The 223,369-nt window shown below is 43.9% G+C and overlaps 2 protein-coding genes across 6 annotated transcripts; one reads left to right on the forward strand and one right to left on the reverse strand.

The window, feature by feature from the left end:
- Nucleotides 1–60,554: 60,554 nt before the first annotated feature.
- NAA16 (N-alpha-acetyltransferase 16, NatA auxiliary subunit) lies at nucleotides 60,555–185,703 on the reverse strand. 2 transcript variants are annotated; one of them, XM_074988488.1, is made up of 20 exons: nucleotides 185,512–185,703; nucleotides 167,672–167,756; nucleotides 156,222–156,326; nucleotides 150,558–150,715; nucleotides 145,869–146,003; nucleotides 143,508–143,661; nucleotides 140,362–140,481; nucleotides 137,175–137,270; nucleotides 127,967–128,073; nucleotides 83,703–83,775; nucleotides 83,300–83,469; nucleotides 77,164–77,316; nucleotides 74,711–74,839; nucleotides 73,904–74,117; nucleotides 71,977–72,170; nucleotides 68,382–68,490; nucleotides 67,522–67,620; nucleotides 67,078–67,221; nucleotides 62,574–62,671; nucleotides 60,555–62,265 (listed from the first exon to the last, which is right to left on the reverse strand). In XM_074988488.1, the coding sequence occupies exons 1-20, from the start codon at nucleotides 185,563–185,565 to the stop codon at nucleotides 62,065–62,067; spliced, it is 2,598 nt and encodes an 865-aa protein (XP_074844589.1). In that variant the 5' UTR covers nucleotides 185,566–185,703; the 3' UTR covers nucleotides 60,555–62,064. The 2 variants fall into 2 exon arrangements, with proteins under 2 accessions (XP_074844589.1, XP_074844595.1); XM_074988494.1 differs by lacking the exons at nucleotides 60,555–62,265; nucleotides 62,574–62,671; nucleotides 67,078–67,221; ... (6 more) ...; nucleotides 83,300–83,469; nucleotides 83,703–83,775 and adding an exon at nucleotides 91,805–91,998.
- On the forward strand, nucleotides 185,662–219,163 carry MTRF1 (mitochondrial translation release factor 1). 4 transcript variants are annotated; one of them, XM_074988528.1, is made up of 11 exons: nucleotides 195,201–195,249; nucleotides 196,945–197,387; nucleotides 200,980–201,071; nucleotides 201,956–202,037; nucleotides 202,281–202,388; nucleotides 202,477–202,649; nucleotides 209,768–209,885; nucleotides 212,791–212,927; nucleotides 214,390–214,534; nucleotides 216,657–216,755; nucleotides 219,026–219,163. In XM_074988528.1, exons 2-10 carry the CDS (start codon nucleotides 196,967–196,969, stop codon nucleotides 216,719–216,721), a joined length of 1,341 nt encoding a protein of 446 aa, XP_074844629.1. In that variant the 5' UTR covers nucleotides 195,201–195,249; nucleotides 196,945–196,966; the 3' UTR covers nucleotides 216,722–216,755; nucleotides 219,026–219,163. The 4 variants fall into 4 exon arrangements, with proteins under 4 accessions (XP_074844610.1, XP_074844619.1, XP_074844629.1 ...); XM_074988509.1 differs by lacking the exons at nucleotides 195,201–195,249; nucleotides 214,390–214,534 and adding an exon at nucleotides 185,662–185,789; XM_074988518.1 differs by lacking the exons at nucleotides 195,201–195,249; nucleotides 214,390–214,534 and adding an exon at nucleotides 192,738–192,756.
- Nucleotides 219,164–223,369: the final 4,206 nt, after the last annotated feature.

A 223,369-nucleotide genomic window follows, 5' to 3' on the forward strand; every position in this document is an offset into this window, starting at 1 on the left:
GTGCGATTACAGAACCCCAGTTCCATGACTCTCAGCACAGTAAACTCTTTCGTACCCAGCAACCCCAGGACTGGAAGGTTGCCAGATATGCAAATATGCCAGTTAACTGAGAGCAGCTGGAGAGAAACAGGCAGGGCTCAGGAGAGGCAAAGCTGCGGGATCCACGAATGCAGCCAGAGGAAGACTGGCAACTGCAGCGTCTCCAGGAACGGGGTGAAGCCAGCCATGCCAGCACGGGGAAGCTGTCTGAGGCTAGGGTGAAGCTGGAAGCTCTGGGGCCAGGAAGCCAGCTATGGTGTGGGGGAATGCCAGCAGCTCCAGGAAGCTGGCTGAGATTGGGGGAACTCTGGCTGTGATGGGGTTGGAGGAACTTCGGCAGCCTTGGGGTTGGGAGTTATTTCCATGCTGAGTTTTGCTCTCAGAAAGGAAAGCAGCATGTTTGTGTTGGTTACCTGAGCATTCCAGTTGAATGAATACCAGATAAGAGAGTTTACTGTATTTTCACTTGCACTGAGTTCCACCCACAAGACTATCTTGATGAACCAGAAGCAAAATATAGAGAAGCAGTTTAACAGTAGCTGAACAAGTTCTGACCTTGTGGCTAGAAAAAGGCTCTTCTCCAGGTAAGCAACCTAATGTGCTGTGAATTTATTGGCACAAGACATCTTGTCAGTAGTAATCTCTTCCCAACCTATGCATTCCCTCTTCTTGAACTTGACATGAAGAGAAATAGGTCATTTTACAGAACCTTGTCTTCAACAAGCTACCACAAGAAAGAGGAAAATGAAACAGCTGAGCTGGGTGAGGGATATGACATGTGCATAGAATTAAACTGCTACCCAATGCCCCAGAAAAGAATATAGCAAACAGACATTTCACAACATCCCTACTTGCCTTAGAGTTCAAAGGACCAGGGTGTGAATCACTTACTCCCATTTTTTTACAGCAAAGTTAAAGCTCTTTGTGCAGGAAACCACATTCTTAGGCACACTTGGAGAATGTGAAACAAGCTCTGGGGAATCATCTCAGATTTTACCACCTTCAACTCCAAATGCAAAGTTCACAGCTTCCACTGTTTCTAATATACGCACATGGCGTACCTGTACTGCACTAACTCACTGCAGTAAAAGAAAACATTTTTTTCAAAAACCATGCAATTTCCCTCTGGAAAGTGGAGTAGAAAAAGAATGTCAGTCATTTATCACATACTGGAAAGCATCTGCTACTACAGAGGTGAGGGCTGTCTAAGATCCAGAATAGACTATAAGCGAGCAGCTACTGACATGAGTAATCCCATTAAATTCATCTTCAATGTCCATCATTACTGAAGAGGTCATAGAACGGATTGGTGATCAGAAAGCTCCCAACCCCACACCCGTCTCCCTGCTACTTAAGGTAAAGAAAGTAATCTGCCACTTTAAAAATGAGTTTCTCTTTAAAAAGCCATTGTTGTTACACCTATCCCTCGATTTGCAAATTTCCAATTTACAAATTTTCGCTACAACAAGCAGTGTAAATTTAGACGTATTTCAATTTACAAACAATTTTCGCTACAACAAATAACCAACTTTTGTTCAAGCATGCACAGCGGAAGAAGGTGCAGCCAGTGTTCTGCTGGAGGTGCACCCCCAGGATCCAGCTGCACCTGGAAGAACCCCAGCAGTCCTAGGTGAACCCAGCAGACCCAACAATTAAGCAGTTGTGGAAAAACTACATCAAGATGGCTATAGAAAATGTTGCAACTGCATGGTATAAAATTACTCAAAGTATCATGAATGGTGTTTTGAAAAAGCTATTGCTGAAATATGTTCATGATTTCTGTGGTTTTGAGCGTGAAGTGAAAGACATTCAAAAGACTATTGTGCAACTGGTATCTCAAGCAGGTAGGTAGACACAGATGAGGTTCCAGATCTGTTATTGTCACATGGTGAAGAATTGTCTAATGAAGAATTAATGCAGGTGCATGCAGAAAGGCTATCAGAAAAGGAGGAAGAATTGGATGAACCACAAAAAATACCAGACACTAAACCACTCTCAGAATTCTTCAGTGCATTGAAGGCAGCTACACAAACTGTCGATGATAATGACCCAAACTTAGAATGGAGTTCAGCATGAAAGTGACAAATTCATGAAGCCATTAGATGCTACTAGGAGTGGTTTAACAAGAAAAAGAGGGCTGAGGAACAAACCCAGTTCTATCATTTTTTCAACCCTGAACATCATCACCTCCTCCTAAGCCCTCATCACCATCAGCTGATCCTCAACCCTCAAACTTCAGAAGCTGTAGATAAAATGCCAGTTAAGGAGGTCAAGGTTAGTCACTGTGCAGATGTCTTCTGATGACAACGCAGATGATCCCATGGAATTCTTGTCAACAATACCTTCTTCACCACTAGGACCTGACTAGTTGTAATCGGTGCCATAAAAAGTAATAAAGTAATAGTGTTACTATTCTCATGATTGTATAACATTGTAAAATATGTGGGAAGGACATCGGGTGATTTTTCTGGGAGTCGGGGACCAGTCAGATTTTTTTACATTGAAATTCATGGGAATTTCATTTTCAACTTACCAATTTTCACCTTATGAACCATTTTCATCAAACAAATTATGTTCGTAAATCAAGGGATAGGTGTAGGTCAGGCAGGATTTGGATTTGCCTGTTGTCCATGTGGTCCTAGTCAAACAATGGACAAGATGATCCATTCTGATCAGTGATGTGTTTTGCATAATGGCACCTGCAGGTGATGCTGACCTATTCTACTGGAATTATGCATGCAACAGGGAGACACATAATCAAGGTGGAATGGGGGCATGGTCAGTGGGATTGTGCTATTTTTTTGCTGATTTATCTGAGTTGTTATTGGAGCCCCCTCAGGTTTCTGAGACTCTTGGTATGAGACTGGCTGAACGTCACCCTGTGGTATGCAGCATTCCGGCAGAACAGGCTGGCACAGTGTCCCCCGCGGTGGCCATTCTGCAATCATGTTGCTGCTCAGAATGAGTTACCAAGCCAGTTTGTGGCAACTGAAGCAATAGGGTCAAAGGACAAGAGTGTGGCCCAGTAGCCCCCAGGGACTCCTGTGGAAAGAAACTTTTCTTATTACCCACATTACAATCTGATTTTTCACTAACTCCCAAAGGAGAAGTTATGGTTACAGCTAGTGGTGTTCCCTGTAAGCTGAGCGCTTGGGCAACCATCCAGGAGAAATTCAGGTGTTGCCCAGCTGATTAGGAGATTGCTCACAGCCACCCACAGCTGGCAGCATGCGTGTCTATGGTGGTGTACCTCTGCACATGCCTGGTGCATATAACAAAATTTATTCCTCACATGGGTGGAAAAAAAGATAAGCGAGAGCTCTGGTGACAGTTGTAGACCTTACGAACCCAAATCTCTAACTCCAGACCTTACAGCTCCAATTCAACACCATTTCCATGACGTTACTCCAGGGACAAATATAACAATGCTTTGACACAGGGGGCACTGCTAAGGCTACCTGGCACTTCCCATTACAGAGGCCTTGTTTTCAGTTGCTTATAATGTTGCCAGACTTTAACCATCTGGTATAAAATTATTCTTGTTCATTCACTGCCTCATGTAAATTTTGTTTTTCAAACATTCAGCCAAAACAGAACAACCATTTTTGAGCACAAGCGTAGGGGAAAATAGGTAGATTTTCCCAGTCTGAAATTTTTCTGGCAGATTTGAGACAAGCTGTATCACCTCAGTAGGTTGGAGTGGTAACGTGGAATGTGGCAGAGGCAGAATCCTGAGGTCAGAGAGATATCTTATGCTGTGTCCAAGAAAATCCAGTCAGATTTAGCCAGTTTATAAACTTACATTTTCACAAGAAGAAATACCTGAGGCATTGCACAAGGTCAGTCATTTAGTGCTGAGAAACGGAAGCCATATTTCTAATATGCAGACAATTCTGAAGACAATTACTTGGTTGCACTTTTGTTATTTGGTCTCTTGAGCACATTTCAAAATAAGCCACTGTCCATCAGGTGTCTTGTTATAACTCCGTTATAATATACTGTGGGAAAAACGTTCCATATGATTCCAGTCCCCGAGAAGCCATATTGCACAGCATTGCTATACTCACCTTACACAGAATGTGTGCTCCTAAGGTCATCATTTTATACCCTGCCTGTTTACAAGTAAAAGGTACAGAGTGAGTCATCTGAAACTGGATTTAACAAACCAGCTTTGTACACATTGTACACACACAGCTTTGGGTACACGTTATCTCCTTGTTCTGAACATATATATTTGAGGTGTCAAAGAGCATGAAGGCACTGCCTAGGTTTATGGTAAGGTAAAACAATGAGATATATTGTTCTTTTCCTTTGAGACAGTCTTATCCAGGCCTGTGAGAGTAACTCTCTTTCTACTGCTATGGTAAAACATTAATCTGTCCGGGTCTTAACAGCCTCCCTTTTTGCTCATGCCAAAACTTCCTTCAGTAAACGCAGGGGGTTATGGGCTACCTAGCATAGGTGAGCTGGGTTTTATAAACATCATAGACCAGTATAAGCTAATGTTGTGCTATAGTATTTGTGCTTAACACATACTAACATGACTATGGTGTGAATAATCAATATTATTAATATATGTACATATACTAGCCAGCAGATAGCAGTCAACAGGCCCCACCCTGGTAATCATTATAGCTAAGATGACACCTTTCCTAGGTTAATATATGGATCAGTGGTGAGGGGACTACACAGGGTATCTGCTTTGGATGTACTGAGCCCATCTTTCCTGGATTGAAGCAGGTGAGGTGAATTTAATCCAGCAAAGATCAAATATTAGTGTATATGGAATGAAACACTAAGCAAGATTGTACCAAATAATTTGCCTCAATTAGCATGTGGTGCCACTTACTCCCTCATTCTGAATTGCATCAAAAGGATATCCATCTATACAATATAACACTTTTCAAATTTACCACTCTTTTAGTTATACAATAAGGCCAGTCCCATTTAGCTAAGTGTTCATTACTAATAAGGTTAGGTTATTTTCCTTTTTTAGTATCCCTGAATGAATTGTTCATAGTACTTAAAACATAATTCCCAGAAGCAGTACAAATAATTTCTGTACCAACACAATTTCATTTTTACTTCATATTATTTATTACTATTTATTTCAAATTACTATTATTAATTAATTTTTACATTTTACTTGGATTTGGTTATACAGCTTAGCAATGTTCAGCATATTATATTCTACATTCCGTTGTTGCTGGGATTGTTTTTCGTACCTAGCTCTTCAATGCCAGGAATGATGGATTTAGAAATGGTTTCCACCGCCTGATGCTCCAGTTAAGTCTAGAATGGACCATTAAACTCTCCTGTAGTACTTAGGCGATGAAATTTCACAGAGTATACCAAGGTATTCACAAAGTATCCTTATACCAAGACCAATAGCTTCTGGTTGAATGACTATATAACTTTTAGGGGAAAAAAAAGCCTAATCTTGATTTCTGAAATACTTCAAATCTACCCCAGCCTCCAGGAAGTTACTGCCTTGGTTACTTAACCTCAGTGATAAAAATACGCACCATATCGGCAGCGTAAATGTGTCTAGTTTATTGCTATTGGACCTTTCTCTGCTAGATTAAACAGCCCTCCGCTATCAGAAAGCTTCTCCCTGGATAAATACTTACAGGCTACGAACAGGTCACCTCTTAATCTTCTCTTTTATAAATAAAAGAGATTAAGCTTCTTAAAAATCTTACATTTAACAATAACTGTTACATTAGATAGGATAAAAAGTAAAAATCATAGAACACTAGAACTGGAAGGGACCTTGAGAGGTCATCAAGTCCAGTTCCCTGCCCTTACTGCAGGACTAAGCACCATCTAGATCATTCCTGTTAGATATTAATCTCAACTGTTCTTAACTATCTCCAGTGATGGAGATTCTACAACTACCCTAGTTAATTTATTCCAGTAATTAAATACCCTGGCAGTTAGGATATTTTTTCCTAATGTCCAATTTAAACCTCCCTTGCTGCAATTTAAGGCCCATTGCTCCTTGTCCTATCCTCAGAGGCCAAGGAGAATAATTTTTCTCCCTCATCCTTCCAACACCCTTTTAGGTACTTGAAAAGTTGCCACCATGTTCTCTCTCTGCCTTCTCTTATCCAAACTAAACAAACTTTTAATCTTCACTCCTAGGTCATGTTTCCTAGGTCTCAAATCAATTTTGTTTCTCTTCCCTCTCCAATTTCTCCACATCTTTCCTGAAATCACCAGATTTAGCATATAAATGTACTCAGACTTATTAAGGATGAGCTATTCTATAAATGAAACTCAACTTGTTAGTATGGCACAACAAAGTCTCAGCCTCTTAGCTCCACGTTGCCTCTCAGAAAAACCCTGACAATCGACATGTTTGTTTAATATGACAATAGCTCAGCCAGGTACTTAAAACATATGGTCACTTACTGAGAAATTGCTAGAACATCAGACTGAGTATAGCCAAGCAGTTGCCAACAAAGTGTTAAGAGATTTAGAGTATTGAAGTCCCTTGTCAGAAATCAGGTGAACAGAAACTGTGAGTGGTCAGTTACATAGAGGTAACAGTAGGGAAAAACAAGTAAGTCAGGGTGATAGTTGAAATGAATAAGACCACAAAGACAGATACAATTGAGAAAAACTGGAAAAAGCCTTCGCCAAAGAAGAAAGACAAACATGAAAGAAGAAAGGTAAACAATATATGTGGGTTGGGAGAGGTATGAAAAGCTGAGAAAGTCTGATGCTGCCACAGCATTTCAGCATGTCGAGCAGAGCCACAACTCTTTGCCCTGGGTGCAGGATTGATATACCTGTAGAATGGTTGTCAAGATTCCCTGTTGAGTCAAGCAGTCATGACGTGGGGACTCAGGACCCCAAAGCTGCGTTTACACGTGCACGCTACTTCGAAGTAGCGGCACCAACTTCGACGTTAGGCGGCGAGACGTCGAAGTCGCTAACCTCATGAGGAGATAGGAATAGCGCCCTACTTCGACGTTCAACGTCGAAGTAGGGACCGTGTAGATGATCCGCGTCCCGCAACGTCGAAATTGCTGGGTCCTCCATGGCGGCCATCAGCTGGGGGGTTGAGAGATGCTCTCTCTCCAGCCCCTGAGGGGCTCTATGGTCACCGTGGGCAGCAGCCCTTAGCCCAGGGCTTCTGGCTGCTGCTGCAGCAGCTGGGGATCTATGCTGCAGGCACAGAGTCTGCAACCAGTTGTCAGCTCTGTGTATCTTGTGCTGTTTAGTGCAACTGTGTCTGGGAGGGGCCCTTTAAGGGAGCGGCTGGCTGTTGAGTCCGCCCTGTGACCCTGTCTGCAGCTGTGCCTGGCATCCCTATTTCGATGTGTGCTACTTTGGCGTGTAGACGTTCCCTCGCTGCGCCTATTTCGATGTTGGGCTGAGCAACGTCGAAGTTGAACATCGACGTTGCCGGCCCTGGAGGACGTGTAGACGTTATTCATCGAAATAGCCTATTTCGATGTTGGCTGCACGTGTAGACGTAGCCCAAGTGAGCAGAGCAAATGAGTAGTCTGTAGCCACTGGGGTTGAGCAGAACAAGGCAAACTCTCAGTCTCTGGCCTCTGAGTGTTCTGGTTGGGGCAGACAACAGCAGCTGGGAGGGCGCTGAGCCTAAGGACAGGGCAGAGCAAACGACTAGTCTATAGCCAGTCTGGGACAAAGCAAAATAATGTATTACAGTTTGTAACTGGAGATCCTGGTAGGAATGCATAGTAGTAAGTGTGGAGAAGATGCAGGGATGGGGGAACCCAGACCCCTTGTACTCCAGTGGGTTCCCACCCAGGGCCTTAAGAAGCCAGTCAATTCCCAATTAAGGATTCACACTTCATCTCCTAACTCATCCCCTGGCTCATTTCCTACCAAAAAGCTCAGCTCAGGCCTCTCCTCGGCTGACAGCAGTTTGGCATCCCAATCAGCCTCTGCAGTTGGCAGGTCATCCACAGTATAGTTCAGGTCCACAGTCCCTACACCCCTGGTGAGTCAACAATTCCTCTGCAGGAGCCTTCAGGACACAGCCTTTCTGACTGAGCTAGGCTCCTCTTCCTGGAGCATGCACAACTGCGTAAGGAGGCATGGTCTCCTGGGCCCACAGTGAGTGGTCAGCCCTTTTCCCCAGTGGAGGGTTGACATGCCCCATCAGACACATACCCCTCAAGTGAGGACACAATGCCAGTTCTACCATTTTCTTTCTACTTCCCCAGCAGGCAAAGAATTCAGCTTTCATGTGGGCTTGGCCCAGGCAGTGAAGTACTTTGAATCCTTAGGGCTGGAAGGAGAAGTATCACCTCATAATCTTGGCCTTAATATCAACCATTGTCGACTCAAAAGCAGGGGACACTATCAGCACCAATTCTCATTCAGAGAGGGAGGGACCAAGCAAAACACCTCCAGGGCCTTCCAGCATTTAAGGGGTTGATGTTGTACACTCCGATACTTTATCACCCCTGGAGTTACCAAACTTTGTAGTCTACCAGCCCAGTTCTTCAGGTGACTTCAAATGGCTCAAGCCACATGGCCAACAGCTTGGACTCAGACAGGAAAAATGATAATAACACTGAGTCAACAGGTTCAAAGGTCCCAAGCAGTGTCCCCAGGTTGCCTCTTCAGTCCTGTGTTTTTTGGGCTTTGGTCCAGTTCCTTCAGGAAAATCCTTTGTCACTTGAGATGCTCGAGTAATTGCAACATACATGGAACTAACCCCATTCCTGCTCCTACCATGAATGCTTGGGACAACAATAATGGGGGTAGTAGTTTGCCCCCGTATCGTCACTCACCATTGATGAACTTATGGAGCATCAATTTCAGGATACCATTGAACCTCTCCACTAAGTCATTGGTTTGGGTGTGGTGGATAGATGTCTTTAGTGCACAAATGTTCAACAATCAGCACCGCTCCACCATTAATTAGGATGAAAAGTTGCCACCTCTGGTCCATTACTATCTCCTTTGGTTTCCTGAGATGGGTGAATATTTTCAGGAGGTCTATTGCTATGGCAGTCGAGGCGGCTGCAGCAGAATGGCTCTGGGGTATCAGGTTGCCACTACCACTACCAGTTTGTGGCAGAATCCCAACCTGCTTTTCTCTAGGGATCCCACCAGGTCCATAACAATCCTTTCACAAGGCACTCCTGACACTGGGGCAGAGATCCAGTGTGCTGTTGGTATTCCTTTAGGGCCAGACCATTGTCATTCCAGACAGAAGGAATTAAATCTCACTTCCTTGTGAAGATGGGGTCACAAAAGCTTAAGTGACACCTGCTGTAAAGTCTTCTCCCACCTTAGATGCCCATTCCAAGGCACTGAATGAGCAGGATTCAGCAAGCCACATTGGAAATTCTGGATTACCAGCAACCATGGCAATACCTCTTAGGTTTGTGGATTCTTGGTCACCTGGTATAGGCAGTCATTGTGGACCTCTAGGCAAGGCCTTTAGGCTACCCATTGATTGGTGTCACTCGTTCCCATGAACAGCTCAACATTGGGTCCATTCTCTGCTTCCTTTAAAAACAAAACCACAACCTTGACCATCAGCCACTTGTCTTCAGCTTCTTGCAGGATGTCTGTTTCTATGCGATATAGGCCACGGCCCTCCAAATGCTCACAGGGCTCTCCCTTTGGCTGAGGAGCCCACTCAGCAATGGTTTTGTGTTCATTTCTGTCAGCAGTTAGCATCTCCATTCCTGCATAATCTCCCTGAACCACCTCCAGTCATACCTCAAGACCTGAGTATGCAAGTGTCTCAGCTGGGACTGACCTAGTATGTTTCCTTATGACCAGGTTTCCTTCTTGTGGGGCATGGCTATATATCCCTACAGATGCCCAGGAGATAGATAGGAGTCACTATCCAGCCCAGACCCTCCACTCGGATGGCCCGTCCTAGTGTCAGGGTGCACCCTGCGTCAACCAGACCTTTTACTGGAGTCCAATTGATCCATATAGTGATCAGATGTTTTATCAGGTCTTTTATTCTGGCCCCATGAGACTGCCACACAGGCCTATCTATAGTTAAAATCCATAAAGGGGCAACATTTGTCCCTCAGTGTCTTCATAGCAGTTTTGTCAGGACCATGTAGAGTTTTCACCCCACAGGGTTCCATGCTGGGCTTCCATTCAGGTCCCAGGGTAAGTGCTACAACACATAGCCCAGAGGTCATCTGGGGATCCCTTCTTTGGAGTTGTCTTGTCTCTTATATGGGTTTTATCTTCATCTCTCAGAACTTCCTGGTTGAGCAGATTGTTGACTCAAAAGCAGTGGACACTATCAGCACCAATTCTCATTCAGAGACGGGGGGACCAAGCAAAACCCCTCCTGGGCCTTCCAGCATTTAAGAGGTTGATGTTGTACACTCCGATACTTTATTACCCCTGGAGTTACCAAACTTTGTAGTCTACCAGCCCAGTTCTTCAGGTGACTTCAAATGGCTCAAGCCAAATGGCTCAAGCAACCCAGAAGCTCTGCAGCTAAGTGATCTGCCAATAGAGTTACCTCTTCTGCATGTCTCTTTGGAGACTGTTGATGGATTCACACAGTTCTTGTTTTTAAAAGAAAAAAAAGGTGCTGTAACTCGAGTCTGATGATTCCTCATAGGGGTTAGGGTGTTCAATTTTAATGCCCTGGTCCCCGCGCTGCTGTGGGACTCACGGGGACATCTGCTGTAGGACCAGCAGGGGCTCCTGCCCCATCCCTGCACTGCTGTGGCACCTGCAGCGAAAATTTTTCAAGTATTCTAACAGAAAAAGGTGCCAGAACTCCATTCCAATGCGTTCTGCCAGAAAATAAGCCCTGAATTCACACCTTCACTCTGCCAGGCAGGATCTGTGTCAACTGGTCTCCATCAGCGCCTCAGAGTCCAACTCTCATCAGCGGGGATCCCACAGTTGCTGAGCCACTGCCCACGGCCATGCTCCAGGGGTTATTTCTCCTGGCAAAATCACTGTCAGGACGCCACGTGGTTAACCCCTGTGGTACAAGCTTGCAGACTTCACTTTGGCATCATTGAGTGTGTTTGTAAGATCTAGGTTCCAGCAGGCAGTCTATGCAGTCCCAGTCGAGTATGCACCCCTAGACTAACCCAGTGCTCTGGAGATGTGTGAGCCACTCGCTTGAATGTGACCGAGAAAGCCTCTGGGTCATTTCCATGTTCCATCTTCACTGGGCTCACTGGTAACCCTGTCAAGGTGGTTCTCTGCCCCGGTCCATGCAGGAAGTACCAGGCAGCCCAGAGGGTTGGAGGAGCACCGCCATCTGCTCAGCCAGGCACTCCTGCTGGATTTGGTACTATGCCGCTACCTCCCTGATCAGCTGCTGTTGTTGTTCTTAGTACTGGGCCATCTGTTGTTGCACAGCCATTTGCTGCAGCACGTAGGTTTCTTCTCCCTGTTGTTGGGTCACTTGCTGTACTGGCTCTCCAGGATCCACCTTAGTACCTTTTCATTATCCTTACTGGGGGTGGAGTTTAATAGTGTCTTTCTCCCCATGTTGATCCTTTTAACTTAACCCGACGGTTGCCCATATTCTCCATCACATGCCACAGGGGCTGCTCCCATTTGTCAGGATTCCCTGGAGAGTTAAACAATTAAGATCATGGGATTCAGGAGCCCTGATGGGGCAGAGCAACCCAGCAGCCTGTACCACTGGCGTGGGGCAAAACAAACAGTCTATAGCTCCTAATTTTCCTGGCTGGAGTAGACAATAGCAGTCAAGAGGCTACGACCCTCTGGGCTGGGCAGATCATCAGTCTGTAGCCCCTTGGTCAGGCAGAGTAAGCATTCAGCCCCTGGTTGCCATTCCTGTGCAACTCCAGAGGGATGTAGCATGTTGGGAGAACTTCCTGGTTCCTGCCAGGATGTACCCTCTGACCCCCAGCACTGACTGAGCTGGGAGCACGTCGGCTGCAAGCAGATAGCAGGCTGCTGAACTATAATCCTGTTCTCTGATCTTTATAGAATAAAGCCTGCTCCTGGTGGTTTGTCTGAGTGGGCCTGGGCTGAGATGTACACACACTAACACACAGCACAGAGCACACAAAAGCCTCAGGACTTTGACTCCCAAAGTGGTGTCAAAAGTCACAAGGCTTCCCCTGTGACGAATAACCAAAGCTTAAGAATGAGATGTAATGAGGGGTTTTTTTTCCAGCATAAAGCGAGTAGTTTTCACTCTTTACCATGAACAACACTTCAGAATTCAACTCCTTTGTTTACAATACACAAATATACACTTTCTGTGTATGGAGTGGCAGTAAATTCTCTAAGAACACAATTGCCATTAAATTGACAATAGTAGTGCGTCTTCAGCATTGAATAAAGCCCAAATCTTTATTTATTAGTATTATTATTATTATTATTATTATTAATAATATTATTTTTCCTTGGCCAATTTGAAAACTAGATCTCAGATGGAAATTATTGCTACAATTATACAGGGCTAGTGAGCCAGCGGGCTCGCCCTCCCTCCCAGAACTGAAATGCTGAGCATCAGCTGTTCACTGCTGTTCCTGTTCTGGGAGGGAGGAATGGGAGCAGGGATGGAGCACAATTCAGGCAATTTGTGGCACTCTGAAAGTGCTGTGAGGGAGGAAAGGAGCAGGGAAATTAGGGGCTCTGGTGCCCCAATGCACTAGAGGTGCAGCGAAGAGAGGTGATAATGGGGCTGCAGGTAGAATCTGAGTGGGCCATGGACAGCTGCAGCCCAGTGACGTGAAGGAGGGCCACTTTTACGGCCCACTCACCGTTCACAGTTGCCCATCACTGGATAAGAGTATTTGATGATCTGTTAGTTAATGCCGGAAAGAACAAACATGGTGTACGCAGGATATGTGTGAGTTAGGCAAGGGTATAAAAGGGAAAGCAGCACAGGATCTACACAGCAAAACCAATATGGATCTAATACTTACAGAAACTACCTTACCTGCACCAGTGCCACTGGAACATTTTTAATAGTGAGGACACTGAAAGCCAATCCTCTTACTTCGGTCTGCACACACCATCTTGCTGGGAAGGGGAGACCTGTTTAGCAGTAAGGGTGGGGGGCAAGATTCAGGCTGGCAGCCAGGACCCTGAGCTCAGAGATGGAAGAAAAGCCCATTTGAAACCTAGGGCTGCTGCAGAACCTCCCACATGCCTAGTTCCTGCGCCTATGCCCTGAACCTGAAGACTTGGGAACTGATCATTATTCTGCCCGGCTCTTGTGTTACTTATGCTTTATGCTTATTGCAGAGGTGGGAAAAATGCCCCAAAAGCTACTTGAGTAAAAGTACAGTTGCTTTTGGGTGAGAGAATGTAATTAATTACAAATCACCAGTGTCCCTCTGGAAAACCACTTGAATAAAACCACACACACGAGGCTGCTGGATTCACTCAAGTATCCAAAAGTGAAAGCAGCTGCACTTTTACTCAAGTAACTTTTTGCGTACTTTTTCCATGTCTGCTTGACTGAAATGGTGATATCTTTTCCCAAAAGTTGTCTCCAGGAATTTTTAAAACTGATTAAGATGAATAATTGGTTACAGGCGGTACTTTTCACCCAGCATCAGCGAATAACGGTCGTACCAAAAAAGACAAAAAAAAAAGAAAAAATGTTCAGAGGAAAACATGAGGATAGAATCATTTGAATCGTCATGTGTGCCTGTTGCTACTCAATCTGCATGGGCTGCCTAGCCAGGTTTAAATGCCTGTATGGCCATGAATTCTGCCTGCAGAACCTGCTTTTTTTCTTGCCTGTTACATCACAACCTCCTTCTTATATAAACAGTGACCTGCATATTTCATGTAGAACTATGGACTTGGCACAGGAGCCCATTCGCATCTCCACATTGTTCAGAAATAATCCTCCTTGTTGAACACTTCTTTTCAGACAGTGTTTTAATGGAAGAAAAATCATTTCCCAGAACCAGAGGATGTTAATTCTGGCTTTCAAATTTCCTGTCAACCTGATCAAACTCCTGAAAATGACACCAATTGCACTTTCTGGTTTGTGCAGTTGTTAAGAAATCACTTTAAGCCTGAATTAATGAGCAGGGATATTTACACTAGAACAAAACTTGTTCTTGAACAAATTCACTACCTCAGGACAATTAACTTCATCTGGTTTTCTCACAAAGAAACGATCAACCCCTTTGTAGAGGCTAATCCAATACATTCATTTCTCTTAATCAGGCATTGTTCTCCTGGTTTTATTAAGCTTTACTAGAACTTTTAATATTGGTGCTTTGCCATTTTACTCACATATGCTCTCTCCCTTCCCATCTCATGCAATATTTCTGTCTAAATCTCTCTTTAAATAATAAAATCCCCTCTCTAACATATTATAGTAGGTAAACCACAATGAAAGCTTCAGGCCTGTTCCGGTTCCCATTAAAAACCAATGCATGTTTTGAGTCATGAGTTTTGAGTTCAATGGAGAAAGATTGGTCCCTGGCCCAGCTAACAAACGGGATGAGCCATTTGTTTGACACCTTTCAGTTTTGTATTTTACCAGGCCAGACTTTCCGCTCACTCTCATAAGTCTATATCAAGCTAATTCCAAGTAAATCTGTGGAATTAAACTAGTGGAAATGTTGTGTAATTCCACCACGAAGCCTCTACAAGCTCCATGCCAGTCCCAAGCCTGGATGAAGGAGGAGGGTTGGTCAGATGTGTGTCAATGCGCTGACCATCAAACAACAACATGAATGAAATCTGATACCAGTACAACTAAATGATAAAAGATGCTGGCTCGGACATCACCCTGATGAACAAGGTCTGCGATACCAATCGAGTGATCAGGGTTGGGTCAATAAGTTGACTACCAAAAGCAAATTACAACTAACACATATGCTATCCATTGGAACATGGAACGTCCAAACACTGTGGGCAACTGGAAAATTAGAACTGCTTCGGAAGGAGATGGAGAGATATCGATGTGATATACTTGGACTGGCAGAGGTGCGTTGGATGGCAACAGGAGAGATATGAGGTTGAGAAGTCATTTGGTCAGGAAATGAGGTGAAGCATGAAGCAGGAGTTGGATTCCTTCTTAGTACAATAGCTAGAAGAGCATTATTAGGATACAAACTGGTGAGTGCAAGAATGATGGTAGCGAGATTCGAAACAAAACTCTTCAACATCTCAGTCATTCAGGTGTATGCACCCACATTGGACAGTACAGAGGAAGAGATTGGGCTATTCTATAAAGACTTGACAAAGACAATGGAAGAGATACCGAAGAAGGATGCATTGATCATTGGAGGAGATTAGAATGAGAAGGTTGGAACAGATAATGAATGTTGGGAGAGAGTCGTGGGAAGGTTTGGATATGGAGAAAGAAACGAATGAGGTGAGAAACTGCAAGAGTTTGCCACAGAGCACGAGATGCTGATTTGCAACACAAGATTCCAACAGAAGGACTGTAGAAAGTGTACTTGGCGATCGAATGACGGAAAGTCCAAGAACAATAGATATGATTTTGATAAGAAGAAGATGGATAACATCAGTACAGCAGTGCCAAACTTTCCAAGGAGCGGATATAGACTCAGACCACAGTTTATTGATAGCAAACATCAAGATAAAACTCAAAAGAAAATGTAAGACAGTTTAAGAGAAGAATAGATGTGGTGAGGCTATGTGAGGAAGAAACAGGGAATGGATACAGAGCAACACTTCAAGAGAAGATTAAGAATATCACCACAGAGAAGACCTAGATAAGAGAGTCGCAGGGATAGCCACCACTATAGAAGAAGCAATTGAACAGACTCTTCCAGAAAAAGAAAAGATCAATAAGAAGTGGATTATCCAGGAGACACTGAAGTTGGTTCAAGAGAAGATAGTGTTGAAGATCAGAAGAGATGTTTCTGAGATGGCAGAACATCAATACAGGTGAAATGCAGTGAGGTAAGAAAAGCGTCCGTAAAGGATGAGGAGAAATGGTTAGAGGAGCAATGTGAAGATATAGAGAGGTATTACAGTGAATGTAAGACCAGGGAGGTGTGTAAAACAATTAGGAATATTAATAGGAAATGGCAACCGAAGCAGATGGTGACCAAAGATGAGAACGAAGAAGTGCTCATGAACAGGGAGAAGATTGTGCAGCGACGGACGAGATATTGCACTGATCTATACAAAGCACAGTTGGACCCGAGTGTCTCAGAGAGACTGATCGGAGAACTGAAAGAGATATCTCCCCTGAGCATCAAGAGCGAGACCGATATTTCAAAGGGGGAAATAGAAAAAGCACTGAAACGACTAAAGAACAAGAGCCCTGGAAATGATAAGATCATGGGAGAGATGATCAAATAAGGCGCAGACAGCATGATTCAGGAAATACACTGACTATATAATATAACATGGAAAGAAGGGAAGGCACCTAAGGAATGGAGAAGATCTGTGCTAGTGACAATACCTGAGAAAGGATACATTAGAGTGCAAAAGCTACAGAACAATTGCCCTAACAAGTCATGTAGGCAAGGTGCTGATAATGATACTGACTGAGAGACTAAGATCACAGATAGAAGAACATATAGCAGATGAGCAAGCAGGGTTCAGAAAAGATAGAAGTACCATGCAGCAGATATTGGCACTAAGACACATAGCGGACAAAGCTCGACAAAAGAATGAGAATGTATACACTTGCTTCGTCGCTTTTCAAAAGGCATTTGACAGTTTAGATCAGAAAGTGACTTGGGTGGTGTTGGAGTCATATGGAGTGGATAACAGACTGATACGGTTGAAGGATATCAGTGACAATATGGAGGCAGCGGTGAGAACATGCAGGGAGCTGGGAAGTTGGTTTAAAACAAGTAGAGGTATGAGACAAGGAGATCCAATATCTCCAAGTATCTTCATCGCACATCTGGAGAGAGTGATGGACAAGATCAAGGAAGAGGGAGAAGGGATACCTGTGCACAGGAAAAGAATGAACGACTTGAGGTTTGCTGATGATATAGTTATCATGGAGGAAGATGAGGAAAAGCTAAAGAAAACGGTGCAGGTGTTGAACGAAGAAGGGAAGCAGTACGGACTGATTATAAACATTGATAAAACAAAAACAATGGTATTTGGAAATAAGAAGGAAGATCAGAGTTGATGGTATTGAACATGAAAATGTAGAGAAGCTCACATATCTGGGGAGCAACATAACGTATGATCTAGACTGTAAGAAGGAAATAACGACTAAAACAGCAAAAGCAAGAGCGAGTTTGAAGGCGATGGATAAGATCTGGAAAAGCAAAGCGATTAGTTTAAGAATGAAGCTGAGCTTGTCGAAAAAGTGCATATTCAGCAGCATATGGTACAGATGTGAGACATGGGTGATAACAAAAGATTCTAAGAGAAGAATATTGGCCTTCGAAAGGAGTTGTTATAGAAAGATTCTGAGAATAGGATGGATCAGAAGGTCACCAACGAGGAATTACATAGAAAGATACAGCCAAAAGAGAACCTACCGCAGAAGGTTATAAAACGGAAGCTACAACTATTTGGACATATTTGCAGACTGAACAATGAATGAAAAATCAAGATCCTGGTATTCAGCATAATGGATGGTTCTAATAGGAGAGGCAGACCCCACAGAGAATGGATAGATGATATAGTAGATTGGTGCAGAGCTAGTCTACAGAAACTAAGCCACTCTGCACTGGGCAGGGAAAGATGGAAGGAAATAGTGAGAGAGGCATCAGACACCAATGGACATTGAGCGCACAGTTATTGTTGATGATGATGATGACGAAATGTGTGAGAATCAGATGAACTAGCTACAACATGACACACAGTAAGCCATTTTTAGACATACAAAGTCTAGGGTCTAAGGCAGGGATCAGCAACCCCTGGCTAAGAGTGGTACACAGGCTGTTTTCCATTAGGATCTCAGCCCCACCCCTGTTCCCCCTACGCAGCCAGGAGCTTGCTCAAAGCCATGCTGCCTATGAATTAATAACAGACCAGCTAATGCTACCACCCACCACCAAAACAGATCTAAATGTCTGCAGATTGAGTGTTCTCTCCAAAAACAGTTAATGTGAATGGCTTTTTAACCCACAAAACTTACCTTTGTGTGGCTGAGAAATGGGAAAACATATATACATTTTTCTGTGTAAATAACACAGCTTGTGCATTAAACAATCATACCCCACTTCGTAAGCAAAATAAACTGGTCACTTTAAGAGTCTCAGGGGGTAGCCGTGTCAATCTGTGGCTTCACGAACAGCAGTCAGGTAGTAACTTAAAGACTAACAAAAGTATTAGGTAATGAGCTTTTGTGGGTATGACTCACTTCCTCAGATTAGTTATCCTGACAATTCATTGGTAATTCCCTTCTCCATTAAATAGACAATGTGATGGCCAGCTTGCACACAGAAAAAACTGTTCACATTTTCAAACTTGAGTATCTCCAGAAACACTTAAATCCCTAATTATGCACCAAAATAAGTGGCCAGGCAATTTCATTTCATTCCTAACTATAGACTGAGATCTCTGACTTTAGGTATCCAACCCTCTGAATGTTGGTGTAAGATAACATGAGGGAAGTTTGCATGGATGGGCGGTAGAAAAACAAGAGAGAGGCCTGTAAGCAGCAGCCTTTTAGAAGATAAACTGTATTTATCATTTGTTATTTACGTAGGTCTATTGGTGGGCCTGGTGCTTTAAAGGCAAGAAAAAAAGACACCATGCTTTCTCGATAAATGAGATGAAAAGAAAGAAAAGACTCTACTTTTAAAAAGAAGAGAAAGATCATTGAAAAAGGGGAATGATAGGCTATATCGCATAGAACAAAGGCAGGAGGACCTTGACTTCAGTGAAAGGGGTGTTAAAAATATATAGGACTCAGGAGTCCAACTGGCTGGGTACCGGGGAAAATGAATTCAATCTTCTGCTGGATTAACTGCTTGCCTTGTAAAATGGGATCCATTGATCAGATTTATGTCTTCCTACATCTTTATGTCCTCTTCTTCATCACCGCTAGGGCAAATGAGATTCCATGGCCCAGCTGTATTTGCTGCTGAATAGCTTACCCAGATTCGGAAGCCAAAATAAAGAGCTTTTTGAACATTTTCTGCTGAACTCTGCCCTAACAACATACTCTCAATTTTGTATAGCATTACACAGTCTCAGTAGATAGCATCTGCATCAAATCGAGGATATTGTCATCTTCTCCTCTTCAAGCCTAAGATGTGCTACAGGCTGCAAAAGACAGGGAGGGACAAGCATGTACCTGGATGCCAGAGGTTAGGACAAAGATGTGTGAAACCTGGGTTTAAATCTCGGCCATGTCTGAGCTAGAACTTAGCCCTTTCACGTTGCAGGTGAGTGCCCAAACCAGCAAGCTATGGGGTATTCTAGGGTGGAGCTTTCTGTGATGGCTTATGAGACAGGCCTCACATTTGACTTCTAGCTCAGAGGCTTCCCTTGCAGCTAATCTGGTTTAGGCACCTCATTCCAGGAGAGGGCTCACAGCTGAGAATCCTGAAGGGAGGGAGCTGCTGCTCATAAGCCAGGCACCTAAAGGCCCAGCTAAATGTGAGTAAGGTACTCTCACCTGCCCTTGAGGTAGCTGCTGTTACAGGAGGATATCCATATAGTCTCCTGGAGAGGTCTGGATTTACCCCCTTCCTTTGTATTTAACAAAATCAGTACAAATGAAACCTCAGTTTGTGGAAGTGGACAGTTAGTTTAGGCAATCTTGGACTGTGGGAAGAGTACCATAACATCACCCAATTCTGCCCACAGTTCCACCCCGCTCATCCTGGCCAGCGCTTGATACTGCACATGTTGCTCACCGAAAAGGCGCAAGACTAAATATAGTGCATATTTAGCAAGCTTTTAAACTAAATTAAGCTTTCTGGACTCCCTTCTCCCCGAACAATGCTGGGACATTGCTCTACAGTGGTGGATGACCCAGTTTCCTGTTTACATACTGCCTCAGTGGCTACGGAGTCACACAGCTCTCACTGTTTCCTTCTTTGGCTGCCAGTATGCCCTGCTGAATTACAGGCTTACCCTTGTCTATTCTTTGGATGCACTAGTCCAACATTAAGCACTGAAAAGCAATAAAATAAGAAAAGGGCTTTGTATGCAGGGGGCTTTCTGAGATCAGATTTCATACAGACTCTTCTAGCCAACACTGAATCACTTTTTCCCCTGCCGTGTGTGGTGTTTTAACCACAGATTTAATTAATACTGCCTTTCACACTGATGAGGAAAGATTAAGTCTTACATTTGTTTCTTGCATAGGAGAAAGGAAGTTTCTTCAGTCACACATGCTCGGTTCAATAGACCCGGTAAAAATGTCAGGATTAATCTTTTTGTCTTCATGTAAATGTGCATGTGTGATTTGTTCCTCCTGAAATGCTAAAAAACATACGAAAATTCAATTAGATTCTGCTGTTCACTTCTTTCTTCTTGGGCTGCATGTAGATTGCAGAGAACTGTCGGCAGCAGACACGCAAATTGCTCAATGCATTTGCATCTTTCCTACTGACAGTTCTGCCGGGAGAGGTTTTTCCCAACATTTGGCCCATGCACATGGGGCCAAATGTCAGGAAAACCCCCTCTGCTGACACTCCCCTTCATCCTTGTGGATGAGGATGACTAGGATGCCACAGAAGCCTGCTGAAGAGACAGATTTCTGTCAGGAGACCTCTGCAATCTAGACATAGCCTTAGTTAGTGGCTAGAGTCCCCTAAGCTTCATCAAAGCACACGTTCAGGGATTACAGGTAATTGCCCTTTACTGCCTGCAACTTTCCAAATTTAATCATATCCCCATAGATCCATGGGTGGAAGGGATCTTCTCTTCCATCCATGTGACAGGGAAATATATGCCCAGGTCATCTGCCTCCATGCTAAGACCTGCCCATTTTCCTGGACTCAAATAAGGCCCTGCAAGGATAGCACTTAGGTTACGGGATGTACATATTGCCTTCCCATCCCAGTAGGGGAGAGAAATATAATAGAAGCCAAGGCTGTTATCTTTCAACAGCTACAACCACAAGGCATATTATTCCTCCCTTGGACAGCTGATGCCTGTGGGTGCCACGTGAGCTCCCAAGCGGAATACATGTCAGTAGGGTTGCCAACCCTCCTGAGTTTGCTTGGATACTGCTGGAGTCAATGAGAGAAGGAAATCTCTGATAGAAGGCTCAGTTATCTACCTGTCAAAAAGATAACAAGACCCAGTGGCTGAAACTGAGGTTTGATAAATCTAAAGAGCTACATCTACACAGGGATGTTACATTGAAATAGCTTATTTCGATGTAGCGAAATCGAAATAGGCTATTTTGATGAATAGCGTCTACACGTCCTCCAGGGCTGGTGCCGTCGACGTTCAACGTCGACATTGGGCAGCATCACATCGAAGTAGGCGCTGCAGGGGAATGTCTACACACCAACGCAGCACACATCGAAATAAGGGTGCCAGGAACAGCTGCAGACAGGGTCACAGGGCAGACTAGCACTTCAAGGGCAACAGCTAGCTGCTCCCTTAAAGGGCCCCTCCCAGACACACTCAGCCTGCACAGCACACAGTCTGCAGAGCCACAAGCCCGCACACCCCGTGGAAGCATCATGGACCCCCAGCAGCAGCAGCAGCAGCAGCAGCCAGAGGTCCACACACCTGCCCCTGGAGGAGCAGTGCTTGCCCTGCTTAGTGCCATGCAGGAGGCAGCTGATCATCTTTTATTTGAGGAACAGGAGCTGCCCCCAGGGGATGAGGAAGCAGCCCCAGACCTTGCTGCCCTCCCAGCCCACCCCCCGCCGCACACACCGCCGGCTGTGGAGCTACCCCACGAGCACAGACTGGTGGGAGCGGCTGGTGCTCGGCGAGTAGGACAACAACCGCTGGCCCCAGAATTTCTGGATGAGCCGGCAGACATTCCTGGAGCTCTGGCAGTGGCTCACCCCTGCCTTATGGCACCAGGACACCTCCATACGACGTGCCCTCAGCATCGAGAAACGGGTCGGCGTCGCTGTCTGGAAGCTGGCCACTCCAGACAGCTACTGATCCGTAAGGCAGCAGTTCGGCGTGCGCAAGGCCACCGTTGGGGCTGTCCTCATGGAGGTAAGAGGACCCAGGGGGAGGGGGGAGAGCCCCGGGGCGGCGGGAGGGCCAGACACGCCCTGCACACCCCTCACTGGTGCTCCTTCATGTCTTCCCCCTGCAGGTCGTCCGCGCAATCAATGCCCTGCTCCTCCACAGGCTCGTGCGGCTTGGGGACCCAGATGCTGCCATTGTGGGGTTTGCCAGCCTGGGCTTCCCAAATTGCTTTGGGGCTCTGGATGGGACCCATATCCCCATCCATGCCCCGGAGCACAGCGGAGGACACTTCCTCAATAGGAAGGGATACCATTCCGTGGTCCTCCAGGCCTTGGTGGACAGCTGCGGCTGCTTCCTGGACATTTATGTTGGCTAGCCTGGCAGCACCCATGACACCCGGGTGTTCAGAAATTCGGGCCTGTGCTGCCGGCTGGGGGCAGGGGCCTACATCCCCCAGTGGGAGATTCCTGTGGGGGACACCACCATGCCTCTCTGCATCGTCGCAGATGCGGTGTACCTACTCCGGCCCTGGCTCGTGCACACTTACACGGGCCAAATCACAGCCAGTCAGGAGTGGTTCAACACGCATTTGAACCATGCGCGCCAGGTGGTCGAGTGCACTTTCAGCCGCCTCAAAGGGCGCTGGAGGTGTCTCCTCACCCGCCTGGATGCAGGGCTTACCAACATCCCCCGGGTTGTGTGGGCGCATGCAGCGCACTCCACAACCTGGTGGAGAGCAAGGGAGAGGCCTTCTTCCAGGGCTGGGCTGTGGAGGCTGGCAGGGCTGACGTCCAGCACCCGCTGCCCCCTGTCACCAGGTCGACCCTGAGGGGATCCAGGTCCGGGAGGCCCTGCAGGCCCATTTTGACCAGGCTGCGGGATGAACGCTGGAAGGGCCAGCTGCGGGCAAGCCACCCACTGCACGCCCCCAATCCTCCACAACACTCCCTGCCCCCACGCCCACACCACAGAACACCCGAGAGCACCCCCCCACACTTTTCTTTGAAATAAATGGAAATGTTGTTTCTAACCAAACAGTGCAACCTCTTATTATTAACACAGAAGAAAAGGGGGGAACTATTTACATGGGGGAGCAGCTACTAAAACAGGGGTCCAAAAAAACTATGGGGGATATGTACAAAGGTGGGGGGGCCATGTCCTTGGCCCCACACCATAATGTCCAGCGCCCGGTGTTGGGGGGGCGCGACCCTCATCTCGGCCGGAGCCCTGGTTGAGACTGGGTGGGGGCCGGCAGAACCGGCAAATACGGCTGGCCGGTGTCCGCAGGCCCATGGTCCCCCTTGGCGGCAGGCCCCAGGATGGCAGACGGTGGAGGGACGGCAGGCGGAGCGGCGGGGGGGCCAGCTGTTGCGCTATACACTCGAAGGTGCGCATGAAGGACCCCCCAAGCCTCCTGGCGCCAGGCCAGCACTCGCTTTTGGAGCTCTAGCCGCCACTCCTCCACCCACAGGCACCACTCCGACACCTCCAGCTGATGCTGGAGGGTCGCGAGCAGCTGGGGGTCCGTGGCCGTCAGCGGGCGGCTCCTCCATTGGCCTCGTCCTGGGGCTGGTCGGTGCTCCGCTGAGGGGCTGGCCTGCTGGGATGGCCCCAGTGGGCTCTCTGGGACCACAGACACCTCGCCGGCGCTCTCTGGGCCCTCCAATGGTACAGCTGCAGAACACAGGGGGGAGGAAGAGTGGAGACAGCCGTTAGTGTGGGCCCTGACCCATGGCCCTTGTCCCCTCACCCCTCTGCTGCTGATTCCCCATTCCCTTTCCCCGGAGATGCTGCTGCTGCTGCTGGGTGTACCCCCCCCCAAAGGGGGACCCTAGGTTCTGCTCCCCCCATCCCCAGGGATGGGGCATGGCGCTGTCCTGCTGGGGGGCAGGGGCTGATGCACTCTTCTGAGGGACATGCCACTGCTGTCCTTGGGGCCATGGTCATCTGGGCATGTTGAGGGCCCTGGTCATGTCTCTTGTCCCTGCCCCTTAACCCCGGGGGTGTGCACCGGTGGGGGGTACATACCTGATGGTCCGCTCCCACGGTCGGGGGACACCCACTGGGTGGACACCCTGCTGGAGCTGCGGGACGGGAGGGCAATGCAGAGCCCCCTGTCGCTGGAGGAGGATTCCCCCTCCTCCTCCTCCAGCATCCCAGAGGTGGGCTCCTGGGCTCCAGGGGCTTGACTCCGGGGTGGACTCCGTCTCCGGGGCCTGCTGGGGCTCATCGGCCAAGGTGTCAAGAGTGGCCGGGAGGGCGGGGGGGAAGAGGTGTACCAGGGGCCCAGGATGGCCCTGAGCTCTCTGTAAAAGGGGCAAGTGGCGGGGGTGGCCCCAGATCGGCTGGCCGCATCCCGGGCCCGGGCGTAACCCTGCCGCAGCTCCTTCACCTTACTCCTGACATGGTCAGGAGTGCGGGCAGGGTGAGCCCGGGCAGCCAGGCCCTCGGCCAGCCAAGCGAACGCATCCGCTTTCCGCCTCTTGCTCCCCATTACCTGGAGCAGCTCCTCCTCGCCCCAGAGCCCCAGCAGGTCCCAGATCTCAGCCTTTGTCCAGGAGAGGCCCCGCTGCCTCTTCCCCGGCTGGCTGCCAGCTTGGGAGCCCTGGCTCCCCTTGGGGGAGGTGCCCTGGGGGCACTTGGAGGGCTGGCTGGCTGCCATCACCGCTGGGTGTTGGGCTGCGGCTGCTGCGGGCGTGCAGGCTGAGCACGTGGCAGTGCTGCTGCCTGCATGTGCTCTCAGCTTCCTGCATAGGAACTCAGGGGGCGGGGAGCTTTAAGGGGCTGCTGCAGGCAGCGACCATAGAGCTCAGGGGCTGGAGAGAGCATCTCTCAACCCCTCAGCTGATGGCCGCCATGGCAGACCCTGCTATTTCAATGTTGCGGGACGCGGATAGTCTACACGTGCCCTACTTCGACGTTCAACGTCGAAGTAGGACACTATTCCCATCTCCTGTTGGCGATAGCGACTTCGACGTCTCGCCGCCTTACATCAATTTCAACTTCAAAATAGCGCTCACCACGTGTAGACGTGGCGGGCGCTATTTCGAAGTTGGCACGACTACTTCGAAGTAGCCAGCTCATGTAGACGCAGCTAAGGAGAAATAAGACACATTTTTAAACAATGAAGATGATTAACTAGGAGAACAATTTACCTAGGGATGTGATGGCTTCTCCATCAGTTAAAATGTGTTAAATTCGAGATTAGAAGCCTTCATAAAATATGAGCTAAAATCCTGTCCTGTCCATGGGCAGTGTGTGTTTTGTCACTGGCTTTAAGGAAGCTGGAAGTGCACACAACTGGGTCACCATAAGCTATGGGCTTGATGCAGGAATCTCTCTGGGAAAATTCCATGGTCTATTCTAATGACTCTCCAGAACACTGTACCCCTGTTAAGAGTAAAATTTGTCTTGCATATCTCCTGTTTTCAACCCACTTATCAACTATGTGCTTGCATAGTCAGACAAAACATACCAAAGTATCACAGCACAATATTCGTGAAAAAATTGCTTAGTTGCTCATTTTTACCATGTAACCACAAAATAAATTAGAATATAAATATTATACTTACATTGTAGTGTATAGTATATAGAGCAATATAAACATGTCACTGTATGAAATGTTAGTTTGTATTGACTCAGCTGCTGCTTTTTATGTAGCTTGTTGTAAAGCTAGACAAATATCTGGATGAGTTGATGCACCCCAGGAAGACCTCTGTGTACCCCTAGGGCTATATGTATACCCCCGGTTGAGAACCACTGGTCAGACTAGATTACCATAATGGTCTCCTCTGGCCTTTGAAAAATCTGTGAATTTTGCATCTTTCTTCCCTTAACAAAAGAAATGGGGGGAAAATCTCTTAAAGAAACTAATGGACAGTCCTCTCTATAGTTCTCTTCTGTAAGTGTTTTCCAGGGAAGTATGATCACCCTGTATTAACAGCACAGGCGGTTTGAATAGCAGTATAATTATCACCCTGATTTGGCTTCTGTACATCTTCAGACCAGTCAGCAAATAGCTTCACCATGATTTACATTTTTTTCAAATGAATACATTCTCCCATCTGGAATGTAATCAGCTTCTACTCCAAGCTGTTGGAATTCACTTTTCAAAATAATTTCTCTCTGTGATACATTACTAAATTGCCCAGGGCAAATCCTGAAACACATTAGTTCAGTTTCTGGTACATAACAGACCTTTTTTGTTGGTGGTTTGTTTTTTTGGTGGGGAAAAAAAGGCAATCAGAAAAATTTTTAAGATGCCCAATGAAAGTAGCAGCTTTCAAATGGAGCTAAAATGTTAGACTCCTTGTCTAGTCTAGGGATTCCACAGGTCGTGGTTCAGATGTCTGATCAGCGCTTCCAAAACCAGATTCTGTTTTCCGAATTGGAGGAAGGGCAGAGGAGTGTTGGGGGTCAGTGGAAGCGATATAAGGACATTCTGAAGGCACACATGAAAAAGTACAGCATCAGTGTCAACACTTGAGAGGAACTTGTCCAAGACCATCCCCAGTGGAGAGCAGTAATCTGGGAGATGGTGATGCAGTTTCAGAGGTCCCATCGCAGTGCAGCTGAGTAGAAGTGGAGAAGAAGAAAAGAGCAGCAAAAGCTGCCGTGTGCCCCTCCAACAGCTACTAACACCTGCCCCCTTCTGTGAGAAGACCTGTGGCTCCGGAATCAGGCTGATCAGCCATCAATGGAAGGTGTCCTACTCAGTACTGAGGGACTGCCAAGAAGTATTTCTAAGACTGGAACCAATTGTCAATCATTTCAACCATTACTCTTTCCTTACATCCCTCTTTCCCAGGAGCAATGACAGGGAGCAGTTCAGCTGAACTCAGGCTGCATAACTTACGCTTCCTCTGTGACCTCCCCAACGATTCCACTTTATCTAGAAATACTTTTTCTTCAGCAAGCACAAGGCAAAGCCTATGCACTTCCAGTCCATTCTGAATGCCCTTTCAGTCCTCATAATTTGCAATCTCTGCCCATGAGCATCTGTATTTTTACCCAGTTGTAGTTTAGAGATACAGTAATTAATTAATCTTGTCTTTTGCAGCATGGAAAGAAAAATCCCCTCAAAGTAATCTCACCCCCATAATGCTAACCAAATTGGATTCATGGAGTTGCCTCAATAAAAAATCTAACTGGCTAGTGGGGAAACTTGGCCTGAGCGAATGGGCCATACCTTGGGTGCCTTAATACATTGTGATAGTCTACCTGGTTCTCAAATGAGGAATAAATGAGAGAGGAACCCTCACTCTAGAGGGGGAAGGGAAATATTGGACACTGCCTTTGTCAACAAAGAGGCTTTCAAAAACCAAGCAGAAACTAAGCAATGAAGCTACTTACAACCCCCCATGTTCTGGGAGATGTCGTCGGGGGGAACCTGTATGGAATCTGAAACTGGTTAAGAGCAACAACTAGTAGACAGAGCTGGCTTTGTGCTTCTCCTTTGTGCTCCTCACAAAATGATATCAATAAGGACCTGTATTAAAAATATTAATTGGCACTGTGCCTCTTCTTGTTTCCCTGAAGAGGTAGTGTCAGGTTTGCGGTGGGGGTGGCGAGAGACAAGATAGCAACAGTCATCTGAAACAAGGAAACTGGCTCTGCACCCATCCAAAGAGTCCTGGGCCTCTGAAGACTGGTGTTCACAAGGGCAATGAAGTTTGTTAAACTAGTCCCTTGATGATTGTCGCCATTACCAAACCAGGAACTGGCATGACTAGCTGAGAAGAAACCCAGACTTTGAACTGCAGCTCCTGGTCACCGCTATTCCAACAGCTGGCTCCCAAGACTCCTTTGAACTGCAGATGGACTGCTGTTCTGGGTGACTCTGAGGGGGGATGTCACAGTTTGGGTGGTGCGAAGGACAGACTGACTGTGGCCCCACCCCTTCTGGCCAGGCTTGTACAGCCAGACCCTCCACACACCTTGCCCTGCAGCCCACAGTGGCTGTCAGGCTTGCTGCACAAGAGGCCCTTTGGGCTTGAATAGAGGCCGATTAACTTCAGTAGGACGCTGGCACAGACAAAGAGCTTCACCTGTGTGGCTCAGACTGCAGGCTAGGGCCTAAATAACTGCAAAACACAGAAAGTAGGTGGCGATGTTTGGCCACTTCTTTTTGAAGGTGTAGTAAAGCACAATAATCCCTTAAATGACAGACTGTAAGGGGATTTGGACATGTATCCAAGTGTTCCCACTCATACATAGCAAAGTAAACACAAAGGAAATTTCTTTTAAAACACCTGATATGCTGTATAATTTGAACTGTAATAGTGAAGATTTTTAATGCAAAAATTGTAGCGAGCAGGGACTGTTCAATACTCCTCAAAACTAGAGCAGAGCAAGCTGTTTATTCCCTGAACTGTCAAACCTTTGGGATCTGAACAAGAAGCCGAAGTGAGTTTTAAAATCCCAACCTACTGCATTTACTGCCAGCTCAGTCTAGTAATTTTAAGCTAAGATTATTTACACAGCGCTGCAATAACCAATGTGCATGTTTCTTTTTAAGGTTAAATGGCCTTAATGTATTGTAGCATCTCCTTGGTGCAATCATGTTGATTTGGAAGCACATCATTTAAGGGTTCATCCTATAGTGGAAACAAAGCCAAATGGACTATATGTTCTTCTGCAGTACTAAAGCAAAACTTCAAAATGTCGCCATGGAAGTGCTTTTGCTTGCAGAGATCTTTCAGTGAGTTTGCATCCTTCAGAAGTAGAAAGGTTAGAAGTTTCACAATGAAAGGTGATTGGATTTCATCCCCTTCCATCACCTACCTCTTTGGCCATGAAGCTTCCCCAAGAACTCAAACTGCTCTGCTTCACTAGAAGTTCCAAGGGTTAGGTGGCTGCTTTCTCTGGGTCAGTGATCTGCTCTGGCCCATAGATTTTTATACCCACACTGTGGCATGTAAGGAGTGGGTGCAGAAGAGGGGCAGGACCTGGGACAGAAGATCTGCGGTTACACTGTTTAATCTTCATCTTCATCTGCAGTGTAGCCACATTAAGGGTGCTCAGTCCAGGAGCCAAGGCAGCCTCAAAGCAACAGAGCTGAAGCTGCTCTATGCTCTTGGAAGCCTTCTGCCTTCATCTATATATCATCCATGGCCCAACTCTGGGTGAATGGTTTGTCTTCACATTCATTAAGTGGTTAGGATAGTGAAAAATGTCCCATATGGCTGTAGCATACGAGTGGCTCTCCGTTTTGCTAGGCACGTGGATCTTTTTGTTCCCTCAAAATTCGCACCTCCATGACCCTTCTTCCAACCAGAGGCTCATGTACACATAAGTATAAGAACTGTCCCTTCAGCACTCCTTCGGGCTTGCATGTTCTAAGCTGTGTCTACACGTGCACGCTACTTCGAAGTAGCGGCACTAACTTCGAAATAGCGCCCGTCGTGGCTACACGCGTCAGGCGCTATTTCGAAGTTAACGTCGACGTTAGGCGGCGAGACGTCGAAGTCGCTAACCTCATGAGGGGATCGGAATAGCGCCCTACTTCGACGTTCAACGTCGAAGTAGGGACCGTGTAGACGATCTGCGTCCTGCAATGTCGAAATTGCCGGGTCCTCCATGGCGGCCATCAGCTGGGGGGTTGAGAGATGCTCTCTCTCCAGCCCCTGAGGGGCTCTATGGTCACCGTGGGCAGCAGCCCTTAGCCCAGGGCTTCTGGCTGCTGCTGCGGCAGCTGGGGATCCATGCTGCAGGCACAGGGTCTGCAACCAGTTGTCGGCTCTGTGTATCTTGTGTTGTTTAGTGCAACTGTGTCTGGGAGGGGCCCTTTAAGGGAGCGGCTGGCTGTTGAGTCCGCCCTGTGACCCTGTCTGCAGCTGTCCCTGGCACCCTTATTTCGATGTGTGCTACTTTGGCGTGTAGACGTACCCTCGCAGCGCCTATTTCGATGTGGTGCCGCGCAACGTCGAAGTTGAACATCGACGTTGCCAGCCCTGGAGGACGTGTAGACATTATTCATCGAAATAGCCTATTTCGATGTTGCTACATTGAAATAAGCTATTTTGATGTTGGCTTCACGTGTAGACATAGCCATAGTGTGGTAGGGCTCAGACTGGGCTTCTCAGGGATCGTCATGAGCAGCTACAGAGTAGTCTGAGTGATGGACTCTTTTGCAAGGGGGAGAGCCAGCTGTGTCCTCTTCTGGAAACAAAAAACAGAACAAAACCACTAGTGTAGACATTTCACGGACAAAAAGACCGAAGAGCAGTGATTCTTCAGAAGTATATTCATATCTAGAGACAGAGCAACCCTACTTGGGATGGTTCATCCATGTTTGGAGATGGAAATAGCTTCTCAATGAGGCCAACACGCTTCATACACCGAGACTCACCCAGATATGACCCTGGGAGCACCAAAGAGTTGCTACAGACCCTGTGCGAGAAATCCTCACGTTTTCACCCTCCCACTTGGCAGCCCAGTACTGCTTATGGACAACTGACTTCTCAAAATAAAATGTCTTCCAAACATAGATCTGAGCTACGCAAGTCGCTGCATCCTTTATCAGCTGTGCCTGTTTACTCCTGCACATTAAAGGACTGGTTTCTGGCAAAAAAGGTGGCTTTTCTAGGCGGGAGCTAAGACAGATGTTGCTCAGCTGCTGCTGTCAGTCAGCTGTTGTATAAATGATTCAGGTTGGCAAGGTATTTTGTGAGGTGGGAGCCCCCTGAATTCTATTCATTTTACCTTGAAACAGTCATCAGATCATGATGGCTGTCCAGGAAGAGATTTAGCCATCACAAGCTAAACTCTGTTCAGTTATGTTAGTGAAAAGCTCGACTCTCCAGAGGTTTCAAGGGGAGTTACTCTAAATTTCCACTTAAGAAACAGAGCAGAATTTGCTCCTGTAACTTAAACTTCAGAGTGCAGTCCTCTAGGCTGGTAGTTATCAAATAATTGGTAGATAAGTTACAGAAGGCTGAATTAAAGGAATTTGCCTTTATCCTTAAGTCAGTGGGTCTCCATGCAAAACTTTTTCTGGAGGAGCTAACTGAAACATTGTCTGACATGGCAACAAATTACAAACAATGTTTCTTGAGAGGCCTCCACATCCACATGGAGAGAGCGCTTCTCATAGAGTAGATGTGGTTCAAATAGAAATAGGCGTGAATCAAACCCAGGATCAAAACACTTGATGAGGGTTTGATCTTGACCATGGCTCCTCAGTATTGGACTGAGAATAAAACAAACAAACCAACCTCCTGGATCCAGCCCATCAAAGTTGGATAAAGTTCATATGATAGATTTTAAAGTCAGAAAGGACCATATAATACAAGCACTAGGATTTCATCCAATATTTTCTACAAGCCCATAACTTGGGCTTCAGTTAAACTGAATATCTACTGCTAAACTGTGTCTAGGGCCCACATCTACACCTGTACTACTTTAAAGTAGTAGCTGATCACACAGCTTCCCTGGTATGTGAACAAGCTTCTAACATGCGAACTGTTAATGTCATGTTTTTAGTCAAGAAAGCCTCTGTTTCTGCACAATTGATTATCCTCCTAACCACTCAAAATGTTTTCACTAATAATGGTATAGAGAAGCCAGAGTAATCTTGGCTCTTTCTCTCCCTCCCCAGAGTATGAGAACTTTAGCAGTAAATTACAGCCAGAGAACAGACATGCCCTACAATTGGATATATTTTCAGAGCTGTATTCTGGGATTCTTTCCAGCTGACTATTATTAATGTTAATGGCAGTTCTGAGGCTAAATCTCTAAGTGCTGTGCTGAAAATGTAAGTCTTTGGGTCACATTGTCTTTAACTGAAGTAGCAGCTGTAGCTTCATGCATAGAATAGCAGCGCCCTGGCTCCCAATGGATCCCAAAGCACTTTGCAAATGTGGGACTCAATCCTGCAAATACCGGACCCGTAAACTGATACACAGCCTGTCCCCAGATAGCACTTTATTTGCCAGTGAAGATGCCGTAGCGGATCCCTGAGGTAGAGGCAACATTTTAACATATAAGAGCGGCCATATTGGGCAGAACACAATGGCAGCCAACTTGGTATCCTGTCCTCTGACAGCGGCCAATGCTGGGTGCCTCAGAGGGAATGAACCGAACACGTAATCATTAAGGCTCCATCTGCACTAGCTCCTTCTTTCCGAAAGGGTCATGGTAATGAGCGAGGTTGGAGGATGCTAATGAGGCGCTGTCATGAATACACAGAGCCTCATTATCATAATGGCAGCTGTGGCAATTCAAAAGCACCACTTTCGAATTGCACGCTGCCCATGTAGATGGGGGCCTTTCAAAAGGACCCCCAGTCTTTGAAAGCTCCTTCTTCCTATTTGGTTTTAGGAATAAGGGGCTTTCAAAGATGGGGGGTCCTTTCAAAAGGCCCTCGTCTACACGGGTGGCACGCAATTCGAAGGCAGCGCTTTCAAATTGCTGCGGCTGCCATTATGCTAATGAGGCACTACAGATTCATGACAGCATCTCATTAGCATCCTCTGACTTTGCTCATTACCATGCCCCTTTTGAAAAGAAGAGGCTAATGTAGATGTAGCCTAAGTGATCCATCCCCGGTTGCCGATTTCCAACCTTTGACAAACAGAGCCTAGAGGCGTAATCACTGTCCATCCTGGGCAATCTAGCCATTGAAGGATCTCTCCTTCCTGAATGTACTAGGGTTCTTTTTAAAAAACTCTTTTATAGTCTTGGCCTTCATATATCCTCTGTAAGATGTTCCACTGGTTGACTCTGCTTTGTGTGAAAACACTACACATCAGTTTAGGAAAGCAAATTCCAAAAACAAAACAAAAAAAGTATAGCCAATTAAACTGCAAGGGGAACATGATCAGGTAGAATGTTGTCACCAGAATGAAGCTGTGTCTACATGTGAGTGCCCTTTCGGAAGGGCGAAAATTGAAGTTCGGTGGTCGAAATAGTGGCTGTCGAGAGGGAGCACCACTGCCATTTTTCAGATCGGCACTTCCATCCGCTCTTTCAGAGTGCCGTCGAGGTCTTTCGGAAGAGAGCGTCCACGCGACTCCAAGCTCTCTTTCGAAAGAAGGGAGGCAGGAAACAATGCGGATGGGGCTCCATGGCCAACAAGCCCTTCTGGGGCTGCAGCCAGCTGCCTCCTTTAAAGGGCCCCTCCGTCCACCCTCCCCTCCGCATGAGCCGAGTGCTGCCCAGCCTGTCCCAGCCCGGCAGAGCCCACCCATGCCCACCATGGAGGCCCAGCAACAGCTCCTGCAGGAGGACGCACTCTCCATGGACACCCTTGCTGGCAGTGCTGTGCACCATTGCCGCAGCTGCACCCAATGTCATTGGGCAGCGGGGCCCCCCCCGGGGCATCGCCGGGCATCCCGCCAGGAGCCCTGATGCCTCTGGACCCACTCCAGCGGACAGCCCTCATCCTGGAGAAATGGGTCGTGATCACCATATGAAAGATGGCCACCCCGGACTCCTACCACTCCGTGGGACAGCAGTTCAGGGTGGGCAAGGCCACGGTTGGAGCAGTACTTATGGAGGTAAGTGGGGCCATGTGGGTGGGGAGACTGAGGCAAGGAGAGCCCTCTACTGCAAGTGTCCAGATGGGGCAGGGGCTGGAAGGGTGGGGGACAGGGGCTGGATGGGGGAGGCAGAATGGGCCCGAGGCAGGGGGAGATGGCCGCCACACCCACAGTAGAGCACATGTCCCCCTTTATTACCTCCTCTGCAGGTCATCAGGGCCATCAGCATGATGCTGCTCCGTAGGGTCATCCCTGGGGGGATCTGGACAACACCGTCACCAGCTTCCAGGACCTGGGCTTTCCGAACTGCATCGGTGCTTTGGATGGCACACACATCCCCATCTGCACCCCACCACACAGCGCCGGCCAGCACATCAACTGAAAGGGCTACTGTTCGGTGGTGCTCCAGGCCCTGGTGGATGCAAGGGGCCGGTTCACTGACCTCTATGTGGGCGGGGTCGGCCGCACCCACAATTCCCGGGTCTTCTGGAATTCCAGCCTCTGCTGGCACATGGGGGCCGTCACCTTCGTCCCCAAGCGGGAGATCCCAGTGGCAGAGGATGTCACCATGACGCTCTCTGTGGTGGCAGATGCGACATACCCTCTGCAGCCATGGCTCATGCGGCCGTACACGGGACACCTCAACCCCACCCGGGAGGCATTCAATGAGCGCCTCAACCATGCCCGCAAAATGGTGGAGTGGGCCTTCGGTCGCCTAATGGGACAGTGGAAGTGCCTCTTCAACATGCCCCCGGTGGTGGGTGCCTGTCCTCCACAACATCGCGGCAGGAAAGGGGGACATCTACGTCCCTGGGAGGGGCCCTCCGGCTGGTGCCATCTATGAGCAGCCGGGCGCCGCCCCCATCCTCAAGGCCCACCAGGACGGCCAACGCATCCAGGAGGCCCTCAGGCAGGCCTTTGCCGATGGCCACCTCTGACCCACATGCACACCCACATCTGACACACATCTGCCACCCACCATCACCTCCACAAGCACTGTACCCGCACATCCACCACCCACCATCCCCGCCTGAGGAGCACAGCACAGAGTGGGGCACAATAAAGAAACATTTATATAACTATTTTTGTTGGTAACTATGTATGGGGGGAACCTAACTCAGAGGGGGGCGGGGGAAACCTAACTTGGAGGGAGGCGAGGCACTCATTCCAGGGCAAGGGTGGTGGGCTGCGAGCCCTATCAGCCCCTGAAACTCCTGCCTTCCCCAGGTGCTGGGTCCCCGGCAGGGAGGGAAGGGTGTGGGTAGCACTGGCAGGTATTGCAGGCAGCTGGGCCTGGTGGGGGCGGAAGGTGTGGGCTCAGTGGAGGGGGGAGCAGGCTCAGTGGAGTGGGGCAGGACCAGCAGGGGAAGTCACCCGGGGGGCCAGGAGGCGGGCAACAGTGGCCACATGGTTCTGGACAGTGTGGCCAATGCCCTCCAGGGCGGACAGCAGCCTGTCCCAGGCTGTCCTCCTCCAGTCCATGTCGGCCTGGGCAAGCCACAGGTGTTGCTCAGCCACCTTGCCCTAGCACTGGCTGGGTCCTCCTTGGCCCGGTGGTGGGCCCTCTGGACACAGCCCCAATGGCACACCACGTAGGGTGGCGTCCGGACACCTCTGAGGGCTGCGGGTGGGCTCTCAGGGATGAGAGACAGCACAGGGCTCTCCTGGCCCATGGATGGTGCGGCCGTGTGGAGAGGCGGAGAGCATGTCAGCAACGTGACCTGGACGCAGGGGACCAGGCTGTGGCCCACCCGCCTGAGCCCGCCCCATGGGGTCCCCACTGACCCCCCAGGAGCACCGACATCCCACCCCACGGGCTGGGCCTCCCGGCCTGGGGGTGCATCCAGGGGTCTCTCCTGCAGGTGGCCCTCCCGGCCTGCGGTGTACGGGCCCCAGGCGCTGTCCGGCACTGACCGGCCACCACCCCTGTGCAGCTTGTGGGACTGTCCACTGAGGGTGGGTGCTGGGCGTCGCTGGGGTGCCACCGCGGGGTGCCGCATCCCATGTGGGGGGTGGCCTATTTGCGGCCCGAGACCACCAGTCCTCTCTGTGTGGGAGTAGCCGTTGCGTCGCCCCCACCCTGCGGAGTAGGTGTGCACCCCTCCCTGTATGTACTGGAGTGTCTCTCGGCGATGTCCAGGAATGTCTGGCTTTCAGTCACCCGGCTGGAGGAGTGGGAGGGGATCACGATGGTGAGGTCCCCCTCCTCACTCGACAGTCCCCTCGTCCTCCTGGGTCCCCAGTCCAGGCTGCTGCTCTTCCTCCTCCAGCTGCAGCTCCTCGGCCGAGGAGACCAGGAACGCCGGGGGTGGGGAGCTCTCCTGGGGCCCCAGGATTCCCCGGAGCTCCCTGTAGAAGGGGCACATCGCTGGAGCTGCCCCAGAACATCCAGCCTGGTCCCTGGCCCAGGCATAGCCCTGGCGCAGCTCCTTTACCTTGGAGCATACCTGATCCGCGGTATGCTCTGGGTGGCCCCTGGTGTGGAGGCCCTGTGCCAGGCAGCCGAAGGCAGTGGCATTCCACCGCTTGACCCCCATATGGTGCAGGACCTCCTCATCCTTCCACAGGCCGAGGAGGTCCCACAGCTCCCGCTCTCTCTAGGAAGGGGCTCCTTTTTTTTTCTCCCCCTGGGAGCCCTGCAGGGGCGCGGAGGAGGGCTATGGGTCTCACGGGGGGGGGCTGGCTGCTGGCCATGCTGGTGCCGGAGTGTGCAGCTGGAGCATGTGGGGAGGCTGCTTCTAGCACGCTCTCAGCTTCCTGCCACGGGTTTCCTGCGTGTGTGCGGCTTTAAGGCCATGCCATGCCTTTCCTGCATGAGTGCTGCCATAGTGGACCCATATGTCGAAAGAGCGGACTGTGGAGCATCTAAATGCGTACTCTTTCAATTTAGTAGTTCGAAAGGGGCCAATCTTCCCGATACGGGATCGGGGTTCAGATTTTGAAGTTTGCACCCCGTTCTTTCGCAAGATGGGTTTACACGTGTGGACACTCCTCCCACTCTTTCAAAAAAGGGCCACTTCTTTCAAATTTTTGTGCACGTGTAGACACAGCTTAAGATTTTGGCTGGACCATTACGGTTAAAATTTCTATTCTTTTACAGATAAAACCAAAGGATCCTTCATTTAAAAAGGCTTCTTTCAAAGACTGACCCTCCAGTAACTGCATCCTCTTAATATCTCGCTGGAACATCAATTCATTTCATTACTGATCTAGAGGACTGCAACCCAATCAAAACTTTCTGCACCTTTCCCCAATTCTTTTGACACATTTACTACATTACTGGTTACTTGTAGCAAAGAAGTGTCTCCACTAGAGCTTAACACAGACAACTTTCACTGGGGCCAATCAACCTTCGCACACAGACAACTTTCACCCTTGTAGCCAGATGGATGTGTTGGAATAGTACTTAGACTATATGACGAGGGGTGAAATACAGATCATGTGAGTACGAGTTAGGAACGAATTTCAATCACTAGCACTGTGGCCATGGTTGTGTTATGCAAGTCATCCCACACAAACGATAACCCCTTCGTACCACACAATCAGGTGTGTTTTATACATGTCATATTGGTTACTGAATCACAGACCTTTGGAATGTATGAAAAGTGTCTTGAAAAAACTTACCGCACCTATTTCTTGTGGCTGCCCCCCTGTAAAGCACAGTCCTCTGTTTCTATGAGCTCAGTTCTGCAAGGCTGGGGCAGGTGTGTCGGGGGAATCTCTCCAGAAGTTCTTTAAAATGGCTTTTGTAGGCATAAGAAATACCGTGTCTTTAAATATGGTAACTTGCAGCCAAAAGCAAGTATCACGCTTTCTGCGGGGATGTTGGGAATCTCCCTTACCCACTGCAATAAAGCTGCTCTTTCTACAGGCTCGCAGCCTAATGGGCTTCTCCTGACTATGTGTTTTGGTTAGCTGATAATGTGTGGGGCTGATTCTTGCCCATCTCTAAGGTGCACTTTTGCATTAGGGAAGGGAACGTTTGTGTCTGCCTGCATAAAAGGTGCCTTCTTATGAAAGTTAAGCCTTTCAAGTGCACCTCATTAATGAGTCTCCCCTACAGTGAAACAGCTGGCCTTGGTTTGTGATCCCCTCTAATGATGTGCTGCTGATTGCCTGTGCGATATTGAGCCTTGTAGACTAGTCACTGGTGGATTAATGGAAGGCGGACTGTTCTGTGTTTCCATACTCATTAATGTGCATTAGAAATAAGCTGAATCCCAGAAGCTTTCAGGAGAGATCAGAGTGCTGATGTGGGGATAGGGTGGACGATGCAGGAAGTTCTCTCTAATTTCTGGCTGGGGTTAGTCAAGCCCTTGTTCTCAAAAGGAGCACAGAGGCAGCTCCAGAGGAACAAATCACCCTGGAGAAGGTAGGCCCCTGGTGCTGGCTGGCCTTCCTCTGCACTGGCCTGCAGTTTTGGCAAGTGTGCTGCAGAAGCAAGCCCCACTATTGCAAGGGATGGTGCAGCTCACACACTAGACATAGACTGCAGCTGCCTAGATGTTTACTCCAAAAGCCCACATTATTTTTGGTATTGGTTGCTATTTTTGTTATGTCCCCTGGATCCAACAGAAGCTACACTCTGGCATGGAGTGCCTGATCACAGCAAGTCTCCGCACCCTCCCTCATCTTACCTTTCGGATGCAATGGAATAGGCAGAACATTGCTGGCCTGCAGCTCAGCTTAAAATACAGTTTAAACCGCTGCACGGAATAGCCGGATTCGCGCACTGTGCCATCATCTTTAATTTCTGAAGAATCTGAGACCTTATAAAAGGAAAACATGATCCTGTGTATTTTATATTCGTGAAGGTCAACCTCTACCTACAAAGCAATACAGTACTGGCAGTACTGACTCTGCAAAACGGCAGCCAAAAACCAATAGCTTCAGGGGGCGAGAATTTCTCCCATCCTCCCAAGGCAGATTAAAACTGAAGCTGAATGGTGAGTCCATATTGTTAGCAATTTTACCGTGAATCATTTCAGCAGAAGCCTTTAGCTCTTCTAGGACTAAACTAACAGAATACACCATCACTTGCCTATTCTGTCTACTTTGGTTCAGCAGTAGATGGAGACTTTTTTCAGTTAGATTACCCCAAACAGGTGGGCCAATGCTTGCTCCTAATTGGTACTAAGTCATCACTATGCAAGAAAAAATCGTCACGTCAGGTGCATATTTGATTAAACAGGAAAATGAATATTCGTGTTTGATAAAAACAAATTTTGGCAGAGCGCCTGATATTTAATGATAAACACTGACAAAATTTGGTCCAGTTTACCGAGAGCTGGTCAAACATCATTCTTGTGAACATCACTCCCACTCACCACTCTATGGATTGTTGTAAATTTATTAGAGGTGTGTGTGGCTACAGAAAACAATGTGCTAACACTTCACATGCACATACCAACATTTCTGTTAATTTCCACATGGGAAAGTCTGGTTTACCTGAGACAAACATACTAGTTTCATTTTTGTCTGCCCATCGTTTAATCCCTGCACCAACTATATGTGCATGTCATGTTCTACACGCACACGACTTGAGTTCATTATATGCTTACATTTCTCAAGCTTTGAGAAGCATTCATGTACCTCAGATGGGCCCCAAACCATCATGACATTGGCCTAAAAATTCATGATATTTTCAATACTACATCCGAGATCATTTTCTTTGTTTTCTTTTTCAAAGCCCTGGGAGTTTCTTGGGTTGGAATTTCAAACTCTTCTCCACAGCTTTAAGTAACAGAAACTTTTTTTTTTAAATGAAAGATGAACCTTTCAAATTGTAATGATTCAGGAAATGGGACTTGGCAACAAACACCAACTGTCATGAGTCTAGAAATAAAAATATGAAAGTAACAAGTTGCTGTAAATTAAAGACATGGGATGCATTATTGCAGCAAACATCCAAATAAAAGCTTAAGAGTAAGTAAATGAAGAGAGGCAGATGGTACTGAGCCATGGTCTCTCAAGGAAAACACATCTAGAGATGATTAAATAATCTGACAAAGGCTGTTTGCAAACTATTTGCAAGTCCTTAGTGTCATCTTCAAACATTTGCTATCTGATTTGCCTTCTGCTTTAGTCAAAGACATTTCCATGGAGAGGTTTCCAAAGTAGGTTGAAAGAGACACACCAAAACTCCGCTTGTCATTCTGGGCCATAAGAGTCCTACTTCATCTACTTCCTTGATTTGGTGTCTATCATCCCGCTCAGTTAAAGCTATCCACAGCTACACAGAATCCTTGTGGACTATAAGAAGCAGTTCATGCCTGCTAAACCACTGCTTTGCAGCAGTTCAGCTTCTGTGACTATGTCAATCTCTTGCTTTGCTCTCATTACCTGAGTTTTATCCACCACTTACTGTTCGTGCATCACTGGATTCAAAAACATCCTGTCAGCTGCACAACAGCTACTACGTGATCAGAGGTTGCTTATCTATAGCCATTGCCTACAACCAGCAACAGAAGCAGAGGACAGAAAGAAACTGCCCACTCAGCTCACAAGGGCAAGTTGGGCTGTGCAGGTGAAGCACAATTTGTAGGGATATTGTTGACATTAAAAGCTTCAGAGACTGAAAAGAAATTGCACAAACTCACAGAATTTACACTAAGACATAAGAATTAAGGCTGTCAGCTACCTGAACAGTGGTTTGGCCCAAACCATACTGGTACAAATGTGTGTCACTTTACCCCTTTATTACAGCATGGTACACATGCAAGGCCTATTTTCAAGGTTGCTTACGACAAGGAATATCTGACGTGCAGATGCACATCCTGGGAGCGTATCAAAAATTCAGTATTAGCAGGCGTGGGGGGCTAGTTTGGAGACTCTCGGGACACTTCAATGCACATTTCTGGTATTTGTTTACATAACTCAAAGTCTTATTGCTTTTAAAGAATAAGGCTACATCTACTCTACAGAGCCATTTTGAAATAACAGCTGTTATTGAAAATAACTTTGAGAGCAGCTACACTATGCACACATTATTTCAAAATAAATTTGAAATAGCAGGTGCGTTACTTTGAAATCAGTAAACCTCACTGCAGGAGATATAAGACCTACTTTTTAAGACATGGAAAGGCACTATTTCGCCATAAGCCATAATGGCATCCAGTGGCACTATTTCAAAATAGGCCCCATGTGTCTGACAGGCTATTTTGAAATGCATCGTTGTGTGCAGCACCATTATTTCAAAATAAGCTATTTTCGAATAATTTATTTCAAAATACGGCTGCAGTGTTTTATCTAACTGTCCCACAACAAAATATGGTTGTACGTTGCTGCTGTCAGTCTCCAAAAATCACTAGAGTTTTTGTTTAAAACCCACTGTCTCAAGGGACTGAGGATGGAATGCAGGCACTTTTCCTTCCGGGGTGCTGGTTCCACTTCAGCCCGAGGTCAAGGACACACTCTGAACTGGAGCATCAGGTTAAATAACCTGGAGTCCAGCATTTTGAGGAGGAAGTAACACGTATCAGAGCTAATACATTCCCTGTTATTCCACTAATGGGGACAACAGGAAAGTGTAAACGTCTTTCCATGCAAACGTGAAATCTGCTTCACTAATTGTCAGACTGTTCGATGCGTCCTGTCCTTCTGATTCAGTGACCTAGTTGTCATTGATGAAAGGCATATCCATGTTCTACCACAGAAATACTTCAGCTGCAGCAGGTGTTTCTTTAAAAAAAGCCACAAAAAAAAAAAAAAATACCCCTTTGGGGATTAAAAATATCTATATAGGATTCGATTATAAGGCATGCAAATTATTCTTTTAAAGGCTTTCAGAGAGCCTTTCACTAATCTCTTGGGCTGTGCAGCGTTTTGAAATTAGAAGAATGGGGTTTCTCATGGAATGTAAAATTGCCCAAGTAGAGTTACAAACAGAGCTCTAGTTTTTTCAGGCTACAAAGACATTACTGTACTGCTTCCAAATGCTAGGCTAGGGAACACGGGTTTTCATTGTTTATATATGAGTATACAGCAGATGGGTTATTTAAAATGAGATTTCCAAGTTTCCCAGTGCTGCTAATTTGGGAAACCCAGGGACAAGGGACAAACTGTCAGTGAGACTGAGTTGAGATTTGGCTCTTGTGCATTACCAGTTAATGTATGTGGACTAATGGGGAAATACAGCTCTGAAGAGAGGGGTGATGTGTTTAAAAAATGAGCCTGGAAGTCAAATTTGAGAGGGACTATTATGTAAGACACCATGAAATTATTATAATGTGTGCATGCGTGCGTGCGTGCGTGCGTGCATCAACTGCCCCCAGTCTTAGAACCCCCTCTGCAGCCCAAACTTTTCCCAGTCTTAGACCCGCCCCCACAGCCCTAAATTGACCCCAGTGGTAGATTCCTCCCTCCCCCCAACCCTAAACCACCCCAGCCTTAGACACTCCCCCTCCTCCCACAGCCTCCTCACTGGGGCTGCTAGGCTGGGCATGTCCTCCAGCAGGTAACAGTTGTTAAGACCAATTAAATCAAGTGTTAAGCTTGCAGCACCTAGGCATAACGTAATTGCTGTCCCTAGTGATAGGGATAGCTGCTGGAGACAGCAGGTATCTTTATTGATAGGTATGTGCCTGAGGCAGCAGTGTTAAGAAACTGCAAATGGCTTCTTTAACTGCCACGTGCAGCTGGGAACTGCCCAGCTGGTGACCTTTAACAAATCTAATGGCGACCTGTATTTGGGTTCCGACCCATAGGTTGAGAATCCCTGATTTTTTTATAGTCCATTATAACGTCTTATTCTTGAATCGTGGCAGAGAACAGTGATTTCATCTTCTCTTCCAAGGTAATGTCACTCTCTAACAACACCCCCTAAGGCTCCTCCCAGTTTTGCATTACAGAAGAGCACCAGCTGGGCCACTGGGTATACACCTGTACAGCATGTGGGTTCTGTCTGGCAGAGGTGGAGGCTGCAGGACATGGACCAGGAAACAGATCTGAGGGTTACATTTTTTGCAACTTCCACCATCCCACATAAATACTTCAGTGCCACGTGCAACTATATTGGAAAAGGACTGACAGGCTGTTAGGTGATTATTGTTAGGAGTGAAGTATCTGTGTTACAGCAAGATCACAGCAGGGTCAATAACTAAACTGTCCAAATGCAAAGAACATAAAAGTCCGAACACGTTACCTTTTGATAGCACTATTGAAACCACATGGTAGATACGAGACAAACAAACAAGTAAAAATACACTAGTGGATGTTTCTCAAGTGCCAGATTAGCTAAGACAACAGACCTTTCTATCAATCATCTGGAACTGCAAAAATAGGCACCTTACAGTTAGGGACTCACATGCAAAGCTGGGGCTAGGAGCTTTGCTTACTCCAAGTAGATGGTGGCCCTGGCTGAATGGCTCCTCTCTGCTTCCAGTAACCAGACTTTGGATGTCCTGTCAGTAGATCTGACTGGACATCAGCAGGTCTCCTTTTTGACCAGACTTTCTGGTTTAAAACAAGACATCAGTAAAGATAAATATACGAACCTGGCCTGATATCAATGAACGTTAGATAGCTTTGAAAGTCCCACTAGTTATCTGTGTCTTGAGGCATCTAAATATCTTAAAAATCTGGCCTATTTCTATAAGCTGGTGTTTTGTGGCTGTTCCAACTACCACTTTTGGTTATCAAAGCCTATGTGATATTTTTGTTTCGTGAACCGCACGCTGGGTCATAACACAAGATGATGTCATACTTGTAAAACTAATATGACTGCTTATTAAAATAATTACTCACAGACATACTGCAGCTAGCGTCCAATCCTTGTGCACACAGATTAAGCTCCTGGTGCTTCATCAAACTCTTCAACTGCAACCTACGTTCCTCACTACAAGTTCTATGAGTGTTGCCACAGTCCTGACCTGCTATTCCAGTTCAAAAGACATTTTTCATTTTCTGTCCTGAACATATTGGTAGGAAAGGCCTATGCCTGATATTGGCTAATATTCTTGCACTATAGCAGGCAGACAATGAAAACGGGAACCTGTCCCATCAAAAGCCAGAGAGACTCCTCTCTCTTCATGTGTTTTTTTTAATTTGCATGGTTTATATAAGACAATCCCACCCCAAAAGGGCCATGTGACTCCACTTTGTTGATCTATCTTATCAATACCTATTTTTAGTCCAGGTAATGCGTCAGTATTAGCTTGCTCCAACAATGAAATGAACAATGAAGTAGCTTCCTATTCCAGTTGCAATGCCGATGTGTGAATTTGATGACAAGTTTGCATGGTAAGACATCCCCACAAGCAAATGCTCCTCACACACCTCTTCATACAGTATTCATACAGCAATGGTATAGAGGAAGAATGTTAGACCCAAAAAGTCTGGCATCAAAAGAAATAACACAATTGCACTAGAATAGAGGTTCTGCTTTCTGAACTGATTTTGTTTTGTTTAAGGCCAGTCAGTTTAGTAGTTTTTAATCACTTGTTGAAAATAGCTCTCTGAGGATGTGTCTACACTAGCTGCCTACTTTGACGGGAGCATGGTAAGTCGGGCATCAGGAGATTATTAATGAAGTGCTGCACTGCGTATGCAGCACTTCATTAAGGTAATTCTCCCCTGCGGCAACTTCAAAGTGTTAAACTTTGAAGCTCCGTCTTCCATGTAGCCCTGACTCACCCGCCGGTACTTTAAAAGTGCCTGGGCAACTTCTAAGTTGCTGCGGGGGAGAATTTGCTTAATGAAGTGCTACATATGCCCCACCTCACTTCACTAATGAGCTCCCGACACCCTGCTTGCCACGCTCCCGTCGAAGTAGGGAGCTAGTGTAGACACACCCAGAGTGTTTGCCTGTCTGCAGGACTTGTTTAATCTTACTGCTTGGTAGTGTTAGCACAAACTCAGACCATCAGCTTGTGATAATTTGCATGGAGGAGAGGAACACGGGAACAAGATGTAATCCAAATAGAACTAACCTGAAACACTGCTGCTGGCTGTTTCTCGGAAAATGCATAGCATATACATTGATCTCCCATGTGACTTCTTGATATTGTATCAACCACAGAAAGCCAACTGGCTGAGATCAGCCCTAATCCTCATTAACAGGTTTGGAATACTGTGTATTTACTACTTTACAATGATCTAGGAACTTTAAATGGCTTATTTCTAGCCCCAACCCCTTGTTAAAGTCAAAACTATTTTATTTACGAATCTATTACTAAGATCTCACTAATTCCCCTTTGAAAATCTAATCCTATACAGCAACAGTTCATTCCCCTCAAAAAAAGTAGCCAGTAGAAACATGCTTCTACTGCCAGGGTAGTTACGTCTCTCCAGAGGTAAACTGTAGCACAAAGTCCTGGATTTATGGAAACACTGATAACGTGGAAGAAGTTATTATCTGAGAGACAAATGAGACCCAGTAAGAGTCTGCATAATGTTCCACAGAATTCCAGAGAAAAGAATCTTAAATGGAACAGAAGCAAATGCCAGACTTGACTGGTTTATATGTGTAGGAAGCTTGGCTGGCATGGTTATGCTGTTTGGGAATCTGACAATAGGAACAGCAGGAAATGAACTCTGGGACAAGCTGCATTGACCCCATGCCCATCAGCCTCGGCCAACTGGGGCAGCCCAGAAAACAATGGGCTGTCTTGCTAGCGATAAGGGGTCCTCACTTGAGGGCTTGTCCTCCTCCTTTTCCCAAGTTTTCCTGCCTGTTTCCTGGCAGAAGCTTGAGGTGGTGGGTGGATGGGAGGCGGAAAGGGTGAGGAGTTGCCCCTGCTTGCTCTGACAAAGCCCCACTGCGTCATTTGCCTGTCAGAAGGGTCTAAATAAATGGTTCTAATTTTGAAACACCTTGTTTCAGTGGTATGAGGAACATTGAGCAATTTAAGCATATTTTAACTTGAAAATCCATCAGACCCTAGAGTTATTTTGTGAGGAGTTGACTGAACTCTGACATTCACTTGCTTTGCAGCTTGGGAGTTTCCCATATGAGCACACATACTTTGGCTTAAAAAAAATTAAAAAATCACCCAGAGAAACAAAGCATCTCTTGTTAACCTAATTGGCTGTTCTTAAATACCCTAAGATTCCGCTTCAGTATTGGAAAAGGTTTCATGACCTAAGCTAAGCTGGCTCTTTTGCCTGAGTATGGATGGAATTTACAGAATATTCAGCCATATGTAATGATGTCATTCACCCTTCACTGCATCCACCTCTCAAAGTCCTTGTGTTGTGGTCTTTTCCCCTTTCCCATTGGTTGACAGCGACTGGAACAGGACAATGGAATGTTGTGTTTGAACAGTCTGTACTAGGTTGGTGAGTCCAGCCTTTGGTACAATGTAGAACACCTAAGTCACCCTTAGTTCAGGTGTTATAGCCATGAATAAAGCTGCAAAGCAATTAATTAGTGCTGACTCACCTTGGCATCTCTGTCTCCTCTTATGCTCTGGCACCCTCCTTGCTGCGCTTATTTTGGTGGCACTTTTTTTCCAGTCACTTTCTGAAGTTTCTCTAGCCACCCTGCTCATGTTATTCTTCATTTCCTAACAACTTCAAGGCTGCTCTAAATTATGCTAGGAGCCACAACAGCTGTGATGATCAAGGAAAACCGTAAAAGATATGTAACAAATGCAATGTATCATATGGGTATCACCATCCTAGATTGATGACATCCTCATGATTTGGACCCATGGTATAGAGACTCTAGAAAAAATCCACAGACTTTAACAATCTGCACCCACCATCAATTTATGCCTCAATTACTCCACACGAGAGATACATTTTCTCGACACTACAGTACAAATCAAGGATGGCCACACTCTACCGGAAACCCACTGATTGCTATACTTAGCTACACGCTTCTAGCTTCCATCCTGTGCACATAAGTAGATCCATTATTTACAGTCAAGCCCGTAGGTACAATTGCATTTGCTCTGATCCTACTGACAGAGACCAAAAACTACAAGATCTTTACCAAATAGTCATAAACCTGAACTATCCACAGGGAGAAATAAAAAAAAACAAATCGACAGGGCCAGACGAATACCCAGAGACCAGCTACTCCAAGACAGACCCTAAAAAGCCAAGAACAGAGCACCACTGGTCATCACCTACAGCCCCCAACTCAGACCACTGCAATGAATTATTAAAGACCTACAACCTATCCTTAATCAGGATGCCACACTCCAGAAGGCCCTAGGTGACAGGCCTGTTCTCTCCTACAGACAATCGCCGAACCTTATGAAGATTCTCACCAACAGCCACAGTCTATACTGCAGGAACACCAGTCCTGGGACTTTTCCTTGCAACTAAGCCCTCTGCCAGCTCTGTCCACATATCTATTCTGAGGATACCATCACTGGAACTAACCAGGTTAGTCACAGAATCATGGGCACATTCTCATGTTCCTCCACTAACATCATATATGCCATCATGTGCCAACAATGCCCAGATGCTTTATACATTGGACAGACTTCAAACTCCCTTACACAAGAGAGTTAATGGGCACAAAACAGACATAAAAACACTCCTGGTCCACAAATCTGTTAGCCGACATTTTAATGGAGTGGGCCATTCTGTTAATGACTTAAGAGTTTGTGTTTTACTGAAAAGGAATTTTCACAACAGATTGAAAAAAAGAGGCTCTTTTATATTCAAATTTGACACATTAAAGTGGTTTGAACCAGGATGGGAATTTTCTGAGTTACTATAGGGGCTCATTTGCATCCTTGGCTTAATCTAATGCTTGACTTCCCCCCCCACCTCCCCGTTCTGCCCCTCTACTCTCTGATTTGCCCACCCTGATCATTTTTTTTTCTAATTTGTTCACCTTGATTACTGTTTTTGGTTCTCTGTGCCTTAAATATTGAGTCTGTTCTGGTATGGCTATGGTCTGAAGAAGTGGGTCTGTCCCACGAAAGCTCACCTAATCAATTATTTTTAAAGTCTTTAAAGTGCTACTTGACTGCTTTTTTGTTTTCATCCTAGATGTGGGTTGGATGTTAGACCATGTAATATAGGTTACAGAGTATTTTACAGCAATCTGATGTAATGTTTAATTGCACATGACTAATACTTAGATGAAATGATGATGCATTGTTTTAAAATGCCATTCATTATATATTTTGGGTCTATTTTTAACTTGCTTTTAAAAATCAAGTATGAAATCTTGGTTTCCAAATCACTGCTATAATGGTTGGCTAGGAAAAGGTGTTGCAGCTAAGGTCTCAAGGATACTAATGACACGGGTTTAACTTGAATTTAAAGTAATACCCCATCTGCCTGTCATACCTAATTTAGCTAACAGAGGGTATATTAATGAGGTGAAAAGGACTACTATGAATCAAAGTAGTAAGTCTGGAGTTGTTCTTTTTAACCTGTTGCCAACACACTCAAGTGGTGGAATCCTGCAATATGTTTAATTGCTGTGCCCTTTCAACACATTTGCATCATGTTTAAATTCATTTTGCAACTACCTTTTATTCATTTAACCTAGCTTAAAAAATGCATCCGCTCTGCTGTTTCTCATTCTTCAGGCAGTGATTAGCCATTCATTTTGGAAAAGAGCCTTTCAAAACTCAATGAAAAGCTAACTTGTCCTGTCACAGGAAAAAAAAAAAAGAAAACGAGAGAAAGGATAACTACTCAAGTTTCATAATGAAATCGACATCTAATCAGGCATTTGAAGAAGGGATTTTTAGCATGGAAAATTCTAAATTAAAAAATGTGAAGTTCATAGACCAAACAGCTCAAATCATCAAATGCCAAAGTCTAGGTGGCACAAACAATCCTGAATGATGCCTCACCTTTGTGTGTTCCTAACAATGCTGGATCTACTTCTCTGGTGTGGTGTAGCTGCTTTGTGGCACTGGGAAATAGTAATCCGGCTCTAAATTTGGTATAATCAACCAGCAGAAGATCACTCTGCCCCCACACAATCTCCCAAACTGCAGCTTGGGGCTGTTAAGCCTCAGGCATCTGTAACCGTGCACAGGTGTAGAGCAGACCTCTCCTGAGCTGATACGACAATCAGAGGTGTGCAAACATGAGCTTTGTGTTAATTCTGTATCATCCTGTCAAACATATACTCTGCGTATTGGTGCTCTTGTTCAATGTGCCTCCAGGGGTTTGTACTCCCGCCTCAATGAGCCTTGTTATGAGCCTCTGTGCCTGGGAACCCAGCTCACTCACAGCCAGCAGGGGTTTGGGAGGACTGGCTTGTCCCATTTTGATTCCTGGTGATCACGATCTGGAGAATGGCACCTGGACCCACCTCTCTACAGAGTCTGGGGCCAACACGCAGGGGACTGGGTGGGTCCCTCGCAGGTTTTTCTCTAGAATGCGGAGTCATGGAGACCTAGGATGCTGGCACTGGCAGAGACAGTATCTCTTGTGCCAGGTGCTGGCCACCTTATAACTTTTTGCTCAGTGACCAGAGCACTTTCCCAGGATATGAGTGGCCATTCCCCTCTGGTCGTGATCGGGAGGAAGGAATTTGAACAGGAGTCTCTCAGCACACCAAGCACTTGGCTACTTTGATGTGGGGCTCCCTCAATCTCCGCTGTTGAACTGGTTTCTTTGGTATAAGTAATTAAACTGTCACTGGAGCAAGGGGACTGAAGTCTGGGTCTCCCATGATCCAGGTGGGTGCATTGGCTGCCAGGCTACAACTGTTCTCTCTCAGGCCTAAACACGCTCTCCTGCTGACACTGTTTCTCTGTGGATAAACAATGAAAGACAGAGTGTCCTTCAAAAAAAGCACCCCGTAGCTGTGTGTTTAGAGCAATTTCCTGAGAGGTGTGTGTGAGGAATCCCAGTTTAAAGGGAGCCGCACCTGGGTCTCCCACATCCCTGCTGAATGCTGTAACCATTACACCCAACACAATAAGGTGAGTAGCCTCAGAATCACTAGCTTCTCCTCCAGCCACCTGTTGAAAGGGACCCAATGCTGTGGGCAGCTTCTGAGCAGGACTTTGTGGTCAGCCTCCCACAGGTGAGTGAGATGTTCCTCCATCTTCCTCTGGTTCTTGAATCACTTTAGAGCATCCACTGGACCAAGGGACCTGGACACATAGAGCCAGGCAGTAATGCACATGCCCAGAGGCAGAAACATTAGGAACAACTAGGGAACTTGTACAACACCACCACGGGTGCCTGCAGGGTTAGGCAGTGGCTGAATTGGAGTGTTATGGATTGCTGCAGTTTCTAAAACAGAGTCAAATGCCAGAGTTTAGGATTAGGCACCAAAAGCGCCTTTGTGGATCTGGGCGTAGGAGCTGCAGGGTGCCAAGCACGTTCAGATAAACAGGACAGTTATTTAAGCATCTAAATATGGATTTAAGCAGCTAACTTTAGTCTCTGCTACTCCAAATCTTGGCCTATGGACACAAATCTGCTCTAACCCGGGTGAAACTGCAAAATAAATTCATTGCCTCTAGTGTATTTACTCTAAATTTACACTACGGTGATCATCAGTAACGCTAGCTCCACCTGAAGTGTAGATCCACACACAGGCAGTCCAACTTGCCATTCCTTTTACATGAGTATAGCTACATTGAGGTCTTCATGGCTACTTCTGAGTCACATGGGATTAAGTGGGAGGACAGTTCAACAGTCCTAGAACAGCTTAGGAAAAGGACTTCCACCAAATACCAGACCAGGGAAGGAGTTCTGGGAGAGGGCAGGTTTAACTGGGTCTGAAGTATGCGTAACAAGGGGCAAATGTAAGGACACTGAGGAACTTCTTGTCATAGTTCTTGATATTAAGAGGTAAGCCTGACTTTCATATCGCTTTCCTGTACAAACATTAAATATTGTATACAGAACACTCATGTTTCATTGGTATGTGTAATGGTTTCCATTTGTGCATATAAGTCAATTAAACACATTTAACCCTACTCTCCTGAACTGTTGTGCATAATTATTTATAAGGGAATCTATTTTTAAAAGTGCAGAGAAGTCTTTGAGCTGCCTTAGAAACCACCCTAGAAGCTCGAGGCATTCCCACTCCACAGGGTTGAGCTGCAAACCTCAGGCAATGGATGATGCTGGTGCCTGACAATAGCCCTTTTTGGAACTGACTCATCACGGAGTGCATTTGTTGCCACTGAACAAGCCATAAATAAATGACAACAGCTATTCTAACAGTCTCATAAAGGTTGCTGATGCAGCAGTTTATTGCTGACCTTGGGAGAGACCACCAGTGGCTGTCTCACAAGACTGACACTTGATGGGTCTACCAGCCAGATGGTTTTTTGTTGCCATGACAACAGCTCCAGAAGTGGTCCTCCAACTTCAGAAGTAAGTGTCTTCCCCTCTTTCAGCACAACCACATCTATCTATAATGTAACTCCAATGAGCACTAGTCAAAGGCAGGGGGTAGGCCAGAGACCTCTCAAACTCCTCACACCCCCTCCCTGTAGCAGGAACAAAGGTAATTTTCTCACCAATATGGGGGTAATAAGACTTTTGTCATTGACTTCTGTGGAAACAGCAGCCAGCCCTCACTCTTAGCAGTGAAATTAGGAAACTGTGTGACACAGCCCAGTAGATGCTTTGTTGGTCCTGCAAACTGTGGCCTAGATCCCACAAACCCAATATATCCCACCTACTGCCTGAGCAGAGTCCCATTGATGTCAGGGAGCCTGCATAACTGCAGGAGTCCCTCCCCACCAGATCAGAATGTAGGATTAGCATCTGCTTTGTCATTGATCTTCATGGTATCATCAGAACTCCAAGATGTCTACATACACTCTTACATCTAGACTACCTGCTCTGTGCTTCCTCTCTCTCCCATCCCAAATATCACACTTTGGCATTCTAATATGTCCACCAAATACAAGGCAATGCACATCCATTAACCATATCAAGTTTGAACAGTAATAATGTACTTACATGTAAATATAGTTAAGAGGACTTAATGCAAACTTACTCACAGACTCCAATCTTTCCAACTGAATTTTGTGAAAATGAGTGGTTAGAATTGAGCCTAATCAAATCAGGCCTTGTCAGGGAGGGAAGAAGTTCCTAAACTCGACTCCCCACATGTAATTACGCACAATGTAGTTGGTTGAGTTAAAGTGACTCCCTTCCTATTCAGGGTGGTCTCCTTAGGTCACGCCTGAAGTTATCCTCTAGGCAGAGGAGAAGAGTTCTCACTGTGGCGTTGGTTACCAGATACAGAGGACTTTGATTTTTCCACATTTCCTATTCTGTCTTCAGCACTTGGCATCACGTCACGGAAAGCCTGAGCAGCATTCAGAAACATTGTATGAGGGAGTCTAGGGTGGTGGAGGGAGGGATGGTGGTGGAATGAGGGAGTCTGGGGGTAGTCCAGAAAGAGCTGTCTGCTACACAGTGTATACTTCGTTTTACCAAACTTCCATTGTGCTTTTTGTTTGAGTGTAAAACTACAGTGAGGGTAGACGCTTTGGCTGCATCTAGATTGAAGAGACCGGTTGGGAAAAAGATACACAAATGGTGCACCGCATTTGCGTATCTCTTCTTGACAGTTTTGTCAGGAGAGGCTTTCCTGACATTCGGCCCATCCACACACAGGGCCCAATGTCAGGAAAACCCCCTCTGCTTAGACAGCCCTTTTTCCTCGTGAAACAAGGAGGATTGGGATGTCGGCAGAACGCTCCCAATGTGGCAGACATCTGCGAGAGACCTCCTGTCTCCCACCAGAAGCCTGCAGTTTAGGCATAGCCTTCGAGTAAAGCAGGGAGTATCTGAATATACAGGAAAAGTCCATGAGCTTAAAAAAAAATTAAGTAAATCCTAAAAATCCAATAAAAAAAAAAAAAGAGAGACCTGACAGGAAAGACTAATCTCAGCTCTGAAAAGATGTTCCTCCTTCTCTGGTGTTGTAAAGGGGATAATGGGCTATCCCTCAACATAATTATTATTATACTTTATTTATTAGCTGCTGTGTTGGGCACTGTTCAAACACGAAGACACTTGCTCTGCTATAAGTAGTCTCAGATGTAGCTCACATATGGTACCCCATTTAGGGACAATCTGACCTCATTCTACTATTATCATCAATTAGGAAATTTGTGTAGATGGTCCTAATGACAGGATATGAAACCAATCCAAGCCTGAATTGCAGTTGTTTATATACCATGTTTAGACCATCTCCAACATGATGAATTCATAATAGGAAAAAAAGATGGTACATCCCTGGTTTACAGACTTGTGCTGTTCAGTGTAACACATTTGCCCAACCAAGCATATATTATCCTTGGATTTTATCCAAACCACTGTCTGCTTGTAAGACTATCATGTTGCTAAATAATCTGGGCCAAAAAATTGCACGAAAATTGTAATAAAATGCTTTGAACGGAAAAGACTGCTGACAAAAAAAGGAATTAGAATCTATTAGACACCAAAGCATAAAAGCATTTTTCATCCTATTGAGAGAGCTGAAAGTTTCTACTGTCAATAAAGTATTACAGTGATAGCTAAACGATGTTTTATTAGGAATCACAGAATTGTGTGCTTGCTTTAAGGGTAAAATACATTATTACATTCACCTTAATCTAAAAAACCATGTATTTATTTGAGGATATCAACAAACCTTAGTTAATTTAGCCTCAGCAACCTTCTAGGGCAGGGAAGTAGTTTAGTATCTGCATGATGCAGGTGACGAAACTACAGCAAAGAGATTAAATAACTTGCCCAAAAGTCACACTTGAAGTTCGTAGCTAAGCTAGGAATAGAACTCAAGTCTTCTATTGTGTTGGCCTTGTTCCCTCATCCTTCCGTGTTGATAAACACTAAGGGTGCATCTACACTTGCATTCCTTTTTTGAAAAAGGTATGCAAATGAAGTGAATCGAAAATGCAAATGATATAAATTTACCTATGTGGCACCTAATTTGTATATTCTAATTTTGAAAGCACTTTCAAAATAAACCCCATCTTCGAAAGAATCCTCCTTCCCTTTATTTAATGGGAAGAAGGATTCTTTCGAAGATAGGGTTTAATTTCAAAAGAGCAGCATCTACACTGGCTTTCTTCATTCGAAAGAGGCTTTTGAAATTAGAATATGCAAACGAGGTGCCAAATACGCAAATTTATACCTAATTTGAGTTTTGATTTACTTCATTTGCATACCTATTTCAAAAGAGGAATGCAAGTGTAGACACACCCTAAGAGCCAAATTTATCCCAGGTGCACCTCTAATTAAATAGAAAAAGATTTAAAAAAAAAAAAAAACAATCCTGCATAGGCTGTTAGTCCATTTAAAAAAAAAGAGAAACAGAAAGTACTCCATTTTCATTAAACTAAATATTTCAGCATGCAAAAGAAATAATAAGCCCTAAAAACTCATTTTTTTCTTTTCAAACTATTATGGTATAAAGCTTATAAATTACAAGAAAAAATACAAAACATAGGCACATTTAAAGACACAGCAAACGTTCCCCATCTGGGGTTCTTTTCGCATTAGCCCCATGTCCTCATGAATTCGCTTTGTGGCTGTCTACCTGTAGTGCTATAGAAAACACATTACTTTTCGTGCTTTCCAGTTGTATTATTTAACAGCTCTGTAGTATCAAATGCACACAGCATTTTGCAGAACCTAAGATGCCATCTGTTCTGAAGAGCTTACAGTCTAACAAAGGCATGGGCAAAATATACATTTGGATCCAGCCCACCATGGCCCAGTAGGATCCTCGGACAGGCTCCCTGCCTGCTGTGCTGCATATGCTACTCAAAGCAGCTGACTGCTGGAGCCAGTAGCCGTGTCTACACGTGCACGCTACTTCGAAGTAGCAGCACTAACTTCGAAATAGCACCCGTCACGGCTACACGCATTGGGCACTATTTCGAAGTTAACTTCAACGTTAGGCGGCGAGACGTCGAAGTCGCTATCCTCATCAGGAGATGGGGATAGCGCCCTACTTCGACGTTCAACGTTGAAGTAGGGACCGTGTAGTCATTGCGTGTCCCGCAACTTCGAAATAGCGGGGTCCGCCATGGCGGCCATCAGCCGAGGGGTTGAGAGACGCTCTCTCTCCAGCCCCTGCGGGGCTCTATGGTCACCATGTGCAGCAGCCCTTAGCCCAGGGCTTCTGGCTGCTGCTGCGGCAGCTGGGGATCCATGCTGCATGCACAGGGTCTGCAACCAGTTGTCGGCTCTGTGGATCTTGTGTTGTTTAGTGCAACTGTGTCTGGGAGGGGCCCTTTGAGGGAGCACCTTGCTGTTGAGTCCGCCCCATGACCCTGTCTGCAGCTGTTCCTGGCACCCTTATTTCGGTGTGTGCTACTTTGGCGTGTAGACATTCCCTCGCAGCGCCTATTTTGACGTGGTGCTGCCCAACGTCGAAGTTGAACGTCGACGTTGCCAGCCCTGGAGGACGTGTAGACGTTATTCATCAAAATAGACTATTTCGATGTCGCTACATCGAAATAAGCTATTTCGATGTAGGGGTCACGTGTAGACGTAGCCAGTGTGTGTCTGTGCGGCATGCCCTTGGGAGTGGGAATGCGGGGGGGTTGGTTCTCTATGCACTGCCCCAGCATAATCCTTGCAGCTCCCATTGTTTGCAAACCAGCCAACTGGAGTTCCAGGGCAGAGCTTGCAGGCGCAGACAGCAGGCAGAGAGACTCTGCCCCCTTCCTGACAAGAGGTGTGCTGCGCACACACACACACACACACGCATGCTGGCCCCAGTAGCTGGCATCTTCGAGCCGCATGTGGGTTCACAACAATCAGCGAACTTGCCCAAATCTTAGTTTTACAAGTGAGGAACTGAGGTACAAGGCAAAGAAAATTTGCCTTAAGTGGGGATTGAATCCTCAAACTCCCGAGTTTCACACTAGTGCTGTAACTAATGGGTCATTCTGTCACTCCACAGCCTTCTGTGCTCAAGAAAACACAATAAGCACACCCTCTTCTCACCCAAAGACCTGACAATAGAGAGGCTCTTCTAGAAAGAAGGTATTTTGTGGCCACTGCTACAAGGAAAAGTTACTCACACTGGGTAGTAACTGTTGTTCTTCAAGATGTTGCTCCTGTGGGTGCTCCACTTTCAGATGCGTCAGCGTCGCTGTCCCCAGAGGGCTGAAAACTTGTGCATTGCAGTCCTCCCCGCCGCCTCCGCTGCCCACATGGGCAGGGCACAGGCACCAGACGCTTGTGACACTGTGCACGTGGGGGCAGCCAGTTCCCCAGTTCTTCTCTGATCCAGAAGCCAAAGAAGGAATCTCAAGCAGAGAGGAGGGTGGATGGTGGAGCACCTCGGGGGACACCACCTCGAAGAACTTCAGTTACTACACAGGGTGAGTAACCTCTCCTTCAAGGATCCTCAGGGGTACTCCACCTTTAGGTGACGCTTGGAGGTGGGTCCTTTGGTCCATCGGCTGGTAACGACACAGGTTGGTTGAATGCAGTCTGCATCAGCACAGGTTTGTATGGCATAATGCTGAGTGAATACGTAAGCACATGACCAGGTGGCTGCTCTGCAAACATCATCAGTGGACATGCCTCAGAAGAAAACTGTAGAGGCGGCCACTGCACATGTGGAATGGGCACGAATGCCCACCACAGGTTCTTTGTTAAACTTATTGTAGGTGAGTCTTATACAGACCAAGATCCATTCGCACAGCTTCTGTTTGGAGACAGGTGGATAGCTCAGTGGCTTGAGCATTAGCCTGCTAAACACAAGAGTTGTGAGCTCAGCTCTTGAGGGGGCCATTTAAAGGATCTGTGACAAATAGATTTAACAAATAAAGATGGGGCTTGACTCTGCCAAGAGGTTAGGGGACTGGCCTCAATGACCTTCTGAGGTCCCTTCTAGCTCTATGAGATGTGACCTTTCAGCTGAGGAGACCAAGAGTTGGGTTGCCTTCTGGAATGGCTGCATCTTCTACAAGTTGGTGGACATAGAGGATATTCATGGCTCTGTCCATACGGTTGGTATGTGGCTTAGGGAAGACAAGTAAGCTGAGTCTTTGCAGTGGTAAGAGGTATGTGGAATTTGCAGTGGGTGTGGAAGACCACTTTGTTCTTGTTAAAGGTCTTATACGGTGGTTCCAGCATCAGTGCACCAATCTCTCCCATCCTCTGTGCTGAGGGGATTGCCACAAGGAAAGCTACTTTCATGGACAAGTGCAGTGAAGAACAGGTGGCTATTGGCTTGAATCATTCACCATTTTAGGGCCCTAAGGTCCCATGCAGGTATTGGCTCTTTGATCAGTGTGAAGGTGTTGTGGAGCCCTGTAAGAAACTGCTCAAGAAATGTGTGGGCTTTTTCTTTGCCAGCTGCCTGTGCCATACTGAGCAGTGGCTGTATCAAAGAGCCATTCCATCTTATGTGAGGAGGAGCAAGACCTCTCCTTCTGTTGCCTTTTTGGCCAAGCACTTGAGACTGCCCCCTTGAGCGAAGGAACCATGGTGCCGGTCAATTTCACCACCAGGGAGACAAACCCCACAGCCAGCTGAGTGCAATCAAGATGGCTCAAGCTCTGCCTTGGTGGCTCTTCTGCACAAGTTGCGATATCAATGTAAAATGGAAGAGGAGGCATTCTCCCAGCTACCCTTCCATGACATCAGTAAGACATTTCCCATCAACCCCTTTCCCAGAGCCAATCTGAAGAAGTACCAAGAAAATGTTGAGATACACATGTATCTCAGAGCTGGAAGAGACCTTGAAAGGTCATGTTATCCAGTTCCCTGCACTCAGGGCAAGACCTATCACCACCTGACAGATTTTTCTTCTTTTAAAAGTAATCTGCCCGAGACCCTTGAAAGGCTCCCTCAAGCTCAGAACCTGTGGTTTACAAGGCCAATGTTCTAACCACTGAGTTATCCCTAGCCCCAAACAACTTACCTATTTGACTGAGAGGTGAAAATGTCCCTGACCAACCCTGGGAGGTACTATTGTTCAGAACTTAATTGTGACTCTCTCATTTGTGACTTATGGAAAAACAGCAGCTAAGGCAATCTGCTAGGGAGTTTTGTACCCCAACCAATATCAACCACAGACTCAGAGGCCATTGGCGTCGAATGCCTCTCTATGCCCTTCCAGCTTTCCCTGTGCAGTGCAGACTGGCTTAGTTTCTGTAGACTAACACAGCACCAATCAACTATATCATCTACCCATTCCCTGTGAGGTCTGCTTCTCCTATTCGAACCATCCATTATGCTGAATACCAGGGTCTTGGTTTTTTGTTCGCCGTTCATTCTACAAATATGCCCAAATAGCTGTAACTTGTGTTGTATAACCTTCTGCAGTAGGTTCTCTTTTAGCTATATCTACCTATACAATTCCTCATTGGTAACTTTCTGCATCCATCCTATTCTCAGGATCTTTCTATAACAACGCATCTTGAACACCAATATTCTTCGTTGTAAATCTTTCATTGTCACCCATGTCTCAGATCCGTACAAAATGCTGCTGAATACACATTTTCAAGACACTCATCTTCATTCCTAAGCCAATCTGTTTGCTTTCCCAGATCTTACCTATCGCCTTCAAACTCGCTCTTGCTTTCTCTCTTCTAGTCGCTATTTCCTTCTTACAGTCTAGACCATACATTATGTTGCTCCCCAGATATGTGAACTTGTCTATGTTCAATATGCTGCTTGCAATTTTCCCTCTAATCTTTTCCAACCATGTGTAGAATAGTTTTTTTGTGCACTGAGGCATGTATGAAAGTGCATCACCAGCAGAAAACCAAACCTAGCTGTGGGAAATTTGCTGATGAGCTACGCACCATCTAGATTTCTCCTGAGCAGCCACAAGCGCACGGGGAACATGGACTGTGAGGGTAGGTGATGGCTGACGCACCAAATTCCACAGTGACTACTCCTATGCACAGAGGAAGAGCGCTCCCCTCCCCCTTTATAAGATGCTGTTGTAATTGGTTCACCATTATTTGGACACTTCTGGATCGAATGAGTGAGAAGGCACAATTGCAGGCTTGAGGGACCAGCACAGGTGCTAGAAAACTGGTAAGAATTCTGGACTCCCTTAGGGTTCAGATGTCTTGTGGTGTAAGATTGTCCATGCAAGCACCTGAACCCACAAGAGGTGGTGGTGGTTGCCTCAGGATTTGGTGTGAGGAAAGGAAGCCCCATCCAAACTTGTTTTTGTCTGCCAGACGAGAGTCTAAAAGGGGGCAGAAGACCTGTCACCTTGCTGTTTGTGTTGCCCTTCTTTGTTGAGAATTTGGAGAGAAGTTAGGCTTGGGGGCTGCCAAAATGAACAATGGAAAATGGTGTCACATGCAAAAGGCCATATGACTGAGAAGAGAAAGATCTATATGGCTTGCGTATCAAGAGCCATGAACCCTGTGACATTATCTAACAAGGGAATTATTGAAGCCAAACTTATCATGCAGAATTTTAGTTTTTTGAATGAAACTGTTCATATGTCTCAGATCAAGAACTGGCCTCTATCCCCCGTTGTTCTTGGGGATCAAGCAGTAAGGGAAATAGAATCCATTACACTTTCATGTTGAGGTAGGATATTTTCCATGGCTTCCCTGAGTAGAAAAGAGCACACTTCTTGTGCTATTTTCTCATGAGCTATCCCCAAAAAGGAACCCAGAAGCATGGGGGGAGAAGTGGGGCTGGTAGGGCTAGAATTTATCAGAAACCTGACCAGATAGCAACCATGAATCATCTTTAATACCAATTGACTTGTAGTTAGTACCTTCCCATTTGATGGTAAAAAGGCTTGAGACAATTTTGCCCTATTATCTCATCTATAGCATATTCTCTTAGCGGCAGCACTATATGGTAATCTCTAGATTTATGTGGATATTGCATCCTGGGCAACCCCCATGTAAGTCAAGTCTCAAGTAAATTGGACGGGTGGGTTGGGGACATCCTCGGAGTTTCCCTAGCTGGGGGAGCCGGCAGTTGCGGAAAGTGTGTAGGGGGAGGAGCCACACAGAGTTATGGGAACAAAAAGTGCACAATAAAAAGAAAAATGAAGGAAAAAGGAAATGAAAGTGAAAACATAACTGCTATAAGATAATTAACATTTTAGAATCTAGCAGAAACCTGAGAAGAAATAATACAATATTAGCATACTCACATTCTTTGAATTTATGTGCATTGCCTTGGGATGGCTTATGCCTACTCTGTGAAGGCTGCTACCAGCCCTGACATGGCATTTTTGACATCAGAATTACTGCAAAAGTAGCAAGTATTTTCAAAATATTTTCAGGTAGGTATAGAGGTGTCAAAGGGTAGATCCTGTTTTATCGTTCCTATGTGACCATAGAGCCCTTCTGCATTGGTCTGTATGAAGGTCAGAAGCTATTATTCAGACCAATTTGAACCTGCGACCCCAGGCATGAAGAAAGCTCAGTCACCCTCAGCCCCTACATGAGGTCCAAATAGAACAAACGAAGGGTTTTGATTTAACACAAGCTTTTCACAAGGGCTCCTACCATTCTGGAATCTTGAAAACCATAGAGCTAGTTCATCACCATGAGCCTGCCAGTGATTTGTTCTTTGCCCTATATTACTATACTGCTTTCATAGAAATCATTGTTGACGTAGTGCTATGAGTACTCTCTCTTAGGGATAAGGCTAGGCTTTATTGAAGATTTGTAAGCTCAAGATGAAAAGCAAATTTCAGTGGCATTCCTATCACCACATACTCAGTAGCTATAGTACTGCTACCTTTATTAGCTGCTGGATTACACCTTCTCCCATTCAGATACCAGTTTCCAGGCCAAATAGTGAGTGGATGAGCCAAATGATTGTTTTACACCTTTGGCTAATTTAAAAACACATGGAAGGTTCTTTGGTCCAATGGCACAAAACTTTAAATACATTTCCTTGCTTATGATTCAGTCATCTATACAAGGGCTCCCTTCCCACCTAAAGGCACAGTGAATGGTGGTTTTGGGCAGGAAGACTAATGATACAAACATTGCTTGTATAGTAACAGAGAGGGAGCCATGCTTTGCTTGTATGTCTGTCTCAGAAAAATTAATCAGCAAAACATACATGAGATTGTGGATGCAGGAATTATAAGATTCATGTTGAACATTTTCTTTAAAAATTGCATAGCCACAGAATCTGAAAAAAAAAAATAAACCCAAAGGCAAGTGTGTACAAAATAATTTATTACAGCATAACATATGTTGGCATTATTTTACAATAAGTTTTTCATTCAACAATTTTAAATCTAAACAGATGACACACAAAGGAGACCATTTTAATTAGAACAGTTTATTTGTCTTAATAAAATCCCCCTTCATGAACTTATATTAGGTTTAGAGGGGCTAGTTAATATTACTGAAAATATTTACATTGCAGTAAAATAAAAACAATCTGATTAAATGATCCCATTGCAATTTCCAGAAAATGTATTTTCTGTACAAGCCACAGTATATTTAAGTTTTGATAGCAGTTCTTGTAGAATGCAAAGCTGTCATATGTAGCTATTTTGTCCAGCAATATTATGCTTTAAAACAGCTATATAAGTTCAGGCTCTCACTTTGATGTTATATTTTATGCACTTATTAGTTAAATGCACAGAACACAGAATAAGAAAGAGGTTCATTGTGATTTGTAGTCTGCCTAGTTGTGCTCCCTTAAATAGTTTTTAAATATAAAATGCACTCCTCAACTACTAGTTGCTTTGTATTTGCACTTGCATGTAAAGCAATAGTTTTTAGGTAAGAGAAGTATTACAATTATTGGTTATAAGTCCACACCTAAGACTTTTAATGGAGGTATACAATAAACTTACCAGTGAATTTTTATGATCCTGAGGAGAACCATATTTCCCCACTATTGTACCATATACATCTGCCCAAAACTGGAGTAGCCTTTCCAAACCAACGAATGGCAATGAAAAAGAAAGACAGGCAGACAGATAATGGTATCTAAACACTACCATGTTCACTATTTCAGGGAATTTACATGTACTTAACTGTTTTTAAAATTTAAACCATTCAAAAACATAAGGAAACAATAGTTATGGAACAAAAGGTAGGTAAAAAAGCATTTTTGAAAACTCTCAACCACCTGTTTTTAAACCAAACCTCCATATCTACTAGTGCTAGTTCCATACACGACATACAACTGACAACAAACATGCAAACAGCCAACATTTACAATTATGTGCTTCCAAAAAAAAAAAAAAAAAGGCAAAATGACAAAAATGAAGGAAACCCAAAACAAACCACCCAACCCCACCAAACAGAAAAAGATGAAGATAGTACAAGCAGCACTTTTCAGTCTTAACTTGCTAAAATCTGCTCAACAGGTATTTTCATTAACAAGGAATTAATATATTTACTTCTATAGGTAACACCATTTGGGTGAACACAATCTTTAACGTTCATAATTTTGGGATACTGTTGTTAAAAGACCTAAAATGGTACAAGAATAAACGTGACAGATGTCGATTAGTGATAATGTTTACATAAACATTGGCAGCTCTTGTTGGATGAAAACACACTAATAGCATACTCCATTTTCATTTAGCCATCCAAATGTTTCATTTTATACTTGTAAGATATAGAAACAAAATGCATCTTGGAAAAGTAAGCCTGATCTGCATCCCACAGTCTGTAGGTATAGTCAAATATTTTATTTGTACACTACTTCAAATTTCATTGGACAGCACATCATGGTTAACGGTTGTATGATTCACTGATGCAAAGCTACTATCATCCTCATTTGTGGCGGGCATAAAGGCAGATGTAAAAGGAAACAGTTTATGGCATGCTGTCCGATACTCTTCATACTGGGTGTGGCAGCTTCCAAAGCTGCCATCAAGCAGTGCTTCCAAAACTTTTGTTAAAGTCTAAAGAAACAAAGCAAAAGTTACATTTAGTCTAGATTACTTTATTTTTATATATATATAAAAAAAAAAAAGTGGTGTTCGCTCTAAATCTAGCTAGCATGATTAATGAATTCAGTGCCCTCTACTGACAGTAAGTGTCATTGTTCTTGTTTAAAGAAATCTGAAAATATGATTTTAAACAAAAATATTCCTTCTAATAATATTCAGACAAGCTAACAGTGTACGTGTATCTTGTGCTTCACATAACATACTCAAGACTGTCTACTTGTCACTAAATGTATAAAAAGGTTACAACTAAATTTGTTTACCTTCACATTTTTGTCTCTCATAGTTTCATCTAATTTTGTAGCAATAGCAATTGCTTTCTCTTGTCTTGATTTGTCCAGGAAATACATCATCTTAGCACCTTAGGCACAAGAAAGCCACATTTGAACAGACGTTGACAACATTCTCTGGTACAATATTTGATATACTGTAGAATTATCAATAAAAACAATCCAAAAACAAAAGGAAAGATATTGTGGATTACTGCCTTCTATGGATTTACATACTAGTTTTCCCATCCATGTCATTTTGTATAAAAAAAAATTATATTTTCACATTTTACTTACTATAAGCGCTGACATGGCAAAAGTATTTTATAGTACACTAAGAGCACAAAGATTGAAAAACCTGCATTTCTTCTACAGACAAATGATATGCTCACTATAAACTTTTTCAAATTTTCACTAAAATCTTACCAGACATAGGATGTCTGATGCAAGAGTAAGCAAGGAAAAGAGGTTAACATGTATAGTGGGAAAAAAAAAAAAAATCTAGGAAACCAAGTTACTCAAATCAGCATGCTAGTTGAGATACAGATCCTTTCTCACCGTACAGTATAAGACGTCTTCTTTTAGAACCACTGTGAATTATTTAAAAAAAACACCACCACTCCAGTGTTAAGGTGAGCTGCTAGAATGATAATTAATAGTACTGGAATGTATGCCAGGTCTTTACATAAATGTGTAATTATTCTGGTAAGTTATTTAATTTGGCATCCTACTTGAATAAGTACAAGGGCATAAACAGACATTCCCCTTCTCCGAATATGAAACACACACAAATTCATAAGTACACAACATACTAGCAAGGAAAATACAATAGAAAATAGGTTTTGACCTGAAAGGTAATTATGTAAAAGCAGCAATGCCTGACTCAGATCCACTGCTGTCTGTAGTTTGGTCTGACATTTGTTTACTATATTCTTTTCTCAATAAGCCTTTACAGATTTTTGGTTCTGTAGAGCCATCGGGAATAAACACCTCAGAAGGGGCGAGTAAAATGTTTTGTGGAATCATTAAAAATAATTTATTACACTTCTGTCCAATGAAGACTATGAATGAGCACAGGGATGTTAACAAGGGCTTAATTCAGCTTGTTAGTGATGTAATTTAGTTTTTATAGTGATTATGCCGATAACAGCGTGTCTACTGCTTAAAGGGATAGGTGAGCCATGGAGCAGCCATGCCAGCTCTGGAGAAAACTTCAGACAGCAGGCAACTGCTGGTAATCAGCCAAGCCAGCTGGGCAACATCAAGAGATCGGAGCTGATGATTCCCAGCTTGAGGATATAAAGGAGGACCTCAAGGTCTAAGTGAGAGCTTGGGAGATGGAAAGGACTACAAGTACAATCTCTTTGCTGTAGAACAGTGGTTCTTAACCTATACTGAAGCCTGCACCCCCCTTCAGTTCTCAAAATATGTTCTCACACTCCTTGTCAAAAAAATCAAATATGTTCTCGCACCCCTTATCAAAAATGGAGATGGGGGGGCCTATCACTTTTAAATGCATATTCAATATACGCAAAGTACTTTCATGTTATTACTCACCACAAATAATAGTACAGTAGGTGTAAAAAAACCACACAGGTACTATCAAGAGACATTGCGGAGTTTTGCTGTGGAAGTAAACTGTAACTGACACACTAACAATTAGCGGTTAACTTAACTCAAACAAAGCCACTGTGCTGCTACATCATCATCTGCACATGCGTCAAGAAATACCCCACAACGCGGTGTACACTATTTGGTAGTGACATAGTTTCACTACAATTAGCTTAAAAACTTAAAAATAAATTTGTCTGACTATTACAGGTCACTAAAAAAATGTATAATGTTAATAAATAGATTGTTTCATCAAACCTAAGTAGTTGTGCTTACGTGCCTGTGCTTAATTTGTGTTTTCAATGAGTCACCTTCTAAAAATATCTGGCATATCTCGTACCCCCAATAAAGGGCATCATGCACCCCAGGTTAAGAACCACTGCTGTAGAAGAAGATTGTGAGGGGGCAAGAAGCCATGGGGATCCCTCTGGAGCAGTGAAAGTCCTTATTAGTAAGATGCCAAAGGTCAGAGGACCCCATAGCACAGAAGGGAACAGGATGATTTTGTTGTTTCAAGGTGTCTTTACTCCCGCTCAAAAAAAAAAAACAGAATCACAGGGCTGGAAAGGACCTCAGGAGGTCACCTAGTCCAGCCCCCTGCTTCAAGCAGGATCAACCCCCACTAAGTCATCCCAGCCACAACCTTGTCAAGCTGGGACTTAAAAACCTCGAGGGATGGAGAATCCACCACCTCTCTAGGCAATGCGTTCCAATGCTTCACCACCCTCCTGGTGAAACAGTTTTTCCTAATATCTAACCTATACATCTCCCTCCAACTTCACACCATTACTCCTTGTTCTGCCATCTGACACCACTGAGAACAGTTTCTCACCCTCCTCTTTAGAGCTCCCCTTCAGGAAGTTGAAGGCTGCTATTAAATCACCCCTAAGTCTTCTCTTCTATAAACTAAACAAGCCCAAATCCCTCAGCCTATCTTCACAGGTCTTGTGCTCCCACCCGTTAATCATTTTTGTTGCCCTCCGTTGAACCTGCTTCAGCAAATCCACATCCTTTTTATACTGGGGGGCCCAAAACGGGACACTCTTCAGCATCTCCTGTTATCCTGCCTACACAGCCTTGAAGCAAGGTTATAACAGAACTGGGTCTGGCCACCTGTGTTCCCAAGAATGGTGATTTAGCACCCCCGCCCAGCCTCCAGTGCCCTAGACAGAAAATACCATTCAGCTTGCCTTGCAGATCCCAGTATTGAGAGTTCTAAGAGACATACAGACTGCAGTGAAGGTCAGTGGGAAATCCCAAACTTGACTACAGTAAAACAGGTGATAGTGTGAAAAGTTCACCTACATTACAACCTCAGACCATCCTTTTCTCCAACAACCCTACCCTCTAAATAGACCATCTAACAGAACTGAATTGTAATGCTCCATAAAGCATTAATCTTAGTCTGTGTCACTATAATACTCTGACTGGTGTGCTACGGGCCAAATGAAACTGGCTGGATCTGGCCAACGAGCCATAGCATCCTGCTCCTGACTTAACGATAAATGACTAGTAAAACAGACATTTGGCCAGAGTGAGATTACGATTCTGTATATTCAGGGATTAGGGCACCTAGCCAGGATGTCCCAAATCCAGTCCTCTTGCTCTAATTACTCATTATTTACCTACAGAGGAACAGCTTCAACTAAGTTAGAAGGTGGAAACACCAAATCAAAATATCCTATAGCTCACTAGTCACCACACTCTCCTGAGACATGGTAACTCCCCTGCTCAAATCTATTCTCCACACTCAGAAAGAAAGGAAATTTGGATCAGGGTTTTCAACCTCTTAGGCAAATGCTGTAATCAGTGGGCTAGAAGTTATAAGATGGTCACCTTTTCCTCCTCCTATGTTGTATAGAAAAAGGTAGACTCATTCCAGGAAGTATCAGCATAGGTCCCTCAACCATCTTACTCCAAGAAATGAGATCCTGGTTTGTAAAGTGCAAATAGAGACAAGCACAAGAGTCAGGCTGCCTGGAAGCACATTTCCATCAGAGGAGCAGGGCTTAACCCATCCGCTTCTCCTCAGCATCTCCTATTATCTTGCATACACAGCTCCCCATCTAGTTATGTTGGGTCCCTATTTGTTCCCTAACATTGTATAGGAGTCTAAATATCCACCTTGGCTTTGTAGATTGCAATGCTGTTTCTGTGACTGTCTAAGGACCTGAAAGTTAAGTGCACTGATGCTGAACACTGAACATCCTGAGTGTCTTTGTGGAACCCACTATAATACATATGATAAATATGAAGCCTCTTCTGATGCTCAAGCTACTGAAAGAGAGATGTTTTATTGTCTCTCCCTGATACCACTATCTCCTTCTGGGGAGGAGATCTCTTCCGGCTAAGATATTTTTATCCAGAACCTTCTAGCCATTGCAAAGATGACAGAGCTCCAATCCTTTGCCCTGCTCTTTGCCCTTTGTGTGTCTTACTTGACCACTTCTCAGCAGGAACAGCAAGAGCAGTGCCAAAGTGACGATTCTTTACTCTTCCATAATTATCCACCATTGTGGCTCTCAAAGTTACTAGCCTTGTTCAATATTATGTTGCTGCTGCCTTGCAAAGCTATGAATAAAAGCAGCACAACAGCTGAGTGGAAACACAGGAGTGAGGATTCTTCACATTACACAGATTTTTTTTTTTTTGAGACCATAAAAGGTAAGAATTTTCTGTTATTTTAAAAATAAAACCTGTAGAAATAGAAAAAGCTTCCCACATGAGGCCGGGGGCAAGTGGATTATTAAAGCCTTTCAAACAAACAAACAATTTTTATCTGAGACTCTGGCATATTCTAATCAGAATGAATTATGGAGAAAGACAGACATTAGCTGGATTATCATCATCATCAATTAACATTTTCATACCATCAAAGGAAACAAACCTGACAACAAATGCAGAATAGAGGTAGCATTATGTTTGAGAAACTCTTCATTAAAACTTTCCAAGTCTTTGTTAACAAAGATTTTCTGCATTTCTTGAATTAGGACCTTGTTCACAATTTCTGGGAGATTACTATGATCAGATACTTAAAAACAAAAGAAAAAAAAAAGAGTACTGTTACTACTATTGTTCCAGAGAAACTTTACTTGTAGTAATATACCACATTAGTACATATACACAGACAGAATACTTAAGACAGTATTTTACCATCTTTGATTTTCAGCAAAACATCAGATGGTTTCAACATGTTCTGATGAAATTCTGAACACTTTGTAAATAAATAATGCTATTTTTTGCCACGCACAGATACTTAATTTTAAATATATTCATGCTTGTATAATATTTAGACACCATAAATTATCTATAGCTGCATCATTGTACATACCACATTTAGAGAATTTAATCAAACATTCGTGTAGCCATGGGTTATTACTGTTGATAGCAAAAGCCCTCTTGACAGACTGCAACATTAATAGAAACTTTCCTGTGCCAAAAAACGAGAACCAAAACACCAAAACCAAGATTATTTACTTTTCTTACCACTTGAAATTTCACTGCAGACAACTACATAAATCCTTCACTCTCTCATAAACATACTCAGAGGAGCCAATAACCTTTAGATTTAGTTAAAAATAAGTTATGTACAATTTGTCACCTCTTTTCAGAAATTTTAAAAAAATTAATGTTTTCACACAATGACAATAGCAATATTTTCTGAAAAATCCAGCAACCATTCAAAAGTATTGAAGTGTCCAGCTTTTTCAGAAAGTAATGTCCCTAAATCCTTTGTGGTCATCTAATGCACTAAGTCTTATGCAGAACTGTCTCATCTGCACTCTCAATACCCAATTATAAAATACATATATAAATTACGGGAACCTTTAACTTTATTCTTCTCTGAAGGAGGTGATGCTCACTGTTATTAGCAACATGGCATCAGGTATGCTAATCTAAATTTTTAATGGCTGAAGAATCACAACGTTAAATACTTTTTCCTCCATATCACACCTCATTAGCATATAATCACAAATTCCTTTAAAGTCAGGTTTAAGAACAATATGCAGACAAAGAAAGATGGCATAGTACATATTAAGCTTTCTGTAATGTTTATCCACAAAGTCTGGGCAAGACAGAAACTTTAATCTCAGTAAGTTAGTAAATGTAGCCTACATGTATGCAAAAATAGGTTGAAAAAAAAAGGACTACAACATTTGGAGAAAAAAATTAAAATTGCAAATACTTTACCTTTTCTAAAATATATTTCAAATGCTAACAGATGTGTGTCTATGTTGTCTGCAACAAGATTCTTAAGTGGCATAAGGAACTTAATTGCTTCCTCTAACGGATTTTCAACCTGTTTTAATAGAAGAGAAAATTAAGGTTACATCAGTAACATACATCTTTTAAGATGATAAAGCTTTCCACGGAATTTGACCACAATGCAGTGACAGACTAGCTTGCTGGGTTTTTTGAACACACACACACACACACACACACACACACACACACACACACACACCCTTGTTCCAATATTCACAGTACACAAAGAACGCTGCAATCACCTATCTGATTTCTGGGATGCTGGCACACAACATGAAAATCTTAATTTATATTTAAGAATCCATTCTCTACAGAGTTTAAGAGATTACATAGACAACCAGTACACCATGAAGACACCAGTCAGAAGTAAAGTGAACCAAGAAAACCGTATTTGAAGAAAACTCACATATCACTGTTCTTTTCTGACCATTTTAAGTTGACCCCAGGTTTTAGCCGTGTGGTATTATGCCACGTATTTCAGAATGGTACATTTTAGCTAATATCTATAGCGATGACAAGAATGAACTGCTGAACTAATTTATAATTAGAAAAGTAGTTTCAGATGTTTACAAACAAACATACGTAAGTCTTCATGTCAGATTTTGTGGCTGTCAATCAAATTTTCCAACTTTTTTCCTCTACTCTGTTGCTGTGTGAAAGACCTATACACAAGTGACAGGGAACACTGGCTGTACAGAAGAACAAAAACGTGACAATGTCTAGATACCTGATGCGACTATCATGGTGACGAGCATCATCTCATTGTTTCCTTGTGCTCCCTCTCCAATTCCACTTAGTCTTAGACTGAGCTGTCTGGTACACAGGCTACAGCTACACTATGAAATAGAGTCAAATTTAATAAAGTCGACTTTTTCCACTAGATTTTATAAAGTTGAGTTGTGTCCACACCTGCTCACAAAGTCGACTTAGTGCATCCCCCCTAAATTACAGTTTGACTGTTGCAGCAGTGCATTGTAGGCACCTATCCCACAGTTCCTTCATCACATTTGCATTTTGGGTTTCTTTGCTGGTGCGTTATGGGAAGAAAATGCCCCTTAAGTTGTTTGGGAAGTTATCACACACCCATGAGTGCATTGCGCCCCCACTCCCCCTGCCATTGAATCTCTTCCCCCAACGAGAGAAATTTTTTGAGTAGTTCACATTACAGAAAGAGGCAGCTTTTACAAAAGAGTTTTGCAAGAGACTTCAAATTAACACTAAGTACAAATGGAGAGAGAGATAAGCTGAAGGAGACAGGTTTGAACTAGAGAGAGAGAGAGCCACCACCACACAGAGGTGAAGAACAGCCATTTTTCAGAAGTTTCTTCCCCACCCTGTGAAAATACACCAAACAGGAATAGTTCAAAGTGGGTCTATGTGACCAGTGAAAGATTTCATATTATTCGCAGGGAAAGAAGATACAATGACATGAGAAGGAAGAATATGCAGTCCCAGAAGGCAATGATGCCCAGTGGTTAGTGTGACTAAAAGACTAAAGAGCAGGAAAGACTCAGAGGGCACTAGTGTCCAGTGGTTAGCAACTTTTCCTCTGGGAAAATACACCAAAACAGGAATGGTTCAGAAGCTGAAGCCCATGAAGCGGAACAAAATGGGTCTGTGTGACTAGTGAAAGATACAATGACATAAGAATGACTCAATATGGAATAACAGAGGACACTGTGTCTAGTGGTTAGCATGATAGAAGGAGCCATTACAATGATATCTCCAACAGGAGGTGGAGACCATTAGAGTAGTAGCTCCAGACTCATTATGAATCCCCAAAACTAAACAGAAGAGAAAAAAAGAATCCCAGAGAGTGCTGATGTCTAGTGGCTGCTGGAAAGAGATATTCCTCCATCAAAAGTAGTTGTGGTTTGAGAAGAGAAGAAAAAGTTAAGGAAGCGTTATAACATAGAAAACTTGAGGAAAGAATTAAGGGATTCCCTGCCTCTTCTGGTAAAGAAGCTCTAGCTCAACTGCCTCTGTGGGAGAGGGAAGGAGGAGAAAAAGCCCACAAGCTCCATTCCTTCATAGGAAATCCTCCAAGCTACATGCTTTGGGAAGAGAGAGTATTCCGTATGCCCTCCAGTCACATTCTGCTGCCAATCCCAATGATTCCTGAGCCAGGCTGGCACCAGTTGGGTGCTCCCAGAAATGCCAAAAGGAGGTGAAAGACAATTCATAACAAGGTTATTTTTAAAAGTCATGGTCTGCATAACGTGGCAGCCACGTGGCAGCCGCACAACAACTTAATGGGGGCAGCCCTGTAAAACATAGATTACCAACTGCTGCAGAATATCCCCATTTTGGTAACCTTAGTATTTCTTGCTAGCCTTGGGAGGTAACAACAAGGGTAAGTCCTCTCAAGCAGTGAAACCCCACATGGGAAAGGGCACTGTGTTGTCTGAAAGCATGGTCCGCACTGCCTGGACACCATGTAGCGTGGTGGGGCAGGGGTTAGCTATATGGTGGTGGGGGAGGAGGCTAGCCCACTAGCCGCATGGCACTTGGGGGGGTGGGGAGAGAAGGAGGGCAGACATGTAAAATATGAAATGCAGAAAACAAGTTTCTTGGCCCCTCCTGATAAATCCTGTGCTGGGAAGAAGCCTTTCCAAGCAATGAAACTCCACGCTGGACAGGGCATACCACTGTCTGCTGGCACGGTTCATACAGCCCAGCAGTCACGTAGCATGGGGGGGAAGGTTGATTTTCACCTGGTGCTGCTGAGCATCCCTGGTGTTTATTAAGCACAGATTCATCCACCCACACAGAAACGAGATCCTGGATCTCCTGATGGCTGCATGCTGGGGCTCTTTTGCGACCCTGGGAAATCATGGCTAGATGCAATCACTCCTGATGTCTCGTAGCCACAAAGAAAATGAATTCACATTCCCAGGTTTCCTGATACCTACTTCCTGAATACCTGGAGAGCAGTGGAGGTGAATGTGGCCAGAACCAATACATTTGGGGCATTATGGGATACCTCTGGAGGCCAATAAAATCAATCTGAAGTAACGATGTATTCACACTAGCATTAATTCAATCTTTTAAAATCAAACTTGGCGTTACACTGCCTGGGAGGAGCAGGATGAGAAAAATCCACCTTGATGTCCCTGAAAAATCAACCTATTGGTATTTGCAGTAAAGACAAACACATTGTAAAAGTTGAGCTAAGTGCCTTAAAATCAACTTTATGGGGTAATGTAGACAAAGCCACAGACTAAGGGGTTGTTTGTTTGTTTCAAAACACATAGGGTAATCAAACTGCTAACAAATGCACAAAAGAGAGAAAAAGAGAGGGAAAAGAGAGTTACCATTTTTCTATAATCTATAAGTGCTATAAAAATTGTAGGCAATTTTGCATAAAATGATTTTTAAATGGATGTCACTTTAAAAGGATTTTTAAATTCACTTTAAAAGAAGATTTCCCATGTTATAATCTTCCAGAAATATGGAAGAGTGGTGGCCAAAGGAAACAGTGTAAGTATATGAAATATCTGTAACAAACAACAGTGCTTACCCTTTCCAGTTTTTCAGGAACTAGTTCTTCCTTAGGACCACTAGTTTCCTCCTCCTCTTCATCTCGTTTTTTCTTTTGATTTTTTTGCTGTCGTTCTCTTTCTGAATGCTTTCTCTCCTCTTCAAGTTTGGCTTTCTTCTGTGCTCTCCGCTGCTTGCTAAGCATTTTCTTCAGTTCTTTGGCCGAAAGGTTTTCTAAAGATAAAAGAAAACCATTTAAATTAACATCTGATTAGCATGTTATTAACACAGACTCAATTTCAATAACCACCATGCTGAAAAAAAATATATGGGCATCTCTGTGTTTTTCATAAATGGAAAGCAGAGAGGCACTTAAGCCAGGTCTACACTAAAGTGGAAGGTCAAATTAAGGTACACAATTCCAGCTACATTAATTACATTGCTGGAGTTCATATACCTTAATTTGGGCTTCTGTTCCGTCTCCACTAAGGGAAGTTGCCAGGAACATTTGCTCCCATGAATGTCCCTTACTTCTAATGGGGGGGAGGAGTATAGTGGTGACGCGAGTGCCCTGGAAGTTTCATGTAGCACATGCCTACAAGGTGCACTAAATCAAATTCCACAGGATTGACCACAGCAGCCTCATTATTCCCAGAAGTGTAGACAAGGCCTTATGCAAGAATTTCAAAAAAGAAAGATTTTCACTTCTTAGTAAAATGAACCAGTTACTACTTTGTTCAATATTACTGGATATTACATTTCCAAGACAAAACATCTTGTACTCTTAAATGCTAAGGCTATGTAAAGACTATAAAAATGAAAGTCCAGAAACTGAGAAGTAGTCATTTAAAACCCAAGTCAGATAAAATGTAAATGTAAATTATGTACAGTATTTATGTAATGGGACATAATTAAGAGACTGCACTCTGACAATGACTTTCACTCAACAATTTCAGGTGTCCCATCTAAAGTTGGATAACATTTTTTGGAAGATAAATTTAAATTAATCTATTATACTTGGCTTAATTTCATCTTAATACCCCTAATATCTACTGCAAACCTCCTGAAACATTCATATTACACTGGACTTTTTGTACCCTTTACATATACTTATGTAGACTATCATAAGTTACATACAATATTCTAGCTGCACTTTCCCTGGTGCAGGAGTGGGAAGTATCTTCAGATATTTTGTGAGCATGCTGCACTGAAGAAACTCAGAACTAGTTTATTCATCATTATTACCCCTTAGATCCCTCACATTTACATGAAGAAAATATTTTTCCCAGCAAGTACCAGTTTAAAATTTCCCAGATACATTCATTTGCATTTTGTCAAACTGAAGCTCAATTTATTTTCTATACATGGCACTAACATCTTTAGATCTCTCTGCAGGTTTCCTCCAGACACAGTGGTATCTGCAAACTCCTACAATGCAATGTTGTATTTATAAATTATAGTAGATTATTAATGTATTTGGTCCAACATCAATTACTGCAGCAAGCCATTGTTCACCTTTCCCTAAACTCAATACATGATTTTTTGATCACCACCTTTTCATTTATAATTTTCTTAAGATTTAATGGTCTTCCTATCTAAAACAAGATAGATTTTATATATACTAGGGACATAAAACCCTGTTTGTTTAGTTAATGGGTTATAAGTTAGGTTTAACCAGTTAATCAATTAAGTGGGGAGGGGGTCAAATAAGTTGGTGAAGCCACTCCAGCCTGGCTTTCGATTCTGGCTGGGCTGGAGTGGCCTTCCTGCTGCAGACAGGGGCTGCTCTGGCCATGCTGCAGCATCCCCCACACACAATGACCCTGATCAAATATTCAAGGACAGAAAAAGTGAAAACTTCTCTATGTTACAATATGGTAGGATTCTATACACTGTAACATTATTTAGCTTGGAAAGTTTTAATTTGTGTTATGTATTCATACTAGTCAGCACTACTGCCTAGGTACCTGAATTCACTTCTTGTTCCTTGCTTTCATTGGTTAGGGGATTGTCATGTAGTTTCAAGTAGATTTCAATTGCTGATCGAGCTGCCTTGAAATAGAAGGCATGTTTCCTGAGAACATCTTCCAATCTCAGAAGGTCTACATAGGCTCGAAGAGTCATCTTTCTCATGCAGTATGTGTGGAAATCAAATTGATCATCTGTTATCTCAAAAAAATGCTAAACACAAGGAAAAACACATTTAAATCCATTCAAAGATTCTGTTAATTACCATCTACACACAAAGTGGAACAACAAGTAGCATTATTTGCAAACCTTACATATATAACACGAAAAACAGAGACAACCTCTATTGTTGAAATATAGCTTAAAGATATCTCCCCTCCATTTCTTTTAAAAGAAAGCTAATTTACTTCAGCTAAGAAACCAACCCCCCAGTTCATGTGAACAATAAAAGTTATTGTTCTGATACAAACCATAAAGCCACTTTATTTTCTTTTTTAAAGTGTCTACAGTTTTGACCTGACAGAAAAAAAGACGGCACAAAGCAATGTAAAAATAATTGTAGATTAAAGTATGTCAGAAGATTTATGGTTACTGAATTTTTCATTTTAATTGTTTTAAATAATTATGTTTCAGAAACAAGATCTCTTAACCATTAGCACTTTGACCACATAGCATTTTAAAAAACTCCAGTATCAAGGTTTTTGAATGTGAAGAATGTCATGCTGAACGGACTGAGGCAATCAGTATTTACACTGTACTGTGAAAAATACCATTCAGAAAACAGAGCAATCTTTTTACCTACTTACCCTTTCCACTTCATGACATTTTTTCAAGGCATCACCATATTTTCCTAGTCTCTGGTAAGCTGACGCACATTCAGTCTGGAACCACATACACTGCATCTCATTTAGATTTTCCATAGCAGATGTCCCTTCCTAAAATGAATATATTTGTAACTGATGAAACCAGTAATGCACGAACTGCTGTATACCTTTCTTGCCCAATGGCTTTTGGTACTAAACCACCAATCATCTATAAACGTGCAATGGCTATAACAGCTAACCTCCCTTTATTCAAAAGTTGACAATATTTTGAAAATAAAAATTGCTCCTAATCTAATTTATCCTTCTTCCAGCCTCCTTGTTGATTTAAGTGGCACTTTTTCAAAGCCACATGACAAAAGGTTAACGTGCTTAAAAATAATTAATTGTATAGCATAAGCTTTCAATTTTTTTCCAAGATTAACTGAAAGCAAAATATATAGTTGCCTCCTCTAAGTTTAAGAAGCAGTGAAATATTAGACTGATTTTTATGAGAGTCAGTATCTTTATGAATCATTTAGTCTTTTTTTTTTACTTGAATCAGAAGAAACACCTGTTAGTTTAAACCAACAGGTATATGTCATGGTTTGTTTTCCATACCTCTACTGAGCTTACACAAATTTTTACACAGGCTGAACCTATCTGCACTCTCGGGACCTGACTGGTGCAAAATGAGAATATGCCAAACCACCAGAGATCAATATTGCCTAGCAGCATTACCAACACTTAAGAGAAATTCAGAGGTAAATTAGAGCTACATAACAGCACAGAACACTAAAAGCCAGGACTGGTGGTTGTAAACAAACTTTATGGGACCACGGGACACAGCCACAACCTTGGCAAGTGGACATCCAGCTAACTAAAATCATGCTGGACTACAGATGTTGCCAGACAAAAAAAGTGTGCTGGTATGAGAGAGGTTCAACCTGTACCCTAGTTTTCTTTTGAAAGGAAATCTCAATTTATGAAGACTGTATAACTTTTGTTTTATAATTTCAGTAATTTTAGATTAATAAAACTATTTTAAAAAAGAAAGACACTTAAACAACTATCAAAACAATGATAAAAGAAACCAAGTTTGCCATGAAATTGCAGTTAGGTGGAGAGGGAAACACTACTAAAGAATCCTATTCTGACAACTATTTAACACTTAAATGTATCTTTGCCTTAATTGTCTATGATAAATTAAATTACTGATACAATAGACATGCATTACATATGAAGAAAATGCTTCAATTTTTTAACCATTAACACATGAAAATACGAATGTTTTTCTTCAAAGTCAGCTGGTAAACCTATCAACACCTAGACCAAAATTTTCAAAGATTATTCAACAGACAAGTCAAAAGTAAGACATCCAATGATATTCTAAGAAAACAAAGATATCTAATTTTGTTTACATCTTATTTGTATCACATGAAAAAAAAAAAATCTTCACACTGTATTGAACCAGATCCCCCCCCAACCCCTGCCTCCCACTTCAAAGAGAAAGATCCCTACTTATGGGAATCACCAGATTACACTGCAGATTTCTACAGTTTTTGGAAACTGACAACCACGTGAGCACCTGAGGTAAGAAAATGATATTTGTGAAGTGCTTCTTAAATTCCTGGAACTACACAAAACACTTTGCAGTGAGAACCTTAGTTTTCAAATTCAGGTGAATATAGACACTGTGGATTTTATGCACAAGGGACAAGAAGTAAAGTTTTCAGGAGCACATAAAAGAGACTTAGGAAGCCAAGTATCATTTTTAAGTGCAAGCAATAAGAATTAGGCACTCTGCTACTTAGGATTTTCAAAAATATCTAACAGATGCCTATCTCCATATTTAGGTGCTTAAACAGCTTTGAAAATCTGTCCCTGAGACACTTAAATCTTATTTTAAAACAAACAAAAAAACGAAACCAAAAGAAAACCCAATGGAACTTGGACTCCTAAATGCCTAAAGTCACTTTTGAAAAGGGGACTAAGGTGTTTTAAAATTTTACTCAGTAGTCTGAACTTACTTTTAGAAAAATACATGAAATAGTTATAATTCTAAATTAATTTTAGATTCAACATGAACAATTTGAAATGCAGCAGCAGACCTATTCTTAAACAATCAGGCCAAATTACACAATTTGACAATTTTTCAACACAAGACAGCTATCAAATGAATTCCACAAAGGGACTTAATCTTGTACGTGTTATTACAGAAACATTTATGCATTTGTCACATCTGTGCTACATGATGGTCTGCTCTAAAAATTACTGACTGCTGATACCAAGTTATGATTACACAGGCAAGCATAACTTAATAGTGGACAAATCCCTCCAAATGGATAGATTTCTGGCGTCCCTCAAATTAGTAACTCTAGCAGAAATGTGCTATCAGATAACTATACCCGATAGATATGATTTGCCAAATGACAATACTACCAATGTTCTCTTCTTACCCTTGTAAACTTGGAACACATCTCCTCTGCATCTTTCACCATATTTGCTCGGAGCATATACTTTGCACATTTCGAGTTGATGAATCTGTCTGCTGTATCCAAAGACTGTGCTTCATCCATCCATTTGGCAGCTTCCTTTAGATTACCTACATGCTGTCATGGGAAAAAAAATCAGTTATATTTCTTTATTAAATACATTTTTGACTAAAGAGAGACATATAGCCATTTTTAATTAAGTACCGGGAATTATAAGCATAGAATCATAGAATACCAGGACTGGAAGGGACCTCGAGAGGCCATCAAGTCCAGCCCCCTGCCCCAATGGCAGGACCAAGTACTGTCAAGCCATCCCTGATAGACATCTATCTAACCTGTTCTTACAGATCTCCAGCGATGGAGATTCCACAACCTCCCTTGGCAACTTATTCCACTGTTTGACCACCCTGACAGCTAAGAACTTTTTCCTAATGTCCAACCTAAACCTCCCTTGTTGCAGTTTAAGTCCACTGCCTCTTGTTCTGTCTTCAGAGGGCAAAAAGAACAAGTTTTCTCCTTCCTCCTTATGACACCCTTTTAGATACCTGAAAACCGCTATCATGTCGCGCCTCAATCTTCTCTTTTCCAAACTAAACAAGCCCAATTATTTCAACCTTTCTTCATAGGTCACATTCTCTAGACCTTTAATCATTCTTGTCGCTCTTTTCTGGACCCTCTCTAACTTCTCCAAATCTTTCTTGAACTGCGGTGCCCGGAACTGGACACAATACTCCAGCTGAGGCCTAACCAGGGCAGAGTAGAGCAGAAGAATTTCTCATGCCTTGTTCACAACACACCTGTTAATGCATCTCAGAATCATGTTTACTTTTTTTGCAACAGCATCACATTGTTGAGTTATATTTAGCTTGTGGTCTGCTATAACCCCTAGATCCCTTTCTGCTGTAGTCATTCCTAGACAGTCTCTCCCCATGCTGCATGTGTGAAAGTGATGGTTCGTTCCCAAGTGGAGCACTTTGCATTTGTCCCTATTAAACTTCATCCTGTTTACCTAGGACCATTTCTCCAATTTATCCAGATCATTTTGAATTATGACCCTATCTTCCAAAGCAGTTGCAACCCCTCCCAGCTTGGTATCATTTGCAAACTTAACAAACGTACTCTCTATGCCAATATCTAAATTGTTGATGAAGATATTGAACAGAACCGGTCCTAACAAAGAGCCCTACGGAACACCACTTGTTATAGTTTTCCAGCAGGATTGAGAACCATTAAGAACTACTCCCTGAGTATGATTATCCGGCCAGTTATGTACCCACCGGGGGATATACGGGTGTCTGGAGTAGAAGTAGTACACCTTTGACTCTCCGGCAGCTGCGCCTTTTCAGGCGGACAGAAGCACTGGTCCTCACCCACCACTCAACTCTGTCTGTTGGCTTGTAGCAGCTGTTGTGCATTACAGCGATGCCATCCCCTGGGCAACTGCGTCAGCTCGCAGGCGAAACAAAGTGAGGGGGGTCTGGTCTGTCTCACATACCGACTTTATGGAGGGACTTGTTCCTTCTCCCTTCTAATGCACAGTCTCAACGGCGGACCAGGTGGTGTGGTGCTGCAAATTCACAACTCCTGTGAAGGTGGAGGAAAATACCCCACTGCCTTGTGGGTTCTTCTGGGAAGGAGTAATGCTAAGGGAGCCAACCCTGACAGAAAATCCAAAAGGGAGTCCTAAGGTGGTTCTGTGTCAACTTCTGGCACTATCCCGGCAATTCCTGCAGCTGAGCTGGTACCAAATGTAGAGGTTATCCTTTCCTTTGAATTATATCAGTAATGCCGAGGGTGGGGGGGCCCTGGTGTCTGGGCAGCCCAGGGTCTCCATAAAAATTGCCCAGGCTCATGCCTGGAGAGGTACTCCAGCATAGCTTAACAGCGTCAAACCAACACGGGAGGCAACAGATACCAGTTATAAGCTCTTGCTCGACTGGTGTAGAGAACAAGTGCGAGGGGTTGCTTCAGACAGTGGGAGAGATCATTGCATCTCATTGGACAGTCACCGCCCGCCTTAAGCTGGGCAGTCCCCAGCCAGCAGACTACTGACTCGCCAACAGTTCACTTGCCTCACCGGGTGCATGAGGCTTAAGGTTCCCAAACCTGACAAGTGAATGAAATGAGCACCAGACAAACCAAACAAGAAAATTATTCAGAAAAGGAAATCAAAGTTTCAAGCTTGCTTGCTGGAATTTACGGACCGTGTTGACCGGTTTGACCGAAGATCTTCAGGACATCAGCAACACCCGAAAGACCGCAGTCATCAACGAGGAACTGAAGAGGCTCCAAGTTGACATCGCCACTTTGCAGGAGACGTGACTCGCAGCTTCAGGATCCCTAAAGGAAAAGGACTACACCTTTTTCTGGCAGGGCAAAGCCCAAGAGGAACCCAGGGAGCACGGTGTCAGCTTTGCCATCAGAAATACCCTTCTGCAAATGGTGGAACTAGTCATGGGCGGATCAGAAAGACTCCTTCAGGTCAAACTTCAAACCTGCACAGGTCCTGTCCACCTGATCAGCGCTTATGCTCCAACCCTGAACGCCACACCAAAAGCAAAGGACAAGTTCTATGACGAGCTCAGTGCCGCCATAGTGCAAATACCTGCTCATGAACAATTGTACCTTTTGGGTGACTTCGATGCAAGAGTTAGAGCCAATCGTGACTCATGGCCCTCTTGCCTATGGCACTTCGGTGTGGGAAAAATGAATGACAATGGACAGCGTCTTCTCGAACTTTGCACATACCATAATCTGTGCATCAAACACATTTTTCCAAACCAACCCACAGCACAGAGTGTCATGGGGACACCCACCCTCGAAACACTGGCACCAATTAGACTTGGTCATCACCAGACGCGACAGCCTCAAAAACGTCCTCCTGACACACAGCTACCATCTGCGATACAGATCATTTGCTAGTCTGCTCCAAGCCCCAGCTGAGACCCAAGAAGCTGCACTATTCTAAACCAACTGGAAGGCCCCGCATTGCTGCCAGAAAGACGGCAAACTCAGAAAAAGATGAAATGTTCAGAGAGATCCTTGAGGAGAATCGTGCAGCAGCTCTGGGGATGCTGATGCAACATCCAGATGGCAGCACCTGAGGGACACAATCTACAATACAGCCTTGTCAGTGTTTGGAAGATGAGCTGGAAACACAAATGACTGGTTCGAAGCTAACTCTGATTAGATGATTTCAGTCATCGAAAAGAAGCGCGCTGCACTTCTGGACTATAAACACTCACCAAGTCAGAATACCCAGCAAGCACTCAGAGTAGCCAGAAAAACAGTACAGCAGACAGCCAGGCGCTGTGCCAACAACTGCTGGCTTAAGCTATGCAGCAGTATCCAGACCTGTGCTGATTCTGGTAATCTGAGGGGAACGTACGCGGGCATAAAGAAGGGAATGGGACCCATCCAGAACAAGACGACACCTCTGAAATTCAAATCTGGTGAAGTCATCATTGACAAAGCCAAACAGATGGAACATTGGGTCGAGCACTACTCCGAGCTGTGCTCATGCGAGAACATTGTGGTTGATACAGCCCTCAACGCCGTTGAGCTCCTGTCAGTCATGGACGAGCTGGACCAGGAATCAACTGTGGTCGAATTGAAGAAAGCTATTGACAGCACTGCAGTAGGAAAGGCCCCAGGCCAGGATGGTATACCATCAGAGGTAATCAAGGGTGCCCTTGGACACACTCCTGGAACCCCCACATGAGCTGCTGTGCCTGTGCTGGAGAGATGGTGAGGTTCTACAGGATATGCGGGATGCCAACACTGTAACCTTGTATAACAACAAAGGAGACAGAAGTGACTGCAACAATTACTGTGGAATCTCCCTTCTAAGTATCACTGGTAAATTGTTTGCTCGTGTCATCCTCGGCAGACTCCAGAAGCTCGCTGAGAGGGTGTATCCTGAATCTCAGTGCAGATTCCGCACCGAAAGATCTACCATTGACATGATCTTCTCCGTGAGGCAGCTGCAGGAGAAATGCAGGGAGCAGAGGAAGCCACTCTATGTCGCCTTCGTCAACCTGACCAAGGCTTTCAACTCGGTCAGTAGGGACGGACTGTTTAAATTGCTCCACAAGATAGCCTGTCCACCACAGCTACTCAAGATGATCCAGTCTTTTCATGAAGACACAAGAAGAACCATCCACTCTGACAGCACATCATCAGATGCCTTCAGCATCAGGATGCGTCCTTGCTCCGACATTGTTCGGGACCTTCCTCACACTCCTCCTGAAGCACGCCTTTGGATCCTCAACAGAGGGCATCTTTTTGCACACAAGATCTGACAGGAAACTGTTTAACCTTGCAAGGCTGAAGGCTAAGTCTAAGGTGCGGGAAGTGCTCATTAGAGACTTGCTGTTCACAGACGATGCTGCTGTAGTGACACACACAGAAGGCCAGCTTCAAACACTGCCGGATCAGTTCTCCAAAGCATGCAAGGACTTAGGGCTTAGCATCAGCCTAGAGAAGACAAATGTACTTGGTTAGGATGTTGCTGCACCTCCATCAATCAGCATAGACAATTACAGGCTAGAGGTCGTCCACGAGTTTACTTACCTTGGGTCCACCATCACCGACACCCTGTCGCTGGAGTCTGAGCTAAACAGGAGGATTGGAAAAGCAGCCACAACTCTGTTCAGACTTAGCAAGAGAGTGTGGAACAACAAGCAGCTGTACGCTCACACCAAAACGCAAGTCTTCAGAGCCTGCATCCTCAGCACCCTCCTCTACGGCAGCGAGTCTTGGACCTTGTACGCCCACCAGGAAAAGGAGGCTGAATGTCTTCCGCTTGCGTTGCTTCAGGCACATTCCTGGGATATCATAGAAGGACAGAGTGCCCAACAACGCCGTCCTCGAGCAAGCTGGAATTCCAACCATGCATACCGCCCTCAGGCAGTGGCGGGTGCGCTGGCTTGGTCATGTCCACAGGATGAATGATGGAAGGATCCCAAAAGACATCTGCACGGTGAGCTAGCCTCTGGCAGAAGACCTCCCTGACACCCCCAGTTGCGCTACAAAGACGTCTGTAAGAGGGACCTCAAGGAGGCAGACATCGACCCAGATAGTTGGGAAGAGCTGGCAGACGACCGCAGCAGCTGGAAGCAGGAACTACACAAAGGCCTTCAGAAGGGCAAGATGAAGATCAGACAGATGGCAGAGGAGAAGCGAGCCTGTAGAAAGGACAGCAAGGACCTGCCAGACACCCACTACATATGCAGCAGATGTAGCAAGGACTGTCACTCTCACATGGGCCTCCACAGTCACAGTCAATGCTGCAACTGACAGTCTTAAATGGAATTACGAAGGGTGCGATGCGTGGTCTACGCAGACTGAAGGATGCCTTGCCTATGTACCCACCTTATAGTAGCCTTATGTACATTTTATTTGCCTAGTTTTTTTTTTTTTATAAGAATATCACTCACGTGAGACCGTATCAAATGCTTTACTAAAGTCTAGGTATACCACATCTACCGCTTCTCCCCTATCCACAAGGCTTATCATCCTATCAAAGAAAGCTATCAGATTGGGTTGACGTGATTTGTTCTTTACAAATCCATGCTGGCTGTTCCCTATCACCTTACTACCTTCCAAGTGCTTGCAGATGATTTCTTTAATTACCTGCTCCATTATCTTTCCTAGCACAGAAGTTAAGCTGACTGGCCTGTAGCTTCCTGGGTTATTCTTATTCCTCTTTTTGTAGATGGGCACTATATTTGCCCTTTTCCAGTCTTCTGGAATCTCTCCTGTCTCCCATGATTTTCCAAAGATGATAGATAAAGGCTCATATCTCCTCGAGTATTCTAGGATGCATTTCATCAGGCTCTTAGATATTTTAAAGACAGATTTTATTCTTTTTCCCTGCGGACTTCCTAAAATGACCACTTATTCGAAAATATGATATTTTTTTTTAATTCACAATATAAACAAACTGGAAAATGTATTTACATCTTATGACAGAGGAGAACAGAGTGGAGAATAAAAAAAAAAAAAAAAAAAAAAAAAATCAGAACAAATGAACATGTCCAAAGCCAGAAGAATCACTATCAAATCTTATGAAGGCTTAAAATGAGACATTTAATTTTACCTTGTAAATTTTTGCTTTTAAATAGAACAGTTCTATTAATGTTGGAGTGCTTGCAATTGCAGCATTAATGTATTCCAAGGCTAATGAACTCCGGCCAAGTTTGTCAAAGTGCTGTGCCAGGAAATAACGAACCCAAAGTAGTGTCGTTGGGGGCTCCTTCTCTCCATTTTCTGTAACAAAACAGATAAAATTACAGTGTCAATAAAGCTGAAATTCATTTGAGGAAAAACAAAAAAATTGATAAAGTCAGCAAATATTTGCTAAATTGTTTTCATGTGCAAAAAAGGTAGAGATGTAACTATTCTCTGGCAAAAAGCAGCAGCACTCTGACAATTATCATGAACTGTCAATATAGGGATTAGTAACTGAAATGTAGTTTTTACACCTGTCTAATGAAACTTACCATATGGACTAAATAAATCACAGGTCTTCAGAGAGGCTTCGTAACCAGTAACAAGTTCTTGAATTATTTCTACCTATGTATGAAAAATATAAAAATAGAGAAGCTTTCCTTAAATTACTATAAACTTTGAAAAGAGGCTTGTGTTCACATTTTCACAGTTATAGCACATCATTGAAAATATACTAGAACAATGTTTAAGGAAATATACTAAAAAACCTCAGGGTCTTAACAGAGAAAAATACTGAATGGCTCATAAGTGCATTACAAACTCAATGTGTTCCTCACCACTGTCATTAGATACCCTTTTTTCACCCACAATAGCTGTTCTACAGGTTGAACCTCTCTAGTCCGTCACACTCTTGTCCAGCCACATACGTAGGGTCACCAAATGAAATTAACAGGCAGCAGGTTTAACACTAAACAAAAGGAGCTATTTCTTCAGAGAGCACACAGTCAACCATAGAACTCCTTGCCAGAGAATGATGTGAAGACCAGGACTTTAACAGGGTTCAAAACAGAGCTACATAAATGTATGGAGGATAGGTCCATCAGTGGCTATTAGGGAGGATGGGTAAGAATGGTGTCTGTAGCCTCTGTTTTTCAGAAGCTGGAAGCAGGCAGCAGGGGAGGGATCACCTGATAATTACCTGTTCTGTTCACTCCCTATGTGACACATGGCATTGGCCATTATTATAACATAGGAAACTGGGCTAGATGGACCTTTAGTCCGACTCTTTCTTATGTGCAACACTTACCTAGCTTAATGTGTCAGGAAATACCAAATCATATATTTCAAAGTAAAATCATTTCACATTGGATCTGCTGAGTAGACTCTTCAAAAAGAGGTTATCTTTACAAATGGTCCTAAGTCTCAACAGAAGTCACGCTTTTAGTTAAAAAAAAAAAACTTAGCATTTACATACTAGACCTTTTTCATTAACTTAACTTTTAACAAAGGTGAAAAAGTGCTGAAAAGCCACACAGGCAAGTAGTCAGAGAAAGAAAACAGTTAGCATAGGTTGAAGCTCTCTAGTATGGCAACATGCATAATCCAGTATGATTTCAGTTAGCTGGACAACCACTTATGGGTGCGACCAAGGTTCCTATGGTGCCATAAAGTTTGTCTACAGACATCAGTCCTGGCTCAGTGTTCTGTGCTGTTAGTTTCTCTCTAAATGCCTTCTGTGAGTCTAGGGAGCAGCGGAAGTGTTGGCAGTGGTGCTAGACATTGAACTCCCCTGGTCTGGCAAAATCTCTTGCTCAGCACCGGTTAAGTCCTCAGAGTGTCAGATTTGAGAGGTTCAACTTGTACTGCTTTCAGACCTGCCTGCTTCCATTTTCTGAAATGACCTTTTAAAAATCCAGCAGAAACCCCTTATACACAGGCACTTGGATGACACAGAGATCAATAGGTCAAACTTTGGCACTCAGAAAAATTGCTGACCCTGGTCCAGACTCTAAAGATGGCACTGTCGAAAAGGAGTACACTTGTTTAACATTTTTCTGTTCTCAGAAACAGAAGCCTATAAATCATGCCCTTTGGTTCTTATCAAACCTCCAAAACCAGATTTTTCCCAAATAACTCTAGCTTGCTTGGAGTACATTTTCGGAAGAAGGTGGAAAACAGTTATGCTCTCTTGTGACTGCTGTTCTTAGAGATGTGTTTCTCATACCTATTCGAGTTAGGTGTGTGCATACCAGTCAGAAAATTTTACCCTTGCTGCTGTCTGGCTGGTTGGCTGTGGAGCACCCTGACTGGTGCCAATGTAAAGCTCTATATAATGACCTGCCAACTTGATCACCCCTCAGGTTCCTTCTTGCCAGCTATTCTGACAGTAGGGAGAAAAAGGGTGGGTTTCAGATAAATATGTACACCACATCTCAAAGAAGAATGGACTGGTGAGTAACTGTTTTTTCTTCAAGTGCTTGTTCATATCTATTCAAGTTAGGGGATTCACAAGCCAAACCCAGGTGGAGGGGTCAGAGTTAACGTGTGGCCAACTCAAGGACAGTGGCTCCAAAGGCTGAATCTCATCTGAACGGCTGCACAATAGCACAGTGTGATGTAGAAGTGTGTACAGAGAACGGCGTTGCAGCTGAACAGACTTCCTGGAGAGCCACAGCAGCCAGGAAGGCAGTTGAAGAAGCCCGAGCTTGCAGAGTGCACCATAACAGGTGGCAGGGCAACCTTAGCAAGGTCTTAGCACATTTGTACACAAGACACGATTCAGGAACAGAACAGCTGTGACAAAACCAGAAGTACCTTCACATGATCAGCAACAGACACAAAGAGCTGTGAAGTCTTGTAGAAAGGCTTGGTCTGTTTGATGTAGAAGGCAACTGTCTGCCTCACTTTGAGAGTGCAGTTGCTGCTTCTGCAGGGAGCTATGAGGTTTAGGAAACAGGAAGGAAAAATATCCTAACCTGTGTACTTATGGAAAACCATGTATGCACATGATAACATGAGGGCCCAGAGCTCAAACACACTTCTGGCAGTTGCTAGCCACCAGGAAGGCCATTTTCCCTAAGAAGTAGAAAATGGAACACAAGACCTAAGGTTTGAAGCAGGGAAGGGGCACAAACACCTGGAGCACCAGGTTAAGATCCCAGGTTGGAACTGGCTAGTGGGTGAAGGCGGTCCCTGCCCTTGAGAAAGTGCCCCACCATGGGATTTATGAAAATGGGGAACGTGCTCTCCCCTTGATGGAAGACTGAGATGGCCACCACATGGACCTTGAGGGAAGAAGAAACGAGACCTTGCTGCTTTATGGAAACAAGGTAGTCCTGCATCCGCACGACAAAGGTGGATACAGGCATTAGGCTGTGCTGATGACACCAGCAGGAGAAGCGTGTCTACTTAGCTAAGTACAAGTGCCACAGATGGATTGTGACTGCTGAGGACCTGCCACAATTGTTCTGAGTTTGCTTGCTCAACAGGGTTTAACCATGAAGCCATCACAACAGGAGGTGAAGGGAGTGAAGATCCAGGTGACAGAGATGACTGTGGTCCTTTTTGATGAGGTTTGGAAGCAGAGGAAGCTGAACGAGTGGAAGCACCAAGAGCTCCATCAGAATGGGAGAGGGTGAGAGAGGAACCTGTAACTAAGGTGGTCCGCCAAGTGGTTCTGGACTGCCAGGAGGTAAGATCCTCTCAGTGGATAGAGTATAATATGCAAATTTTCCACCAATGCAGAGCTTCTGAGCAGAACAGAGGGCAGCATGCATGATATAGTACAGGGGGTCAGCAACCTTTCTGAGGTAGTGCACCAAAATTTGAACTTTTTACCTCTATGCACAGTCCAAGTGCTGGTGATACTTTTTCAAGTCACTAACAGTCCTACTTACAACAGCTTCATTAATCAGTAACTTAAGATGCAGAGCTTTACCATTTAAGAGGTGGTTGGTAGCATTAACTGGTCTTTTATTAATCCACAGGTGGCATGGCTTTGAGCAAACTCCTGGCTGCATGGTGGAGGGGGGGGTGGGGCTTAGCTCACACATTTGCCAATGGAAAATCAGCGCAAGAGAGTCACTCTAATCACCCATGCTAGTAGATTGCTGACCCTGCTATAGTACATGGCTGTGATATTATCTGTCAGGACCATGACACAGCAGCCACGGAGATAATGGGGGAAGGTTAGACAAGAGAGGCCAATAGCCCAAAGCTCCTGTACATTCTTGTACAGAGATAACTCCTCTGCACACAACACTGCCTGAGTGTGGAGTTGCCCCAGAAGGGCTCCTGAGGCCAAAGCAGACACACCTGTTACCAGAAACATGTCAGGTTGGGGTATGAAAGGGAATGCCGATCAGCATGTTTTGGGGATTTAGCCACCAGTGGAGCGCATCAGAGACATGCTGCAGCACCAGGACGACCATGCCCATGCCGTCCCAGCCAGTACACAGATGCCAGCCATGCCTGGAGAGGGTGAAGGTGCAGCCCATAAACGGGACTACGTACATGCATGCCTCCTTGTTGCCCAGCATGCAGAGGTATGTTCTGACCACAGTGGCTGGCAACTCAGACAGGGAGCATAGAAGCAGGGCAAGAGCCTAGAATCAATGATCGGTAAAAAACGCCTTTGCCTTGGTGGTATTGAGAACTGACCCAATGAACTTTACATTTTAAATCAGGATCAATGAGGACCTTGGCGGATTGAGCATGAGCTCCAACTTGTCCAGATTTCTCTGGTGAGAGCTACCAAAGCCTTTACCTGATGGAACAAATGGCACTGCAGAAGCCAATAATCCAGGTATGGGTAGATCGGAATGCTGCCACCACCAGCATGCATTTGGTTAACCCTATGGGCGCCACAGAGAGCCCAAAGGGTTGTAAACTGAAGATGCAGGTGGCCCAGAGTAAGACAAAAGTAGCACCAACAGGAAGAATGGATCACAATGTGTGTCCTTTAAATAGAGAGTGGTGTACCAGTCCTGCAGATCCAGGGAGGCAATGATGGTGCCTACGGAAACCGTATGGAACCATATGGAACTGATAAACTTGTTGAGTTCCCTGAGGTCCAGGAAAGGCCACAGGCCCCATTTTGCCTGAACTAGGAAATAATGGGAATAAAGCCTTTGCCCCCGTAGGGAGGAACCTCTTCCACCACTCAAAGATTGGACCTCCTGGAGGAGCTGCTTGTGAGTGCATCCCTGGGGAGGGACAGGGGAGGGTGTAGGGAGGAGAATGAAAAAGAATGGTGGAGCCCAATAAGTCCATTTTGAGGACCCACTGGTCCAACTTAATGGCTGACCAGGATGGAATGGGCACAGCTTGTTGAGGAATGGAATGGAAGGATTCAGTGGCCCTAGTAATCCAGTCTTGAGCATACTATCAAAATTAGTGCTTAGCCCCAGAGGACGGCTTGGACCGGTTCTGGTTGGCCCCAGACTGTGGACGGGAGGGCTTATGGCAGGAGTAGTGGGGCTTGCAGTGGCAGAAGCCCAAGTGCCCACAAGGTTGGAAAGTGGCTAAAATAGCTTTTGCTGCATAGCTGGCATGCGCATGCCCAAAGACTTACTGGTACTCCTGGAATCCTTGAGGCTATGCAGGTGAGAGCAGATCTGCTCCACAAACAGCTCCACTCCATCTAAAGGGAAGGGACTCTGGTGGGAAACCAGACAGCTATAACCAGGCCATTCGATGCATGGCAACCCCTGAAGCGATAGCTGGGGCCACAGCATCCCCCGTATCTAGGGAGGCTTAAAGATAATTATGGAATACCCTTGTACTTTCTTGCAAGATGGCATAGAACTCCTCCCACAGTTTCTCAGACAACAAGTCCTTAAATTTAAAGAGAAAGGCCCAGGAGTCGAAATTGTAACAGCTCAAGATAACCAACTGGTTAGCCACCCTAGGCACCAGCCTTGCCACACACCCCAAGTGCAGTCAACTTTTCTCCCAAATAGGTCCAGGAGCTAAGCATCACTGGATTTTTGGGGCTGGAACCTGTCAACCCTGTCATTCCTTTTCATTAACCATGTCCACCACCAGGGAGCAAGTGGGATAGGGAGTGCACAGGTACTCAAACCCCTTGACTAGAACAAAATATTTGCTTTCCACATGCACACACATGCAAACACACACCCCATAGTGGCGGAATGGAAACAGGAGTTTGCCAGATGGCAGTGAGCAGAGGACAGAAGGGACTTGTTAACAGGAAAAGGCTGGGAAAAGCAAAGGCAAGTGATGTCAGTACCAGCAGTGCTCTGGTCACAGAATGAGGGGGACCGAGGTGCCTGGAAGCCTTGCTTACTGTGGATGACACAGATAATGCTGAAGGTTCTGTAGTCAGTACCAGACACCTTTAGATTCTGAAGACTTGCCTGTTTTATTAGTGCCAGGCATTTATCAGCTCGTAATACCAAAGAGTGATGGGTACCATGGATCTTAAGCATTGCTCAAAGCCTTATTGGTTCATACAGGCCCTTAATACTGAAAAAACTTGGAGCCTCAGTTGTAACCTTTTTAAGATTGATAGCAACTGAAATAGGAGGCCTTTAAGGTGACTTAGACTTCTTTCTGCTGACTTCTTCATGAAGCAATCTAATGATTTGGTGGTGGTGTTTTTTTGGTTTGGTTTTTTTTTTAATTGAAGCACTCTGGAGTTGTTCTTCCCAAGTCTTTTCCTAAATGAGAGTTACCAGAAACAAAAGTGCCCCTTCAATCTCCCATCTAAGAGCCATTGTAGCGGGGTTATCTGGGTAAGTATCTGATAAAGTTTACAGGGAGCACTCCCTCCTGACAGACCTAAGCTTTGTTTTCCTCTTCCTTCCTGAACCCAGTAGAAATACAACACAAATTTGACACCTTCAAGGGATGTTGGTGAATACAGTCAGAAGGGCAGTCACTAACACAGACAGCCACCCAACAAGTTAGCCAGCACTTAACCCCAGGAAAATTACGCATATTCCAGAATAGAAAAGAATGAACTTCAGAAAAGATGACAACTTTTCAGGAATGCAGAATGACCAAACTTGCAAAAGGTTCCCCAAATTACATATAGAAATAAATAAATTGGTAAACCAACTCAACAGAACTGCCATCTACAGTAACTTATATAGGACAGTGGAGTTTTAAGAAATGGGGATCCTAAGTCTCGCTGTCTCCTTCCAATGCAATCGAAAAGGTTAAACCACTCTCAGTACCAACACTGCCCTATATCTTGTTGGTAAGGTGTACAAGGAAACCCAGGATGCAAATGCAGACCAAATAGGTAATGTAACCACAACTGTCTGATCAAAGGCACATATACATCTGAAATGGAGCAGCCATAGTCACGTTGCTCAGACAAACCCCTTGTTTTTATTTTTAGATATTCTAAGTGTTTTTGGCTCCTATTCAAAGGCTTTCCATAGTTTATGCTTTATACACCTGACAAATCTGCTCACACAGGACAGCAGATATTTTACAACTTGTTGCTATGAAAACAGAAATAAGGAAATGTAGTTGGAATGGAATAGAAGGAAAAAGGAGAAAGCCAGTTACAGAAAACGTTTTTTCTTCAAGTGATTGCTCATGTGCATTCCAAACTGGGTGAATACAAGCCAATGTCTAGGAGGTGGGTCGGAGACCCGGAAGGAATGTAAGACAGTCCAGCCACCGCAACATTCTCCCGAAGATGCTGCGTGAGTGCATAATGGGCCATAAATTTATAAACTGAAGACTAGGTGGCCACTCTGCACATGTCCTGGATAGGAACATAGGCTAAAAATGCCACAGAAGCAGCGTGTGCCTTGAGTGAGCCCCGATCAGGTGAGGGGAACCCCTGACAGCTTATAACATTCTTTAATGTATGTCACTATCCAGAAGGAAATCCACAGGGAGGACGCTGGGAGGCCTTTCATTCTACCTGCCGCTGCCACCAACAGCTGCTGTGATTTCCTAAATGGCTTGGTCCTGTCCATATAAAAAAGACTAAAGCCCTTCGAACATCTACGGTATGTAAACTCTGTTCCCTGGGAGAGGTATGAGGTTTTAGGTAAAAACACTGGCAAGGACATATCCTGGTTGACACGGAAAGAGGAGACCCACCTTCGGTAAGAATGCTGGATGCGATCTCAGTCTAACCTTGCTCTTGGGGAACACCATATAGGAGTGGGTCTGCCATCAGTCCCTCAACTCAGATACTCTCCTGGCCCAGGTAATAGCTTCCAAAAATGCTGTTCTGTAATTTAGAAACAGCAGGGAAACAGGAAGCAAGGGATTTGAAGGGGTCGCCCATAAGTTTTGGCAACACCAGAATATCATCACTCGCAGGTAATGGGGACCCTCTCCAGGCCTTTCATAAACCTTTTAACCATCACGTCTGAGAAAACTGAGGATATCCCAGGGCTGGGGTGAAAGGCTGAGACGGCTACTAAATGCACCTTGATGGAGAATGACGACAGCCGTTCCTGATTTAAATACCACAAGTAGTCCAAAAATCACTGGTATCAAGGCCTGTAATGGGGACAGCCCCCTCTGAGATACCCAAATAGAAAACTTTTTCCACTTACCAAATATAGGCTGCCCTCATGGAAGGTTTCCTGCTGTTTAACACCACCTTCCTTACTAGGTACAAGCACAAGAGCTCCACAGCCTTCAACCATAGAACTTTCGATCTGTGAGGTGCAAGGACTGAAGGCTGGGGTGCTGCAGTCACTCCTCCCCTTGCGTCAACAGGTCCAGGTGTAACAGGAGTATCATTGGGTTGCATACTGAACTTTCCAGGAAGGCCGAATACCAGTGCTGCCAGGCCCACAGTGAGGCCACTAGGATGACGACAGATGCCCGATCTGACCAAATTTTGAGGACCTTGTGGATGAGCAGAATTGGAGACAAAGGATATAGTATCAGGCCTGACCAGAGAATGCTGAATCCATCTGCCCAGGATCTTGGGCTCTGGTTCTGGTAAGAACAAAACGTCCAGCACTTTGTATTGAGCTATGAGTTGAATAGGTCCACTTTGGGATGCCTTCACTTTTGGAAAACTGAGCACAGCATTTGTGGGTATAACGACCACTTGTGGTCCATGAAGGACCTGCTGAAATGGTCTGCTAACGAGTTGTACTCCCAAAAAGTAATCAACCTGCAGAAGGATCTGGTGCTCAACGCAAAACTCCTGCAGGCTGAGGGCCTTGTGACACAGAGGAATGGAGTGTGCACCCCCATTTGTTTATATAGTACATTGCTGCCATTTTGCCTGTACTCACTGACATGCAATGCCCTGATAAACTGTCCCAAAGCACCTTGCATGGAAGCCTGATGGCTCTGAGCCCCCAAACATTCATATAGAATTGGAGGTCTGCAACTCCCTCAATTGAGCCCCTTATCCCAGGTCTGAGATATCCATAATAGGGGGTGGGGTTTGAAGGGAACTCCTGCACAGACCATTTGTGTATCCAGCCACCAGTTCAGGGTTGACAGAATTTGCAGTGGCACCAGTCACCAACGAATCTATGCTGCCCCTGACAGGATGGTACACTGAGGAAAGCCACAGCTGGAGAGGGTGCATTCGGAGCCTGGTGTGCTGGACTACGAACTTTCACGTTGCCATGTGACCCAGTAACCTCATGCAGCACCTGGCCTTCATCGTGGGGAACTCGGTAATGTTGTGGATAATAGCCACCATGACTTGAAACCTGCTGTTTGGCAGGGAGGCCCTGGCACATACCACATCCAAGAAGGCCTCCCCCCAAACTCCACTGTCTGCATAGGAACCAAAACTGACTTTGTCTTGTTAACTGGGAGGCTGAGACTGAGAAAAGTTTGGTGAATCAGCTGCACATGCCAATGCACTTGGTTTCACAAATGCTCCTTGACTAACCAATTGTCCAGGTACAGGAACAGCTGTACCCCATGTCTGTGCAGGAAGGCCGCCATCACAGCCATACATCTTGTAAAGACCCTCGGGGCAGAGGACACACTGAATGGGAGGACTCTGAACTGATAAAGAACCAAAGAAACCTCCTGTGGGGAGAGTAAATTGCTATGTGGAAATAGGCAACTTGTCAGTCAAGAGCAGCGAATCAATGCCCCTGTTCCAGCATTAGAATGATAAGACCCAAGCATATCATACAAAACCGTATCTTTTTTACAAACTTATTCAGGTCTTGTAAGTCCAAAATAGGCCTTAGTCCCCACCTCCCCCCTTTGACTTTGGAATTAGGAAATACCAGGAATGAAAACTCTGTCCCCGAAACTGATGTGGGACCTCTTCTATAGCCCCCCATTGAAGCAGAGATTATGTATCTCCTGCCTGAGCAGACTCTCATTAGAGGGGTCCCTGAAGAGGGATGGTGGGGTGGGTATGAAGAAAATTGGATAGCATATCCCCTTTCTACCAGAAGTAGGACCCACTGGTCCAAAGTTATGTTGTACCAAGCAACGTTGAAGTGGGACAGGCAGAAGGAAAATAAGATGTGTTGGAACTGTCAGGAATCGGTTTGCTGCTCTTCACCACGCCATCAAAATGCCTGCTTCAGCCCTGGTGGAGGCCTGTGATGACCCTGCCCATGGGTCTGGCGGCTAGAGAGCCTCCTGCCAGCACAGTTCCTCCTCCTGCTACTATCCCTCTGTTGTTGGATGAACTGTCTAGTCGGAGGGTGAGGGGTAAAGTGCCTGTGTTGGGTTGATGGAGTGCGAAAACCCAACCAGCATAAAGTGGCCCTCGAATCCTCTAGTCTGCGAAGCCTTTTACCTGTCTTTTCCAAAAATAAAGTAGAGCTTTCGAAGTGAAGGTCCTGTACTGTCTGTTGCACCTCACGGGGAGGCCAGATACTTGCAACCATGCCACAGTACACACGGCTACCCCAGAGGCCATGACCCGGCTTGGCTGCATCCACTGCATCCAGTGCCGCCTGCAGTGCTGCCCAAGACGTTTGTTCTCCTCCTCCACCACCATAAATTCCAGCTTGACCTGAGGAGGAACCAACTCTGAGAACTTTGATAGAGAACTCAGAGTGTTGTAAGAATACCTACTAACCAGGGCCTGTTGGTTAGCAATCTGCAACTGCAAACTCCCGTTTAATAAACCTTTTCTGCCATGAAGGCCCAGGCCTTTGGCCTCTTTGTTCTTAGGGGAGGGCCCCTGGAAGCCCTGTCTCTTCCTGTGGTACACCATGTTGACCACAAGGGAGTTAGGGGAAGAATGTGTAAAAAGATGCTCATTGCCTTAGTAGAGGACAAAATAACACCTTTGTTCCTCTGCATCGTGGACGAGGCTGAGGCCGGAGTCTGCCAAACCATTTTTGCAACATTGGCAAGTTTTAACGAGGGGTAGAGCCACCCCGGTAGGACCTGAGGAGGATAAGATGTCCGTGACTGGGTCTGTCTCATCCCCAACCTCCTCTGCATATACACCCAGGCCTTGAAGCACTCAGCATAATAGTTGTTGAAAAGCCCTCCCATCCTCCAGGACTGTGGGTACTGAGGACCCCAGCACTGCCTTGTCTGGGGAAGAGGAGGAGGAAATGGCCACTACTTCAGTTTGTAGTGGCAAGACTGGCAGGCTCAAGTCCCCCGCATGAGGTGCTGGTACCACGCACAATACCTTAGGCACCAACATTAAGGGTAATAAATTTGGCACTGGGGCAGATAGCACTAAGGTCAAATCTTGAGGGAACGGCATCTGGCTTGAGGATGCCAGGGTCTTGATGACAAGGTAGGGGGTGCCCATGTTGGCTGAAATGGCGCCAGCGCCCATGCTGACAGCGTTGGAGTCAATGACGCTGAAAGTGCCAAAGAGGAAGCCTCTGACCTGCAAGGCGGATCCTGCGCCTGGTCTGGTTGGTGGTGGGGGGCAATAATACTGACAGCAATGAACACGGCACGCGGGGGGGCGGGGGGGCTCCGAGAAATGCTGACATCGAAGGCGCCCTAAATGGGAGTCCTGAAGGCTACCCTGTGCCTCATGATACGCCCTTGGAGTCTAGAAGGACAGTAGTTAATAGTTACACCCTGCACAGTCGGTGGCCACCTATTATCATCCAAATATAGACTTCGGTGCCCGAGGCGACTATAATGTGATGTCTCTGTGCTCCCACTCCATGCCGAACTCACGTAGTAAAAGTCTGATTCCAACATCGGTGTGTCCAACGCCGAAGACCAGGGCAGTGACGTAGGTCCCAGTGCCTGCACTGACACCTGCTGGACCAGTGTCTGCACACTGCTGAGTAAGGCACTTGAATAGGAGCTGCCACCAGTGCCCTGGGTGACTGAAACTGTTCTGGCACCAGAAAAAGACGACTCTGACAGAAGACGTCTGCATAGAACCTTGAGTTGATGTCTGTACCGTGCGCAACACCTCATGTGCAGGTATAGACTGCCTCCAGGGGAGAGTCGGGGTCATCATGCATTGAGCAAGAAGCAAAAGGTCCCAGCACTGTAATCTAAATTAAGTCCTGCATTGCTCTAAACCCCTCTGGCGTCTAGGGCAGTCTGGGTGAGCACGGGCTCCTGCCTCCTGCTGGAGTCGATGCACGTGCCGCATGCTCTTGTCCATGATGTGGTGGAGCGGATGCCTTGGGAACATCTTGGTGCTTTGTCCCCGAGGGGGGCCAGCCCCTATCATGCCTCTTTTTTCTTTCGAGGCACCGGGAATCAGCTCCTATGCCACCTGGGAGCACTAGGGACCAATACCTGCTCATGGTGCTCAGAGTCCTTAGTTGGTGCTGAACCTGATGATGGTGTTGGGGCGTGCTGCACCAATGTGGCCCCACTGCACACCTCTGAGGGAGAACTGCCTCCATGACCGGGACTTTAAGTCACTGCACTATGTCTTTCAGAGTTCTAGGTTTGAAAGTTCTACAAATGGAGCAGCGATCTCCAAGATGCACCTCACCCAGACAGCGCAGACACCTTGGCTATGGTCACTTTTGGGCATCCACTTGCAATATTTCAGACAGTTTTTAAAACCTGAAGAGCTAGGCATTCCCTGGCGCCAAGAGACAAGAGGGACAGTAACTCCTGCCTTGGCTTTCTCAACAAGTGGGCACTAACTACTAAACGCTATGTCAATTAGTAACAAAGAAAAAGCTGCGCTAGTCTATATACTATCAAACCAAAAAGCAGTAAAGTAGCACTTGAACAAAATAATTTATTAGGTGAGCTTTCATGGGACAAACCCATTTCTTCAAACCATAGCCTATGGTCTGAAGAAGTGGGTCTGTCCCACGAAAGCTCACCTAATAAATTATTTTGTTAGTCTTTTAAGGTGCTACTTTACTGCTTTTTTCTTTTGATACTAAACACTACGAACTATTTATGACTAATTAAGAACTATTTGCACTATAAACAAAGGCTACCAGCTAAATAAGCAGAGAAAAGCGTGCTCCACCATATGACAGTGCAGCAAGAGGGAACAGAGCAGGGGGCAGTGCATATATTGGTCGCCATATCAGCGCCACTCACGGGACGTCACTCCGATCTGATGGCTACCAGCTGGGGCAAAAAGCTTTCCTGCAATCAGGCATATGCTTGCCCACACCCAATTTGGGCTGCATATTAGCAATCAAAGAACTTTTACCATTTAAAGTTTACCCCAATTTAGCTATTAGCATTACTTCAGTGTTTCTAAAATAGTGACTGGTGGCCACAGATATTTCACAGGGTATTTTCTGAAAATCAACAAAGCTGGTTGGTCATAATGATGCTCGTTCTCCTTGTTAACAGCTCCTAAGTAACATTACATGACTGCTGAAATTAATGTTTGCCTAGTATTTCTTAACCAGGTAAACTATTGGGATTTGTGTCACATTCCCTGTAATTTGTCATTTACAATAATCTCTGTATCAAGATTTGGGTCTACAATATACAGAAGTTTCAGAATCCATGATCTACTAATTCTATAATATTTCTATACTTGGAAAATAACATGGAACTAAAACAGCACTGTTAGTTCTTTAACTCAATTTCACTTAAAACTCCTGTTGATGAACAAGTGACTGACCTATTCAGCAAACCCAATTTCAAAGTCTTTCATGGACTACTAGAACTGGAAGGTATCTTGAGATAGTATTTTAAGCAAGCCCTATTGAAAGCGCAGAAAGAAACTGTCCCAATGCACAGCAAGAGAAGTAAATATGGTAGGAAACCAGAATGGTTTAAGGGGGAAATCCTTGGAAAACTTAAGCACAAAAAGGGAGCTTACAAAAAGTAGGAACTGGGACAGATGTCTAGGGAGGGGTATAAACATATAGCTCGAGAATGTAGGGCAGTTGTCAGGAAGGCGAAAGCACAACCAGAATTGCAACTCACGAGGAATGTGAAGGATAAGAAAAAGTTTCTACAGGCACATTACCAAGAAGGTGATCAGAGAGAGTGTGGGGCCCCTTCTGGATGAGGGAGGTAACCCAGTGACAGATGATGTAGGGAAAGCTGAAGTATTTAATGCTTTGCCTCTGTCTTCACAGACAAAGACAGCTCCCGGACTAGTGCGATAAGTGATGCATTGTGGGATGAAGGTGGACAGCCTTTGGTGGGGAAAGAACAGGTTAGGAGCTATCTAAAAAAGCTAAATGTACATAACTCATCCTAGGGTTCTGATGGAGTTGGCATATGTTGTTCATGAGCCCTTGGTCGTTATCTTTGAAAAGTCGTGGAGATCAGGAGAGATCCCAGATGACTGGAAAAAGGCAAATGTAGTGCCCATCTTTAAAAAAGGGAAGAAGAATGATCCAGGGAACTATAGGCTGGTCAGTCTTACATCAGTCCCTGGAAAAATCATGGAGGGGCTCCTCAAGGAAGTCACTTTGAGGCACTCGGAGAAGGGGAGAGTGATCAGGAATAGTCAGCATGGATTCATCAAGGGCAAGTCATGCCTGACCAATCTGATAAGTTTCTACGATGAGACAACTGGCTCTGTGGATAGGGGAAAAACCAATGGATGTGATTTATCTTGACTTTAGCAAAGCTGTTGATATGGTCTCCCACAATATTCTTGTCGGCAAGTTAAAGGAATGTGGATTGGATAAATGGATAAGACGGATAGAAAGCTGGCTAGAAGGTCGGGCCTAGAGGATAGTGATCAACGGCTCGATGTCAGGATGGTGGTTGGTTTCTAGTGGAGTGCCCCAAGGTTTGGTTCTGGGTCCTGTTCTGTTCAATGTATTTATCAATGACCTGGATGAGGGGTTGGATTGCACCCTCAGCAAGTTTGAGGATGACACTAAGCTAGGGGGAGTGGTAGATACGCTGGAGGGTAAGGACAGGGTCCAGAGTGATTTAGACAAATTGGAAGACTGGGCTGCAAGAAATCTGATGAGGTTCAATCAGGACAAGTGCAGAGTCCTGCACTTGGGCCGGAAGAATCCCAAGCATTGTTACAGGCTGGGGTCCGACTGGCTCGGTAGGAGTTTTGCAGAAAAGGATCTGGGAGTTGTAGTGGGTGAGAAGCTGGACATGAGTCAACAGTGTGCCACTGTACCCAAGAAAGCTAATGGCATATGAGGGTGCATCAAGAGGAATGTTGCCAGTAGATCCAGAGAAGTGATTATTCCTCTTTATTTGGCTTTGGCGAGACCGCATCTGGAGTACCGTGTCCAGTTCTGGGCCACCAATTATAGGAAGGATGTGGATACACTGGAGAGGTGACCACAAGGAGGGTGACCAAAATAATTAGGGGGCTGGAGCATATGACTTATGAAGAAAGGTTGAAAGAATTGGGACTGTTTAGTCTGCAGGAGAGAAGACTGAGGGGGGACTTGATAACAGCCTTCAACTTACTGAAGGGAGGCTGCCAAGAGGCTGGAGAGAGGCTGTTCACAGTGGTCATGGATGGCAGAACACGGAACAATGGTCTCAAGTTGCGGTTGGGAAGGTCCAGGTTGAACATTAGGAAAAACTTTTTCACTAGGAGGGTGGTGCAGCATTGGAATAGTCTACCCAGGGAAGTAGTGGAGTCTCCATCCCTGGAGGTGTTTAAGTCTCGCCTCAACAAAGCCCTGGCGGGGCTGATCAGATGGGTTTGGTCCTGCTTAGAGCAGGGGGCTATACTCGATGGCTTTTTTAGGTCTTTCAGCTCTATTGTTCTATGATATCATCAAGTCCTGATCCTACCCTCATGGCAGGATCAAAGCCATCTAATCTGTTCTTAGAAATCTCAATGATGGAGATTCCACAAATTCTTTAGGCAATTTATTCGAGTGTTTAACCACCTTGAGAGTCAACAAGTTTTTCCTCAATGCCCAACCTAAAGCTCCCTTGCTGCAATTTAAGCTCATTGCTTATTGTACTACTCTTGGAGGTCAAAGAGAACATTTTTCTCCTGCTGTCTTGAAACACCCTCTCAGTTACTTTTCAGTTGCAGAATACATGCAGCGCAGTCACAGACTTCGATTTTAAACCTTGTGAAATACACTGAATTACCTATAATAACAGAGAGATAGCTGTGTTAGTCAATATACTACCAAAACAAAAAAGCAGTCCAGCAGCACTTTAAAGACTAACAAAATAGGCTGTTCTGGTATGGCTTTGGTCTGAAAAAGTGGATCTATGCCATGAAAGCTCACCACATAATTATTTTATTTTTGTTAGTCTTTAAAGTGCTACTGGACTGCTTTTTTGTTTTGAATTATCTCTGACATCCTTATCAACACGATGTAAGTAAGTCCTTCAGGTCTTATATGATGTGTGTCTATCAGGAAATTTTACACTAATTTTCTGGTAATAGTACAGGTGTTTAACCACGTGCTATCTAATTCTGCTTTGAGCAAGTTTTCATGAGAATGCCAGAAAATCTATGCCCCACCTCCTTTAGCACTCTGGAGATAGAACAGGTAGAGATATCAGCAAAAAAGGTACACTTCCAATTGTGCAGAAGGTGGCTAAATATACAGACAGTCAAACGAATTTAAGGAGTATGAATTTCTCCTATTCATAAGCCAACACTTTATTACTAAGCCAACACAAAACATTTTATTACTATTAGTTTTAGCTGAAACATGCAGGTCATGTGCCTATCAAGTGGGATGAGGTTATTATTCCTTTGATAAAAGAAAGAAAATTACAGGTTTCAAAATGCCACAAACCTTTCAATTTTATAGTGCTTGTAATCAGTTTGTGATCCTGTTACCTCCAAACATGGTTTGCGTCAACACAGAACATTGAAGGCACCGTGCCTAACAAAGTTTGAATATTTCCATAGATTTTGCCAGCAGACAAGGTTGAGCACTAATGTCATGTCAGTCCTAGCACACACATTTTGTGATGCCACAGTGGATTAACTAGGGCTACATAAGTGGGTAAGTCAGTTGACAGTCACTTGTACCTGTGTGGGAGGACATAACATGCTCTCTTCCCCGCATATGCACACCATATGCCTGAAACACAGGCAACTTCCCTTACACAAGGCCACTTCCATGAAACTTTAGTGACTACAGAACTCAGTAATAGGAATGCTTCTGAACACGAGTTCTCTTACAATCAGGCAGTGCTCCACTGCTATTAGAGCAGTTGGCAATGACTGGGTGGACAGTAAGAAAAACTTGAATAGCTGACGTAAGCAAGGCACAAGAGCAATACTATGACAATACTGTACATCAGAAGCCTCAAAAGTCTGAGAAAGGCAGGGATCATTTAGATTCTGAATAGTATTCCTAGTGTCTGAAATTTTGTAAGACTGGACTTCCTCCTGGGAAGTGTCAATAAAACGGCAATGCCTCTGTAAAGTCTCCAGCTTTATTCAGTTATGAAAATACTGAAAAATGTGACTGGGATTTTGGGGGAAAAATCATTTAAATACATATTTAGTATACATTACTTTTAGAGCATTATAACTACTGTACTTATGCTCAGGCCTTGTCTACATTAAGATTTAGATTGACAAGCTACGTTGTTCAAGGATATGACTAATATTCACATTTCTGAGCATGGGTAGTTAGGCTCAACACCATGTTTAGCTTTAGATATGGTTAGATTGGAAGAATTCTTTTATCTAGCTACATCTGTGTGGGGAGGTGGATTACCTACAACACTGGAAATAGCCTTCTTCTCAGTGTAGGAAGTGTCCACACTATAGCACTACAATGGGTGTGTAACATAGACAAGACTCTCACATGGTCACAGAGACTATTACTTGATACATAACGTGAAGCAGAATAGAGAAGTTACTCACCTGTGTAGTAATGATGGTTCTTCGAGATGTGTCCCCATGGGTGCTCCACAGTAGGTGTCGGGCTTGCCCCGGCGCCGCAGATCAGAAATTTCCAGCAGTCTCCGTCGGGTCACGCATGCGCCGATGCGCGTTGGTCCTTTGCGTGCTTACGGTCACGTGCACAATCCGGTCCCTGCCAGTTCCTGATCAACCGCTCCGGATGCTTCTGAAAAAACACGAAACAGAGCTCCGAAGTGGGGAGGAATGGGTGGGTAGTGGAGCACCCACGGGGACACATCTCGAAGAACCATCGTTACTACACAGGTGAGTAACTTCTCTTTCTTCTTCGAGTGGTCCCCGTGGGTGCTCCACAGTAGGTGACTACCCAGCAGTGACCCCAAAAAAGGAAGTGGGTACCTGATTTATGTGCAGCTTGCCCTTGAAAGGACTGGTGTCGACAGGCGTGTATTCTCAAAACACCCGGTGCATGGCAAAAGTGTCGTAGGACGACCAAGTCACTGCTCTGCAGATGTCTCTTAGCGCAGTTCCCTTAAAGAAGGCCGTCGATGCCACCATCGCTCTAGTGGAGCGAGCCCTGGGCGGAACCGGCAGAGGGGTCTTGCAAAGCTCATAACACAGTCTTATGCAGGATACAATGTGGTTTGAAATCCTTTGTGAGAATAGGCCTTCCCCTTTTGACCCGGGTGCGAGGGACACTAGGAGTCTGTCCATTTTCCAGAAGGGCTTAGTCCTGTCTATGTAAAAGGCCAACGCCCTCCTCACATCTAGTAAGTGCAGCCGCACCTCCTTGCTGGAGTTGTGAGGCTTAGTATAAAACAAGGGTAATACTATTGGTTCATTAATGTGGAACTCTGAGGAAACCTTTGGAATGAAGGCTGGGTGTAATCATAAAATCACTGCTTCCTTTGAGAACACTGTGCAGGGTGGCATCGCCATTATTGCTGCAAGTTCGCTCACCCTACAGGCTGACGTAATCTCAAGGAGGAAGGTTGTCTTCATGGTAAGTAACCGGAGGGGGACAGTGGCCAATGGCTCAAAGGGTGGTCCCGACAGCGTGTGCAGGACCAAGTCCAAACTCCATGACGGCGGTAGTGGTTTCCGAGGGGGGTATAGGTTTGCCAACCCCTTTAGGAACCGAGTGACAACAGGATGGGCGAATATGGTTGGCCCTTCCTCTTTGTGTTGAAAAGCTGATATAGCTGCGAGATGGACCTTTAGCGAGGATAGGGAAAGTCCCTCTTGTTTGAGCTCCAGCAGGTAGTCTAGAATTACAGTTATAGGGACGTCCAGAGGAGCTAACTGCTTGGAAGAGCACCAGGACGTAAATCGCGTCCACTTCTGCACAGAAGTCCTTCTGGTGGAGGTCCTCCGACTGCACTCCAGGACTTGTTTCATTCCTTCCGAACATGTGCTCTCTAAGGCGCTGAGCCATGGATTAGCCACGCCTGTAGGCGGAGTCCTTGAGAATGTGGATGCACTATGGACCCCCAAGCCTGCGTGAGAAGGTCTGGTACTGCCGGTAGGGGAAGTGGCTGGCGGCATGCCATGCACAGGAGCGGAGGGAACCATTGCTGTCGGTCCCAGGTTGGGACTATGAGTATCATGTGTGCTCTCCCCCTTTTGGCTTTCTCCAAAACCTTGTGGTTGAGTGTTGTGGGAGGGAACGCATAGAGTAGAAGGCCCTTCCATGGGATCATGAAGGCATCCCCCAAGGATCCCTGCCCTATGCCCGCTCTGGAGCAATACTGGGGGCATTTCTTGTTGTTGTGAATGGCAAATAAATCGATTTGGGGAAACCCCCATTTGTGAAACACTCATCGGAGCAGGTTGGAACAGATCTGCCACTCGTGCGTGAGCACGAAGCGTCTGCTGAGTTGGTCCGCCTTTATGTTGTGTGCACCCGGTAAGTATGAGGCTTTTAGGGTTATATTGTTGGCAATGCACCAGTTCCACAACCGCAGAGCGCGCGAGATCTGGCCCCTCCTTGCCGGTTGATATAAAACATGGTGGAGGTGTTGTCGGTATTTATCCCGACTACTTTGCTGTGCAGGTAATTTCGAAAACGCCTGCACGCATTGAACACTGCTCTGAGCTCTAGTATGTTTATATGCAGTGTCTTTTCCACGGGGGACCATAACCCTTGAGTAACTTTGTTGCCGATGTGCTCTCCCCATCCCATATCGGATGCATCTGTCGTGAGAAAAACGGTAATTTGCGGTTGGCGAAAAGGCACCCCTACTAGTACGTTCTTGGGGTCTGCCCACCATACCAGTGACATTCGCACCTCCATTGTGGGCGATACTGCCCTGTGGATGGTATGGGCTATTGTTTTGTAAACGCTCGCCAACCAATGCTGCAGGCCTCGCATATGCAGCCTGGCGTTCTGTACCACAAACGTGGTGGTCGCCATGTGCCCCAACAGTTGTAGACATGTTAGGATTGGGACAGTGGGGTTGTACATTATTACTTGTACCAGGGATTTGATGGTGCGGAAATGGGCATCCTGCACGTATACCCTTGATGTAGTAGTGTCTATGCGCGCGCCCCTATAAACTCTATATTTTGCGTGGGCTCGGTCTTTGACTTCAAGAGGTTGATGATTAGGCCCCACGAGGCAAATGTGTTTGTAGTGATGCGTATCATGCGTAAGACGTCTGCTTTCGAGGTCCCTTTCAGTAGGCAGTCATCTAGGTATGGAAAAATGAAGACACCTTGTCTGTGTAGGTATGCTGATACTACCGCCAGCATTTTGGTAAAAACTCTGGGTGTCAAAGAGAGACTGAATGGAAGAACTCTGTATTAGAAATGCTCCCTGCCTACTGTGAACTGGAGAAAACGTCTGTGTGCCAGATGAACTGCTATATGAAAATACGTGTCCTGTAAGTCGAGGGCTGCAAACCAGTCTCCATCGTCCAGTGCCGTGATTATGGAAGCAATTGTAGACATTTTGAAACGCTGCTTGAGTAAATACCAGTTGAGGGCCCGTAAATCCAGGACTGGCCTCCAGCCTCCTGTCTTCTTCTCTGTCATGAAGTACCGTGAGTAGAAGCCTTTCCCTTGGAATTGTTCCGGTACTCTCTCCACCACCCCTATGAACATGAGGTGGTCCACTTCCTGTTTTAGGTTTGTGTGGTGAGAGGGGTCCTTGAAAAAGGACCTGGTGGGAGGTTTCGGTGGTGGCAGTGATTGGAAGGGGATCATGTACCCCGTGGCTATAATCTCCAGTACCCACGTGTTTGTGGTGATGCTTTGTCATTGAGAGTACAACGGTTTGAGCCGATGGTGAAACATGTGTTGAGACTGGCACTGAAAGACAGTCTTGATCTTGCAGTCCCCGACGTAACCATCAAACCTGCTGTCTCAGGGTTTGCCCGGAGGGTGCGCAACCCTGCTGGGGGTGACGTCTAGGGGCCCTGTACTGCTGTTGCTGTTGGTGGAGCCCCTGGTCATACCCCCATTGATATTGAGTACGCTGTGGCTGGTAAGCGTAATGCCTTTGCTATAGGTAAAACTTCTTCCTCCTGTATGGAGGGGTGTATATACCCAGGGTCCTAAGTGTGGCTCTTGAGTCCTTGCTGGAGTGTAGGACCGAGTCGGTTGAGTCTGCAAATAACTTCTGCCTATCAAAAGGAAGATCTGCGATTTTTACTTGCAGATCTCTGGGAATCCCGGACGTCTGGAGCCACGATTCCCTATGCATTACTACCGCGGTGGCTGTGGAACGAGCCGCTGTGTCCACTACATCCAAGGCAATTTGAACTTCTGCCCGTGAGGCCGCGTAGCCCTCTTGGGCGATCGCTTTGAGGACCAGCTTCTTGTCCTCTGGAAAAAAATCCATGAGGGAGGTAAGTCTGGAATAATTGTCGAAATTGTGGTTCGACGAATGAGCAGCATAATTTGCCATCCACAGCAGTAAAGCAGATGACGAGTAGACCTTTCTGCCGAGTAGGTCTAATTTCCTTGTGTCCTTATCTAAGCCCCCTGACCTATATTGGGGCGTCTTGGCTCTATGTTGTGACGATTCGACCACCAGGGAATTCGGCTATGGATGGCTAAACAAATTCCATGCCTTTTGCTAGAACAAAATACTTCTTATCTGCCCTCTTATTTGTAGGAGGGATGGAAGCCAGAGTCTGCCATATGTTGGTGGCCGATTCCATAATCACATCCAAAGGGATGGCGATCTTGGATGAAGCCGGGGGTCTCAGATTTTTCAGGAACTTATGATGTTTCTCCTGCACCTCTGCTACTTGAATGTCCTGTGTTTGTGCTACCCCCTTGAACAATTCTTGAAACTGTTTAACGTCGTCTGGGGGAAGAGATATCCCCAGGGACAACTGCCTCATCTGGGGAGGACGAGGAAGCGTCGCTATGATACATCTCCTCTAAATCCTCAGGTTCCTGACTCTGTCTGTATGTTTGTTCTTTTGAGGGGTCTGGATGGGGGTCCAGGTCCCTTGGAGCACTCTCTGGCTGGGAAAGCTGCGATGTTCCCCCAGGGTGAGACTGTGCGCTGGGGTGTTGGCGAGGCGTGGATGGGAATCTACCCCGAGATCCAGACCCCCTATGCCGGTGTCCCGTATGGTAAGGACGGCCATAACAGGGGCAAGGGCCCGGTGATGGGGACCTGGACCACGACCGGAAAGTGTAGATGTGATGCGTGGAAGGGCGTGATCGCCAAGATGACATTGACAATGGCGGGGATCCTCTGTGATAGTATTCATAGGGATCCCTGCTGGAGGTTGGTGAAAGATGTCCAAGCCAGGGGGATGGTGGTGGAAGGAACGGAGATGGAGGTCTAAGGCAGGCCACTGGAGTTGCTGCCTGGTGTATCTCAGGGGGGAGAGCGAGGTGATAATGGCAACGCAATGACCTCTGGAGGAGGACTGCAGTGCCGGGTCTTGGTCTTCGCTTTTCCCCGTTCCTGAGTCATAGGCATTCCCGTCAGTGCTGCGCTTGGTTCCGTTGCTCGCAGTGCCGCGCTCGGTTCCGCTGTGTGCGGTGCCGCATGGGTAATCTCCTCCGGCACCATTGGGCCCCGTGCTGGGTACCCTTGCTCTGGTGCCGTCGGTGCCACAAGGCTCGGTGCCGTGGGAGCTGGGGCCGCCAATTCTGGCGCCAGCAGGGCCCTCGGTGCCGACTCCTTAATGGTCGGAGGCCCTTGCACCAGTACATGCACCATGGCCTTCCTGCTATGAGAAGCCAGCAGGCTCGGGCCCTGTGCTCCGCTCGTCCCGCTCAAGGAAGTTACTGGCAGGGATCGAGCTGGTGAAAGCTTTTTCTTTTTCTGCACAGGAGGAGGTTAGGGAAGCCGCCTTCCTCTTGTGCGACCCCAAGGATCCCTCCTTGTGAGGCTTCTCTGATGGTCCAGGCTCGAGGGCCTTATCAAACAGGAACATTTTCAGCCTCATTTCCCTGTCCTTTCGGGCTCTAGCTGTAAGCTTAGAGCAGTGAGGACATTTCTGAGGGACGTGGGCTTCCCCAAGGCAACGGATACATTTGCTATGCCCATCTGAGGCAGGCATAGCCTCATGGCATGAGTCACATTTCTTAAACCCCAGCAAGGACATTGCTCTAACGTTAAAGTCTTTGAGTGTTAATAGAGCACTTTACAGTTATTCAGTCCAGTAACAGATAACGTTCGCGGCCTCAAGTTAGCAGACCCGCCTGAGGCGGCCGCCTCCGTACTTTTCCTTGCTCTCTTTTCTTTTTAACTATATACACATCTAACATAAACAACTTCAACTATAATAACTAACAGTAAGTAAATCAGATTTTTATCTTTCTCAGGCGTTGGAGCCAGAGTGGATTCTGTCTGCAGCCGTTGGTGGTTGAGAAGGAACTGGCGGGGACCGGATTGCGCACGTGACCGTAAGCGCGCGAAGGACCGACGTGCATCGGCGCATGTGCGACCCAACGGAGACTGCAGGAAATTTCCGCTCTGCGGCACTGGAGCAAGCCCGACACCTACCGTGGAGCACCCCCGGGGACCATTCGAAGACGAGCAACAGCTATTCTAAGTTTGCCTAACAATTTCCATTATAAGAAACACAGGTTCAATTGTTTATAACTTTAGCAAACTTCCACTGAGTAGGTTGAAGTTTTCCATGTTTGCAGGCTTTCATTTCATTTTTTGGAAGTTCAACCACACACAGTGGAGCAATTTCAAGGAATCACTGAAAAACTTTGTGTTGTAAAGGGGAAAAAAAAGATGACAACTACCACTTCTTGGTAAGCTGTGATACACTTAACTTGAAATTTTGCAGGGGATTAGTCCAACGATCAGACAGTTGCCTGTTACTGTATTACTGTCCCATGAAAATCCTTCCAGATTTAGTCAGATTATAAAATGCAAGGGGGAAAAAAACACTGTCATTTATATATGAGCCACAGGACTTATCACAGGCTCTCTCCTTACATTTTTGTGTTCCAACTATGAGAGGCATGCTCCCAGATACTGCCTATTTTTTAATTCCACTGTTCTAAAATGAACATGCAGAACTGGATGGAAACAGCTGGATGCTCTGACTTCGCCTTCTAAACATCCTTCTGGCCTATCAAAAGTGGCACTACACTGAGAACCAGTAGACTGAGTTCTGATCTCATCTCACATATTGGCTATGTCTACACGTGAACCCTACATCGAAGGAGCTTATTTCGATGTAGCAACATCAAAATAGAATAACGTCTACACGTCCTCCAGGGCTGGCAACATCGACGTTCAACTTCGACGTTGGGCAGCACCACAGCGAAATAAGCGCTGCGAGGGAACGTCGACACGCCAAAGAGCACACAACGAAATAAGGGTGCCAGGAACAGCTGCAGACAGGGTCACAGGGCGGACTCAACAGCAAGCCGCTCCCTTAAAGGGCCCCTCCCAGGCACACTTGCACTAAACAACACAAGATCCACAGAGCCCACAACTGGTTGCAGACCCTGTGCATGCAGCATGGATCCCCAGCTGCCGCAGCAGCAGCCAGAAGCCCTGGGCTAAGGGCTGCTGCCCACGGTGACCATAGAGCCCCGCAGGGGCTGGAGAGAGAGCGTCTCTCAACCCCTCAGCTGATGGCCCCCACGGCGGACCCCGCTATTTCAATGTTGTGGGACCTGGATCGTCTACACGTGCCCTACTTCGACGTTCAACTTCGAAGTAGGGCGCTATTCCCATCCCCTCATGGGGTTAGCGGCTTCGACGTCTCGCCACCTAACGTCGACGTTAACATCGAAATAGCGCCCAACACATGTAGCCGTGACAGGTGCTATTTCGAAGCTGGCGCCGCTACGTCGAAGTAGCGTGCACATGTAGACGCGGCCATTGAGTGGTGCAAAATCTATGTCCTTTAGAGTGCTCACTAGTGAGTATGCAGTCCATATGTTAGGGAAAGAGACAAGTATTAACTGATTGTCAATTTCTAGTACTGCTTAATGCACAATTTTTTATATTTATGTTGTTGAAATTATCCCATTCTTCTTATGAAGAATATAGTTTTAAAGTTACAAAAAAAAATTAAATTTTGCTGTGAATGTTAAATAGTATTTGGATCCTATTTAAAAGCCTACTTACCCTGAGTTTAAACCTTAAAATTCTAACCCAGGGGATTTTCTAAAACAGATAGTTTCTAGAAAACTAACCGAATAAGATAAACATGAACAAAAAGTAGCTGAGTCTCCTTGTTGCCCGCATTTTATTCTTTCTATTTCCAATGAACATGTAGACTCAGAGTATAACTAAAATGTCTCACTTCTTTATGTGATCTACCACTAGTTCATGGAGGGCACCCAGCCACAAAACTTGGTCGCAGACTGCCTTTCATTTCTGCTGCTATCCAAATGAAGGACAGATAAAGCCATCTTTCGTGTAAGAGGAAAAGAAAGCTTCAGGGGAGACAGCCTACCTTCCTGCGTAGAGAGCCTTACACTTTTTTTTTTTTGTGAGACGTCTGAGTTTTCTTCCAGCCAGATATTTTCTCTCATCCAGTATTTTCTCACAGAGCCTTCATGTTTTTAGTTACACAGAAATAGGACACATGCGCTTCAATGGAATCAATGCACCTGCAACACAATTGACGCAAACCTTGACTAATTGAAGGTCTTCACTCTTTGGATTTAAATCTCATGGATACAGAGCATCAATGACTGGGGACCCAAAGAGTAATTCTGAATATTCTTCAGGTCAGATTTAAAAAACGCTAGAATTTGTTTGTGTCTGATTTTTTGTTCTCTTGCTTGGAGACAGTAAAAGCAGATGGGGAAGTTAAATAGTTTATTACAAATATACAAAAGTAGGAAAATTCTTACATTTCAAGGTGTTGTTTCTATTCAGACTAATGTGCTTGCTGCAAAAATCACTCCTGAAAGCTAGTCTTAAAGCTTCAGTTTATGTAGAAATAGTAACTTCATATAAAGGCCCCAAACCCCATGTTTGAAGTACTTGGGCTACTAGGTGGATTTTTTTTCTTCTTGGAGGCAGCAAGGAAAAAGTGCAGCTGCTTGTAGGTCTTGTTAACTCAATACAGTATTTGAATTAGTAGTCATCATGCACTTAGATATTATCATGCTGAAGATAGTACAAATATGTCTCGATACGTCTGCCACTATATCATCATTAGTTTTGTGAGGACAAGCCTGATGCAATTTTACCACCCTCCAAACACAATGCAGTTTGGTTTCTGAAGCTGCTCGGTTAAATCTATATTGCAGAGAAGTCTGAATAGTAAACTAATTGCTGAGACATCTAACTTGTAAGGTTTTTTTTAATTGTACAACAGCTACAAAATCTTAAGAACTAAATACACTGAAAAAAATCTACAAGACAATTGCACAATTGTAAAACAGGAAGAAGCCATCAGCAAGTAAACCAGTCCCATGTATACTGGATTAAACACTCAGATTTAATACTACACACACAACAAATACCATAAAGACATTATGTTTCCCTGAAAGTACTGCCAGCAAACACATTTGTAGTCACGTGAATCTATTATACATTTCAAACAAATCTTCAAAAAAATCCTTACACAGTAATACTTTTTTTTATATTGTCTATGGATTCTCGATACAACAATGAAAACTAATTTTCACATAATGCTACCTGGATGCAAAACATACTATGATATCTTTATTTTTAAATCTATGTACAAACTGCTAGAGGGGAATCCTCTTAATAGGAAATAATTTCAGCTCTATAGGACAAAAAAAGATTTTTCACTCAATATTACATGTTAATATTGCTACAATGTTGAACTCATACTACATTAAACTCTTTTGTATCCAGCAGCCCCGGGAGTGGGAAGTTGCCACATATTCAAATATTCTGGATAACAGAGAGGCATACCTAGCAATGCATAACACTAAAGAAAAACAAGATTAGATATTAACAAACAAAAACATTTTCAAAATTTTGAGGAGTAAAGGGACTTTGAAGTTGCCTTGGCACTTCCAAGTACTGGTGGGTTAGCTGCAGTTAGACACATGCCAGTACTTCAAAGTTTAAAACTTCAAAGTTGCCACGGGGGTGCGGGAAATTTGTTTAAGGAAGTGCTGCGTGTGCACCACAGCACTTCATTAGTAAACTCCCAACACCCTAATTACATCCTTCCTTCAAAGAAAGGTGGTAGTGCAGATAAGCCCATTGTACCTGAGACGTTTCCTAACACAACCAGTTAACCTAACAGTAGTGCTGCCCCCAAAGTCCTTCACTTAAAACACCTTTTCCCCAGTCTTGGGGTACGCATGCAGATAAGCTGGTGCCCTTACATGCTGTTCTCCTTGCTCAAAAGGCGAGATAGGGCACAGGACATAGTTCAGTGGGAGCTGACTTGGTATGGGCTTCTCTTCCTACTGCTGTAAAGAAGAACTCCATCAAGAAATTGTTCTTCTCTCCTCCCTGTCTCCTTGAATACTAGAGCTCTCTTTATATGCTCCTTTCTCCAATGGGCATTTTGGCAGTGCCTGATACGTGGGAGCTTTCCTAACACAGTACTGCTCCCTGGGCATGGACTTACTGCGGTAGTCTGATACAATTTGAATGTCCTGTGCAACTGAGTGCCCAGCATTCCTCAAGAAGTTGTCTGCACTATTATGGTGCTTATCTGCTTAATGTAGCATTTCAAAGGATTATGGATAGATCACTAAGTACAAACATTATTTGTGCAATTCAGGTGGCTACACAGCATGAAGGACTGTGACACACCATATAATACCTGACAAAACGTCTTCCCTTATAGATATTATCTTAGCACCTCAATGGTCTACTTTGCTTCCAGAGCAGCGATCAAGTTGTGAGCATGCTCCCCAGGGGTGCACAGAGGAATATTTACAGGGTGAAAAGGAGGCTGGGTCATCACTAAGGGACAAGGGTGCTCAGAAAAGACCACCACTCAGCCCCAGCTCTATTACAGCCATGGCTCCAAACCCCAGCCTCAATGGGGCTCCACAGCCAGCCAGGGGCCCAGCTGTGGCTGCGATTCTGCAGTTTAGGAGAAGCTACTAATATCCCTTAGCCTAATCAAGGGTAGAGATGTACTCCATGGCCAGCCCCATAGCTCTTTGAGCCTTTAAATATAGTTTCTTAGAACCTTATGCTATGAGTGCGACCAGCTGCTCCATGCACGTGCCCACCGCTTAGCGGTAGAAGCTGCTGGTTGCAGCAGCAGCTTCAATGAGTTGCATGCATTTATTTAAAGTGGGGCGGGGCGGGGCATGAGCTGCAGTGCCTGGCTCTGGGGAAGGGAGGGCATTTATTTAGAACTAGGGGGCAGGGGCTGGGAGTGCCTGGCTCTGGGGGGCGGACTGATTTAGCGTAAGGAAGGGGGAGGAGGGGCTGGGAGTGCCTGGCTCTAGGGGAAGTGCATTCATTTAGAGTGGGGAGAGCTGAGAGTGCCTGGCTCTGTGTGGGAGGGGAACAATGAGCCATGTATTATATCTTTATTTTTATATAGATATATACAAATTTTCATGCGGGGTTTGCAACCAAAACAGCGAGAGACATTTTTTCCAGTTCAGTAAAAAACCTCAATTCAAGAGCTGTAATGCACATGGATATGAGATGGTTCTCAATAAATAACATCAAACCATACTTCTTGTAACCCCTATTTTAAGAGCAGTGCACACAATGATTTCTACTGCGATGCATGTTTATTGCAGGATGTTCACAAACTTATAACATTCTGTTTCCTCACACTTTACGTGTGTGTTTTACCACTGTCTTCCTGACTTTCACTCAGGAACTCTCTCTCTCTCTCTCTCTGGAGGACAGTAGGGGGGCTTATCCAATGTTAGAGATCACAGTGTTTACTATTTAGGTATGAGTTGTTCATTTTGGGGCTTTCAGAAGTCCACAGTTTACCAAAAATAATCAGGAGAATTTTTTCTTTCAACATTTACCCCAATATAATGCATGGTTATTTGTACTCTATTCACTGCTCTTTTGTCTCTTTGTCAAACTGGCTGGCAACCCCTGTCCCAGACTAACAGTTCATCTACTCCTGGTGTTGGATTCATATTAAACTTGTAAATTGCATTCACCTTTCAGAAGTTGATGCAAAACTTAGTTGTTCCGTTTGGTGTGGGCACAAGTACAGTTATGGTCTGTGAACCACTAAAGCGCTTTTCCCATTAATCCTACATAGAGCATCAGATACAATCACAGAATCACAGGGCTGGAAGGGACCTCAGGAGGTCATCTAGGCCAGCCCCCTGCTTCAAGCAGGATCAACCCCCACTAAGTCATCCCAGCCAGGACCTAAAAACCTCATGGGATGGAGAATCCACCACCTCTCTAAGCAACGCATTCCAATGCTTCACCACCCGCCTGGTGAAGTAGTTTTTCCTAATATCTAATCTACACCTCTCCCTCTTCAACTTCTGACCATTACTCCTTGTTCTGCCATCTGACACCACTGAGAACAGTTTCTCACCCTCATTCTTAGAGCTCCCCTTCAGGAAGTTGAAGGCTGTTATTAAGTCACCTCTAAGTCTTCTCTTCTATAAACTAAACAAGCCCATATCCCTCAGCCTATCCTCACAGGTCTTGTGCTCCAGACCCTTAATCATTTTTGTTGCCCTTTGCTGAACCTGCTCCAGCAAATCCACATCCTTTTGATACTGGGGGGCCCAAAACCATACACAGTATTCCAGATGTGGCCTCACCAGTGCCGAATAAAGAGGAATAACTACTACTCTAGATCTGCTCGAAATGTTCCTCCTAATGCACCCTAGTACGCCGTTAGCCTTCTTGGCTACAAGGGCACACTGTTTACTCATATCCAGCCTTTCATCTACCATAACCCCTAGGTCAATTTCCATCATACTGCTGTTGAGCGAGTCAGTCCCCAGCTTGTAACAATGTTTGGGATTCTTCTGCTCCAGGTGCAGAACTCTACACTTCTCCTTATTGAACCGCATCAGATTTCTTTTGGCTCAGTCCTCCAATTTATCCAGGTCGCTCTGGATTCTCTCTCTATTGTCCAACGATTCTACCTCTCCCCCTAATTTTGTATCATCCGCAAACTTGCTGAGGGTGCAATCCAGTCCCTCATCCACTCATCCAGATGTTGAACAACACCGGCCCCAGAACCAAGCCTTGCGGCATTCAGCTTGAAACAGACTGCCATCCAGATATTGAGCCATTGACCACTACCCGTTGGGCCTGACCATCAAGCCAGCTTTCTATCCATCCTATAGTCCAAGGATCCAATCCATATTTCCTTAACTTATGGACAAGAATGTTGTGGGAAACTATATCAAAAGCCTTGTTGAAATCAAGGTGTATCACATCCACTGACTTCCCCATGTCCACAGAGCTTGTTACCTTGTCATAGAAGCTAACCAGATTGGTCAGGCAGGACTTGCCCCTGGTGATTCCATGCTGGCTGCTTTTGATCACTTTCCCCTCTTCCAAGTGCTCCAAAATGGATTCCTTGAGGATTCCCTCCATTGTTTTCCAAGGGACTGGAGGTAAGGCTGACAGGTCTATAGTTCCCTGGATTGTCCTTCTTTCCTTTTTCAAAGATGGGCACTACGTTTTGCCTTCTTCCAATCATCTGGTCTCCCCCGATCTCCAAGAGTCTTCAAGGATAACGGGCAAAGGTTCGGCAATGACCTCTGCCAATTCCCTCAGTACCCTGGGCTGCATTAAATCCAGACCCATGGACTTGTGCACATCTAGTTTTTCTAGATAGCTCAGAACTTGTTCCTTCCCCACAGATGGCTGCCCTCCACCTTCCCATACTGCATGGTCTAGGACATATTCTCTCATGTGTGCCTCAGGAGAAGTCTGAAACTGCTGTGGACCTATCCCCTGCCCACCCCAACTTTCTATATGCTGACATGCAAAATCTGTGCATTTCTGTGTGCCACTGAGAAAACCTTTGAGACGTTCTAGACAAGCTGTTGGACTGGTCATTCCTGCTCTACCAGTATACTCGGCCTGATGGGTATCTCCTCCGATTCCAGGAATTATAAGCACCTGAAGTCCCAGTTCAGATTCTGAGGGAAATGGTATGACCAACAGTCCCTCCTAGCAAGGCTGTCTGTCACTCAACTGTTCCACCCTCATCTTTGCACTTGAGACCAAATTTCTGCTTGTTAAACCCACCGCAATGGAACATAAACAGAACCCATACATTTATTGCCAAGGATATGAAGTCTGAGGCTTCCAACTGAGGATCTCAAACTACATCTTCTGTAAACAGTGAAATTCAGTAGGGGCCATTACTGAAAGAATTCACCATCATGTCTATTTAAGGAGGGCTTTGATCAGTATTGTATCTCGGAGACAAAGATAACGCAAGATGAACTTCTGACGCAGAATCTAGCATTGAAATGGATGGAAGCCAGCACCAAGTGCCAAATGAGACCAACAAAGTAAGTTTCATGACAAAATCAATCCTAGAGGGTTTATTGCAGAAGCAGCTGCAGCACATCCTCGGACGGTGCTCACAGGTATCTAATAGTATTCCTGCCATCACACCCCAGTAGGAGCAGTACACTTAGGAACCAAGAGCATAAATTCAAGAGGTGAAGTCCCCCCAGAGCCAGAAAATTTTTGGTTCCATATGTAATTTATATTGCTATGAAAGATTTCCCTTTTATGAATCCAAGTATAAATTACAGATTGCAGGCTAGTCCCTTGGTGCCCTTCCCTGTCTCCTCCTCACCACTACAAGGAATTTAAAAAGGAGATCAGGAAGCACAGAAGTGAAATGAACTTCTGAAAGTCACATTTTACTAGTCATGATAATGGTCCTTTTTTTCCTGGCTAGGACATGTTAGTTGTTAACAAGTGAGAACATTACATTTGCCCATCCTGCGGGCACACTGTACCATCCAATGTAACAAGCTGCTCACAAACACTGAAAGAGGGTGGTATGTGTTCCACAGGAAATGAAAATCATGTATCTGAAATATGGCTGTACATCTTAATGCAGTCCAGAAATACACTAAGGGATGGGGATGCCAATGGAGTTTGTGTATTTGAAGGCAGACAAAAAGGCTTATTTGAAGGTGTGCACGCAGGTGTTAACCAAGTATCCCACTGACTCCATCATGAATTTTGATGCCATCCTGGGTGGCTGCAAACTTTTTCAGTAACAGGAGTGAAGCAAAACTTGTCACACTTTAGAAAAGGTGCATTTTTAGGGTCATTGTGGTTGATCAGCCCACTTCATTCATTGATATGCTTGTGACAGTGGCACAAACAGATGGCTCCCCATCAGCCATTTGAAATAAATATCTTTGCCACTTGTGAACCACCAGAACAGTTATATCTGCCAAACCGTGAAATGCTTCCAGAGACAGGAGATAGCTTATGGAAACCTCCCTCCTCCACAATCCTATCTGGTCTACAATTCGTAGGGAAAAAAAAACGCTTGGAGTTTTAATTGGCTATTCTCTTTGCACATCTTTTTTTAACCACGCTGCAACCATGGAACTTTTATCTTCTATGAGGCCACCTTTGAGTAAATCACATGCCAATACCCTCAGAAATCTCTGCTACCACTTCATCCACAGTCAACTTTCCAACACTAAATTAACTGTCAATGGACCTGCAGAAGTCTCAGATAGACAGCTTCTACACAACAACAACAACCCACTTCAATACTGGCACGGTCATGGCTCAAGCTGGCTGGTCAAGGCAAGCTGCTCAGAAAATTTAGCTTTCTCCATGCTAAAGTTCTGGACTCACAGCTAGTAATCCCTGACCTGCATGATGATATGGTCCCACTTTTAGCCCTTCTCCTTAAGTGCTTCATTAGGGGGTATCAATGGACATACAAAGTATCATGAAAAACTTTAGCAAGCTCAAACTGTCTGCTGTCTGTCTTTTCTTCCTCCTCCTGTCAGTTACCTTTGGTGGGTCAGAAAATGCCACCAGAATGTCCATGAGTATCTCTCAAAACCTCTGCCCATTTCCTTAAAACAGGAACAAAAGTGCAAGTGAGTTCTTCAAACTGTGATTCCTCCACAGTACTGGCACTGTATGACCCCAAAAGAATGGCTTATGCTATCAAATGCAAAAAACAAAAATTGTTGATAAATGGAATCCACAAACTGGCTTTAAAAAAAAAAAAATCAGCCAAACGTGATTTTGTTTTAATTAAGAGGTGCTACTTGTTCCATTGACTTAAAGTACCAATTAGCTACTAATTAACAGTCCTGTTTTTATTTTACATTTAAATCTACAAAGACACCCCTCTCCACTGCAATTTACATGATCAAACTTTGCAAAAATATAAAACTAGGACATAAGAAAACTTCTAAGGTGTATAGCTGAACTTAAGTGATTAAACTACACATACATTGACGAGTTGTAAAGCAGCTACAGCTAACAATGCCATACAATATATGCAATCTGCCAAACTAGGAACTACCCTCATACATGCGTACACCAGTCTCCTCCAACTCTAAAACACATCTCTCACACTACTTCCACAAACCAGAAACACCATGGGATCTGGGGAAATGTCAACAGCAAATACAACAAAATCTCAATGTAATACAGCGGGCAAAAAAGAGCAAATGCAATTTTAGGCTACTTATACAGACCAACTGCATCAATGAACACAATAGAGTACTCCTCTAATAAATGCTAGTGAAGCTGCATCTGAAATATTATGTTCATTTCTGGGTATCTCCATACTAGACAATAGCATATCTTTTTCTTTATGCTGGGAAAGAGGGTGAAAGAAAGGTTACTCACCATAGTAACGGTGGTTCCTCGAGATGTGTCCCTGTGGGTGCTCCACATTAGGTGTCGGGCTCGCCCGGCGCCGCAGATCGGATCTTCCAAGCAGTTTATGCCAGACCGCGCATGCGCCAGTGCGCGCCGCTCCCTTGCGCGCTCCTGGCCATGTGCGCGATCCGGTCCCCGCCAGTTCCTTGACCAACCGCCTCGGATGCTCCTGCAAAATACTAAACAGAGATCCGAAGCGGGGAGGATGGGCGGGTAGTGGAGCACCCACGGGGACACATCTCGACGAACCACCGTTACTACGGTGAGTAACCTTTCTTTCTTCTTCGAGTGTCCCCGTGGGTGCTTCACATGAGGTGACTACCCAGCAGTAACCCAAGATAGGAGGTGGGTAATCAGATCATGTGCAGCTTGTCCCCGAGAGGACCGCTGTCGAGAGACGGGTATCCTCTTGGAATATGCTGTGAAGGGCGTAATGTTTGGCGAAGGTGTCATAGGATGACCAGGTCGCCGCTCTGCAAATGTCTTTTAGTGCAACGCCCTTGAAAAAGGCTGTTGATGCCGCCACCGCCCTAGTGGAATGAGCCCTGGGCATGGCTAGTAGAGGAGTCTTTTTGAGTTCGTAGCACATTATTATGCAGGATACGATGTGCTTCGAGATTCTCTGCGAAGAGAGAAATTCTCCTTTCGATTTGGGAGCGAGAGAGACTAGGAGTCTATCCGTTTTCCGGAAGGACTTGGTCCTCTCTATATAGAAGGCTAGCGCCCTCCTCACGTCCAGGAGATGTAGGCGCGCCTCTTTGTTAGAGTTATGAGGCTTTGGATAAAACGAGGGTAAAACAATAGGTTAGTTAATGTGAAACTCAGAAGAAACTTTAAGAACAAACGCTGGATGCAGCTGTATGGTTACCGCCTCCTTGGAAAAAACAGTGCAGGGTGGCGTTGCCATAACTGTCGCAAGCTCGCTCACCCTGCGAGCTGATGTGATTGTGAAAAGAAAGGTCGTCTTTATCGTAAGGGGCGGAGGGAAACCGTGGCCAAGGGCTCGAACGGTGGTCCCGTTAGCGCGTTAAGCACCAGGTCCAAGTTCCACGAAGGTGGAAGCGGTTTCCGAGGGGGGTATAGGTTTACCAACCCTTTGAGGAAACTCATAACCATGGGATGGGCGAACACCGTGTGCCCTTCCTCTTCGTGACTGAACGCTGAAATGGCGGCAAGGTGGACCTTTAACGAGGACAGTGAGTGTCCTCCTCTCTTGAGGTCCAGTAAATACTCTAATATTACAGGTATAGGCACCGAAAGGCGGGCTAGCTGTTTGGTAGAACACCATGCCGTGAAGCGAGACCATTTCTGCTTGTAGGTCTTCCTGGTGGAAGTCCTCCTGCTACTTTCTAGGACTTGTTGCACTTCCTCCGTGCATGTGCTCTCTAGGGAGCTGAGCCATGGATTAACCATGCTTGTAGTCGCAGACCTTGGGGTTGCGGATGCACTATGGACCCCTGGGCTTGCATGAGCAGATCCGGCGCCACCGGAAGGGGCATCGGTGGCCGGTCCTACATGTGCAGGAGTAGGGGGAACCATTGCTGTCGATCCCACGTTGGGACTATCAGGATCATTTGGGCTCCTTCCCTCCTGGCTTTCTGCAAGACTTTGTGGATCAGCACTGTGGGACGAAAAGCGTAAAGCAGGGGGCCCCTCCAGGAGATTGCGAATGCGTCCCCCAGGGACCCCCGTCCCAGTCCTGCCCTGGAGCAGAATCGTGGGCACTTCTTGTTGTGTTGAGTAGCAAACAGGTCTATCTGGGGAAAACCCCATGCGTGAAAAATCGGTCGTAGCAGATCGGGACGGATCTGCCACTCGTGCGTGAGTGTGAAACGCCTGCTCAGCTGGTCTGCCTTCACATTGTGAGCGCCTGGTAAGTACGAGGCTTTCAAGGTTATATTGTTGGTGATGCACCAGTTCCACAACCGGACTGCTTCCACGCATAAGGCCCGGGACCGAGCTCCTCCTTGCCGATTTATATAAAACATGGTGGAGGTATTGACTGTACTGATCCCGACTACTTTGCCTTGTATATGGTCTCGAAAGTGTCTGCAGGCGCTGAACACTGCTCTGAGCTCCAGTATATTTAGGTGCAGTGACTGCTCCGTGGAGGACCACAGCCCTTGCGTCACCTTTTCGCCCATGTGTGCTCCCCACCCTATGAGGGAGGCATCTGTAGTAAGAAAAACCAATATGTGGTTGGTGGAAGGGTACCCCTGTTAGCAAGTTCTTGGGGTTTACCCACCATTGCAGGGATTTGCGCACCTCTGTTGTGGGTGACACCACCCTGTGAACAGTGTGTGCTGCTGGTTTGTATACACTCGCCAGCCAGTGCTGCATGCTGTGCATGTGTAACCTGGTGTTCTGTACTACGAATGTCACTGCTGCCATGTGGCCCAGCAGCTGTAAGCACGTCAGAACCGGCACCGTAGGGCTGAAGGTGATGACTTGCACGAGGGAGCCGACGGCCCGAAAGCGTGTGTCTGGTAGATACACTCTCGCTGTAATAGAATTTATGCGTGCCCCTGTGAACTCTATGTCCTGTGTGGGGTCTATCTTTGATTTTGCCAGATTGATAACCAGGCCAAGCAAAGAGAATGTGCCTGCTGTGACGCATATCATGCGTAGTACCTCCTCCTTCGAGGCCCCTTTGAGTAGGCAGTCATCCAGATACGGGAACATAAATACCCCCTGTCTGTGCAGGTAGGCTGACACCACTGCCAAGGTCTTGGTGAAGACCCTGGAGGCCGAGGAGAGGCCAAACGGTAGGACCTTGTATTGAAAATGTTCTTTGCCTACCATGAACCGGAGGAATCGTTTGTGAGCCGGATGGATAGTTATGTGAAAATACGCGTCTTGTAAGTCGAGGGCTGCGAACCAATCTCCATCATCTAGCGCCGTAAGGATGGAGGTGACTCTGATCATCCAAAAGTGTTGCTTGCGCAAGTACCGGTTGAGGCCTCGAAGATCTAAGATGGGCCTCCAGCCTCCTGTCTTTTTCTCCGTGAGGAAGTACCTCGAGTAGAGCCCTTTCCCTTGCAGTTGCTCCGGCACTCTTTCCACTGCCCCTATGAGCACGAGATGGTCTACCTCCTGCTTGAGCCTCGCTACGTGGGAGGCCTCCTGGAGGTGGGGCCTGGGTGGAGGTCGTGGCGGTGGGAGCGACTGGAAGGGGATGGCGTACCCCGTGGCTATGATCTCCAGCACCCATTAGTCTGCAGTGATCCTTTGCCACTGGTCGTAGAATGGTCGGAGGCAATGGTGGAATAACCGCTTCGGATGACCTTGTGCGATGGTAGTGATGGCGCAGCCCTGGATCTGTGTGTCAAACTTGTGGCCTTTGGCCCTGCCCCGAAGACGCACGGCTCTGTTGGGAACGTCGCCTGGGAGTTCTGTACTGATGGTGCTGTTGATGTCGCCCTTGCTCGTAACCCTTGTGGTACTGGGGACGCTGTGGCTGGTACTGGTACCGTCTTTGTTGAGGGTCGTACTTTTTCTTTCTGTATGGAGGGGTGTAAATCCCCAGGGTCCTAAGTGTGGCTCTTGAATCTTTACTGGAATGAAGGACCGAGTCAGTTGATTCAGCAAACAGCTTCTGCGAGGCAAAGGGAAGATCGACGATCTTTGCCTGCAGATCCCTCGGTATACCCGAAGTCTGGAGCCAGGACTCCCTTCGCATCACCACTGCCGTAGCTGTGGAGCGTGCTGCTGTGTCCGCAACATCCAGGGCGATCTGAACTCCCGTCCTCGAGGCCGTGTAGCCTTCTTGCACGATGGCCTTGAGCACCGGTTTCTTGTCCTCCGGAAGCGAGTCCATGAGGGAGGTTAACCTAGCGTAGTTGTCAAAATTATGGTTCGCTAGATGCGCTGCGTAATTTGCCATTCGCAACAGTAGAGTGGAAGAGGAGTAGACCTTTCTGCCGAACAACTCTAGCTTCTTGGCATCTTTGTCTGTTCCCCCTGTCTTGAATTGAGATGTCTTTGATCTTTGTTGCGACGACCCCACCACCAAGGAATTTGCTTGTGGGTGGCTGAACAAGAACTCCATGCCCTTCGCCGGCACGAAGTATTTCTTATCCGCTCTCTTGTGGACAGGCGGAATAGTCACGGGGGTCTGCCATATCATAGTGGCGGACTCCAAGATTGCTTCATCAAGCAGTATTGCTATTTTGGAGGAGGCCGGAGGTCTCAGATTTTTGAGGAGCTTATGGTGTTTCTCTTGCACCTCTGCTGTCTGGATGCCTTGCGTGAAGGCCACCCTCTTAAACAGCTCTTGACTCTGTTTGAGATCGTCCGGAGGATGGACGTCCCCCGGGGCCATGGCCTCATCCGGGGAGGAGAGCGAGGAACCACTAGGGTACGCCTCTCTGGACCCTTCTGGTTCCTGTTGGTGATGGTACATCCGCTCGCTGGAAGCTTGCAAGGGAAAATCTCGGGGTTCCATAACCAGTTCCCCCTGAGATACTTGAGTCTCTGTCCCCGTTCGCGATTGCCCTCGGGGATACGGGACCGTCTGTGGGGATCTTTCCCTGGTAGATTGCCGGCGGTGTCTGTGCCCTGTGTGATAGGGGTGACCATGGCAGCATGGGCACTGTTCTTGGGAAGGTGACTTAGACCAGTCCCTTGGTGCATACCCTCTGCATCTGGGGGAGCGAGATCGTCGAGAGACCTGGGACACTGGAGAGAGCGATTTGTGATAGTATTCCAGCGGCTCAAACCCCAGGAAGGGTGAAGGTGGTCCCAGCCAGGGCGAGGCTGGTTGTAAAAATGGAGACGGGGGCTCCGGGTAGCCTGGGGGGACCCCTGCCTTCTAGTTGGAGTCTGCAGCATGAGCGGAGGGCTGAGAGAAAGCAACTCTGCAGCCCTGTCTGGAAAGGGGCTGCGGTGCCTTGTTTTGTGTGCAGCCTTCCCCCTCCCTTGAGGGGGTAGCTCTGCCCCCTGATGTGTAGGGGATCTCGGCCCCGTCCGTGCCGTGCTCGGCACGCTTATGGGCGGTGCCGCACGGGCGGTGTCCTCCGGTGCTTGCAGGCTGCGTGCCTGCGCGCTCTGCACCGCCGGTTCCCCGGGGGTCGGTGCCGCTGCTTGCGGTGCCACCGGTACCGGCACTTGTTTAGCCGCCGCCCTGCCTGTGGTGCGGTGCGGCTGTTTGATTATTGGAGGCTGAGCCACCTCCACGTGGCTCTCTGTGCCGCCGCCGATCAGCTGTTGCTGTGGCTGGGGGCTGTGCGCTCCTCCCGTCCCACTCGCTGTTGCTGCCGGCAGGGATCGGGCTGAGGAGACTTTCCTCCGTTTTTGTGCTGATGGGGTGAGGGAGGCGGCTTTCCTTTTATGGGCCCCGGAGGGTCCCTCCTGCTGCGGCCGCTCCGGCACGTCTGGCTGGAGAGCCTTGTTGAAGAGCAGCATTTTAAGCCGCCTCTCCCTGTCCTTCCTTGCTCTGGCTGTTAATTTTGCACAGAAGGAGCATTTCTGCATGACATGGGACTCCCCAAGGCACCTTATGCAGTGACCGTGCCCATCAGACACTGGCACTGCCTCTCGGCAAGACTCGCATTTCTTGAATCCTGAAGAGGACATTGTTGGTGAGTCTTTCAGTTGTTAATGGGGTACTTAGCACCTTCTCTGTGCTGGTTTCCCCCTCTCCGATAGCCTGCCGCGGCAGAAGGGCTAATGGCCCTAGGTTCCTGGCCTCCGGTGCTCCGCTTGTTACTAGGACTGGACTGAATGCCGTCCCGCTTGTTGTTTCTTGTTTTTTGTTTTTTTTTTTTGAAAACAACAACTGGCTAACTTAACAGTAGCCTAAGAACTTGAAAACTTTAAAGAAAAAGAGTTAAAACCATTGAATACGCAAACTTGGCCGTAGCCTAGTCGGATTCCGTCTGCAGCCGACAGTGGTTAAGAGGAACTGGCGGGGACCGGATCGCGCACATGGCCAGGAGCGCGCAAGGGAGCGGCATGCACCGGCGCATGCATGGTGCGGCAGAAACTGCTTGGAAGATCGGATCTGCGGCACCGGGCGAGCCCGACACCTAATGTGCAGCACCCACAGGGACACTCGAAGAAGAACATGAACTTACCTTGTATAAAACTTTATACTGAGTAAGATGGATTTATCTGGGGGTTCAGGTCCCATCAAGGCTGCCCATTTGGGTACTTAAGCAATCCTTTAGTTGAGCCTTTCCAGAGCTGATCTGATCTCAGCATCTATATTATACTGCAGAGAGTTGCAATCCTATCCCTATGTCACTGCTGGAGAAGGTGTGAGAGCCTGGCTCAACAGCAAAGAGTTGAAGGGCATACATAAGGGCAGGAAGGTTAGCTCAGAAATATTTCAGCACATGAAGTGACAGTTCCAATGGGGTCCCAGTGACCAAACCCATCACACATTTATTCAATTATCATCTGTGCTATTCTAAAACAACACAGGTTAAAAGCCCTCACAGCTTGAAAGCCAGGTAGCATTAATTTACAGAAATTCTACTGTGGTACAAGCTACAGGAAGTAAGAAAGAACAAGCCAAACCAGTTGCAAAACATGCTGGAAATTAAACTTATTTGCCAAAGGCTGCCCACCTTAAGAAATGGTACATGAGTGCACAATGATCAATAAACTTGCTTGATACTGGAAAATTCATTTTATTGTCTCTTAGATAAAAGATTTGCTATATCTACATTATATTCAGTGCTAATCACGGTGAACAGTTTGACAGATTTTCATTCAACTTCTTTTACTACAAGAACAGTATTTTGTTTAAAAGCAAGTTTTAACAGTGAAGGATGAAGTGCTGACTGACTTCTTCTGAAGAGGCGAAAACAGATGCTGGCTAAAAAGGTACACAGTTACCGAAAAGAATCGTAGGAAGTGCTGCAGCTTCTACATAGAGGTACAGACCAAGAGAATCCGGTCTGATACTAAACAAATCTCTTACGTGTACTAGGCCTCTGAACACAAAGAATGGAGAAACGTTTCATGTGGTGCAGCTGAAGCAATAAAACAAAGACAAAAAATTGAAGTATATTCTTGAAAGCTATATAAAGAAACTAGGAATTCCAGTTGAATACTAGTCAATCACAGGATGTATAGAAGCCCCAGTACTTGGGACATTTAATACTGGACTGTATAAAGCACTATAGACAGCATCTGCTGTAGGGTGCAATCAGGGAATACAAGAAAGAGAACAGGACTAATTTGTCTAACAATTCTAAATTAAAGATAAATACTACATAAGCATAAGATGTTCAGTATCCTATCATCAGGTAAATTACTCTCCTCTAGGTGCTAAAGAATAAGATTTATTATGCATTTAATACACACCATCCTCTAAATTAATCAACACTGACAGCCATAAAAAAAGGGTATCAGACGAGATGGTTTATTCTACCATAGTAATTATCAGGATGCTGCGATTTTCATTAGTTACACTCCTCCAATGTTCATACACTTTTCCTGAAATAAACACACTGAACAACTCAAAGAGTATATGAAATGAAATGTAAAACACATCCTAGGTGATTCCCTTTGCCACTATTTATTCACTAATGAGGCACACATTTTGATTAAAAAAAGAAAAGCCTGTAATTTTGTACGTTAAACTCAAGAACACAATATTTGAATATGAAAATCTGTTCAGTTAGGTCTACCACTCTTGTATACACTCAGATATGTCAACACATCAATTTCCTTTTTATAATGTCTGAGTTAAAAGGTTCTCACCAAGCCAATCACAATGTGCTAAAATGTGCTTGAAGAACAAAGAGGAGAGTTCTTTTAAAAATGGACAATTCTGAATTGAAAATTTTGTCCCCGGTATTTTACTTTACAGTTTCCTGCCTTTTTAATGCCGTGAACTCCATCAACTACTTCTGCAACCATTTTTGTAGCAGAAGGAAGGAATGAAAGGACAAAGGATTACATTTCCATGAGCCACCATTCAAGCTCTTCTTCCCACTGTGGGCTCAACCAGTAACACTGATCCCAAACATACAGGTTAAGTGAGGTACGTCAGATAGGTTCCATAGCTTTACTGAGTTTTTTGTTTTGTTCATGGATCTTGTCCTTCTAAGTCTTTATTGTAAGTGTAGCTCAACCAGATTTTCCCTGAAACTGCAACAGTAGTGTCATCAACTGACAATCTGTTCTCTGAAACCTCAGGTTTACAGCTTCCAAAAAATCTCTGCTGAATCCCTTTTGGTGTATTTGATCCAAGATCTCATTGTGTGTTAATTTTCACATATATGAGCTGGGCACAGAGACCCAAAATTTTCCTTGAAACTGTACTGACAATCATTGGTAGATTTGGAAATCAATCTTTTCTATCAACAACCAAGCATGAAACTCAGTAACAGATGTGACAGAAGAGTCCAACATTTATGATATACATGGTTGCATGATTTTAGGTCAAAGATTACGTCACACAACTTGATAATTTATAATCTTCATTTTCACTGTCTGACCATAAATTTTCCATAATTTTCCTCTGCAATTGTGTACGGCATCTTTACAACTTGGGCATAATACATCACATAATACGTTTCTTTTCAACACCAAATTTGTTGCATTAAGTAAAAGCATATATTTTACCAGTACTGATGCTTGTAGCCATTACAGGGTAATGTCACACAACCAATCACCCATCTTCGATTAATACTCAATGCTGATTTTAATTTTTCCTAGAACCATGAATTAGAGGCCCTGTGCAAGATTCTTTCAAACCAAGTCCCCATAAGCAATTCACAATTCCAACAACAGTGGATTTTACCAAGTAGACATACCTTTCCCTCAAATCATAACTATTCCTTCTCACTCTAAGCTCAAACTTATAACAGAGATAACACCCTTAACATTATCACTTCACTTTTAATGTCAAAAGAATTCAAATTTTTTATTCAGACTGAAATGAGATCTAATTTTCTTGCTTCAAAAATATAAGCGACAGTGAATGGAAAAAATAAAGCTTGAAAAATCCCTCCCCACTTTTCAGGGAAGAAAAAAAGTACTTCTACAAACCTAAAATTTGTGTTCCAATACTCAGACGGTTAAATCTAATACCCTCTCTGCATACAAATTATTGATTAGCCCTGCTGAATAACAATCTTAAATGTTTTGATATCATGTTTGTACTGTGACTGGTGGCAAAATACTTCTCTGTAAAATCTTGCCAGAGTGGAAGCAATGACTAGACCTTTCTCCTCCCATTTCATGATTACATACTGTCCTACACTGGGCATTTCCCACTCCACTTATTTTTGCTACAGTTTCTGAAGCACTTTCTATAATTTATGATATCCATGTCATTATTGCTGAAAACCTCCAGCTTTTGAATTGTCCAGGTAGTTACAAACATCTTGCAGGGGATGGGGAGGGGGGGAGTGGATCTTTTTACTGCTTACTTATGGCTCACAAAAGCAGACTGATTTTTTTTTTTTTTTAAGTAAAAAACTTACTAGTTCAACTTCAATATATAAATTTTTTCAAAGTGCACTAGCATTCTATGTTGGCGACAATGGTTTGGTTTACACTGCTGTACAAAAAGTCTTTAAAATCCTGCAATGAAGGAGATAGCGTAATGCTCATTTCTGATCAAAGGATGCAGTTTACTAAGGATATGTTATCAGCAAACCAACTTTTCAAAATGAAGGAAAAAAACAAGCTCACCACAAAGAACTAATAGATATTATACTTAGCCAGGCCGGTTACAAAAGGACTGTTTAACAAGAGTCAATTAATACTCAGCATTTTTACTAATCTATAATGATTTTAGTAAAAAACTAACAGAGGCTGGTTGGATGGACCAATATTTTTTTCTTCCCATTCCTTTTATTGTCCCCTGAATTTGACAATAAATCATGACAAACTAGACAAACATACACCCTGACACTAAGACCAAGAACTAAATATAGAAAAGCAGTTTCAGTACAAAGAACTGTAAACATACATCAAAATTTTAGACATGCTCAAATGTAATTCTACATAAATTTTAAACAGACTGACACATGCTACAAGTATCTTGTGGCATGTAATACTGTATTGTGGCAATTCAAAACTGCTACCAATTGTCTAATATTTTATCAAAGATTTCTAGTCACATCATAAACCACAAGCTGAAATAATCCTGACAACATTTGCATCCCAGACCAAAGAATACAATTTAGTAGTTAAGTCTCAATTTATCCTTGACTTTTCAAAGGTCTGGATGTTATTTATAATCGAGTCTGACAACGTCAAAATAATCAAATTTTACTAATATGAACATATCTGTATATGTGATACGTAACCACCTAGTAATTTTTTAGCAAATGCAACACAGTAACTATGAAGTAGCAGAATGTTGAATTACAGCCATTTGTAAATTGCAGGGGAATCTACATAATACTTACATATTTTATAACTTAAATTAGTATAGCAGACTACACGAAAACTGAATGAATACTAAAAGTTACCTTTTCCGAATTGTAATATAAAGATTTCAAAGTGGTAAACAAGGGTGGACAGCCTTTACTGAAGTTAACCCTCAGGAACTTATCCATTAGTTCTCTAAATGTTTCACCTAGAAACAAAAGTGTATTGGTTATATTTTAATGTTTGTGAGTGTTGTAAATGTAAGCGCTGATCAATATACAATATTGATTAACACCAATAACTGAGACTCTACAGCGAAAATTGTTCTAATGCTTTGGTATCTTTACTATTATTTTAAAAAATAAATATTCATATTTTCTCCCCTAACAAAACATTTATATTTTGGAAACTAACAAGCGACCATGACTTTCTGCATTAAAATGAGTTTTAGAAACTGAAACTGATTGGAAAGCTACTGAAATACTTTGTTACCTGAATGTATTAGTGGACACAACCACAGCACTTGTGCTAGGATATCTATTAGTAGAGACAAGATTACTGAGAGAGACAAAGGAAATTAAAAAGCAAATTAACCTTGATAGCACGGAAATCTGACAGCATCTTAGGCTAATACTTCCATGAATTACGATCAGTCAGCTGGGAAGAAGCATGCAACAGGTACAAGACGACTTTCCATAGGAACAGCAGGGTTGCCTAAATCTGAATTACTTTTGATAGACTTAGAAAAATCAAAATTAAAACTAAAATACCTTGTTTGTTATAAAAAGGAATGGAAGAGCAACCCAGTGAAACACACAGTATAGTTCTAATTTAAGTGTGAGTTATCTTGACTTGGTTTCAAGTACTACTGAAGAATGAAACAACTAGCTTTTATTACCACACCCATTCTGACAGAAATGAATACATTTAACAATACAATATTAAGTGTTCCAGAACCAACAGGTCCACATTCATATTTAGGAACTAACTGAAAATTATCCCTAGTAATTCAAATAGGCAATGGGATTTTCCTCCTTATTTTCATGTTTTTCTTATTTATGGGAACACACACTCAATCTGAAAACAGAAGATAAAATGGTAAATTGTCATGTAGTTGCTTAGAAATCAATTTACAAGATAAATTATTTAAAAATCAAGCAGAACACAAAGGCAACTATGTTCTAGAAAAGTATTAGTTTAAATGAACATCTGGGATTTAAGCAAGAGATGAACTGCATCTTTTAGGTAGTTGGCTCAATCTATTTTGAAGCAATGAGAATTTTTGAAGTTGCATGCCAAAAAGTTAGTCACATACGGACTTCAGGAACAAAAGGAAAAATGGACTCAACTCCAGCTGACCCAGTGCTTCAAGGGATGACTACACTGCACTAAACAAACTGATCTTAAAATGTATTCATCTGAAATTAATTTGAGGAATATATGCAGTCACTCTCCCAGTTTTCAGTGCCAAGAAGTGAAAAAAAAATCAGATTTCTTTCTTTAGAAGAAGCTTTCTGTAGCATTACAAATACACCATTTAGTTTCTACATATACTTCAAGTTGTGGCCTGCCAAAGAGCTATCTAAATGCATTATTTTTGATCATATAGTGGGTATGTTTATACAGCAACTAAAGCACAAGAACCAAAGCTAACTTCAACTACTGTAATTTGATAAAAATAGCAGTGCAGCCACAGTATGATATGGGATGGTAGGCAATATAGGCTACACTGCTATTTTACTGAGTTCAAATCAGACGAGTTCAGGTATGTCTATATGTACTCCTGTTGCAACGCAGTGCACTCATCTGTGTATCGAGGCCATTGAAGAGGCAGCAAAAGAGCAGAGGCACATTGTTAATGCGCATCTTGTGGACAGATTTATTAATCCTCAAGGCAGTATGAATTTCAAACACCCAAAACTAATTTTAAGGCAAAGAGAAGACTCTATATTGCTGTGAAGGGTCCTGCGGCACCTTATAGACTAACAGAAACGTTTAGAGCATGAGCTTTCGTGAGTTAACTCACTTCTTCAGATGCTGGTCCTGGAAATCTGCAAGGCCAGGTATAAATAGGCCAGAGCAAGGCTGGGGATAACGAGGTTAGCTCAGTCAGGAAGGCTGAGTTGTATTGTCATCAGTAGATCTGGAGGTGTGAACTCCAAGAGAGGGGAAGCTGCTTTTGTATTTAGCCAGCCATTCACAGTCTTTGTTTAATCCTGAGCTGAGGGTATTGAATTTGCAGATGAATTGTAGCTCAGCAATTTCTCTTTGGAGTGTGGTCTTGAAATTTCTTTGCTGCAGGATAGCTACTTTTAAATCTGCTACTGTCTCTCCTGGGAGACTGAAGTGCTCTCATATGGGTTTTTGTATATTGCCATTTCTGATGTCTGATTTGTGTGCCTTTATTCTTTTACGTAGAGACTGTCCAGTTTGTCCGATGTATATGGCAGAGGGGCATTGCTGGCACACGATGGCATAAATTACATTGGTAGATGTGCAGCTGAATGAACCCACGATGGTGTGGCTGATCCGGTTAGGTCCTGTAATGATGTTGCTGGTGTGTTTGTGGGGGCAGAGCTGGCAACGAGGTTTGTTGCATGGATGGGTCCCTGAGATAGAGTGACTGTGGTGCAGTGGATAGTTGCTTGTTAGGATTTGTTTTAGGTTGGCAGGTTGTCTGTGAGCAATGATAGGTCTGCCTCCCAAGGCCTGTGAAAGGCCTTGCAGATTTCCAGGACCAGCATCTGAAGTAGTGAGTTAATTCACGAAAGCTCATGCTCTAAACCTTTCTGTTAGTCTATAAGGTGCCACAGGACCCTTCGTTGCTGCTACAGATCCAGACTAACACGGCTACCCCTCTGATATATTGCTGTGGTGTATACTTGAGCCAGCTAAAGGCTCCTCCATGAAGGTGGCAGCCACATGGAAGCCCAGTGGAAAAGATTTTACTCCGTAAGAGACAGACACACATTCAACAGGAGACGTATCTACAAGGGTTTCTATGATTATAATAATAGCACAGTGAGACCACATAGCTCTCAGAAGCTACATCTATTCTGTTTTAAAACTTGCAACGGTAAGGCTACATCTACACTAGCCAAAAACTTTGGAATGGCCATGCAAATGGCCATTTTGAAGTTTACTAATGAAGCGCTGAAATACATATTCAGTGCCTCATTAGCATGCAGGCGGCTGCGGCACTTCAAATTGACGCGGCTCCTTTTCGGAAGGACCCTGCCTACTTCGAAGTCCCTTTATTCCCATGGCCTAAGTCTCAGAGCCCAGGTCTACAAATCTGATCTCTCATTATCACACTAAAAACATCAGCACAGATATTGCAGCTCTACTCCCCTCCCTTGGCTTCAAAGGCCTAATCCAAATGTCCATATTGCCGATTTTAGCACCGCAGTACAAGCCCACAGCTGCAGACATGGGCTCTGAGTCTTGCTGCTAAGGGATGCAAAATGTAGCATAAACAAATCCCTACTTTACAAAGAACGGATCAAATATTAACCAGAGTAATGAATATCTGATCCAACATGATAGTATCAAAATTTTTCCATGGCTACGAGGATGTAAAAGTTTTGCATACCATATGTCTTTTATGTCAATTCCTTTTATTAACTTAAAAAGAGAATTATCTTATGGACTTCAATACAGCATAAGAAAACAAAAAAATTCTTCTGCTTGCACAAAGAAAATGTTTCCTAACGTATTCATCAATTGTTTGAGACTGTTGCATATATCTATTTCACTCTGCGTGATGTTTGTGCATGGCTGTTTTCAACTTTTTCCTGAGCAATGTCAGTCAGAGAAGGTCAAACACCCGCTGCTCCAGTGTGACTTTGAGCAGGCATAAAGGGCAGAGCCATCCCCAAACCCCATCAGTTCACTCTTGCCAGAAACTCCAAAGTAGAGGGGTAAATAGGTTGCTCATGGAATTGACGTGTACAACACAACTCAAAGAACTACAGTTGTTGAGCAGGTTAGTAACTATTTTTCTTCTAGTGATTGCACATGTACATTCCACTCAGACTCAGGATGTGAAATCAGCTGGACGAGAGTATTTGAATAAAGACTTGGGGACACATCACCCAAACCAGGCATTGTTTCTTAAAATGCTAAATAATGGCATAACAGCATGCAAATGTATATACCAAAAATGCAGTTGCCACTTTACAAATATCTACGACAAGTGCTTGACCCAGAAAAGCTGAAGAGGCTGTCTGTAATCTCGTTAAGTATGCTGTCACTTATTTGGTAGAGTGGCACTAGGTAAGTAATAGCACAAGCAAATACAGGAAGCTATACGAGATTAAAGAAGCAATATCAGAGCTTTCACTGAAAGGGAAGAAGGTGGAGAACCAATATTGCTGAAGCCAAACTTGGGACTATACATATATGCTGAAGTCATGTATGATTTTTAGCTACACTCTGGAAGGAGTGGAATTGGTGGAAAAGCAAATAAAAGTTTGCCTATCCAGGACCACAGGACAGCATCTGCTGAAACCTTGGTCACACTCTTGAAGGGAGCAAAAGTGCTGACAGTTTCTGCAGTTCTTATTACAAAGATGTCTAACCTGGAGAGTCCCCCACAGTTGGAAGATACCTGGCTGTATTTGGATGCAGAGACCACTCACAGTTACAAATGACCTTCCTAGGTGGTCTGCACCCCATAAATTAAGGCTGTGGAGGGTCAGACAAATTGGTAATGTACAAACCCAGAGTTAGACTGCCTCATGGCAAACCTGGGACAAGCAGATCCTTTGCAACCTGTTGAGGTAGAATGCTGCCACTGGGTCTTCTGTGAGACTAAGCAAGATTTGCCCTTTGATATAAGTGAGAAACCCTGATACCAGCTAAACAGCTCTCATTTCCTTGAAGCTTAGGTGCATTAAAAAAAATGTTTTGGATTACAGCTACCATGTCTGAAGGGAGTCAGATAAGTCCACCAAAGCAAAGCAGATGCATCTACCACTAGTATCATAGAATCTTAGAACACTAGGACCGGAAGGGGCCTCGAGAGGCCATCGAGTCCAGTCCCCTGCCCCGACGGCAGGACCGACCACTATCTACACCATCCCTGATAGACATCTATCTAATCTGTTCTTAAATATCTCCAGCGAGGGAGATTCCACAACCTCCCTTGGCAACTTATTCCAGTACTTGACCACCCTGACAGTTAGGAACTTTTTCCTAATGTCCAACCTAAACTTCCCTTGCTGCAGCTTAAGTCCATTGCCTCTTGTTCTCTCCTCAGAGGCCAAGAAGAACAAGTTTTCCTCCTGCTCCTTATGACACCCTTTAAGGTATCTGAAAACCACTATCATGTCCCCCCCTCAATCTTCTTTTTTCCAAGCTAAACAAGCCCAATTCTTTCAGCCTTTCTTCATAAGTCATGTTCTCCAGACCTTTTATCATTCTAGTTGCTCTTCTCTGGACCTTCTCTAATTTCTCCACATCTTTCTTGAATTGGGGTGCCCGGAACTGGACACAATATTCCAGCTGAGGCCTAACCAGCGCAGAGTAGAGCGGTAGAATGATTTCTCGTGTCTTGTTCACGACACACCTGCTAATGCATCCCAGAATCATGTTTGCTTTTTTTGCAACAGCATCACACTGTTGACTCATATTTAACTTGTGATCTACTAGAACCCCTAGACCCCTTTCTGCTGTACTCCTTCCTAGACCGTCTTTTCCCATTCTGTATGTGTGAAACAGATTATTCCTTCCTAAGTGCAGCACCTTACATTTATCTTTGTTAAACTTCATCCTGTTTACTTCAGACCATTTCTCTAATTTATCTAGATCATTCTGAATTATGACCCTATCCTCCAAGGTAGTTGCAACCCCTCCCAGATTGGTATCATCTGCAAACTTAATAAGCGTACTTTCTATGCCAATATCCAAATCATTAATGAAGATATTGAACAGAACTGGTCCCAAAACAGACCCCTGCGGAACCCCACTTGTTATGCTTTTCCAGCTGGATTGAGCACCATTAACAACTACTCTCTGGGTGCGATTAGCCAGCCAGTTATGCACCCACCTTATTGCAGCGCGATTTAAGTTAGACTTGCCTAGTTTGTCGATAAGAATATTATGCGAGACCGTATCAAATGCTTTACTAAAGTCTAGGTATACCACATCTACTGCTTCTCCCTTATCTACGAGTCTCGTTATCGTGTCAAAAAAAGCTATCAGGTTGGTTTGACATGATTTGTTTTTTACAAAACCATGCTGAAGGCTGACTCATTACAAAGGCAACACACACCAATATTTTTATTTGTTTTTAACAAGGTCCAGCCACCAGTCCAGAGAGGTTATCCTCCTCACGAAGCTTAAGGCTGAAGGCTTAGAAAGAATATAGATGACATCCAAGACTAATTCCTAAGGCACAACATGTGAAAGGTCATGTGCCCCACAAGTTGTGAGCAATTCCATTCCCTCCAAGTTGGGTGAGCCATGAGATCTAAAACTGAATTGCCTGAAATCGTGATCATACAAGGAAAGCTCTGGCCTGAGTTTAGACAGGACTGCATCTATTAAACCTATTCTCTAAGATGGGGAGAAGACAGATTTCTATGAATTGATCCACAGTCCCAGAGTCCTAAAGGTTGACTGGATAAGGGACTGGATAGTACATGAATTCTGTATTGGCTTGTCACTAGCCACATATACAAGTAAGTATATACTGGCACTCCCAACTTCCCCAAAAAAATGCACCTACTACTATCATACATTTAAATCATGAAATTTCTACCTGCATAGAGAATAGGCCCTTCAAACAGCAGGCTCTGAACAGTATGCTGGTTATACTGTGGCAGCGCCAAAGACTACAGGCATGAATACCTGCATATGGCAACAGTAGAGACCACAGCCCTAGCAGCTAAGTTGGCTGAATCTAAACCAACCTGGAATGACTTTCTAGCCACCAGTTTTATTTTGTCTACCAATAAAAGAAATGCTTGTTTTGGATCCTCTATTTGTCCTTAAGCTTTCATATTAGTTTAATATCTGAAATGCAGTAACACTTTAACAAAGCAATTCTAAGTTGTTACAGCCAAAAAACCAAACACACAAAAAAACCCCACTTCCTACAAAGCAGATCAAGTGTTTTTGAGTCATGTGATTTGGAAGTTGTGGCTTGCTGCTTCGAAACATATCCTCAATCATGCCTCTCAAAACAACCACCAACTATCCCAGAAGAGGATGTGAAAAGCAATACTCAAAGCCTTGCATATGTTGCCTTTACCCTCACATACATGCGAGGAAGTGAGAAGGGAGTCTGTCACAGGGTATTGGTTGGGCTCTATAATCACCTCATTAATTGGTAAAGTCACACAAAGGGGCCAGTTGCAACAAAAAATTTAGGTCTATTGACAACTCCTGATCTCCCTCCACTCAGCTATCCAAGGCTAAGGCAACCTTTTTCAAAAAGCTCCTGATGAGCCCTCAACTCATCAGGTAGGAGCAAAGCCCTCCCTGAGGACAGTGATTTTCCCAGTGCCAAGGTCAACAGTGCCTCCTTACCAGACCTACCTCAATCTTCCATCAACTTTTTTGTCAGGATTAGGAACCAGAGATCTTCCTGAGAAGCCTCATGCTATTTCCTTGGAACCAGAGACTTGTGTCAGGACTTGCCCAGCACTGGGAGAGTGCTTGTGACTGAAGCAGAAGAAATGAGTCACCTCTATAAGCAGGAAAGCTCTAACGGCAGTCTCAGAGAAGCTTCCCTCAGAAGATGCTTTAGCCTGGCCTCTTTTTTTTTTTTTTTTTTTTAATCTAGCCTTTAAGTCCTTATAAATTTGACAGAGGCCTGACCTACAAGATTGAGCAAGGCACTCAGCTCTCATCTCAGGAGAAAGATGGATCAAGTTTGAAGCATAGTAACTGAGCCATTCTTCAGTATCCCAAATGGAACTGCAAGCAACATAGAAACTTTTGTTTTGGTTCCAGTCACTAACACTATGAAAAATGGGTAATGATCTACAAAAAATAAGACAGTTTGTTAAAGCAAGATCAACTAATCCAGCAGCCATGCTGGGTAGTAAAAAGGACCTGTGGGGAGTTGGGGCAGCTCTTCCCTTTATGCCTGCACACAGGGAGCAGAGGTGGCAGAAGGCATGTGACCCACCCCATCACGTACTGCGGAGGGAAGAGCAGCATGCACAGGTACCAAGAATGGAATATGCACGTACAGTCACTGGTAGAATCATTTTCTCAATCATCATTTTTCCCAGACTTGAGCACACTTGTGCACTAAATTTCTGGAAAGTGTGTGTGTGGGGGGGGGGGTTAAGTATAAGCAGCTCCCCAAAATAGAGGGCTACAACAGCATTAATTTTGCATTTCTGAACATAATGCTACAATTAAACTGCACACTGGAAAATGCTGCAAATCTAACTGAGTGGCAAACAACCTGCCAAAGTACAGCATAGAAATGGTAGTTTATATTAGAGATGAAGTTAAATTTCTAACACTGCACTACACTGCAACATGAAATTCTCTCAGGAAGATTGGGAGCTCTCCTGGAAAAGTCACCATCACTAGAATTAACTTGCAGTTGTGATCAAAATTAGGCCCACCTTACAGCTGACAGCTATATTAATTTATCACTATTTATTCCTGCTTGCAAAATACAGGGAGATTCAGGGCAGGGCTTGCTACACTAACAAAAATTCTAAAAAATAAGCTTCTAACTTAAAAGGTGCAGTAGTTGACCACTCCAGGTTCAAAGCCAATGAAATAGGACAGAGAAACCTCTACTGTAGTTTTCTGTGCAACATCTGAACTGTAAGTAGAACTTGCAATTTCTTCTGCTGCTATCTTTACAGGGAAACATCTTTTATCAGTGAATAAATACAAAGTCAGTTTTATGGGCCTTTTCCCAAAAAAACCAAACCACACTAAAGAGCAACGTTAGCAAAGCGTGTAAACAATTAAAGAAACAAAGATAAAATGTATTATTCACTTAACACAGTAAACTTACCACACCTATTCTTATCTTGGGGAAGATCAACCACGCAGCATAGATGTAAAGCTATTTTATAGCTTGCTATTCTTGCAATATATACAAGGCTACACGCTGCATTTTCATTAGTAAAGGCAAAATACCAGCATGCAAGACGTTTTGCTTTTGTAGCGTACTACTGACACTTTTGTCCATACAATTCTTCAAGTGACTAAAATCCAGTTTTATGCACTTTAATAAATGGATGCTTAAAGTTTTGGACAAATTAATTACTGACACTTCAATAAAATCAACAAAAAATTAATAGCATTTGGAACAGATATGCAGTTTGTTACCTGGAACAAAGTTTAAAGGTAATCTTCTAGGTGAAACTGCTCTGGGATGTCTTTTACTAACTTCTTCATAAATCTGAAGTCTCTCTTCTAAAGTGCCTATTATCAGTAAATATAACAGATGTAAGACACTGAAAACGTAAAAAAACACTATTTTTGCATTACATTCTTATTTTTCAAAAAGACATTACTTTTAATCTTTAATTCCGTATTTTAATTTACTAAACCTATCAGAAGGTTTGGATTTAAGTTACAACACTGCAGAAATGTACACTACTTTATTTAATCAGATATACTAACCGACATCTACACTACAGCACTCCGTCGACAGTAACATCCATCAATAGAGTACATCTACACACAAAAGCAGATCGACAGAGCAATCCATTCTGTCAACAAAGAGCAGCCAGGCTGCCCTGCCTTCTGTTGACAGAAAGGCTAACTTGAAGCTCTGCAAATAGTGCTGCCTGATGAACCGGAAGCCCTCTCTGTTGACAGAAGTGTCCACACTGCACTTCTGTTGACAGAGTGCGATGCCTCAAATTTTGAGGGATAAACTGTTGAGTCAAAAGCAGAGTTCTGTCGAGACAGTTGACAAAAGGCTTTATGAATGTAGATGCTCCACGAGTTCTGTGAATAGAACCCTCCAGCGTAGACACAGCCTAAGAGGGTAGTATACTACAATCTTGTGAACATTTAAGGTAACAACATAAGATAGGGTTTAAATTAAGCCGCAGAGAATGTAATTACTTTGTGCCCCTAACCTCAGTAACATTGTGCTCATTTTCTTACAACTACATACTGTGCAATCCCATTCACAAAACAGTAGTCAGCATTTGGAAATAATGTATGCATATTGCCTTTCAATATGAATCCACATAAGACAACTTCTTTAAGAACTACCATTTAATCATTTAAAAGTATTTTAAAAATATACAAATTAGCTTTTTATTACAAAACTGCAAGCAAGGAAAATAACCTAACACTATTTAAGCACTTAGCATCAGAACCGTCAATACACCAAATTTAAGATGTTTTGTTTTCTCTAGACTTTCTTCCCACTCCTCCCCTATCCCCCATAATATGCTTTGGAGCTCCAATGTGGTCAGAACTTTAAAATAAACTGATCTATTGGTTTTGAAATGCTATTTTCACTTTTATAAGTGAATTTAACTTGAAAAATCAAATTGCTTGGTGAACATATGTAATACTGAAAGTTAAGATCAAGGCTATCACATGAAACATGCTTAACAGATATACTTGGACATTTGTTTCACATGAAAATAGCCTCATCTCACGGATTGATGGTGGTGGTGGGGAAATATATATTATAGGTACACAAATACACACACACGTATGTTACCCATAAGCTCCCGGGTACACACAATTCCAAAAATAAAAATTAAAGTATTAAAATTGGAACTAAAGCACATAAAAACCCTACATAAAGTCACAGGTTGGAGCTCCAGAACTTACCATGGGGGAGGAAATAGTCCTAAGACCACCTAAAAAAAATAAAGTAGCATTATTATGTTTTATAATTAGTACAGTAGGATTTATGTGAAATTTATATTACATATACACATTTGTTCTCAATTATGAGATTCAAAATCTTTGATAGCAAATCAAATATTCTAATCAATCCCCTGATTAGTTTAGTTGTTTAGATCAGTGGTCCAATCAGCACACAGCTGCAAGCCCACATGACATCCTCAGAACCCTGCATCTAGTATATATACTAGAAACTCCTTCCTATCTAGCATTCTACTATCCGGAACTCTCAACCAACTGGCATAAGTAAACCAAACTTAACCAAAAGTAAATTTTAGTTACGTTTTCCTTAAGCACAATATAGTGAAAGTAACTACAAATACCTACAGTATAAGTTTACAGTGTACAATACTATTGATGCTTGTAAACAATACCAAATACTGTGGGTAAATACTGCTGTCTTACACTTTTGTTAATTTCTTAATACCTAACCTTGTTTTTCTTTAGTGTTCTGCAGCGCTAGGTACACCTCTCTATTATCAAGAATGTCTGAATATCCAGCAACCTCCTGGTCCCAGGGCTCCCAGATATGAGCTTACTGTATTGTGTGGATGTGACCCAAATAACACACACAAATCTGCGTATGTGGCCTACAATAGTAAGTAAGTTTAGGCGAGGGCCAATTAACAGGTAAGCATACTAGTAAGCTTCATGCTTACAAGCATGCTTACTGGTTAGGATATCACAGAATTAATCCAATAAAAAAACTTTGTGCTTTCTAATCAGCAGTGGAACATGTTTTCACAGTTAAGACTAATTTAAAAGAACTGTTTTCTCACAATGTTTAGGAAGCTGTGATTCCAATTCTTGCTCACAGCTATCTGCTGTTCCAGTATTGTACTCCTCAAAAGTAATTAGCTTTTTTCTTGGAGCACTACACCACCAGGAGTCAGTTTTAACTTCTAGGACAAGCTTAATTCCGTCTATTTTCTTCTTCTTTCCCACATAGGGCGACCATATCTCCTTGTCCCAAATATGGGACAGGGAGCAATGTGGGGGAAGGTTGGCCGCAAGCGCCCCTGGAGCCCCAGAAAAGTGGTGGCCGCAGGTGCCCCGGGCCCCAGCCCCTGAGGGCCTAAATATGGGACAATTATAAAAAATAAGTATGAATGCCTTTTTGGTGTCCCGAATATGGGACCATTGGTCACCCTACTCCCACAGCAAAGCTAGCCCCTGCTAAAATGACATGTCAGAGGAAATATGCCAAAAGAAAAAACAATATATTCAATCTACCCTAGAGTTTAATAAAAAGACTTTCCATGTTGTTTTTTCAAAAAGCTACTGGCCAACAAAATATCAAATTGACAGATATATCAAAGTGGCAGTCCTTTAACCTGAGCGAAACAAATTACTGCACAAGTCAGCTAGTGATGACAACTCCCTTTACAAAGCATGCATGGGCAGAGCTCTCCTTGGGCTACATAGAATGAAACAAACAGCCAGACTAATCTCTGACCTTTAAGGGTCAATGCTGGTACTACATTCACAAATGTTTTTAATTAACTTCTAGTTGAGTAAATCTGACCACAAATTGTTAGGTTCAGAAGATATACAAATATTTTCAGCTGAATTGTGACATTCTATCAGACACTAACTGTTTGAATACAAAAGGAGAAAAGTACATCACAGCTTTACTTACTAGGTTGTAGGGCTTTCTCCAAGCCTTCATAATAATACCAGTTTTCTGCATTCCGATCAATTAATTCTTTGTATACTTCACCAGCTTCTTTTAGTCTTCCCAACTTCAACAACATTTCTCCTATAACAATATAATTTAATATCAACCTGAGTTAAATGAAAGTATACTTATGGCTTAAGGCTAAATTGTCAAAACAGGGTACCTGAAAGTAGTTCTGTAAGCCATATTTAGGCATCTAACAAAATAAAAGTGGCTGATTTTCAGAGGTGTTTTCCAACCCAGAAATCCTAGCGTGACTTTCCCTTATAATGACTTCAATGGAATTTGTGAGGTTTCAGCCATTCTGGAAAAAAGATTATTTTTGTTTAGATGCCTATATCTGGCTTTATATACTTATTCCAGATATAAATAAAATCATCAAAATTAGTGGATTTTATTAGCTAACCAGAATAGGCGTTTCCTATTTAATACAAGCAACACTGATGAAATATTAGGTTTATGATTTTACTGACGTACTCAGAAAAATCACTTAAAATTCTCAGAAACCTCAACTCTATTTCCTTTTGTACGTACCTTGCAACAGGATTTTGAGTATTTACGCCAACATTGATCCTCAGACAGAGAAGAGGTGATAAGGTTAAAAGGCTAGAATCAAATACTCTGAGGGAAATTAATTCTCCCATTCCATGGCTCAAGTAGCAAAAAGAGCAGTGGAACACCACCCACACACCATGTTCTTTGGCTGCTCCTTACCTCTTCTTCCCCATACCTCCTGGTCATTTCTGGGGCAAGGAGAAGTGTGTACCTCACCCATCTATGTCCATATGGATAGTCTCTTAAGGAGCCATTGACAACTAGCACAAGCTAGAGCAATTGCCATGGCTCTGAGTAAGGGGCCCATCTAGAATTACCAAATGTCTAATCACAAATACCCAAACATCTTTGCCCCACTACCTGCCCCTGCTCCTTCTCTGAATCCAGGCCCCACTCACTACATTCCTCTTCATCTTTCATGGGCTCCCACCAGAAAGAAATTGCCTTGGGCAGCTCCCAGTCAGTGGTACAGAAGAGCTAAGGCAGGCCCTGAGCCACACTTGGAAGTGGAGGGCACATCTCTGAAGCCCAGGAAGGGAAGGTGGCATGGAACAGTGCACAGTGCCTCTGCCTTCCACCCCTCCAATTCCTACTGGCCCAAGTTGCCAGACTTTCAGTGGCCTAAAATCTCCTGGGCTTGGCTTCAGCAACCTCTGGAAGATAGAGCTTGATTTTGAGAGACTTCCCACAAAACCAGGAGGGCTTGTGAACCTAACTTGTCCTCTGGCAGGTACTCCCCTTGACAGGGATTCCCACACCCAGTAAGGAAACAAGCAAAAGACATCAGAACAATTCTTTCCTCGCTCCTAGTGAAACAAGAGATATCCACAAGGGTTACTGCAAAGCAGATGTAGCATGCTTAGAGTGCTTCCAACTCACATCTGAACCTACATTGTGGCTATTAACATGTCAGTTAAACTGTGCAGCACATGGCTCAGGAAACATTTTCAAGACAATCTAGATACAATTACTGCAAGCAAATTTGATAAACAACCTTCCAAATTGGTAAACATTCATAAGTTACACACAAATATACTGCTATTTTACACTATTAGCAGTAAGTCAAACAATACTGGTACATTGCCCTAAGAGGGTTCCAGAGTACAGGCCAATCAAGAAATATATGAAATCAAAGTTCCTGTTACACAGTTGCATATAATCAGAATTTCAGCTGTCCACATTTTTAAAAAACGAAACAAACAAACCAATTTTAACTGAACAACAAATATTCACTTTTTCAAAAACTGCACACAGTAAATCATCGAGTTACACTGGGTTTGCGTTCCTGCAACCCTCACGTAACAAACTTTTGTGCAAGCTGATGGGAGATGGGAACCAGGCTGCAGCCTAGTTCCCAGCTCCCCAGAGCTTGCGGGACCCAGGAACCAGCCTGGTTCCAGTCTCCCTGCCAATTGTGGGACCCAGGAAACTGAACAGCTCCTAACTGGTGAGTTTCCCAGGTCCTGCCAGCACAGAGAAGCCAGGAAGCAGTTTGCCACTTGATTCCAAGCTCCCTGCCCCTTGAGGAAAGCAGGAAGCTGACCAGCCATGAGCTGGTTAGTTTCCCAGGTCCCGCAAGCTGGAAACCAAGTAACAGCCTGGTTCCCATCTACCCACTGCTTGAGGGACTCTGGAAACTGATCAGCATGTGGCTGGTCCGTTTTCCAGGTCCCACAAGCAGTGTGAAGAGGCGAACCAAGCGGTAGCCTTGTCTGGGGCTGCCACTGGGAGCTCAGCAGCTTCCCAGCCACAGGGCTGCGGATCTTCTCCCCCCACACCCCCACTTCACATAAACAGGAGATACACACATTTCAACTGTGTGCATCTCCGGGATTAACATTAACAAAAAGTCATTGATGCATTTAACTAGAAACCACAACCCGATATTCCAAGCATGAAGTCAACATTTTGTACACATACAGCATTACATGTCTTCATTGCCACAATAAGTAGATGAGTGGGTTATTAGTTTTGACTGACTGATCACTAGTCTGTTCACAATGATATTGCAGAACTATTTACAGATACAGAGTATAATAAGGAATGCTATTTAATGTAGGGATGTTAATGGTTAATCTGCCCCTGTGAGAACGAGGTTGTTCCAGCCCTGCGGGGCCCGCTGAGGTGGGTGGTACTCCAGTGTAGCCTGAGCAGTCTTTGTTCGTGGCTGGCCCAACCTAGGAGCACTGTGGACAAGGGCTCTGAGGCCAGCCCGGGTCTGCAGAAGCCCCAGGAGCAGCGCAGTCAGGGGCTCTCCAAACCCACTTCAATGGCCCTAATTAAGTGGGATTTTAGCATCCCCAATTCAATTATAAAATTTATTTCCAATCCATATCAAAGTTTTGTTCTCCTGTTGTGTGGTACTAACATCCCACTTTGAGATTTACCAACAAAATACCAAAATTAGAGACCCGAGTAATAAATTCACCCATAAAACAACTTAAATTATTTGCAGTCTTCCAAACAGCCTTCATTTTAATATATGTAGAAGCAAATAAACACTTCTGTTTTAGGGGGAAGGTGGGTAGGAAGAGAGGAAAAAAAAGACTGACCTTTGACTTCTTCTACAATAAGCTTGTCACATATTTGCTTCTCATATGTTTCTATATGTTCTAAAGACTCTTGAAATAAATCTGCCTCTCTCATCACTTGGTTCTGGTATAGGATAAGTTCGCTATATTCGTAATCTATTTTATTAGGAGGAATCTGTAAAAAGCAAACAGGATAATTAGCATGCACCATACCATTTGTAACTAGTGTGTGTGCAATTTTACATAAGGCTCTAGACCTGGATGCAGGACAGAATCTTCCAGGACACTGCTCAATACAGCCTTTGAGCTCAACTGTGAACCGTAGATAACTATGCAGAGTCCAGTTTTTCTAACAAGTAGTGGAACACATGTAGATTTGCTTGAGCTATATAACTCGTTTGCTTCTGTGACGATCATGTAAGACAACATCAAAAGCTTTACTAAAAAGAGTCAAGATATATCTACTGCTTCCTTCCTACCCAAAAGTCTTATTTCAAAGAAGGATTTTAAATTGCTTTCATATAATTTGATCTTGACAAATCTATGTGGACTATATTACTTAACATTTTGTTCTCTTCAAAGTGTTTACAAATTGACTGACAATTTGCTCCCCCATCTTCCTGGTACCAGAGTTAACCTTACTGGCCTGTAATTGCGTGGGTTGTCCTTCTTCCCCTTTTTAGACAGTTACTATACTGACATACCAAGAAATCTGTTATTTAGATCTAGGTATTCAGAGACCACAGAATATACTCCTAGGAAGAAGCCCAAGGCATACATCTTAACAGACTCAGAAATGTCACCACCAAACAAGGATGCTCAACCAAAGTACAGGTTGAACCTCTCTAATCTGGAACTTTCTAATCTGGTGTGATTTTAGTTAGACAGAAAACCACATCTCATGGGTGTGGCCATGTTTCCCATAGTCCCATAAAGTTTGTTTACAGCCATCAGTCCTGGCTCTCAGTGTTCTGAGCTGTTACTTAGAGTAATTTTACGGGTAAATTACAGCTAAGAGCCCAGTAAGCAGTGGATGTGGTGGTAAAGTACTAGAAAATACTGACTTTCTGCCACCCAGCAAATTCTCTCAACTAGCACCCAGCAGGTTCTGAAGGTGTTGGACAAGAGAGATTCAACATGTAGTAGAGAGTATCATGGAACAGACCACTCAAATATCCAGAGAGAATGTGGTTCAATACAGAAATAGAACTTCCAACCGCACACCACTTCCTGTCATGTAGCATCCTACACAGGAACCTCTATAGAGAGAAGAACCAACTACAGTCCATATTTGATGAGGACCCCATCCTGAAATAAACATTTTCTGAATCTCCCTCTCTAAGCATTCAGACAGTTCCCAACGTCTTCATTAGACAGTACACTTGACTGCTCCAGTATTAATGTGAGTGACACCGGACTATCACTACACTCTCAAAGCAAAATGACGAAAGGAGCATACGACCTATGGATGAATACCAAAAACACAAAGCGACTGCTCTCTGAGCTACCATGCCTCATCTTCAAGAGAAGTCTGTACAACGTTTGCAAAAAGTCAGATGGGGATCTTAAATCCACGACTCTGCTACTACTGAACCCTTATCTAAACGTCCACTTTACTGTGCTGTAACTTTCTCACTCAGTGTATAAAAAGCACTCCTTGAGCACAGCAAGGTGGCATTGTAAAGTGCCAGTCTGAACAAGCTCCCAACTATTCCTCTTGTTTAGGTGGTTTACAAAAGTGCACTGGGAGACCTCTCTCCCAGCACTAGCGCCAAGGCCATACTTTAATGTTTTAACTGTGGACTTATCCTAAGAGTTGGTCTGAAGAGACACTACTTATTGCAACAACCTGTAAACAACTTACAAACCCCACCAGAGCTCCCTCCCTCTTCCTTATGACTGGAGGGTGTTAACAGGCCACTTCACCTTGAACAGTCCCTTGAAGTGCATTCACTATTTATGCAAAGCTCAAACTTTATATATAATCGGGGCACAATGATATTTTCCCAGACCAGAAGAGCTGTGTGTAAGCTTGAGAACTTGTGTCTCTCACCAATAAATGTTCATTCAATAGAAGTTACTACCTCTCCCACATTGTCTCCCTATTCCATTGCCTCACAGACCTTACCTCCTCTCATAAGTCATTCCACATGCAGTAAGTACCCTCCATCTCTAAACCTTAGAAGTATCAGTATCTGAAGAACAAATAAAATCCACAGATGAGCAGCCACAGGTGCCGCTATCTGCGGAACCATTTCCCAGAAGCTAAAATGAAAAACAAAACTGTAAGAACAGCAGCAATTTCCCCTATTCACTATTTGAACTTATCCAAATTTTGCTTATCTAAGGAGAATTATTAATTATGAAACAGTGAAGTGTTACCTGTTGAGTTTTTCTAAACTCTTCCAGTAGTTTTAAGGCCATATCATAATCTTTTAACAAATGATATGCAATAGCATATCCAATCCATGAAGCCCGTTGTGTTGGACGAAGCTGAAGTAGCTGATACCTTGTCTCCTTCAATAAAAGGAAAAATACTTCAATAAGGCGTTCTAAAGTATCTCATGGAATCACTGTTGTGATACAATATCACTAATGGTATTTTATTCTCCATTATGACTGGAAGTTGGACCTTGTCACACAGCAAGGTGCAATACTACCAAAATAAAAGTGGAAGACTAGAAAACTGTCTCAACAAAAGTAAAACTAGATGTTTTGATTGCCAAGTTGAGAGAAAAATAAAACAGTAAAGTTTTTTTTCTTCAGTTACGAATTTTTTTCAAAAATAGTATTTCTGAACTGGCACTCCCTCTTTAATTTTTATGCAGCATCTGAAGTGCTTATTTTATATTTGTGGTGTCAGGCAATCCAACTACTGGCTGCAACAGGATGAGTTAGAACAGAATCTTGCACTATTGTTCTAGCTGATTAATTATGGAGACCACAAACGGATAGCTATAAAGCATAGATAAGCACCCCAAATTGCTCTTTTTTTAAATTAAGCTGATTGAGATAATCAGGAGAAACAACTGAAAAAGACGAGTTAGTACGAATTTACAGATATTACATCAGGATTACGTCAAAGACATTTTTACAGGCTAAATATTGAATAAATACTGAAGACTTTAGTTAACAATAAAAATATTTACCTGTGGTTGAAAAGCTAGCGACTAAAGGGAAACAATGCCTTAAAATCTCTCTGTGGACATTTATTCCAAGGTTTAGTACATTTGCAACCTCAGTGCCAGTAGTTTTCCACCTATAAAACTGTACAGCCTGGTGCCCTCCCGATGACCCCTCCTACTAGGAGCAGGACCTGCTGCTGGCCACTTCCCGGGGACTGTGGTCCACAGTGCCAGGATAGCAAGAAGCCTGTCTTAGACCCCATGCTAGCCACCCTACAGCAAGGTAATCCAGTGCCAGACACCGAGACCCACACCCAGGTTGTAATCTGTACTTTGAAAAGCACTGCTATATAGAACTTGGCCCCCTCTGGGGAAAGAGCACAAGTCTTATGAAAATGGCAGGTTATAAAAACACCAAACATATAAAGCCTTAATATTGTCCTATTACACCACCTCTTCAGGCTATGAAGAATCCTTCCTGTATATGGTAGCAACATTAAGAAGTCTCTGCACTCAACAAATGTGGCTTAAACAGGATACCAAAGATGGCTAGTATGACTGGAAATGTGAGGAAGAGTCTTCTTGGAGCCTGAACACCACCTTAAAAATTCTTGCTTGCCTGGAGATGCACGAGAGGCAGCCTCAGGAGGAGCGGACTGTATGTGTGGCATGGTGTTTTTGTCATCATTGATACCATGCCGAGGTGTGTATTACAGCAGTCAGGATTATAGGAGAAGACTATACCTCTCCCCAGGCATCTCTTCGGCATGGGTGTAGAGAGAGTGGAGAATAGTATTGGAATCTTTAAAGGAAGTATGCAGTTGACTGTTCATGCCATGAGTAATTGGAAGCCCTCAAAGGGTAAGTCCTTGACCTTGGTTTGGAGGAGCAGCCATGATGCTCACTTCATGACTACCATCATTGTGACTGGGCAGTTGGCATTATCTACCAAGTCTAAAGAGGCTTGCGGGGCTGTATGAGCTAAGGGGTGTCCCACAGATAGAGCAATTCAGGGTGCTTCTTTCTTGGGAGAATTCCTCTACCCTGGAGTAGCTGAGTGTGTTATACTCAACCTTGAGATCTGTGTAATTCAATATGCAAAATTAGAATATTCCAGAAGAAGCAGCCTTAAGTAAGGCCAATCATTTCCAGTCCCTGTTCTGATGGACAGGCATAGGTTGATATTTATCCTTCTTGCACCATGCTAACTACCAGTTTTGCATCCAGCTCCAGACAATTTCCATATCATTTGCATGACCATACTATTTTGCCAATTAATTTCCAAGTTAGAGAGGTGGATGCCCAGATCCACCAGGGCACTTTTCCAGGATTGAGGGAGCCTTGTTGATATGTATGGCAATTTTGGAGTAGGAAGGTGGATATAGGATATCTAGCAATTCATACGGTTAATTTTTTATTTTCTGCAAAGCAATCTGGAAGACGTCAGCCTTCTCTGTCAATCCGATGCAAAGAGGTAGCTATCCAGCTTTGATGCACGAGAAGTTTCTTTAACTGTGACACGTACGTGGTCCACGAGTCCCCCACATTTGGAAGCAGAACATGGGGTTTCATCCACAATGGCCCATAACAGGTTTGTGTCCTGCTTATACTGAGCACATGCAGATGCAGTAGATTGCACAGTGATCAAGTAAAAGGGCAAAATGGACCCCTCATCACCACTGGGGAAGGGAAATGCTGTCCTTGGAGGAGAAAAGGAGAAACGTCCCTAATCCAGAGAGGAAGGAGACTGTGTCTGAGCACGTGACTCAAGCATGTAAGATAGCAGCAGGTCTTCAGGATGCCTAGATTCCTAGGGAGGAGAAAGGAGCACCCTAAGTATTGGTGCATGGCTTGGTGTTGAAAGGAGACATGCATTTTCTTGAGTAGTCAGGAAATGAAACTGAAGACTTGATGAGTAGGATGGTCTTGTGGGTGCCTTAGCTCCTGAAGTCAGTCATTTCTAGAGACAGAGATGATGCAGAGGGCTCTAGGTCTGTCCAGTTAGGGTCTTTAGACCACTGTTTCATGGCAGTTTTGGGGCATTTGGATAGGCCCTGAAGCTACATCCTCTCTCAGAGGATGCTGAGGCAACCAACCACACAGGGGACGATATTCTGGTGGGGTGTCTCTTAGTGTGAGGATAGAGCCTATTTCTTCTCACCAGAGGGGGGGGGACAACTTCCTCTTATGGAATTGCATGACTGGCTGCTGACCTGGCCAAAGGTGAAAACTGCAGAGTGGAAGCCCAGGCTCGGGCATAATTCTTGACACAGTGATTTCTCCAAGAGAAAAAGTTCCAAGTGAATGTCCTGTTCTTTTCTGGCCCCAGAAGTCAAGCCATGGTAGTGAAAAACACTTTTGTGGGATGTGTCCCTCTACTGTGGATGACTTTTACTGGGAAGGTGCTCCAGTAAGAGACACACCTCTCAAAATACAGGAGATGGGAGCATATGGATGGGGGAAAAGCATCCCACGCACAAAGGGCAGGAAGTGTGCAGGGAGGGTAGCCTGTATCTATAAAGTAACAGTAAAGTAAAGCAAAAAAAAAGAAAAGCTGATAGAAGAAAGTAATAAAGCGCACTAAAACTGACAGTTTAGGCACTATCTACTGCAGAGAGAGGAGGCGGCTCTGCTATGGATTCTGTTTCAGATCAAAAGTGGTAGAGAAGGAATGATGGACCACTGATATGCACAGTGCTAAAAATATATCCTGCAAACAGCACAAGAGAGGGAGCCGCACATGTGTAATCCAACAGGCACTGCTGATTAAGCTCTTCCGATCCCAGGCGCAGGAGCACTGCTGCACCTACAGTGGTGCATCTGTAGACACACTTAAAGGAGATCTTATCAGTTTCTAACAAAATATAATTAGACTTTTAATTTTCGTATCTCCCCATTTCTTCCCCTGGCCTTCTCGCTATCTGGTTCCACTCTTTCCTCTGGCAATTTTATAATGAGACAAAATGAAGTTCTGGTAGTGTTAAAAAAATACTGAAGTCTCTTCTAAGCTCAAGGCTATATGCAGGAGAGGAGGAAACAACATGTGCATTAAATACACAGAACTTCATAATGCATCTTAGATTCAGCGTTAGGGCTAAAAAATTTCCAAGAAGCTGTGATTAGCCCATGGAAAAAGTCAAAGGCAGCATTAGCACTTCCATGAAAAGAAGTTCTTTCGAACAGAGAAGCAAACAGCACCATCTCCTGCCTGTCGCCAGGATGGATTTAAAGAATGAGTGGCTACAGGCCATCTTAAAACATATGATTCTAAAAACCTCCAAATCATCCTCAAATATATTACAAACAAATGTTATGTGGAAGGTGAGGATGTAGGCATCATCCATAAGTTAAGTTAAGCAGTTCATGCTCTTACAAGGTTTTGAAAAATATAAGATGTGAAGCAGGTACATACTACTAAGAAAGTGTGTGTGTGCACGCGCGACACACACACACACACACACACACACACACAAAATGTCAATTTGGAGTATGTTTGGCAAATGAGAAGCAAAGATGGATCTGTGCATCAGCAAATACAGAGCAATAGTAGCATGTCCACTATCCTCCAAATGTTCTCCATACATCAAGCACACCAACAGGGTAAGTTCACTGTGTCTCAACCTCTCAGAGAGCAGCTCAAATGACTTGCTACTTTCAAGATAACATTACAGTAAAACCCCTATCTCCTGGCTCCCTGGGGCTGTGGGGCTCCCCTCCCTCCTCCCAGAAGGAGCATCCCCCTGGCCTTCCCCAGCTGGGGGAAGCCGTGGGGCTGCTCCTGTAAGAAACTCTGGGGGAAGTAAGCAGCTGGAGCCTGGGATTTTGACATTTCAGTTAATGCAATTAACACGTATGTCAAAATCACATAAAGTGGGGATTTACTGTACCACATATAAAAAGTAACAAACAGGAGGTTTAAAAACACAAATTTAAATGAAATACTTACTCTGTATCCCTCCAGATCTCTCATTTGGATCTGCAACAATGAAAGGTCTCTTAGAATCTGTAGATTGTCTTTATCTAATTTGAGAGCATTTCGATAACATTTAATAGCTTCATCATATTTCTTATCAGAACGCTGTAAGAGTCCGTACACATGCCAACCTAATACAAGTTAAGGAAAGTGACAGGCATTCACATTTTTCTGAAGGCAATTACAGTATATCTTATACTGACCCAGAAAGTAGATTTTTCTCTCTAAAGACTATGTCTACACTATAGAGATCCTTCAAATGAAGCTATTTGGAAAAATCTCTTCCAAAAGAGCTTCTTTCAAAAGTGTGTGTCCACCCACACACCCACCCCGACACACACCATAAAAAAAAGAGCGATCTGCTCTGTCAAAAGAGAGCATCCACACAGCCCCCACTCTTGAAAGAATAGGCCAGAGATTGAAATGAAAACTGTTCTTTTGAAAGAAGGGCTCTGTGGAGCATCTACACACATTTTCTTTCAAAAAAAGCTTTCGAAAAGGGGCACTCTTCCTCAAACGGGAAAGGAAGAGTGATTTGGAAAACAGCACGATATTTTCAATTTACCTTTGAATGAATGTTTTGTGTGTGTAGATGCTCCATTGGCTTTTTCAAAAGACCCCCTTTTGAAAAATCTTTCGAAATAACTTGCAAGTATAGACACAGCATAAGAGAATCTTCCATGCCACTTACATTTGGTTACGCGTCTCTATTTTATGCTATACATTTCCTGGTTCTCCTTCATTGTCAACAGGCTTATTTGGTTTGTATTTCCAACCTGAGATGGAATTCTGAGGACGGACCAGTCACTGTCCTGTACTTCTAAAGAAGGGTTACGAGTCAAAAAAATTTTTCCCAACTCCAAGAAAGCTGCAGTACATTATCCCATAACTAAGTTACTTGGCTCTTACAGTGTTAACAATTTTGGTAAAAAGATCATATCAAATCAAAAATTTAATATAAAATAAATACCTGACTAGGTATGTATTATTGGGGGATTGGTAAGATATAGTAAATATGGGAGGGTTATATTTTATTTAATGAGGAAATCTCAATACGTCTGCATCCCCAATCAAGTTTGGCTGTCAGCATGGCAATATCTCAGGTTTCTTTTAGCCTCGAGATGTGAATGATCTTGACTCTGACAACTTTCCATTTTTCTCCTTATGTGCCCCTTCCTCTTACCTTATTTGAATTCAAGTCCTGATACTAATGAATACCCTTAAAAAATACAAATAATTCCATCTTGTGTGTCCAAGGAACTTCAAAATCCTATCAAAAAACAGATCTCGTCAAAGAATTGTGATTCTTTGTAACCTTAAAACTGTCTTTGCTAGATTAGGAACTCTCTACTGCTATGGTCTGCAACTCAAAAATTGCTCATAAAAGTTCTCATGGATACCACTGGCCACAATCCTTTGTGGGAAGAAACTGGGGGACTGAGATACCAGCCCCTTTACTTAATCATTGCTAGATGTAAAAGGTGGCACAACTGGTTTGTAGAGTAGGAAACTATTCCTTGAGAGATGGTGGGAATTGTCTCTGAATTCTGGCTAATTTTCATTGAATCGGATGCAACTCTTCCCACCCCCCAAAAAAGTTAGAGCCTCATAGAAAATAAGAAAAACAAAAAAAACCCCCAACACTAAAAAACGTCTCAAAACGATAGAATACAAGTATAAAAAATAGCCTCTTACAAGCTCTGATGCTCAATGGGGTAGATGAACAAACATGTTATCAGAATACATCCAGAAAAACAAAATTACAAGGTAGCATTTCACATCATCTGAAAATATCAGCTAATTTAGGAATCAACTGTTGAAAGAAAGTTCCAGTCATATCCCAGGACCAAAAAGAAGTGCAAACAACTTCAGAAATTTAAAGAAGAGAGCGTACAGAGGTTAACACTGAAAGGCACTCCTCAAAAAACAGGCTTACATATCTAAAAGCCTGCAAGAGAGTCTGGAATCTCAAAGAAAAAATATTCTCCACCTTAAGAAGCACCGTAAAACAAAACCAGTAGATGGAGGCAGAAGATGCAGACCAAAAGGCTCCTCTGTATTACAGAAACAGGATCTGCAGAATTGAGACCCCAAAGTTGTGTGCTTGCCTGAAAGAATCGAAGCAATACAGCACTTTGTAAAACATAGCAGTAGGTAGTCTGTCGCGTCCGATGACGATGTCAAGCTTGCACAGGCTCATCAGTTATGGACTTGCATGTGGCTGAGGAGACCAAACTTTGAACGGCATGCGCATTCACAGTGGGGGCAAGGGAATTGTCCTGGCTCTGTTGGTGCGGGCTGATTCTGTTGCTTTCTTCCTCTCATGAGCATCAATGAGGTGAATGCATCGCTGCTCTTCAAAGTTGTCATACGGGTGTCGTACGAGAGCATGCCAGCCTGATCAGTCTTTTGCATGCTGCTCTAGCTGATCTGGTTTTAAACCAGCATGAGCAATGTTGGCCTTCGCACAGTCTTTGTATCTCTTGCGAGGCCTAACTTGATTCCTTTTACCCTGGGAAAGTTCACCATAAAGGAGTTGCTTAGGGATTCTTAACTCCTCCATTCATATGACGTGCCCTGTCCAGCAAAGCTGGGCTTTCAGAATTATGGCTTCAATGCTCATGGTTCCTGCTCTGCCCAAGACCTTCCAGGTTTACAACTCTGTCCTGCCATCGAATGTGCAGTACCGACCTCAGGCTGCGCATGTGGAAACACTCCAACAGTTTAATATGTTTTCTACTGAACGAGGATCACATGGCTGATTTGAGCAAAATGGAAACCCTGGAGTTCAGCCATGCTGCCTCAGTGGAATGAGCACTGAGCTGGCTGAATTAGGACAGCAAGTTGATAACAATGCAATCAGGCAGCCATTTCAATGTGGTCCTCTTAGCATAATCATATTGATCTAAACCATCTGCTTCAAGCAGAACTTTAAGAATACTATTAAGATAAAATATAATGAGAACAACCTCATTGGAATGGGCACACTGGTATGGGAAGCCTGTTGTCAGAACAGGCTTAGAAGTGGAACTCCATCACAAACCAGAGATACAAATCTTGGCTAATTTGATAGCATTTGTCATGAGGTAGGTGACACACTAGATCTGAATCTCACTCTTTCTACAGTGAAAAATTACTACCATGGCAATGGTGCGACAGACCCAGGTCAGTGGGGTACAGTAGCAGAAGACATATATTGTCTATTGGATAAAATTTTATTTTCCCAGAATAATCCAGAACAAAGGCTGCTCCAAGTTAATGTACTCACTTGGCTCCAAATAAATCTCCACCATACTGTTTAAAAGCTTCCCCTCTTGTTAGTTTCAGGGAGGGGACTGACAGGAGAGGAAGCAATGCTGAAGGAGTAGATCAAAAATTCCAAACCTTTGGGTCGCCATTAGATTTTCTAAGGATCACCAACTGGGTGGCTCTGAGATGCATGTGGCTCTTTAAGGAGCCATCTGTTGCTCCCATCATTGCCACAGGTCACTCCTCTAGCTCCCAGTCCCTGCCCTGCTGTGCTGAAATGGAACTCAAGTTAATTGGTTTAATGGTCAGCAGGAGGGATTCAGCCATTAAACCAATGAAATTGAGTCCCATTTCAGCGTGGCAGGGCAGGGAACTGCTCATGCTGCAGGTGGGGGAAGGGAGTAGGAGTGCTGGGGGAGCCATGTGGGGGTGACAGCCCAGAAAAGGGGCAGCAAGGGGCAGCAGCTGCGCTCATGTGAGGTAGGTGGGGGGGGCGTTTTGGGGCTGCAAAAGGAAGAAATGGGGGGGGGGGGTCAAGGTTTATAAAAAAATGTTCCCATAGGAGAAAAATGCCCACTCCCACCCGTTTTGAATGGCCTTGGGTCACAAAGTCTTACTGACTTGTCAAAACAGGTCTTCATCTCGAAAAGCTCGGGAACTGCTGGAATAGCTAATAAAATACCAACTAGCCTCAGGGAAGGTAGCCCTGAGGCAAGGGTGAAGGAGGCAGCTGGACTAAGCAATTGTGCTGAACAGAGTTGTCTTCTTCCTTCTGAAGGGCTGAAACTGTGGACAACCTCTAAAAATTCTGAATAAAGAGGTAGATGTGAAAAACTAATGTTGATGTCTAAATGAAAATCCAGAAGATGAAATTGAGGTTCCCTTCAAGTTGTCAGGCACCAAAATCCTTCTCACACCTGAGCCAATGAAAACTCAAGTAGCGAAGTCCATCAAATATACAAATGACACTTGACAAGGAGAGGCATTCATTGCAAACGATACCAAAACCAAGAATTTTATGGAGTTGGATGAAGAGCAGACATGCTAGAGAAATGCAGCAGCTTATTAGAGAAACCTGTCAGTTCAAATTATAAGTGGTTGTAAGGCAAGATAGCAACCCCCACCATGTGGAGCAGTTACTGCTCTCACCCTCTATCCAATCTCATCGGCTGTGTCTATACGTGCATTTTTCTTGGACAAGAGGAATGCAAATGAGGCACTGATTTACATTTCTCACTTCATTTGCATAATCTCTTTTCAGAAGAGATTCTTTTGAAAGAACAAAAAGGAGTGGAGACAGGGCTCTTTCAAAAATAAACCCTGTCTTCGAAAAAACCCTTATTCCTTTTTTTAAACAAAAAAAATTAGGAGCAAGGGTTACTTCAAAAACAGAGCTTATTTTCGGAAGAGCCACATCTACACTGCTTTTTTTCCTTCTTTTCGAAAGAATCACTTCATTTGCATAATCTCTTCGGAAGTGAGATATGTAAATCAGCATCTTATTTACATTTGATTTCCCTCATTTGCATTCCTCCTTTGAAAGGTAAATGCATGTGTAGACATAGCTATGGTGTTTAGGAACCAAAACTCTTGAGAATGCCCAGGTCTTTTTAGATATGGAAATACAATAAAGGAACAAAAATAAAAAGCTATTTGGTACTTATGCTCTGAAGGTCAAAAAGTGCTCAAACAGAAAAAGGTAACCGCACACAATGTCAACCAAACAAGATAAATGACTTATGTCTCTATTTTGTTTACAACATTGAGATTCCCTTAACAAATTCAGTGCAGGGGGTAACACTTCTCTATTTCAATGAAAAATGGATTTCCCTTAGGACAGAAAAGGGGAGAAGGGATTGGATACACGGTTTTCTGGGTTTTAATTATCTTTCCTATGGCTCCAAACGTGACAATAGCACAATTCCCCAGACTACAATTTACAGCAAGCATTTAACAATGAAATGCCTACAATAAAATGGGAGAAGGCACTCAAATGGGAGGGGGAGAAATGCTCTAAAAAATTTATTCAAAAAAAATTAAACAAAAAAAACCCAAAATTGCTCTGCAGTGTCCTGCATCTACCTGAATTAGAATTTTTACCAATCAAGATTTCAACTTTTTGTAATACAGTTATCTTGCACACAAGACAATTTTTTTTTTTTTTTTTTTTTTTTTTTTTTTTTTACAGGGGAAACATTTCTTACGACTCTTCGTCCATAATATAAAATAAAATCTGACTTAGAATAATAAAGAAAATACGTACTAAAAGGCCACAATGAGCTTCAGTAAAAAAATCTGGACCCCCTGAAATCCAAAGTAAAAACTATTTGTGCAAAATAAAGACAATCAGAATTTTAAGAAGTCAAGTTATACCAGTAGAAAGGATACAAACATGACTCTTTACGTCATTACGAAGTCCTTTACGAACAAATTCATACGCTTCTTCTTTCTTCCCTAAACAGTTCAAGGTCAGTCCTTTCATAGCCAAGGTCTCTGTAGAAAAGAGTTTGTATTTGAGAACGTGAGAAATCAAAACGTACACTGACCTATGGTGAGTGACAGAATATACTCTGTATTCACAACCTGCACACTATTACAATCACCGTTGTATAAAGTATACCATCAAAAGGTATCACCTGAAAACCATTTTCTGGCAATACAGTTCTGATAAAACATATATGGCAATGGTTTATGTAAAGATACAAGATTCCAACACGTGTTGCAACAGAAACTTATGAGCAATGCAAAGATAGGGGTTGTTCACAAGACTGAAACGTTCATAACTGAACAAAACATTGTTTTCAAAAGTTTACAGCTGTGCAACTCCATGCAGAAGGAGGCATTTTATATTTTTAGTTTACACCTGACAGAGTACTGTATTTGATTGTTAGGGGAGACTGAGGGGAGGAGTCCTCTACTGCTGCCTGACTGTGTTTCCAGTTCCATTGAAGTGTGTGGCTAATGGGTCAGTTCATTGCTCTGGCCTTTATAACTCTGAAAATCTACTGTATTAACAAATGCCAAAACAGAGGTTAGCAAACAGGTATGTCCGATACAAAGGAATCTGCATCTTACTTTATTTGCATTTAAGCAGTAAGGAGTCACTAAACTAGAATAGAAACAAAGGATGCTCCAACAGCTGAGGCAAATGCAGAAGGAAACACCTTTTCTCCCACACGCTCTTTTGTCTCTCAGTACCAAGGAGGATTTTCTTGTGGGGAATGGGGGAGAAAACCAGAAACCATAAAAAGGAGACAAACACCCCTAGGAACCGCAGACACTTCTCTCTCTGCCCATCAATTGACTGCATCTTAAGGAATAAAGTAACCATTGGACTAGAGAAGGTTTCTGACCTAAAGAATTAGTCAGTAATACTGCTGGAAGCCTGTGGAGAGAGCTTTGCTTTTAACATAGTTTAAAGTTACACACAAATGGCATTTTATCTGGTAACCTTTATGGCTTTGCGATCCATCATTTAATCTCTCTTTATAGTTCGACTTATTTTATTGTTTTATTTAATCCAGTGTGCTTAAATTGAAATGTCTGGGAAAACCCACTGGGTTGGCAAGCTGTAAGCATACTACTTCTATTAAAGAAATAACATGCTTTATATACTTGTATTATACAGGGGAGGGCAGAGTCACCCTGAAGTATAACCAAGGCTGGCAGCAACCAGCACGCAATCCACATGCAAATGACAGACTGCACTTACACTCATTCTGCAGCGGTTTGCATGCTGGAAGACTGTCTGAACAACCCAAGAGGAGCGCTTCAATAAGGTATTATGAGGCTTCCAAGGCTGCAGGGTAAGGGAGGTACAGTTGCGCATTACTCTGGATTGCCACAGTGCAAGATTTTTGAATTTATTTCAATAATTAGCTGATCAGTGCACTGAAACCAGTATAGATCAGCACAGTGACTTCACAGCGCTCAGCAAGGCATTACAGAAGTAATTTGATTCTTAGTCTCATTTTTAAAGATAGGCAATACCAATGCCTCACTAAGATAAGCTTTGTATTTTTATTTGCCCTTCTACAAGGAAACATGAAATCATCTGACTTGCTTTGATGCAGTTAATATTAACTAACCTTGTACAAACTGATTCATAGGTTATAGTAACACATTCATGCTCTAGATAATAAGGACAAAAAGAATGATCTTATGGCTAAAGCATGAGATCAGAAGCTGGAAGGACTCTAGGCTCTGCAGAGATATTTGTACTGCTGTAGAATAGTGTTTTTCAACCCTCTCTCATCTGCAGACCCCTAAAAAAGATTTCAAGTGGTGGTGTAGGCCCCTTTGGAAGCCTTCGGAACAGTTTGCTGACTTACAGGCATCTCTCAAACTGCAGGTTACTTACCTTCCATAACAACTATTCTTCAAGATGCGTTGCGCATGCCCATTCCAAATAGCCCAGTCATCAGAAAATTTTCCCTTGGTATTAACAGTCAGGTCAACTAGGCTGCTGTGAGTCCCCAATAACATTATAAAGGACCCCAAACCTCCACAGTTCCTTTTTAACCAGAAGTTAGCTGGAAGAGGATTTGGAGAGTAGGTCTTGGGACGGACATGTGTTCTTTGAGATTTGTTGCAGTTACAGAAAGTAGAGTCACCTTTTTTACTTCTTTGGCACGTGTTCACTCCAGTGCAGGCGATTCCCATGCAGCTGTACAGACTAGTGTCCTGCATCTATCTGAACTGGAATTTTCACCAATCAAGATTTCAACTGTTTCATAATGCAGTTATCCTACACAGAAGACTTTTTTTTTTTTTTTTTTTTTTACAGGGGAAACATTGCCTACTACTTTTCTGTCATAATATAAAATAAAATCGGTTTTAAAATAAATCAAGAAAATATTAGGAAGCAGAAAGACTTCCCAGAGTCACCTTACCTGCCAAAATCAAAATAGTTCTTCATTTTGTCTTCCATTTGAGTATTTACTTAAACTGGCAAGGTTTAACTGTGTCCTCCATTAGAGTCCACCTGGCAGCGAACTATTCTTTTCACCCTTCGATGAATGACCACTATTCTTTCAAGCAATATTTTTAACCAATCCCTTAAGGGCCGTGAAAAGAGCATGAGCCTGCTCCAAGTAGGCTAGTTTTGCAAGGTTCAGCCACAGACCTTCCAGTCTATCAGCTGGAAAGATCCAAGGTTCACGGTTGAAGCAGACAATTGTTGTCCTGTGAGATCAGGGCTGAATCAAGGGGTAGGAGAATTGGTGACTCAGAGGTCCATCAGAGGGGCAAAACAATGTTGTTGGAACCAAGCCGGCAGTATCACAGTGACCCAAATTTAGTCTTGATTAATGAGAGGGACCTAGCGCATGAGCGGAACAGGATGGTAGAAGGCAACACATATGGAAAAATAGAAGTGTTTGAGTATGACTTCTGTTGGGACACTTCCGTTGCATCTTGTTGCAAACTGATCTGGAAAGTCCCCCACTGCTGGAAAACCAGTTTCATGACATGTTGTTGCAAAGACCATTCATGGAGATCAGAGAAGAATCTGCTGAGGTGATCTGCTAACTCCTTTTGTACTCGATAGACAGAATGCCTCAAGGTGAATCAAGTGGGTGCAACAAAAATCCCATAACCAAATTGCTTCCCGACACAGCCTCCTCCCTGCTCTATATTATGATATACAGTAATGTCTCAAGAGCACGTGAATCCAGAGTACACAACCCTGCTCTTACGCAGCTGACCCCTTGATTCATACTTATGCTTGTGATTCGTACTTATGCACTATGCATGGGGGGAGAAGCAAGTGTACAGTACTCACCCACAACATCTCTCACTAGAATCACTTGGAAAGAGTCTACCCACATAGCATCTTTCTTCTCACGTAAGAGCAGCAAGACTGCCACCACTCCGCATGAGAAAGAAGTCCACACAATTGACATGTTTTGTATGTATTTATCATGTCATACTTAATAAAATATATATTCTTTATCATCTAAACATTTTATTTAGAGGGTTCATTGTGTTGGGATTATTGCTGAATGGGCTGCCTAAATAAATTACATAAGAATCTTGCATGCTAGTTCGTAAGCTTATGGACTCTCAGACTATGTGTCTTCCTTCTCTCTCATGCTCTCATTCTGTGAACATCTCCCTCTTACGCTCGTGTAAAGTTTTTCTTTATCAGCAAATTTTACCACAATCATAGGCCCGAAGAGGAAAATCAGTAGTGGAGCTAGTTATGTTGAAAGGTGAGAAGAGGAGGAAAGCTCATACTGTGAGAACTTTTGAAGAAAAAGTCAAGATTTTGAACTCATTAAGAAATGGCGCCTCAGACTCTGAAGTTGTAGGGCAGTTCAACATGAATGAATCTTCTGTGCGTTCTATTAAAATTTGTTAAGGAAAATACGCAAAGCAGTGGAAGACTGTGCACCAGCAACAGCCAAATTGATCCAACATGCGCAGGACTGAGAAGGCCTTAAATTTATGGCTCGAGGGCATGAATAAAAAGCATGTGCCATGTGACGGAAAGGTGTTACAGGAAAAAGCTCTCTTTGTATGAGCAGTTCAAGAAATCGATGGGTGCTGAAGGATCTACCACATTTACAAAAACTTTTTCAGCAAGTAAAGGGTGGCTGGCAAGATTCAAAACCTGATACTCACTGCATAACATACAGTTAACAGGGGAATCAGCATCTGCCAACCATGCTGCAGCCAAAAAACACCCAGCAGAACTAAAGAAGTTGATCCAGGAGAAGGGACATAGGCCAGAACAAGTGTTTAACACAGACGAGATCGGCCTTTTCTGGAAGAAAATGCGCAGTAGAACCTACTTTTCAAAGGCTGAGAAGCAGGCACCTGGGTTCAAGACAGCAAAGGACAGTTATGCTCCTATTTTGTGGCAATGTTGCTAGGCATATGATCAAGCCTGGGATGTTGTGCTGCTCTGCAAACCCCAGAGTACTGAAAGGAAAGAATAAAAATCTCCTCCCTGTGTTTTGGCAGTCCAATAAGAAAGCATGGGTAATGGCACAAATATTTTTGGACTGGTTCCACAAGTGTTTTGTCCTTGAAGTGGAAAAATATCTGGCTGCGAAGGGAATGGAATTCAAGGTGCTGCTTATCACAGATAATGCTCCTGGGCATTCCGACTCTCTACAAGCCGCACACCCCAATGTGGAAGTTGCGTTCCTTCCTCACCCAGCCACTTGATCAAGGTGTGATACACACATTCAAGACTATCTACACTCTTCTCACCTTCTCCTGCATCCAAACTGCTATGGCCCTTGATTACCAAGCTTGATGTAGGCCATTGTTGGAAGGACTACAGCATCTGGGACTGCATTACGTGCGTCAAGGAGGCTACGGAGGAACTTAAGCCTGAAATCATGAATGTGTGCTGGATATATTTGGGAGGAAGCTGTGAATAACTTCACAGGCTTCCCCTAGGCAGACGACAAAATCAAGAGAATTGTTAATGTTGCTCGTCAGGTAGGCGGCAAAGGATTCAGTGACATGGCAGAGGAAGATATGGAAGAATTAATGAATGGTGATGGGCATGAGCTAACAGAAGAAGACCTAGAAGAACTTGAAGAGTGCAGAGGAGGAAGAATTAGAAGAAGAGGGGATCGAGCAGGCATCATGGGACCTCCGTAAGTTCAGCGAAGTCTTTCAATTCCTTAAACAGCTAACTGACAAGGTGCAGGCGTACAATTCCTCGATGGAAAGGAGTTTACGGATCACTCAGGAAGCGAACTGTTGTTTCTAAGTGAGATATTCACGGAACTCCAGCGCAAGAAGCAGCAACTTCCTATCACCATGCTTTTCAAGAAGGCGCCGCCAAGAACGCGATCTCCCTCACCAATCTCTACCATCACGCAGTCTCCCACTGCATCGCCACAAGGACCCTCCTTGCATACTCCGGTTTTGTCACCTGCACAAAAAAAGGTCACGAAATCACCAACCAAAACGCCTGTCACAACTCAAGCCTTGCATTCTCCTGCTTTGTCACATGTGCTAATTGAAGTGTTGCATTCTCCTGCCGCCTCGATGTCTGCATCACCACCTGTTTGCAAGAGAATTTCACAACCTCTAACTTTTTCTGAAGTGGATCCTGATGACCCTCCATCTCTTGAGGGATTGGAGGAAGGGGATCAGGAATAAAAAACGCCCATCACGTTGTATAAGGCACTTCATCATTGTCTTCATCCGTCACCACACTGTACAACAGGCTACATAGCCATCATCATATGAACAGAAATGAACAATCTTGCATTCAGATAAGCCCCATTTGATTTTTATATAAAAATTATAGTGTCCAGGCACAGTATTTTATAGCCTTTATACTTTAAGATTTATGTGCATTTAATTTACGCAAAGTTTATATGTACATGTACATGGTTTATAGGTGTTTCTGAAGTTTTACCTTTGTAAACAATAATTTTCTATAGGAAGACCCCAATTTACGCAAATTCAAGCTTATGCAGGGCTAACAGGAACCGAACCTTCGTGTACTTTGAGGGCTTACTGTACAACATGGTTGTCATGTTGTCTATTAGAACTGATATGTGCGCCTGTAACACAAGGCTTAAATGACAAGCCAGGCGGATTATCTTGAACTCCTTGACACTGATGTGTCGAGACAGATCTTCCAAGGACCAAAAGCCTTAGGTTTTGCAAACTCCCCAGACTAGCACTGACACTTCTGCAATGGGGTCAGTGATAGGCAAGATCGTAAGAACAGGATGCCTCCTTGTATCATCACTGGGTCCTGTCACCAAATGAACCGGATAAGAACAGAAGAGTCACAAGGACCAGGTCCAGATGGTGGTGGTTTGAGGACTACACTGAAGCCAGTCATGCCTGGAGCAGGCTAAAGTGTTGTCTTGCAATACTGCACTACAAAAGTACTTGCAGCCATACATCTCAGGAGTTTCAGGCAACTCCTAGCCATTATCAGCAGATGATCTTTGAGGTGCGCTATGAACATGACTGGATGTGATTTGGACAATGCTGAGCACTGTGCTGATTAATTCTACCCTCCGTACCGGGGTACAGAGTGGACTTCTGAAAATTTATATGCCAATCTGGTCCCAAAAGGCTAAGCAAATGAAATGTATGCTTGACTCCAGTGCAGCTTGGTCTGACTTCTGACACGCCAGTTGAGATAAATAGTAACACCTGCACCACTTGCCTCATCAAGAAGGCCACTGCGACTGCCATGCACCTCATCAATACTTGTGATGCAACCAACAGGCTGAAGAGGAGAACCGCAAATTGCTGACGCTTGTGACATATGACAAAGCTGAGGAACCTTTGGTGTCCATGAAAAAAAAAAAAAGAAAAATCAATATAGGAAAAAATGTCTCAAAAAATCAAGGGTGGCATACCTGTTTCCGGGATCCAGGAAGAGAACGATGGAAGCTGAGGAGATCATGCAGAAATTTAACTTATGAGGTAATTGTTAAGATGTCACAGGCTGAGGACGGGTCTGGCACATGCCTTGGCTTTTGAGATTAGGAAATAATGGGAGTAGAACCCCTGATCCCTTAGGTTCTGTGGAACCTTTATCATGGCTCACACCTATAGGAAGAGAAGGTTACTCCCAGGCTAGAAGTTGGTCAGACGGGTCCCTGAAGGGGAACCGGATAAGAATTTATTTGGAAGGTTTATCCTACTTCTATCATGCTCTGCAAAGGGTAAGATTCATCAGAGGTTTCTAGAGTGGGCACAGCAGACACAGGCGTATCATCAAAATGCCTGCTTAGAGCCTCCTGGATATCTGAGAGTGACAGATGATTATGATGAGGGCAACAGATGTAAAGGACTACACCTAAAGTCGTTACTACTCTGAGAGTGCTGCTGAGCTAGGGAAAGAAGAAACAGGAGGATTGCTGGGATCTAAAATGCTTTCTCAAACACCAATCTGAGTAAGCCCAAGGACTTCAGGGGAACCTTGAGGCCATGGGGCTTGGAGTCTGACTGCTCTGAGAAGGACTAAGTGCCCTCGAAGGGATTGTCCCAGAAGGTCTCCTGAACTCACGTAGGAGGCCCAAGTATTGGAGCCAAGAAGTGCTTAGCATGACCACTGCAGAGACCATGGACAAGCACCTAAACCCACAACATCCAAGATAACTTGCACGTTAGTCCTTGCGACAGTCTTCCCCTCGTCACCATCAGAGAAAACCCTTCTGTATCTTGGGGTAATGAATCTTGAAAACAGAATCCCAACATGTTAAAGTCATACCTTTTCAGGAATGCTTGTGGTTTAACAATTCTGAGCTACAAATCCCCAGATGAGCAGACCTTCCTCCCAAACAGGTCCATTTGTTTGCATGCTGTGCTTGGATGTTGCCCCATCTAGCCTCTGCTGCTCTCACTCTGACAGTTGCGATCCCCAGGGATCTCAGGCATGAGGACAGGGAAATGGGCAAAAATTCATCTCTCTGAGCTGGGACAGAACACTACTACTCACCAATGGGGGATAATGATGACCGGGTCTACCATGGGGCCTTTACTGGGTCCATGATGGCCTGGTTGAAAGGAACGGCATTACTGACAGTCCAGCAGCAGTCAAGATGTCTAGCAAGAAGTATGAGGACTCTTTAACCTCCTTTACTTGAAGGTCCTGATACTGCCTTCTGATGATGACTATGAGGTGTAAGTCTGCTTCATCAGGGAAGACGAGGAGGAGACCTGAACTGGGATGATGCTGAAGGCAAGGAGCAGGGCCAAGTCCTGCAGCATTGGCTTCTGGTACTCAGCACCAGCCTCAGCACCAGAGCCTGAACTAGGTTCTGATCAAATGAGGGAAGAGTGCTGCCACTCCGACAGCAAAAAGCAACTCAACTAAGGATGCTGCACTGGGGAGAAAGGGCCACTGCACAGGCACCTGCCTCGGTACTATGGAAGTGTGGCCATGGAGGGCACCAGAGCCAACTCAACAGATCCCAACGAGGGAACATTTTCCAGTGACTGTGCTCAAGGCACACACACCTAAATTGAAATGGATATATGCAAGCACTCTAAGAAGCACCACTGTTCTATGGTAAGAAAAACTCTTTGCTGACCCGGGAGACATAGTTGGAGGGCCTACAGAGGTCGACAGACCACAGGCTGAAACCCACAATCAGTGAAAAGAAGAAATGTGAAAATCATTAAGAAGTGACATCCTGCATGGCAACAATGGACAGGAAATAAACAAATTTCAAGCATGAGATAACTATAAAAGGACAAGTGTGATTTTGTGCTTCCAATACAAACCCATTAGCCAGCCAGGCAGCTAGGAAGGCAACAGATCTCTGTACATCTTTGATGTGACTAACAGGAATATTGCATTTACACCTTCGTGCCATGTTACATGGAAGAGACTGTCATACAAAAGGAAGTTCAGAAGAAAAACGCAGATATAAAAAAAATTAAAAATAAACCAATTTACACAAAGGCAAATGGAACACAGATACATCAAAGGGCTGCAAATATTGAAGGGTAAAAATACTTAAATGTATTTAGGCTATTGGCATTGTTAAACTCACCAACATAAACACTAAGGCTGCGTCCATCCTAGGAGATAAACAATTTTAAAGGAGTTATGTCACTGTCTTCACTGTAAATATCATTAGCTCAAATTAGTGAGCCCTAATACCAGTAACAAAACGTCAATATTACTGGATGGGTGAACCAAGCATTCCCACCTTTAGTTTCTATGATACATGCCAAAACATTGACTTTCTGCCTTTCATGTCATAATTCACATTACAGTAGTCCTTTGGGTTATGCGAGGGTTGTATTCCCACGCAACTTTGAATAACTCAAATTTTGCATAAGTCGGGGGTGGGGGTGGGGGGGGGAGAAACGAGAAGAGGCTTTTCCCCTGGTGGAACGCACATTCTGCAGCTGGGGAGATAGCAGGAGCACCTAGAGCTCCTTCTGAAAGGTAAGTCCTGGGGCTGGGGGGAATGACAGTTGGGGAGGGTTAAGCCTGGTGGTGGGTTGGGGCTATGGGAGAGGGGCAAGGTGGTGAGCCAGGGCCACGTGGGGTGGTGAGCAGGAGCCAGGTGCAAGGATGGGGTGAGCTGGAGCCAGAGCCATGTAGAGGGTGGGGTGAGCAGAAGCCGGGTGCATGGTGGATGGGGGGAAGGTTGAACAGGGGGTTGGAAGGGTGAGCCACACATGCGGGGGTTTGAATCGGGGCCATGCAGGAGCCACTGTGGTTTGAACCAGGGCCAAGGGGAGTGGGAGTTTGAGTTACGCTTAACGCACGTGAATGCGAGTTAAGCGCAATTCAAAATTGTGCCTTTCAAGGGATTACTGTACCAGTAATACAAAGTTTAACTAAAGAACATCATTAAATATGAACAGTGATATTACAACTTAGAATGAGAGAAAAATTTAAAACTTCTTGGCCAAAAGATGAGCATGTCTGGTCTCCTTTGAAGAATGGTGTATTTTTGCACATTCCCTCACTGAATTTACTGCGAACTACTACAAAAAGGCAATGAGAACGATGGACTTCCAAGCCAGAATGTACTATGGATAGTGTTGCTGAGTTTTCTTTTCCCATGAGGGACTCCACTGCAAATTAAGCTTTATTTTTGTTTCAAAAAGTCACTCTCCCATTGCAGAAAACTATTTAAGAATAGAAGAGGCAGCTTGACTGTACCTCGTCCAGTCAGCACCTCTGCTATAGTTGTAAACCAGGAGTTACATCTGATAATATGATTGAAATCCAGGGGGTTGCACTCAGCTAGCAGTTTGGGATCAAGTCTTTATTCCATCCATGATGACAAGTTCTACTTTGTGGGAGCACAAGCACCTGGTGGCCAGCCCTCACTCGCAAGACAGAATGACCACACACTCCATCTTGGAACGCTATCATACAACGGCAGGAAGGTCTGAAGCCAGGCCAGGAGAGAGAAATCAGAAAGTTGACAAGTAGTTGGAGAGTCTCCAAAGTGAACATCCTGACAAGCAGATAGTAAGCCCCCAAAGAGAACAGCTAGGGCAAGTAGCTGGAAGCCCCCCAAAGAGAACATCTTGGTTGTGCAATACCAGAGGGTCCCGGGGGGAGGTTCGGAAAATGACCAAGGACAGAGGAAATCTTGTAACATGTTCTGACAAGCCAGGAGGATAGAAAGCCCAAATTAGGTAACAAACGCTTTAATTGGCCAGGTATTGAACCCCCAAGTAAGAAACAGTATAAAAGGTGATTTAGCAGGAATAAGGGTGTGGGCTCCTGGACACTAGGCGGAGGCTAGCAACTCCCATTCCAGACAGCAGACCCCAGCCTGATCACCCGGACGTCACCACCATGAAAGGTCCCAACCAAGCCATATCTCTGACTTGAAGGGCCGCTGTGACGTAGTTGTTGGTGAGATGTACGAGCACTGGATGTTATTGGTAAGTCACATGTAATTATATGCAGTTGTATGTAACCTAGTGTTTAGCCTATGCCAAATAAATAAATATATAAGACAACTGTTAAGTAATTGTAGTTACAAATAAATGAATCATTCACTATTGGTAAATACCACAAGCTGGACTAGCTGGGGCTGTATAAAGAATTATTGGGACTTAGAACAGCCACAGGGCACTGTGGTGTTCACAATCGGAGTGTTATTGTTCCTGGTACCCATAATACTGTGGAAACCTAGGTTTTGAAGTAGATACACTGAATCACATATTGCTGCTACACTATATAGGGCTGCTGTAAAGGTGGGGTGGTCAGTCCAGGGCCACTCGACTCCCCCCGCTGTATCAAACCCTACACACACCCATGGGACCTGGAGTAGGTCGGCACATCGTCATACTTCAAAAAACTGTTCACAGTTTTTAGCTTGCATTCTCAAAGGGACAAGTCTTTCAAGCCAAACATTTACCTCCATGTTCAGCAAACTTCGGATTGGAAAGGATCATCTTGCAAAACTTGAGCCCATTTTTGTACTGTTTTTGCTCGTAACATTTCTGGAAAAAAAGAGGCTCAGATTACACGACTGAAAATGCTTTTAAATCAGAGTTGGCCATCAAAAGACACACACAATAATTCATCGGATCCTTCAGTGATGAAACAGCAATCAGACAATTAATTAAAATTCTATTTAAGCCTGCTCCCTTGACATTTTGTATGTTGTTTCTCTTAGATATTCAGAGATGTGCCTGCATGTGAGTTTGGACTCTATTGTTACAGGTACATAGATTTTTGTTAAGTAATAAGTAAGGGTAATGATGTGAAAGGTTAGCCATGAAGCATCACCCTTAACGACTGAGGCTTGCAGTCCACAGGTAGGGAGCTGCTCTAGCCCTATGGGGCCTGCCATGGAGAAGGGCTGCTCCAGAAGGGCTGGTGCAGCCCTGGCTTGCAGCAATGGGTGGGCTGCTCCAGACCAGCCATGGAGGGATGGAGGAACTCCTCACCCTCTTGCTTGCTCCCCTTTAATAAGTTAAACATCACATTTCACAGGCTAACCAATTAAACAGGATTTGCATCCTTAGCTACAGTATTCTCATCCGTACAGGGAGAACAAATATGAGTGGTGTTAATGCTACCTAATAGTACCTTGTGCCCTTCCAGAAGGCCAGGTAGATAAAAAAAAAAATCAATTATTTAAAGAAAGAAAAACCAGATGTTGAACAATAGAGCTGAGATAAAGGAAGGAAGCATAAAAGCATGTGCGCCATGCCTGAACAGTTTACTAGTAAACTCAGAAGTAGCTGTGCTAGTCTGTAGCTTCACATACAACAAGCAGTCCTGTAGCACCTTGAAGATTAACCTTTATTTATTAGGTAATTTGCTCTTGTACTCAAGTGCCCCTCCTCTCCTTCAGACCAATGGGAAGAAGGTCATTGAATTCCACCAGCATTTCAACCATTCCACCCTCCTATCAACCTCAGCCTGAACTGCTCCACAGAAAAGAGATCCACTTCCTGGACACTACAGTGCAAATAAATGATGCTTACATAAACAATACTCTATACAGAAACCTGCTGACTGCTATACTTACCTACAGGCCTAAAGCTTCCCTCCAGAACACATCTCACAATCCTTTATTTACAGCAAAACCCTAAAATACAACTACATTTGCTCCAATCCCTCTGACATAGACAAACACCTAACAAGATCGTTATCAAGCATTCTTGAAAACTTCTATACCCAGCTGGGGAACTGAAGAAATAGACAGAGAACCAGGCTAATTTCCCCAAGTCACCTACTACGGGAGAAACCCAAAAAAGACAGCAACGCCACTGGCCATTACGTACAACCCCGAGTTCAACCTCTCCAATGTATCATCGAGAATCAATAGTAGTTGGTGTCAACTCCCAGCACATGAGCTGATTTTCAGTGGCATGCAGGAGAGCTCAGCCCTACCCCTTCTTCCTCTGATGCAGGCTGGCCCCCTGCAGTACTAGGCTGGGACGAAAGCCCCTGTCACAGAGCCCTCCCACCAGCCTCTCTGCAGTATAGCCCTGGGCCAGAGCCCTTGTCATGGAGCCCTCCACTGCAGCACTGAGGAGTCATTTCTCACCCACGTACCTGAGAGGGTAAAGACAAGGAGAGAGTCATGAGCTGGGCAAGTGAGACTCTCAAGGGGCAGCCAGGATGGCTCCTGTAACACCAAGGTCCTTGGGTCCAGGCAGAGGATGTGTGACTAATGTCTGCTGCCAGCTGGCAGATGCTTGGTTCACTGGATAACATGCACCTGCAAGCATCAGTCTAGCTTCCTGCAGACTGAGCCCCATGACGACCATACCCATCACCAAAGCTGAGCTCAAGGGGAGGGCAAGCCCTGGTGACAGCTCCTCCAGCTCACCTTCCTGCCCTCCCAGGACAGCTGTGGCCCATAGCCCTGCGTCACCACAGCAGCACCCCTGTCAATCATGCACATCAGCACTCTGCAAGACAGGATGCCTGGGCTCCTCCCAGATCTCACCTCTCTGGCTGGGACAGTGGAGCAGTATTTATGCTCTCTCCAGGGCGCAGACCCATCCTATGGTAGCTAGTGGTTGCAGAAAGAGGCTAATGTCATCTTAACCCCTTCCAAGGGAGGTGGGTTAGCTTCTCAGTGAGGAGTCGGTGAGTGGGGTACTTGCAGGTGCAGGGCAGGAGAACAGAGAGAGATTGCCAAACAGGATAAAATAGAAGAAATGACTGTTACTGCTACACCAGTGATTTTATGTTTGAATGTGCGTCTTGATGGCAGGCAAGAGGATAGGACAGATGTTACTTAAGGAAAATCTAATACGCTGGAAAGTTTGCACCCCACAAAGCCCAAAGTAACATACAATACTTTCTTCACGCTCATACAGCCACACCATACCCTCTCTCCACACACCTCATACCCACCCCCTCATGTGGCCTCTAACATTTAACCAGCACAAGGAGACAGGATCAAACTAAGAGGCATGTCCCTGGGACAGTACAGAGAGATCAAAAGGTCCAATTTCAGCACTCTGCCTCTGAAAGGTTGCTTACACCTGATCTACAACCTGTCCCAGAACACAATCCCTGGCTCTCAGAGATCTTAGGAGGCAGACTGGTGTGGCTGTGTCCTCCCAGCAGCAGGGTGGTCTAGTAGTTAAGTCACAGTATTAACCGACAGCCCAGGGCGTAGGACATGCAGCCACTTACCCAAGTGTATTCCTTCAGTTTGGGGCGTAGCCCAAAGACTCTACTTTTCCTCCTCCTCAGTGGAGTTTTCTTTTGGGTTCTCCCCCCTTCGTCTGCAGGAGGATTTGGAGCTTTGTCACCTCCTGTGGCTGACCCAGCAGACAGCTCTCGCTCAGCTCCTGCAGATGCCAGAACCAGCTCCTGACTCCTCACTATTCAGCCCCAACCTGGGCTAGGCTCCCTCCTTTTATTCTCCCTCCAGGTCTGGAATTGAATGCAGGTCAACCGGGACAGGGCTGACTGGGCAAAATGGTTCTGTTTAGCCCCTGCACTGCCAGGCTCCCCTCCCACTTGCTCATATCCACTTCTCATTGCCAGACAGCCCCCACACCCCCACCCTAAGCAAATACTCACCATCAACTACACACCACACAACAGAAACACTAACTCTGGAAACAATCCCTAAAACAAACCCCATTGCCAACTCTGTCCACACCTCATAGTACCTAACCACATCAGCCATACCATCAAAGGCCTCTCCACTTGCACCTCTACAGTAAGGTCTCAGAGTACACGAATTCAAGAGTATGCAGATCTGCTTTTACGCATCTGACCCCAATTCCTATAGTAAACCCTGTACCGCAATTTCCAGTTGTGCTTAACTTGCTCCCCTCTGCTTTGGCTCAACCTCCCTCAGCTCCACACGGCCCCAGCTCAGCCCCTCACATCACTCGCACATAGCTCCCATTCACCCCGACCTTGCCTCTGTCTCTAGCTCACCACCCCTTAGGTGGGCTCAGGCTCAACCACCCAAGCCCCAGTTCAAAATCCCTGCCAGCTCACCACCTGCACACAGCTCTGGCTCACTCTGCAGGCCCACACCTGACTCACCACCACTCACGCATGGCTCCAGCTCACCCTCCACCCTGGTTTAAACTGCCCACGCAGAGCTCTGGTTCAAGCTGCCCTGCCCCCGCGCAGCTCCAGTGCAACCCCCACCCCAGCTCACAACCCACGCGTGGCTCTGGTTCAAGCTGCCCACCACCCCGCACGGCTCTGGTGCAACCCCCCCGTCGAGTCACAAGCTGCCTGCCCACCCGCCCCCAGGGCAACCCCCCTGCCAGCTCACAACCCACGTGCAGCTCTGATTCTGTCTCAACCCACCACTGCCCAGCTCACCACCTGTGCACAGCTTCAGCTCAACTCCACGCCTCACCCATCTGCAGCCCTAACCCACCCCAAGCTTAGTGACCCCCCCCCCCCAATCATCTGCCTCCCCTGGCCCCAACCCACCACCAGGCTTAACCCTCTCCAACTGCCACCCCCACCCCAGGACTTATCTTTCTGCTGCTTCCCTGGCTGCAGAACATGTGTTCTGCCAGGGAAAAAGCCAGACCCTCCACTTACGTAAAATCCAGCTTCATGCAAGTGTGCATGGAATGGAACCCTCGTGTACGCTGAGACCTTACTGTAGTAATTTAATACAAGTCATCATGTGCCAGCAATGCCTCCCTGTCATGTACACTGGAAAACTGGACAGTCCCTATGCAAACGAATAAATGAACAGAAATCAAATAAAGTACTGTAACCTGAGAAAACCTTCAATCTCCCTGGACACGCAGAAACTTTAAAGTTACCATATTTGAGCAAAAAATCTTTAAAAACACTGCAGCATGAAGCTGCTAATCTGGAATTCATATGCAAATCTGACATACTGGCTCTGAACAGGAATGGCTCTGAACAGGAACTGGGAACAGCTAGCTCATTACAATAAATAATTTCCTCCTTTAGGTATTCTCATCTGATTACTAGTGGAAGTGGACCATATCCAGGCTGATTGTAATAGTTTCGTCAGTATCAACGTAACACTCTGATCTCTATGTACGTATAAATCTTTGCCCGCTAAAACTTTCACTTCATGCATGTGGCGAAATGAACTGCGGACTATGAAAACTTGTATGTTAGTCTTTAAGGTGCCATCGGATTCCTTGTTGTCATTACAGGAATGTGTCTTAGACACGTTGAGTCTTCAGTAGCTCTGAAAGCGGGATCCTGATTGTCTTGGTGTGCCCTTCGTCTGCTCTACGCATACTTTAACAGCTGATCAAGCACATTCAGACCAACCACGACTGAGTGTCGCATGCACTAGTATCTAACTCTGCTATAGCAGAATAATAGGCATACTATGGTAACCTCTGACTAGGTTTCCTCACACACTTATGCATAAATAGCCTATCATAAATGTTTTCCTTCTTCGTAACAAAAACAATGTTTGCTTTACAGCCCCAGCATGTGTTTTGCTGGAGCAAGAATGGGTTCCAAGGAAAAGATAATCAGAGACAGAAACTGGAGACAATTTCAGGGATAACACTAATGAGGATGACTACAGAATCACTGTTTTATTTCAAAGTGGACTTTAAGAGGAACAGCTGTATGAGGGGGTCCCCATAAAGGTCTTTAATGTAAGAGCTCCAGGCACAGTGTACCTACCACCTCAACCGGAGGCCTAATCGACTTAGTCTTAACTAAGTTCAGATTCCAAGATGGAGATGGCTCTCAATAAGTCAGTTTGGCTGGAGAGTTTGATGGGTGTCTTAAACTGGATGAGGACATATGCTAAGTGGATGTCAAAGTTCAGTATTCTGGAAATTGTAAGTGGGGATAACTCTGGTGATAAGAGTTAGGTAACCGAATTCACACACCCATTTTTGTTGCACCTGGGAGTTCAACGTGGAAGAATGTTAATGCTTCCTTGTGTCTCTTTCAGGAAGCTGCACTCTTTTCCTTTTAACAGGAGTACTTGTATATCAGGGGCTGGTGCACAAGCACTGGCAGCAAAGCCACAGGAAGTAGTCAGTGCTCAGGTATGCAGGGAGACTCTCACAGCAGATATAAACGACGAGGGTGACTTAAGTTGTCTATTACAAAGCACAAGGAGTGGACTTTGAATACTAGTGCATGCAACACTCAGTGGTGGTTGGTCTGAATGTGCTTGATCAGCTGTTAAAGTGTGTGTAGAGCAGACGAAGGGCACCAGTTGAAAGAAGTCCCTTCAGATGAGGGTTGTCTGCAAGTGAACCCATCATGAAAAAAGGAATGCTCAAGCCAAGCCACACTTTGGGCCTCAGCACCATGGCTGGGTGTTCTAGCCTCTGCTGAATTCAGACCTAGGACCTTACCATTTATCTACCTATAGGCTCTGGAAATGTAGGAATAGGACATCCAATTTCAAGCACAAGATTCATGGGACAAGCATCTGTCACAGAGTACACTAATATTGAGTGTGTTTTTTCACAGGCAGATTCAACTTTGGACATGGATATCAAATTCAGGAATAAAGACAGCATGTCTCAAGTCCAGTTTGAGGATCGTGGCCAAGAATTGTTCCCAACAACCCTGAGGGAGATGGGTAAAAAGAAGAGTTTAAGCTATGGCTAGATATCTTAACTATAATATTGACCTAAGGACTATTTAATAAAGAAAATATTTCTGAATTCGCATTTAGAAGTTTGACACCTATGAAAGTGGGCCCTTTGTGTTCACTAAAGAGAATAAGAAACCTCAAGTGACTGAATAATGCACTTTGCCACATGAGGTTGCTTGCTCCTCCCAGAACACACTGAAAAGCAGTTCTACATGGTCACTACTAGTGGAAAAGTCTCACAACTGGAAATGTACATATAGCCTCAGATCCCTATTGGATACCGCAACATGTCCAGGTGACTGAACTTGACCTCTCAAGGTCCCTTCTCAGTCATAGTATGATTGTTTATTATTTAGCAACGTGTGTTACATTTGGTCAATGCTCGAATAACTTCAACCAGGGTGGATAAAAACTAATAATTTTTAACAACACTGAATTTTGTGGATTCTAATCAGACTTTGTTCATTTTTTAAAGAACAAAAATCAAATTCCTCATTTAAAATTAACAATTACAATTCCATCTCATTATAAGCATGTTACACATACACTTTCAGTCTCACAGAAATGAACTAAAGGCTCTAGTTTGCCCCAGCTAACTAATGGTGCTTGCTTGTTGAAAATTCTGGACCTTCAATTTCTCAGCAGACTGAAGAGTAACACATGCAAAGAATGACAAACTGGATAGGATTGTTTTTGTTCTGTGCTTATGTAGTGGTGGATCTTAGCTAAGCACAGAAGAAGAGGAGTAAAATGACTAAGCAGGGACTAACTGCAAGAATGAATCATAGGGAAAACTATTTACAGGAAATCCTCAATTTAACAGGCTAATGGGGGGGAGAGGGGTGTCCACTACTCCCAAAAGTCCATTAAATTCAAGGGTTTACTGCCCACCCATGCCCACCAGTCTCCCTCAGCGCCAGTCGTCCCCCCGCGCCCCCTAAGCCCCCCACTACTCACCAGAGCTGCCACTGCTGGAAAAGCCATTGGACTCAGCTGTACAGCTGGGACTGCTCCTGAAGCCACCACGCACTCCTCCCACCAGGGGTAGAGCACATATGCAAGTGCCAGTCTGCCCGTGTACACGTTCCACCCTGGCGCGAGGAGCATCTGGCAGCTCCAGCAGAGGAGATGGTGGCTCCTCCAGGCTGCGGCACTGTAAGTCTCTTAACTTCCCCCACCCCATTTTTGGTGGGCAGGGTGATTTTATGGACCCCAGTAGACTTCGGGGAAATGGGGATGTCCACTGTTCCTCAAGTCTGCTAAATCGGGGTCTGTGAAAAAAATCAAGGGTTTACTGTATTGGGAGAAAATGTGGATGAAGATGTTGAGATGGCTGAGTTGATCAACTGGTTAATACACGTTAAGCCTTGCTAGTCCAGCACCCCCAGGACCAGACCATTTCCAAAGCAGAGAATTTGCCCCAGGAGATCAATATTGTCTAGCAGAGTTAACAAAACCTCCACTGCTTACTGGGCTCTTTGAACAGTGCTCAGCAACATTTAATCACCTCATGGCACACTTCAGCAGTCAATTTCACAGCACACCCAAATATATAACCCAATACCACTCTCCTCTCTCCCAGAGCCAGGCACCCCCAGGCCTCTTCCACTCTAACTCAATGACCTCCCACTCTGCCACAGCCAGGCACCCCCAATCCCCTGCTCCAACTTTATGCTGGCAGACAAAATGGAGCTGCCACTGCCATCACGCACTTCTCTCACCAAGCACTGGGGTGTGGGTATGTGCACGCGCAGAGTGGCTGAGAGCACTTGGCTCTGAGGAGGAGCTGCATTTCATGGTGCAAAGAGCCATGAAAGGTTGGACACCCCAATTTATTCAATTAATTTTAAATATTTTTCTTCAGAATTTGATGGCACACTAAGTGCTGCTTTGCAGCACAAGCACATCAGTTTCAACAAACAGAATATAGAGCCAGGACTGGTGGCTGTAAATAAAGTTTATGGGACCACAGGAAACTAACCCATATTCACAATAAGTGGACATCCAGCTAAAAGCATACTGGACCATGGATGCTACCCAATAAGTGTGTGTTAAATTATAGAGGTTCAACTGGTCACTTAAATAATTTACTTTGCAATGTAATCCAAGACTCACTCTATGCCTTTTAGTATAAGTGTGATTTGACAAGTAAATTCCCAAGCTGCTTACTGTGTTGGATGGTGCGTAAAAAGAAAAAAAAAAAAAAAAAAGCTTAGTTTAGCTTCTTTCACTAACCCTTATGGCTCGTTTAATTAACTAGGTTTAGAATTTATCATTCAGGCATACAATACAGAAAGCTACAGTCAGAGAAACCTAGAATTGCCAGTTGGCACTGACTGTCTTTTTTTAAATTTTATATAACATAACACATGCCCCTTATTTTGGGACACCATGGCCACAGACCATGATGCTGATGCCATTGTCCCAATTTTACTTTAGTGTAACACAGCTTTTCAACACCATTCTACACTTCTTCTCTCAAAAAACTCAGAAGTGCCAGTCAGTTTAATGTTTAGAGTAAGTTCCATAAGTGCACACTAAGCAGAGTCAGTCCTGGCTTTTTTTGGTAACTTGTTTAAACCAATTATATTTTTTTCCTCTGGTCATAGATATCTGTGATTCAAATTGCCTTGATTTAAATCAGTCCACACAGAATACTGTTAACTCAAGGGGTGACTTATCTAAGAGTTCAAAAACAGATCGACCAATTGAGTGTACTCAAAAAGAATGCATATTACATTTTCCACCTATCATCCTACCCCAACAGGTCATCAAGAATTATACTGCAAGAGAAATGGCCCTGCCAATAAGAGCAGAATTTCCTAGTGCTGTTATTGACAAAGAACAGCATGGTCACTAGCACAGTGCAGGGCAACAGCACCTGTACTCTCTCACTTACAGAACACAGAAAGCACCTGCTTAAGCTCCCCTGTCCATCATCTCCCCTAGGTGAAGATATGTTTCCACCACTTCTGACCAGGGAATCTACAAGCTAAAGGGTTCTTTGCCTTTACTGAATAATTAACAAAGGGAGGTTGTCCAAGCAGGCCTTCTTAAATGGTAACTGCCCACAGTTACAAGGCACAATGCAGCACTTTCCATACAAGCCTGTTTTACTCTTAAGGTAGAAGTATTACACAGAAAATATTGAAAGTAAAAAAACATCTACTATATACTTACACTAAAAAGCTTACCTTGGGCAATGGCTGGAGCATTCCTTCTCCATCCCACCCAAGGGGTTTCCCAGTTTCAAATGCCACACAATTTCAGCTTAGAACAAACACAGTCTTCATGGGGGCCTCAGTAGGAACAGCCCTCCCAACCCTTTTGTAAGGACTGGGTCCCTCCAGGAACCTGGGCCTTCCCAGTCTGTTTGCTATATCAAGAAGGCTCTTAGCCTATTTAAAACCAGGCTATTTAGCAAAAATCCTTTTTCTTCCTCTATTGGTCCTTTGAAAATCCAATTTGAATCCATACATGCAAATCTTTCCAGAGTGGCTTTAAGAGGACTGATAATCCAAATGAATTATATTAAATATGGAACTCCCCTAGGAGGAGTATGTACTTCTACAAACACATACACAACTGCATTCAACAGCCCTCCCAAAGGTATTAAACCTAATTTAATAAAAAGTTTAAGTAATCAAAGTTACTTAATTTCACAAGGCTTACCCACCATGCTCAACAGGCAGAGAGAGGTAGTTGTGTTTGTCTGTATCTTCACAAAACAAAAATAGCAGTCTCTTAGCATTTTAAAGACTAACAAAATAATTTATTAGTTGATCAGCTTTCATTGGAAAGACTCACTTCTTCAGATCTGGAAAATTCTGAGTATGCCCAAGTCATCGATTACATTGTAGTGAAACATCTATGAATTACTATCCTCAAACATCACAAGCCCTAAACTAACACAGCCATCTCAACTATTTGATTCTGGTTACAAGATAGTCATCGCACAGCATGATTACTACTCAATTTAAAAACAGAAAGTAATCTTATTTCTCTATGCCATTATTAACAGTAAACAAACCAGATATCAGTCTGCAAATTTAGCAAAATGCTGTTCTACAAATATGCACAACTGAGGACAGCTTTAAACACTAACTGTTAATCACTATTAAAATTTCTATAATACTGTGAAAACTTAGTATGTTTTACTAACTAGAGGGAAAATAATGGCCTAATAATGATAATCATTTGTTGGTTTAGACTGATAAGATTGCCTGCCAATTAATGTAGGTCAATCTCTACATAAGAAAGCAATATTATTAAGATAAAACAAGACATGCTTTGTATAAGTAAAAATGGAAAAAATTCAAAGCCATTGACAAATCACTGTAATAAGTGACCATACATAGATTTATGTAGCCTTTGTGATTTCATTTTTTTAAACCGTGCTACAAAACAAATCCACTTGGTCATAGAGTGATTTGTTAACACACAAAAGTTTTCCAAGGGAATGTAGTATGTGACAAAAAGAATTTTAGGAGGCTACCCAGTGATTCTCATGAATACATCTGATCATAGAATCCCAGAAGAAAGAGTATTAACATTCTTACCTAAACAATTCTTAAAACACACTTTACTAAACAGCTACAATAAATGTTTCTTGTAGAAAACATTAATGGGTACAAACTAAAGATTTCCTAGCATGCAGCAGCAGCCGCACCAACAGAGCCAGGACAATTCCCTTGCCTCTGCTGTGAACGCCCACGCCGTTCAAAGCTTGGTCTCCTCAGTCACATGCGAGTCCAGAACCGATGAGCCTGTGCAAGCTCAAGACATCATTATTGGACACGACAGACTACCTACTACCTCGTGTGCTTTAATATAGCACTGTCTACCTCAGTGGTCCCCAAGCAGTTGATAGTGACTGACTGGGTTGATCCTGGGGACTTTCTAAGTGAAGCACAATCTCTGTAGGCACAGCAGGGATAAGGATGGCTTGCTCCCAACCTGCCTCGGCCCCATGGTGCTCCCAGAAGCAGCCAGAGTGGCGCTGCAAAGAAGGAGAGGAAGGGCATGCCTGTAAATACCATCCCCACAACACCCACTGGCTGGGAACAGGAAATTGTGGCCAATGGGAACTGAAGTGGCGGTGCTGGCAGAGAGAGGCAGGGAATGAAGGCACATGACCCCTACACACATTGATGTACTGGCCAGTTCCAGGAGTAGCGTGGGGCCAAAGAGGGCAGGTCAGCAGCAAACCTGCCTTAGACTTGCTGCACTGCCAACCAGGAGCTCGTGCTCTAAGTGCCACCTGGTTTAAGTGGGGGCTACACCCCAACTGCATCCTGGAGCCAACATCCTCTTACACCTTACACACCAAGCCTTCGTCCCAGCCCTGACCCCGCATCCTAGATCCAGCATTCCTCACCCCCCCTGCACCCCAAGCTCATGCTTTATGCTCAGCCTCAAGCCCCCACCCATTCTACAAACCCTTTGGCCCCAGACCACAGCCTACACCTCCTCCTCCTCCAGCCAAACTCCTGCTCCATCACAGTGAAAGCAAGTGAGGACTGGGAAGAATGAGCAAAGCTTCAGGGAAGGAGTGGAGTAGATCCTGGATTGTCATTAAATTCAAGAAGTTATCTTTAGTGCTGGAGACCGCTGGTCTACCTGGACCAATTAATGTACAATATATGTTAGAATGGTTTAGAAACAGCAGCCCCCATTGTACACACTTGGCATCTATACAGACAAGACCTAAAGAAAGACTAAATTCTGAATATAATTTAAAAACAGAGTACAAAAATGCCTTAAAGACCACCAGCATTAAGGGCGCAAGAATAACACAAATAGAAAAAGCTCAGAATACATTACTAATGTGTTACACTTGTTTTGATACTTAAGATACAGCTTGTACCATTAAAAACAGGATTCTCTGGTCCAGAAACATCTTAACAGCCTGTGGCAGTGGGGACACAGCAGAGACTGCAAAACTCAGTGGGAGTCTGGCGGCTGGAACCACAGCCCTCTGCAGTGGCAGAGGCAGCTGGGGCTAGAGCTCTAGGTGGGGGTGCAGGGGCTGCAGCCAGGCCAGAGCCTTCACCAGGAACAGGGACCAGAGCCCTCAGCAGCAGAGCCCATGGCTGGAGGCAGTGGGGCTGGAGTTGGGACCAGTGGTAAGGGCTGCAGCAGCAACCAACACTGAGGCCAGAGATAGGGGGAGCTGAAATCAGGGTGGGCTGGTGGAAGGGGACCTCCCCTAGCTTGGTAAATCCCCCCATCTGGGACTAGTTAGGTCCTGAGGGTGCCAGACATGGGAGATACAACCTATACTAGACCACAGCATGCACATGAGAGGCTGCAATTGTGAAAGACAAGACACCAACCTTCTGAGTAGTGCACAAAGTTGGGGGGAGATCAAAGAGGAAAATAAGTCTAATAAAATGAATAATAAACTTGGACGACCTGCATGTAAACTGGTCAAAGTCACAAAATGACACGATAAAGCAATTTTTCAAGCATGTAAAACTACTGCTTCTTATTACCGTTCTACAGCATACAAGTTAATAGTTTCTCCCCTTAGGGCTTGTCTGCACAAAAAAATTAAGTGCTATAGTTATCATAGTATAAACCCCAGGGAACTACTATTAACAGTGGCCTTTTTTGGTTTAGCTTAATTCCCTTTTGAAACAAATAAAGCTAAGTTTTAAAAAAAGTGCTATAATCTGTAATAACAGAAACCACACAGCAAGTTATACTGATATTACTCTACCAAAATAGCAGTGCTTATCATTTTTCCTAAAAAGCAGACAACCCCTTGGCTGTGGCCACACTTGGCCAAAACTTCAAAATGGCCATGTTAATGGCCAAATCGAAGAATACTAATGAGGCACTGAATTGAATATTCAGTGCCGCATTAGCACGCTGCCAGCCGCAGCGCTTTGAATGCAATGCTTTTGAATGCACGCAGCTCAGCGTGGCTACATGGTGGTCCTTTTCAAGAGGACCCCACACATTTTGAAAGGATGAGAGGAATAAGCTGAGAGGAATAAAGGGATTTCAAAACGTGTGGGGTCCATGCCGAGCGCGCTCAAAAGTGGCACTTCCAAAGCACTGCAGCCGGCAGCATGCTAATGTTAATGAGGTGCTGAACTGAATATGCAGCGCCTCATTAGTATTCTTCGATATGGCCATTAGCATGGCCTTTTCGACGTTTTGGCCAACAATGGCCACAGCGTTTGTGTCTAGGTATCATAGGAATTGGTTCAAGTAGTAACCATAACTGAGCCATTAGTTAACTATGATTACTGTAATTCAGTAGGTGCAGAAAAATCCTACCAAAAATGAGCACTGTGAAATGAAACTTTAGAGAAGGATAAAAGGGAAACTAGTCACAAAAGAGAAAAGAAAAGAAAGAAAAGCAATCCAGAGGTCAAGCGAAGAACCCAAAATTCTGATGAGTTAGAGGCCAGCCATTAATCTGACCTCCATCAAATACTGTACTGATGCGCATGTCAGCCTCCTTTAAGTATGTCATACCACTCTTTCAGAATGGTATTTCACATTTTTCCTCTTAAAGTAAATATAGATATGCCTAATTACAAAAAAGTTACTTAAGTATTTAAGGTTATGTTTATTGAATGGAACCCCTAAAGTTTTACTTTTTTTTGATTACTGTTTAATAAACTTGTGCTTCAAAATAACCTGACCATTGAGACCACCTGATGCACCAACCGACAAATTGTTTTTAGTCACACATGCAACCATAAGCTCTGCTTAAAGGCTATTTAAGAATGCCAGAACTGCAGAAGAAATACATATGCAAAAAACAGGAGGAAGGATGAAGACAAGAACACAAAGCAGTATAATTAAATGACAAGTTAAGTTCAAAGGATGTTATTTGAGCTAAAACTATATCATTTAGAAAATGGATATCCAACTCTGATGGATTAGTAATACAGTATTCCAGGTAATATACAAGGTACTCTCGGGAGGGAATTTGAGAAGAAATAAGCAATCTCACACCAAACCCCTCCTGTACCACTCCCAAGCAAAACATAAAACAAAAGTATATACCAAAAAGCAGTAGTATACACCACATACCACCAGAACAGCAATTAAGACCAGTCATCAAGATATCCAATAAGAACAGATTTAACTCCACATACACGTTGTTTCAACCATATACTAAAATATTCTACAATAAAATCAATTAACCAAAAGGTACAAATATAAGTGGCTATTATTATGTAAGCTAATATTTCAATGAACTAGTTCAGGACAATGGCAAGAATAGAAAAACCAATACTGGGAAAGAAAAATCAAGTTTTAAGAAGTTATGAGTGCATTACGATCATTTGGACAAGTGAATGGCAGTGTGTGGATAAGAATTCAGGAAATCTATACTGCAACTTATCAGCTTTCCCAAAAGGTAAAAATTCATCCTCACTCAACTATTTCATTATTTTTGTCTATAGACAGACACTGGAAGGAAAAGTGGCTATAATTTGCCTAAAATGCACTTGCCTAGAAAATTTAAAATGTTAATTACAAGAGATATATTGGGAAGTTATTGCTACTGTGAATTTGTTTGCTCCAAGTAAGAATAATCACTTAACTGTTCTAAAATTAGTAATTTATTTATAGCAAAGATAGCAAGAGTGCTAGATTACTTAGCAAGATGCATACCATAACCATAAAGTAGCAAACTGCTATTAAGAACTATTATATCTTAAAATCTAAATACTGCCCAAAGATCCAGAGAAACCAATATAACAGGTTTCCCAAACTATGTTCCGTGTGATGTGAATAGGTGTTCCATGAAAAATTTGTCATGCTAGCGGTATTTTTCCTTCTAAATATCAAAACATGAAATTACATGTATCAAAAATACTAAGATATTTGAATAGTATTTAGCAAGTAGGTATATTAACACTCAATAGTGTAATTGTTACTATGCAACTTGTACTGAAACAGAATTAATTCAGGTTGTTTTGGTATGAGTAATGTTCAGAGAAATCATGTGATGCTCCACCTGATATGAGGATCCACCTCTCCAGCATCTTTCCTAATATTAAACTGATTCGTGATCAGAAGATGCAAAAACATTCTTCCTATTAAAAAAAATTGGTCAAATGTTACATATTTTTATTTTCCATTTTCTGTAAAAATAAGAAATGTATAAAAACAAAACTTAAGAATATATTTCTATACCTAATTTGTTTTGCACTTTTTTCATAAAAATGTTTAGGCTTTAAGGAAAGGCAGTCCTTTTTAAATAATACTGTTTTCTGTTTTTGTAGAAAAGCTCAACACTAACCATCCTCTCTCTTACTTCTTTCAGCTGTTATTCTGCAGCTGTGATTTGGGTTTGCACTTAATTTTTATATTTAATTATAAAGTTGCTAACTGTCCTATCAGAAGGACATTAGTTATGGATTCAGGTGATTTTTCTCTTATTATGTTTTGCTCTTTGTAAAATAAAATACATCTAAAAATAACTTAGATCAACTTTTGAGCATTGTTGCAATTTTTCTTTATGAAACTCTCCTCCCAGCATGTCTGTGTTCTGTCAATAGGGCTCTGTCAAAAGTGCTCCACGGCCAAATTTATTTGGGAAACGCTATAATAGAGAAATACCTATCAATACAAATCATCAGCATACATTTTAGCTTAGACGCTAGCATTTGCTTTCTTGTTATGCACTCTGCCTTGGCTAAACTAATTATCCCTAAAAAAAAATTCTTATTTTAAACATCAGCAAATAACCAACCAGTGGTTGGCCACCAGGTTTACAAACATGACAGGTGGATCTCTTCTGAGAAAATACGGAGAACAACGTAATTTAAAATTCCTGGTGCATACTAGGTGTATGTCTGTTTAACAGCAAGGTGGTGGGATTCCCAGCTCATGAAAATATAGATGCACTAGCTCGCCTTAAGTTGGGACCTAAAAGTAAGTATGGATACAACAGTATGAGGCTCAGGTCAGTTGCCTCTATAGACCCTTACACGTGTGTATTCTGGCAGCTAGCCTGAGCTACTGCATGTGCCACCACAGGTGCACACCTATATTTAGGAACTAACTCAAATAAAGTTTGCACATGCATGTATACTCAAGCTAGAATCACATTACCCAGCTGCTGTGTAGACACACACTACAACACCATCACTATCACCCACAGATAAGGCCATACCAAAATCATGGTCCATTTCAGTCAATCATGAGATTTTTCAACTCTTAAATGCCATTTCAGCTATTTAAAGTTGAAGTGTCAAGGAGTTGTGGGAATGGGTCAACAGTATTGTAGATCTGCAGTACTGTTATCCTTACTTCAGTGCTGCTGTTAGCAATGGCACTGCCTTTAGAGTTAAGTAGGCAGAGAGCGGTTCTGAAGGCAAAGGCACAAAAATAAGGGTGCCATGGTATGGTTCGGTACTGCCACCCCTTACTTGTGCATTGACTTTAGAGCTGGGCACCCAAGCAACAAACACCATTCTCCGGATGTCCAACTCAAGTCAGCACAAAAGGAGGGGTGGTAATGACATAACCCCCTAAAATAACCCTGTGACAGTGCCCCCCCCCAATCCCTTTTGGGTCAGGGCCTCCAATTTGAGAAATGCTGGTCTCCACCCATAAAATCTGTATAGAGAAAAAGAACACTAAAGACCAACTTACATAGCCTGTGACACATTTTTCATGGTCATGAATTGGCAGAGCCCTACCCACAGATCTGTTTTTCCATAAAATAATTAACGCACAGAACAGTCTAAAGGTTATTCTTTAACTAGAGCACCTAGACCAAAAACTATTTCAGACAAACAACAATGGATAACCCCAAAATGTTTCATTCATAAAATACGAGTTAAACCTCTGGCACTTTTAACAACACTTGATCAATTAAATACAGCGCTTGAGCTGACCACTTTAACGATGTTGCAAAGCAGATTCTGCTTTAGTAGGCAGAGCCAGCCACAATCAGCTATGTGGCCAAATGGAAAAAAAAATCTTTTTGCATGTTAATATCTTAACTCTAGTCCAGATATGGCATTTACTCTTGGTCAGTTGTTATCCGACTGCATTGCAAAGAGGAGATGAGTCCCTATGCATGGGTTAGATTCGCAGAGTGCTTCCAGATCCTCCTTGACTCCAAGCGGTGCTGTACAAATGTAAGATCAGCAGAACACCCGTCTAAATCCAGACACCCAAGCTCTAGAGAGATTTGAATTCTGAACCCCGATCACAACTCATGGCTATGTTTGAAAGGGGGCAAACCCCTCGCTCCAAGCAGCCGAAACTTTGCTTCGGCGGAGAAAGAGAAAGGGGGCGGAGGAAAAGCGCAGCAAAGGGGAAGGGTCCGCGATTTGGTTGCAGACTTTGTATCCGCCTGGGGGCTGCGGTGCCGAGCGGGCCCCGGGAGAGCCAGCAGCCCGCTGAGGGAGCCGGCTGGCCACAAAGCCGCGCGCCAACCCGTTTGCCGCAGCCCCGCTCAATCCCCCGGTGGGGGACAGACGGGCCCCTCTCTAGCAGCGGCTGTCGGGCCTGCTCTGCCCTGGCTCCCGCTAGACAAAGGAAGGGAGCGGGCGAGAGCCTGCAGGCGGCGGGAGCTCCGGCCAAGCCACTCAGCGCACGGAGCCGGGCCCTCCCACCTGCTCCCGCCCCGGGGTGAGGGGCGGTTTGACGGGCTGGGGGGGCGGGTGTCCCGGGCCGGGGCGGTGTGGCCGAGCGGGTCAGTCACTGACCAGGATCCGTTTGAAGAGGTTGCTCTCCTTGGGCGGCAGCAGCACGGACGGCATGGTGCGCTAGGGCGGCGGCGGCGGCGGTGAGAAGACGCGGCTCCTACCGGGCGGCGGCGGCTGTTTAACTCATTGGCCTGCGCCGCCCGGCCGGCTCCCCTCAGGCACCGCGAGCGAGCGAGTGCTGCCCCTTGTGCGCAGCTGCCAGGGAGGCCTCACTTCCCGACTGACGCTGCAAAATGGCCGCCGGGATCCCCCCCTGGCGCACGCGCAGATCCTGCTCGGTAACCAGCGCGCGAGGCGGTTTCCCTCCTCCTCTCACCCCTCAGTCGTCGGGAGACAGCCCGGGCGGCCGGGGACTGAGTTTGGCCTCGCGCCCGCCTGCATTTGCAGCCAACTCTCGCGAGGCTGTTAGAAATCTCGGGGTCTTGCGGGTTGAGCGGGTCGCCGTTAGGGCCTGTTAGGCGTTATGGTTAGAAGGGGATGCTGGGGAGCCGGGGCCTCCCCCCACCAAGGAGCACCTCACGATGAAGGACCCGGGAGGTGGTAGCCCCGGAACGGCACTGCAGACTGGTGTTTGGCTGCTGGGCGGGGGTCGGTGGTGTTTGACCTGTCCCTGGGGGCTGTGGCTACACTGGCACAAAACTTTGAAATGGCCGTTGGCATGAAGTTTTGTGCCAGTGTAGATGTAGCCCCTGTGGGATGAGATAGGGGAGAAAATCCCTTTATTCTGATGACTCTCTTGCCACTGTTCCTCCTCTTTGCCCCTCCCCGATGGAAAAAGGCTACGGTGGTGCCCATCTTTAAACAAGAAAAGAGGGAGAATTGGGATAACGCTGGAGATAACGCTCATCTGTCTGAGAGCTGAAAGGGACCTTCAGAGGTCACTGAGTCCAGTCCCCTGCCCTCACAGCAGGACCTACCTCCATCCCTGACTGATTTATTTTTAAATCTGTTTGCCCCAGATTCTTAAATGGCTTCCTCTGGGGTTGGGTTTAAGCATGCCAGTGCTCAAACCACTGGGCTATCCCTGCCCCTGCATAGCCTCACCTCAGCCCTTGGAACAATCATGGAGTAGGTCCTTAAGGAATCCATTTTGAAACATTTGTAGAAGAAAAGGGTGACCAGGAACAGTCAGCATGGTTTCACAAAGGGCAAGTCATGCCTAATTGCTTTCTGTGAGTAGGTAATTGGCTCTGTGGATATAGGGAAAGCAGTAGACAGGGTAAATCTCAGAAAGCAGGGATAGCTCTGTGGTTTGAGCAGTGTCCCTATAAAACCAGGATTGTGAGTTCATCCTTGAAAACAGTGTTCTGGGGGCAAATAGTTTTTAAAAAAATGTTGCAGATGGTGCTTGGTGCTGCCAAGAGGGCAAAGAACTGGACTTGTTGACCTGTCTCTTCTAGCTCTATGATATCTGTATATGTTTAGCAAAGCTTTTCACACAATTACCCACAGCGTTGTCACTGATAAGATAAAGCAGTATAGCTTGTGATCAGCTGCTTGATGGTTAGCAGCAGGTATCAAGCAAAGTGCCTCAGTGTTTGGTCCTGTCTGGGGCCAATTTTGTTCAACATCTTCACTAATGATCTGGATGATGGATTGGATTGCACCCACAGCAAGTTTGCAGGGAGAGGTAAATACTGTGGAGAACTGGGGTAGGGTACAAAGTAATCAATGCATGTGTGAATGTGTACCCCTAGTAGAAACAAAAAACCTACTTGTGGGCACTCTGCTAATCCGCTGGGTGGATTGTACTCTCTCCTGAGCAGCTGCATAAGTGCACAGCTTAAACAAATAGGTCTAAGCCAAAAGAAATCTGATGAGGTTCAACAAGGAGAAGTGCAGAGTCTTGCGGTTGGGACAGAAGAATCCCATGCAGAGCTACAGGCTGGGGACCGACTGTGTAAGAGGCAGTTCTTCAGAAAAGGATCTGGGAATTACAGTACATGAGAAGCTGGATATGAGTCAACAGTGTGCCCTTTTTGCCAAAAAGTCTAACTGCATATTGGTCTGCCTTAGTAGAAGTGTTACGAAAGATTGGGGAAAGTGATTATTCCCCTGTTATTGAGGCCACTTCTGGAGTGCTGCCTCCAGTTTTGCGACTGCTCACTACAGAAAGGATGTGGACAAACTGGAGAGAGTCCAGCGGAGGGCAACAAAAATGCTGAGGGGGCTGGGGCACATGACTGAAAGAATAAGGGAATTCAGTTTATTTAATCTGCAGAAGAAAAGTGGAGTGGTCGGGGGGAATTTGATTGTAGTTTTCAACTACCTGGAGGAGGGGAGGGGCTTCCAAAGAGAATAGACCTAGGCAATTCTCAGTGGTAGCAGGTGATAAAACAGGAAACAATGCTCTCATGTTGCAGTGGGGGGTGGCCTAGGTTTGATATTAGGAAAAACTATTTCATTTGGAGGAGGATGAAGGGCTGGAATGAGCTACCTAGGGAGGTGGTGGAATCTCCATTCTTCGAGATTTTAAGGCCAGGCTTGACAATCTTGGCTGGAATGGTTTAGTTGGGTTGGTCCTTCTGTTGGACTAGATGACATGAGGTCTCTTCCAGTTCCAATCTCCCAGTTTGTGTTGACTGTCTCAAGAGCTATTTGTGTTAGAACCACACACACATGCATCATATGAGACCCAGAGCTCCCTATTTTCAAATAATACAATGCATTTGTCTCTATGCTACAGAGTTTGTGTGCTTAATGGATGCTGAGATCTGGCTGGAATTTAAGGAGAGGATGGTAAGCTAGTAATCAGATAATTATAATCTATGGATGACATCTAATATTTTCATTCAGTTTTCAATGTTTGACGTCAAGTGCTACCTGTATTGAGCTTTCTAGCCATTTCATAAATGTTTGTAAGACTTAATATTTGTTCTAAGACTGGCAGTGGTTCCTTCACCAAGTGAAGCGTGAGGCTTGAGCAACTTGCTGCTGTTGACATAATAATGATTACCTGTTTGCTCATTGGGAATTTTGCCCTTTAAAATATGTAGCTTCTCTTGACGATCTAGATTTTGGGAAGTAGTTGTAACCTTAGATGCATCCGAGTATAAGTTGTCTCTCAGGTGTTCCTGCTAACAGGGATGATATGTGAGAGATACATGAGGAGCGCATACACCCCCCGTCTCCCCATGCAAGAGGGACCGTCCAGCAACCAGCAGGGAAGTAGCAGGACCAGGGACCAGCGCCAGCAACAGAAGTTCATGCCCCATATACTCATCAGCAGCTGTGGGGAAGAGCACACCACTCTGTGGGAGGGGCAGGTACACTCACAGACTCCCCATCCAGAAGCAGAGCAGTGTGACCTAAAGTAGGGCGAGGTGAGACCACCTTGCTGAACTTTCCCCCTTCCTGCTGATGGTGAGTGCAGGGGGGCATGGATTCCCAGGGGCTGCAACAGCAGCAGGAGGCCATGCTGCCCTCTCTCCCACACTCCCTGGCAGTCAGGAGGGAGCACAGCAAGGCAGCTGTAGCTTGTGTTGCTCTCTGGTGACATCATTTCCTGCTGGTAAGCATGGGGTCAGTCCTGGCCCCTCCCCCTAGAGCATAACAGCAAAGCAGCTCTGGATGCTCTTTCCCCACTGCTGTCAATGAGTGCAGGTGTGGGCTTCATGGACTCCTGCTCTCAGCGCAGGCTCCATGGCCCTGCTAGTCCCCCATGCCACCTCAGCTGGGAGAAGTGGTAGATTGGGGTGGGAAGGGATGGGACGAAGCAAGGGCAGGGAGAGTCAGGAGTGGTGTGGAAGAGGGTTGTCCTGGCCCTTCCCCCGAGGTTTGGGGGGAGGTAAGTGGCTGGTGCCCCCCTTCTGTCTCCAAACACTAGTCACCTCTGCCTGAGAAAGGGAAGCAACTGAAGAACTAAGTGACATTTGCTATTTTTTGTGAGAGACAAGGTGGGTGAGGTAATATCTTTTATTGTACCTGCTTCTGTTGGTGAAAGACAAACTCATAAGCTCTTCTTAGGTTTTGAGTATGTGTTCCATAAATTAATATTAAAAAACAGAACTATAAAAAACACAATTCTATTTTGGCTGGCATCCATTAGCTTGTCAAAGCAGATGAACACTTTTGACTTACACTTCATATGCTGTCGTAATCTACATTTTTCCAAACCACTAGGCTTTGGGCTAAAAGAGTCTATTTTCTTTATCTTAACCCAGCCATATCTTGCTCACCTGCTCCCCAGGGTGGCAGCCACCACTCCAAATTAGGAGTTAGAGTTGTCTGCCTACAGTGGACCATGTCATTAGCATGTCATCTGGATACAATAGCCAATCTGTCCATTCTGACATAGGCTGTCAAATCAACATAGAGGGGTAGCACCTAAAATCGGTGCATCATTAGGTTGTTAATGCCCTAATGGGGCATTACAGGCTCTGCATCTGAAGACTGAAGGGAAGAAAGGAATTTTAGGGTGAGTGCATTACATTTTCATGTCTAGTGATTGCAAAAAATATTGTGTATATTTTATATAAAACTAGAAAAGGATTATGTTAAACATTATGAATCAGTGATACGTGACTAATAAAACATTCCCTTTCCTGGCGGACTTTTATATATTTATTTTATTTCTAGAGGCTGCTCTGCTATTCCTGGGGAGTGATAAATTTCATCTGCTCAAAATGACTCTGTCAGAGACTGAGCTCTTCCTCATTTCCACAAAATATGCTCCACCCACACTCATGACCTCCCTGCAAAAAAAAGTAGCAATAGAGAACAGCTGGTCTAAGGTCACGAGGGAACATAAGAATGGCCATACTGGGTCAGACGGCATTCAGAGCCAGATGCTTTTGAGGAAATGAACTGGACAGAGTAATTATCAAAGTCTTCTATTCCTTGTCATGTGGTTCCAGTTTCTGGAAGACAGAGGTTTGGGCACACCCAGATCATGGGGTTGCATCCTTGACTGTCTTGGCCAGTAGCCACTGAGGGGCCAATCCTCAGTGAGCTTACCTAAATATTTTTTAACCCAATTATCCTTTGGCCTTCGTAACATCCCCGCCAATGAATTTCACAGGGGGCCTATGTGAAGAAGTACTCCATTATGTTTGTTTTAAATTTGCTGCCTGTTCATTGGAGCTGTGTCTCCCTCCCTTTTGGAATGAGTAGGCAAGTGAGCAAGATCAGAAATGCAAATAAGGCACTGATTTAAATATCTTGCACTTCATTTGCATGTTCACACATGATCTGGTTTCTGGAAGAGCTATTTTTGGAAGCCAAAGGAGCAATGTGGATGGTGTTCCTTTGACAGGAAACCCCCCTTTCAAAAGCACCCTTCTTCCAATTTTGTTTCAGGAAGGTGCTTTTGAAAGAGGGGTTTCCTTCAGAAGGAACTCCGTCCACATGCTGCTTTGCCTTCCAGAAATGGCTCTTCTGGAAACAAGATCACACAGGAATATGCAAATGAGGTATGAAATATTTAAATCTGCACCTCATTTGCATTTCTGATCATGCTCCTTTGCATGCCTCTTCCGAAAGTGGGGGGCCAAGTAGCTTGGGTATTATGTGAAGGGGTAAATAACACTAGCCTATTCAGTTTCTCCACACCAGTCATGATTTTATAGACCTCTATCATAAACCCTCTGTTGGTTGTCTCTTTTTTAAGATGAACAGTCCTCATCTTTTTAACTAATGGACGCTGTTCCACAATGGTAGTAATTTGTGCTACCCTTTAGAGAACAATCCATGATGACTCCAAGAGCTTTTCCTTGGGTGGTAAAGAGGTAGATTAGACCTCATAATTTTGTATTTATAATTGGGATTATGTTTCCAATGTGCATTACTTTGTACTTACCAACATTGGATTTCATCTGCCACTTTGTTGCCAGCCACCCAGTTTTGTGAGATCCGTTTGTTCACTCTTCACAGGCAATTTTGGACTTAACTGTCTTAAGTAATTTTGTGGTCTGCAAATTTTGCCATGTTAGTGTTCACCTACTTTTCCAGATCAATTATGAATATGTTCAAAAGCACAAAGTACAGATCCTTAGGGGACCCTGATATTTACCATTCTCCATTTTAAAAAGGGCCATTCTGTCCTGGAGCCTTAAATGCCCAGATTCTCAAAACTATTTAGGCCTGTAATTTCCATTCTTTTTAATCATCTTGGTTAAAGAAGCTATATACTCCTTCACAGAAGGAACTTAGATTTAAATATTTATTAGTTCAAAGCCTGATTTTTTTTCTTGTATTTTCATTTTTGAACCATTTTTAATTTTTATCATATAGCTTTACATCTGATCAATTGAAAAAAGACAATGCAAATTGCAGAAAAATAACTTTATTAAAAGAATGCTAAGGTTACAGTCTATCTCACAAAGGGCTTGTCTACACAAGTGCCCTCCTTTGAAGGGGGCATATAAATGAGCCCAATCGGAGAATAGCAATGAGGTGCCGTGTTGCATATGCCGCACCTCATTAGCATAATTCCTGCCACGTGAATTTCAAAGCAACATCAAGCAGTGTAGCTGCAGGCACCTCGAAGAGCCAACATGCCGTGTATCCGTTAGCACTTTGAAGTACCCGTATAGCTTCAAAGTTCCCTTACTCCCAAAACGTGCCTGTGACTACACTGCTCGCCGCCGCTTGGAAGTTAGCAACTTCAAAGTTCATGTGGCACGAATTACGCTAATGAGGTGTTGCATATGCAGCTTGGCACCTCATTGCTATTCTCCAATCAGGCTTGTTTACATGCCCCCTTCAAAGGATGGGGCTCGTGTAGACGAGCCCAAAGGTTAGTAAATGAAGAATTACTATTGTCTATAGAACCAAAGGCAACTGGTGCAGGGTTTCAAGAGGGGGTAACCACCATGTGTCCCTGCCCTGCTCCCTCTCCTCTCCTCTCCACCCACCCATGCTCTGCCTATGCCCTGCCCTCTCCCCATCCCTGCTCTGGGAGGGAGAAGACTCCTTTCTGTTGCTCCAGGGGAGAGACAGGACTGCGTGCCATACTCACCAGAAGCAGCATGGTACTGATAGTGAGTGCCAGGGGAAGGGGAACTGATGCTGGGGGGTGCCTGTCCCACCAGTTTTTATCACCTGATAAATTATTTTGTCTGTCTTTAGGGTGCTACATGATGGCTGTTTTGTTTCATCATTCATGTTGTTATGCTGGAGACTGGGTGGCTCCCAGAAAGCATATCTTTGACATATGAAGCTGGTGCACATGCTAGCCACCTTCTCTTCTGGCTAAATGAGGGTACAATTAAATGCCTTTCGTTTAGGATTGACGCTTTTCCAATGGTTAGTATTCAGACTCCAAGGCTACACACCTTTCCCTGCCTCTTCCCCCAATGTCCTGTTCCCTCACTTTTCTACCACTCCATCAGTCACTGAGTCATTTCAAAGAGTGTTCCTGCAGGAAGATAGCTGGGTCCAATTCAAAGTGATGAGCTGGCACCTCCCTCTAGCACTGACCAGACTTTTAGGGGTTGGCAGGTCCCCATTTTATTTAGCAGATAGGAATAAGGGCCTTTCGAAAAGGACCCGTCTGGATGAGCCGTGCGGCGACAAGCTGTGGCAATTTCAAAGTGCCATGGCCGCCCGCATGGTAATGAGGCACTGAATATGTATTTCGGCACTTCATTAGTAGTCTTCAAAATGGCCATTTGGATGGCCATTTTGAAGTTTTGGGCTAGTGTAGACGTAGTCCCAGAGACAGAAATGAGAAACCAAACTGTCTGGGTAAAACACGAATGGGTAGCAAACCTTCTTTTGCTTAGTTGTAGTGAAAGCAATGGAAGCCACAAAGAGTAGAGCTGGGGATTGATTTGGGTGCAACTGTGTCTCTGTTGTTTTAAAAAAAAAAAAAAAAAAAAAGGAACAGACAGAGCAGAAAGAAATAAGAGGTAACAAGAAACACTTATAGATTGGCCTTGAGAAAAAAAGACAAGAGCATTTTTGGGCAGCATGCTGGGAAGGCATGTAAGCAAGGAAATAGCCTCCAGTCATTTAATCTTACTGTGTTCAGAGAAACAAAACTTTGTACACATTCTTTATAAATGAACAGGATTGCATCAAGTAAATAGCTGATTCTGTCATCAATGTCTCCACTTGATGGAAACAACCCATGAGGCCCCACTTATTGGCTAACTGCTCTGATCAAAAGGGGATAACAATAGACTAGCAATGTATAAATGATAATCAACTTGTAATTGTACCTGGTGAATCATTTGATTTCAAAATATATTAACATAAAACCGGTACCTGTATAAATGATGAAGCATGACTTTCTTCTGTATCTGTATGGAGCTTCACTGACATCAGTGAATCTTAGCAGAGTCACAGAAGTCTGTCAAGTCAGAGCAAGCTGTGAGATAACTCTTCTTCAGTGCATAGATAACAACAGAAAGAGAAGGATTCTCTAATTCCCAAAACTGGGGTGTGTCCCCCAACATGAAGGAATACTGGAGATGTAGGGGCTGGCAGGCCCCGGGCCAGCCCCCACAGGGGGTGGGGAGGAAGGAAGCCCCATTCCACCCTCAGCTGCAGCCCTGGCTGCTGGCCCCCCATGAGGCTCTGATCCTGGCCTCAACCCCAGCCTCTGACAGGGGTTCCATTCCCAGCCCAACCCAGCTCCTGAATTCATACCTACTCCCAGCTGCAGCCACAACCTCCACTCCCTTAGTCCTGTCTGTGTCTCCCAGCCCTTGCTTCTGGTGGGGAGGGCCATGACAAGGATGAGAACGGGTGCTATAAGGTTTGTAAGCATACAGAGATCTATGTTTCTTTTGATGCAAGTCTAATTTCCATTTAATGGAATTCATGAACGTCTATGGAAAAATTAATAGATACCACATATAAATTAGCCATTAAACAAGTTTTGGCATCTATTTATATGATGTAAAATGTTTACCTTTTGCTACTATTTTTTGTGTTGTCAGCCAAGCTTAATGATCTCTGAATCATGTTTGCTTTTGATGAAAAGCTTAATGTACTCAGCTCTAATACCTACTGCTGGCTGCCACTGAAACTGATGTAATTTTTGTTGCCACTTCTCTGATTTGAACCAGTTTAGTAATTTATAAGTTTAGGTACATGAGCTGCTTGTGACTTCCATATAATTCAATAGTAACTGATATTTACCTATCCAAGATTTTAAGGATTAAATTGTATTTTGATGTGAGAAGATAATTTAAAATCTTCAATTTTTAAGGCACATTCCAAAGAGTGTATGGCTTAGGGAGGCAAATTCTGTGACATAGAATTGCGTGCTGCACTCTTTCCCAGGATTGGCTGTTTCTGATGGATAAACTGTTTACTCAAAAAATTTCTGACCCATACTACCCATTAGCCAAGACAAATACAAACAATCCAAAATTTATTATACTTTGAAAATTCATGGTTTCAGTCACTCTCATGATTTTTAGGACTCTGACTCATGATTTTGGAGTAGTTGCAGTTGGCAATATTGAATTCCACATCAATGATGAAAGGGTGAATGTTATTGATAGTGTTGTGCCAGCTGCTATACAATAAGGACCTTGGTTGGGGCCTTTTAATCAGTGCCACAATAAAATACAGTAAATAATAATATTAATACAAATACGCTTTTCAGAAATGTCATGTTCTCCATATAGGACTATGTTTCCTTTCTGTTTTATAATGGGGAAAAAGGGGTTAACAGGCATGTGTCTTCGGCATTCTGGGAGCTGACGTGCTTAGCAAGAATGCTGGGAGTGGTAGTTCTTTAAGCTTTTCAGTCTCTTCCGCTCTGTAATGGCTGCGTGCTATAAGGTACTGTCTCCATCTGTTCTATCTGGGCAAGTGTATTTTAAAATGTGTATAATTTTTGTTGGTAAATACACCTGCACGAGGGCCCTTGGCTCCAAGGATCTCGTTGCCTTAAGCAATTCTTACTGGGATGTTAATACAAGGAAGAGAGCTGCTTCAGGGAAGGTGGCATTGAGAATAAAGAGCAAAGGGATTAATTGGAAAAGGAAAAGCAATATAAAATTAACTGTAACTGCTTCTGGGATTTCAGTTAGATAGTAATTTTAACTTTATGAATACATTTTTCAGCTTTATAAACAAAATATAATCTGGGGTAGAGTGAGGGAGTAGCTGGGTGGCTAACTTCCTGCTGAAATAATCGCTGTAATGCAGCACAGATTTAATTAGTATATTATTAGGGCAGCTGAAGTTTTTGGGTAGGGCTTTTTTTTTTTTTAAATGAACCTTACCTGAAACCTTCTAGTTCAGACTACTATTTTTAAGATGTATGTTATTTCTGTTACTAATAGTGCCTTTAATTATTAAAAATGAAAACATGGAATTTCCATTTGACTTAATCCATTCCTCTGGAGTATTTTGTTTTCTTTCTGTGGGAAACCCTAAGGCTTTTACAAATAAGTTAATAGAAGCTTTATTTTTCACATCCTAAAATGGAATTACTTACAGCTTTTGAAAGGGGTTACCCCTAAATACACAGGCTAGTGCTGCACTCACCCCTAGAGCTGGCAGCTTGATGCAAATGAGCAGTCTCAAAAATACAAAACAGCCTCTGTTTGCATATGCAAGTGACTCATTTGCATATTCACAACAGAAAACAAGCAGTGAAGAGTGGTTCTGCCATCAAAAAGCCCCTTTGTCGGCAGCCCCTTATCCCTGGAAAAAATCAGCACAACATCAAGACTTCTTGTTAAAAACTGTGAAAGGTTCAAAACCAATTTTGTGATATGAAATGTACAAACTGAGGAAGAAATGGAGACCTTTCCCTGAATAATGTGCATAACTTCCGAAAGGAAGAAGTACTATGTTATCGTTCTTGCATTATTTTAGAGGAGGTCAGATAACGTAGTTGTATTTAGGACTGCCTTTTTTGTTTATTGAAATTATTGTAAAACTTCTTTTATTTTTACTGAGATTAGTTTGTCTCTGATTTGTAAGTTTAATTTGGAAATATACACACTGTAGGCTTTGTAGCATTGTTGCAGTAGTGCCAGTGGTGCAAACATTGATGCATATATGCAGTCTTGCTGAATAACTTGTTGCGTGAGTATGCTCAAGACCAAGCTCTGCTGAGCTATATATACAGCAAGCTCCCCAACTGTAGATACAGCTTATACCAGCAAGAAAGTTCTTTTGCTATTGCCTGTATAGTTTAAACTTGTTCACCTAATCAAGTAAGCTGTGCCTACGGAAGAATTTTTGGTGATAGAACTGTGTCCGTGCTTCAGCTTTTGCCAGCATAACTGAGTTAACTGGGCTGTGATTTTCTTCACGCTGCTAACCAGCATGGCTATGCCAGTAAAAGTATCTAGGGAGATCCTGACCTAAATCTGGGCTAGCTCCCTCTAAGATAGAACAGCATTACTAGATTTACACTACTGCAACTAAAAGCAGGGTTTGGTCCCTATTTAGCATTTTAAAATACCCATTTAAAAAAAAAAACCCAGTGAAAAAATGACTCGTATCTGCTTTAAATTTCAGGTGGTGAACAGTAAAAGCTGAGATGACACCTCATCGAGGCACCGGGCTTTTTAGAAGTCTGCTTGCTAATTGTTTTCATAGCTGTCACCATGGCTGCTCTTCTTCACTTGTTAAAAGGCCTGGTCACATGATGGAACTATCTATCTTTAGGAAAAAATATTTACGGAATTTAGTTAAACCTATTCTGTCATTTGATGTTTGGTTAAGGAGCTATCATCAGGATTTTAGAGCACTGTTGAAGCACGAAGCTGTGGAAAAATACCTCAAGACCTTAAACAGAGAATATCAGCGGGTTGGCCAGTTGTTAAATAGTGGCTCAATGAATGAGTATGAGCAAAGTACTCTGAGCAAAAGACATGCTTATTTATCCACCCTTGCAAATGGATTTCAAGAAATACAAGAGGCAGAAAGAGAAATTCAAGAGATAGAATCCATGTGTACAAGTAAGTAAAATATATCTTTATGCAGTGCAGCTTTATTAAGATGTGATGGGCCTTATTACCCAGAATTTGAAATGAATCACTCAGGGAGCAATCTAGGCATGTACATTTTCCTGAGGGTCTTCCATGTCCTTATTAAAGCCTTCTAGAGTTTTCCATTTCATTTTATTTTAGCCCTGTTGCACCTACTCTTGAGGCCACTGAGTGACCAATTTTGGAGAGCAGGCCAGTTTTTTATGTGCATTGCCCATTCAAGCTCACATGAATGTGTCTTCAGCTAAAATATTCTAGAAATCTTTGTGTTTAATACTTCAGCCCATGTTTCACAGAGCTAATGGAAGTTTTCTTCTTAGGGACATATTTGAAGTAAAGCTAATTTATCTAGGCAGTGGGAGGTGATTTACAGTACATGTCAGACTTGACATTGTCATTTAAATTTGGGTTTTGGTGTTTGGTTCATTGATATCGTATCAAATTATTGCCTCCCCACATCTCTTGGGAGATGCTCAACCCCACACTCTGAAATGTCAGACTTCAGTTTAACCTTATGTGGAATACTAGTTCCTTGAAGATATTTGAGAAGTTTCATATGGAGTGAAATAAACAAATGGTTATCTCTTGATCAGAACTGTGCCAAGAGATTTCAACATATTGACTGATGATATGGGAGATGGGGTGAAAAACAAGGTAGTAGAAGTTGCTGCCCATACAGTTGTTATTATTACTTGGACAAGGAAGAAATGCAAAGAATTTTAAATGCAAAGAAGATTGGTAAATGTGCCACATTGGTGAGTGAAATTTAGAGTAGGCAAATGCATGAAAAAAGGAAAAGCGTCTGGTGTGGACAAACTCACGAGTGAGATATTTGAATCTTTAGAAGACTTTGGTATTGACAGAATTATGAAACTCTTAAATGATATTTACAGTACAGGGCACGTCCCAGAAGACTTATCAAGATCTGTTTTTATTGCCTTGCCGAAGAAACCACGTGCAACTGAATGTGAACAGCATACGACAATTGTCTTATGAGTTACATGACCAAAATTCTTTTGAAGATTATTATGAACCGGATTCAAAATCAAATACAGTCTGAGATCTCTGATGAACAATGTGGATTTCTGAAAGACAGAGGTACTGGTAACGCAATCTACATTTTAAGGTAATTAATTGAAAGAGCACTGGAAGTTCAAAAGGACATGTATTTGTGCTTTATGGATCATGAGAAAGAGTTTGACAGAGTAAAACATGAAGAAATGATGAAACTGTTGGAAGAACTGGATATAGATGGGAAGGATTTGAGAATAATTAGAAAAATCTACTGGGCACAGACAGCAGCCATCAGGGTCAGAGAAAACCTTAGTAGATATGTGAAGATAAAAGGAGGAGACAAGGTTGTGTTCTTTCACCTGATCTCTTTAACTTGTACAGTGAAATAATAATGTGCAAAATAGAAGGTCTGCCAGGATTAAACATTGGAGGATGTAACATCAACAACCTGAGGTATGCAGAATAATACTGTTTTAATAGCAGAAAGTGAAAAAGATCTTCAGGAACTGGTTAACATTGTCAATAAAGAAAGTGAGCTGATGGGACTCAAGCTGAGCATCTCAAAGACGGAAGTAATGGTTATTATGAAGATGAAGGTACTGCTAATGTGTGAGGTACTAGCAAATGGAACAGTTCTGTGTCAGGTAACTAAATTCAAGTACTTAGGATCTTATATCACATTTGATGGTAGGTGTTTAACTGAACTGAAATGCAGAATCGCTCAAGCAGAAGCACTATTTCAGAAAATGAGAAGCATTCTCATGAACAGATCTTTATCATTGGTGATTAGGAAAAGAGTGCCGTGAAGTTATGTAGAACCAGACCTCATGTATGGATGCGAATCATGGACTATCAGAAAACAAGTTGAGAAGTATGTCAAAGCCCCAGAAATATGGTTTTTAAGAAGGATGTTGTTCATCTCATGGACAACCAAAAGGATGAATGAGTCTGTCTTAAATGAAGCCAACCGCCAAAGAATACTGCTAAATAGGATAAGAACAAGTCAGGCAAAATTTATAGGCCGTATAACTAGAAAGTCTGCACTTGAAAATTTAGTGACAACAGGAAAGTATAATGGAAAGTGAGGGCGAGGTAGACAATGTGAGAAAATATTGGATAGTATCACTTCATGGTTGCATTGCCATAGTACTGTGGAGATGCTCCAGAATCCTCGTAATAGACGGGTGGAAGACCATGATCGCCTACGGTAATCAGCATGGCACAAATGAATGAATGAACGGTGAAGTAATGCACACACTACAGTTGAATCTATATTACCACTTTACTGTGCTGCAGCTTCCTGATTCAGAAGCGTGGAATCCTCTCTTTCTCCTCCCTCCGCCCAAACACAGCAAGGTACAGTGCTGGAAAGTACCAGCGTAAACCAGGCTACAGTGCTGGGAGCTGCGTTTCCAGTACAATTAGCTACTTTCCTTATGGAGGTGACAAGTATGAGAGAGGTAGCCGTGTTAGTCTGTAGCTTTGAGAAAAAGAATTCTTGTGGCACCTTATAGACTAACAGATATGTTGGAGCATAAGCTTTCGTGGGCAAAGACCCGCTTCATCAGATGCATGAGTGGGGGGGTGGTTTCAAAGGGGTATTTAAGGAGTGGGGTCCCAGTAAGAGGGAGGGCCAGAGCTGACAAGGTCTATTCAGCAAAGTGGAAATGGCCCAGTATCAACAGCACTTATCAAAACAGGAAAAATCAAGTCAGATCAGACAGGGGGATGTGAACCTTTGTCACAGTCTAATGGGGAGGTATTAGCACTCAGAGCAGAGAAACTCTGAGTGCTAATATCTCCCCATTAGACTCTGACAAAGGCTCACCTCCTCCTGTCTGATCTAACGTGTTTTTAACTCTTTTGATAAGTGCTGTTGATGCTGGGCCATTTCCACCTTGCTGAATGGACCTTGTCAGCTCTGGCCCTCCCTCTTACCGGGACCCTACTCTTTAAATACCCCTCTGAAATCACCATCCCACTCATGCATCTGATGAAGCGGGTCTTTGCCCATGAAAGCTTATGCTCCAAAATATGTTAGTCTATAAGGTGCTACAAGACTTCTTGTTGTTCCCTTATGGAGGTGGTTTACCTAAGGTGATGAGTTCTCCCAGTGCTCCTTCCATGGCCACACTTTTACTTGAAAGCACTGCTGCAGCTTTGTGTTTATTTTAGAAGTCTAGACAACCTCTAAGTAAGGAAAATAGCCATTGATAGTACCACATACACTGCCAGTGAAGAGTTTTGACATGGGAATGACTTAACTGCCATGGACTTTGGGTGGGTTTGAACTGGAGATGTAGAGGTAGCATCCTCTGTACTCCATTTCCAGCCTCTTAAGCCATCCAGGGCTCCTGAAGATATGAGCATTACTTAGTAATATACATCATCTTATGTTGTTTGTTATTTGTAATCTTGCACTGCAAAAAAGCAATTCCCTGTAATGCATGCTGATATCCATTGTAATAGGTTAATTTGGCTTTTATATTACAGTTTGCTCTAAACTAAATAATATTGATTAATATTTATTTCTGTCATTGGAATTTAGAATTAGACAGTAGAGAAGAGAAACAGCTGCTAGAACTTGCCTTAGAAGAAAAGGAAATCATAAACCAAAAAATCAACACATATTGCAAAAAGGTGAGCTAGAGATGAAGGTACAGTCTTTGAGATGAAAGTCTCTTGACATCTTCATTTACAAGTTTTCAAGCCGCCAGGCAATTTTACTGTTCCAGACGAGGTTTTCTTAACAGCAGACTACAACACTTGCCATTAATGAAATAGAGATACAGCTTTTTTTCCCTCATTGGAAGAGACGTTGAAATATTCACTCTAGAATATTTTTTCTACTGCTAAATGAACCTGAGAAGCCCTTTCCTGTTGACACTTTTTGTATGTGTGCTTGTTTGTTTTCTGCCATCTTCTCTAACACTGTCTGTGTCTCTAACACTGAGAACCATTATGCCATGGCGTGGTGTTCCACCAATCGTTCATGCAGCAGAGAGTGTACAGAGAAAGGCTTTATCCTTTGGAACTTTTCAATCCTTTATCATTTTCTTCAGTTGAATAAGACCAGTGTGGAAATAATTGTCATAAGAGGAGCTTAAAGAAATTCAGTGAAAGTCTTTGTGTTTGTGAATCAAGAGTGTCTGTTTTAGAAAATTAAGATAATCTGATTGTATGAATTTGACCTTATTTTTCAGAAGATCCTATGTCAGTGTAAACTTGCCTTCACGGCTAGTATTTTCTTCACAAGACAGTGGTGCTGCAGGGGCTGATTTGGGTGGTCTCGTGTTTTGCATTGTGGACTCAAACTTGCAGTAGCCTCCATTAATACACCAAAATCTCACCTTTGTGTGCCAGGAATCTTAGAATATAACGCTGACTTAGCAGTTTGCATTCCTAACTACCTGATTTGCATTTACAAGTCTGGAGTTTCTGTGTGTTCAGACTGATGCAGACATGAAGGTAGGATATATATTTGTTCATGAAGGGAGATACTGATATTTTTTCATTCTTTTCAGCTTTTCCAGAGCATAGTGCCAAGGGAGAAACTTGATGAAAGTGATGTTATGTTAGAGGTGACAACAGGCAGAACCACTGGAGGTCAGCATAGTCATCACAGTTGAAGGTTACCCCAAACATCAGTTCGTGTTTTCAAGGCTTCAGTTGTTTCTTTTATATTTTAATAATGTAAAATTATACTTTCTGGAGATGTGGTAATTATCTAAATAAAGCACTATCTCCAGTGACAATTCTCTTTAGAATTACTGCTAATGCTAAAAATTGGCAACTTTCAGGGAAGATTCTATAAACTTATGTTTCTTGTTGTTCTATCTTAATTTTTAGGTGACATTTGTCAACAGTTCACCAAAGAAATGTTTGAAATGTACCAGAATTATGCAAATTACAAATGTTGGACCTTTGAAATTCTGAACTACACACCAGCTGAGATTGGTATGATACAGTTTTTCTTTCTGCCAATAAGATTAAGCTAAAGCTGTGCCTTTGGACTGTATCTCTCGTGCATTATTTGTCTTTAAAGGTGGATTGCACCATGCAGCTGCTCATATTTCAGGAGACTGTGTCTACAGGTATTTGAAATATGAAGGAGGGACTCACAGAGTTCAGCGAATTCCTGAGACTGGCCTATCATCAAGAATGCAGCGTATTCACACTGGGACGATGTCAGTTGTTGTCCTACCTCAGCCAGAGGAGGTAAACTAATTTTTAATCAGAAATAAATTGACCTGTCTTCTTGACTTTTCTTTTTTGATCTTTGAGTATGTGTAAAATAATAAACACCGAGGACTGAGCCAAGTTATTGATGTAGTATATCTTTGCTTTAGTAAGGCTTTTGCTACTTGCTTTACCCTCTCATAAATAAAGTAGGGAGATACAACCTAAATGAAGCTACTTTATATGGTGGGTGCAAACTGGTTAGAAAACCGTTCCCAGAGAGAAAATTATCAGTGTTTCACAGTCAAGCTGGAAGGGGATATCAAGTGGGATCCTGCAGGGATTGGTCATGGGTCCAGTTCTGTTCAGTGCCCGAATCAATTATTCTAGATAATGGCACAGAGAGCACACTTATGAAATTTGTGGGTGATATCAAGGTGAGGCGGGTTGCAAGAGCTTTGGACAATAGGATGAACATTCAAAATGATCTGGACAACCTGAATAAAAAGTCTGCAGCGAGCAGGATGAGATTCAATAAGGGCATATCAAAATATTCCACTGGGGAAGGAACAATCAGTTGCAGACTTACCAAAGGGGAGATGACTGCTTAGTAAGGAGTACCTCAGAAAGATATTTGGGAAACAGTGGTTCACTAGCTTAATAGCAGTGCCCAGATTAACGTTCTTGCAAAAAAAGTAAACATAATTCTGGGATATATTAGCAGGATTGTTGTAAGCAAGACATGAGAAGTAATTTTTCTGCTCTACTCCATGCTGGCCAAGATTCAACTGGAGTATTGTGTCCAGTTTTGGGAGCTGTATTTCAGGAGAGAAGTAGACAAATGGGAGATAGTCCAAAGGATATCAATAAAAATTATCCATGAGAAAAGATGGAAAAATGGGTTTGTGAGGGAGGGACATAACAATTTTCAAGCACATAAAAGATTTTTACAAGGAGGAGAGCAAAATATTGTTCTTATTCACATCTGATGATAGTCCAGTGTGCAATGGGTTTAAATAGTAGCAAGGGAAGTATAGGTTGGAAAACTTCCTATCAAAGTAGTTGAGCCTTGGAACAAATTGCCTAGGGAGGTTGTGAAATATCAGTCATTAGTTTTTAGGAGCAGGTTAAACAAACAGTTGTCAGGAATGTCTAGCTGGTACGTAGTCCTACCTTGAGTGCAGGAGACTGGACTAGACGATATCTCAAGGTCCAGTCCAGTCTTGCACTTTTATGGTTCTATGAAAGTTAATGGTATTAAGCTCTCTATCTCCTGGCATTCACAAAACTGACGCAACTCACTGCAGGTTGAACCTCTCTAATCTGGCACCCTCAGGACCTGACTGGTGCTAAGCCAGAGAATTTGCCAAACCTCAGGAGGTCAGTATTGTCTAGCATATTACCAATACTTACACTGCTGATTGGGCTCCTAGAAGACACTTAGGGGTAATTAGAGCTAAATAACAGCACAGAATGCTGACAACCGGGACTCGTAGCTGGAAACAAATTTTATGGAATCCTGGTAAACTTGGGCACACCCATAATAGGTGGACATCCAGCTAACTAAAATCATGCCAGACCACGGATGTTGCTGGACCAGAGAGTGCCAGAGGAGAGAGGTTCAACCTGAAGGAGTAAAACAGATTCTAAATTAAATAATATATTGAGGCTTGGTGGTACATCCCAGCAAAAGTTTGCTATAATATAATTAACCTCGTTGAGTAGTTTTTCTTCTTTTTCTTTTAAATCACACATCTTTTCTTACCAGTTCTTTTCTCTGATTAAATAGATGGTAAATCTAAACTAGAGATTTGGCCTGTTTTTCTGAAATCTCCTTGTGGATGTTCAGCCATCAGTTTAAATGTAACATGGCTCCTACTCTTTCCCTGCAAGCTCTCTCCCCTCTCTCCTTTCTCAATCACTGGGGACACCACTATCTACAGTGTCACTGAGACCAGGACCCTAAGTGTCATCTTCAGCTTAGCCCTTGTTCGAACAGAGTCTGAACACTCTGTATGAAGCAAGCAGGAGGGTTTATTAGACACAGTGCTGGTGGAGTTCCACTTCGCTCATCAGGACTCAATGAAGCACTGCTAGACACTAGATTACAATTGATTATATAGATTATTGATGAGATGGGTGTCACCCACGCCTGGATAGGTTCTAGCAGCAAGACGTAATGAGCACAAAAAATCAGTCAAGTAGCACTTCAAAGACTAACAAAATAATTTATTAGGTGAGCTTTCGTGGGACAGACCCACTTCTTCAGACCATAGGCATACCAGAACAGACTCAATATTTAAGGCACAAAGAACCAAAAACAGTAATCAAGGAGGACAGGTCAGAAAAAAATGATCAAGGTGAGCAAATCAGAGAGCAGAGGGGTGGTGGTGGGGGAGGTCAAGAATTAGATTAAGCCAAGTATGCAAACGAGCCCTTATAGTGACTCAGAAAATTCCCATCCTGGTTCAAACCACATGTTAATGTGCTGAATTTGAATATAAAAGACACCTCAGATGTCTCCCTTTCAAGAGTGGTATGGAAATTGTTCTTCAGTAACACACAAACTCTTAAGTCATAAACAGAATGACCCACTCCATTAAAATGTTGACGAACCTGTTTGTGGATCTGGAGTGTTTTTCTGTCTGTTTTGTGCCCTTTAACTCTTTGTCCAAGGGAATTTGAAGTCTGTCCAAAGTACAAAGCATCTGGGCATTGTTGGCACATGATGGCATATATGATGTTAGTAAAGGAGCATGAGAATGTGCCCATGATTCTGTGAATAACCTGGTTAGGTCCAGTGATGGTATTTCCAGAAAAGATATGTGGACAGAGCTGGCAGTGGGCTTTGTTGCAAGGAAAGATTCCAGGACTGGTGTTCCTGAGGTGTAGACTGTGGCTGTTGGTGAGGATCCTCATAAGGTTGGGAGGTTGTCTGTAGGAGAGAACAGGCCTGTCACCTAGGGCCTTCTGGAGTGTGGCATCCTGATTAAGGATAGGTTGTAGGTCTTTAATAATTCGTTGCAGTGGTTTGAGTTGGGGGCTGTAGGTGATGACCAGTGGTGTTCTGTTCTTGGCTTTTGAGGGCCTATCGTGGAGTAGCTGGTATCTGGGTGTTAATCTGGCCCTGTCGATTTGTTTATTATTTCTCCAGGTGTGTAATTCAAGTTTATGAATATTTTTGGTGAAGATCTTGTAGTTTTTGGTCTCTGTCAGTTGGATCAGAGCAAATGTAATTGTACCTAAGGGCTTGACTGTAAACAATAGATTTAGTTATGTGTGCAGGATGGAAGCTAGAAGGGTGCAGGTAAGCATAGTGATCAGTGGGTTTCCGGTACAGTGTGGTACCGATCAGGCCATCCTTGATTTGTACTGTAGTGTCCAGGAAAAGTATCTCTTGCGTGGAGTAATCAAGGCATAAGTTGATGGTGAGGTGCAGATTGTTAAAGTCTCTGTGGAATTCTTCTAGAGTCTCTATACCATGGGTCCAAATCATAAAGATGTCATCAATGTATCTTAAGTAGAGGAGGGGTAATAGGGGATGAGAGCTGAGGAATTGTTGTTCCAGGTAAGCCATAAATATATTAGCATATTGTGGAGCCATGCGGGTGCCCATAGCAGTTCCACTAATCTGGAGGTATAATGAGCACAGTAAGCCAATAATCTAAAAAGGTAACAGAATATCCCTGCCTGTAGTTTATCTCTAGTACAGGTGGTTTCCTCCACGTTAACCAAAACAGATATACAATGACCAGTTTGTGTCAAGATAGGATAGAGAATATAGCGATGTCTCCACACTGGCACCTCTGGGCGGTTATCTAGAAGATTTAAAGCACAAGTCATTAAAAGCCATTAACAGCATACAGCACTAACAGTTGGTTTTCAGGGCCTCTTCTTGGAATGTAGTTGCTGAAGCAGCTATTCCTCCCTTCAGACTTCAAGGCCTTTCCTGCCCTTCTCTGGGTATTGTGAGGGAGATAAGAAAGAAGGGGGCCCAGCAAGGTATCTGATGAGAGAGATAAGGGAGAAGAGATCCCAGCGAGGTATTTTTCCACCCATACTAGCTGGATTTCTGTATTATAGGCCTACTCCAGATTTTAAGAATTGAATAGGGGGTCTTTAGCACAAACTGTGGCCTGCCTGAGGAATTTTCACCCTACAGCCCTTTACCACATTGTTTAAATTATGCCTAAATCTTGCTTCTTATTTCTTTACATTTCCAAGGTACAACCTTTCCTGTCATCCATACAGTGAAAACTTATTGTCTTGCATTTCCACTGCTGCAAACTCCCTATTGGTCTTGCTTCATTTATATCCATGAAAAACACTTCAGCAAAGATCATCTTCCACGCTTGGTACTATAACCACGTCACTTCTCTCTTTGCATTCCTCCACCAGCTCCCCGTTGTCCACCGCATCAGATATAAACTACTTATCTTAGCTTATAAGGCCCTTCATGGCATACCTGCGACCCTACCTGTCCTGTCATAGACATCAGTCATAACCTTCTAACCTGGTGCTTAAAATTAAACTTGTTGAGATGCCTACTCTGCAATTTTCAGAAATGCCTAGACAATTTAGTAAAGTGAGCACAAACTGCCTAGTTAATTGTTCATGTTAGTGCAGTGCCTTGAACAGTGAAACCCATGGCCTCTAAGGTGCTACCACAATAGATAATAAATAGTAACCTTTCTCTCTTCTTCAGCAGTTTTAGGCCCTTATCATGCAAACACTTAAACGTGTACTTCAATTAACTGGACTATAGAAAGGAGTTAAGTTAGGCATATTCGTTAGTGTTTATAGGATTGGGGGCTTCAACTGTGGCGTAGATGCACAATGGTGTGTAAGCATGGGACAGAAATCAGAAGTAGTTTCAGGTACATAGAATCAGAGAATCCTAAGTCTGGAAGAGACCTCAAGAGGTCATCGAATTCAGTCTCTTGCCCAAAGCAGGACCAAGCCTGATTATAGGGGCTCCTTTCCCACTCCACGCTTTGAGTGGAGAAAGTGGGGCCCTGCAGAAACTTAAAAAAAACTTTGCCTATACACAGGCTTTATCTTAAAACTTCCCAGGGTCACAGATTCCACAACCCTGGGGGATAGTTTGCTGCCAGCACTCAAGTGGGAATAGATCCCCTAACCCAGGAAGACACACTCGGGATGTCTTCCTGTGGGGTACCCCAAGCTCTTAAACCCCCTCAGTAGAGAGCTTAGACAAAAAAAAAATTCATTAGCTGACCTTTCAGTGTAAGGCATGCATATATACAGACCCTTCTCAGGACACAGAAATCAAATCATTTGCAAATAAATAAATAAAAATGTAATTTATTCACAAAACAAGAGAAAAGTAAATCATGGGTTGCATGCAGAGAAAGATATTTCTCTGGGATTTAGCTTAAAAGTTACAGGAGACAACATCAAGTCAAACAACAGCACAAAAGCGAATACAGAGCAAAGAAGTATAACTATACCTAAAACAAACATAATCTAAATGTGTCTAACTATATATTTCCCCTGCACTTACAACTCTGTGGCTGGTTTTGTGATGGTCAGGTTATTTCTGATTTTTCATTCCAATTGCCTGGGAGACATTGCCCTCTGGGTCTTTCTCCCTGCCATCTGCAGAGAAACAAAGCCCTGAAAGCTGCAGTTGTGCTCAGTTTAAACAAAACTACATTATTCCCATTGGCTCACCTGGGATTCAGGTTACCTCAAGAAGATTAACCCCTGCCCTGCCCTCATTCATGACATCATCCCAGCCAGGATTTTGTCAAGCCAGGACGTAAAAACCTCTCGGGATGGAGATTCCACCTATGTAACGCATTCCAGTGCTTCACCACCCTCCTAGTGAAAGGTGGTTTCACGTTTAGTTTTTGCTAATATCCAACCTAGACCTCCTCCAGTGTAACTTCAGACAATTGGTCCCTGTTCTGCCATCAGTCACTACTGAGAACAGCCTCTCCTCTTTAGAACTGCTCTCCAGAAAGTTGAAGGCTGCTATCAAATCACCCCCTCGCTCTTGTCTTCTGCAAATTGAGTAAGACCAAATCCCTCAGCCTCTCTTTGTAGGTTATGTGCTCGAGCACCCTAATCATTTTGGTTGCCCTCCACTGTATCCATGTCCTTTCTGTACTGAGGGGCCCAGAACTGGACACAATACTTCATCTGCTTCTTAGTCTCCGTGCCAGTTGTTATGGTTTTACAGTAACATTTTCTATTCTTTAATTATTTTTCTCTCCTTTGTTGCTATCTGGAAGACTTATCACAAACAAGGGAAAGTGACTGATAACACAGGAGAAACAGTGAAATGGACTATGCAGTAAACCCTCAACTAAAGGGCAGGAGGGGGTATCCGTTAATGCCGAAAGTCTATTAAATGTGAGGGATTATTGTATTCGCATAGTACGTACCCCCACAATACTGTAAATGGGCAACCTACCAGAGAGGCTGGAGCTGCTGAGCCGCTGCTGCTGGAGCCTCATTGCATCCTGGACTGCCACAGCTGGAGCCTCAGCCACAGCTAGAGCTGCTGCAGCCAGAGGCTTGCCATGGCTTAGGCCATGGTCACTGTTGGAGCCACCATGTGCACCTCTCACCAAGGGGTGTGGCACATAAGTGAGGGCCTTCTGCCCATGTATGTGTCCCACCCCTGGAGGGAGGCACGCATGGTGGCTTCTCAGCTATAGCATGGGTCCTGCAGCTGCTCCGGTGGCCCCAGCGACTCCTCTGGGGGCCCCAGTGCAGCTGGGTCCCGCAGCCACTCTCTGTGGGTCCAGCTGCGGCAGCCCCTTCAGTGGTGGCTCCGGTGATTCACCAGAATGTATGTATTTTCTTTGCCGGGGTTAGTGGGGAGCTGGTAGATTCAGCAGACTTGGGGACGATGGGGGGACTGGCAGATTTCCGTTGTTCTTGAAGTCTGCTGAATCGGAGTCCACTAAATTGTGGATTTACTGTACACAATGGTTATCAAAGGCACAGAGTACATAACTGAAAAAAAGAGAAATGTTGTTTGTTCACTAATTTCGGTTAGTGTAACTTAGATGTTACTAGTAACAATGGGAGGCAAGCAAATTTTACAAGAAGTGGTGTTTTTAAACTGATAGCATCTCTTTACAAAGGTTATGAGGCGATGACAATTTAATTTTCTTTGACTCTAGGTAGACGTTAAAGTGTCTCCAAAGGATTTGCGCATAGATACTTTTAGAGCCAAAGGTGCTGGAGGGCAACACGTAAATACAACAGACAGTGCTGTGAGAGTTGTTCATATTCCCACTGGTAAGTGTGTTTGGAGTTTTGTATTATTAACTTGTGGCCCGTTAGTGCACACATGCACACAAACTAGATCCGAAATACAAAGGCTCTGGTCCTGCAGGCTGCTTTGCTCAGGCACTGGGATCTGTCTGCACAGAACAGCTGGCAGAACTGCAGCCCATGCAGAGAAAGTCAGGTGGCCTTTCTTGTTTCTTGGGGAGCACATGTAGGTTTGGACAGATTTATTTCAAAAATAGCACAGCCAATTTTATCTTTACTATGTGACACACTTAATAAATGGACCCTTCTTTGAAGTGAAGAGGGGACCTGGTGGCTGATTGAAATAACATCTGTAAATAGAGCATCGTTAATTGTCATTGAAGTCAGTGACAATTGAGGGTACAGTTTACAGCATCAAGTCCTGAGACAATACTTATCCCGAGTATCACTTTGAGATTAGTTGATGAGAAGCACCATAAAGTTGTACACACACACACACACACACACACACACACACACTCTCTGTATAACCCTATATTATTATTTTAAACCTCCTAGTGTAGACAACGCAAATTATATTTTAACACATATTAGCTGATTTAAATAGAAAGGAACATAAACACTCCCAAATTAAGTGTCATAATGTAGTAAGAAAAGCCAAAAAAGATTTTGAGGAACAGCTAGCCAAAAATTCAAAAAACGATAGTAAAATGTTTTTTAAATACATTAGAAGCAGGAAGCCCGCTAAAAAAGCAGTGGGGCCCTTGGACGATAAAGATATAAAAGGAGCGATCAAGGAAGACAGTGCCATTGCGGAGCGATTAAATGATTTCTTTGCTTCAGTCTTCACGGCTGAGGATGTTACAGAGGTTCCTAAATCTGAGCCAGCCTTTTTAGGTGACAAATCTGAGGAACTCACTCAGATTGAAGTGACATTAGAGGAGGTTTTGGAGTTAATTGATAAGCTGAATAGTAACAAGTCTCCAGGACCAGACAGTATTCACCCAAGGGTTCTGAAAGAACTCAAATGTGAAATTGCGGAGTTATTAACAGTGGTTTGTAACCTATCCTTTAAATCCACTTTGGTACCAAATGACTGGAAGACGGCCAATATAACGCCAATATTTAAAAAAGGCTCTTGAGGAGACCCTGGCAATTATAGACCGATAAGTTTAACATCAGTACCAGGCAAATTAGTAGAAACACTAGTAAAGAATAAAATTGCAAGGCACGTAGAAAAGCACGAATTGTTGGGCAAAAGTCAGCATGGTTTCTGCAGAGGGAAGTCGTGTCTGTCTAATCTGTTAGAATTCTTTGAAGGGGTTAATAAACATGCGGACAAGGGGCACCCAGTGGACATAATATAGCTAGATTTCCAGAAAGCCTTTGACACGGTCCCACACCAAAGGCTTTTATGTAAATTAGGTGGTCATGGGATAGGAGGAAAGATCCTTTCATGGATCGGGAATTGGTTAAAAGACAGAAAACAAAGGGTTGGAATAAATGGTAAATTTTCACAATGGAGGAGGGTAACTAGTGGTGTTCCCCAGGGGTCAGTCCTGGGACCGATCCTGTTCAACTTGTTCATCAATGATCTAGAAAATGAGGTAAGCAGTGAGGTGGCAAAGTTTGCAGATGACACCAAGTTGTTCAGGACAGTCAAAACCAAAAGGGATTTTGAAGAACTACAAAAAGATCTCAGCAAACTGAGTGATTGGGCAGCAAAATGGCAAATGAAATTTAATGTGGGTAAGTGTAAGGTAATGCATGTTGGAAAAAATAACCCAAATTACACGTACTACATGATGGGGTCAAAATTTAGCTACGACAGATCAGGAAAGGGATCTTGGAGTTATAGTGGATAGTTCTCTGAAGACATCCACGCAGTGTGCAGCGGCAGTTAGTAAGGCAAATAGGATGTTAGGAATTATTAAAAAAGGGATCGATAAGAAGACAAAAGATATCATACTTCCCCTATATAAAACTATGGTACACCCACATCTTGAGTACTGCATGCAGATGTGGTCTCCTCACCTCAAAAAAGATATATTGGCATTAGAAAAGGTTCAGAAAAGGGTGACTAAGATGATTAGGGGCTTGGAACGGGTCCCATATGGGGAGAGGCTAGAGAGACTGGGACTTTTCAGTTTGGAAAAGAGGCGATTGAGGGGCGATATGATAGAGGTATATAAAATCATGAATGGTGTGGAGAAAGTGAATATAGAAAAATTATTTACCTTTTCCCATAATACAAGAAGTAGGGGACACCAAATGAAATTGATGGGTAGTAGATTCAAAACTAATAAAAGGAAATTTTTCTTCACACAGTGCACAGTCAACCTGTGGAACTCCTTGCCCGAGGAGGCTGTGAAGGCCAGGACTCTATTAGGGTTTAAAAAAGAGCTTGATAAATTTTTGCAGGTTAGGTCCATAAATGGCTATTAGCCAGGGATAAAGTATGGTGCCCAGCCTTCAGAACAAGGGCAGGAGATGGATGGCAGGAGATAAATCACTTGATCATTGTCTTCTGTTCTCCTTCTCTGGGGCACCTGGCATTGGCCACCGTCGGCAGATGGGATGCTGGGCTGGATGGACCTTTGGTCTGACCCAGTATGGCCATTCTTATGTTCTTATGTTCTTATGTTAAATGAACCCTGGATTCTTAGATGCAGTATTAGTATTAAAAGGGATCCGCTAAAAAAATCCTTCAGTTCATCTTTACCAGTTGTGTTAAAACTTGTCCCATTTACAGTACGGTTCTAAAATATATTAACTAAAATGTTCTTTAGCTAACATGTTTTAAAAATACACCTTTCATCCAAATGTGAACAGGCCCATAAAGAAGTAGAACTAGAAGGTTCTGTTTGCCACATATTTTGTTCTTTGTTATGATGATTCTTTAATCAATGTTTTCTTGAATTTTATGCAGGACTAACAGTAGAATGTCAGCAGGAGCGATCACAGCAACTGAACAAGGAAATAGCTCTGCGGACACTGAGAACTAAATTGTATCAGCAAATCATTGAAAAAGATCTCAGCCAAAGGCAGAATGCCAGAAAACTGCAGGTGAGAACTCTTTCCTCATTGAGACTTGCCATAGCTTTGAGCTTTCAGCGTTAGCAACAATAATTCCCGCACCCCCCCCCTTTTTTTTTAAATAAGGGCAGGAGGGAAGAAACTGTGTACAAAGGCATGTAGGTTCAAAAGGAACACATACGCTTGTTAGTGTAGGTAAGAATCAGGCCGTTACCATCAACGCCAGTTATGTAACTTCGTGTAATTTACATCCACTTTAACGTCCTTTTGAAACTTGCCAATGATATAAAGGAGCTTGGCGCAAATGAGAATTCAATCCAATGAGTTTTGGTAGTCACATTCTCAAGCCAGTTTTAAAAACAGTAATTGCTGGGACTCTACATTGTGTGTGTATGTGTATGGGAGGGGAGAGGAGAGATAATAAGAACATTCTTGATATCAACAATCTAGCCACTTCAGAGCCATGATAATTTATTATGTTTTTGGAACTTTAGGCAACCTCATGAGGAAGAAATAATTTGTATTGACTAGCTTGTAATTAACTGAAGTTTAACTAAGTTACCCTTACCTCTGAGGTAAAATTATATGGTTGCTTTTTCCCCACCAATACTGCCATTCTTTTCTTTTGTTCTGAACATCTTGCTCTTTACAACATGAATTTGTTTAGTGGACAGAAGCAATTAAAAACTTCAATTATGTACAAACATCCAAGTCAGTTATTTAGCCACTAATTGCAGAGAGCATTTAAACTAATTCAGTCACTACAGCTGATGAAGTCTTTATCTCCTGTTGTTTGGAATTTAGGCTGAGATTTTTTTCAGAGCTGCCTTAGGGATTTGGATGTGCAGTCGCTATTAAAATTAATAGGAATTGGACATCCAAAATGAAACTCCCACCCTCAATGTTTCACAATTTATTAAATCAGTTTCTTGTTTGGAAACATAAATGTGACTGCACGTGAGTATTCCAAAAGCAACTATGTGAGTTAGGCATCCAATTTCTCTTGATTTTAAATGGAAGTTGGGCAGTTGTTTCCCTTGGCACATTCCAGTGTCTCACCCACTTCAAAATGTACTTGAAATTTAGTTTAGAAACTTCCAGATTTGTTTGCAACTCCATCTTGTCACTACTAGATGACTCTTGTATCACAAATACTCTGTTTATTCTTTCACCTGCCTTCATTTCTCTGATCCATACTCTAGCATGGCTCCCTCAACATCACTCTGTTATACGGAGAACATAAGAACATAAGAATGGCCATACTGGGTCAGACCAAAGGTCCATCCAGCCCAGTATCCCGTCTGCCGACAGTGGCCAATGCCAGGTGCCCCAGAGAAGGAGAACAGAAGACAATGATCAAGTGATTTATCTCCTGCCATCCATCTCCTGCCGTTGTACTGAAGGCTAGGGCACCATACTTTACCCCTGGCTAATAGCCATTTATGGACCTAACCTGCAAAAATTTATCGAGCTCTTTTTTAAACCCTAATAGAGTCCTGGCCTTCACAGCCTCCTCCGGCAAGGAGTTCCACAGGTTGACTGTGCGCTGTGTGAAGAAAAATTTCCTTTTATTAGTTTTGAACCTACTACCCATCAATTTCATTTGGTGTCCCCTACTTCTTGTATTATGGGAAAAGGTAAATAATTTTTCTATATTCACTTTCTCCACACCGTTCATGATTTTATATACCTCTATCATATCGCCCCTCAATCGCCTCTTTTCCAGACTGAAAAGTCCCAGTCTCTCTAGCCTCTCCCCATATGGGACCCGTTCCAAGCCCCTAATCATCTTAGTCGCCCTTTTCTGAACCTTTTCTAACGCCAGTATATCTTTTTTGAGGTGAGGAGACCACATCTGCCCACAGTACTCAAGATGTGGGCGTACCATAGTTTTATATAGGGGAAGTATGATATCTTTTCTCTTATTATCTATCCCTTTTTTAATAATTCCTAACATCCTATTTGCTTTATTAACTGCCGCTGCACACTGCGTGGATGTCTTCAGAGAACTATCCACTATAACTCCAAGATCCCTTTCCTGATCTGTCGTAGCTAAATTTGACCCCATCATGTTGTACGTGTAATTTGGGTTATTTTTTCCAATGTGCATTACCTTACACTTACCCACATTAAATTTCATCTGCCATTTTGCTGCCCAATCACTCAGTTTGCAGAGTATGTAATTAGAAGTGCCACTTTAATTATAAATAGTGGGAATTGCAGCCATACAGTTTCATCTAGCTAGAACTGTGGGGCTATAGCCACACAGTCACATTTTGAGATATCAGCTATTATTTTGTAATAACTTTGCTTTCATCTACACGATGCACGTGTTGTTTTGAAATAAATTCAAAATAGCAGGTGCATTATTTTGAAATCGGTAAACCTCATTGCAGGAGGAATACCGCCTATTTCTAAATAGTTATTTCCTGCAATGAGGTTTATTGATTTTGAAATAACATGACCGCTATTTTGAATTTATTTTGAAATAATTCATTGAATATTTATTTTGAAATAGATGGTGTTAAGATGTGGGATAGCACTTATTTTGAAATAACAATGGTTATTTAGAAATAGCTGCTATTTCAAAATAAGCGCTATGTGTGCATAGCTAAGTGCTATTTCAAAATGCATTTTTATGTGTAGCAGCCCATTTTTGAAATAGTTATTCCTGAACAACTTATTTCGAAATAAGGCTGCTGTGTAGGCATAGCTTGTGAGTCCAAAGCAAAGTTATTTGCCTTGTAAAGATGATAGTCCTTCAGAATGGGAGATTTGAATGGTAAGCTGGCACCAGCTAGAGGCTTCTCATTTTAAAAGGGGAAAATATTTTCCTAGTCTCGTGACACTGAAGAACAGCTTTGATCATTCTTTTTGATGGTCCCGAAATGCATCTTTGAGCTGAGATCAGCTGTGGAACATTTTATCTGAAAACAAGTTTATCCTGAAAGTTTATGTGTAGTTTAGAAATGGAAGGTTGTAGCTGGGTGACTAGTTCAACTATGGCGTTCTTTGCTACCAAAAGTTATAAGAAATGGTATTTTCTTTAGAGATTGAGGGACAGAATTTGAAAGGTATTTAGGCAGTTATACACATAGGCATCTAGTGCAATTTTCAAATGTTTGTTCAGATGAATAGGCATCTAAGGGAATATTCAGAGTATCAGAGCACCTAAATAGGCATCTCTCTGCATATTTAGATGCCTAAATCCCTTTCAAATTCTGGCCCTGCAGGCCTGACAGGTACCCATCAAAGTCATTGGGTAGTGGTTGAAGCCCACTGCTTTAAACACACATGCACATGTGTGAGGCTATTTACATGTAAAATTACTCACCTGCATAAATTTTTGCAGGATCAGGCTTTTAATGAAAATGAAGTGTAAACTGATTGTTCCAATAGTACAGGTCTACTTTCAAGAGCCCCTATAAAATAGCATTTTCTTACTTGATTGACCTGACTTGTCTACAGACTTGTTTGCTAATATTAGAAACAACTTCGGCTTCCTAAACTACTTTTTAATTTGTTTCCACTACAAAGCCAGTGCGGAAATAGGGAGGTGGGCTATCTTAAACCTTGGCAACATATGTATGCGTAACAGGCAGTTATCAGATTAAACATCTGTGTTTTTAAGTACTATATGTATCTACAAAACAAGTTGATCCATTTTAATCTAGTTTAAGGGTGTTATTATGCAGCTTTGAAAGGCTTTGTTTTTAAAATTACAAAATAATAGATGTTGTTTTTGTTGTTGTTGTACAGATGGGGACAAGAGCCCAATCAGAGAGAATTCGTACCTACAACTTCACTCAGGACAGAGTCACTGACCATAGAATCTCATATGATGTCCGTAATATCAAGGTAGTTATGTTTATGATAATATGTATAAAGTCTTTTCAAGAGAGACACTGTGTATGCTTATATAAATTCTTTTTACATTTCTCCGCAAAGTTAATCTTGTGAAAGTAAAGAAGTTAAGCATGCACATGAACTGTGACTTACTATTAAATGCCACTAACTACTCAACAATGCCATAGATTGGGAAAGCTGGTATCTTCCTTCCATCCTTTGTGATATATGATATTAAAGGTGAAATACAAAAGGAAAAATCACTAGCCCCATTCTTTTATGTTTTGTTTCTCTGTTGCATACAGAATGCCTGATAAGCACACGGTATACTCCTAAGATATCCAGTGAGTCCTCCACAAAACAGGGAGGAGTAGACTTGACATTCTTGGTGTATGTAGGTTAAAAAAGCAAGGAAGAGAGACGCTTGTTCACAAATAAAAACGTAACCATCTCCTCCAACCCACCATTTCCAGATTGTCTTTATATGGTATACAACGGTGGTGTCCAAAAGAAATTTCAAAATCACCATGCCACCAAGCCAGGCTCCACCCACCCAGAGATTACTCACCAGAGCCATGCCATGCATGTGTGAGTGAGCTGCAGCTAGAGCCACCACTGTACATACATAAGCCAGCCACAGCTAGAGCTGCAGCTGTGTGCGAGTGAGTGAGCTGTGCAGCACACACAATACAGCTGCCAGGGCCTCAGGAGGAGCCGCCTCTACCACTGCCACCAACTGCTTGTCCCACCAAGTGGTGGGCCGCAGAGAAGGTGGAAGGCGCTCCATTTTGCCACACCATGGTTTCCCGTTCACCACACGTGGCAAATGGGAATTGTATTGGACACCGCAGGTATAGAAACAAAAACTACACACAAGCAGACTTTTCTTATTTAACTTTTGCACTTTGCAGGTCACCTTTAAAGACAACAGCAAAGTTTCTTTTTAAGGTTATTTGAAACTTTTCTGGGTAAAATTCTATATGTGGTTATATTATTTCACTTGTATGTGCCAAACAAATGCATGATATGCTCGTACTTTGTGCCAGTTCAGTTTATTGGGTAGATTTTGGAATAATGTTAACTTTTGGGCGAGTAGGTTTTGGATTGATTTTTAACTCCTGGAGTCAGTTTCAAGACTGAGTTTGTGCTGTGATTTGGATTTACATTATAAGTAGCATGTAGTTAATTGTTCTAAGGCCCTTAGAGAACACCAAGGAGTATATATCTCTACCCTGGAATATGTACAGTGTAGATTGACATGACACACACAAATGAGGCTCATTACAAAAGTAACTGGGGGGAGAATTGGACAAAGGTCAGTAAATAAGATCTCATGACAGATTAGGTTATTTACTTGTTTATATTTTTTAGGATTCTGTTCTGCTGCTTTTGCTCACACTGAGTAGTTACTCACAGATTGAGCCATTGAACTCAATGGAACTTCTTGTGAGTAAGCTGCTGCTCAGTGTGAATAAGGGTATCTGAATCTAGTTATTTAGTACAGTATCCTACATCCCTGCAATTCTTGCTTTATTAAATTGCTGTAGGCTAGAGAAGGAGAACCTACAGCTGGTGGGCTGCATCCAGCACTCAGCTTCCCTTGATTCAACTCATGAGGCTCAGGTCTCCTCCTCCTCTCTCCCCCACTGCAGAGGGGAAATGGAGAAGTCAGCACTACAGATCCTGCAATGTTGGCTCTGCCTGGGGGAGAAGGGGAAGGAGAAGTGGCTTTGTGTACTGCCATTTCCACAAAATCTACTTGCTTTGTGACCCGCCCCCCCCCCCGCCCCCCGAAAGAGTTAATCTAGCCCTGGGGGGAAGCCCAGAGCCTTGGTGCTCCATTCCTCCTGCCCCCTATTCCCAACCTGCATGTGCTGGAATGCAAGGAGAAACCTGCTGCCCTCAGTTGCAGGAGTGAGGTGTGTCTTTTTTTCCTGCTTCTCAGTTTGGGGCCATGTCAGTGAGGGTTTTTCCCCCTTCTCACTTGGGGCCCTGGTCAGTGAGGTTTTTCTTTTCTTTTCTTTCTCCTCACTTGCATGTGGCCTCCAACTAGTTTTTCTCTGGGTCAGTGGCCCACTGACCCACAAAAGGTCCCGCACACTTTTTAGATAATGGGATTTGACAGAGGCCAGATGTTGCCAGTAATTCTTTTTATTAATGCTGCAAAATTGATGACTAGATGCATAAAGATCAGGCTCTGTGCTGGAATTTTTCTTGATTGATAGCATTCGAAATGTATTCATCTACAGTAATCATTAATGCTTCTCTCTTTCATTTTATAGGAAATTCTCTGTGGTGAAGGGGCACTGGATGAATTAATCAACAGGCTGTTGGAGTCTGCGGAAATGGAGGCCCTAATCGAACAATTAGAAAACTTTACATCTTTAAAAGGAGGAGACTGACGCACATCAGTGCTTGGAGTTCTGTACCACAGTCAAATAGAAGTATTTGTCAAAAGTCTGATGTTGATGAAGTCTGTCTCATTCTTCCCCATACTCATCTAGAGACAAATATGACATTCTTATTTTTAACTGTGTGACCCAGATTTTGAAAATATTTTACACATGAGTATCTCACCTTTAAGTTTTTGTTATTTTTGTGTCCACTTAGTACTGATGAAAGATGCCAGCCTAAGACCAAACTGAAATCTTTGTTTACCCACAGAACAGTGCAGCAGAGGGAGCATAGCCTTGAACCTTAATGAAGAAGGCATCAGAATGCAGTTTGATTTCCATGCCTGTTCAGTCCTCGACCTATTTTCTGAGGTGATTAACAAGATTATGCTTTAACACCCTTCCTGGAGGTGGCTTTGTGTTGTAGGTGTGTCACTAGGGAATAGGTCTGAGATCACCAATGAGAAGGCAACTTCTTCCAGTGACTACTTACTGGGGTTTTACAAGTAATAAAAGGTATGTCTACACACACCATGATGACAAGCCTCCCAGGCTGACGGATTTGGGCTTGCACTAGCATTATAAAAATAGCTCTGTAGGCAGCTTGGCCTGGAGTACAGGCTCTGAGGCCTGCCCTCCTCACTCAGCTTCTGACCCGAGCTCTATGACAAGCTGCAACTTCAAAACACTGACCACACACTTATTTTTAAAGCACTAGCAAGAGCCTTTTAAGCATGAGTCTGTCCTTCTGTATTGGGAGGCTTGCCCGGGGCTGTGTAGACATATCCCTGAAGGCTCTGATTCATTTGGTTCCTCTAAATTCATTTTACAGTAAATTCAGTATTTCTTAATGTGGGCTCAGATCATCCTCTCAAATTAAGCCCCTGCAGGAGCTGAAGGAATGTAAACCTCTGCAAGCCCCCATCCCCGGTCTTCCCACATGATCCCATCAAGTGGTAGGATACGGCACTCACTCTATTCCTCTCCCCTGATGCCCCCCAAAATCAGAAAAACTGCCAGGAGGGAATGGGAGGCCAAGGCTATCGGTTTGGAGGGCCTTGTCTGTGACCATAAGGTGGTCCCTATTCCTCAGTGTTTTGGCAATGTGACTTCTGTGGAACAAAAAGTAATACAGTACAAGTGTTGTTATCCAGGGAACCAGGGATGCCAGATAATAAATGTCAGTTATTTGTGTTGGGGCCAGCAGCCAGCCCCTCTCTGCTTCCCCGGCCAGGCAGCAGGCACTCAACCTGCTTCACCAGTCCCAGCTGGTCAACCAGCCATGCAGCAGCCGGGCCTGACCTAGTAACCAGCCCCTTGGCATACAGGTTAACCACATGACGGTTATCTGAGTGCAGGATAACTTGGCTTTTACTGTACATAGATCATAACCTATTTGTGACAGTATTCAAAGAGAATGAGGGAAAGTCCATCATATTCAAAAATTTCATCAGTTCTAAGTAGTAGGCATCCTTCAGTCTGCATAGACTATGCCTATCAGTTCTAACGTGTGCAACAGCTTAGGTGGGAGTAAGAGGCTTTTAAAGACATATAACACAAATTATTTCACTTAATTACACAGTTTAGTGACCTAAAAGCGTCTTTACAGAAAGCATGTCATCATATTACATTTGAGTTCCAGGATTAATTCATTAAACCTTATAATGTGCTCAAAAGATGAAAAAATCTGTAAAATTGCTAACAAACAAACAACCCCAAGCCTCACTTCTAGCTGTGTATGTGAAAGATATTTCCTTTGCAGGGCTTCAGCTGCACCATCTTAAGGATACTTGCGACTAAGTTCGTTAATTTTCTTAAGCCCCTCTTTGTTGTTGATGGTTTTGTGTACGGTGATGAGAAAGGGGAAAGCAGAAGGGAGCTCCACTCTGCTGCTTAACTTCTGATGTCCCCAGTGCAGGCATTGAAGTTTATCAGCCAGGTCCTTTCTTCCAGCCCGTTCCAGGGCATCTTGAAGGATTTTGGTCTTGTTAAGTTTATTCCATGATCGTTCATACCTGCATTTGTCGCAACAAACATTACAACATTGTGATCAGTCAGCATAAGATACATGTCCTCCCCTTTTCCACTTAGTGTACCAACTGCTATGTCATATTTTATAATCTCCCCCTTCCCCGGAAGAGACAAGGTACTGTTTGAAACCTTCTTTTTCTTCTACCTTCTATTACCAATGCAATGGAAATAAGAGCAGGGACACTACAGGAGAAAACAGTCTTAAGCACCTGGGGCTGCACTTGTAGTTGGAAAATCAATACTAGTGGAGCAATGCCCTTTGGCTGCATCTACACTAGCAAGTTCTTTTGAAAGATTTTTCAAAAGAAGTGGGCTCTTTTGAAAGACCGTACAGATCATCTATACACAAAAAGTGTTCTTTCTAAAGCAAATCGAAAGAACGTGGTGCTCCTTTTGAAATGGCTCTTCCTTTCCTGTGTCAGGAAGAGCGCCCCCTTTCAAACGCTTCTTTCGAAAGAAAACGTGTGTAGACGCTCCTCATGGCTTTTTTTTTTTTCAAAAGAACAGTCTTCGTTTTCGATCCCTGGCCTGCTCTTTCAAAAGAGTGGGGGCTGTGTGGATGCTCTCTTTCGATAGAGCAAATCACTCTTTTGATCTGCTTTTTTGTGTGTGGATGCACTCTTCTGAAAGAAGTTCTTTTGGAAGAGATCTTCCAGGAAGAGCTTATTTATTTCAAAAGATCTCTGTAGTGTAGACGTAGCCTTTGTGAATTACTGCTCTTCGTTTTGCGAGGCCACCAGTTCCAAAACTGTACCTTAAATTTATGGTCTTCAGTCCACATTTCAGTGCTTAAAAGCAGCTTGAGTTTCTATAGAGCTGAGCAATTAGCAAGTCCAAGCTCAGCACTTGCAAAAACCATCACTACCAAGAAAGAGTCCTCAAGATGGATTTTTTGCTAATCCTACTTCTGGGAACTGTATTGATGACAAATCGCAATGGCCGTTCCAGGGCATCCTGAAGGATTTTGATAAAAAGGGAAAGAAAAGTGTTGGGCTGCTGGCTGTGAGCTACTTAGGTAAGTGCCTCCTTGCCAGAGCCTGCATCTGGCACCTCACCTCCTCTCTCACTCCAACTCCCTGTCCCAGATCCCAGCCCAAATCCTCTGCACCCCCTTGTGTCCTAGGCCACAACTTATTGATGACCCTCTCTCATACTCCTCCAAGCCACTACAGGCTCCAGAGTAAGGTGGGAGGGGGACCTGGCTCTGCACCCTGGAAGGGGCAGGGTCTATGGCAGAAGAGACAGAACCTTGGGTATTCCACCCTCAGCACTGCCAGGACTGCGGCACTGCCCATCCCCCGCCACCCAGTCACGTACAACCACAGCTGGGCTGTCATGACAATTCAAAGGGGCTTAGAGCGCCAGCCATCTCTGGAGGTGGCAGCTGGAGCTCCAGGCCCCTTTGAAAGGCTGGGCCCTGGGGCAATTATCCCATTTTTCTCCTGCCTCATCAATGGGCCTGACACCTGCCCCAGCCGAGAATCCTCTCCTGCTCCCCCACCCAGCCAAACTCCCTCTCAGATCCCTACTCTGTCCTGCACCCCAGTCCCCTACCCCAACCTCTCTTCTGCACCCAACCTCCATCCCAGAACCCAGACCCCCTCCATAAAAAAGTGCAACCCTTGACCACTTGCCAAAATCTTGGAGTGGCCCCCTCTGCCCATCAAAAATTATTGCCCACCCCTGCCTTAATTTCTGATGGTACCAGCATTGGGTGTGTAAGAATATAAAGCTGCGGATACTGTATTTTTACAGGGTTATGCTTTAAACTATACTAGGCAAGCACCCTGTTATGCGTCCGGCACAGTGTGCCTCCTACACGGCACATTTAGAGTGCTCAAAAACAATAAAGGTGGAGAAATTAATAGTAATTTTAGAGACAAATTTCTTCATGCTGCACCCAACTCAGCTGTTTCGTCTGTACTCTGGAAACAATTCTATCTCTTGGGCTGCTGAAGTTTTGCTGCTACATGTCTCAGCAGCTTTAATGAACATTTTGACTGTGTGTCTGTATCGAAGTGTGAACTCCACTTCATGTTATGGATTGGACACACAGATATTTATGGGGCAGACTATTTACTGCATATCAGACAGCTGTCCTACCTGGGAAGGCATTGGATGTCTCATTAAAGAACTGCCACTGATTATCTATCAAGGCTGCAATCTAGGGTGACTGTGTTTTATCTCAACTAGTGGCCCAAC

This window comes from Carettochelys insculpta, chromosome 1, assembly GCF_033958435.1.
Source record: "Carettochelys insculpta isolate YL-2023 chromosome 1, ASM3395843v1, whole genome shotgun sequence".
Taxonomy (NCBI): Eukaryota; Metazoa; Chordata; order Testudines; family Carettochelyidae; genus Carettochelys; species Carettochelys insculpta.

Coding starts and splice junctions, on each gene's coding strand:
- MTRF1 (XM_074988509.1), top strand. CDS start 196,967: ATGACACCTCATCGAGGCACCGGGCTTTTTAGAAGTCTGCTTGCTAAT. Junction 202,650..209,767: donor TCCTACCTCAGCCAGAGGAG/GTAAACTAATTT, acceptor CTTTGACTCTAG/GTAGACGTTAAAGTGTCTCC. Junction 209,886..212,790: donor AGTTGTTCATATTCCCACTG/GTAAGTGTGTTT, acceptor AATTTTATGCAG/GACTAACAGTAGAATGTCAG.
- NAA16 (XM_074988488.1), bottom strand. CDS start 185,565: ATGCCGTCCGTGCTGCTGCCGCCCAAGGAGAGCAACCTCTTCAAACGG. Junction 143,662..145,868: donor AGTTTAGAAAAACTCAACAG/GTAACACTTCAC, acceptor TGCTTTTTACAG/ATTCCTCCTAATAAAATAGA. Junction 83,776..127,966: donor TATATTACAATTCGGAAAAG/GTAACTTTTAGT, acceptor TTTCATACATAG/GTAGAAATAATTCAAGAACT.